The sequence below is a fragment of the Trachypithecus francoisi genome, unplaced genomic scaffold (genome assembly GCF_009764315.1).
Source record: "Trachypithecus francoisi isolate TF-2019V2 unplaced genomic scaffold, Tfra_2.0 Lachesis_group11, whole genome shotgun sequence".
NCBI lineage: Eukaryota > Metazoa > Chordata > Mammalia > Primates > Cercopithecidae > Trachypithecus > Trachypithecus francoisi.
In genome coordinates, this window is record NW_022681456.1 from 76,847,924 (window position 1) to 77,079,846 (window position 231,923).

The following is a 231,923-nucleotide window of genomic DNA, read 5'->3' on the forward strand; positions in this document are numbered from 1 at the left end:
ATATTGTACTTACATACACATAATACAAATATTAGCTATTATTTCCTCCTGGTCATCACTGCCTGATCTGGAACTCCTGAGCTCAAACGATCCTCCTGCCTTGGCCTCCCAAAGTGCTAGGTGTGAACCACTGCACCTGGCCAAGACAAAAAGTTTAAATCATGGTGAATAGTGGCAGGTTAGATTAGTTCAGCTCAGTTTTAGTTGTATTTTTCTTCCCCCGTTGCTGTTCTCCAGAGGGTTGAGAGAATTTGGGGGCAGGAGGCAGTAATGACCAGGCGAGAGGGCTGGGCGAGGTGGCTCACACCTGTAATCCCAGCACTTTGGGAGGCCGAGGCGGGTGGATCACCTGAGGCCAGGAGTTCAAGACCAGCCTGGCCAACATGACAAAACCCCGTCTCTACTAAAAATACAAAAATTAGCTGGGCGTGGTGGTGAGCGCCTGTAGTCCCAGCTACTCGGGAGGCTGAGGCAAGGGAGGTGGAGGTTGAACCTGGGAGGTGGAGGTTGCAGTGAGCCGACATTGCACCACTGCACTCTATCTGCCTGGGTGACAAAGTGAGACCCTATCTCAAAAACAAAAACAAAAACGAAAACAAAAACAAAACAAAACAAACAAAAAAAACAGGCCAACTAACCTGGAACTTGCTCATCCTTGAAGGAAAGATGAACTTCATGCCTCTATGACTTTGCTGGAATCTCCAGTCTTACCTCTCCAGTGAACTATTTATAGTCTCAAGATTAGCTGGAATTTCACCTGTAGTTTCTCTGTAACTTACTCAACCTCTTTTACCTCTAAGAATGAATTGTTGTTCCCTGTATTTCCATAGCACATTGAAACCTTTCTATTATAGCACTTAAATTGTACTATAATTATTTGACTTTTTTTTGCCTACCACAGTTCCTGTGGCAAGGTACCTATCTAATGGTCGAATTCTACAAAAGACTACATTGCTTTTTTGAGGGAGTTCGGTTAGTAAATTATCCACACACACATAATCAATAACTAAATTGATTCTGCCTAGAATGGACAAAACGGGGAAGGTTGAAAATTTAAGATTTTTTTTTTTTGAGACAGAGTCTCGCTCTGTCGCCCAGGCTGGAGTGCAGTGGCGCGATCTTGGCTCACTGCAAGCTCCGCCTCCTGGGTTGACACCATTCTCCTGCCTCAGCGTCCCGAGTAACTGGGACTACAGGCGCCCGCCACCACAGGCGGTTAATTTTTTTGTATTTTTAGTAGAGACGGGGTTTCACCGTTTTAGCCAGGATGGTCTACGATCTCCTGACTCGTGATCCACCCGCCTCGGTCTCCCAAAGTGCTGGGATTACAGGCGTGAGCCACCGCGCCCGGCCTTAAGATGATTTTTGAGAACTGTATCTTAGAGAAGGGAGGATGGTAAGAATGTGATCTTAATAGGACAGACTGAGTTCCTCCTAGGTCAGGTTTTTTCATCTGTAAAATGGACATTTACCTGCTGAATTATAGTTATCCATGTGTACAACGAATACCGAGTGCACGTTCTTTGGTACAGGTGTTACTGCCCTAAGTGAAAGGCTGTTTTGAAAGTGCTCTGTAAATTGAAATTACTTTAGGATGATCACTATTAATATTACACTGAAATCCAGGGTATTCTATCTGACAGACTTGATGGGTTTAAGGAGGACCGAGGCTCCCAGTGGCTCCGGATTGGTGTCCTGACACAGGTAACGCGGAGGCGCGAGCGAGTGCGAGTGCGCGCGCGCCCGCGGGAGTGCGTGCAGCAGGCGGTAGGCCCCGCAGGGCTGCTGAGGCGCACGCGGGCAGCCAGGAAGCAGGGACAGACCGAACGCAGGACGCGGTGACGACAACGCCGGACGTAGTGACGTAGCGCGCAGGCCGCAGCGGGGGGCGGACTCTGGGCTTTTCTTCCCCTTCTGATTTCCCCTCCCCCTTTTTCTCCCTTTCCGGGTTTGGTTCCCCCCTTTTCTTCCCCTCTCCCCCCTCCTTCCCAAGCCCCTTTCCCCTCCCCCGCCCCAGTCCCCCCTGTTTCCCAGCCCTCGGCCCCGGGGAAGCCCCGGCCGAGAAGAGCCCGCCCCTAGAAGCGCGCCGCCGCCGGCCGTCGGGGCCGAGCCGCAGCCGAGCGGCCGTGGGCCCGGGCGGCGGGCGGAGACGTGGGCGCCCTCCCCGCTACGGCCCGTGCGAGGTGAGGCCACCTCCCGGCCGAGGGGGCGGGCGGCCCGGACGGCCTGTGGGGAGGGGGCGTGGCGGCCGCGCGGACGGGCGCGAGGAGGCCCCGCGGCCTGGGTTCCCCGCGCCGGGCAGCCGGTCCTGGGGGCGATGGGTCAGGGTCGGATGGCCCCGGGAAGGAGTGTTCCAAGTGTGCGCAGCTGGAGAGAAGCGGGGTCGGGGGGGGGGCGCGGGGCGGAGGGCAGCGGTGCGGGGGCAGGGGGATGGCGCCACCTGTGGCCTTTGCGGGGGCACCTAAAAACTGTTGTGCCCTTGTAGTGCTTCGGGGTGGCTAGCTCCGTGTGTTTCTTGGGTGGCGGTTTTCCTTCGAGCTTGGAGCATGGAAAAATAGGACGGAGAGGTGTAGAAGTGTTTAAAATTATCCTGGTGTCCAGGTTTATCACAGGGACGGGGATTTGAGTTGGCACATACAGGGATATGTTTCTATAGCTTAAAACTGGGGCCTACACTAAGCTCATAACTTACTTGAGCCCCTGAAAACGCTTTGATTCGTTTTCCTGTAGAGCTAACATCTTTAAACATTTGTGGCCATTAGTCTCTGAACTACCAGGAATACTTACTTAGAGTGAATTTTTATTGGATAATGATGAGAAGTGACCGAATAACGATCCCAGAACTGCGTTAAAACGGAAGAAAGTGGAAAAGTTTAAATTCAGATCCCAGTTAGGTGAATATCCTTGTACATATGTTGTTCAAATGGATAGCTAAGACTGAGAAGTCTGAGTCCTGTCTGATGCGCATAAGCCACGTGGAGACTCAAGGAAGGAGGAAAGTGACAGGTTTCATTTCAGGAATATCACAAATTCCTAGCATTTTCTTGTATTTTTAGATAGATTTGCAGTTGAATTATTTGTGGCTCTTCTTCCTAATGCCTTTTTTTTTTTTCCGTTTTCTTCCACCAATATTCCCCCACCACACCCCCAGCCCCTTTTTGATGCTGGGGTAGCAAGACAAAAAGTTGTATTTTTTCTGAGACAGGGTCTCAGTCTGTCACCTAGGATAGAATGTAGTGGTTCCTTCTTGGCTCAGTGCAACCTCTGCCTCCTGGCTTCAAGTGATTCTCCTACCTCAGTCCCCCAAGTGGCTGGGAGTACAGGCGTGAGCCACCACTCCTGGCTGATTTTTGTGGAGACGGGGTTTCACCTTGTTTCCCAGGCTGGTCTGGAACTCCTGAGCTCAAGTGATCCACCTGCCACACGCCTCCTAAAGTGGTAGGCGTGAGCCACTGCGCCAGGAAAGACAAAAAGTTTAAATAGTGCTGAAAAGTGGCCTGTTAGATTAATTCAGTTCAGTTTTTAGTTGTATTTTTCTCATCCTGTTGCTGTTCTCCAGAGAGTTGAGAGAAAAGATAACTTTTTTCTTGAAGGCCTGATGAACTCTTAACAAGTTAAATTTCAGAGTGGCAGTTCCAGTTGTCTTTGTGTCCATTATATGATTAGTAGAGCTTCACAATTTTTTTTCCGTAGAGATGGGATCTTGCTGTGTTGCCCAGGCTGGTCTTGAACTCCTCTGGCCTCAGCCTCCCAAATGCACTGGAATTACAGGCGTGAGCCATTGCTCTTGGCAGAGCTTTACAATGTAAAGGTTTTAAAAAATTTGACAAATAGCATGCCTGACTGGCTGGATTTGGTGGCTCACGCCTGTAATCCCAGCACTTTGGGAGACCAAGGCAGGTGGATCACCTGAGGTCAAGAGTTTGAGACCAGCCTGGTCAACATGCTGGAACCCTGTCTCTACTAAAAATACAAAAAGTAGCGAGGTGTGGTGGAATCTTTAATCTCAGCTTCTTGGCAGACTGAGGCGGGAGAAGCACTTGAACCTGGGAGGCGGAGGTTGCAGTGAGCCAAGATTGTGCCACTCTACTCCAGCCTGAGTGACAGAGCGAGACTCTGTCTCAAAAAAAAAAAAAAAGCATGCCTAATATTTTTTAATAGAAAATTAAGAGAGGAGATGGCTTCCTTTCTCTTTCAAAATGAAAACTAATGTTACTTTTGTTTTTTTTTTTTTTGGTTCTGTTCTCCCTCTGTCGCCCAGTCTGGAGTGCAGTGGTGCAATCTCGGCTCACTGCAAGCTCCCCCTCTCAGGTTAACGCCATTCTACCTCAGCCTCCTTAGTAGCTGGGACTACAGGCACCCCCTACCACACCCGATTAATGTTTTGTATTTTTAGTAGAGACGGACGGGGTTTCACTGTGTTAGCCAGGATGGTCTCTATCGCTTGACCTCATGATCCGCCCACCTTGGCCTCCCAAAGTGCTGGGATTATAGGCGTGAGCCACCACGCCCAGCCAAACCAGTCTTAACTTTAAAGCTCTAGATCTGTGGCACTCTTTCCCCCTAACATGCACACTGGCCTCTGGTTGTTCCTTGAGCACACTAGGCATACTTCTGCCTCAGGGTCTATGCTCTTGTTCCCTCTTCCTGAATTACCTTTCTCTTATAAAGCTGCATAAGAGCCTAGCCTGTCTGTCCCCTCACCTCCTTCAGGTCTTTACTCAAATTTTACTCTTTTTTTTTTTTTGAGATGGAAGTCTTGCTCTGTCGCTCAGGCTGGAGTGCAGTGGCATGATCTCGGCTCACTGCAACTTCTACCCCCTGGGTCCAAGCGACTGTCCTGCCTCAGCCCCCCGAGCTGGGATTACAGGTGCCCACCACCATGCATGGCTAATTGTTTTGTATTTTTAGTAGATATAGGGTTTCACTATATGTTGGCCAGGCTGGTCTTGAACTTCTGACCTCAAGTGATCCACCCACCTCCACCTCCCAAAGTGTAGGGATTACAAGTGTGAGCCACTGCGCCCTGCCGAAATGTCACTCTTTTCTTTTTTTTTTTTTGAGACAGAGTCTCACTCCTGTTGCATAGCTGGAGTGCGGTGGCGCGATAGCTCACTGCAGCCTCCGCCTCCTGGGTTTACACCATTTTCCTGCCTCACCCATCCGCGTAACTGGGACTACAGGCGCCTGCCACCACGCCCGGCTAATTTTTTTTTGTATTTTTAGTAGAGATGGGGTTTCACTGTGTTAGCCAGGATGGTCCCGATCTCCTGACCTCGTGATCTGTCTGCGTTGGCCTCCCAAAGTGCTGGGATTACAGGCGTGAGCCACCACGCCCAGCTTACCAAATGTCTTTTTTTTGTGTTTGAGACGGAGTCTTGCTCTGTCGCCCAGGCTGGAGTGCAGTGGCGCGATCTCCACTCACTGCAAGCTCTGCCTCCCAGGTTCACGCCATTCTCCTGCTTCAGCCTCCCGTGTAGCTGGGACTCCAGGCGCCCGCCACTGCACCCGGCTAATTGTTTGGTATTTTTAGTAGAGATGGGGTTTCACCGTGTTAGCCAGGATGGTCTCGATCTCCTGACCTCGTGACCTGCGTGTCTCGGCCTCCCAAAGTGCTGAGATTACAGGCGTGAGCCACCGCGCCCAGCCCAAATGTCACTCTTAACAGTGATATTCCCTTGGCTATCTGGATGGCAAAGCCCCTCCTGCATATACATTTACATAACTTCCTATCCCCCTTTTCTGCTTTATTTTCCACCTCAATCCTTATCAACCTATAACATATTTTTTTTTTTTTTTTTTTTTGAGACGGAGTCTTGCTCTGCCGCCCAGGCTGGAGTGCAGTGGCCGGGTCTCAGCTCACTGCAAGCTCCGCCTCCTGGGTTTACGCCATTCTCCTGCCTCAGCCTCCCAAGCAGCTGGGACTACAGGCGCCCGCCATGTCGCCCGGCTAGTTTTTTTTTGTATTTTTTAGTAGAGATGGGGTTTCACCATGTTAGCCAGGATGGTCTCGATCTCCTGACCTCGTGATCCGCCCGTCTCGGCCTCCCAAAGTGCTGAGATTACAGGCTTGAGCCACCGCGCCCGGCTCAACCTATAACATATTTTAATCTCCCCCAGTAGAAAGTAAGCTTCAGGGTCAGGCGCAGTGACTCACGCCTCTAATCCCAGTACTTTGGGAGGCCAAGGCTAGGACATCACCTGAGGTTAGAAGTTCGAGACCAGCCAGGCCAACATAGTGAAACCCCGTCTCTACTAAAAATACAAAAATTAGCTGGGTGTGGTGGCACATGCCTGTAGTCCCAGCTACTCGGGAGGCTGAGGCAGGAGAACGTCTTGAACCTGGGAGGCGGAGGTTGCAGTGAGCCGAGATTGTGCCGCTGCACTCCAGCCTGGGCAATAGACCGAGACGCTGTCTCAAAAAAAAAAAAAAAAAAGCAAGCTTCAGAAGAGCAGGCATATTTGTTTTATTTATTTATTTTATTTTAATTTTAAATTTTTAATTTTTTTTTTTTTTTGAGACGGAGTTTCGCTGTGTCGCCCAGGCTGGAGTGCAGTGGCGCGATCTCAGCTCACTGCAAGCTCTGCCTCCCGGGTTCCCGCCATTCTCCCGCCTCAGCCTCCGAGTAGCTGGGACTACAGGCGCCCGCCACCTCGCCCGGCTAGTTTTTTTTTGTATTTTTTTAGTAGAGACGGGGTTTCACCGTCTTAGCCAGGAGGGTCTCGATCTCCTGACCTCGTGATCCACCCGCCTCGGCCTCCCAAAGTGCTGGGATTACAGGCTTGAGCCACCGCGCCCGGCAATTTTTTTATTTTTGAGACAGAGTTTTGGTCTGTCGCCGAGGCTGGAGTGCAGTGGCATGATCTCAGCTCACTGCAGCCTCCACCTCCCGGGTTCAAGTGATTGTCCTGCCTCAGCCTCCTGAGTAGCTAGGATTCTGTAATCCATGTGCCACCATGCCTGACTTATTTTTGTATTTTTAGTAGAGATGGGGTTTCACCATGTTGGTCAGGCTGGTCTCCTGACTTCGTGATCCTCCCGCCTCAGCCTCCCAGAGTGCTGGGATTACAGGCATGAGCCACCCTTAGATATTTAATAGATAGTCAGGCTGGGTGTGGTGGCTCACACCTATAATCCCAGCACTTTAGGAGGCTGAGGTGGGAGGATCTCTTGGACCCAGTTTGAGACCAGCCTGGGGCAACTTAGTGAGAGCCTATCTCTTTTTTTTTTTTTTTTTTTGAGACGGAGTCTCGCTCTGCGGCCCAGGCTGGAGTGCAGTGGCCGGATCTCAGCTCACGGCAAGCTCCGCCTCCCGGGTTTACACCATTCTCCTGCCTCAGCCTCCCAAGTAGCTGGGACTACAGGCGCCAGCCACCTCGCTCGGCTAGCTTTTTTTGTATTTTTTAGTAGAGACGGGGTTTCACCGTGTTAGCCAGGATGGTCTCGAACTCCTGACCTCGTGATCCGCCCGTCTCGGCCTCCCAAAGTGCTGGGATTACAGGCTTGAGCCACCGCGCCCGGCCTGTGAGAGCCTATCTCTAAAGAAATATAAGAAAAATTAGCTGGGCCTGGTGGCGCACACCTGTAGTCCCAGCTATTTGGGAGGCTGAGGTGGGAGGATCACCTAAACCTGGGAGTCAAGGCTGCAGTAAGCCACAATCCACCACACTGCACTCCAGCCTGGGCAATAGAGTGAGACCCTGTCTTTTACTATGCTTGATCTTAGCCAAAAGGCAGAGAAGGGATGACCCTGTCTTAAAAAAAAAAAAAAAAGAACCGGGTGTGGTCGCTTATGCCTGTAATCCCAGCACTTTGGGAGGCTGAGTCGGGCGGATCACCTGAGGTCAGGAGTTGGAGACCAGCTTGACCAACATGGAGAAACCCCATCTCTACTAAAAATACAAAATGAGCTGCGTGTGGTGGCGCATGCCTATAATCCCAGCTATTGGGAAGGCTGAGACAGGAGAAATGCTTGAACCAGGGAGTCGGAGTTTGCCGTGAGCAGAGATCCCACCATTGCACCCCAGCCTGGGTAACAAGAGCAAAACTCTCTCAGAGAAAAAAAAAAAGACAGAACCTGTTAGACATGGAGATGTGTGCATGCGTGATTGACAAAGCTACAGAGCAAGAGAGGATAATAGTGGTAATGAGAAGGATGACTTCTAGTTTTCTGGGTTCCATGCTAGGGTGGATAGTGACTTCCATTTATAATTTAGGGAATACAGGAAGATGCATGTTTGGGAATAAAAAATGAGATGTTTGGTTTTGGAATGGTTGAATTTGAGGTACCTGTGGAACCATGTGGAAACGCCTGCTAGGTAGTTGGATATACCAGTCCAGAGGTAGAGAAGTTGGGACTGGAGAGAGATTTGGGAGTCAGTAGTATAGTAGTATATATGTTGTAGTTGAAGTGATGAGTTTGGGTCAGCTAAGAGGCATGTTGAGACTGAAGAGCTGCAGGCTGAGGAGAGGACTTGGAGAACACTGGTAGTTAAAGGTGTGGCTGGTGGAAGTGGCGCCCCAGAAGAAATCTGAGGAGGCCTAAAGGTAGATGGAAAACTAGTAAAGACTGGGTGCAGTGGCTCATGTCTGTAATCCCAGTACTATGGGCCTAGGCGAGAGTATTACTTGAGGCCAGGAATTTGAGACCATCCTGGGCAACATAATGAGACCTCATCTCTATTAAAAAAAAAAAAAAAGAAGGAAAACCAGTGAAGTGTGTGTAATGAGAACTAGGAGGAGTTTCAAGGAGGAGGAAGGCAGTAGTATCAGAGGTGGTAGAAAGACCAAGTATGGTAAGGACAGAAAATAACTCATTGGATTTGGCAGTCAAGTCATTGGTGTCTTCAGTGAGATCAGGATCACTAGAATGATGAGGACATTTTGAGGAATAAATGGGAGGAGAGAAAAAACAAACTTTGTCTTTCAAGATAACTGCAAAGAGATGGAGAGAGAAGACAGTAATTAGAAGGAATGTGCAAGAAAGTGGCATATTTATATGTACAGGAGAATGAGCAAGACAATACAGAGTTGTGATAACAGAATGAAGTTCTTGAGCCTGTAGAGAAGATGCAATCTAAAGCAGGGGTAGAATTATTATCCCTTAAGAGAAGGAAAAGGTCAGGAAAGGGGTGGGGAGAAATGTTTGGTATCTAAACAAAGGAATTTGACAGTTTCTGGCTTATGACCTTTATATTACTTGTGATGTAGGAGACTTACTTTTATGAGTCAGGGAGCTGATATCTTAGAGTAAGGCAGGTTGGTTGAATAGGGGCCTTGAGAAGAGAGGCAAATTTGAATAGCTGTTGAGAGAGTGGGAGGGATAGCTGCTGAGGGTACTTGTATGGCTAGGCAGACAAAGATACCATGGGGTAGTGTAAGGGTGGGAGAGCATTTCAAGCAGATATAATAGCCTGGGCAAAACCTAGAGGTATTAAAGAATATGGTATGAGGCTGGGCATGGTGGCTTACACCTGTAATCTTAGTGCTTTGGGAGGTCAAGGCAGGAGAATTACATCATGTCAGGAGTTTGAAAGTAATCTGGGCAACACTGTGAGACCCCCATCTCTACCAGAAGTTAAAGCAATTAGCTGGATGTGGTGGCATGCACCTTTTGTCCCAGCTACTTGAGAGACAGGTGGGAGAATCACTTGAGCCCAGGAGTTTGAGGTTGCAGTGAGCTGTGATTGTACCACTGTACCCCAGGCTGGTTAACAGTGAGACCCTGTCTCTAAAAAAAGAAAAAGATGGCCAGATACGGTGGCTCATGCCTGTAATCCCAGCACTTTGGGAGACCGAGGCGGGCGGATCATGAGGTCAGGAGTTCAAGACTAGTCTGGCCAACGTGATAAAACCCTGTCTCAACTAAAAATACAAAAAATTAGCCAGGCATGGTGGTGCTTGCCTGTAATCCTAGCTGCTGGGGAGGCTGAGGCACAAGAATTGCTTGAACCCTGGAGGTGGAGGTTGTAGTGAGCCGAGACCGCATCACTGTACTCCAGCTTGGGCGACAGAGCAAGACTCCATCTCAAAAAAAAAAAAAAAGAAGGAAAGGAGAATATGGATGCTATATATGGGGCAGTATTTTGAATGGCTGAAGAGAAGAATATATTTAGGGCCTGATTTTATGGTGGGCTTTACAAGCTATATTAAGGAATTTGGAATATTTTGAGGCAAAGGTGAGCCTCTGAAGATTTTTAATCAGAGAAATGAAATGATTATTTTGTATTTCACAAAGGAAACTGGCAGCAATTTGAAAGAGTACTTAGAGTAGAGGGAGTGACACTGGTTAGGAGGCTGTTGTAGTCTGTATAACTGAGACCGGGTGTAGTGGCTCATGCCTGTTATCCCAGCACTTTGGGAGGTTGAGGCGAGCAGATCACCTGAGGTCAGAATTTGAGACCAACATGGCCAATATGGTGAAACCCCATCTCTACCAAAAATACACACAAAAGAATTAACTGGGCGTGGTAGTGGGTGCCTGTAATCCCAGCTACTGGGGAGGCTGAGGCAGGAGAATCACTTGAACCCATGAGGCGGAGGTTGCAGTGAGCTGAGATCACACCACTGTAGTCCAGCCTGGACCACAGAGACTCCGTTTACCAAAAAAAAAAAAAAAAAAATCGAAATCAGGGTAGCCTAGAGTGTGCTGGGTAAAAAACAGTCTGTATCTCAGTAGCTTGAAACAATTAGTTTCCCTTCCACTGTCGCTACACGTCCATCAAAGATAGGCTAAAGACTTTTAGTTGTTCAAGGACAAAGACCAACAGGGCAGCCAGCGCAACCACTGTTGGCAACATTGTTAGTTGCTCTGCTGAAGGCAACATAAAGCTCTGGAGGCCTTGCCCGGTTAACTAAATGCTCTGCTCAGAAGTAACGAGAATGGAGGAGAGGAAACAGAGCTGAGAAGAGCAGATGAATGCGAGATGGTTCCAGAATTTGGAGATTGTTTAAATGTGGGAAGAGGGGAGGAATCGTGGATGGATGACGCTCAGGTTTGTGTCTTGGTCGAACTGGGTGGTGTTGCTTTCTGAGATAAGAAAAGGGTAAGTTTGGGATTAGAGGAAATGTTGGTAGAGAGTTCACTTTTGGAAATGTCTAGCAGCTAGTTGTCTAAGTGGATCTGGAGTGCTAGAGAGAGGCAGGGGTATTTAGATCTGGAAGTACTCTCCACAAGAAGATTTAATCCGTGTTAGGAAACAGGGCTACCCAGGGCAAACTTAAGAAAGTGATAGGAGAGCTGACATGGAACCCCAGGAAATACCAGAATTTTAGGGACACTCCTGGCTTGATGGCATTGGATTTTAATGTTAAGACTGACATTTTTGGGACCAACGTAGCCTATGCCCATTCCTGACAGGTAACCCAGTAATTTTTTGAGGAAGGAGCAAACATAAGCTGATAAGCTACATTTCCTATCATATGCTATATTCTTTTTTTTTTTTTTTTGAGACGGAGTCTCGCTCTGTCGCCCGGGCTGGAGTGCAGTGGCCGGATCTCAGCTCACTGCAAACTCCACCTCCGGGATTTACGCCATTCTCCTGCCTCAGCCTCCCGAGTAGCTGGGACTACAGGCGCCCGCCACCTCGCCCGGCTAGTTTTTTTGTAATTTTTTAGTAGAGACGAGGTTTCACCATGTCAGCCAGGATGGTCTCGATCTCCTGACCTCGTGATCCGCCCGTCTCGGCCTCCCAAAGTGCTGGGATTACAGGCTTGAGCCACCGCGCCTGGCCTCATATGCTATATTCTTTAGAGAATGTTAATTCTCACTTATTTGTGCCAATGGAGGACGGACTTTTATTGATCCTTCGATAGAATGCATTATAATTCTTTGATTTTGGATGTATTTGGCAAAAATTTTGACACAATTACCTGTAAGCTGCCAAGACACACAAAACAAGAACACATAATGTGATAATATCATGGGAGTATAGTAACAAATTATACATTAGATCATTTAATCCTCAGAATAATAATCCTCATGGAATAGTATTGTATTATCCCCATTTCACAGTGAGGCTTAGGGAAGTTAGGTTAGATTTATGACCATCATCATGTGGCCAGGATATAAACCCAGTTTGATGTGGAAGTCTATGTGTTTTTTTTTTTTTTTTTTTTGAGATGGAATTTCGCCCTGTAGCCCAGGCTGGAGTGCAGTGGTGGGATCTACACTCACTGCAACATCTGGCTCCTGGGCTCAGTCGATTCTCCTGCCTCAGCGTCCCAAGTAGCTGGGATTACAGGCCTAATTTTGTATTTTTAGTAGAGATGGGGTTTTACCGTGTTGGTCAGGCTGGTCTCAAACTCCTGACCTAAGGTGATCCACCCACCTTGTCCTCCCAAAGTACTGGGATTACCTAGGTTCTTTTTTTTTTTTTTTTTTTTTGAGACGGAGTCTCGCTCTGTCCCTGGGGCTGGAGTGCAGTGGCCGGATCTCAGCTCACTGCAAGCTCCGCCTCCCGGGTTTACGCCATTCTCCTGCCTCAGCCTCTGGAGTAGCTGGGACTACAGGCGCCCGCCACCTCGCCCGGCTAGATTTTTTTTTTTTTTGGTATTTTTCAGTAGAGACGGGGTTTCACCGTGTTAGCCAGGATGATCTTGATCTCCTGACCTCGTGATCCGCCCGTCTCAGCCTCCCAAAGTGCTGGGATTACAGGCTTGAGCCACCGCGCCTGGCGGCTTTTTTTGTTGTTGTTGTTGAGACCAAGTCTCAATGTGTCGCCCAGGCTGGAGTGCCATGGCACAATCTCGGCTCACTGCAACCTCTGCCTCCTGGGTTCAAGCAGTTCTCCTGCCTCAGCCTTCCGAGTAGCTGGGACTACAGGCGCCCACCACCACGCCTGGCTAATTTTTGTATTTTTAGTAGAGATGGGGTTTCACCATGTTGGCCAGGCTTGTCTCGATCTCCTGACCTCATGATCTGCCCTCTTTGGCCTCCCAAAGTGCTGGGATTACAAACGGGAGTCACCACGCCCGGCCGGCTTTTTTTTTTGGAGACAATGTCTCACTGTGTTGCCCAGGCTGGAGTGCAGTGGCGCAATCTCGGCTCACTGCAGCCTCTGCCTCTCAGATTCAAGTGATTTTCCTGCCTCACCCTTTGGAGTAGCTGGGACTACAGGCATGCACCACCATTGCCGGCTAATTTTTTTGTATTTTTAGTAGAGACAGGGTTTCATCATGTTGCCCAGGCTGGTCTTGAACTCCTGGGGCTCAGTCAGCCAGCCCTCCTCATTCTCTCAGAGTGTTAAGATTATAGGCTTGAGCCATAGTGCCTGGCCTGAAGTCTGTGCTTTTAACCCTCATCTCAAATTACCTTTTAGGACATGGCAAGTTTGTGTTGGGCAGTCAAGTATTTTGGTTAATGTTTCTTCTTGTTCTTTTTGGCTCCAACATTTTATTTGGAAGAATTTCAAACCTATAGGAAAGGTGGAGAAATGATGCAGTGGACAGCGGTAGGACATTTACCTGTGTTTACCAATTGATAATATTTTGCCACATTTGTATGTTTGCTCTCTCCCTTCCTCTCTCTTCCTCTCCCTCTCACTTTTTCTCTCTCCTCTCTCTCCTACCTCCCTGCACGCATAGCACACACACAGTTTTTTGTGTTACTGTATATTAGGAATTTTTATTCACGTATTAGGAAATAAATTACAGACATCAGGACACCTCACTCCATAATTTCTTAAGCATATATCACCTGAGAACAATGGTGTTTTCCATAATACCATTATTAAGTTCACTATCACATTCAAAATATTTTACAGTGATATAATAATGTTATAAACAGTCCATATTTCTTCAGTTATCTCAACATGGTTTACACCTTACCCCCACAATCCTGGATTCCTTCAAGGAACATGTGTTGTATTTAATCGTTGTATGTTTGTAGTCTCTTTTAACCTAGAGCAGTTCTCTTCTGTTTTTTTTTGTTTTGTTTTTCGTGTCATTAATATTTTTGAGGTGTCCAGGCCGGTTGTTTTGAAGAATATTGTACAGTTTGAATTTGTCATGATTAGATTCAAGTCAAATATACTTGGCAAGAATACTAGCCAGGTGATGTTGGTGTGCACATAATGTCACTTTGTCTCATTATTGATGATAACTTTGATCACTTCGTTAAATTGATATCTGCTAGATTTCTTCATTGTAAAGGAATCTTTCCACTTTTTTTTTTTCTTTTTCACTCCTGGCCTTGTGATGTTGGATCCTTTTCCTTTGTAATTAAGAAACAGCTGTGGGATGATACTTTTAAGATTTTGGGTCTCTTTTCCTCCACAACCTTTTACCCAGTGACATTAGCATCCATTGATGATCCTTGTCTGAATCTGTTGTTACATTAGTGGTTTCTTTTTTCCTTTTTTAATAGAATGCTTCATGAATGTGCATGTTATCCTTGGTCAGGGACCATGCTAAATCTTCTCTGTATCAGTCCTATTTTAGTATATGTGCTGTGGAAGCGAGCACCACTGGTGCTTTGAATATGTTGATTTTCACATTCTCTCATTCCCTCTGCATTTATGGCTGGTATTGTTCTAAAGAGAAGAGCTTTTCTCCTCCCTTACGTTTTTGAGGATAACTATAGATTTGACAGTTTAAAAAAATTCAACAAGTTACAGTCCATTGCTGTTGGTATTAAAAGTACCAGTAATACTTATTATTAGAAATACAAAAATTGTCCTAACTTTGATTCAGAGGGGCTTGAGGGAGCCCCTTCAAGCTGGCTGCTTTGTTCTTTTGACATATCTCTATCATATTTTGAGCACTTCCTTACACTCTGGCACAACAAGGGGTTCTGTGCTCACTTTGTATTTTACTTGCCCCAGACCTGGAATCAGTTGTTTCTGTAAGGAATCCTGATTCCTTTAATGGGGAATGGTTCCTATAAAGAGAAATTGCCTCTCATTCTTTTCTTTTGTATTTTTTTTTTTTTTGACAGAGTTTCGCTCTTGTCACCAAGGCTGGAGTGCAGTGTTATGATGTCGGCTCACTGCAACCTCCGCCTACTGGGTACAAGTGATTCTCCTGCCTCAGACTGCCAAGTAGCTGGGGTTACAAGTGCTTGCCACCATCCCCAGCTAATTTTTGTATTTTTAGTAGAGACAGAGTTTTGCCATGTTGACCAGGCTGATCTCGAACTCCTGACCTCAGCTGATCTGCCTGCCTCGGCCACCCAAAGTGCTGGGATTACAGGTATAAGACACCGCACCCAGCCTGCTTCTCATTCTTGATTCTTTCTTTGTTTTTTTTTTTGTTTTGTTTTGTTTTGTTTTGTTTTGTTTTTGAGATGGAGTCTTTCTCTTTGCCCAGACTGGAGTGCAGTGATGTGATCTCAGCTCACTGCAACTTCGCCTCCTGGGTTCAAGCGATTCTCGTGCCTCAGCCTCCCCAGTAGCTAGGATGACGGGTGTGCATCACCACGCTCGGCTAGACTAATTATTGTATTTTTCGTAGAGATGGGATTTCACCATGTTGGCCAGGCTGGTCTTGAACTCCTGACGTCAGGTGATCAGCTTGCCTTGGCCTCCCAGAGTGCTGGGATTACAGGCGTGAGCCACTGCGCCTGGCATATTCTTTGTTATTTTTATGAGATTAGTTATTTGTAGTAAAAAAAGGTAGAGTGGGCCAGGCGCGGTGTCTCACGCCTGTGATCCCAGCACTCTGGGAGGCTGAGATGCGTGGATCATTTGAGGTCAGGAGTTCAAGACCAGCCTGACCAACATGGTGAAACCCCATCTCTACTAAAAATACAAAAAAATTTGATTGGGTATGGTGTTGCGTGCCTGTATGTGCCTGTAATCTCAGCTACTCGGGAGGCTGAGGCAGGACAATCACTTGAACTCGGGAGGCGGAAGTGGCCTATTCTTTGTTATTTTTATGAAATTAGTTATTTGTAGTAAAAAAAGGTAGAGTGGGCCGGGCGCGGTGTCTCACGCCTGTGATCCCAGCACTCTGGGAGGCTGAGATGCGTGGATCATTTGAGGTCAGGAGTTCAAGACCAGCCTGACCAACGTGGTGAAACCCCGTCTCTACTAAAAATATAAAAAAATTTGATTGGGTGTGGTGCCTGTATGTGCCTGTAATCTCAGCTACTCGGGAGGCTGAGGCAGGATAATCACTTGAACTCGGGAGGTGGAAGTTGCAGTGAGCTGAGACTACGTCACTGCACTCCAGCCTAGGTGACAGAGTGAGACTCCATCTCAAAAAAAAAAAGTGGATTACAGATCTAAGACTCTCTGTGGCTTCCCAAATGTGCTTGAGCAATAAAGTATCTGAGTTTTTTTTTTTCCCCTTGAGATGGAGTCTTGCTCTGTCACCCAGGCTGGAGTGCAGTGGTGCGATCTCGGCTCACTGCCACCTCCACTTCCTGAGTTCAAGTGATTCTCCTGCTTCAGCTTCCTGAGTAGCTGGGATTATAGGTGCTCACTACCACGCCTGGCTAATTTTTGTATTTTTAGTAGAGAAGGGGTTTTACCATGTTGGTCAGACTGGTCTTGATCTCTTGACCTCAAGCGATCTGCCCACCTCGGCCTCCCGAAGTGCTGGGATTACAGGCATGAGCCACCTTGCCCAGCCTTTTTGTTTTGTTTTGTTTTTTGTTTTTAAATAGAAAGTTGCAGTGTATTGGCCCAGCTGGCCTTGAACTCATGGGCTCAAGCGATCTTCCCACCTCAGCATCCCAAAGTGTTGGGAGTGCAGGCGTGAGCTACCTTGCCTAGCCTTAACCTGAATTATTTCACATAATGAAGTGATTTATAAGTAGTTATGGTGACTTGCCATGGGAAATGGGATATTGCACAGAAGATTGGCGTTGTACTGCTTTTTTTCCCCTAATTTGGTGGTGACATAAGTTTTCTTTTTTTTTTTTTTGAGACGGAGTCTCGCTCTGTGGCCCAAGCTGGAGTGCAGTGGCCGGATCTCAGCTCACTGCAAGCTCCGCCTCCTGGGTTCACGCCATTCTCCTGTCTCAGCCTCCCAAGTAGCTGGGACTATAGGCGCCCGCCACCTCGCCCGGCTAGTTTTTTGTACTTTTTAGTAGAGACGGGGTTTTACCGTGTTAGCCAGGATGGTCTCGATCTCCTGACCTTGTGATCCGCCCGCCTCGGCCTCCCAAAGTGCTGGGATTACAGGCATGAGCCACCTTGCCCAGCCTTTTTGTTTTGTTTTGTTTTTTGTTTTTAAATAGAAAGTTGCAGTGTATTGGCCCAGCTGGCCTTGAACTCATGGGCTCAAGCGATCTTCCCACCTCAGCATCCCAAAGTGTTGGGAGTGCAGGCGTGAGCTACCTTGCCTAGCCTTAACCTGAATTATTTCACATAATGAAGTGATTTATAAGTAGTTATGGTGACTTGCCATGGGAAATGGGATATTGCACAGAAGATTGGCGTTGTACTGCTTTTTTTCCCCTAATTTGGTGGTGACATAAGTTTTCTTTTTTTTTTTTTTTGAGACGGAGTCTCGCTGTGTGGCCCAAGCTGGAGTGCAGTGGCCGGATCTCAGCTCACTGCAAGCTCCGCCTCCTGGGTTCACGCCATTCTCCTGTCTCAGCCTCCCAAGTAGCTGGGACTATAGGCGCCCGCCACCTCGCCCGGCTAGTTTTTTGTACTTTTTAGTAGAGACGGGGTTTTACCGTGTTAGCCAGGATGGTCTCAATCTCCTGACCTTGTGATCCGCCCGCCTCGGCCTCCCAAAGTGCTGGGATTACAGGCTTGAGCCACCGCGCCCGGCCTAGTTTTCTTTTTCTTTCTTCTTTTTTTTTTTTTTTGAGATGGAGTCTCGCTCTGTCGTCCAGGCTGGAGTGCAATGGCATGATCTTGGCTCACTGCAACCTCCGCCTTCCGGGTTCAAGCAATTCCCCTGCGTCAGCCTCCTGAGTAGCTGGACTACAGGCACTTGCCACCACGCCTGGCTAATTTTTTGTGTGTGTTTTTAGTAGAGACGGGGTTTCACCATGTTGGCCAGGCTGGTCTCGGACTCCTGACCTTGTGATCTGCCCACCTCAGCCTCCCAAAGTGCTGGGATTACAGGTGTGAGCCACTGCGCCTGACCAAAAATACATTTTCGTATCCCTCTTATGCTCAGGTAATCCAGGCTGTAGTCACTTAAGAGTTGTTTCCCTCTTTGTATCTTCTGCTGTCTGAATTAAAATATTCTTAGGTAGGGAATCTTCTCAACCCAGGCCTTTAATACTTTGTGGGTTTTGTGTGTTTAATTTTTTCTTTGAGACAGAATCTCACTCTCTTGCCCAGGCTGGAGTGCACTAGTGTGATCTTGGCTCACTGCAGCCTCTGCCTCTCAGGTTCAGGTGATTCTCCCACCTCAGCCTCCCAAGTAGCTGGGATTACAGGTGCATGCCACCATGCTTGGCTAATTTTTTTGTATTTTTAGTAGGGACAGGGTTTCGCCATGTTAGTCAGGCTAGTCTTGAACTCCTGATCTCAAGTAATTTCCCCCCCCTTGGCCTCCCAAAGTGCTGGGATTACAGGCGTGAGCCACCGCACCCGGCCAGTGCTTTGTGTTTTGAACTTGCATCTTGCATTCATCTGCATGTGTATTTTACATATTGATCTGTGAATGCAATCTAGAACTCATATGAAGTTAGGATGTGTTTTTGTCTGTTCTCACACTGTTATAAAGAAATGCCCGAGACTGGGTAATTTATAAAGAAAAGAGGTTTAATTGACTCACAGTTTTGAATGGCCGGACAGGCTTCAGGAAACTTAAGATTATGGTGGAAGAAAAAGCAGGCATGTCTTACATGGCAGCCGGTGAGAGAGCATGTGAGGGAAACAAAAGAGGAAGAGCCCGTTATAAAACCATCAGCTCTTGTGAGAACTCACTGACTGTCACAAGAACAGCGTGGGGGAAACCACTCCTATGATCCAGTCACCTCCCACTAGGTCTCTCCTTCAACACCTGGGTATTACAATTCACGATGATATTTGGGTGGGGATCCAAAGCCTAACCATATCAGGGTGTTGAATGTATTGAACATTTCTGTTGGAGCATCGTTTTATGGTTCTTGATGAGGTCTCATGTTTTAGAAAGTCTAAAATAGGATTAGCCTTGGAATTGGGATCTGGTATACCAAAATCACTTCTGATTCAACAGCTTGAGAACGTACTGCTCTGGGACTCTACATGAAACAAGACATGTCAGTCTTATCCACAAAAATATTTTGCACTGAAGGTGAAACCCATTAAATATATCTACATATTCCTTTGATGTGGAAACATATAAATAAGATGCGGAGAAGGTGATGATGTGTTAGCAACATGTTCTTTTGAAATAGTTACAATTCTGCATATTAGGCCGAGGCTCATGCCTATAATCCCAGCAGTTTGGGAGGCTGAGGCAGGCAGGTCGATCTCTTGAGGTCAGGAGTTTGAGACCAGCTTGGCGAACATGGTCTCTACTGAAAATACAAAAATTAGCTAAGTGTGATGGTGGACACTTATAATCCCAGCTACTTAGGAGGCTGAGGCAGGAGAATTGCTTAAACCCTGGAGGCTGAGGTTGCAGTGAGCCAAGATCGCACCACTGCACTCCATCTGGCCTGGGTAACAGAGTGAGATGCTGTCTCAAAAAAACACAAAAATTCTGCGTATTATTGCATATACTAAGAACCTTTAGGAACCTTTAGGAAGTATAAAATGTTGTTTTGGTGGGGGAAGGTGGTCATTTTCAGACATTTTAGCTGGTATTTTAATTAACTTACTAACTTATCAGTTAATTGTGTGGCTTATATATTCTTTTGTTTTATGTGAATGATTGCTCTAAGATTACTTAAGGAAGGAGCTGCCTGGTAACATAAATTGCAGATATTAAGATTGTATGCTTTCCCATTATTTCTGTTAGTTGGCCAAATTTAGAACCATGTAGAGCTCTCCTGTAGAATTGAAATCCACTGTTTTTTTCCCTAGTGTCTCTCCAAATTATACTTGATAAATAGAGTTTCTTTTTATTTATTTAGAGACAGGGTCTTGCTCTGTCATTCAGGCTGTACAGTGGTGCCATCATGGCTCACCACAGCTTCAACCTCCTTGGCTCAAGCGACCCTTCTGCCTCATCCTCCCGCCTCATCCTCCCATATACCTGAGACTATAGGCACACACACCATGCCTGGCTAATTTTTAAATTTTTGTGCAGAGACAGGGTCTTGCCATGTTGCCCAGGCTGGTCTCAAACTCCTGGCCTCAAGTGATACTCCTGCGTCAGCTTCTCAAAGTGTTGGAATTATAGGTGTGAACCATTGTGCCTGGCCATTAAATATAATTCTTAACAATTCACCTGGATAGATGAGGCAATACATTTGAACTTGAGATCAGGTGAGCCTTACACTTGGGTGCTTGTGGGAGAATTTTATGATGCTGGAATTGTTTTTGCATGTATGTGAATTCAGACTAGAGTTTATGTAGGATACTTTGAGGAGAACCTTAGTAATTCCATGTACATTTAGCTGTCCATGAAAGGTAAAGTTTCTTTTTTTTTTTTTTTTTTAAGGTTATACTGCTTCCTTGGTAATGTGAAGATCTCTTGATGTATTAATAGTTGGTAGAGCCTCAACACAAGAAATGGCAGATAAAAGGAATGGTTATGTTGAGTAATTCATTTAAATAAAAAATAAGTTAAAATAGAGTAAGATTACACATACAGAGTGAATATGATATGTTTACCACCTGATTTGGTATTTGGAAAAGTAGGATCTTGTTGCTACTATAGCAAGAAATTTTAGGGACAGTAGAAAAAAATGCAAAACATTTATTAACCAACAAATATAATTCATAAAAATGGAAATGTGTGGTTATTCTGACCCTAGATTTATACAAATGGTAAGTGTAAAAGAAAATTGAAAAACAAATCTACATATTCTCTCATTGATTTAAGCCCATGTGCTTTTTTTCTTTTCTTTCCTTCCTTCTGGGGCTTCCTACATCAGTTTTAGAAGTGAGGGACATATTTTCTTTGGAAAAATGAGCTGTCTTCAAAGAACTTACTGAGACAAAAAAAGTTATGAAGGGGGTTATGGGGTAAATTTTTGTTTTCCTTTAGCTTATTTTTTTTATAAAGAATATTTATTTTTATAATTGGAGGAACAAACCAATTATCTTAACACTTTTTACAAAAGGGATAAAGGGGCTATATGTCATCTCTGAAGCTTGGATATACTTCAGTAGATCAGGTGGTCTTAATTGGTCTTCAGTTAGGTAGTGATTTCTTTTTTTCCTGGGTTTTGTGACTTTTCCTTTGGTAGGCTCTCTGTGTATTGCAGCCAATTTTTTTTTGCCCCACCTCTCAGCTGTAGTTTTTATAAAATAACTTCACTCTATCAGTTAGTTAACAGAACTTCTATTTAAATCTAGTAGTATATAATTCTTTTTCTGTGACAGAGTATAAATATGCTCATTTGAACTCTGGGAGAAGGAAAGCTGGTGTGTATTAGCTTGCCTTAAGTGGCTAGAGGCAGTGTTTTGGTGTGATCTGTGTAAAATTTGAAGAACATAATATTGTATGTTTTACTAGAGTAAAAACTTAATTTTAGTGCAGAGTGGCTCTTGGGGTGACAAAGAAGAATACGGTATTTTTCCATAGGTCCCAAGGTTTTTTGAGACAACTTGAGTGTCAGATAAGGTACTTGGGATCATTAGGAGGCTTAGTAATCATTTTAGGGCTTGTGTGTATTAAAGAACCTTACTGACTGGCTAGCTGTGGAGATAAAAAATGAACAATTAATGATCAGGATATAATGGATTAGATCCTGTGATGTAAACAGAATGCAGTATAATTTAATTAAGTCAATTGCTCAGTACAAATAGATACAAAAGAAGAGAGAAATCAATATAGAAAGGCTTCATGGAAGAAGTAGAAATTGAACTAGGCTTTAAAGATTAGTATACAAAATTCATTTCGGTCGTCATATTTTTTTTTTCAAGGTAAACTCATCCTTTTAATCAGTAATCTACTCCTGAGGTAACTAACTCCCTCGATAATAGCATTAATCCCCTCATGAGGGTGGAACTCTCATCAGTCATATTTCAAATATATGTATTTTTCTTTTTTGGGATTTGCTCTGTTATGAAACATTTTACTACGGAAAATTTCATATGTATTCAAAAGCATCAAGAGTGGTATAATGCATGTCCATATGCAATTATCTGCCCATGGTTGATTTTGTTTCGTCTATATTCCTACTACCTCCCTTATTTTATTTTATTTTATTTTTTTTGTTTTTAAATAGAGACAAGGGTTTACCGTGTTGCCCAGGCTGGTCTCGAACTCCTGAGCTTAAGCAATCCGCCTGTCTTGGCCTCTCAAAGTGCTGGGATTACAGACACGAGCCACCATGCCCGGCCTCTTATTGATTATTTTGAAACAAATCCTTGATATGTTATTTCGTCTATAAATATATCAGCATGTATCTAAAAAAGTGAGGACTTGGCCGGGTACAGTGGCTCATGCCTATAATCCTGGCACTTTGGGAGTCTGAAGTGGGAGGACCACTTGAGGTCAGGGGTTCAAGACCAGACTGAGCAATATAGTGAGACCCCATCTCTACAAACACTTTAAAAATTAGGCCAGGCATGGTGACTCACATCTGTAATGCCAGCACTTTGGGAAGCTGAGGTGGGAGGATCATTTGAGGTTAGGAGTTCGAGACCAGCTTGACCAACAACGTGGTGAAACCCCGTTTCTACCTAAAATAATAATAACTAGCTGGGCGTGGTGGCGAATGCCTGTAATTTAAACTACTCGGGAGGTTGAGGCAGGAGAATGGCTTGAACCTGGGAGGCAGAGGTTGTAGTTAGCTGAGTTTGCACGACTGCACTCCAGTCTGGGCAACAAGAGTGAGACAGAAAAACAAAAAATTAGCTGGATGTCGTGGCACACACCTGTAGTCCCCAGCTATGTGGGAGGCTGAGCTGAGAGGACTGTTCGAGCCCAGGAGTTGAAGGCTGCAGTGAGGTATGATTTTAAAACTGCACTCTAGCCTGGGTAACAGAGCGAGACCCTTTTCTCTAAAAAAGAAAACAAAAAAAAAATACACAAAAATAAGGACTTTAAAAAACCAATTGCCCATCTAAAATAACAATTCCTTAATATTAAATATCTGGTGTTTCATTGATCGTATCATGATTTTTTAGTAGCTTATATGTTTAAAATAGGATCCAAATAAAGTCTGTTGCAGTTGGTCAGTGCATATTTAGTATCTTCTAATTTTTCTTTTTTTTTTCTTGAGATGGAGTCTTGCTCTCTTGCCCAGGCTGGAGTGCAGTGGCAAGATCTTGGCTCACTGCAACCTCTACCTCCCGGGTTCAAGCGATTCTCCTGCCTCAGCTTCCAGAGTAGCTGGGATTACAGATGCCCGCCACCACGCCTGGCCAATTTTTGTGTTTTTAGTAGAGATGGGGTTTCACCATGTTGGCCAGACTGGTCTCAGACTTCTGATCTCAAGCGATCCACCTTCCTTGGCCTCCCAAAGTGATGGGATTACAGGCCACTGTGCCCACCCTCACATCTCTTTTTCTAAAATACTTTCCCTCACTTATTTTCCTTCGTAGTTTATGTATTAAAGAAATTGGGTCATCTGTCTAGTAGAGTTTCCCACAGTTGGCTGGATTAATTGATTGACATTATTGTGGTGTCATTTAACATGTTCTCTGTCTCCCATATTTTCTTCAAATTGGTAGTTATATCTACATGATCAGGTTCAGATTCAATATTTTTGGTTAGCATACTTTATACAGTGTTGTATACTTCCATCAAGGGCATGTGATGTCTATTAATCTCCTTTTTATGATGTCAGCAGCCATTGATAATCATTGCCTAGATCCCTTACTTCATTGAACTTCATTAGAGATTATAAATGGTGATACTCAAATTCTATCATTTAAAAATTTTTTTTAGCTGCAGTACTTTTTTATAAAAGATACTCCCCTCATCGCTTATTCGGTTTCTCTGAGGTACAATTTGTATAGGACAGAGAAGACAAATGCTTAAGTCTTTTAATTAACAGTTATGACCATTTTCAAAATAGTTTGTTTACTAACCTCTTCTAAAGTTGACTGATGTGTTTTTAAAAAACAGTCATTCAATTCAATAATAGACTCTTCAATTTAAATATATTTAATGTGTTTAAGCCAATTTCAGTTTTTTTTTGTTTTTTCTTTTCTTTTTTTTTTTTTTTTTTTTTGAGACGGAGTCTCGCTCTGCCGCCCAGGCTGGAGTGCAGTGGCCAGGTCTCAGCTCACTGCAAGCTCCGCCTCCTGGGTTTACGCCATTCTCCTGCCTCAGCCTCCCAAGCAGCTGGGACTACAGGCGCCCGCCATGTCGCCCGGCTAGTTTTTTGTATTTTTTAGTAGAGACGGGGTTTCACCATGTTAGCCAGGATGGTCTCGATCTCCTGACCTCGTGATCTGCCTGTCTCGGCCTCCCAAAGTGCTGGGATTACAGGCTTGAGCCACCGTGCCCGGCCTGTTTTTTCTTTGAGACGGAGTTTCCCTCTTGTTGCCCAGGCTAGAGTGCAGTGGTGCAATCTCGGCTCACTGCAGCCTCTGCCTCCTGCGTTTAAGCGATGCTCCTGCCTCAGCCTCCCGAGTAGCTGGGATTACAGGCACCTGCCACCACACCTGGCTAATTTTGTATTTTTAGTAGAGATGGGGTTTCACCATGTTGGTCAGGCTGGTTTCAAACTCCCAACCTCAGGTGATCCACCTGTGTTGGGCCTCCCAAAATGCTGGGGTTACAGGCATGAGCCACTGCGCCTGGCCAATTTTAGTTTTATCGTTATTAATGTCTCATTGTCTCATCTTTGGCAAATGAACCTCTTCGAGTTGGCTCCTATGTCGTTTGGATGTGATCCTGTTAGTCTTTAATAGCTTCCTTGCTTTCTGGTCTGACAAGATGATCGAAGATCATCTTTTACATTTTCATTTCTGAACATGGATCAGACATTGTCCCCCAAATCCTGGTTCCTTTTATGGGGAAATGATGTTTAGAGACCACAATCTGGGTGCAAGAGGTACTCATTTGCTTAGTGTGTTGGTCATTGCTTCTTGGAGTTTTCTATAGAAAATAAGGTATTTTTTTGTTTGTTTTTAAAGGAAGTATATCCTAAGTCCATGTCAGTATTTCCAATTCAACATTTGGACTGTAGGTTGGTCTGTCTTCCTTTTTTTTTTGAGACAGAGTCTCACTCTGTCACCCAGGCCGTAGTGCAGTGGTATGATCATAGCTCACTGCAGTCTTAATCTTCCAGGCTTAAGTCATCTTCCCACCTCAGTCTCCCCAGTAGCTGGAACTACAGCGCACACCACCATCCCCAGCTAATTTTTGTTATTTTTAGTAGAGGCAAGGTCTCATTATGTTGCCCAGGCTGGTCTCGAACTCTTGATCTCAAGTGGTCCTCCAGTCTCGTCCTCCTAAAGTTCTGAGATTAAAGACATGAGCTACTGCACCTGGCCTGTAGGTTTTCCTTTAACCTCTTCAATCATATAGAAATATGCATTTTTCAAATTACAAAAGTAATATGTACTCATTATAAGGAATTTAAATGATTTTAACGTATAAAAGCCAGGCTAGTCAACATAGTGAGACCCGCATCTCTACAAAAATTTTTTTAAATTACTTGAGTGTGCTGTGGCACATACCTGTAGTCCTAGCTGCTTGGGAGGCTGAGGTGGGAAGATTACTCCAGCCCAGGAGGTTGAGGTTACAGTGAGCTATGATCATGTCACTGTACTCTAGCTGGGGCAACAGAGTGAGACCCTGTCTCGAAAAAAAGAGAAAGAAAGGAAAAAAGTATATAATGTAAAAGATGAAAATTCTGACCCTACCCCAGAATCACTAGTTAACCTACTTAACAATTCAAAGGTTTCATAGTGGATAGGTATCTTTGACTCATATTAATTGTAGATAGCTTTTTTTTTTTAATTTTTATTTTTACATTTTACAAATACAGATGGGGTCTCACTATGTTTTTCAAGCTGGTATTGAACTCCTGTGTTCAAGTGATCCTCCGGCCTCAACCTCAAAGTACGGGACTTACAGGTGTGAGCCAGCATGCCTGGCCTAGATACCTTGTTTTTTGTTTGTTTGTTTGTTTTGAGACAGTGTCTTGCTCTGTCGCCAGGCTGGAGTGCAGTGGCGCAATCTTGGCTTATTGCAACCTCTGCCTCCTGGGTTCAAGCGATTCTGTCTTAACCTCTTGAGTAGCTGGGACTACAGATGCACGCCACCACGCCCAGTTATTTGTTTATTTTTATTTTTATTTTTATTTTTTATTTTTTTATTTTTTTATTTTTTTGAGACGGAGTCTCGCTCTGTCACCCAGGCTGGGGTGCAGTGGCCAGATCTCAGCTCACTGCAAGCTCCGCCTCCCGGGTTTACGCCATTCTCCTGCCTCAGCCTCCCGAGTAGCTGGGACTACAGGCGCCCGCCACCGCGCCCAGCTAGTTTTTTGTATTTTTTTTAGTAGAGACGGGGTTTCGCCGTGTTAGCCAGGATGGTCTCGATCTCCTGACCTCGTGATCCGCCCGTCTCGGCCTCCCAAAGTGCTGGGATTACAGGCTTGAGCCACCGCGCCCGGCCGTTTATTTTTATTTTTTTGTATTTTTAATAGAGAGAGATGGGGTTTCACCATGTTGGCCAGGATGGTCTCGATCTCTTGACCTCGTGATCTGCCCTCCTTGGCCTTCCAAAGTGCTGGGATTACAGGCATGAGCCACCATGCCTGGCTAGATACCTTGTTTAGGTAGCACTGAACCTACAGTTAAAAATTAGGAATGGACTTTCTTTTTTTTTTTTTTAGTATATGTGCTGCCAAAGTAAGCACATGGGATGGATATTTTTTGAGACTAGAGAAAAAAATGGTATGAGAAGTTGTTCCTTATGTAAAATGAGAATTCTTATACATTTTTGGATTTACTTTTTGAATTGGTATTATATTTATATGGTTCAGAGTTTTAAGGATAGAAAAAAGTATGAAATGGAGTTTCCATCCTGCTTTTTTTTTTGAGACAGAGTCCCACTCTGTTGCCCAGGCTGGAGTGTAGTGGCATCATCTGGCTCACTGCAGCCTCTACCTCCTGGGCTCAGGTGATCCTCCCTCCTCCCACCTCAGCCTCACAAGTTGAGCTGGGACTACAGGTGTGAGCCACCACACTTGGCTAATTTTTGGTATTTTTAGAAGAGATGCGTTTTTGCCATGTTGCCCAGGCTGGTCTCGAATTCCTGAGCTTAAGAAATCCACTTGCCCCTGTCTCCCAAAGTGCTGGAATAACAGGTGTGAGCCACCATGCCAGGCCCCATCTTGCTCTTCTTTTTTTTTTGAGACTGAGTTTCGCTCTTGTCGCCCATGCTGGAGTGCAATGGTGTGATCTCAGCTCACTACAACCTCCGCCTCCCAGGCTCAAGCCATTCTCCTGCCTCAGCCTCCCAAGTAGCTGAGACTACAGGTGTGCGCCACCACACCCAGCTAATTTTTGTGTTTTTAGTAGATACGGGGTTTCACAATGTTGGCCAGGATGGTCTCGATCTCTTGACGTTGTGATCCGCCCACCTCGGCCTCCCAAAGTGCTGGGATTACAGGCGTGAGCCACTGGCACCCGGCCAGTTGTTTTGTATTTTTAGTAGAGACGAGGTTTCACCATGTTGGTCAGGCTGGTCTCAAACTCCTAACTTCAGGTGATCCACCCGCCTCAGCCTCCCAAAGTGCTAGGATTACAGGTATGAGCCACTGTGCCCGGCCCCATCTTGCTTTTATACCCCTAAACCAGTCGGTTCCTATGCCTCTCTCCGGAGGCAACTATTTTTTTTTTTTGAGACGGAGTCTCGCTCTGCCGCCCGGGCTGGAGTGCAGTGGCCGGATCTCAGCTCACTGCAAGCTCCGCCCCCCCGGGTTCCCGCCATTCTCCTGCCTCAGCCTCCCGAGTAGCTGGGACTACAGGCACCCGCCACCTCGCCCGGCTAGCTTTTTGTATTTTTTAGTAGAGACGGGGTTTCACCGTGTTAGCCAGGCTGGTCTCGATCTCCTGACCTTGTGATCCACCCATCTCGGCCTCCCAAAGTGCTGGGATTACAGGCTTGAGCCACCGCGCCCGGCCAGAGGCAACTATTATTACCAGTTTTTGTGCATCATATGCATTGATAAGCATAAAAAAAGGCAAGTATGTATATGTATATTTTTTCCCATTTTACAAAAATGGTTCTGCATCTTTTTTCCTTTAGCAATATAGCTTTTAAGTATTATACATCAAGAATTTCCTTATTTTTGGCTGGCTGCAGTGGCTTATGCCTGTAATCCCAGCATTTTGGGAGGTCGAGGCAGGTGGATCACTTGAGGCCAGGAGTTTTTTTTTTTTTTTTTGGAGACAGAGTCCTGCTCTGTCACCCAGACTGGAGGGCAGTGCTGTAATCTCAGCTCATTGCAGCCTCAGCCTCCCGGGTTGAAGTGATTCTCCTGCCTCAGCCTCCTGAGTAGCTGATACTACAAGTGCCCACCACCATGCCTGGCTGATTTTTGTATTTTTAGTAGAGATGGGGTTTCACCATTTTGGCCAGGCTGGGAGGCCAGGAGTTTGAGACCAGCCTGGCCAACGTGGTGAAACTCCAACTCTACTAAAAATATAAAAATTAGCTGGACGTGGTGGTGCATGCCTGTAATCCCAGCTATTTGGGAGACTGAGGTATGTGAACTGCTTGAACCCAGGAGATGGAGGTTGCAGTGAGCTGAGATGACGTCAGTACACTCCAGCCTGGGCGACAGAGTGAGACTCTTATCTCCAAAAAAATTCCCTTATTTTTGTTTATGCATGCGGCGTATTGTGGGATATGTATGCACTTTTTTTTTTTTTTTTTTTTTTAAGACAGAGTCTTGCTCTCTTGCCCAGGCTGGAGTGCAGTGGTGGCATCTCAGCTCACTGTAACCTCTGCCTCAGTCTCCCGAGTAGCTGGGATTACAGGCGCCTGTCACCACGTCTGGCTAATTTTTGTATTTTTAGTAGAGATGGGGTTTCACTATGTTGGCCAGGATGGTCTCTAACTCCTGACCTCAAAAGATCCACCTGCCTTGGCCTCCCAAAGTGCTGGCATAACAGGTGTAAGCCACTGCATCTGGCTTGTGCATGCACTTTTTCTTTTCTTTTCTTTTTTTTTTGAGACAAGAGTCTTGCTTTGTTGACTAGTCTAGAATGCAGCAGCTCGATCTCGGCTCACTGCAACCTCTACCTCCCAGGTCCAAGTGATTCTCCTGCCTCAGCCTCCTGAGTAGCTGGGACTACAGGTGCCTGCCACCACACCCAGCTAATTTTTGTGTTTTTAGTAGAGGTGGGGTTTCACCGTGTTGGCCAGGCTGGTCTCGAACTCCTGACCCCAGATGATCCACCCACCTTGGCCTCCCAAAATTCTGGGATTATAGGCAGGAGCCACTGTGCCTGGCAGAATAGTTTTTAAGTATTGAGAAACTGTCAAGCTCATCATAGTGATTACATGCTTTTCAAAATTCTGATTTTCACTTGAGAGCTTGATTTTTATCATTGGCAATAAACCTATATTGTTCAAGGGTCAGCTGCATTCTTTGTTTATGATGTAAGTGGGTTCATCTATCACAGCTTGCCTCTATTCCACATGGTTTTGGCTGGGCTCACTCATTTGTGGTCAGTTGGCATGTTAGCTAGGGGCTGGTTGGACCAGGATAGCCTCATTCACATGTCTAGCATTGGGCTAAAGCTGTCCTCTAGATTGGTATGGCTTCTTGCAGGCTGGTTTGGCTTCTTTTGCATGATGGTTAGATTCCAAGAGGTTTTGAGTGGAAACTGAACGGCCTCTTGAGGACTGGGTTCAGTGGTCGCAGTGTCATTCGTGCTGCGCTCTGATAGTTAAAGCAAGTCACAAGGCCAGCTCAGAGTCAAGGGGTGGGGAAATGAACTGCACTTTTTTTTTTTTTTTTGAGATGAACTGCACTTCTTGGTGGGAATTGCTACACATAATTGTGGTCATGTTAAACGTGGGCATAGTTCTTTATTGTTTCTCTTTTTCCCCTTCCCTTTCTCTCTTTCATTCTTTTTAAATGAAATGGATGTTTTCTGCTTGTTTTTATTGCCCTAACTTGTCTTTCTTTTTCAAGACATGTTAGAACAAAGCTTACTTACTTAAATATTTCTGTGATTATTTGGTGTGCCTCGGGACTGATATTTTCAGGTCTCAGCTTGGCAACTATTTTTCAGATTACCATAATAATACCAAACATCTGTTAATCCTGAAAAGCTATTGTTTCTTCCCCAGGTGATTTTGATCTCTTTGAAAAACTGGCAAATTGCTGAGGGTTAACACTCTGGCCCTTTTATGGGCTCTGTTTCCAGCCCTTTATGGCCTGTTAGTTATAGAGAGTTACTAATATTCACCTGAAATATACATATATATTTTGTTGTTGCTAGTTGCTCCATGAGGTCAGAGAGGGAAAGGCTCTGTAGCAGGAGCAGGAGAAGGTATCTGGCTAGTAGTTGTCTTGAGTAGACAGTATTTTTATATGTGAAATAAACAAGATGATTTGGCAAGTCAGTGACTTGTCAGTTCATCAGGATGAATCAGCAGAAGTCCTAAGTGAGGTGAGAATGTCAGCACAGTGAGCCCCTTGCCCTGAGTTTATCAGGCATCTCATTAAGGTAGCTGTCATAGCTCTTTTTTTTTTTTTTTTTTTTTGAGACGGAGTCTCGCTCTGCCGCCCAGGCTGGAGTGCAGTGGCCGGATCTCAGCTCACTGCAAGCTCCGCCTCCTGGGTTTACGCCATTCTCCTGCCTCAGCCTCCCGAGTAGCTGGGACGACAGGCGCCCACCACCTCGCCCGGCTAGTTTTTTGTATTTTTTAGTAGAGACGGGGTTTCACCGTGTTAGCCAGGATGGTCTCGATCTCCTGACCTCGTGATCCACCCGTCTCGGCCTCCCAAAGTGCTGGGATTACAGGCTTGAGCCACCGCGCCCGGCCCATAGCTCTTATTTTAGAGAAGAGTAGAAGTCATTGTTCAAGATTTAGCTGACTTTAAAAACTATTTCGGAGGGGGAAGATCACCTTTTGTATAATGACACCATTGGAAGTGATATGTGGCTGTTTTTCAGATTATAGTCATTTTGGTGTGCCCAAGTGTTAACAGTTGTTAGGATCTTTAAAACTTGTCTTCAGGTGACTAGAGGCTATTCTGCTTCTCCAAGTAAGTTTTATTAATTGTCTTGGGTCCTAGACAAGTTAACTGTAGTTTCTGATTTATCTATTGCCCAAACCTGTGATAATTTGATAGGAATAGGAACTAAGAGGTGGCATTTTATTGCAAAAGATGGATGTTGGCTGTTAAATACAGCTGATTAGAAGGCTAGGACAAAGTGTCTGTTTTTCTGGTGACAGGGTCATTATTAAAGCTATTTTATTTCATTTTATTTTATTTTATTTAGTTTAGTTTAGTTTAGTTTTTGAGATGGAGTCTTGCTCTGTTGCCCAGGCTGAAGTGCAGTGGCGTGATCTTGGCTCACTGCAACCTCCACCTCTCGGGTTCAAGCGATTCTGCTGCCTCAGCCTCCCGAGAAATTGGGACTACAGATGTGTGCCACCATGCCCAGCTAATTTTTATATTTTTAGTAGAAACAGTGTTTCTTTTTTTTTTTTTTTTTTTTTTTTGAGGCGGAGTCTCGCTCTGTCGCCCGGACTGGAGTGCAGTGGCCGGATCTCAGCTCACTGCAAGCTCCGCCTCCCGGATTTACGCCATTCTCCTGCCTCAGCCTCCCGAGTAGCTGGGACTACAGGCGCCTGCCACCTCGCCCGGCTAGTTTTTGTATTTTTAGTAGAGACGGAGTTTCACCATGTTAGCCAGGATGGTCTCGATCTCCTGACCTCGTGATCCGCCCGTCTCGGCCTCCCAAAGTGCTGGGATTACAGGCAACAGTGTTTCACCACGCCAGCCAGGCTGGTCTCAAACTCCTGACTTCGTGATCCGCCCACCTCGGCCTCCCAAAATGCTGGGATTACAAGTGTGAGCCACCATGCCTGGCCTAAAGGTTTATAGAATGCTTCCGTAGTCAGGTGGCTGAGTTCAGCTCCTTTCCACTCCTGTGAAGTTATCTTTAAGACATTTGGAATCCTTCATAGAAGTCTTATCAGCAGTGATTCTCTTATAGGTGTTTGCTATGTGGGTCAATTTAGTCTAAATGGTTCTAAACTGTGAAGTGCTCCTCAGTGCTATGCTGGTAGCCAGAGCTTTGACAATTGCTGCTGCCTCAGAAGATTGGATTTGGGCCCCACGGAGGCAGAGAACAGTTAACTGCCAGATATGACTGCCATCTTACTTTCCAAGTGTAAATTTTACCTTCAGAGAAAGGAAGAGAGGGCTGGGTGTGGTGGCTCACGCCTGTAATCCCAGCACTTCGGGAGCCTGAGGCAGGCGGAACACTTGAGGTCAGGAGTTTGAGACCAGCCTGACGGACATGGTGAAACTCCGTTGCTACTAAAAATACAAAAATTAGCCGGGCATGGTGGCGGGCACCTATAATCCCAGCCAATTGGGAGGTTGAGGCAGGAGAATGGCTTGAACCTGGGAGGCGGAGGTTGAAGTAAGCCGAGATCACGCCATTGCTTTCCAGCCTGCATGACGGAGTAAGACTCCATCTCAAAAAAAAAAAAAAAAAAAGAATGGTCACTGCAAGTCCCACCTTCCGGGTTCACGCCATTCTCCTGCCTCAGCCTCTGGAGTAGCTGGGACTATGGGCGCATGCCACCCGGCTAATTTTTTTTGTATTTTTTCAGTAGAGACAGGGTTTCACCGTGTTAGCCAGGATAGTCTCGATCTCCTGACCTCGTGATCCCCCCGCCTCAGCCTCCCAAAGTGCTGGGATTACAAGTGTGAGCCACCGCGCCCAACGAGAGATTTCTGAGAATACAAGGCAGATTGTTAGAATGAAGAAAAGAACAATGTTTTGACAGTTTGGCCATTTTATTGGCTATACAAACAAGTTTTAAACACCTTAGGAAACCCAAGTTGACTTCAGAAGAAGTAACTTCTTAGCTTTGTAAATGCACCAAACAATTAGAAAACTGTTTCAGTGCTTATTATGTGTCAGACACTGTTTAGAATTGTAGGTACAGATATGAACAAGATAATAAAAGATTTCTTTTTTTTTTGTTTTGAGGCAGAGTCTCTCTCGCTCTTTCACCCAGGCTGGAGTGAAGTGGCGCAATCTTGGCTCACTACAACCTCTGCCCCTTTCCCCTGCCCACCCCCCCACCAGTTTCAAGCGATTTTCCTGCTTCAGCCTCCTGAGTAACTGGAATTATAGGTGCCCACCACCATGCCTGGCTCATTTTTGTATTTTTTTTTTTTTTTGAGACGGAGTCTCACTCTGTCGCCCAGGCTGGAGTGCAGTGGCCAGATCTCAGCTCACTGCAAGCTCCGCCCCCTGGGTTTACGCCATTCTCCTGCCTCAGCCTCCCGAGTAGCTGGGACTACAGGTGCCCGCCACCTCACCCGGCTAGTTTTTTGTATTTTTTTTTTAGTAAAGACGGGGTTTCACCGTATTAGCCAGGATGGTCTCGATCTCCTGACCTCGTGATCCGCCTGTCTCGGTCTCCCAAAGTGCTGGGATTACAGGCTTGAGCCACCGCGCCTGGCCAATTTTTGTATTTTTAGTAGAGATGAGGTTTCACCATGTTGACCAGGCTGGTCTCAAACTCCTAACCTTGTGATTCGCCTGCGTCAGCCTCCCAAAGTGCTGGGATTATAGGCGTGAGCCACCATGCCTGGCCCACAGTATTTCACTTTCAATTATGATATGATTACAATTAGGACAAGAAAGTCAAAATTATGTTGCTCTTGATTCTCTTCATCAGAGTTAGAGAGTGACCTCTTGGTGTGACAAAGTTCTTAGTGTGAGCCCACTGTGCCCACTTAAAAATTAGATGCATGGCTTGAGTGCCAATGGAGAAAGGAAACTAGTAAATATTTCGTATGGGGAGAACAAGGTATTTCATGGGAAAAGTTTACTACAGGAGTGGTGTTTTAGGACCAGCACTAGTGGTTGAAAGGGGAAGGGCAGTATCCTCTGGTCATTCCTTCGTAACTTTAGTCAACTACTCCACATTCCAAATGTTAAAACCATGATGTGCAGGGGCTATTAAAAAAAAAAAAACAACTAGAACTTTTTCATAGAAACCTTTGTTAAGGTATCAAGAGGGCAGACTTTCATGATGTGGTATTTGTGGAACAGGGTTATAAAACAAAATGGTGAGTTAGGGATATTCTCACTTTAGCATAGAACACAGTAGGGCTTGGGTGTTTTGAAGGCTTCCAAGGATACGACTTACTTGGGCATATAAAGGGTTCCAATGGTGGCCTCCTGAAATAGATTAAATAGCCAGCCCTCAGGGTCTTGTAATAATAATAATAACTACTGCTCTTAGGGTGAAGAGATACTAAATTATGTACTTGTGCAATGCCTACTTATATTCACAGAATAAAATTCTGCCACTAGTCTCTTTTCACTTCTGCTTCTCATCTATTAAGAGAGATCCTAGTTTTGCTTGCTCGGTTCCAGACTTTTTTTTTTTTTTGAAATGGAGTTTTGCTCTTGTTGCCCAGGCTGGAGTGCAGTGGTGTGATCTCAGCTCACTGCAACTTCTGCCTCTTGGGTTCAAGCTATTCTCCTCCTTCAGCCTCCCAAGTACCGGAGATTACAGGTGCATGCCACCTTGCCCAGCTAATTTTTTGTATTTTTAGTAGAGATGGTGTTTTACCATATTGGCCAGGCTGGTCTCGAACTTCTGACCGTAGGTGATCCACCTGCCTTGGCCTCCCAAAGTAAAGTGCTGGGGTTACAGGTGTGAGCAACCATGCCCAGCCTAGACTACTCTTTTTTTTTTTTTTTTTGAGACGGAGTCTCACTGTGTCACCCAGCCTGGAGTGCAGTGGCACGATCTCAGTTCACTGCACCCTCCGCCTCCTGGGTTCGAGCAATTCTCTGGCTCAGCCTCCTGAGTAGCTGCGATTACAGGCACCTGCCACCACACTCGGCTAATTTTTGTATTTTTTTTTAGTAGAGATGGGGGTTTCACCATCTTTGCCAGGCTGGTCTTGAACTCCTGACCTCGTGATCCACCCGCCTCAGCCTCCCAAAGTGCTGGAATTACAGGCGTGAGCCACCGTGCCCGGTCTAGACTACTCTTTTTAATGAGTAAAAAACAGCTGAAGAATTTCAGGGAGTAGACTGGGTGATTAATTTATGTTGAAAAGTGGTAGACCAGGAACTGCTCATACAAAAAGGGGGTCAATGTGGACAGGAACAAAATGCAGGGTTTTTTTTATTGTGAGTTGTCAGTGGGAATGGATATAGAGGGTTCAGGGCAGGGGCAGTGTTAGGAGAAACATTGTGAGCCAAAGAAATTGGGAAAGATGATATTAACAGGTGCTGCTGTGGATTTTGAATTGAATCTAATATATTAAGGTTTAAAATTGCTTTTAACATGCTTTTTTTTTTTTTTTCCCCTGCCCCCCGAGGTTAGACTTGTTTCTTATATGTGACGCCATTCCAGCACTGGACTCATGGAGGCTGAGCATTTATTCAGGTAATAATAGATAACATTTATGGATCACTTTCTATGTGCCAGGCAACAAATTAAGCATTATACCTCTGTTCTCATTTAATCCTCACACAACTCCATGGTGTTGGAAGTATTATTGTACCCATTTAGTAGATGAAGAAATTGAGATGCAGAGAGCGTATCAAGAGTGAGTTCAGTGCTGGGCGCAGTGGCTCACATCTGTAATCCCAGCACTTTGGGAGGCTGAAGTGGATGGATCACCTTTTTTTTTTGAGATGGAGTTTCGCTGTTGTTACCCAGGCTGGAGTGCAGTGGCACCATCTCAACTCACCACAACCTCCGCTCCTGGGTTCAAGCAATTCTTCCACCTTAGCTTCCCGAGTTGTTGGGATTACAGGCATGCACGCCCGGCTAAGAGGCAGGGTTTCTCCATGTTGGTCAGGCTGGTCTTGAACTCCTGACCTCAGGTGACCTGCCCGCCTCGGCCTCAAAAGTGCTGGGATTACAGGCATAAGCCACTGTGCCCAGCTCTAATTTTTTTTTTTTTTTGTGATGGAGTCTTTCCTTGTGGCCCAGGCTGGACTGCAATGGCATGATCTCAGCTCACTGCAACTTCCACCTCCTGAGTTCAAACGATTCTCCTGCCTCAGCCTCCCTAGTAACTGGGATTACAGGTGCCTGCCACCGTGCCCAGCTAATTTTTTTTGTATTTTTAGTAGAGACGGGGTTTCACCATGTTGGCCAGGCTGGTCTCGAACTCCTGACCTTGTGATCTGCCTGCCTCGGCCTCCCAAAGTGCTGGGATTACAGACGTGAGCCACCGTGTCCAGCCTTATAATTTTTTTATAAAGTAGATAAAACATTTTGAAATAGTTAAAATGTATTTGCATAAATATCCATATAAGATAAATATGTATAACTAGAGAATTCTTTCTTCTTTTTTTTTTTTGAGACGGAGTCTCGCTCTGTCACCCAGGCTGGAGTGCTGTGGCCGGATCTCAGCTCACTGCAAGCTCCGCCTCCTGGGCTTTCGCCATTCTCCTGCCTCAGCCTCCCGGGTAGCTGGGACTACAAGCGCCGCCACGTCGCCCGGCTAGTTTTTTGTAATTTTTAGTAGAGATGGGGTTTCACCGTGTTAGCCAGGATGGTTTCGATCTCCTGACCTCGTGATCCGCCCGTCTCGGCCTCCCAAAGTGCTGGGATTACAGGCTTGAGCCACCGCGCCCGGCGAGAATTCTTTCTTAAGAGGTGATTAATATAGATAACAGAAATCTCTTGATTTCTTTCTGCTTGAGATGCTGTTCACAGGTATTTTCACCTTTAAGAAGCCTTATTAGAATTTCTTATAGGACCTTTCTTGGTGCATTTAAATGTTTATATACAGATTACATTAATTACAGTAGTATCATATCAGTTATTGAGTGGCCAGCCTTAATACATTTGTCCTATTTTTCTTTCTGTCTTTTTAAAAAAAGACCTTTATTGAAGTATAGTTGACATATAGTAAACTGCGCATATTAAAAGTATGCATGCGCTATCTCAGTTCACTCACTGCAACCTCCACCTCCTGGGTTCAAGTGATTCTCCTACCTCGGCTTCCCAAGTAGCTGGGACTACAAGTGCATGCCACCATGCCTGGCTAATTTTTGTATTTTCAGTAGAGATTGGGTTTCACCATGTTGGCCAGGGTGGTCTAGAACTCCTGACCTCGAGTGATCCACCCACCTCAGCCACCCAAAGTGCTGAGATTACAGGCATGAGCCACCACTGCGCACGCTATGCCATTTCTTTTCTTTTTTTGAGACAGGCTCTTGCTCTGTCACCCAGGCTGGAGTATAGTGGCGTGATCTCAGCTCACTTTAACCTCCGCCTCCCAGATTCAAGTGATTCTTTTTTTTTTTTTTTTTTGAGATGGAGTCTCGCTTGTTGCCCAGGCTGGAGTGCAGTGGCGAGATCTTGGCTCACTGCAAGCACTGCCTCCCGGGTTCACGCCATTCTCCTGCCTCAGCCTCCCGAGTAGCTGGGACTACAGGCGCCCACCACCTCGCCCGGCTAGTTTTTTTTGTATTTTTTAGTAGAGACAGGGTTTCACCTTGTTAGCTAGGATGGTCTCGATCTCCTGATCTTGTGATCCGTTTGCCTCGGCCTCCCAAAGTGCTGGGATTGCAGGCGTGAGCCACTGTGCCCGGCTGATTTTTTGTATTTTTAGTAGAGATGGGATTTTTCCATGTTGGCCAGGCTGGTCTCAAACTCCTGACCTCGGGAGCCCACATTGGCCTCCCAAAGTGTTGGGAGTACAGAGCCACCACACCCAGCCTAGAGTAGAGCCGTTTCTTGTAGAGTAGGTCTGCTGGTGATGAATTATGTCTGTCTCTTTATCTGGGAATATCTTTTTCTCCTTTGTTTTTGAAGGATAGTTTTGCTGGATTTTGGGAATGCTTGGTCACATTCTTTTAGCTTCCATGGTTTCTGATGAAAAATATGTGTTATCTTAAGGATCTCTTGTGTGATAAGACACTTTTGCTGCTTTCAAGATTCTCTTTGTCTTTGTTTTTTAACAGTTTGATTGTGTGTCTAGGTGCAGATTTCTGAGTTTTTCCTGGTTGGAATTTATTGAGCTTCCTGGATGTATAAATAGTGATTTTCATCAGATTTGAGCTTTTGGCCATTATTTTGCTAAATATTATTCTTGCCCCTTCTCCTCTCATAGGACTCCTAGTATGTATTTGTTAGTGTGCTTGATGGTGTCCCAAAGGTCTCTCAGACTTTGTTCATTTTCCTTCATTCTTCTTTTTGTTCCCCAAACTGGATGATCTTTATGTTGTTTTATTTTATTTTGTTAGAGATGAGGTCTTGCTGTGTTGCCCAGGCTGGAATACAGTAGCTATTCACAGGCATTACAAGTTCAAGTGTACTATCGGTTGGGCGTCCTGGCTTATGCCTATAATCCCAGCACTTTGGGAGGCCAAGGCAGGTAGATTACCTGAGGTCAGGAGTTTGAGACCAGTCTGGCCAATATGGCAAAACCCCATTTCTACCAGAAATTGAAAAATTAGCCAGGCGTGTTGGTGGGTGTCTGTAATCTCAGCTGCTGGGGAGGCTGAGGCAGGAGAATTGCTTGAACCTGGGAGGCGGAGGTTGTAGTGAGCCGAGATTGCACCATTGCACTCCAGCCTGGGTGACAGAGCAAGACTCCGTCTGAACAAAAAGGCTAGGCATCGTGGCTCACACCTATAATCCCAGCACTTTGGGAGGCTGAGGCGGGCAGATCACAAGGTCGGGAGATCGAGACCATCCTGGCTAACACAGTGAAACCCTGTCTCTACTAAAAATACAAAAAATTAGCCGGGTGTGGTGGCGGGTGCCTGTAGTCCCAGCTACTCAGGAGGCTGAGGCAGGAGAATGGTGTGAACCCAGGAGGCAGAGCTTGCAGTGACCCGAGATCGTGCCACTGCACTCCAGCCTGGGTGACAGAGTGAGACTCCAGCTCAAAAAAAAAAAAAGGGTACTGTAGACTTGAACTGCTGGGCTCCCAAAGTGTTGGGATTATAGACATGAGCCACCACACTTGGTGTTAGTTTTTTGAGCTACTTCATTGTCTTTGGGCTTGAATAGCTTCCAATGAGTTGGAGGTTGTGGTGAGCCGAGATTGCGTCATTGCACTCCAGCCTGGGCAACAAGAGCGAAACTCCATCTCAAAAAAAAGAGAGAGAGGATTTTGTTGTCATCTTTATCTTTGTTATTCTATATGTCAAGGTTCCCCAGTCCCTGGGCCATGGACCAGTCTTGGTCCAAGAGGTGAGCGGGAGGCGAGTGAACATTACACCCTGAACTCAGCCTCCTGTCAGATCAGCGGTGGCATTAGTCTCACAGGGGTGTGAATCCTATTGTGAACTGTGCATGTGAGGGATCTAGGTTGCACAGTCCTTAGGCAAATCTAATGCCTGATGATCTGAGGTGGAACAGTTTCATCCTGAAACCATCGCCTTACTATCCATGGAAAATTTGTCTTCCACAAAACTAGTCCCTGGTGCCAAAAAGGTTGGAGACCACTGTTTTATGTATCCTTTTGCTCTGGCTGCTTTTAAGATTTTCCCTTAGCTGGGTGTGATAGTTCATGAAGCCTGTAGTCTCAGCTACTTGGGAGGCCTGAGGTAGGAGGATCACTTGAGCATAGGAGTTTGAGGCTGTAGAACACAATGATCATGCCTGTGAATAGCCATTGAGCTCCAGCCTGGGCAACACAGTGAGACGTCATCTCTTAAAAAGATAAAAGAGCCAAGCATGGTGGCTCACTCCTGTAATCCCAGCACTTTGGGAGGCCGAGGTGGGCGGATTACTTGAGGCCGGGAGTTCGAGACCGTACTGGCCAACATGGCAAAACCCTCTCTCTACTAAAAATAAAAAGGTTAGCCAGGCGTGGTGGTGTGTGCCTGTGGTCCCAGCTACTAGGGAGGCTGAGGTATGAGAATCAGTTGAACCTGGGAGGCGGAAGTTGCAGTGAGCCAAGATTGTATCACTGCACTCCAGCCTGGGGAGACAGAGCAAGACCCTGTCTCAAAAAAAAAAAAAATATATATATATATATATATGTGTGTGTGTGTGTGTGTGTGTATATATTCTGGTAATGATATGCCTTGGTGTGGTTCGTTGCACTTCTTGGATCTGTGTGTTTATAGTTATACTCCAGTTTGGAAACTTTTAAATTATTATTTCTTTAATTTTTTTTCACTTTCTCTTCCTTGAAAAATGCATTGACAGATGTATTAGGTAGGCTTTTTTTTTTTTTTTTTTTTGAGATGAAATGTCCCTCTGTCGCCCAGGCTGGAATGCAGTGGCAGGATCCCAGCTCACTGCAGCTTCCACCTTCTGGGCTGAAGCAGTCCTCCCACCTCAGCCTCTCAAATAGCTGAGACTACATGTATACCAGGATAATTTATTAAAATAAAAAAAAAATTTTTGTAGAGTTGGAGTCTTGCTTTATTGTCCAAACAAGCCTGCAACTCCTGGGCTCAAGCAGTCTTCCCACCTCGGCCTCCCAAAGTGGTGGGATTATGGCTATGAGCTGCAGTGCCCAGCTATGCATTTTATTTCAGTATTTATTTTTTCCTGTTTCTGTTTTGGGTAGTTCTATTGCTGTGTTCTCAAGTTTTTTTCCCCTGATTTTTTCTTCTGCAATTTCTAATCTGTTGTTAGTCCCATATAGTATATTTTTAATTTCAAACAATTCAAAGTTTTTTTTTTTTTTTACTTCTGCCTGACATGCTCACTTTTTTTTTTTTTTTGGACAGAGTTTTACGCTTTTTGCCCAGGCTGGAGTGCAGTGGCTCGATCTCGGCTCACTGCAACCTCCACCTCCTGGGTTCAAGCAATTCTCCTGCCTCGGCCTCCCAAGTTGCTGCGATTACAGGCGCCCACCACCACACCTGGCTAATTTTTTGTATTTTTAGTAGAGACAGGATTTCGCCATGTTGGTCAGGCTGGTCTCAAACTCCTGACCTCAGGTAATCCACCCGCCTTGGCCTCCAACAGTGTTGGGATTACAGGCGTGAGCCACCGGTCCTGGCTGCTTAGTTTTTACTATAGCTCTTTGCACATGTGGAATATAGTTGTAATAACTTTCCAAGCGTCTTTACAAATGCTATAATTTGTATCATTTATCAGTCAGTCATTTTAACTTTTTGTTGTGAAACAAGTATAGATTTATAGGAAGTTGTAAAAAGAGTATAGCAATATCCTATGATATCCTTTTACTCAGTGTCTTCCATTGGTAACATCACATAACTATAGTAGAATATTAAAGTTAGGAGGTAGCCATTGGTAAAATTTACAGTTTATTCAGATTTGTCCAGTTTTACATGTACTTGTATTTGTGTATGCCAGTCTTTGAATTTCATAATGTGTGAATTTGTGTATCCACCATCACTGTGAAGATGCAGAACAGTTCCATCCCTTCAAGGATCTTTCTTGTTGCCCTTTTATAACTACACCTTCTTCCCTCCACCCCATTCCCTGACCACTAATATGTTCTCCATCTCTATAATATTGTTATTTCAAAAATATTACATAGATGGAATCCTACAGTATATACAGTTGACTTTTCTTCTTTTTGAGATTGGCTTACCCCAACCCCTGCCCCACTTAGCTTAATTCTCTGGAGATTCATCAAAGTTGTTACATATATCAATAATTTGTTTCTTTTGATTGCTGAGTAGTGTTCCATGGTGTAGCTGTATGCGTTTGCTTAATCATTCACCTGTTGAAGGACTTCTGTGTTGGTTCCAATTTTTGCCTATTGCATATAAAGCTACTATGAATATTCATGTACAGATTTTTGTATAATTATTAGTTTTTATTTGTGATAAATGCTTAAGAGTCTAATTGCTGGGGGTATGGTAATTACATATTTCTTTTCTTTTTTTTTCTTTTTTTTTTTTTTTTTTTTTTTTTGAGACTGAGTTTTGTTCTTGTTGCCCAGGCTGGAGTGCAGTGGCACGATCTAGGCTCACTGCATCCTCTGCCTCCCGGGTTCAAGTGATTCTCCTGCCTTAGGCTCCTGAGTAGCTGGGATCACAGGCGACCACCACCCTACCTGGCTAATTTTCTGTATTTTTAGTAGAGACAGGGTTTCACCATGTTGGCCAGGCTAGTCTCAAACTGACCTCAGGTGATCCACCTCGCTCGCCTCCCAAATTGCTGGGATTGCAGGCATGAGCCACCTCACCCAGCCTGGTAATTACATATTTCTTTATTTCTTTTTTTTTTTTGAGACAGATTTCATTCTGTCATCATGGCTCACTGCAACTCCAACTCCTGGGCTCAAGTGATCCTCTTGCCTCAGCCTCCCAAAGTGCTGGGACCACTAGTACATTCCTCCTTGCTTGGCTAATTGTTTTATTTTTTGTAAAGATGGGGTCTCACTGTGTTGCCAAGCTGGTCTCAAACTCCTGAGTTGTAGTGATCTTCCTGTCTCAACCTCCCAAAATGCTAGGATTTCAGATGTGAGCCACTGCATTTGGCCTCAGTCCTATTTTCTTCACTCAGGGAGCATGCTGGACTCTGCCCTTGTTCCCCCTAGACTCTCCTTCCCTGTTAAATTCCTTGGAAACACTGTTTAGGGATTAAGCCTGGATAATCACAGGACTCACCTCATTTGTTTCCCATCTCCCAGGAATCACTATACTTCACTGCCTGATGCCCAGTAACTTATATATTTTGTCTTTTTTTTTTTTTAGTTATTTCTCCTAGGAAGGTATTCTGATTCTTGTTACTCTGTTAGCCAGAAGTGGAATCCCCTCCTGCAACCTGTAAAGTTTTCATTAGCATTATTACACCTATTGTTACTGACTACTATCCAATAATTCCTTTCTTTCTCGAGTTCTTAAAAAGGGAATGGCAGCCAAATAGAGCTCAGACAAAAAAGATACTTCTGATGTTGTTCAGTGTCTCTTGAAGCCCACATAATTCCAGAAAATTGCAAATCAATCAGATACAGGCTTAGAGCTAGAAGTAGGTCAGCTACCATAGCACAAGATGATGGTGTGAAAATATTTTAGTGACAGCTTGTGCATGATAATATATCCTTTCTTGTTCAGGGTTCTTTTTGGATATAATGTTGAATTCTGGGTGTTATATGCTTTTTTTCTATTCTAATCTTTTTATTCTTTGTTAAAAAATATGGTCATGTTTATAAAATCACAGCTTCTACATTTAAAGAGTAGGTTGACCAGTTAAAGCAGCCTTTCCAACCTAAGTGCATCTATCTAGGTAATTCTCCTCTGAGCTTTATTATTTGTTTTAGAGCTTAGATCAGAGTTTGACAATGTAGTGTATATACTAAGATTTCCTAAAGATTTATCTGTATATTCCAAGGTGTGCTTATCAGCAAGACATGGTATTGCCATAGGCTATCAAACATTTGAAATATTCCTTTGGAGTTATTTTCTGGAATTAGGCCACTTTTCAGTAATTAGATGACTTTGAGCTCTTGGAGTCATATCCTAGAACCACCTTTGGAATAGAGCTGCCTCTGTGCTAGTCTTACCAGTAGAGTTTTATTTGTATTTCCAGTCTGTTGCTTCTGCTGATGAATCTGGGTATAGCTTTGTATATTAGTCAGCTATTTTCCACATTGCCTATCATGGTGCCTTGCAAGTGGTTACTCAGTGGTTATTTGTTGCATGAACGAATGTCTCTTCATTGAGTCACTGCATCAGTCAATTCCCTCCTAACATTTCAGGGGATCTTTCCTTTTCTTTCCATCTCTATCCTTTTGGTTATTTTCTTTCTTGTTTGCATTGCCTCTGGAGGGTAAACCAAGAAGGCAAAGGAGATGAGTCCAAAACCATTCTGTTGTTTATTAGTAACCCTGATGAGAAAAAAGTATTATATGAAAAAGGATTGAAATATTTGGTGAAAATGAGATTTTGGAGTTAATGCTGGATTTCATTTTTTCATCCTATTTCTCCCGCCACTACTAGTTATGGATTCGGATTTTGCTGTTTTTTCTTTTCTTCAAAGCCCTGACCGTCTTTTTTTCTTTAATTTATAGCTAGTAATGTCCTCTTAGATTTTTTATTTTATTTATCATTTTTATAACTTTTTCCCCCTCCATATGGAAGCCTCTCCCATGTGGAGTCCTAATTCGGGAAAAGGAGTCAGGCTGGCAGGACCAACGGAAAGCAAAAAGAGAAAGCAGATAAGCTGTAAGTCTGCCTTTGTGGTCCAGGACACATAGCCCTCCTGCGCAAATAACTCATAATCTTCCTGCACGCAGCTATCACCAGACCCTCAGCTGATAGAAAAATGCAAGTTAGCTTACTGCAGCCTTGGCATTGTCAGTACTGCACAAGGTGTTATCATTAACCCTCTTCAGCACATAGCACAAGCACCATCTTATAGAATCCCCAGCAAGCCTTTGTGTCTCCTGGCGGCCAGTTCTTCTCTTGCTGACTTGTCCTTTGCTTCCTTCCAACATATTTTCCTACTTTCTCTAATAAATAAATATGCCTTTCTTTACCTACAGCTGTCTTGGTAAATTCTTTTTATTGCCTGCATGACACTGGCCCCAGATAGTTGCCACTCAAAATATTCCTTTTCTTTATCCCTTTAAATATTGGTGTGTCTTGGCCAGGTGCAGTGGCTCACGCCTGTAATCCCGGCACTTTGGGAGGCTGAGGTGGGCAGATCACCTGAGGTCATGAGTTAGAGGTCAGCCGGGCCAACATGGTGAAACCTCATCTCTACTGAAAATATAAAAATTAGCCAGGCATGGTGGCAGACACCTGTAATCCCAGTTACTCGGGAGGCTGAGGCAAGAGGATCACTTGAACCCAGGAGACAGAGTTGCAGTGAGCTGGTATCGCGCCATTGCACTCCAGCCTGGGGTATAAGAGTGAGACTTTGCTTAAAAAAAAAAAAAAAAAATTGGTGTGTCTTGAGGCCTCTGCTTCTCTTCTACCTTTTTTTTGGTTACTATGCCACTGTTCTCACTGTGTATTCTCCCTCTGTGACCCTGTTTAAAATCCAAGGTTTCAACTACTCTCAGTTTGGTGTTCTAGATTTCCAGTTCCACTGGTATAACTACCCATTGCACACTTTAATTTTGTCCACCCATGGGCATAACATATTTATTATGTATGAAACAAGACTTTCTCTTTCCAAACTGTTTCTTCTTCAGTATTCCTATTTCAGTGAGTAGAAATATTATCCACTCAGTGGTTCTCAAACTTTTTGGTATCAGAACCCCTTAACACTCTTTTTTTTTTTTTTTGAGACGGAGTCTTGCTCTGACGCCCAGGCTGGAGTGCAGTGGCCGGATCTCAGCTCACTGCAAGCTCTGCCTCCTGGGTTTAGGCCATTCTCCTGCCTCAGCCTCCCGAGTAGCTGGGACTACAGGCGGCTGCCACGTCGCCCGGCTAGTTTTTTGTATTTTTTAGTAGAGACGGGGTTTCACCGTGTTCGCCAGGATGGTCTCGATCTCCTGACCTCGTGATCCGCCCATCTCAGCCTCCCAAAGTGCTGGGATTACAGGCTTGAGCCACCGTGCCCGGCCCCCTTAACACTCTTAAAAATGATTGAAGTATCCAGAGAGCTTTTGTCTTTGTGAGTTATAACATTAAATATTAATTATTAGAAGTTAAAACAGAAAATTTAAAATATCTACTTAAAAAAGTATAAATTTACTGAAAGTGACAGTAAACCCATTGCATGTTAACATGAAAGTAAATTTTTATGAAAAATAATTTTTTACAAAACAGCAGCAACAAAATTTGGTGAGAAATGTGGCATTTTTTTCATTTTTGTAATTATTTTTAATGATGGTACTAATAGAAGACAGCTGGATTCTCATAACTGTATTTTCATTCACATTAGTTAAAATATTCCATTTCATATTTCTTCTGGAAAATGCTACCATATGCCCATGAGAGCATGACAGTGAAAAAGGCAAACAGGGTTTTACTACTACTGTGAAAATGGTTTTGATCATGTAGGTTCCATGAAAGTCTTGGGGATTCCCAGGGGTTCCAGGCCACACTTTGAGAGCTGCTTTTCTGTCTAGTCCCCCAGGTGTCTTCTTAGATGTCTTCTCTCCCGGTCATCACACACATCTCATATGTTACTAAGTCTTTTCTTTTTTTTTTTTTTGGAGATGGGATCTTGCTGTGTTGCCCAGGCTGGAGTGCAGGGCTCACTGCATCCTCGACCTTTCAGGATCAAGTAGTCCTCCCACCTCAACCTCCCGACCAGCTGGGACCACAGGTATATGCCACCACATCCAGATAAAAATCTTCAAGTTAGGCCGGGCGTGGTGGCTCACATCTGTAATCCCAGCACTTTGGGAGGCCGAGACAGATGGATCACGAGGTCAGGAGATCGAGACCATCCTGGCTAACATGGTGAAACCCTGTCTCTATTAAAAATACAAAAAGTTAGCCAGGCATGGTGGCAGGCGCCTGTAGTCCCAGCTACTTGGGAGTCTGAGGCAGGAGAATTGCATGAACCCAGGAGGCAGAGCTTACAGTGAGCTGAGATTGTGCCACTGCACTCCAGCCTGGGTGATAGAGCAAGACTCTGTCTCAAAAAAAAAAAAAAAAAGTCTTAAAGTGTTTATGTCCTGAGTGTATCTTAAGTCAGAGTCCCCTCATTCTACTCATTCTACAGCCAGAGTACTTTTCTTCTTCTTTTTTTTTTTTTTGTTTGACATGGTGTCTCACTTGTTGCCCAGGCTACAGTGCAGTGGTGCAATCTCACGATCTTGGCTCACTGCATCCTCTACCTCCTGGATTCAAGCAGTTCTCTGCCTCAGCCTCCCGAGTAGCTGGAATTACAGGCGCCTGCCACCACTTCCAGCTAATTTTAGTATTTTTAGTAGAGACGGGGTTTCACCGTTTTGGTTAGGCTGGTCTTGAACTCCTGACCTCGTGATCCACCCGCCTCGGCCTCCCAACGTGCTGGCATTACAGGCGTGAGCCACCACACCTGGCATGGGCCAGAGTACTTTTCACATTTTTTTCTGTCTAGTGTTCTTGTCTCTTTTTTTTTTTTTCTAAGCCATTCACATTGTATTCACATTGTAGTAAAAGTAATCTTTCTAAAATAGAAATCTGATGATGTAACTCCTTTCCAAAAGTCCTTTATGAGTTTCTTACAGCTTTATTAGTATGTAAGACTTTTTATAATCCTGTTTCTACTAACCTCTCTAGATTCTTCTCAAGCCATTCATTTCTCCATGAGTACCTTTATGTTACAGCTTTCTTTATGCAATACTTGCAGCTCTGAGAAATATCATGGTGACCTGTACATCTATATTAATAGTGTTGAGTTTGCAGTGTTCTATGTACTTTACATATGTTATTTTTTTATATAACCTTCCAAAAGTAGTACTCTTATTATTCTGTTTTATAGATGAGGAAACTGAGAGGATGACTGATCTCTCTAAACCTCTAAAATAATCTCAAGGAACATAGGCTTGTTTCCCTACTTTTCTGTTTGGCTAAATATTACTTATCCTGGAGGATCAGGCTTAAGTATTCCCTCCTTCTGAAGCCTTTCCAGTGGTCTGATTTAGATACCTGCTTCCTCCATGGCTTACCTTGTGAGCAGCTCGAGCTAGCCCTTAACATGATACAGTTTTTACTTGTTTGTCAGGGAATTTTATTTCTTTGGAACAGGAATATTAGATTGCATCTAATATTTACTCCCTGACCAAATGTGCATATTGAGGTCCTTAAAATCTGATATCCCTCTGGACCTTCTTATTCTGTTCATTCTAAGCAAGCAGGATCCTCAGTTTAGGAGGAGCTGTAAAACATATATTATTATTATTATTTTGTTTGTTTTTGAGACAGAGTCTCGCTCTGTCACCCAGGCTGGAGTGCAGTGGTGTGATCTCGGCTCACGCAACCTCCGCCTCCTGGGTTCAAGCGATTCTCCTGCCTTAGCCTCCTGAGTAGCTGGGATTACAGGCATCCACCATCATGCCCAGCCAATTTTTTTTTTTTTTTTTGTATTTTTGTAGAGACGGGGTTTCACCATGTTGGCCAGGCTGGTCTTGAACTCCTGACCTCAGGTGATCCACCTGCCTCGGCCTCCCAAAGTGTTGGGATTATAGGCGTTAGCCACCTCACCTGGCCGGTCATGTTGTTATTAATTCTTCCAGATTTTACAAATTGTGATCCCAATGTATTAGTTTAAAGAAGACTTAATAATAACACAAAATAATAGCTAACCTTTATTTAGATAGGGTCTCACTCCAGGTTGGAGTGCAGCAGCGTTACCACAGCTCACTGCAGCCTTGACCTCCTTGGCTCAAGCGATCCTCTCACCTCAGCCTCCCAAGTAGCTGGGACTACAGGCATGCACCACCACATTTGGCTAATAAAAAAATTTTTTTTTGGCTGGGCGCTGTGGCTCACGCCTGTAATCCCAGAACTTTGGGAGGCCAACGCAGGTGGATCACCTGAGGTCAGGAGTTCAAGACTAGTCTGGCCACCATGGTGAAACCCCGTCTTCACTAAAAATACAAAAATTAGCTGGGCCCTGTGGCGCATGCCTGTAATCCCAGCTATTCAGGAGGCTGAGGCATGATAATTGCTTAAACCTGGGAGGCAGAGGTTGCAGTGAGAGGTTGCAGTCAGGCGAGATTGTGCCATTGCACTCTAGACTGGGCAACAAGAGTGAAACTCTGTCTCAAAAATAAACAAACAAATAAAAATAATTTTATATTGTTAAAAATTTATTATTTATTTAATTTTTGAGATGGAGTCTCGTTCTATTGCCCAGGCTGGAGTGCAGTGGCGTGATCTCGGCTCACTGCAAGCTCCGCCTCCCGGGTTCAAGCCATTCTTCTGCCTCAGCCTCCTGAGTAGCGGGGAACAGGTGCCTGCCACCACGCCCAGCTAATTTTTTATATTTTTAGTAGAGATGGGGTTTCACCATGTTAGCCAGAATGGTCTCGATCTCCTGACCTCGTGATCTGCCCGCCTCAGCCTCCCAAAGTGCTGGGATTACAGGTGTGAGCCACTGTGCTTGGCCCTTTTTTTTTTTTGTAGGCTGGACGTGGTGGCTTACACCTGTCATCCCAGCAGTTTGAGAGGCTGAGGCAGGCAAATTACTTGAGGTCAGGAGTTTGAGACCAGCCTGGCCAACATGGTAAAACCCTGTCTGTACTAAAAATACAAAAATTAGCTGGGCATGGTGGTGCATGCCTGTGATTCCAGGTGCTCAGGAGGCTGAGGCAGGAGAATTGCTTGAGGCCAGGAGTCTGAGACCAGCCTGGACAACATAGTGAAACTTTACCCAAAAAAAAAAAAAAAATTAGCCAGATGTGTTGGTGTGTGCTTATAGCCCCAGGTATTTGGGAGACTGAGGTAGGAGGATTGCTTGAGCCTAGGAGGTTGAGGCTGCAATGAGCCACGATTGTGTCATTGCAGTCTAGCCTGAACAACAGAGACCCTGCCTCCAAAAAGAAAAAAAAGGTCTGGATGCAGTGGCTCGTACCTGTAATCCCAGCACTTTGGAAGGTTGAGTTGGGAGGATCACTTGAATCCAGGAGTTAGAGAGACCAGCCTGGGCAACATAGGGAGACCCCATCTCTACAAAAGTAAAAAAAAAAAAAAAATTAGCCAGGCATGGTAGTGCATGTGTATATAGTCTCAGCTACTCAGGAGGCTGATGGGAGAATTGCTTGAGTCTGAGAGGTTGAGGCTGCAGTGATTCATGATTATACCACTGCACTCCAGCCTGAGCCTCAGAGCGAGACCCTGTGTGCCTGTCTATCTGTCTGTCTCTCTCTCTCTCTGTCTCTGTCTTTTTCCCTCTCTCTCTCTCTATATGTGTACATTAAATTGCAATTCTCAGCCGCTTGCCCACCTAATTCTCACTTTCCTGTGAATAACATCAATAAGACATTTCACATTTTAGTTGTGATTTATGAAGTCGATACCATTTTTCTTAGTAAGTTATATTGTTTAATTCTAGAATCCTATTTTCTTTATTAGAGAGATACCTCTGAATTTTATCTTTTTGATGGGATTCATTTGCCCATTCTTTTTTTTTTTTTTTTTTTTGAGACAGAGTCTTGCTCTGTTGCCCAGGCTGGAGTGCAGTGGTGCAATCTCAGCTCACTGCAACCTCTGCCTTCTGGATTCAAGAGATTCTCCTGCCTCAGCCTCCCGAGTAACTGGGATTACAGATGCGTGCCACCATGCCCAGCTAATTTTTGTATTTTTTAGTAGAGACGGGGTTTCACCATGTTGGCCAGGTTGGTCTTGAACTCCTGACCTCGTGATCCACCTGCTTCGGCCTCCCAAAGTGCTGGGATTACAGGCGTGAGCCACCGCGCCCGGCCACATTTGCCCATTCTTTCTTATTTTTATGTTAATTTTTCTTTGAGAGGGAGTTTTACCCAAGTTGGAGTGCAATGGCCCTATCTCAGCTCACTGCAACCTCTGCCTCCTGGGTTCAAGTGATTCTCCTGCCTCCGCCTCCCAAGTAACTGGGATTACAGGTGTGTGCCACCATGCTTGACTAATTTTTTGTATTTTTAGTAGAAATGGGGTTTCACCATGTTAGCCAGGCTGGTCTCAAACGCCTAACCTCGGGTGATCCTCCCACCTCTGCCTCCCAAAGTGCTGGGATTACAGGCGTGGGCCACCGTGCCCGGCCTGCCCATTCTTTCATTCTGCCCACCTCTCCAATTCCTTGAGCATTGCAGTGGATATTTAATTTTGAGAATACTAATTAGCTTCAGTAATTCCACACCTTGAGGCATTTCAGAACATTTATAGCTTTGTAGTTTTGGTCTTGATATGTCGTAGCTTTTTGGCTCTTGTGTCTTTTTTTTTTTAAGAAAGCTTTGAATTCTGTTCAGGGAAGATTTGTGTTAATCCATCTAAGTGGAATTTGGGGCTATTAGAGTTTTATTTTGTCAGTGACCAAGAATATCATATTTGTATTTTGTTCATAGCATTTTGAGGTCACCGAGAGTTTTAAGATGATGTCTTTTGTTGTAGATGAGTTTCAGAATCAGACCAGTATGGAGGATGCAATCTTATTGTGTCTTTGAATAAGTACCCAGGCTAGTTTGGGGACTTGTTTAACACAGAAAGAACATCTGCAACCTGCCCCCTTGTTGCCACACTTTAATTTGCAGTTAGGCCTTGCAGGATATCCTGTGTAGCTGAATTCTCTTTTACCAGCCATCATTCTGTCTACCTGCGAGAGTCTTTTGTGTAATATTAGTGTCATCTAAATCTGTTTCAGAATAGATTTGATTCTGAATCACTTACTTCTATAATATTTTAACCTTTAGTTGGGAAGTGAACTTTCATCAGAAAGATAAAAATGGATTGATTAAGGAAATTTGAAAAACACAATATGGTTTTGAGAGTGTCATGGTGTATAGGATATAGTTCATAGACTTGGCTTTGAGTTTTTAGGAGTTAGTAGGATTGAATTATTCAAGGCTCAAGAGAAACGGGAAGAAAGTTTTTGTTTTCCTACCTGCTTTTTTGGACTTCTTTCTGTTATATCCTATTATATTTGGAGCTTAAAACCAGAACTTCAGTACAATTTAGTTAATTGAATTATGCTAGTAATTCTCTATGGTAAGATTATGTATGGAGTTACTATTAGTATGCCTATGTAGACAGGTGAGGAAGATAAGTTGAAGAGATCAGAAATACCTGTATATTAAATATATACTCTAATATTCATTAATTTCATTTTTAAGGAAACTGTCCTAAAGTTAGAGGAAGCACTAAGTGAAGTAGCCGTATATAAATATTTTCTGGTCAGTCCAAGCTTGCTTACATATTATATTGTATATATTACATATATAGGCTTATATTTTGATGTTGGAATATTAGATAACCACTTCATATTTGCTTTTTGTGGCCAATAGCTTACTTAACAAATACTCTTTGTTTCAGAATTATCTGAGAGTAAGGGATATAGCAGTGAAGAAAAAAATCCCTGCCCTTACTGAGTTTATCTTTTTTTTCATTTTCCAATTTTTTTTTTTTTTTTGAGACAGATTTTCGCTCTTGTTACCCAGGCTGGTGGAGTGCAATGGTGCGATCTCGGCTCACCACAACCTCCTCCTCCTCCCGGGTTCAAGCTATTCTCCTGCCTCAGCCTCCTGAGTAGCTGGGATTACAGGCATACGTCACCACGCCAGGCTTATTTTGTATTTTTAGTAGAGATGGGGTTTGTCCATGTTGGTCAGGCTGGTCTCGAACTTCTTTTTTTTTTTTTGAGACAGAGTCTCGCTCTGTCGCCCAGGCTGGAGTGCAGTGGCCGGATCTCAGCTCACTGCAAGCTCCGCCTCCCAGGTTTATGCCATTCTCCTGCCTCAGCCTCCCGAGTAGCTGGGACTACAGGCGCCCGCCGCTTCGCCCGGCTATTTTGTATTTTTTTTTAGTAGAGACGGGGTTTCACCATGTTAGCCAGGATGGTCTTGATCTCCTGACCTCGTGATCCGCCCGTCTCGGCCTCCCAAAGTGCTGGGATTACAGGCTTGAGCCACCGCGCCCGGCCTCGAACTTCTAACCTCTGCTGATCTGCCCGCCTCGGCCTCCCAAAGTGCTGGGATTATAGGCATGAGCCACCACGTCTGGTCTGATTTTCCAATTTTTTATTGTGTTAAAATCCACATAACAGAATTTGCCATCTTAACCATAACATAAAATTTACCATCTTAACAGAATTTACCCTCTTAACAGCTCAGTGGTATTAAATACATTTATGATGTCATGCAGCTATCACCACCAATCCTTCTCTATAATTATTTTCATTTTGTAAAACTGAGAAATTCTGTACTCATAAAACAATAATTCTCCATTCTCCTCTCCCCCTTCCCCCCAGCCCTGGCAACTATCATTCTACTTTCTGTCTTCTATGATTTTGAATATTCTAACTACCTCATATAAGTGGAATTATACAGAATTTGCCGTTTTGTGACTGGCTTTAGCATGTCGTCAAGGTTATCCATGTTGCAGCATATGTCAGAATTTCCTTTTTAAGGCTATTATTCTGTTGCATGTATATACCACATTTTGCTTATCTATTCGTTTGTTGATAAACACTTGCTTCTACCATGTAGCTATTGTGAATAATGCTGCTATGAACATGGATGTACAAATATCTCTTTGAGCCCCTATTTTCCATTCTTTTGAATATATATATACACCGAGAGGTCGAATTGCTGAATCAGAACTTACACTTTAGTGAGAAGAATGAAAAATAGGCCGGGTGCAGTGGCCTGTAATCACAGCACTTTGGGAGGCCAAAGCAGAAGGATGTCTTGAGTCCAGGAGTTTGAGGCCAGCCTGGGCAACATGGCAAAATCCTGTCTCTACAAAATACAAAAAAAATTAGCCAGTTGTGGTGGCACATGCCTATAGTCTCAGCTACTAGGGAGGCTGAGGTGGGAGGATCACTTGAGCCTGGGGTTAAGGCTGCAGTGAGTCTTGAGTGCACCACTGCATACCAGCCTGGACAACAGAGCAAGACTCTGTCTCAAAAAAAGAAAAAAAAGGAAAAATAATACCATCAGACAGACCAACATGGAATCCATGAAAGCAGATCCTTAAAATGAGACCCATAAACAGCTCTCTTAATTATAGTTTATCTGAAATTGGCTCTACTTTTTTTGTCCTTTCATGTCCCCTTTTTGCCCATGATAGGAAACAGAGTGATGACAGAGCATGTAATAATAGTTTTCTTTTGTTACAGGTTTGCTGTGGGCCAGACACCCTGCAAAATTACTTTGAAAATTATGTAATCACATTAATAACCTATGAAAGGTATTTTTTGTTGTTGTTGTTGTTGAGACAGTGTCTTGCTCTGTTACCCAGGCTGGAGTGCAGTGGCATGATCTCAGCTCATTGCAACCTCCACCTCCTGGGTTCAAGAGATTCTCTTGCTTCAGCCTCCCTTCAGCCTCCCGAGTAGCTGGGATTACAGGCAGGCACCACCACACCTGGCTAATTTTTTTTGTTTGTTTGTTTTTGTTTTTTTTTTTGAGACGGAGTCTCGCTCTGTCGCCCAGGCTGGAGTGCAGTGGCCGGATCTCGGCTCACTGCAAGCTCTGTGTCCCGGGTTTATGCCATTCTCCTGCCTCAGCCTCCCGAGTAGCTGGGACTACAGGCGTCCACCACCTCGCCCGGCTAGTTTTTTGTATTTTTTAGTAGAGACGGGGTTTTACCGTGTTAGCCAGGATGGTCTCAATCTCCTGACCTTGTGATCCGCCCATCTCAGCCTCCCAAAGTGCTGGGATTACAGGCTTGAGCCACCATGCCCGGCTAATTTTTGTATTTTTAGTGGAGATGGGGTTTTACCATGTTGGTCAGGCTGGTCTCGAACTCCTGACCTCAAGCAATCTACCCACCTCGGCCTCCTAGACGTCTGGGATTACAGGTGTGAGCCACTGAACCCAGCCAAAAAGTTTCAACTTGCTAATTTTACGGTGAGATAAAGAGAGGCTTAGAGAGGTGATTACTTATCTAGGATCACAAAGACTGGTATGTGATAGAGCTAGGTAGGCATGGTCCTAATGTTATCAAGCAAAAGGGGCTTGCTGCCCACTATAAGACAATACTATGACACTGAGTTTTTGAGAAAAGAAAAGCTTGTGTTGCCAGTTTGACTTACAGGAGTCAAGCTCAAATCTGTCTCCCGGTGCAGTAATTTTATTTGGACAGGTTTAGCGGGTAGATTCTGAGATTACTAGGTGACTGGTGGAAGGAAAGGGGAGGTCTGGAAAGTCCTTGGCAGTACCCACTTTTCTCTTCATGACTCCTCATGGGTCCCTTGTTCAAATTTGGGAGGACTTAATATGAAGCATGTGGTGGCAATTCAGGCTATGTGAAGCTCCTTCAGTGCGAACTCTAGTTGGCTATATTGGTTGCAACTGATTTCAGTCAGTTTTGTTATCTTACAAGCAGAGGGAGTTTCAGTGTTTCAGAAAGTTGTTTCTTTTCTTTAGTTACTGGTTAGAATTTCTGTTAGTTACTGGTTTAACTTTTTGGGGCATGGTTTTACTAACAACTTCAGTCCCTGGGCAACGGCATGAATGGAAGCCCACATTCCATATTTTTAATTTTTTTTTTTTTTCTGAGACCGAGTCTCATTCTTTTGCCCAGGCTGGAGTGCAGTGGCGTCATCTCGGCTCATTGCAATTGCCATCTCCTGAGTTCAAGTGATTCTTCTGTCTCAGCCTCCCAAGTAGCTGGGATTACAGGCACTTGCCACCACGCCTGGCTAACTTTTGTATTTCTTAGTAGAGATGAGGCTTCGTCATGTTGGCTAGGCTGGTCTTGAACTCCTGACCTCAGGTGATCCGCCTGCCTCAGCCTCCCAAAGTGTTGGGATTATAGGTGTGAGCCACTGCCCCCATCCCCATATTTCTAAATATTTAGTAGTTATAAATAAAGATTTTTGTAAAAGGAACCTAATTTTATTTCACTACAGCCTTGAACTTCTGGCTTCAAGTAAACCTCCTGCCTCAGCTTCCTAAGTAGCTGGGACCACAGGCATGTGCCACCTCACCTGGTAAATCAAAATAAAAAAATAAACTGTTAGAACTTTGAGGGGAAATTATTTTTCTGAGACAGAATAGGATAGTTCAGGGATATCCTACAAGCCTAGTCTCCATCTGTACCCTTCCCGTTGTTTGTCCCTTGCCCACCATTCAGACAATGGAACATGTATAACAGAAGGTTATTGTCCGTGGAAGGACAAAGTTTGAGATGAGAAGAAATCCACTGAAGGCCCTGATTTGGGTTTGGGGCTGCTTAGGCAGGAAAACCTGGGATCTGGAGCATAGCTGAGAGTAGTGGAGTGAGGGTCTTCAGGTAGGTATGTCCTCTGGTCCCATGGACATCTTGCCCTGAGGGCATGGGCAAGTCAGAGGAGGGTCATAGTGGTTCTATCTTCAATGAATAGGTCCAAGACCAAGAGTGCCAGAACTCAAAACTGGGCCCATTTGACCATGCTGTCTGTTGTTAATAGTAAGAAAGCCTGGGTTTACAGAATGAGATGATGGCTTACTCTGTATGGTTAGTGGAGAGGGGATAGAAAGCAGCTCATATGGCCAGGCGTGGTGGCTCACGCCTATAATCCTAGCACTTTGGGAGGCTGAGGTGGGTGGATCACGAGGTCAGGAGATCGAGACCATTCTGGCCAACATAGTGAAACCCCGACTCTACTAAAAATACAAAAAAATTAGCTGGGCATGGTGGTGTGTGCCTGTAATCCCAGCTACTCAGGAGGCTGAGGTGGGAGAATCTCTTGAACCAGGGAGTCAGAGGTTGTAGTGAGCCGAGATTGCGCCACTGCACTCCAGCCTGGCGACAGAGGAAGACTCCGTCTCAAAAAAAAAAAAAAAAAAGAAAGAAAAAAGAAAGCAGCTGATCTGACCTGGAGAAGTGCTTTAAGTGGACCATATTTTGAAAGAACCAGCCTGTTTCTCCTTTGAAGATACAGTTTAGTATTTACTCATAGAATCTAGAGAATTTAAGAATTGAAAAAATGCTCCTTCTTCCAAGTGCATTCTGTTCTGGTGTTTGTGCAGTTTAAGTTGAATGGCACAGCTATGAAGAGATATAGTCATTTTTTTCCTCTAAAAGTAGGTGAGGGAGGAGCATATTGATCTGATTATATGTTGGTCTGCAGTTTATACTGAACAATAATTTTTTTCAGTACCATTTGTTTGCTTACTTAGGATAAAGTAATGTATAAAAGGATCAGATTATGGTTTTATATTCTATATTATACTTTTATAGGGAGATTAGACATAAAAATTATCTTATATTGTCCTAAAGTTTCCAGTTGTCTGAAATGAGGTGAGGTGTATATGAAGAGAGGTGTATATTTTTATTTATTTTTAATTTTTGAGAAGTGTATATTTTGATGGCTGCAGAGAAATGCAGTTTTGGATGCAGAATATTATTTCTTCATCACGTAAATTGTTGAATTTGTGGAATATATCTGGTCTGATCTTTTTTTTTTTTTTTTTTTTTTGAGATGGAGTTTTGTTCTTGTTGCCCAGGCGGGAGTGCAATGGCATGATCTTGACTCACTGCAACCTCCACTTCCTGGGTTCAAATGATTCTCCTGCCTCAGCCTTCCAAGTAGCTGGGATTACAAATAGGCATACGCCACCACACCTGGCTAAGTTTGTATTTTTAGTAGAGACAGGATGTCTCCATGTTGTTCAGACTGGTCTCAAACTCCCCACCTCAGGTGATCTGCCCGCCTCGGCCTCCCAAAGTGCTGGGATTACAGGCGTGGGCCACCATACCCAGCCTCTATTCTTACTACTTTTTTTAGAGACAGAGTCTTGTTTTGTCATCCAGGTTGAAGTGCAGCAGCACAGTCATAGCTTACTGCAGCCTCAAACTCCTTGGCTCAAGTGATTCTCTCACCTCAGTCTCCCAAGTAGCTAGGACTACAGGCACATGCCACCATGTCGGGCTAATTTTTTGTAGAGATGGGAGTCTCACTACATTGCCCAGGCTATGGGCAATCTCCTGGCCTCAAGTGATCCTCCCATGTTGGCCTCCTGCCAAAGTGCTGGGATTACAGGCACAAGCCACCATGCTTGGCCAGAGTTGGAGTTTAATTTAAATCTGGGAAGACCATAGTCATGGATTTTGTTCGGTTTCCAAGCTACCCTTTTTATTGATTGGTGAGACTCTTGCGTTCGCATGTGTTGAGTTGTAGGATCTATTAGAGGTGGAAAAAGGAATAGCAAAATCTTGAATGCTGTCTCAGTACTAGAGGCACAATTAGGAAAAGTCTAAATTGATGTTAGCTATAATTTGGTGGTGTGGAAAATCGAGTTTTAATCCCTTCTTTTTTTAAAAAAAACATACTTCCTATGCGATTTAGATTTGCTTTCTCTATCATAACTACTCTTTCCAAATAGTACCATTGTTTATCAGCTCTCTTGTTAATCAGATTTGTCAAATTCCTGAAAAATATTTGATTTTTGAGAAAGTACATAAGAGTTTGGCATTTGGTTTGTGTGACAATTTCAGCAGCACCCTTTATTGCAAAGAACTTGGGAATTTGTTGACAGAAACCCATTTTCTCGATGACTCCTGATTCCCCCCAACACCCCCGTCCCAAGGCTTTCTAGCCTGTGTTCTGTTTTTAAATCCTGCTGCTGTGCTCTGTATTGCGGCACTTCTTTTCCTGAATTATTTATCATTGTTGGGAGCTGAATGGAGCAATATGTGTTTTTTTTTTTTTTTTTTTTTTTTTTTTGAGACGGAGTCTCACTCTGTGGCCCAGGCTGGAGTGCAGTGACCGGATCTCAGCTCACTGCAAGCTCCGCCTCCCGGGTTTACGCCATTCTCCTGCCTCAGCCTCCCGAGTAGCTGGGACTACAGGCGCCGGCCACCTTGCCCGGCTAGTTTTTTGTATTTTTTAGTAGAGACGGGGTTTCACGTGTTAGCCAGGATGGTCTTGATCTCCTGACCTCGTGATCCACCCGTCTCAGTCTCCCAAAGTGCTGGGATTACAGGCTTGAGCCACCGTGCCCGGCCAGCAGTATGTTTTTTTTTTACCACTGCTCATTAGGACCCACGTGTCTGTCTTCAACTTGGATGACATACCTGGTTCATGTTAAACCCCACTGGCCCATCCTGGGAAGGCTTTGAGATAGTATAAGAACAGGCCACAGTTGGCTGGGTGCAGTGGCTCACGCTTGTAATCCCAGCACTTTGAGAGTCCAAGGCGAGTGGATCACCTGAGGTTGGGAGTTTGAGACCAGCCTGACCAATGTGGAGAAACCTCATCTCCACTAAAAATAAAAGATTAGCCACGTGTGGTGGTGCATACCTGTAATCCCAGCTACTCAGGAGGCTGAGGCAGGAGAATCGCTTGAACCCGGGAGTTGGAGGTTATAGTGAGCTGAGTTCGCGCCATTGCACTCTAGCCTGGGCAACAAGAGTGAAACTCCGTCTCAAAATTAAAAAAAAAAAAAAAAAAAAGAACAGGACATTCTATGATATGTTGTAAAAGCATTCAGACTTTTGGATTACTGTTATTTTGTTTCAGCAGCAGTGGGACAGAGAGAAGCTATGCCATGTTCTTCCCTTAGACTATGCTCAAAGATATTATGTTATACTGGCTTTTCTGATATATTTTTTGTTTTTATAGTTGTTGCATTGATGTTACTCATTTAGGAAAGGTGAAAGAGAAATCTCTATGAGAAGCACAATGTTAAATCAAGATTCATTTTAGTTATAAATATGACCTGAATATTTGGAGATACCTTGAAATTCTCTGTTTTGGGGGTTTGGGTTGTAGGGGATTGGCTTATTTTGTTTGGAAGTATTTCTTCTCATTGTCTGTCTTCTCATCTTGTTACAGACTGTAGGCTTGGAAGAAGAATGACAAAACCTATGAGCAAGGCAGTTATTTTGAATGATATTTCTTCCCTTTTCTGTCTTGCAGGACATCAGAACTGATGTTTCTCTTTTGTTTTCATTCTTTTTCTGCATCCTGTCTTTCATGAAAATATTTTTCTCTCCCTTGATATCACTGCTTTTTTTCTTTTTGATATATGAATACACAGCTACTTCTGTGTTCTTTACTTCTTTAAACAGTTAACCCTTTTTTGTTACTGTAGGCAGAAAAAGGATAGCGGTTAATCAATTAGGCAGTGAAGAGGGTAAAACTTTGTTTGCCTGCCCTACTTTGTTGGCTGTCTCTTGAGTTTGTGTGTGTGTTTATCTTAAAAGAAAAAAGAAAAAAAAAGCGGGGGGACCCGGGTGCGGTGGCTCACACCTGTAATCCCAGCACTTTGGGAGGCCGAGATGGGGGGATCATGAGGTTAGGAGATTGAGAACATCCTGGCTACCACGGTGAAACCCCGTCTCTACTAAAATACAAAAAAAATTAGCCGGGCGTGGTGGCGGGCGCCTGTAGTCCCAGCTACTCAGGAGGCTGAGGCAGGAGAATGGCGTGAACCCGGGAGGCGGAGCTTGCAGTGAGCCGAGATCGCGCCACTGCACTCCAGCCTGGGCAACAGAACGAGACTCCGTCTCAAAAAAAAAAAAAAAAAAAAGTAATGGTATATATTTGGTTTCCATTCTTGGAGTAATGATGAAATATTTTTGTATTTTGAACCAGAACAAATTTTAGTCTTCTATTGCTGCTTTCTAGTTAGTTCTACTGGCCCAGAAACTGGCATATCACTGCTCAGTGATTTATTATCATTCCATTCATTCCCCTGTAACAGTGGCTCTCAGTTGCATAAATCCCATATTTCTCAGCAGCTTGTATCATCTTTGCTCACTGACTGTTGTCCTGACATTAGCGTGTTTCTTTGAACTATATCAACCAAGTCAAACTAGACTAAATTTAACTATTTTTCCCTTGTGCTTTTGCTCCCTTCTTAGTTATCTTGCCCTCTGTGTTAGTCTATCTTCACACTGCTATAAACATACTATCTGAGACTGGGTAATTTATCAAAGAAAGAGGTTTATTTTATTTTCTTTTTCTTTTTCTTTTTTTTTTTTTTTTTGAAACGGAGTCTTGCTCTGTCGCCCAGGCTGGAGTGCAGTGGCAGGATCTCAGCTCACTGCAAGCTCCGCCTCCCGGGTTTAGCCATTCTTCTGCCTCAGCCTCCCGAGTAGCTGGGACTGCAGGCGCCCGCCACCTCGCCTGGCTAGTTTTTTGTATTTTTAGTAGAGACGGGGTTTCACCGTGTTAGCCAGGATGGTCTCGATCTCCTGACCTCGTGATCCGCCCGTCTTGGCCTCCCAAAGTGCTGGGATTACAGGCTTGAGCCACCGCGCCCGGCCTTATTTTATTTTTCTTTTGAGATGGAGTTTCACTCTTGTTGCCCAGGCTGGAGTGCAGTGGCGCGATCTTGGCTCTCCTTAACCTCCACCTCCCGGGTTCAAGCTATTCTTCTGCCTCAGCCTCCCGAATAGCTGGGATTACAGGCATGCACCACCATGCCTGACTAATTTTGTATTTTTAGTAGAGATGGGGTTTTTCCATGTTGGTTAGGCTGGTCTCGAACTCCCGACCTCAGGTGATCCGCCCTTCTTGGCCTCCGAAAGTCTTGTGATTACCGTGCCCAGTGAGGTTTAATTGGCTCACAGGAAGTTCCGCATGCCTGGGGAGGCCTCAGGAAACATACTGCCATGGTGGAAGGGGAAGCAGGCATGTATGTCTTCGCGAGTGCAAGCAGGGGAAATGCCAGACACTTATGTAATAAAACCATCAGATCTTGTGAGAACTCACTAGCCTGAGAACAGCAGGAGGGGAACCACCCCCATGATCCAATAAGCCTCCCTCCCTCACACATGTGGGGATTATAATTCAAGATGAGATTTGGGTGGGGACACAGAGCCAAACCATAGCACCCTCTCTTTGCTATTACTCCTTGAAAAAGCCAGTTGAAAATTACATTTTTTAGGAAACTTTCTAAGATTTAGGCTATCAAATTCTTATTAATTTATATGTACTATTTTATTTTGTATTTATTTAACCTGTTTTGAAGGTGCTTATAATTTAAAACATAGTGCCTGCACTCAAAGAGTTATCTTGGGAGAAAATAAGAAATTAATTGACTTCTTTTTCTTGTATTACTTTGAATTTCTGTTGCTTTTAAATTTCATATATGTATTTTTAAATTCCAGATTTCAATGGTAAGGGCAAGAGCAAAGATCTTTTTTCCTGTGAAATCTTACGAACTGTTCCTACTGCCCTCATCCATCTTACCATGGGGCAGACCTGTTGGCTGATAGGGTAACAGTGTAGGAAAGAGGGATCTTAGGTGTTGGGGATTTTCTGTTTTGTGCCTTTTCAAATGGTAAAAATTCTAAGTATTTATAGTCTTACTTGAAATTGTATTTTGGAGACTAAAATGACACAGACTACAAATTGAATGTACAAAAAAAGACATGCTAGATTTCTGAAATAGCCATCCAAGTTTTCACTGCATAACAAAGTTAGTGCTTACTTATTACTGGCATGCTAGAACAGTGGCTTACTTGAGCTAAAGTCTGTCCCTGATGGCCTGATGATGTAGTTTTACATTCTTAATAAAATTGAGTTCGCATCAATTTATGATGAAAGTCTTTTAGGTGACTTTCAGAACCAGAATCACGTATTATCTGCAGAGCTGTTAACCTCATTTTCCAAATTCCCATGATACTTTGCACAAGAGTTATATTTGCCCCAGAGATCTTAATTCAGAACTAGGGTCCTTCAGCTTTTAAGAGGTGGAGCTACGTTTGATATTCCTGACACTTGAGATCATTTGATGGTGTTAAGATGCTGGGGTTGGGGTAGGAAGTGGGAAATGGGAGAGTGGGGGTACATGACAAGAAAGTTCTTAAGTAGAGGCTAGGAGGAAAACTACCTGAGGTTACTTATTTGCCTAATCCTTCGGTATTAGAATTAGGAGATTGTAAATTAGTCTCCAGATCACTTGTGTTGCTTTCTTAGTCCCGCCCTAGCCATGACAGACAAATTCTCAGCCCTGGCCCTGCTGACTGTGTGCAAAGTTAGAGAACAGTCCCCAAATCCGTCCCCCACTTCTGGCAGCAACTGCAGAGTTTCTGGGGGCAGGGGGGTCCGCAAGATCACCCTCGGGTTCCATAGTTTGCTAGAACGACTCACAGAACTCACTAAACCTATTATACTCACAGTGAAGGGAGACAGACTAAAATCAGCCAAGAGAAGAGATATATGGGCAGAGTCCAGGAGGGTTTCAGATGCTGAGCTTCCGGTTTTCCTTTCCCAGTGGAGTCATGGATAGTGTAACTCCTCCTGTCAGTGTTGTGTGGTAATACACATGGAGTATTGCCAACCAAGGAGGCTACATAAGCCTTGATGTCCTGAATTTTTACTGGGGCTCCATCACATAGATATAATTGGCAAAGTGGCTGATCTCAGTCTCCAGCCCTTCCTGAGGCTGAGTTGATAGTATGTAACATAAAGTCCCTACCATAAATCATATTGGTAGACTTACTGTCATGGCTTAAGTCTCCTAATAAATCATTATCAAGAGGATATTCAAAGAGTTTAACATTACTTCCTAAGAGCTAAGGGCAAATGCCAGACCTCTCTTTGGGCAAGGTTAAATTCTTTTTTTTTTTTGTTGAGACGGAGTCTGGCTCTGTCGCCCAGGCTGGAGTGCAGTGGCCGGATCTCAGCTCACTGCAAGCTCCGCCTCCTGGGCTTTCGCCATTCTCCTGCCTCAGCCTCCCAAGTAGCTGGGACTACAGGCGCCCGCCACCTCGCCCAGCTAGTTTTTTGTATTTTTTTTAGTAGAGACGGGGTTTCACCGTGTTAGCCAGGATGGTCTCGATCTCCTGACCTCATGATCCGCCCATCTCGGCCTCCCAAAGTGCTGGGATTACAGGCTTGAGCCACCGTGCCCGGCTGGTTAAACTCTTTACTACATACCATGCTAGTTGAAGTGTTAGGCCTAACTAAGAGGAAGGGGAAGGGAACTAGTTTAGAGTTTTTTGAACTAAGAAAATGTATTTTCTGCTTAAAAAGTTAAATATATATATATACACATGGAATTTTTTTTTTTTTAAAGTAGATCCAAGTTGATAGAGTGCTTACAGGCACCTGAGAGATGCAAACTCAGATCATCCCTGGTGGAATATACCTCAATCCTGGCTTCAAATAATTCTTAAAGATAGATTACCAACATATGTGAGCTTATAATAGTAACCAAAAAACAAAAAAAAATAACAAAAGAAACAAGGTTCTGTGAACCAGCATCAACAGAAACAACTGAAACAGACCCAGAGAAACTTTAGGTATTGGAATTATTGAACATAAAATAAATATATTTAATGAAATAGAACAGTGAATAAAGACCAAGAATAAGAAATGATAGAATAAAACAAGACTGGTTGGTTTGTAAAATAAGTAATTAAAGCATTTTAGAAATAAAAAATAATGATTGAAAGAAACTCAGTGGAAGGGAACTTACAGTTCTGGTAATAGCAGTGTAGCAGGAAGCTGATTTATGCTGCTGCCTTAATAATTGGACAAAGTATATGAAAAAATGTTTTCAGATGTTGGACAAAGAGTAGCACAGAACAGTAATTCCTGAGAGAAAAGAAAGAAGTTTGAGCACTATGAATGTCCACCTTTCAGCCTGAAGAAAGTTTCTGGGTTGAAACTAGGGTCGGGAGGGATATACATACAGAGCTGGCAATCTTGAATTGAGGAGACAGAGGTAGGAATCAAGAAGCCAAGGCAGCTGGGATTGTGGGGCAGAATATTTAAGAGGAGAGAGCTTCTTAAGAAAAAGAGAGTGGTCAGGCATGGTGGCTCAAGCCTGTAATCCCAGCACTTTGGGAGGCCGAGACAGGAGGATCATGAGGTCAGGAGATCGAAACCATCCTGGCTAACACGGTGAAACCCTGTCTCTACTAAAAAAATACAAAAAAACTAGCCGGGCGAGGTGGCGGGCGCCTGTAGTCCCAGCTACTTGGGAGGCTGAGGCAGGAGAATGGCGAAAACCTGGGAGGCGGAGCTTGCAGTGAGCTGAGATCCGGCCACTGCACTCCAGCCTGGGCGACAGAGCGAGACTCCGTCTCAGGAAAAAAAAGAAAAAGAAAAAGAGAGCTCTGGAAATTTGCAGAGGATTCCCCTTAAACGTACACTGTATAATATAGTAGCCACTAGCTACATGTGGATATTTAAATAAAAATTGAGTTCCTCAGTTACACTAACTACAATTCAAGTACTTAGTAGCCACAGTTTCATCATCATAGAACGTTCTATTGAACTTTCCTGTCATAGATGCTTTAGCTGAGTACTAATCAGTTCACTGGTGTGAGGAAACTACTCAAGGTCAGAGAAAGACTTCTGGAAAGGATTAGTTAGAACAGTCAAGGAATAAAGGGCCATGAGTATTTTTTGTTTCTACTAACCAGAGTAGAAACACCTAACACCTGGGATATTGAGTTGAGTCCTTAGAAGGGTATTGCCTCAGTAGTGATACCAGATTAGCTCCAATGTAAAGGCTATCAAAGACTAGCCTAATAAAGCATAAAAGCAAGCCTCAGAAGGATCAAACTGTTTCTAAGTCACTGAGTCTTAAAACAAAGCCAAGGACAGGCGTGGTGGCTCACACCTATAATACCAGCACTTTGGGAGGCCAAGGGCGGGCGGATCATGAGGTCAGGAGAATTGAGACCATCTTGGCTAACACGGTGAAACCCCGTCTCTACTAAAAATACAAAAAAATGAGCCGGGCATGGTGGCAGGCACCCGTAGTCCCAGCTTCTCTGGAGGCTGAGGCAGCAGAATGGCATGAACCCAGGAAGCAGAGCTGGCAGCGAGCCGAGATCGTGCCACTACACTCCAGCCTGGGCGACAGAGCGAGACTCCGTCTCAGACAAAACAAAACAATAACAACAAAAAAGCCCCAAATTAGTTAAAGGAATATTTTAAAACTAGAAACCAACAGTGTAAAATTTACATTTGGCATCTGGTCACAAATTATCAGGCATACAAAGAATTAGAGAACACAGTCCATAATGAGGACAAAAGCAGTCAATAGAAATAGACCCAGAAATGATTCAGAGAATGCATGTTAAGTGGAGGCATGGAAAATATAAAAATGACCAAAATCTAACTTTTAAAAACGAAAACTGCTATGTCTGAGATGAGAAATATAGTGCCCAGGATTTATAGCAGATAGGCACAGCAGAAGAAAAAAATAGTGAACTTGAAGACATAGCAAATGAAACGTACTCAAAATGTAACATGGAAAAAAAGACTGGGTGTACTGGCTCGTACCAACACATAATCTCAGCACTTTGGGAAACCAGGGTGGGAGGATCGCTTGAGCCCAGGAGTTTAAGGCTGCGGTGAACCAACATCATACCACGGCACTCCAGACAGGGCAACAGAGAAAGAGCCTGTCTCTAAATAAAACATAGATAGACAAAAAAAAAAATAAGTGAAGAGTTTCAGTGAGCAGTGGAACAACATCAAGAAGTCTAAAAATATGTGTAATTGGAGTCTCAGGAAAGTGGGAAGGGAGGCAAATATTTGAAGAAATAATGGCTGAAGTTTTTTAATTTTAGTAAAAACTGTAATCCCACAGATCTGGAAAACTCACTGAAGATTTTCTCTTCATCACTGATATATATGTTTTTTGGTTTTGGTTTTGTTTTTTAGGATAGAGTCTTGCTGTGTCGCCCAGGCTGGAGTGCAGTGCTGCAATCTCCACTCACTGCAACCTCCGCCTCCTGGGTTCAAGCAGTTCTCCTGCCTCAGCCTCCTGAGTAGCTGGGATTGCAGGTGCCTGCTACCACGCCCAGCTAATTTTTGTATTTTTAGTAGAGACGGGGGTTTCACCATGTTGGCCAGGCTGGTCTCGAACCCCTGACCTCAGGTGATCCATCCGCCTCAGCCTCCCAAAGTGTTGGGATTACAGGCGTAAGCCACCATTCCCAGCTTTATCACTGATCTTAAGCAATTTGATTATGATATTTCTTGGTAGTTCTCTTTGAGATTTTTCTGTTTTCAGTTCTTTGAGCTGTTTGGATTTGTGGGATCCCAAAAGATAAATCACGAAGAAAGTTACACCAAGATGCATTTTAATCAAATTGCTTAAAACTAGTGATAAAGTCTTTTTTTTTTTTTTTTTTCCTGAGACGGAGTCTTGCTCTGTCGCCCAGGCTGGAGTGCAGTGGCCGGATCTTAGCTCACTGCAAGCTCCGCCTCCCGGGTTTACGCCATTCTCCTGCCTCAGCCTCCCGAGTAGCTGGGACTACAGGCGCCCGCCACCTCGCCCGGCTAGTTTTTTGTATTTTTTAGTAGAGACGGGGGTTTCACCATGTTAGCCAGGATGGTCTCGATCTCCTGACCTCGTGATCCGCCCGTCTCGGCCTCCCAAAGTGCTGGGATTACAGGCTTGAGCCACCGCACCCGGCCGTGATAAAGTCTTAAAAGCAGACGAAGAAAATAAAACATGTTAAATATAGAGGAACCAAGATAGGCTAAATTGAGTCCTCCTAAAATTCGTATGTTAAAACCCTAACCCTAGTACTTCAAAATATGACAGTATTTGGAGAGAAGGCCATTAAAGAGGTGAATAAAATAAAATAGGAGGGCCCTAATCCAATCTGACTGGTGTCCTTTTTTTTTTTTTCTTTCTTTCTTTCTTCTCTTTTTTTTTTTTTAGAGACAGAGTCTCACTCTGTCACCCAGGCTGGAGTGCAGTGGTGTGCCCTTGGCTCGCTGCAACCTCTGCCTCCTGGGTTCAAGTGATTCTCCTGCCTCAGCCTCCCAAGTAGCTGGGACTACAGACGCCTGCCACCATGCCTGGCTAATTTTTGTCTTTTTAGTAGAGACAGGGTTTCACTATATTGGCCAGGCTGGTCTCAAACTCCTGACCTCATGATCCGTCCACCTCGGCCTCCCAAAGTGCTGAGATTACACATGTGAGCCACTGCACCTAGCCTGGTGTCCCTTTAAGAAGAGGAAATTTAGATTCACAGGGGGATACTGGGGCATGGGCATATATGTGCACCAAGCAAAGACCATATGAGGACACAGTGAAATGGCCATCTGGAAGTCAAGGAGAGAGCCCTTGGGAGAAACCAAATCTGTGAACACCTTGATCTTGGACTTCTAGCATCTAGAACTGTGAGAAAATAAATTTCTTTTTAAGACACCCAGCCTGTAGGCTGCGCGTGGGGGCTGATACCTATAATCCCAGCACTTTGGGAGGCTGGAGGCTGGCAGATCACCTCAGGTCAGGAGTTCAACACCATCCTGGCCAACGTGGTGAAACCCTGTCTCTACTAAAAATGCAAAAAAATTAGCCAGCATGGTGATGTGTGCCTGTAATCCCAGCTACTCTGGAGGCCGAGGCAGGAGAATTGCTTGAGCCCGGGAAGTGGAGGTTGCAATGAGCTGAGATCACATCACTGCACTTCAACCTGGGTGACAGAGTAACACTCCATCTGAAAAAAAACAAAAAACAAAAAAACCAAAAACAGCCAATCTGTGCTATTTTCATATGACAGCCCTAGCAAACTAATACATAAGGTAAGAATTACAGCAAACTTTTTATCAGAGTCATTGCAAGCTAATGATTCTGAGAGATAACATTAAAATGCTAGATGAGAAAACCCATCAACCTAGAATTTTATATGCAGCAAAAATACCTTTTAAAATTGAAGAGGAAACTGTCCAGGATGGGCAAAACATTAGTGGCTTAGGGCTGTGAATTGGGAGAAAATGGGAAGTTCATTCTTTTGCCTTTTTTTTTTTTTTTTAAAGAGATGGGGCCTTGCTTTGCCCAGGTTGGAGCGCAGTGGTGTGATCCTAGCTCACTACAGCATTGAACTCAGGCTCTGACAATCCTCCAACCTCAGCCTCCTAAGTAACTGGGAGTATAGGCACATGCCTCTACATTCAGCCTTTTAAAAAAATTGACATAATATAATAATTGTATATATTTATGGGTTACATAGTGATGTTTTGATACTCTAATGTGTAATGATCAGATGAGGATAATTAGCATATCTGTCTAAAATTTTATTATTTTGTTGCATTGGGACCATTTAGTATCCTCTTAGTTACTGGAAACTAAAAATTATTGTTAATTATAGTTGTGCCGCAGTGGTATAGAACGTTAGAGCTTATTCCTCCTATCTAGCTGTAATTTTGTATCCTTTAACAAATCTCTCCCTATACCCCGTTCCCCCTACCCTTAATCAGAAGTTGTTTCTAATGAGTATAAGGTTTCTTTTGGGGATGATAAAGTGTTCTAAAATTGATTTTGATTATGGAAGTGTAACTCTGAATATACTAAAAGCCATAGAATTGTGTACTTGAAATTGGTGAATTGTATGGTATATGAATTATGTCACAATAAAAAGTATAGATGAAATAAGGCCTTTTAAAAACATAACAAAAGCTGATAGAATTCACCACCATCAAACCACTGCTACAGAAAGTGTTAAAGACAGGAGAAAACTACACCAAATCAAAATTTAGATAGAAATAAAATAATGCAGGCTGGGCGCAGTGGCTTACGCCTGTAATTCCAGCACTTTGGGAGGCCAAGGTGGGTGGATCACTTGAGGCCAGGAGTTCGAGACCAGCCTGGCCAACATGGTAAAACCCCATCTCTACTCAAAATACAAAAAAACTAGCTGGGCGTAGTGGCATGTGCCTGTAGTCCCAGCTACTCAGGAGGCAGGGGCAGGAGAACTGCTTGAACCAGGAGGCAGAGATTGTAGTAAGCCAACGTAGCACCACTGCACCCCAGCCTGGGCAACGGGCTCTTTTATTTTTGTATCAAAAAAAAAGAAATAAAATAATGCAGATCATCAGAAATCTGTGGAGAAAATATTAGTTATTTTATTTGGAAAACAATTTAAAAGATAATTGTTCAAAACAAAAATAATAAAACTTCTGTGGTGTTTATAATGTGCAGAAATAAAGTGGATGACAGCAGTTGCCCAAAAGATTGGGGGAGGTGAAATAGTAGTACAAGGTCAAATTGGCCCTTGAACAATGTGGGGGTTAGGGATATTGACCCCCCATGCAGTCAAAAATCCACATACAACTTTTGACTCCAGAGAAACTTAACTATTAGTAGTCTACTGTTGACTAGAAGCCTTACCAGTAACGTAAACAGTTCATTAACAGTTAAGCAGTTGATTAAACAGTTGATTAATAGCCTTAACAATAACCACAAACAGTTGATTAAAACGTATTTCGTATATGTATTATGTGTCATATTCTTACAATGCAGTAAGAGAAAAGGTTAAGAAAATCATAAGGAAGAGAAAATACATTTACTATTAAGTGAAAGCAGATCATCATAAAAGTCTTCATTCTTGTCTTCACATTGAGTAGGCTGAAGAGGAAGAAGAGGGGTTGGTCTTGCTGTCTCAGGGATGGAAGAGGGAGGAGGGGAAAGGAGACGCAGGCACACTTGTAACTTTACAGAAATGCATCATAATTTATGTTTGACTGTTTTGCCTTTTTTTTTTTTTTTTTTTGGAGACAGAGTCTTACTCTGTCTCCCAGGATGGAGTGCAGTGGCTCATTGCAACCTCTGCCTCCCAGGCTCAAGCAGTCCTCCCACCTCATCCTCCGAGTAGCTGGGACTGCAGGCCTGCACCACCACGCCTGGCTAATTTTTGTATTTTTTGTAGAGACGGGGTTTTGCCATGTTGCCCAGGCTCTTAGTGATCTTCTTAATGGTGTCTGGAAACTCATCTGTTGCTTCTTGGTTGGCAAAAGCTGCTGCTTCTGTTATCTTGACATTTTTAAAACTCAGTCTCTTTCTAAAATTAAGAAACTATCTTTGCTGGCATTAAATTCTCTGGCTTTAGATCCTTCATCTTCCTTTTGCTTTGGTTGTCATATAATTACTTCTTTTTCTTGAATCATATTAGAGTCTATAGGTATGCCTTTCTTAGGTTTTTTTTTTGGAGACAGGGTCTCACTTTGTCACCCAGGCTGGAGTGTATAATGGCACAGTAATGACACACTGCAGCCTTGAACTCCTGGGCTCAAGTGGTTCTCCTGCCTCAGCCTCCTGAATAGCTGGGACTACAGGTGCATGCCACTGCACCCAGCTGGTTTTTAATTTTTGTAGCAACAGCGACTTGCATTGTTGGCCAGGGTGATCTTGAACTCCTGGCCTCAAATGATCCTCCTGCCTCAGTTCCCCAAAGTGTGGGATTTACAGGCATGAGCCAGTGTGCTCACTTTATGCTCTTTTTTTTTTTTTTTTTTTTTTTTTGAGACAGAGTTTTACTCTTATTGCCCAGGCTGGAGTGCAATGGCGTGGTCTCAGCTCACCGCAACCTCCTCCTCCCAGGTTCAAGTGATTCTCCTGCCTCAGCCTCCTGAGTAGCTGGGATTACAGGCAAGTGCCACCACGCCCGGATAATTTTGTATTTTTAGCAGAGACGGAGTTTCTCCATGTTGGTCAAGCTGGTCTCCAACTCCCGACCTCAGGTGATCTGCCCGCCTCAGCCTCCCAAAATTCTGGGATTACAGGCGTGAGCCACCGTGCCCGGCCCTATGCCTTTCTTAGAGCAATCCTGCATCCATATAAAAGCTGCATTTTCTTTTCTTTCCTTCCTTTCCTTTCTTTTCCTTTTTCCTTTCCCCTTTACTTTTTCCTTCCCTTTCCTCTTTCCTTTCCCCTTCCTTTCCTTTGTCCTTATTCCTTTCCTTTCCTGCAGTCTCTGTTGCTCAGGCTGGAGTACAGTGGCACAATGAGGGCTCACTGTAGCTTTGAACTTACTGGCTCAAGCGATCTTCCCACCTTAGCTCCCTGCTTCTTGGTTTCCATGCCTGGCTAATTAAAAAAAAAAAATTTTTTTTTTTTAAGAGACGGGGGTCTCACTATGTTGATCAGGCTGGCATACCTTTTTCTTAATTTAGAAAAATATTTCTGTGGTACACAGTTTGTTTCCAAGTTTTTTTCAAATTGTTGCAAATCTCCAAAAAAATTCCCAGTGTATTTACTGAGACCAGGCACAGTGGCTCATGCCTGTAATCCTAGCACTTTAGGAGGCCGAGGCATGTTGATCACCTGAGGTCAGGAGTTCGAGACCAGACTGGCCAACATGGTGAAATCCTGTCTCTACTAAAAATTCAGAATTAGCCAGGCATGGTGGTGCATGCCTGTAATCCCAGTTACTAGGGAGGCTGAGGCAGGAGAATCGCTTGAACCCGGGAGGCGGAGGTTGCAGTGATTTGAGATCACGTCACTACACTTCAGCCTGAGCAACAAGAGTGACACTCTGTCTTAAAACAAAACAAAACACACACATATATATATATATATTTACTGAAAACAATTCACATATAAGTGGACCTGTGCAGTTCAAACCTGTGTTGTTCAAGAATCAACTGTATATTGTTTTACAATTCTTATATATGAAGTGGTATATTACTTCAAGATAGATTATGATAAAAGTATATACTAAATAAACCACTTCTTAAAAAAGCAAAGAGGTATAGCTAGTAAGCCAATAAAGGAGATAAAATTGAATCATAAGAATGCTTAATTAATCTAAAAGATAAGAGAAGAAGGAAAATGAACATATTGGACAAGTGTGGTCGATTTAAATCCAACCATATCAATAATGTAAATACAAACAATCTAATCACCACTACCAATAGGTGAAAATTATCTTGCATCTAAAAGCAAGACCCAGCCGCATGCTGTCTGCAAGAAACTTTTAAATATATTTAAATACACAGACTAAAAGTAGAAGGATGAAAGACGATATACCATGCAAACAGCAATTAGAAGAAATCAAGATTTTACTGTATTAATATTAAAGTAGATTTCAGAACAAGAAAAATTACCATGGATATAAGCAGCTTATTTAATGATGCAAAAGGAGTCAGTTCTTCAAGAGGACAATGATCATAAATGTTTATACATTTAGTAATAGTTCCAAATATATGAAGCAGGTGTGGTGCACACCTATACCTAGCATTTTGGGAAGAAAAGGCAGGTGGATCACTTGAGTTCAGGAATTCAAGACCAGCTTGGGCAGCATGGCGAAACACCATCTCTACAAAAAAGTTCAAAAATTAGCCAGGGGACTGGGTGCGGTGGTTCACGCCTGTAATCCCAGCACTTTGGGAGGCCGAAGTGGGTGAATCATTTGAGGTCAGGAGTTCAAGAGCAGCCTGGCCAACAGGTGGATCATCGCCTCTACTAAAAATACAAAAATTAGATGGGCGTGGTAATGGGCGCCTGTAGTCCCAGCTACTCAGGAGGCTGATGAAGGAGAATTGCTTGAACCCAGGAGGCAGAGGTTGCAGTGAGCCGAGATCGCACCATTGCACTCCAGTCTAGGTGACAGAGTGAGACTCCGTCTCAAAAAAAAAAAAAAACAAGCCAGGTGTGGTGGCGTGTGCCTGTAGTCCTAGCTACTCAGGGTGCTGAGGTGGGAGGATAATATAGTTGGAGGTTTCAACACCACTCTCTAAATAATTGGTAGAATAAGTAAAAAACAAATCAGTAATTAACCCAGTTAACACTTAACCGCTCCAACAGCAGCATGATACACATTCTTTACTGATGTTCATAGACTGTTTACTACAATAGACCATATCTTGGGCCATAAAATAAGTTTCAATAAATTTAGCTTTTTCTTCCCCGCCCCCCCCGAGATGGAGTCTCACTCTGTCGCCCAGGCTGGAGTGCAGTGGTGCCATCTTGGCTCACTGCACTCTCCACCTCCTAGGTTCAACTGATTCTCCTGCCTAAGCCTCCGAAGTAGCTGGTACAGGTGCACACCACCATGCCCAGCTATTTTTTTTTTTTTTTGTATTTTTAGTGGACATAGGGTTTTGCCATGTTGGCCAGCCTGGTCTCAAACTCCTGGCCTCAAGTGATCTGCCCAACTTGACCTCCCAAAGTACTAGGATTACAGGCGTGTGCTTCTGCACCCGGTCTCTATTACTAATTTCTAACTAAATCCCTTTATGACAAAACATACTTTGTATATTTAAATCCTAAATTTGGCTGGGCGCGATGGGCGGATCAGTTGAGGTCAGGAGTTCAAGAGCAGCATGGCCAGCATGGCAAAACCCCATATCTACTAAAAATAGAAAAAAAAAAAAAAATAAGCTGGGCGTAGCGTCACACACCTGTAGTCCCAGCTACTCGGGAAGCTAAGGCAGGAGAATTGCTTGAATCTGGGAGGCAGGGGTTGACATGATCCCAGATCGCGCCACTACACTCCAGCCTGGGTGACAGAGAGAAGCTCTGTCTAAAAAAAAAAAAAAAAAAGAAATGAGCAACATGAAAATATCTGGAAAATCCCCAAATATTTGGAAACCTAACACACTCTGAAACTCTGTCAAAAAAGAATTAATAAGGGAAGTTAGAAAATGTTAACAGAATGAAAATGGGAACATGACATGGAAAAATTTGTGGGATGTAATTAATGAAGTACTTAAAGGAAGTTTATAGCATTAAATAGTTATATTAGGAAGCAGAAAAATCTGAAATCATTGACCTTAAGAAATTAGAAAAGAAGAGCAAGCTAAAAGTAAGCAAAGCATAGGAAATTGTGAAGACCAGAGCAAAAATTAATGAACTAAAAAGCCAAAAAAAAAGAAAAATGAGCAAAACTGGAAGTTTGTTCTTTAAGATTGACAAAATTGAACTTTTAGCCAGAGTTACTAGGAAAGGAAGAGAGAAGACACGCCTTACCAGTTTCAGGTATGAATGAGAGAGAGAGAACATCACTGATTTTCCAGGCATTGAATATCATGAACCATTCTTTTTTTTTTTTTTTCTTGAGAGGGAGTCTTGCTCTGTCACCCAGGCTAGAGTGCAAGTGGTGTGATCTTGGCTCATGGCAACCACCACCTCCTGGGTTCAGGCGATTCTCCTGCCTTGGCCTCTCAAGTAGCTGGGACTACAGGCATGTGCCACCACGCCCAGCTAAGTTTTGTATTTTTAGTAGAGACGGGGTTTTGCCATGTTGGCCAGGCTGGTCTCAAATTCCTGACCTCAGGTGATTCACCCACCTGCCTCGGCCTCCCAAAGTGCTGGGATTACAGGGGAGAGCCACCGCACCTGGCCTATCATAAGCCATTCTATGCCAATAAATTTTACTATTTATTTATTTATTTATTTATGAGACAGAGGGAGTCTTGCTCTGTTGCCCAGGCTGGAGTGCAGTGACACAATCTCGGCTCACTGCAAGCTCCGCCTCCTTGGTTCATGCCATTTTTCTGCCTCAGCTTTCCGAGTAGCTGGGACTACAGGCGCCTGCTACCACGCCCGGCTAATTTTTTTGTATTTTTAGTAGAGATGGGGTTTCATCGTGTTAGCCAGGATGGTCTCGATCTCCTGACCTTGTAATCCGCCTGCCTCAGCCTCCCAAAGTGCTGGGATTACAGGCATGAGACACCACGCCCGACCAGATTTTACTATTTGTATTAAATGGACAAATGTCATGAAAGACACAAACTGCTAAAGCTCATAAAAAGAAAAAAAAGAAAAAAAACACACACACACACACAACCTGAATAGGTTTATATCTACTAGAGAAATTATAGTTTAAAAACTCACCCACAGGGTCAAATGGTTTTACTGCTGAAGTCTATCGAGAATTTAAGACATACCATTTCTGCATAAACTTTTGAAGAATATGGAGGAACACTGCCCAACTCATATTATGAGCCCAACCTTACTCTGATTCCAAAACCAGATAAAGATATAAGAAAACTTCCAAATTTTCTTGTGTACATGGCTACAAAAATCTTTAACGAAGTTTTAGTAAATCAAAGCTAATGATACGTTAAAAAGGACAATACATCATGATCAAGTAGGGTTTATCACAGAAATTCAAGGTTCATTTAACATTCAGAATTCTTGGGAGGCCGAGACGGGTGGATCACGAGGTCAGGAGATCGAGACCATCCTGGCTAACACGGTGAAACCCCGTCTCTACTAAAAAAATACAAAAAATTAGCCGGGCGAGATGGCGGGCGCCTGTAGTCCCAGCTACTCGGGAGGCTGAGGCAGGAGAATGGCGTAAACCCGGGAGGCGGAGCTTGCAGTGAGCCGAGATCGCGCCACTGCACTCCAGCCTGGGTGACAGAGCAAGACTCCGTCTCAAAAAAAAAAAAAAAAAAAAAAAAAATCAGAATTCAACCAATTTAATTCTTTATTAACACGCTGAAAAAATAACCCACGATCATCTCAATAGAAGCCGAAAAAGCATTTGACAAAATTCAGCTTCCTTAAGAACCACTGGGTTTAAAAAAAAAAAAAAAAAAAAAATTCAGGCTTCATTCATGTTAAAAACTGAATAAACGAGAAGGAAATGTCTTCAACTGATAGAGGGCATTTATGAAAAACCTACAGCTAATATAACACTTAGTGGTAATACTGAATTCTCTGCCCCTACAAATAAGAAAAAGGCATGGGTATTTGCTCTTACCCATTGTTTTCAACATAGCATTGATGGTTCTGGTCAGTGTACTAAGTAAGCGGGCGAGGGAAACAGTAAAAGGCATGAGATTGAAAAGAGAAAAAAAGTTTTCCCACTGCAGAGGATAGCATCATGTATGTAGAGTATCATAAAATATATAAAACTAGAAAAATTTAGGAAGGTTGCAGATTACAAAGTCAATATATAAAAATCCATTGTATGTTTATATGCTAGCAAGAGCAATCTGAAATCGATAAAACACACCATGTACAAATAGCATAAAAATACGAAATACTCAGGGCTGAATTTGACAAGACACTTGCAATGCCATTGCTTATGGATCAAAACATTGCTTCTGGATCAGAACACTTGATATTTTAAAATTCTTCCCATGTCCATAGATTCAATACAATTCCAACTGACAAAATTTGTCTGGAAGCTCAAAGGGTCTAGAATAGACAAAACAAGTTTGAAAATGAAGATTACAGTTGGAAGACTTAAACTTCCTGATTTCAAGACTTACTATAAAAGTTCATTAATTAAAATGGTATGTGAAATAAGCATGTTAGTTGATTTTTGACAGAGTTGCCAAGTCATTTCAGTGGGAAAGAGATGACTTTTTAAGACGTGTTTCTTAAACAATTGGATAAACCATACTAAAAACAAACCTTCAAACTTACATCAAAAAATTAACTCAAAATGGATCATAGATCCGGGTGTGGTGGCTTATGCCTGTAATCCCAGCACTGTGGGAGGTGGAGGCAGACTCTACTAAGGAAAAGCAAACAACAAACAAAAATCTAGCCTGGCATAGTGGCACATGCCTATAATCCCAGCTTCTCAGGGGGCTGAGGTGGGAGAATCGCTTGAGTCTGGGAGGTCGAGGCTGCAGTGAGCTGTGATCATCCCACTGCATTCCAACCTGGGAAATAGAGCAAGACCCTGTCTTGAAAATAAAATTCTCTATTAAAGACACTGTTAAGAAAATGAAAATGCAAGTTTCTTACTGGCAGAAAATGTAAGTTTTAGAAAATACTCACATGTAGAATGTATGAAGAACTCTTAGAATTCATCAATAAGAAAACAATTCAGTTAAAAAATGGACAAGAGAGGCCGGGCGTGGTGGCTCAAGCCTGCAATCCCAGCACTTTGGGAGGCCGAGACGGGTGGATCACGAGGTCAGGAGATCGAGACCATCCTGGCTAACACGGTGAAACCCCGTCTCTACTAAAAAATACAAAAAACTAGCCGGGCGAGATGGCGGGCGCCTGTAGTCCCAGCTACTCGGGAGGCTGAGGCAGGAGAATGGCGTAAACCCGGGAGGCGGAGCTTGCAGTGAGCCGAGATTGCGCCACTGCACTCCAGACTGGGCGACAGAGCGAGACTCCGTCTCAAAAAAAAAAAAAAAAATGGACAAGAGATGTGAACAAACATTTAGCCAGACAAGATACAGGATTGAAAAATGAACACCTGAAAAGATGTTCAGTATTAGTCATTAAGAAAATGCAGGCAGGGCGCAGTGGCTCACTCCTGTAATCCCAGCACTTTGGGAGGCTGAGGCAGGTGAATCACTTGAGGCCAGGAGTTCGAGATCAGCCTGGCCAACATGGTGAGACCCCATCTCTACTAAAAATACAAAAAAGTAGCTGGGTATGGTGGCCCACATCTGTGGTCCCAGCTACTCTGGAGACTGAGAAATGAGAATCGCTTGAATTTGGGAGCCAGAGTTTACATGAACTGAGATTGCACCACTGCACTCCAGCCTGCGTGACAGAGTGAGACTCTGTCTCAAAAACAACAACAAAAAAAACCCCCATCAAACAAAAAGTCTGGCCATGCCAAATGATGAGACTGTGGAGCAGTTCGAACTCTCATGTTACTGATAAGAAAGATGGTGCAACCACTTAAAAAAAAAAAAAAAGAATAAAAAATTAGGCCAGGCGCGATGGCTTACGCCTGTAATCCCAGCACTTTGGGAGGCTGAGGTGGGCAGATACCTGAGGTCAGGAGTTCAAGACCAGTGTGGCCAACATGGTGAAACCCTGTCTCTACTAAAAATACAAAAATTAGCTGGGTGTGGTGGTTTGCGCTTGTAATCCTAGCTACTCAGAAGGCTGAGTCAGAAAATTGCTTGAACCCAGAGGTGGAGGTTACAGTAGGCTGAGATTGCACCACTACACTCCAGCCTGGGCGACAGAGCGAGACTCTCTCTCAAAAAAATAAAAAAACATACTCTTACCATAGGAGACACCCATTCTCCCTCTATGTCTTTATGCAAGAGAAATGAATCCATATGTCCATGTCAAGATTTATATATGATTTTTTACACCTGCTCTATTAGTAGTAGTTAAAAATTAGAAGTAGCTGGGTATGGTAGCACACGCCTATAGTTCTAGCTCTTCGGGAGGGTGAGGTGGGAGGATCCTGGAGTCCAAGAGTTGGAGGCCAGCTTGAGCAACATAACAAGACCCCATATCTAAAAAAAATAAAATAAATAAAAAATTGGAAACAACCTAGATATCCCTCAACATGTAAATGAATGAATTATGCTTTATCTATTCAATGGTATATAACTCAACAATAAAATGAACAATTTATTGATATATCACTACATGGAAATTGTAAGACTTATTTTAAGTTTTTGGTGGTCTGTTGGGTGTGACATGAAATTTTTGGTTTTAATTTGTGTTTTCCTAATTCCTAGGAGAAGATGAATTTCTCTTTATTATTAGTCAGTCATTTGGGTTTCTAATTTTTAGTCTTTGCCAAGTTTTCTAATTACTTATTTGTCTTTTTCTTTTTGATTTGTAATTCTTTGTATATACTGAGTACCAATTATTTGTCCTATATGTATGTTTCACAAAAAAACTTGCAGCCTGTAGCTTATTTTTTAACTGTTTATGAATTTTTAAAATTGTATAGAAGTTTTCAATTTTGAAGTCATCAAAAGTTTCAATTTTTTTTCTGGTTTGTGCTAATTCTTATTCAAGAAATCCTTCTTTATGCTGTCGTCATAAAGAATCTTGTATATTTGTTTTTGAACATTTTAAGGATTTACTTTTCATGTGTAGGTCTTTAATCTACCTGAAATTTATATTTGTGTGTGATGCAAATAGCGCTCTGATTTTTTCTGTATGGATAACTAGTTGCCCCAACACATCTGGCATTGTATTTAATTATGCCTCTAATATAATCAAGTTTTGGGGCATGTACAGAATCTCTATTCTTTTCCCATTGATCTGCTCAATTCCCACGTCTTAATTACTATATAAGAATCCTATGCCTTGGGCACAGTGGTTCACACCTGTAATCCCAGCACTTTATAGGAGTCTGAGAAGGGTGGATCATTTGAGGTTAGGAATTTGAGGCCAGCCTGGCCAACGTGGTGAAACCCCATGTCTACAAAAAAACAAAAATTAGCTGGGTGTGGTAGCATGCACCTGTAGTTCCAGCTACTCAGGAGGCGGAGGCAGGAGAATCGACTGAGCGCAGGAGGCAGAGGTGCAGTGAGCTGAGATCATGGCATGCCACTGCACTCCAGCCTGGGTGACAGAGTGAGAATCCATCTCAAAAAAAAAAAAAAAAAAAAGGCTTTGCCGAATATGGCAGATTTTCCTTCCTTGTGCATCTTACTTAAATTCCATTGACATTTTTGTTGGAATTGAACTGAATGTAAAGATTGACATGGCGGAACTGGCTTTGCCATATTGAGTCTTTCTAGCCAGAGATACGATCTATGACTCCATTTATTTGGGTTATTTATACCCTTCAATAACATTTCATAAATTTTTCATTGAAGATCTTTTTTCCCTAGAAGTGGAGTCTTGCTCTGTTGCCCAGGCTGGAGTGCAGTGGTGCCATCTTGGCTCACTGCAACCTCTGCCTCTTGGGTTCAAGTGATTCTCCTGCCTCAGCCTCCCATAACCTAAGTAGCTTTTTAAATTATTGTATTTCCTTTTTCTACTGTTAGAATATAGATACACTGTTAATTTTAGTACATTGATTTTCATTTCAGCTGAATTCTTTTAAATGCTAAATGTTTGGTACTTAGATTTTCTTGGGTACTAGACAGCCACATTGGTTAAATTTAGGAAAGTTTTGTTTCTTTTTAATTACACCTTCTTTGCTTTTTATGTCTTATTTCTTTTGTCTAAGCCTTCCCATTCAATAATGAATAGAGATGGTGATGGTGAGCATCCTTATATCATTCCTGACTCTCATGATGACTTTTTTTCATATAAAGTCAGTAATAACAAAACTGACTGCAGTTTATTAAGTGCCTACTCTGTGCCATGTACAAATCACATAATGTGTTAGTGATTTGTTTCTAATTTTTATAATATCTTGTGAGACAGAGTTACCGCATTTTATATATGACATTCAAACAGGAAGAGTAGTAGCTTGCCTGTTACATAATTAGTGAGTAGAAGGTCTGACAATTAGTTACTATTAGTTTTTGTACTTTACCTAGAGAAAATCTCTCAGCTGGGAGAAGTAGAAAGTCTTGCTAAAATGAAATGCTGACATTTTCTTTATAAATTCTCCATCTGCTACATGCTATAGAAATGGCACATACTCCCTCAGTACTCACCATCCACAGGTCTTACTTACTGCTTCCCTTTATATCCTGTTGATGTGAATGAACACTATTGTTTTTTAGTCTTAATTATTGCTTAATTCAGATTGTGTCTTATTCATCACATAAGCAGATTTTGCCTGTCAGAATCACCAGCAGCTCTTTGTTCTACATCTCTTTTTTCATTCTTTAGACCGTTTTTTTTTTTTGTTTTTTTGTTTTTTTGTTTTTTTGATTGAGACGGAGTCTCGCTCTGTCGCCCAGGCTGGAGTGCAGTGGCCAGATCTCAGCTCACTGCAAGCTCTGCCTCCCGGGTTTACGCCATTCTCCTGCCTCAGCCTCCCGAGTAGCTGGGACTACAGGCGCCTGCCACCTCGCCCGGCTAGGTTTTTTTTTTTTTTTTTAGTAGAGACGGGGTTTCACCGTGTTAGCCAGGATGGTCTCGATCTCCTGACCTCGTGATCCGCCCGTCTCGGCCTCCCAAAGTGCTGGGATTACAGGCTTGAGCCACCGCGCCCGGCCCGTTTTTTTTTTTTAATCAGACAGAATCTTGCTCTGTTGCCCAGGCTAGAGTACAGTGGTGCAATCATGGCTCGCTCCAGCCTCAACCGCTTGGGCTCAAGCAGTCTTTCCACCTCAGCCTCCTAAGTAGCTGGGACCACAGGTGAGCGCCTAGCTAATTTTGTATTTTATTTTTATTTTTTGAGACAGAGTCTTACTCTGTCACCCAGGCTGGAGTGCAGTGGCCGCTCATGGTCTTGGCTCACTGCAACCTCCGCCTCCAAGGTTCAAGCAGTTCTTTGCCTCAGGCTCTCGAGTAGCTGGGATTACAGGCACCCGCCACCATACCTGGCTAATTTTTGTATTTTTAGTAGGGATGGAGTTTCACCATCTTGGCCAGGCTGGTCTCGAACTCCTGACTTTGTGATCCACCCTTCTTGGTCTCCCAAAGTGCTGGGATCACAGGTGTGAACCACTGCACCTGGCCAACGCCTAGCTAATTTTTAAATTTTATGTAGAGACAGGGTCTTCGGGTCTTCCTATGTTGCCCAGGCTGGTCTTGAACTCCTGAGCTCAAGCGATCCTCCCACTTTGGCCTCCCAAAGTGTTGAGATTATAGGCGTGAGTTCTCATTCTTCAGACATTTGATGTAGTTGTTTGTTTTTGGTTTTGGTTATTTTTTGAGTGAGGTCTTGCTCTGTTGCCCCATCTGGAGTGCAGTGGTGCAATCATAGCTCTCTGCAGTTTGAACTCCTGGGCTCGAGGTATCCTCCCGTCTCAGCCTCCCAAGTAGCTGGGATTAGAGGGTAACCATCATGCCTGACCATTTGATGTAGTTTAATTTGCCATCCAGATACGGAAGAAGTTTTGGAAGTTTATCTCAGGCTTCATCTCTCTTTGCTCATGTAAGCTTTTTTTTCTTTTCAAAAATTTTCTTACGGGAATTTAAAAATAAATAACAATAGAGAATAGTTTAACTTCCATGAATCCAACACCTAGTTTCAACACGGTCTCCTCCCATTTTTGTATTGTTGTTATTAAAGTTGAATTATCTTATTTATTAGTTCAATGTATTTTATTTTTATTTTTTTTGAGACAGAGTCTTGCTCTGTCGCCCATTCTGGTGTGCAGTGGCATGATCTCGGCTCACTGCAATCTCTGCCTCCCGGGTTCAAGCGATTCTCCTGCCTCAACTTTCTGAGTAGCTGAGACTATAGGCATACACCACTATGCCTGGCTGATTTTTGTATTTTTAGTAGAGATGGGATTTCACCATGGCCAGGCTGGTCTCAAACTCCTGACCTCAGATTATCTGCCCACCTCAGCCTCCCAGAGTGCTGGGATTACAGGCATCAGCCACTGTGCCCAGTTGAGTTTAATGTGTTTTAATAGCAAACTTACAGGAACAGCACAGAAGATAGATAACATTAAAACCATGTACTGGCCAGGCACTGTGGCTCACACCTGTAATCCCAGCCCTTTGGGAGGCTGAGGCAGGAGGATCACGAGGTCAGGAGATCGAGACCATCCTGGCTAATATGGTGAAACCCCGTCTCTACTAAAAATACAGAAAATTAGCTGGGCGTGGTGACGCGTGCCTGTAGTCCCAACTACTCGGGAGGCTGAGGCAGGAGGATGGCTTGAACCTGGGAGGCAGAGGTTGTAGTGAGGCGAGATCGTGCCACTGCACTCCAACCTGGGTGACAGAGCGAGACTATCTCAAAAAAAAAAAAAAGCAAAAAGCAAACCATGTACTTGGATGTAGGACAACTGAATTAGGAAAACATAGTGAATGGATGGAATTAACTGCATGATAAAAATGCTGCAAACACTATTTAGTTGCCAACAGTAAGAAATGTACTTGATTCTCTTTTTTTTTTTTTTGAGACGGAGTCTCGCTCTGTCGCCTAGGTTAGAGAGCAGTGGCGAGATCTTGGCTCACTGCAAGCTCTGCCTCCTGGGTTCACACCATTCTCCTGCCTCAGCCTCCTGAGTAGCTGGGACTACAGGCGCCTGCCACCACACCTGGCTAATTTTTTGTATTTTTAGTAGAGTCAGGGTTTCACTGTGTTAGCCAGGATGGTCTCGATCTCCTGACCTCGTGATCTGCCTGCCTCGGCCTCCCAAAGTGCTGGGACTACAGGCGTGAGCTTGATTTTCAAAAAATCCAAATTCTGGCATTATCCAGAAAAATTCAACAAGTTTATTTATAATTAGAATTGAACTCCTGAAACTTGTTCACTGAAACATTTTGACTTGCATTAATGCTTTATGTACCCAAATTTATATTAAAAATTCACACATAAATGAAAATGGAAAAACAGCCAATACTACTTGATTTATGCTTATTTGTTTTGAAACAGTGTCTCCCTCTGTTGCTCAGGTTGGAGTGCAGTGGTGTGATCATAGCTCATGGCAGCCTGCAGTGTCAACCTCCTGGGCTCAAGTGATCTTCCTGCCCTAGCTTCCTGAGTAGCTGAGACTACAGGTGTGTGCCACCATGCCTGGTTAATTTTTTTTTTTTTTTTAAATGGAGTCTCGCTCTGTCGCTCAGGCTAGATTATAGTGGCACAATCTTGGCTCACTGCAACCTTTGCCTCCCGGGTTCAAGCGATTCTCCTGCCTCAGCCTCCTGAGTAGCTGGGATTACAGGCGTGTGCCACTATACCTGGCAAATTTTTGTATTTTTAGTAGAGACAGGGTTTTGCCATGTTGGCCAGACTGGTCTTGAATTCCTGACCTCAGATGATTCACCTGCCTTGGCCTTCCAAAGTACTGGGTTTACAGGCATGAGTCACCGTGCTCGGCCCTATTTTTCATAGAGATGAGGTTTCACTAGTTTCCCAGGCTTCTCTTGAACTCTCAAGCTCAAGTGCTCCTCTTGCCTTGCCCTCCCAAAGTGCTGGGATTACAGGTGTGAGCCACCACACCTGGCCTTCTTTATTTTTTAATAGAGACAAGGGAGACGAGGTCTTGCCATGTTGCCCAGGCTGATCTTGAACTCCTGGACTCAATCGAAACTCATGCTTCAACCTCCCAAAGTGTTGAGATTATAGGCATGAGCCACTGCGCCAAGCTGGTTTCTGTTTCTCACTTTTCCACTTACAGTGATACATTTTGATACCTTTTGACTCCACAGAAGAAAATATAGAACAATCAGAACTACCAATAACAGGAAAAAGATTTTTTTTCCTTAGGATGAAACATCTGTCATCATAGTGGATTTTTTATTTTTCTTTTTTTTAGACAGGGTCTTGCTCTGTCACCTAGGCTGGAGTGCAGTGGCATGATCATAGTTCACTGCAGCCTTAAACTCCTGTTCTCAAGTGATCATCCTGCCTTAGCTTCCCAAGTGCTGGGATTACAGGCATGAGCCACCATGCCCAGCCTGCAGTGGATTCTTACCACGTTCTTCATGTGTGTGGTATGCTAACTGGATGTCCTTTGGCATAATTGTTTCATGTTTGGCATGGATAGCACATAGGTGTTTGTTTGTTTGTTTTCTAGTTGTTGTTTTTTGAGACAGGATCTCACTCTGTTGCCTAGGCTGGAGTGCAGTGATGCTGGGCATGGTGGTTCTCACCTGTAATCGCAGCACTTTGGGAGGCCAAGGCAGGTGGATCACCTGAGATCAGGAGTTCGAGACCAGCCTGGCCAACATGGCAAAATGCCATCTCTACTAAAAATAGAAAAAATAAGGCCAGAGCAGTGGCTCATGCCTGTAATCCCAGCACTTTGGGAGGCTGAGGCAGGAGGATCACCTGAGGTCAGGAGTTCGAGACCAGGCTGACCAACATGGAGAAACCCCATCTCTATGAAAAATACAAAATTAGCTGGGCGTGGTGATGCATGCTTGTAATCCCAGCTACTCGGGAGGCTGAGGCAGGAGAATTGCTTGAATGTGGGAGGCGGGGGTTGCAGTGAGCCGAGACTGCACTGTTGTACTCCAGCCTGGGGAACAAGAATGAAACTCCATTTCAAAAAAACAAAAAACAAAAAATAGCTGAGCACGGTAGCTCACACCTGTAATCCCAGCACTTTGGGAGGCCGAGGCGGGCAGCTCACCTTAGGGCAGGAGTTCGAGACCAGCCTGGCCAACATGACAAAAGCCCATCTCTACTAAAAATTAAAGAAATAGCCAGGCACGGCGACTCACACCTGTAATGCCAGCTACTCGGAGGCAGAGGTTGCAGTGAGCTGAGATTGCACCATTGCACTCCAGCCTGGGCAACAGAGTGTGACTCCGTCTCAAAAAAATAATAAATAGATAAAGTGCTTAGGATAGGTTTGGCAAAGTGATTCATGCCTCCCAGCACTTGGGAGGATGAGGATCGCTTGAGGTCAGAAGTTCGAGACTAGCCTGGGCAGCAAGTGAGATCCTTTCTCTACCAAAAAAAACAAAACAAAAATTTAGCCTCGTGTGGTGACGTGTGCCCGTAGTCCAAGTTACTTTGGAGGCTGAGGCAGGAGGATCCCTTGAGCCCAGGAGCTTGAGATTGCAGTGAGTTATTATTGCCACTGCACTCCATCCTGGGTGACAGAGTGAGACATTGTCTCTAAGTAAAAAAATAGAAAATAAAGTACTTAGAACAGTGCCTGGACTACACAAGTTCTCAAAAGGGGATTTTGGCAAATGTAACTTCATTTTATTACCTTTTTTTTTTTTTTTTGAGGTGGAGTCTTGCTCTATCACCTAGGCTGGAGTGCAGTGGCATGATCTTGGCTTACTGCAACCTCCACCTCCTGGGTTCAAGCAATTATTTTGCCTCAGCCTCCCAAGTAGCTGGTATTACAGGCATGTGCCACCATGCCCAGTTATATTTTGTATTTTTAGTAGAGTCAGGGTTTCACCATGTTGGCTAGGCTGGTCTTGAACTGACCTCAGGTGATCCTCTTGCCTCGGCCTCCCAAAGTGCTGGGATTACAGGCATAAGCCTTGGTGCCCAGCCTTGCTTTTATCACTTAATGTGTCCTGGAGGTCTTTTCATACTAATATATGGATTTTGTAAATGATCCTTTAAGAGAGTAACTTTGTATCAGCCTGGGTGACAGCCAAACCCTGTCTCAAAATAAATAAATAAATAAAGTAACTTTGTGAAGGAACATCAGCATTAAGTTTTGTTGTAATTTGTCCCATCTTATAAAACCCTTCTCTATCCCCTCCGTCCTCTAGCTATCAGCCAATTTCATTTTACAACAAAGTTGTTTGAAAGAGTTGTTTATTCTTGCTATCCCCAATTTCTCTCCTTTTTCTTTCTTATACCTACTCCCATTAGGCTTTCACTACCACTCTCTATTCCTATATCCAGTAATCAGATAAAAATTCTCATTTCATTTGACATATCAGTACTTGATGCAGTGCATCGCCTTCTTCTCTTTAAAATGCTTTTTCATTTGGCTTCCAAAACACTATACTGTCTTTTCTCACTGGCCATTTTTTCTTAGTCTCCTCTGTTGGTTCTTCTGACCCTCCTTTTTTCCTTTATAAAAAATTTCAAACATATAAAGTCAATTTTTAATATTATAATGAACTCTCTCATGTACCCTTCATAATCATCAACATTCTACTATTCTTGTTTAATCTATGATTCTACACATTGCTTACCCCCACTTGGTTATTATTTTTAAAAGTCTCGGCCGGGCGCGGTGGCTCAAGCTTGTAATCCCAGCACTTTGGGAGGCCGAGGCGGGCGGATCACAAGGTCAGGAGATCGAGACCATCCTGGCTAACACGGTGAAACTCCGTCTCTACTAAAAAATACAAAAACTAGCCGGGCGAGGTAGTGGGCACCTGTAGTCCCAGCTACTCGGGAGGCTGAGGCAGGAGAATGGTGTAAGACCCGGGAGGCGGAGCTTGCAGTGAGCTGAGATCTGGCCACTGCACTCCAGCCTGGGCAACAGAGCGAGACTCCGTCTCAAAAAAAAAAAAAAAAAAAAAAAAAAAAAAAAAGTCTCATTTGGCTGGGCACTGTGGCTCATTCCTATAATCCCAGCACTTGGGAGGCCAAGATGAGAGGATCACTTGAGGCCAGGAATTCAAGACCAGCCTGGTCAGTATGGTAAGACCCCATCTCTGATAAAAAATATATATTTTATTAAAAATAATAAAAGTCTCATTTATTGTATATAATTTACTTGAATAACTCTTACCCTTTTAGGTGAACAGTTCTGCAGATTATTACAAACATTTACAATCTTGTAACCACCATCATGATCCAAATATAAAATATTTTCATCATCTCAGATGGTTACCTTTTGCCCCTTGTAGTTCATTCCCTCCACTTACCCCCAGACTCTGGCAGCCACTAATATGTTTATTGTCCTTATAATTTTGCCTTTTTTCCAGAATGCCGTGTAAATGGCATCACACCGTATATAACTTTTTGTTTGTTTTTTGAGACAAGAGTCTCACTCTGTCCAGGCTGGAGTGCAGTGGCACAGTCTTGGCTCACTGCAACCTCTGCCTCCCGAATTCAAGCAATCCTCCCATCTCAGCCTCCCGAGTAGCTGGGACTTCGGGTGATCGCCACCATGCCCAGCTAAGTTTTGTATTTTTAGTAGAGACATGGCCTCACCATGTTGCCCAGACTAATACATGCGTATATATTAGTAGACTAATCTCGAACTCCTGGGCTCAAGCAAGGTGCCCGTCTTAGCCTCCCAAAGTGCTGGGATTATTATAAGCGTGAGCCACTGCACTTGGCCAGTATATGACATTTTGAGACTGACTGCTTTCACTCAGCATAATGTCTTTGAGATTCATCCGACTTGTTCCTTATATTAGTACTTCTTTTTTTTTTTTTTCTTTTTGAGACAAGGTCTCACTCTGTTGCCCAGGCTGAGTGCAGTGGTGCAATCACAGCTCACTGCAGCATCGACCTCCTGGACTCAAGTGTTCCTCCTGCCTTAACTTCCTGAGTAGCTGGGACTACAGCCATACCACCACGCCTGCTAATTTTTGTAGTTTTTGTAGATACGGGGGTCTCACTATGTTGCCCGGGCTGGCCTTGAACTCCTGGACACAAGTCATCTGGCCACCTCAGCCTCCCAAAATGCTGGGATTATAGGAGTGAGCCACCATGCCTGGCCAGTTCATTCCTTTTTATTGCTGAGTATAATACTGTTGTATGAGTGTACCACAGTTTGTTTATCTGAGTCTGCTAGAGATTTATCAATTTTATTTATCCTTTGAAGGAACCAGTTTTTTGTTTGTTTCATATTTTTTCCTGTTTTCAATGTCATTGATTTTTGCTTTTTATTATTACCTTCATTCTGATTCCTTTGAATGTATTTTGTTCTCCTCTTTTTAGTTTCTTAAGATAAAAAGTTAGATTATTGATACAAGAGCTTTCTACTTGTATTAGCTTCAGCTGCCATTGCAAAATACCACAGACTAGGTGGCTTAAACAGTAGAAATCCTCTCCTCTCCTTTCATCCCCTCCCCTCCCCTTCCCTCTCTCCTTCTTTCTTCTTTCTCTTCTTTGTCTCTTTCTCTCCCTTCCCCTTCCCCTTCCCTTCGCTTTCCTTCTCTCTCTCTCTCTTTTTTTTTTTTTTTTTGAGACAGGGTCTTGTTCTGTTGCCCAGGCTGGAGTACATTGCTGCCATCATGGCTCACTACAACCTTGACCTCCCAGGCTCAGGTGATCTTCCCAAGAAGCTGGGACCACAGGCATGCACCACCTTGCCTGGCTAATATATATATATATATAATTTCATTATAATTAGAGGATATACTTGGTATAATTTTGATTCCATTACATTTGTTAAGGTTGTTTTATAACTCAAGATATGATCTACCTTGGTGAATGCTCCATGAGCACCTGAAAATAATGTGTATTCTGTTTTCAGTTGGAGTGTTCCATATATGTCAGTAAGATCCTATTGGTTGATGATGTTCAGGTCTTTTTTTTTTTTTTTTAATTTTCTTTTTCTTTTTAAAACAAATTCCTGAACCCAGAGTATTCGGTTCTTTTATATCCTTGCTTTTTTTTTTTTTTTCTGTCTAATGGTTCTATTTCTGAGAGAGAGGTGTTGAAATATCCCATTGTAATTGTGCATTTGTCTACTTTTCCTTTTAGTTCTCGGTTTTTGTTTGTGTATTTTGAAGTTCTTTTATTAGGTGCCTAGATATTTAGAATTATGTCTTCTTGGTGAATTATTATCATTATGTAATGTTCCTCTTTATCCCTGGTAATTTTCTTTGATGTGATGATACTTTGTCTAAGATTAAAATTCTGGCCTTTTTTTGGTTAGTGTTTAATATGGTATACCTTTTTCTATTACTTTTTAAATTTAATAGACTAGCCAGGCACTGTGGCTATGCCTATAATCTCGGCCCTTTGGAAGGCTGAGGTGGGAAGATCGCTTGAGGCCATGAGTTCGAGACTAGGCGGAGGAACATAGGGCAACCCTGCCTCTTAAAAAAAAATAGCTGGGCAATGGTGGTACATGCCTGTGGTCTCAACTGTTTGGGAGACTGAAGTATGAAGATTCCTGGGGCCTGGGAGGTTGAGGCTGCAGTGAGCCATGATTGCACCACTTCACGCCAGCCTAGGTGATGGAGACCTAGTCTCAAAAAAAAAAAAAAAAAAAAATTAGGCCTGGCATGGTGGCTTACGCCACTAAACCCAGCACTTTGGGAGGCCGAGGTGGGCGGATCACCTGAGTTTGGGAGTTTGAGAGCAGCTTGACCAACATGGAGACACCCTGTCTCTAGTAAAAATACAAAATTAGCCGCGTGTGGTAGCGCATGCCTGTAATCCCAGCTACTTGGGAGGTTGAGGCAGGAGAATTGAGTGAACCCAGGAGGCGGAGGTTGTGGTGAGCCGAGATTGTGCCATTGCATTCCAGCCTGGGCAACAAGAGTGAAACTCCATCTCAAAAAAAAAAAATTAATATACTTTCATTTTTAGAACAGTTGTAAGTTTACAGAAAAATTGAGCAGAAAGTACAGAGTTCCCATATGCCACCCACTGCCTTCCATACACAAAGTAGTGTCCCCTGTTATTAGCATCTTGTGTTAGTATGGTTCATATGTTAAAACTGATAAACTAATATTGATGTATTATTATTTTTAAAGAGACAGAACCTTAGTGAGCCGAGATTGTGCCACTGCCCTCCAGCCTGGGCAGCAGAGTGAGACTCCATCTCAAAAAAAAGAAAAAGAAAAAGAAAAAGAGGCCGGGCGCGGTGGCTCAAGCCTGTAATCCCAGCACTTTGGGAGGCCGAGGCGGGTGGATCACAAGGTCAGGAGATCGAGACCCTCCTGGCTAACACCGTGAAACCCCGTCTCTACTAAAAATACAAAAAACTAGCCGGGCGCGGTGGCGGGCGCCTGTAGTCCCAGCTACTCGGGAGGCTGAGGCAGGAGAAGAGCGTGAACCCGTGAGGCGGAGCTTGCAGTGAGCTGAGATCCGGCCACTGCACTCCAGCCTGGGCAACAGAGCAAGACTCCGTCTCAAAAAAAAAAAAAAGAAAGAAAGAAAAAGAGAACCTTACTCTGTTGCCCTGGACGGAGTGCAGTGGTGTGATCATGACTCACTGTAGCCTCTAACTCCCTGGCTCAAGCAATCCTTCTGCTTCAGCCACCAGAGTGGCTGGGATTACAGGCACAAAGCTACTGTGCCCAGCTTGATATATTTTTAGGAACTAAAGTCCATAGTTTACATTAGGTTTTTTGTTCTTTGTGTTATACAATTCTTTTGATTTTGACAAATGTATAATGTCATGTATCCACCCTTAAAGAACCATACGGAATAGTTTAATCCATATACTTTTTTTTTTTTTTTTGAGGTTAAGAGTGGAGGTTTAATAGGCAAAAGAGAGAAAGAACAGCTCTCTCTTCTGCGAAAGAGAGGGGCGCCCAAGGGGGACTTCCTAATCTGTATGCTTTTAACCTACTTATATCATTATACTTGCAGTGAGTTTCTTGTAGACAGTGTGTAATTGGGTCATTTTTTAAAATGTATTTGGGGCCGGGCGCGGTGGCTCAAGCCTGTAAGCCCAGCACTTTGGGAGGCCGAGACGGGCGGATCACGAGGTCAGGAGATCGAGACCATCCTGGCTAACACGGTGAAACCCCGTCTCTACTAAAAAATAAAAAAAATTAGCCGGGCGAGGTGGCGGGCGCCTGTAGTCCCAGCTACTCGGGAGGCTGAGGCAGGAGAATGGCGTAAACCCGGGAGGCGGAGCTTGCAGTGGGCTGAGATCCCGCCACTGCACTCCAGCCTGGGCGACAGAGCGAGACTCCGTCTCAAAAAAAAAAAAAAAAAAATTGTATTTGGACAATCTCTGTCTTTTAACTGGCAGTTTTAGACGATTTACACTTAATATAATTGTTACTATGTTAGATTTGGTTTACCATCTTATTATGTGCTTTTTCTTTGTTCCTCTTATTTTTTAATCACTTGTTGATTCTGTTGTTTTGCCTTTGAATGATTTGAATCTTTTGTAGTACTGGATTTTAATCTTTGTAATTTAACTACTAGGTTCTGACTATATCTTTTTGTATAGGTTTTTTATTGGTCACTCTAGAGCTTTCTCTAGATCTCTATGTATGTGTGCACACATATACACACACATATATGTGGTACATGTACACATGTGTTCATATGTGTACGTGTAGATATACACACTTAACCTTTTTTTTTTGAGATGGGGTCTAACTCTGTCATCCAGGCTGGAGTGCAGTGGCACAAATACAGCTCATTGCAGCTTCAAACTCCTGGGCTCAAGTGATCCTCCCTCCTCAGCCTCCTGAGTAGCTGAGACTGTAGGCATATGCCACCAAACCCGGCTAATTTTTTAATTTTTTGTAAAGATAGGGTCTCACTATGTTGACCAGGCTGGTCTTGAACTCCTGGCCTCAGGTGATCCTCTTGCCTCAGCCTCCTTACATGCTGGGATTACAGGTGTGAGCCACCATGTCCAGCTACATGTAACTTTTTTTTTTTTTTGAGACGGAGTCTCACTCTGTCACCCAGGCTGGAGTGCAATGGCGCAGTCTCAGCTCACTGCAAGCTCCGCCTCCCAGGTTCACACTGTTCTCCTGCCTCAGCCTCCCAAGTAGCTGGGACTACAGGCACCTGCCATCATGCCTGGCTAATTTTTGTGTTTTTAGTAGAGATGGAGTTTTACCGTGTTAGCCAGGATGGTCTCGATCTCCTGACCTCGTGATCCACCCGCCTCGGCCTCCCAAAATGCAGGGATTACAGGCATGAGCCACCGCTCCTGGCCACTACATGTAACTTTTAATATTTAGAATTGGTATTTTACCATTTCAGGTGGAGTCTTGAAACCTTACCACCATATAGGTTTCTTTCATATCCCTCTTCATGTTGTAGTTGCCTTATGTATTACATCTACATACAATAAAAACCCCATCAACTTAAAACTTTTGCTGTCAAACATGAAACATTTTAAGGAACTCAATGGGAGAATAGTCTATTATATGTAATCAAATATTTACCATTTATGTTTTTCTTCCTTCTGGTCTTCCATATTTTGTTGTATTATTTTCTTTTTGTAAAATGTCCTTTGACCATTCTTTTAGTGCAGATCTGCTACTGTGAATTCTCTCAGTTTTTCTTCATCCGAGAATGTCTTTATTTCATCTTCATTACTGAAGGATATTTTCTCTAGATATATAATACTGTATTTATAGTTCTTTCATTTAGCAGTTTAAAAAATATATCCCACTTCCTTCTTCCTTCTAGTTCTCATGGTTTCTTTTCTTTTTTTTTTTTTTGAGATGGAGTTTCATTCTTGTTGCCCAGGCTGGAGTGCAATGGCACGGCCTTGACTCACTGCGAACTCTGCCTCCTGGGTTCAAGTGATTCTCCTGCCTCAGCCTCCCAAGTAGCTGGGATTACAGGGGCCCGCCACCATGCCTGGCTAATGTTTTGTACTTTTAGTAGAGACGATGTTTCACCACGTTGGCTAGGCTGGTCTCGAACTCCTGACCTCAGGTGATCCACCTGCTTTGGCCTCCCAAAGTGCTGGTATTATAGGTGTGAGCCACTGCTCCCAGCCTTGTTTTTTCTTTGAAATGGAGTTTCACTCTTGTTGCCCAGGCTGGAGTACAATGCACGATCTTGGCTCACTGCAACCTCTGCCTCGCGGGTTCAAGCAATTCTGCCTCAGCCTCCCGAGTAGCTGGGATTACAGGCATCCACTACCACACCCAGCTAATTTTTGTATTTTTGGTAGAGGTTGGGTTTCACCATGTTGGCCAGGCTGGTTTCGAACTCCGGACCTCAGGTGATCTGCCCGCCTCGGCCTACCAAAGTGCTGAGATTACAGGCATGAGCCACTGCACCCAGCCCTCGTTCTGGTTTTTGATAAGAAATATGAAGCTGCCAGGCATGGTGGCTGGTGCCTGTAATCTCAGTTAGTTGGGAGGCTGAAGTGGGAGGATTGCTTGAGGCCAGGAGTTCAAGAGAAGCCTGGGCAACATAGCAAGAACTCTTCTCTAAAAAAATAAAATAAATATAGATTAGGGGGCATGGGGGCACATGCCTGTAGTCCCAGCTACCTGAGAGCCAGAGTCAGGAGGCAGGAGGATTGCTTGAGCCCAGAAGTTCAAGGCTGCAGTGAGCTGCAATCCTGCCACTGCATTCCAGCCTGATGATAGAGCAAGACCTGTCTCTTTATATATGTATGTATATATGAAAGAAATATGCAGCCATTTGAATCATTATTTCCTTCATAACAAATGCATCATTCCTTTTGGTTGCCTTCAAGATTTTTTCTGTCTTTTTGTGTTTGGCTGTTAGATTATGATGAATCCAGGAGTTTATCATGGATTTGTGTTTATCCTGTTTGGGGTAGTTTACTGAGCTTCTTGAATCTGTTGGTTTATGTCTTTTGTCAAACTTGTGAAGTTTGCTTCCATTATTTCTTTCAATATTTCAGTATACTCTTTCTCCTCACCTTCTGGGACTCTAATGTCCTGAATAGTAGACATTTTGGTATTGTTCCTCAGGTCCTTGATGATCTGGGTTTTTTTTTTTCGCCCAACGAAGAAATTTTTTTAGACCAGTCGCAGTGGCTCATGCCTGTAATCCCAGCACTTTGGGAGCCCGAGGCAGGCAGATCACCCGAGGTCGGGAGTTTGAGACCAGCCTGACCAGCACGGAGAAACCCAGTATCTACTAAAAATACAAAATTAGCCGGGCGTGGTGGCACATGCCTGTAATCCCTGCTACTCAGGAGGCTGAGGCAGGAGAATTGCTTGAACCAGGAAGGTGGAGGTTGCGGTAAGCTGAGATTACACCATTGCACTTCCAGCCTGGGCAACATGAGCAAAACTCCATCTCAAAAAAAAAAAAAGAAAAAAAAGAGAAATTTTTTTTCCTTTAGTGTTGAGATTCAATATTCAGATTTGATAACTCTGTTGATCTGACTGCAAATTCATTGACTCTTTTCCCTGTCATTTCTGTTCTGCCATTGAACTCATCGAGTGAGTTTTTATATTTTGGTTGTTATGTTTTCCAGTTCTAAAATTTTCATTTGGTTCTTCTTTATGTCCTCTGTTTCTTTGCTGAGACATTCTGTCTTTTCATTAGTTTCAAGAATGTTTGTCCTACCTTGTTGGAATATTTTTGTAATGTGAGGCTGTTAATTTCAACATTTGTGTCATCTTCTTGTTTTGACTGTTCATCTTGTTTCTTATACAAATTAAAATTATCTTGGTTCTTCATATGCCAGGAAATTTTAAATTATATCCTGGAAGATTTGAATATTATGTCATCAGCATCAGGGTCTTGTTTAAATCCTGTGGTAAATATTGACTTTAATTATAGCAGACAATTCAACCTGGTTGTGTTGAACTTCAAGTTCCGTGCAGTCTTTTGTGAGTGGTGATTCCAAAGTCTGTTCAGTTTTTGAAGGCTTTGCAATGCTATTTAGATCTGCCTTGCATGTATATCACCTTGCCACTCATCTGAGATTTGGCTGATGACTATTCTTATAGTTCAGAATGACCTTAATGTTAGGAGATACGTACTGAATTGTTTTAGGTGTGAAGAGTCATCATGAAAGCATGTCAAATAGGCCTGAAAAAATTTTTAAAAAATTTATATCCACATATATGCATGCACATATGTGTATACATAAGTTTGTATATGTATCTAGGTGATTGTTGTGCTAGTTTTGCAAATTCTCTATATGTTAGAAATTTCTGAAGTAAAAATTTCAGGGCAACAAATAAATAAAGGTCAAAAACACGTCATTCATCAAAAACACGTCAAATAAAGGCTTAAAAACCACGAATGGCCTGTCATGTCATGAAGTGTAAAAGCTAGATTGTTTTCAATGGTTGATTTGGCCCTGCGGGATCAGTCTTCCAACCCCCTAAGGCTTCTCATCTCACTCAGAGTAAAAGCCAGAACCTGTTTTTTGTTTTTGTTTTTGTTTTTGTTTTACCTTTTGTGTGACCCTTAATGGGTCTATCTCTCTCTCTTTTTTTTTTTTTTTTTTGAGACGGAGTCTCTCTCGCTCTGTCACCCGGGCTGAAGTGCAGTGGCCGGATCTCAGCTCACTACAAGCTCCACCTCCCGGGTTTACGCCATTCTCCTGCCTCAGCCTCCCGAGTAGCTGGGACTACAGGCACCTGCCACCTCGCCCAGCTAGTTTTTTTGGTATTTTTTAATAGAGACGGGGTTTCACCGTGTTAGCCAGGATGGTCTCGATCTCCTGACCTCGTGATCCGCCCGTCTGGGCCTCCCAAAGTGCTGGGATTATAGGCTTGAGCCACCGCGCCCGGCCTAATGGGTCTATCCCTTATTCCTAGAGCTTATCTTAGTGCCTGTCCATAGTAAGAACCTAAGCACACAAGTATTTGTCTGAATGAATAAATAGATGTGTCTTTGTGACAGGTTTTATTATTTTCATCAGGATGCCTTGACCATATCTATGCATTATTTTGTGCTGTTGCAGATCATGCACTGCCTGTAATGTTCATTACTTCCTGAGCAATAGAGATTATTACTGTCTTTCCTTGGGCTCTTAAAAATTAAGATCTGAGGCCAGGCTCGGTGGCTCACGCCTGTAATCCCAGCACTTTGGGAGGCCAAGATGGGCAGATCACCTGAGGTTGGGAGTTCGAGACCAGCCTGACCAACATGGAGAAACCTCGTCTCTACTAAAAATACAAAATTAGCTGGGCGTGGTGCCGCATGCCTGTAATCCAAGCTACTCGGGAGGCTGATGCAGGAGAATCACTTGAACCCAGGAGGCGGAGGTTGCGGTGAGCCAAGATTGCACCATTGCACTCCAGTTTGGGCAAGAAGAACAAAACTCCATCTCAAAAAAAAAAAAAAGCCGGGCGCGGTGGCTCAAGCCTGTAATCCCAGCACTTTGGGAGGCCGAGACGGGCGGATCACGAGGTCAGGAGATCGAGACCATCCTGGCTAACACGGTGAAACCCCGTCTCAACTAAAAAATACAAAAAATTAGCCGGGCGAGGTGGCGGGTGCCTATAGTCCCAGCTACTCGGGAGGCTGAGGCAGGAGAATGGCGTAAACCCGGGAGGCGGAGCTTGCAGTGAGCTGAGATCCGGCCACTGCACTCCAGCCTGGGTGACAGAGCGAAACTCCGTCTCAAAAAAAAAAAAAAAAAAAATTAAGACCTGAGGGTCGTATCTAAGCTTGCCATTCAAGAGCCATGTATACTTTCTCAAATAAGTACTTTTCTTTCCTGGTCTCTTTTGTATCACTTTATTTTAATCTACTTATTGTCATCCCTGTACTTACGCTCTCCATTAACATCCTTTTTCATCAGTTCTGTCAGTAAGATGCCTTCATGGTTTCCTTATTCCCTCATTTTATAGCCAAAGTATTTTTCCCTTCCTTTGGGGGCAAATAATAGAAGGAGGAACAGATAGCTACTGGTATCCTGTGCTGTCTGCCTTCTGTCCCAAAATGAAAAACAATTTTACTAAATATAGCTTGCTGGCAAGAAAATTCTCTATAACTAGGTTTGGTCTTAATTTTACATTTTTAAAGTCCAGCCCAGTATCTTTTAGGCAAAGATCATATCTCTGGCCTCAATTATTTTGCAGATGAGAAAAAGGTAAGGTAAATTTAAAGGTGAGCTTTTAATTTAATACCTATTTCCAACTTGTTATTCTTCACTAAAGAGACTATTTTGGTATTTCGACATATGTAGCAGAAAGGAGCTGCGGCTGTGTCTTTAAAAGCTATCCTCAGAGCAGTGTGGAGGCAGGCGTGCCACTGAAGTACTTGAATGAGAGCGAGAAGAGGAGGTGGGAGGGGGTGCTCTTACAGCCTCTGTGTGTGTGTGTGTGTCTGTGTGTGCCTGTGTCTGTGTCTGTGAGTGTATGTGCCAGTGTGACTGTTGGCAGAGTTCTGGATGATATCTCTCTGAACAGCTGGCCATGGTCGGCTTCAGAGCTGCTTGTCAGAGCAATTAGCTAGCTGGAGCCACAACACCAAGGATCAGTATCATTTCATTCAAGGGTGAAGGGGGCGGGAGAGGGCTGTGGGTGGGGGAAGAGGCACAGGTTTCCCAGAAGGAATTTCTTCCGGCAAAATTCCGGCAGAACAGATCTTTACAATGAAGTCTCCATTAATAATGTGAGCTCGCTGTTGGTGTAAGTACAGATCCATCTGGGGTGAGTTTTGGATAATTTTATTTATTTATATAAAAGTCCTTGAACTCCACAGACGGGGTAGAAAGAAGCTATAAAGATATTTTTCTATCTTGGCTGATTTAACTGTATAATGCACAGTAGGGAAATTAGAGAATTTTGAAGTGCTAAGTTTTGTGAGGGTTTTTTGGGCATTTTCATTCGCTGTCTTTTATCTTTAAAATATTATAAAAATTAGGTTTGCTAGAACTTTTACTCTATTCAGATTTTACCTCTTCCGTGGGTATTTCAAGCAATGCTTTATTCAGATGTAGCTTGTGAGAACAGTGGTGATTTCTGTTCTCTTTGGTGATGCTGTTGACGCACATTGCAGGAAGCAGGGATTCCCCTATAAATATCCTTCACTGTGTCATTACCCAGCTATCCACACCTGGCTGGTGAATGTACCTCTCTGTCCTCTATCTTTATGTAACTATCCCCTAGTCTTTAAATGTGATAAGCCTTTGCTATGTCTGGGGAGCTTTTTTGATTGTGAACACATCCAAGGAGGAATTTGTTAAAACCTTTTTGCTAAAAAATGCCTTTTGATGTGTTGAGATTGTCACATGGATTTCTTCTGGGCTTATTTATTCTTATTTTGTATTACTTTTTCTTATGATTGGCTTGTTTTTATTTGCTGGCCTTGGCTTCTAAAGAGTGCAGAGATGGGATTCCCTCTACCTCCAGTGACGTAGTGATTTTGTTTGCAGTCTTTTTCTTCTGAGAGGGAGGGGACGGAGAGAAGGAAGAAGAAAAATCCATCTGAAGCGGTGCGTTCTTCCTTCTGTGACTTGATGTTGGTAACTGGGTGCCATTGAATAGAGCTGAAACCAAAATGGGATGTTTTAAGGGTGCTATAATTTTGTTTCCTTTTAGAATAGGCTCAGACCGAAGTCAGAATTGCTGAAGCAAGGTGCCTGAATTAACCCTCTATGTCCTGCTGTTAATTTTACCTAATTACTTTTTCTAAGTAAGGAAAGAAAAAGAACTCATGAGCAGGTTTCTGGAACCAGGATGCATGAATAATTTTAGGTTGAGTTTTGGATTTGGAATTTTTCTGCCTTATTTGCACAGACAGTTTGTACACTGTTTCTCAGACCTAAAAAATAGGTAGTTATGTGAAATTCCTTGACACTGTAGTTTAGAATAAAATTCTAATTTTGATGTATGTAGCTAAAGCGAAGCTTTAGGAAGGAATTGTTAGATATACTCTCAGGTGTGAGCATAACAGCCCAACCCATTTAATTTTCGGATTGAGTATCTGGGCTTCCAGTCCCTTTTCATGCAACTCCATTTTAATACCACTGATTTCTAGAGGGCTGCAGAGGTCAGTTTGAAAAACTCAGTAAACTAGAGCCTAGGAAAATTGAAGGTTTACCTATCTGTCAATGTGTGTTTGGGTAATATATGTGGAAAAGTGCCTTTAAGAATGTGCTGGTTTATTTTCTATCTTTATTTTCTCTTCTGTCCTTTCATTTACTCTAAATTCTTTGTGTGAAGTGAAAAGAGTAATAATGTCTGCTTCTCAGTTTACATTAGATATTCTTATTTTTCTATGATGGTTTGATTATATTAATATTTATTACAGCCATAAATGTTTCAAACCAACACAATCTATTTGTTGCAGGGGTAGGAGGAGAAAAAGGAAGATAATCCTAGGGCAAACTGAGAGAATTCTAGAAGAAATAACCTACTTAGAAGCTTGCCAGAGACAGGAGCTATAAGGGTTAAGAGAAATTCCACCACATCCTTGCATCTTGATATTGCAGCAAATTTGTGGGTAATTTCTTGCTAGCTTTTCAGGAAACCCCTGTGGTGGACAACCCTCATTAATCGTTGCTGGGAGACTGCTCTGACGTCACTGGGAGCAGTTCCCTGTCTGCAGCTAGGACAGGAATAGCCTTTGAGGGGGAAGAAAACTGCTGTGAAATTAAAAGATGACGGTTTTGTTTACTTGGTTTTCCTTTCATTTGAGGGTAGATAAGATAGCCCTAAAGTCTTTCTTAAATGTTTGTCATTACCAAGGGAAAAATTGCCAAAGTTCTTTTTATTTCAACTGGAAGTGCCTTCTTTTGAAATCTTTATTTTCTAACCATCAAGGTTTTGGAAGAGGTCAAGGAAAAAGAAAAGCTATTGAAAGATGTTAGAGAAGTAAGATTTCTGTTTCTTTTTATCCCCCTTTCCCCTACTTTTTTTGTTTTTTGTTTCTGGAAGAAGGAAAGATCAAGAACAGCTTTTATAAATCGTTTTTAGCATCACCCTGTTTGGGATAATTAAAAATGTGATATATATGTTGGAAAGACACTACTGTGCCTAAAAGTTACTATAACTACTTAATTCTCTTCTCTCTGATATCTTCCTCTCCTAACCCACTCCCTTAACAGCTCTCACTGTTAACAGCTTCTCTCTCTCTCTCTCTTTTTTTTTTTTTTTTTTTTTTTTTTTTTAGGATGGAGTCTTGCTCTGTCGCCTAGGCTGGACTGCAGTGGCACGATCTTGGCTCACTGCAACCTCCACCTCCCGGGTTCAAGCAATTCTCCTGCCTCAGCCTCTCGAGTAGCTGGCATTACAGACGCATGCCACCACACCCAGCTAATTTTTGTATTTTTAGTAGAGATGGGGTTTCACTATGTTGGCCAGGTTGGTCTCAAACTCCTGACCTCGTGGTCCGCCCACTGGCCTCCCAAAGTGCTGGGAAACACAGGCGTGAGCCACCACATCTGGCAAGAGTTTCTCTTTAGAAAAAACTTACTGGTTGAATGCTTGCCCCCCTAGAATTCAAATCCCAGCTTTGCCAATTGCTGCTCTGTGACCTTGGCCAAATTACTTAATGTCTCTATTTGTAAAATGGGTCAGACGTGGTGGCTTACACCTTTAATCCCAGCACTGTGGGAGGCTGAGGTGGGTGGATCACTTGAGGTCAGGAGTTTGAGACCAGCCTGGCCAACGTGGTGAAACCCAGTCTCTACTAAAACTACAAAAAAAATTAGCCGGGTATGGTGGCGAACACCTGTAATCCCAGCTGTTGGGCAGAGGTTGCAGTGAGCTGAGATCACACCACTGCACTCCAGCCTGGGCAATTAAGCAAGACTCTGTCTTTTAAAAAGACACACACATGCACACACACATTTGTAAAATGAAGACAATAATTAGTACCCACTTCCTAGGGTTGTTTTGAGGATTAAAAGAGTTACTATATACATAATAAAGCTTTTAAGACAGTTCCTGGTCATTTTAAAGAATTAGCATTAACCATTATTATTAATATTTAGAAATAGAGTCCAGCCCAGGTGGCAGAATGAGACCCTATCTTTCTCTCTCTCTCTCAAAAAAAAAAAAAAAGTCAGGGGATGTACTATTTGTGTCTTCAGATCACATGTAATTTTTGAGGAAGCCAGAAGAGATTTTCAAGCCATGTAAGAGATTGAGTTTTTAAAATGAACATCAGGGTCAGGCATGGTGGCTCACACCTGTAAGTCCAGCAGTTTACTTTGGGAGGCCAAGGTGGGTGGATCACTTGGGGTCTGGGGTTCGAGACCAGCCTGGGCTATATGGTGAAACCTCGTCTCTACTAAAAATGCAAATAAATTAGCTTGGCATGGTGGCTCAGGCCTGTAGTCCCAGTTACTCAGGAGGCTGAGGCAGGAGGATCACTTCAACATATCCAACCAATATGGATACAAATTCTGTACTAATATGGAAACAAAGTTTAGAATTACCTCAAAACATCGCTGTTTTTAATAGGAGTTATCTCTGAGTTGTTGATCCTGGGTTTTTTGTTTGTTTATTTTCTTCTGTATACTTGTGCGTGGTTTTTTGTTTGTTTGGTTTTGTTTGTTTGTTCGTTTTTTGAGATGGAGCTTTGCTTTGGTTTCCCAGGCTGGAGTGCAATGGTGCGATCTTGGCTCACCACAACCTCTGCCTCCCGGGTTCAAGCGATTCTCCTGCCTCAGCCTTCGGAGTAGCTGGGAGTACAGGCATGTGCCACTATGCCCAACTAATTTTGTATTTTTAGTAGAGACAGGGTTTCTCCACGTTGGTCATGCTGGTCTTGAACTCCTGACCTCAGGTGATCCGCCCATCTCAGCCTCGCAAAATGCTGAGATTACAGGCATGAGCCACCGTGCCCGGCCGTGCATGTTTTTTCTAAGTATAAAGAAACCTGCAGTACTTTTCTAATCATAAAAATTAAAAAATATAAAAATTTCTAGTGTTCATATCTGACAGATGAAAATTGAGAAAGATAGCTTGCTATGATTAGAGTTTGGGGCTTTCATATTGGGAGGTAACATCTCTGAGAAGATACCTTCTTCATGCACCTTCTTGTCCTTCTGAGGTTAACAAATATGCTCTTTCTGTATCTGCTAGCCTAAGATCTTTACACACATACACAAGCTTATAGAACTAGAGTGCAATGTTTGTGTGTGTGTGTGTGTGTGTGTTTGGTGATGGTATAGAGGAAATTTAATGTGGAGAGAGGCCTACTGGTGACGTTCTTTGCAGTGACTTAAAAAAATGCTTTAATACAATTTATGACTCCCACTGAAAGTTGCTTCTACCTTGTTTTCTGAGTTGTTGCCTTAAGAATTCTTGGGAAATTTGGGCTGGGCATGATGGCTCATACCTATAATCCCAGCACTTTGGGAGGCCAAGATAGGCAGATCCTTTGAGCCCAGGAGTTTGAAACCAGCCTAGGCTCTTAAGATAGGGAGATCCAGTCCCTACAAAAAAATAAATAAATAAATAAAACAGCTAAGTGTATGGCCCTGTAGGCTCAGCTACTTGGGAGGCTGAGGCAGGAGATCACTTGAGCCCATGAGGTTGAGGCCACAGTGAGCCGAGATAGCACCACTATACTCCATCCAACCTGGGCAACAGAGTGAGACCCTGTCTCAAACAAGAAAAAGAGAGAGAGAGAGAGAATTCTTGGGAAATTTGAAATAGCATTACAGAGAAGATTTTCTCAGTTTTAGGAATTTCTGAAATTCTGTCATTGCTTCTCATGTTAGTCTGCTGTGTGGGTCCCTTGGAACTCAGTGCTAACAAATGAGATCTAGACATCCGTCTACTTTTTTACAAATAATTTTCAAAAATTTATTTGAAAAATTACTTTTCGGCCAGGCGCGGTGGCTCAAGCCTGTAATCCCAGCACTTTGGGAGGCCGAGACGGGCGGATCACGAGGTCAGGAGATCGAGACCATCCTGGCTAACACGGTGAAACCCCGTCTCTACTAAAAATACAAAAAAAACTAGCCGGGCGAGGTGGCGGGCGCCTGTAGTCCCAGCTACTCGGGAGGCTGAGGCAGGAGAATGGCGTAAACCCGGGAGGCGGAGCTTGCAGTGAGCTGAGATCTGGCCACTGCACTCCAGCCTGGGCGACAGAGCGAGACTCCGCCTCAAAAAAAAAAAAAAAAAATTACTTTTCAACTTCAAGAATCTACTTACAAGTAAAACTTGCATGGAAGACAATTTTGTAATATAAATGTTAGCATTGCCTAGTTCTAGAAACCTTTGTTTCTATTCTATAGCCTATTATATTTTTAATCTTTTATTTTAAGTTTGGGGGTGCATATGAAGGTTTGTTATACAGGTAAACATGTATCACAGGGGTTTGTTGTACATATTATTTCGCCACCAGTGTTAAGCCTAGTACCCAATAGTTATCTTTTCTGTTCCTCTCCCTCCTGTCACCCTCCCTGCTCAAGTAGACCCCAGTGTCTATTATTTTCTTCTTTGTGTCCATAAGTTCTTTTTTTTTTTTTTTTGAGACGGAGTCTCGCTCTGTCGCCCAAGCTGGACTGCAGTGGCCGGATCTCAGCTCACTGCAAGCTCCGCCTCCCGGGTTTACGCCATTCTCCTGCCTCAGCCTCCCGAGTAGCTGGGACTACAGGCGCCCGCCACCTCGCCCGGCTAGTTTTTTTGTATTTTTTGGTAGAGACGGGGTTTCACCATCTAAGCCAGGATGGTCTCGATCTCCTGACCTTGTGATCCGCCCGTCTCGGCCTCCCAAAGTGCTGGGATTACAGGCTTGAGCCACCGCGCCCGGCCTGTGTCCATAAGTTCTTATCATTTAGCTCCCTTAGAAGTGATAACATGCGGCATTTGGTTTTCTGTTTGTGCCTTAGTTTGCTAAGGATAATAACCTTGAGCTTCATCCATGTTCCTTTAAAAGACATTATCTCGTTCTTTTTTATGGCTGCATAGTATTCCATGGTGTGTGTACCACATTTTCTTTATCCAGTCTGTCATTGATGGGCATTTAGGTTGATTAAACCTAAATCAACCACGTTTTTGCTATTGTGAATAGTGTTGCAGTGAACATTCGTGTGAATGTGTCTTTATGTTGGTAGAATTATTTATATTCCTCTAGGTATATACTCAGCAATGAGATTGCTGGGTCGAATGGTAGTTCTGCTTTTAGCTCTTTGAGGAATCATCATACTGCTTTCCATAATGATTGAATAATTTACACTCCCATCAATTGTGTATAAGTGTTCCCTTTTCACTGTAACCTCACCAGCATCTGTTATTTTTTGGCTTTTTAGTAATAGCCATTCTGACTGGTGTGAGGTATGAAATTAAAAAAAAAAAACCCACAATGAGATACCATTAGATACTATGGTATGATATCTCATTGTGGGTGTTTTTGATGCATTTCTCTAATTATCAGTGAGATTGAGCTTTTTTTCCATATGCTTGTTGTCTACATGTATGTCTTCTTTTGAGAAGTGTCTGTTCATATCCTTTGCCCACTTTTTAATGGGGTTGTTTTTCTCTTGTGAATTTAAGTTCCTTGTAGATGATGGAACTCGTAGGCTCAAGCAGTCCTCCTGCCTCGGCCTCCCAAATTGCTGGGTTTACAATAGTGAGCCACCATGCCTGGCTCACACCTATAATCCCAACACTTTGGGAGGCCGAGATGGGAAGATCTTGTGAGGCCAGGAGTTCAAGGCCAGCCTGGGCAACCTAATAAGATACTGTCTCTACAAAAAAAAAAAAAAGTTAGCTGGGCATGGCGGTGCCTGCCTGTAGTCCCAGCTATTTAGGAGGCTGAGGCAGGAGTATTGGTTGAGCCCAGGAGTTCAAAGTTGCAGCGAGCTGTGACTAGGCCACTGTACTTCCATCCTGGGCAACACAGCAAGACGCTGTCACTTGAAAAAAAAAAAAGGTGGCCGAGTGTGGTGGCTCATGCCTGTAATCCCAGCACTTTGGGAGGCTGAGGCGGGCATGCTCACCTGAGGTCAGGAATTTGAGGCCAGCCTGGCCAACATGGTGAAACCCCATGTCTACTGAAAATACAAAAAGCAGCCGGGCATGGTGGCAGGCGTCTGTGGTCCCAGCTACTTGGGAGGCTAAGGCAGGAGAATCACTTGAACCCAGGAGGCAGAGGTTGCAGTGAGCTGAGATTGTGCCATTGCACTCCAGCCTGGGTGACAGAGCAAAGACTCTGTCACACACACACACACACAAAGTATCAGAGATTGACACAGATCAGCAGTACTAAATTATATATATGAAAAAAAATATGTTACATATTTTGTAGTGACAGGGTCTTGCTCTGTTGCCCAGGCTGGAATGCAGTGGCCCAATCATAGCTTACTGTAGCTTCAACCTCCTGGGCTCAAGGGATCCTTCTGCTGTAGCGTCTCAAGTAGCTGGGACTACACCCAGCTAACTTTTTTTTTTTTTCGGTAGAGGTGGGGTCTCTCTCTGTTGCCCACGCTGGTCTCAAACTTCTAGCCTCAAGTGACACTCCTGCTTTGGCCTCCCAAAGTGCTGGGATTACAGGCATGAGCCATGACGCCTAGCCAGCAGTCCTAAACTAAAATCTAGCTCTCCGTATATTGAGGCATGGGCAGTTTAAATATTGTGATTTAGCTGGACAGCACTTCCCTACACTAATTCCTCAATATATCCTGGTGTTGGTTTTCTGGCAGTTGAAAGATTCTTGAATTTCTTTACTGAAATTCAACAAGGAAAAATCTCCAGGGTTTTTGGGATCCCTTGTTATTTGCATAGATTCATTGTCTTTGCTACTCACTCCTTGCCCCTTTCATTTTTAGTATAACAGAATGGCGGTATTTCTTATTTGTCTGTAGAGACTATTCTCTGGCAATTTTTGCAGCAGTTTCTGTGGAAAATGCTTTATTTAAAAAAAAAAAAGGCAAGGGAAATCTCATCTTGAGGCTCTTAGTGATAGAGCCTGTTGCCATGGAGTCTTGGATCAGATTGGCTGACCCAGGGGCCAATGAACAGATAGAACATAAACACATTATCATTTAACTTTGCAGAATGTATTATTCGATAATAGGTGACATTAATACCATAACTGTATATAGAAACTGTGAAATAAAATGTTTCAAAAATGGTATGTTTTTTAAATTTGCTGTTAAATATAAATATGATAATTGCATATTCTTAATGTGATTTGATTGGGGGAGGATATTGTGGGAAATACCTACCACCTACCTGTGAATTGGGCTGCTACTGCAGCCAGTTGAGCTTGTGCTAAGTCTAACTATGACCTTCTAGACTAGAGGAGATTTTTTTATATATATATGAAGCTGCTTTCCTTTTTTCTTTTCTATTTTTTTTTGGTTTGAGACGGAGTCTCGCTCTGTCCCAGGCTGGAGTGCAGTGGTGCAATCTCGGCTCACTGCACCCTCTGCCTCCTGGGTTCAAGCTCTTCTGCCTCAGCCTCCCAAGTAGTTGGGATTACAAGCACGTGCCACCACACCTGGCTAATTTTTTGTATTTTTAGTAGAGATGGGGTTTTGCCATGTTAGTCAGGATGGTCTCGAACTCCTGACCTTGTGATCCACCCGCATCAGCCTCCTAAAGTGCTGGGATTACAGGCATGAGCCACTACGCCCAGTGCCCTTCCTTTCTCCCTCCCTCCAGAAATATGTATGTATGTATGTATATATGCATGTATGTATGTATGTATTTATTTAGAGATAGAGTTTCACTCTTGCCACGCAGGCTTCAGTGGCGCAATCTCGGCCCACTGCAACCTCTGCCTCCCAGATTCAAGCAATTCTCCTACCCGAGCCTTCCAAGTAGCTGGGATTACAGGCGCCTGCCACCATGCCCGGCTAATTTTTTTGTATTTTTAGTAGAGACGGAGTTTCACCATGTTGGCCAGGCTGGTCTCAAACGCCTGACCTCAGGTGATCCACCCGCTTTGTCCTCCCAAAGTGTTGGGATTACAGACATGAGCCACCATGCCTGGCCTGAAGCTGCCTTTCTTATTTTGATAGCTTTTAAATCTGCATCGGAAATTATTAGCTTTTTTCTTCCATGTTTTTCTTTTTTTCTCCTCCAATCTGACATGGTCGATCCCCGTCAACATTATGTAGTTGTCTCTCTGTTGGGTCTGGAGATAGAGGAATAGCTGAGGGTAGCTTCCATGTTTTCCATCTTCACTTCTCTAGCTTGTTTGTATATATTGACTTAGGTCTGGGATATTTCACTGAACTCAGTGTTGGTTCCTTGTCATAGCTGATCATGGCACGTTCCTTTTCCTATTTTATTGCCCAAGAGAATAAGAATGATTCATTCATAGAAATTACCCTCTCTAGATCTTGTAAATGAAAGAAGTCGAGAGTTTTGCGTTTCCCTTCTTAACACTTTATGTCAAGGGATACTTGAGAAATTATGGGTTGGGTCTTATTCTTTGCTCTCCCAGTGCTCTCATACTTAGCTATTTACAGAGCTGAAGGATTGAAAGCGATATCCAGAGGTCCATGAATTTATTCCTTTCTTTTGAGCTACTGAGGTCTCTGTAAGATGTGAATCATTATACCATCACCTCCATCTCAGGAAAAACCAATTTTAGATTCTGTATTAAGCAAAGAGAGACAAAAAGTGTGTTCAGTATCTGACTGGATAACTTACCTTAGGGTAAGAATAAGGAATGTGGTTTGGTTCATTGGATAAGCACAAAGCAGGAGGAAAAAGTATCACGTTAGATTCACAGGTTATAAGGTTGAATCTCAGTTCACACAGTTTTTTAGATCTTGCGAATCTTTTCTTGCTAAGCTTTATTTTGAATGAGAATCACTGATCTCTTAGGTGAGAATTTTGGAAAGCCATCTTGATCTAAATTTGGGAAAGCAGCAGACCGTTTTGAGAAAACAGTGTGATATCAAAGAAAGAACATGAATTTGGAGGCATCCTTGAGTTGAATTCTAGCTTTGCCACTTACTTTTTTTTTTTTTTGAGACAGGCTGGAGTGCTAGAGCGATGCGATGATGCGATGACAGCTCACTGCAGCCTTGACCTCCCAGGCTCAAGCGATCCCCTCACCTCAGCCTCCCAAGTAGCTGGGACTATAGGTGTTTATCACCACACCTGATTTTTTTATTTTCATTGTTATTTTTGTAGAGACAGGGTTCCACTATGTTGCCCAGGCTGGTCTCAAAATCCTGGGCTCAAGCAATCCTCCCACCTCAGCCTCCCAAAGTGCTGGGATTACAGGCATGGATCATCACACCTAGCCACTGTTTACATTCTATTAATGTGGCAAATTACTTTTTTCTTTTCAATACAGGATGTTCTGCTCTGGGGTCCAGGCTGGAGTGCAGTGGTACAATCACAGCTCACCATAGCCTCCTGGGCTCAAGTTATCCTGCTACCTCAGCCTTTCAAGTATCTGGGACTACAGGCACATGCCACCACGCCTAGCTAATTAAAAAAAAATTTTTTTAAAGGCGGATTCTCACTCTGTCACCCAGGCTGGAGTGCGGTGGTGCGATCTCGGCTCACTGCAAGCTCCGCTTCCCGGGTTCACGCCATTCTCCTGCTTCAGCCTCCTGAGTAGCTGGGACTACAGGTGCCTGCCACCACGCCTGGCTAATTTTTTGTATTTTTAGTAGAAACGGGGTTTCACCGTGTTCGCCAGGATTGTCTTGATCTCCTGACCTCATGACCTGCCCACCTCAGCCTCCCAAAGTGCTGGGATTACAGGCGTGAGCCACAAAAAAATTTTTATAGAGACAGAGTTTCCCTATATTGCCCAGCCTGCAAATTACTTTAATTCATTTATTTATTTTAAAATACACTTATTATATGCCAGGCAGTATTCTAGACCCTGTTTATAAGCAGTGAGCAAAACAAAATCAAAATCTCTGCCTTCTTTTAATGTATGTACCTTGGGGACAGAGAGATAATAAACAAGATAAATAGTAAAATAAATTGATCGTTTGACAATTATAAATGATGAGGAGAAAAATAAAGTCAAGGAAATGGGATAGGAGGTATTTGGGGTTTTGTAAGAGATAGGGTCAAAGAACAAACACTGGTGGTCAGGTCATTTAAGGTCTTCTAGATCATTTTAGGGACATTTGCTCTGAGTGAGCTGGAGACCCATTGGGGGATTTTGAGCAAAGGTATAAAATGGTCTAACAACGTTTTTACACAATCGTTGTGGCTGCTCTTTCAAAATACTATGGTGGGGGTGAAAGTGGAAGTAAAGAGACCAATTAGAGGGATGTTACAGTCATTCAGCCAAGAGAGGATGGTGAATGACAAGGCAAGAAAAAGAAATAAAAGGCATAAAAATTAGAAGGGAAGAAGTAAAATTATCTCTGTTTGCAGACGATGGGATCTTAGATATAGAAAACCCTAAAGATTCCAGCCAGGCGCGGTGGCTCACGCCTGTAATCCCAGCACTTTGGTAGGCCGAGGCGGGCGGATCACAAGGTCAGGAGATCGAGACCATCCTGGGTAACAAGATGAAACCCTGTGTCTACTAAAAATACAAAAAATTAGCCAGGCGTGATGGCGGGCGCCTGTAGTCCCAGCTACTCAGGAGGCTGAGGCAGGCGAATGGTGTGAACCCGGGAGGCAGAGCTTGCAGTGAGCCAAGATCGCGCCACTGCACTCCAGCCTGGGAGACAGAACAAGACTCCGTCTCAAAAAAAAAAAAAAAAAAAAAAGAAAAACCCTAAAGATTCCACAAAAAATCACTTTAGAATTAATAAATGCCGGCCAGGCACAGTGGCTTACACTTGTAATCCCAGCACTTTGAGAGGCCAAGGCGGGTGGATCACCTGAGATCCTAAGATAAGGAGTTCAAGACCAGCCCCATCTCTACCAAAATTACAAAAAATTAGCTGGGCGTGGTGGTGGGGCCCTGTAATCCCAGCTACTCAGGAGGCTGAGGCAGGAGAATCACTTGAACCCAGGAGGCGGAGGTTGTTGTAAGCTGAAATTGTGTCGTTGAACTCTATCCTGGGCAACAAAAGCAAAACCCCATCTCAAAAAAAAAAAAAAAAAAGAATAAACACATTCAGCAAAATAGCAGGATACAAAGTTATCACAGAAATCAGTTGCATTTCTGTACATCAGTAATGAACAATCCGGCCAGGCACGGTGGCTCACGCCTGTAATCCCAACACTTTGGGAAGCCGAGGCAGGTGGATCACCTGAGGTCAGGAGTTCAAGACCAGCCTGACCAACATGGAGAAACCCCGTCTCTACTAAAAATACAAAATTAGCCAGGCATGGCTGTGCATGCCTGTAATCCCAGCTACTCAGGAGGCTGAGGCAGGAGAATCATTTAAACCTGGGAGGTGGAGGTTGCGGTGAGCCGAGATCACCCTTTCAGCCTGAGCAACAAGAGCGAAACTCCATCTCATAAAAACAACAACAACAAAAATGAAATCTGAGAAGGAAATTATGAAAACAATTCCATTTACAATAGCATCAAAAAGAATAAAATACTTAGGAAGTAACCAAGGACATGAGAGACTTACACAATAAAAACTATAAAACCTTGCTGAGAGAAAAGAAATTAAAGAAAACATAAATGGAAACACATCCCATGTTCATGGATTGGAAGACTTAATACTGTTCTTTTTTTTTTTGACATGGAGTCTTGTTCTGTCGGCTCACTGTAACTTCTGCTTCCCAGTTCAAGCGATTCTCCTGCTTCAGCCTCCCGAGTATTGGCTATTTATATGATACCAATTTGGAGTGGAAATATGTTACTCATAAGAGAAAAACAGTACCAGTAAACAGCAAGGAAAAGAGATGTCTCAATTATTTTTCTCTCCCTTCTTACTATAAAATGATTAGGAGAAACTAGTATTCACTGAGCAACTACTGTGCAGGCACCTTAAAATTGTTATTTTGTGATTTTTAGTGGCTCTGTGAGGTATGTATCATGCCTGTCTTACAGATAAGGAGGCTGAGGCTCAGTGACATAATAAGTTGTAGAAACAGTGGTCACACAGCCAAATTCATGTGGGTCTACAAAGTCCACAATCTTACCTACCGTAACATGATTGTTGTCTCCTGCATTGTAGAGATTAATATTCTTTATTTTGATAGGTTCTACCCCTTATTCACCTTATAATGATGCTCATCTTTCTCCTTGCAGCAGAGATAGTGTTAGGCACAAGGGTGATATACCCTTATTTCCTCCATAATAAAAGTGGCAAGTCTCCCTTATTTTACCTCTTTCCTCCCAATCAGCTCCAGGATGTTAGATAGTATTCTTTGCTTATATAAATGTTTATTACTTTTTCATTATTATACTTAGTGTGTGTGTGTTTTATATATATGAGATACCATGTAGAGAGTATATTAGGTTTGCGATCTTCTACAATTAACAACAAAACCCAAATACAGGCATACCTTGGAGACACTATGGGTTTTGTTCCAGACCACTGCGATTGAATATCACAATAAAGCAAGTCATACAAATATTTTGGTTTCTCAGTGCACATAAAAGTTATGTTTACACCATACCGTCGTCCATTAAGTGTGCAATAGCATTGTCTAAAAAAAATACATACCTTAATTTCAAAGTACTTCATTGCTGCCAGGTGCAGTGACACATACCTGTAGTCCCAGCTGCTCAGGAGGCTGAGATGGGAGGATCACTTAAGGCCCAGGAATTCAAGGCTGTGGGACACTGTGATTGCACCCATGAATAGACCTTGCATTCTAGCCTGGGCAACCTACTGAGAGACCCTGTCTCAAAACAAAGAAATGAAAAAACTTTATCTCTAAAACATTCTAATAATCATCTGAGCCTTCAGCAAGTTGTATATTTTGACTGGTGAAGAGTCTTGTCTCGAGGTTGATGATTGCTGACTGATCATGGTGGTGGTTGCTGAAGGGTGGGGTGGCTGTGGCAATTTCTTAAGACAACTGGCCAGGTGTGGTGGCTCACACCAGTAATCCCAGCGCTTTGAGAGGCAGAGGCAGGCAGATCACTTGAGCTCAGTAGTTCGAGACCAGCCTGGGCAACACAGTGAACCCTGTCTCTACAGAAAATACAGAAATGAGCCAGGCTTGCCTGTAGTCCCAGCTCCTCGGGAGGTTGAGGCGGGAGGATCGCCTGAGCCTGGGAGTTTCAGGCTGCAGTGAGCTGTGATCACGCCACTGCACCCCAGCCTGAGTGACAGAATGAGACCCTGTCTCAAAAAAAAAAAAAAAAAAAAAGATAACATGAATTTACCGAATCAACTGACTCTTCCTTTCATGAAAGAGTTATCTAGAGCATACGGGACGGTTTGATAGCATGTTATCCACAGTTGAACTTGCAAAATTGGGGTCAGTTCTCTCAAACCCTGCCACTGCTTTATCAACTTAGTTTATGTAATATTCTAAATCCTTTATTGTCATTTCAGCAGTGTCCACAGCATCTTCACCAAGAGTAGATTCCATCTCAAGAACCTACTTTTTTGCTCATCCATAAGAAACAACCCTCATCCATTGAAGTTTTACCATGAGATTGCAGCAATTCAGTCACATCTTCAGGCTCTACTTCTGATGCTAGTTCTCTGGCTATTTCAGCTATTTCCACCCCATCTGCAGATACTTCCACTAAAGTCTTGAACCCCTCAAAGTCTTCTGCAAGGGTTGGAATCCACTTCTTCCAAGCTCCTGTTCGTGTTGATATTTTGACCTCCTCCCATGAATCACAAATGTTTTTAATGGCATCTAGAATAGTGAATCCTTTCCAGGTTTTCAGTTTACTTTGCCTAGATCCATCAGAGGAATCAGTATCTATGGCAGCTATAGCCTTACAAAATGTACTACTTCTTTTTTTTTTTTTGAGACGGAATCTTGCTCTGTCGCCCAGGCTGGAGTGCAATGGTGCAATCTTGGCTCACTGCAACCTCCGCCTCCAGGGTTCAAGTGATTCTCCTGCCTCAGCCTCCTGAGTAGTTGGGATTACAGGCCCCCACAACCACGCCTGACTAATTTTTGTATTTTTAGTAGAGACGGGGTTTCACCATGTTAGTCAGGCTAGTCTTGAACTTCTGACCTCAGGTAATCCGCCTGCCCTGGCCTCCCAAAGTGCCGAGATTACAGGTGTGAACCACCACATCTGGCCCTAAAAAAATGCATTTCTTAAATAATAAGACTTGAAAGTCTAAATATTTGACTCCTTGATCCATGGGCTGCAGAATAATAGATGTTACGTTAGCAGGCCTGAAAATAACATTAATCTCCTTGTACATATGAATCTTAGCTCTTGGGTGATTAGGTGCATTGTCAATGAGCAGTAATATTTTGAAGGGAATCTTTTTTTTTTAAGCAACATATCTCAACAATGGGCTTAAAATACTGAGTAAAGTATGCTATAAACAGATGCGCTGTCATCCAGGCTTCTTTGTTCTATTTTTAGAGCACAGGCAGAGTCAATTTGGCATAATTCTTAAGGCCATAGGATTTTCAGAATGGTAAATGAATATTGGCTTCAACTTAAAGTCATCAGCTGCATTAGACCCGAACGAGAGAATCAGCCTGTCCTTTGAGGCACTGGAGCCAGGTTTTGACTTCTCCTCTCTAGCTATGAAAGATGGCATCTCCTTCCAATAAAAGGCTCTTTTGTCTACATTGAAATTATTGTTTAGTGTAGCCACCTTTATCAATTTTCTTAACTAGATCTTCTATATAATTTGCTACAGCTTCTACCACAGCACTTGCTGCTTCACCTTGCACCTTTAGGTTATGAAGACAGCTTCTTTCCTTAAACCTCATGAACCAACCTCTGCTAGCAGCAAATTTTTCTTCTGCAGCTTCTTCACCTTTCTCAGCCTTCATAGAGTTGAACAGAGTTAGGGACTTGGTCTGGATTAGATTTTGGTTTAAGAGAATGTTGTAGCTGGTTTGATCTTCTGTCCAGACCACTGAGACTTTCTCCATGTCAGCAATAAGGCTGTTTCACTTCCTTACCATTTGTGTGTTCCCTGTAGTAGCATGTTTAATTTCAAGAACTTCTCCTTTGCATTCACCAGATGGGTAACTGCTTGGCACAAGAGGCCTAGCTTTTGGCCTGTCTTGGCTTTCAACATGCCTTCCTCACTAAGCATAATTTCTAACTTTTGATTTAAAGTGAGAGATGTGTGACTCTTCCTTTCACTTGAACGCTTAGAGGCCACTGTAGAGTTATTAATTGACCTAATTTCAATATTGTTGCATCTCAGTGAATAGGGAGGGCTGAGGAGAGGGAGAGAGATCGGGGAGCGGTTGGTAGAAGAGTCAGAACACATACATTTCTTGATTAAGTTCACTGTCTTACATGGGCACAGTTCATGGTGCCCCCAAACAGTTACAATAGCAACATCCAAGATCACTGATCACAGATCACAATAACACATATAATAATAAGGAAAAAGTTTGAAATATTACGAGAATTACCAAAATGTGGCACAGACATGAAGTGAACACATGCTGTTGGAAAAATGGTGCCAACAGACTTGCCTGACATAGGGTTGCCATAAGCCTTCAATTTGTTTAAAAAAGAAAAGAAAAAACCAGGCGCAGTGGCTCACACCTGTAATCCAGCACTTTGGGAGGCTGAGGTGGCAGGATTGCTTGAGGAATTCAAGACCAGCCCAGGCAATATAGGGAGACCCCCATCTCTACAAAAAAAAAAATTAGCTGAGGATAGTAGTGCATGCCTGTGGTTCCAGCAATTTGGGAGGCTGAGGTGGGAGGATAGCTTGGGCCTGAGGTCAAGGCTTCAGTTAGCTATGATCACACCACTGCACTCCAGAAGGGATGACATAGCCTGAACCTGTGTCTTGGAAAAAAAATAAAACCAGAGGTAGTCAGTCCAGGACTAATCAGGGGCCTAGGTATCTATGTCTGTGGTTTTCTACTTTGGTATCATCTCAGGGTCCAAATGACTGCTGGAGTGCTAGTCTTCACTTTCACATTCAGGCCAGAAGGAATTAGGGATGAGTGAAGAAGTACTGCCCACTTCCTTTAAAGATACTTCATGGCCAGCCTGGCCAAAATGGTGAAACCCTGTCTCTATTAAAACTACAAAAATTAGCCAAACATGGAGGTGTGTGCCTGTAATACCAGTTACTCGGGAAGGCTGAGGCAGGATAATCTCTTGAACCTGGGAGGTGGAGGTTGTAGTGAGCTGAGATCGTGCCACTGCACTCTAGCCTGGGCGACAAAATGAGACTGTCTCAAAAAAAAAAAGATACTTCATAGAAGTTGTATTTACTACTTGTATTTGTTTGCTAGGGCTGCCATAACAAAAGAGTACATGCTGGGTGGCTTAAACAGTATACATGTATTTTATTACAGTTTTGGAGGCTAGAAGCCCAAGATCAAGGTGTTGGCAGGTTTGGTTTCTCCTGAAGCCTCTGTGGCTTCCAGATGGTCACCTTCTCTCTGTCCTCACATGATTTTTCCTTTGTGGGCACCATGCCTCTCTGGTGTACTTCCGTGTCCAAATTTCCTCTTATAATGACACTAGTCAGCTTGGATTAAGGCCCACCCTAACAGCTTCATTTAACTTAATCGCCTCTTTAAAGGCCCTGTCTCCAAATACAGTCACATTCTGAGGTACTGGGGGTAAGGACTTTAACACAGGGACTGGGTGGGGGACATCGTGTGTTCAGCCCATAACACTACTTCTTACATCGCATGGACTATAACTTAGTCATGTACTCATTTAGCTACAATGGAGATTAGGATATGTGTATCTTTTCCCCAGGAAGCTGTGTGCCCCAACTTAAAATCAGCAGCTCTCTTACAAAGAGATGATTGGATATTGGGGAACAAGTAGCAGTTTCTCCTTTGCAGCAGAGGCTTGAGGACTAATGATTATTGCAGATTTCCCATTTTTTCTTTGAAATTAGGTTGTTATCTAATTTCTCTGGCCAATCTCATATTTAATGTTAGATTTTGAAAGATTGTCAGCCAGGCGCTGGTGGCTCATGCCTGTAATCCCAGCACTTTGGGAGATTGAGGCAGACAGATCACCTGAGGTCAGGAGTTCGAGACCAGCCTGCCCAACATGGTGAAACCCCGTCCCTACTAAAAATACAAAATTAGCCAGGTGTGGTGGCGCACGCCTGTAATCCCAGCTACTGGGGAGGCTGAGGCAGGAGAATTGCTTGAACCCAGGAGATGGAGATTGCAGTGAGCCAAGATCGTGCCATTGCGTTCCAGCCTGGGCAACAAGAGTGAAATTTCATCTCAAAAGAAAGAAAGATTGTTTTAATATTGAATTGTTGTCTGAGGTGTCCTTTCTAAGGTCATAGGCTATGGCAGGATAGATGTAGTTGCCTGGCATTTAAGTTAGCAATAGAAGGCATGAGAGTGCCATGAATACAGATAAATTGTGATTTTTTTCATTTTCCAGATGTCTTCTCTGGGTTGAGTTGGAAACAGTTTCGCAAAGGGGTGGGAAAAGACAGTGTGAACTTTCAGGGTCTCTTTCATCCCTAAGATTCTGTGATGCTTTCTGCATAGTGGGATTTCTTTGATAAAGCTAGAGAAAATGGAAGCTTTAGAGGGGAAGGACCCTCTGCTCCTCTTTGTTTGAAAGAGGAGGCTCTTTGGTTTGTTCCTTTCCACTTTAGGGCGTAAAAAGGGCATTTTTGACCAAGAATATAGAGAAGCTGACAAAAACTGTAACAGGGCCCAACCACCACTTCAGTCCATTGATCAAAGCACCTACAGTTCTCATTTTAAGGCAAGACAGCAATAATAGATACTGAGCAAATAAAGAGGGTATACCTGTCCAGAACATTTTAATCTTTTTTCTCTCTTTACTTTGCCTAAGGAATTGCTGTGGTCACCAGCCAGTTCCTATGGGTTTCCTTACACAGCAGTGAATCCTTTTGCAGTTACAGAACAGAATGATTTTCATGCTTCTCTGATTTGGAATATTGGCACAACTATTGTTGTTATTGGCCCAGTACTAGTGAAGCCTATGACAGTTTACTTCTGCAGTCCTTAAAGGGCTTGGTGACTGTCATATACCTATAGCTTTATGTGTTTCATAAGTACTTTACACTCTATTCCCATATATTCATTCTCTCTTTGAAGAGAATGAAGATTTGGATCTATATCTCTTATTTGTAACTCAGTAGTACCTTCCTTCCTGTCCTTCTCCAAACGGCTGTTAGGCATTTACCTCTTCAGGCATGTAGTTCTACTGTTTTTGTTTTTGTCCTTTGTTTTGGCACTGCAATGGGAAGAACATGGAATTCTGGAACCAAGTAGACCTGGGTTTGAATTCTGGCTCCTTGCATGTAGTATATGGCCCTGAACAATTCACTTAGTATTTCTGAGTGTTGGTATCTTTATTTTTTATTTTTTGGTATCTTTTTTTATAAAGCGGAGATAACGCTTTATACCTTGAGAATATTGAGTAAGATGATCTCAATAAACTAAAAAAATTCAAAGTCATGAGGTGTGGACCCAGGTTGAGGGGAAAGGTGACAGTTTACAAATCTAACTTTTTAATTCAAAAATATGTCCCCTCACTGATACTCAGAGGCCTCAAATCTAGGCATCCTTCCCATCCCACACTCCATACCCCAGAATGCTTCTAATGAGTAGCCACCCTGGAACACCTAGGACTTTAACTTTGGGATCCGACACAGCTAGGTTGGAATTCTACCATTGCCTCTCTTGTATTGACTTGGGAAAGTTACTGGATTTCTCTGAGCTTTGGTTTCTTCAAATGGAAAATACCCTAACAAAGAGTTGTGTTAGGATTAAATAATAAATAAAAAGAAAAAAAATTTTTTTAAAGTAAAGTAGAGAAAGAACATAGACTTTGGAATCAGACAACATGGAGGTTCTGGTCTATTTCTGCCACTTAGTGATGAAACCTTGATCAGGTTGCTTAGCTGCACTTGGTGGATATGAGTTGAAGTACATAAAGCACCAGGCTCATACTCATGCTCAGTAAGCCTCAGTAAATCATGCACCTTTTCCTTTTCTCCTAATTTCCAGTGTCAAAGAATGGAAGAAAAGGCTTATGACACAGGAGCACCTAAACTGTTTTGTTTTTAACCTACCACTTAACCCCTGTGGATGTTTGTTCCTACTGTTTGATTCCTAAAGGAATTTTTGGTTTTGTTTGTTTATTTGTTTGTGTTTGGTGTAGTTAAATAATGTATAATAAAATGCACAGATCTTCACCATTTTGTTAATGAGGTTGGTTGGTTTGTTTGTTTTGAGATGGAGTCTCACTCTGTCGCCCAGGCTGGAGTACAGTGGCGCGGTCTGGGCTCACTGCAACCTCCGCCTCCTGGATTCAAGCAGTTCTCCTGCCTCAGCCTCCTGAGTAGCTGGGACTACAGGCGAGCGCCACCACGCCCGGCTAATTTTTGTATTTTTTAGTAGAGACGGGGTTTCACCATATTGGCCAGGTTGGTCTCGAACTCCTGACCTCGTGATCCACCCACCTTGGCCTCCCAGAGTGCTGGGATTACAGGCGTGAGCCACGGCGCCTGGCCTAGTTAATGAGTTTTGACAATTGTATTCAGCCATGTAACCACTGCATCAAATAAAATTGAATATTTCCATCAGTCCTGGAGGGTCCCTTCTTTCTCTTTCCAGTCAATATTTACCCCCCCAAGTCCTGAGCAATCATTTTCTGATTGTGATCACTGTAGATTAGTTTTGCTTGTTCTTGAGCTTCATATAAATAGACATATATAGTATGTGTTCTTGTGGTGGCGGGGTGGGGAGGAGAGTCTACTTTCTTTAATTTATCATAGTAGTTTTGAGATCCATCCATGTTTTTGTTTTGTTTTCCAAGACGGAGTTTCACTCTTGTTGCCCAGCCTGGAGTGCAATGGCCCGATCTTGGCCCACTGCAACCTCTGCCTCCCTGGTTCAGGCGATTTTCCTGCCTCAGCCTCCCGAGTAGCTGATGTTACAGGCATGCCACCACCACACCCGGCTAATTTTTGCATTTTTAGTAGAGATGGGGGTTTCACCATGTTGGTAAGGCTGGTCTCGAACTCCTAACCTCAGGTGATCCACCGGCCTTGGCCTCCCAAAGTACTGGGATTACAGGTATGAGCCACTGTGCCCAGCCCTATCCATGTTTTTGTGTGTCTCAGTATGTACAGTATAGGTTGAGCGACCTTTATCCAAAGTGCTTGGGACTTCCTGTATTTCAGATTTCAGATTTTTTGGATTTTGGAATTTTTTTTTTTTTTTTTGGGGGGGCATATTATGGTTGAGCATCCATAATTCAAAAACCCCAAATTGGAAATATTCCTATGTACATCCTTTGAGCATCATACTCATGCTCAAAAAGCTTTGGATTTTGGACTCTTTCAGATTTCAGATTTTCTCATTAGGGATGCTCAGCCTGTAGTTCAGTGTTTTTTATTATTAAATAATATTACATGTGTTTATTCTCTTGAGCCCCTAGATTTTAAACATTTTTTTTAAATTTATCAATTGAGAGTAACTTAAAATTGATACACAAATTAGTACAGGATTGGAAAGCTTCCAAGGAATTTGCCACAGGGTAGACCAGAATTTTTAGCACCTAGATATCTTTGTCTTGCTTGCATTCTCCCTACTTGGCCATAGATTAAAAGGGAGAAAATGAAATTATCCTTCTGTCTCTGAATGTCACCTATATAACATATACCTTTTGGCTCAATGCCTAGAAAGTTGTTTATAAATTGATGGAAAGATATATAATCTCACTCTGTTATGGAAGGTACCTATCTTAGCAGTAAAAAAAAAATGATAGGGAATATGCACTATTCTCCCTGAAAAAAATAGCTGAATCTTGGCTTCCAATAATCTTCCCCTGTATTATCTTATTTCTTCACTCCCCCACTTGTCCCCTTGACATCTCACAGTCCCCTGTGTGCAGCTTTGAGCTACTGAGTATCTTCAGGAGACATCCTGCCTTTGAAATTGTGCTATTTGGCTGGATGAAATGTACACTGTACACAAATAGATTGTAGGGAAGCACACATCTAGGCCCTCCTGGGAGCCTAATGTCTGCTTTGTTCTAGTCACCGTTGCATATGAAATAATTCCTTTCTTCTCCCACCAAAAACCTCCCAAACCCTTAATTTATTCTCTATACCAAATAAACTATTAAGAATGGAATTACTTCTCTACCTTTTAAGATACTACTGGCTTTATTTTAGCTGTTTAAGGCTTTTTTTTTTTTTTTTTGAGACAGAGTTTCAATCTTGTTGCCCAAGCTGGAGTGCAGTGGCGCAATCTTGGCTCACTGCAACCTCCACCTCTGGGTTCAAGTGAGCCTTCCGAGTAGCTGGGATTAACAGGCATGCGCCACCACGCCCAGCTAATTTTTTCTATTTTTAGTAGAAATGGGGTTTCACCATGTTAGTCAGGTTGGTCTCGAACTCCTGACCTCAGTGATCCCACCTCCCAAAGTGGTGGGAATGCAGGCATGAGCCACTACACCCAGCCTAAGGCTTTTTAAAGTTCATTGCTTACTTTTGCTTTTGTTTTGGCCTGGAAAAAATTATTTCCGGGAATCTTTATGCCCCAAGAGTAACGACAACCTTCTGCATTGGCTGAAAGGACTGGAAATTACATTAATTAAAGGTTATTTTGGAAAGCAAAAGAGCCTCAGCCTAAGAAATACAGTTTTATGCTTAGTTTATCTTCCAGTGGATCTTAACTCTGGTTTAGTAACAGTCTGACCCTTCATTACTAGCCTCTGCCTACTTTCAGGGCAGTTTCTTTTATCCTAGAAGAAAATGGTAAGGAGACTTAAAGCCATGTGATTTGAAAGCCTGACTTGAAGCTGGGAATGTTTAGAGAAGGAAATAAGGTGAAGTTTTCTTTTGTAAAGAGCTGATATGGAATCTTTATGACTCGCACAGAAGGCTAAACAGGGGCCAGTGGGAGAAAGTACCAAAGACGTAAATTTTGCCTCTTTAAAAGGAAAGTGTTCCAGAAAGAAGTGGTTTCTTTCTGGAGGTGAAGACTTTCCCTTCACTAAGAGATATACAAGCAGGGACATTTTTCAGAGTTACTAATGAGTCAATAACCTAGTTATGAAAGACTATGTATGTAGAAAAATAGAGCTAAGGCTGGGCACAGTGACTCACACCTGTAATCCTAGCACTTTGGGAGGCTGAGGTGGGCAGATTAGTTGAGGTCAGGAGTTCGAGACCAGCCTGGCCAACATGGTGAAACCCCTTCTCTACAGTAAAGTACAAAAATTAGACGGAAATTGCTTGAACCCGGGAGGCGGAGGTTGCCGAGATCATGCTACTGCACTCTAGCCTGGGCAACAGAGCAAAACTCAGTCTCAGAGAAAAAAAAAAAAAAAAAAGAAGAAGAGAAGAAAAAGAAAAATGGAGCAGAATGAAAAAGCTTCTAAGTACCCCTAGAGTTATGAGATTCCATGATTCCTTTGTGTTTTTGGTAGACTTTCCTTTCTGGTCTTTGACTATTTCTCCCCTTAGTTAGAGGCAGTATTGTATAAAGTTTAAGAAAGCAAGTCCCAGAGCCAGATTTTCTGGCTTTGAGTCCTGGCTGTGCCATATGCCAGTTGTATGCCCTTTTAAGCAAACTGTTTAACTTCTCTGTGCCTCAGTTTACTTGTCTGTAAAATGGTGATGATAGTAAGAATAAATATGTAATAGGATCATTGTAAGATTAAATGAGATATATAAAATATTTTAGGATAGTGCCTGGCACAATGTGAGCACTCAAAAGTTTCAGCTGATTATTATTATTATTGCCTGTCTCCCTGTCAGTTCTTTATTTATTTATTTTTTTTGAGATGGAGTTTCACTCTTTTGCCCAGGCTGGAGTGCAGTGGCATGATCTCAGCTCACCACAACCTCCTCCTCCTGGGTTCAAGTGATTCTCCTGCCTCAGCCTCCTGAGAAGCTGGGACTACAGGCACGCACCACCATGCCTGGCTAATTTTTGTACTTTTAGTAGAGATGAGGTTTCACTGTGTTGGCCAGGCTGGTCTCAAACTCCTGACCTCATGATCCGCCTGTCTCGTCTTCCCAAAGTGCTGGGATTACAGGCGTGAGCCACCTGGCCTGGCCTGTTCTTCTTTTAATATCCCCCCCACCTTTTTTTTTTTTTTTTTTTTTTTGCTATCTCCCAGGATTCTGACATAATAAACTCAACTCAGAGTAGCTTAAATGGTAAGAGGATTTCTTCAAATATCAGGAAGTCCAGAGATAGGGAGGGTCCAGACTGACTAATTATTGTCTAATCATAGCATCAAGGATGCAGGCTCCAGCCAGGCATGGTGGCTCACATCTGTTATCCTAGCACTTTGGGAGGCCAAGGCGGGTGGATTGCTTGAGCCCAGGAGTTTGAGACCAGCCTGGGCGACACGGCAAAACCCTATCTCTATTACAAATACAAAAATTAGCCATTCTTGGTGATGGGTGCCTGTAATCCCAGCTACTCAGGAGGCTGAGGTAGAAGGATCACCTGAGCCCCAGAGGTTGAGGCCTTAGTGAGCTGTGATCATGCCACTGCACTCCAGCCTAGGTGACAGACTGAGACTCTGTCTCAAGAAACAAAAACAAAAAGCCTGGGCGAGGTGGCTCATGCTTTTATTCCAGTTGCTTTCGTAGGCTGAGGCAGGCAGATCACCTGAGGTCAGGAAGTTGAGACCAGGCTGGCCAACATGGCAAAACCCCATCTTTACAAAAATACAAAAATTAGGCCAGGTGCGATGTCTCACGCCTGTAATCCCTGCACTTTGGGAGACCAAGGTGGGTGGATTACCTGAGGTCAGGAGTTCACGACCAGCCTGGCCAACATGGAGAAACCCCATCTCTACCAAAAATATAGAAATTAGCCAAATGTGATGGCACATGCCTATAATCCCACCTACTCAGGAGGCTGTAGTAGAATCGCTTGAACCCAGCAGGCAGAGGTTGCAGTGAGCCAAGATCACACCATTGCACTCCAGCCTGGGTGACAGAGTGAGACTCCGTGTGAAAAAAAAAAAAAAATAGCTAGGCATGGCGGTGCATGCCTGTAATCCTAGCTACTAAGGAGGCTGAGGCAGGAGAATCACTTGAACCTGGGAGTTGGGGGTTGCAGTAAGCCAAGATCTCACCACTGTACTCTAACCTGGATGATACAGTAAGACTCCATCTCAAAAAAAAAAAAAAAATGATGGCTGCAGGCTTATTTTCTCTGCTTCCCCATCCTCCATGTGTTGGCAGGGTGCTGCCACAGTCCAGGTATCATCTGCATAGAAGATCACCTTTGGTAGAAGATACCTATTTCTTCCAGAGGCTTTAAAATTTTTTTAAATAAAGTAGGAAACCTTTTCCATCCAATAAAGTCCCTTGGTGTCTCACTTGTCCCTTCTAAAACCAGTCACAAAAAGGAAACAGAATTACCACAATTGGTTTAACTAATTAATATCCATCTCCCAGGGATTGGGGATAAGATCTCCTTCCCTGATCATGTATTCTCAGGGGAAGGCAAGTGCCAACAGAAATCTGGGTTAGATCAATGAATGTGGAAGAACAGGGAAATCTGGGGAGGTGCGCTTTCCTCTGCTGCTTCATTTGTCTCAGTGTAAGAATTACTTTGTTTTATACAGCTCTTCAAGAGGCCGGTGGTCTCAGTAGAATGACTGACTAAATTTTTTTTGAGACAGGTCTCACTCTGTTGCGCAGGCTGCAGTACAGTGGAGCGATCTCGGCTCACTGCAACCTCTGCCTCCCAGGCTCAACTAAGTAGCTAGGACCCCAGGCGTGTGCCACCATGCCCTGCTAATTTTTGTATTTTTGGTAGAGATGGGGTTTGCCATGTTGCCCAGGCTGGTCTTGTACTCCTAAGCTTGAGCAGTTCACCTGCCTTGGCCTCTGAAAGTGCTCTGATTGTAGGCATGAGCCAACGTACCCAGCCAACTGACTAAATTCTTAAAAGTGGGTAGTTAAATCAGTCTGTTTTATGGGTAGCTATAAGAACCTAAAGCTCAAGTCTTCCTGTTTCTCCAATGAATGAAGGAAGCCATGTGTCTCCGTAAAACTTGAGGTTGAATATGTGACCATATTCTGCAGATGAAAGATCATTTTTTGTTTGCGTTCATAGTGTTTTGGCTGAGAAACAGTGCTTGTACACTGAAATTATTCCAGGTATCCAGATAGTTGATCTTTTCCTGACCCACATGTGAAGGAGAGCTACAAAGTTGTCATTTTGATTTGACGAAATATACCCATTTGGTAATTAAGGCCCATCCTTGAAAAAGAAACAAACCACTGCTGTGCCTTGCATGGTGGCTCAGGTCTGTAATCCTAGCACTTTGGGAGGCCAAGGCAGGTGGATCACTTGAGCTCAGGAGTTTGAGACCAGCCTGGGCAACATGGCAAAACCCTACCTCTAAAAGTAATAGAAAAATCAGGCTGGGTGCAGTGGCTCACACCTGTAATCCCAGCACTCTGGGAGGCTGAAGTGGGTGGATCACCTGAGGTCATGAGTTCGAGACCAGCCTGGCCAACATGGTGAAACCCCGTCTCTACTAAAAATATAAAAATTAGCTGGATGTGGAAGCAGGCACATGTAATCCCAGCTACTTGGGAGGATGAGGCAGGAGAATCACTTGAAACTGGGAGGCAGAAGTTGCAGTGAGTGAGATCGCCACTGCATTCCAACCTAAGTGACAGAGCAAGACTCCATCTCAAAAAAAGAAAAAAAGAAAAGAAATAGAAAAATTAGCCAGGCATGGTGGCACATACCTGTAGTCCCAGCTACTTGGGAGGCTGAGATAGGAGGATCACCTGAGCCCAGGGAGGTCGAGGTCGGGCCATGATCATGCCACTGCAGCCTGGGTGACAAAGTGAGACCCTGTCTCAAAAACAAAACCAAAAAACAAATAAAAACTGCTTTATAATTTTTTATATCACCTTCTCTTTCTGACAAAGAAATTTGAGGCTATTTAAGCTTGGAGAAGAGAAAAATACTAAAGGCCTATCATGTGATAAAAGATGTAAACTTAATTTTCTGTGTCTCTAATACTGATTTAGGATCAAGATTGAAGCAGTTCATAATTTATGATAGGGAGCAACTATACAATTAAGACTATTTCATAAATAGTGAAATGATCCTGTTTCAGTTTTCCCAGAGGTTAGCAGGCCTTTCAGAAAATTACAAAAATGAATTCTTCTTTGGGGAATAGGGGAAGATTGTGGGAGGTCAAATCTAAGAACTCTTCCAGTATTGACTATTATTTAATGAATTTTTTGTTTTTTTGAGACAGAGTTTTACTCTTGTTGCCCAGGCTGGAGTGCAATGGCGCAATCTGAGTGCACCGCAACCTCCACCTCCCAGTTTCAAGTGATTCTCCTGCCTCAGCCTTCCGAATAGCTGGGATTGCAGGCATGCACCACCATGCCTGGCTAATTTTGTATTTTTAGTAAAGATGGAGTTTCTCCATGTTGGTCAGGCTGGTCTCTAACTCCTGACCTTAGGTTATCCATCCTCCTTGGCCTCCCAAAGTGCTGGGATTATAGGCGTGAGCCACTGTGCCTGACTTTTTTTTTTTTTTTGAGACAGATTTTTTGCTCTTGTTGCCCAGGCTGGACTGCAATGGCACCATCTCAGCTCACCGCAACCTCCACCTTCCTGGTTCAAGTGATTCTCCTGCCTCAGCCTCCCGAGTAGCTGGGATTACAGGCATGCACCACCACACCTGGCTAATTTTATATTTTTAGTAGAGATGGGGTTTCTCCATGTTGGTCATGCTGGTCTCAAACTCCCAACCTCAGGTGATCTGCCCACCTCAGCCTCCCAAAGTGCTGGGATTACAGGCATGAACCACTGCACCTGATTTTTTTTTTTTTTTCAGAGACAGGATCTTGCTTTGTCACCTGGACTGGAGTGTAGTGGTGTGGTTGTAGCCTACCGCAGCCTTGAATTCCTGGGCTCAAGTGATCCTCCCACCTCAGCCTCCCAAGTAGCTGGGACAACAGGCATACCCCACTGCACCCAGCTAATTTTGTTTTTTTTTTTTTTTGTAGAGAGGAAGTCTCACTATGTTGCCCAGGCTGGTCTCAAACTCTTGACCTCAAGCAACCTTCCCACCTCAGCCTTTTGAATTGCTAAGATTACAGGCATGAGCCACCGCACCCAGCACTATTTATTTATTTATTTAGGGACAAGATCTTAATCTGTTGCCCAGGCTGGAGTGTAGTGGCAGTCATGGCTCAATGCATCCTTGATGTCCTGGGCTCAAGTGATCCTCCCACCTCTGCCTCCTGAGTAGCTGAGACTACAAGTGTGCACCACCATGTCTGGCTAATTTTTTTTTAATTTTATTTTGTGGAGACAGGGTCTCACTGTGTTGTCTTGAACTCCTGGGCTCAAGCAGTCTTGCTGGCTCAGCCTCCCAAAGTGTTGGGGTTACAGGCATGAGCCAACACACACAGCTCCCAATTTTGATCTTTATTAATGTTTCCTAGCCAAGAGATAGGGAGAATGCGTGTGCTGAGTTTTACTAGTACTTCAGACTGAAGAGAATGGAGGCTTGATTTACCCACTGTGGGGGGGGGGGTAATACATACATACATACTACATATATAAACAAAGTCCCGTGTATAGCAAATGATCCATGAAGGTCTGTAGGTTATAACTGTTTTTATAGTAGCCTTTAGTTACTGAAGCAGATAATTCTAAAGTGGAAGTTTGTATCAGTTTCTTTCAATACTTGTAGCCAGTTTCTTCTAATATTTTTCATCTTTAAATTCAGCTTTCAACTATATGACTTTTTTTTTTTTTTTTGAACCAGAGTCTTACTCTGTCACCCAGGCTGGAGTGCAGTAGTGTGATCTCGGCTCACTGTGACTTCCGCCTCCCAGGTTCAAGTGATTCTCCTGCCTCGGTCTCCCAAATAGCTGGGAGGCAATTGAGTGCAATTGAGCCAGCTTGCTTAAGATAAAGGAAAGAATTTAAGGCTGGACTCAATGGCTCACCACCACGCCAGGCTAATTTTTGTATTTTTAGTAGAGACGGGGGGTTTCACTATATTGGTCAGGCTGGTCTCGAACTCCTGACCTCAGGTGATCCACCTACCTCGGCCTCCCAAAGTGCTGGGATTGCAAGTGTGAGCAACTGTGCCCGGCCGTCAACTATATGACTTTGCAATTGTGTGAATGACTCTCTGGCCCTCTAAAGAGAATTTACCTAAGTAAACCAAGTCTCCAGGCAGCTACTGAAGAGCCACCACAAGGTGAACAAAACAATGATCTAACCCCCTCAGCCTTCTGAGTAACTAGAACTACAGGCACATGCCACTGCTCCCTGAACCCAGGAGTTTGAGGCTGTAGTGAGCTATGATCGCATCACTGCACTCCAGCCTGGGTGACAGGGTGAGATCCCATCTCAAAAAAAAAAAAAAAAAAATCACAAGGCAATAGCCTGGCAGACCATCTAACTTATGTCAGGATGAGGCTACCTTTGCTTCTTTAAAGACTTTTGGGTCTTACCCTTTAAACTGATTTAAAAGAGAGAAAAATATCTGTTGTGACAGTTTTCTTGAAGCATTGCTAACCATTTGTCTGTTTATTTAATTCTGTTTCTAAGGCTTCACTGGGAATAGATGTGACATCTGGGAGAGTTGCCAGTAAAGGAGGGAAAGAAGTCTTTAGGGTTGAAGTACAGTCAGTAACCTGTATAAGGAGAAACTTCTGCAAACTATTGTTGGAGCTAAACGTGTTTGACTTGGGCAATTGAGGACATGAATCTGTGTATAGAGTATCAACTTCTGTTTCTTAGTGTGTGGTTGGAGAACTGTGTAGGCTTCATTACAGGATTTCCCAGGTAGTGATAGTAAGTGATAAAGAAACAGCCGTCCCTGCACTATAGATACTCTATCACTGGCAGACAGTAGATTGACTGAACCCAAATAGTGTATAGCAAAGTAAAGATTCTTCCTCCAGGGAGGGACCCAATTTTTTTTTTTTTTTTTTTTTTTTTTTTTTTTTTTTTTTTTTTTTTTTTTGAGACGGAGTCTTGCTCTGTCGCCCGGTCTGGAGTGCAGTGGCCGGATCTCAGCTCACTGCAAGCTCCGCCTCCCGGGTTCACGCCATTCTCCTGCCTCAGCCTCCCGAGTAGCTGGGACCACAGGCGCCCGCCACCTCGCCCGGCTAGTTTTTTGTATTTTTAGTAGAGACGGGGTTTCACCGTGTTAGCCAGGATGGTCTCGATCTCCTGACCTCGTGATCCGCCCGTCTCGGCCTCCCAAAGTGCTGGGATTACAGGCTTGAGCCACCGCGCCCGGCCCCCAATTTTTCTGAATGAGAGTTGTCTACAAATTTCTCTTCTTGTTTTTTCAGCTTGCTTAAGATAAAGGAAAGAATTTAAGGCTGGGTGCGATGGCTCACGCCTCTAATCCCAATACTTTGGGAGGCCCAAGTGGGAGGATCACTTGAGTCCAGGAGTTCAAGACCAATTTGGGCAACATACCAAGACTCCATCTCTCCCAAAAAAAATCTTAAAAATGAGCCGGACATGCTGGGTGCAGTGGCTCAAGCCTGTAATCCCAGCGTTTTAGGAGGCCGAAGTGGGCGGATCATGAGGTCAGGAGGTTGAGACCATCTTGGCTAACACGGTGAAACCCTATCTCTACTAAAAAATAGAAAAAAATTAGCCGGGCATGGTGGCAGGCGCCTGTAGTCCTAGCTACTCAGGAGGCTGAGGCAGGAGAATGGCGTGAACCCCGGGAGGCAGAGCTTGCAGTGAGCCGAGATCGTGTCACTGCACTCCAGCCTGGGGAACAGAGCGAGACTATGCCTCAAAAAAAAAAAAAAAAAAAAAAATTTAGCCGGGCATATGCCTGTATTCCTAGTTACTTGGGAGGCAGAGGTGAGAAGATTACTTGAGCCTGGAAGTTCAAGGTTGCAGTGAGCTATGATTGTGACACTGCACCCCAGCCTGGGTGACAGAGTGAGACTCCATCTAAAAATATATATATATATTTATAGGATTTTATATATTCTATAACCATTTAAGCTTTGTCTGATTTTACTTCTTTTTGAAGGGAGAATAGCTTGAAGTTGGTAACAGTGTTGTGGGTTTGTGGTAGCTGTGAAAGTTCTTCCTTGGGAAAGAATATTCCTTTCTAGTAGTCAATAGAGCTTTATAGTTTTCTTCTTGCTGGAGAGAATCTAATGGGTGAAGTGACTGAGCCAGAAATGTGAGCAAATTTCTGTAGGGAACAAGGGGAGAAAATAAAGTGTCAAGAGGGCTCATACTACTTTAGAACTGAATCCTGGTGAATCTCAAAATAATTATGCTGAGTAAAAGAGTCCAGACAGTGTGATTGATTCCATTTATACAAAATTCTAGAAAATGCAGACTAATCTGTAGTGTCAGAACAGATCAGTAGTTGGCTTGGGTTAGTGGGAAGGGAGGAAGAGATTACAAAGGGACATGAGGAACCTTTGGGGCATGATGAATGTGCTCACTGTCTTGATTGGGGTGATGGTTTTACAGGTGAATGCATGTGTCATAATATAAAATTATACATTTTAAATATATGCAGTTTATGTCAATTTTACCTCAATAAAGGTTTTTTTGTTTTGTTTTGTTTTGTTTTTAAAAGAAATGAACCCAGAGACAGCATTTATTAAATAACTGTTTTCTGGGTTATAGGAAGGCTGCTGGAAAAAAATGTACCCATGTGAAATATAAGTCCTGTGTATTTGTTAAGTATGGATACATACCTCATGCTTAATGCATTTGATGTTTCTTTAGGAGTCCATAGAGGCCACTGTATTCTATTGAAGAACATGTCTAACAGTAACACTACTCAAGAGACCCTGGAAATAATGAAAGAATCAGAAAAAAAACTGGTGGAAGAATCTGTAAACAAAAACAAGTTTATATCTAAGACTCCAAGTAAGGAAGAAATTGAGAAAGAATGTGAAGATACCAGTTTGCGTCAGGAGACACAGGTAAAGATTGGAAGTGCATTATATGTACACTTTTTTTTTTTTTCCTTTAGAGACAGGGTTACCCAGCTCTGTTACCCAGCCTGGAGTGCAGTGGCACAATTAGGGCTCACTGCAACCTCAAACTCCTGCACTCAAGAGATCCTCCTACCTCAGCCTCCCAAGTAGCTGGGACTACAGGCATGTGCAACCACATCCAGCTAATATAAAAATTTTTTTTTGTAGAGACAGGGTCTCTCTATGTTGCCCAGGCTGGTCTCAAACTCTTGGCCTCAAATGATTCTCCTGTCTTTGCCTCTCAGACTGCTGGGATTTTTGTAGGTGTGAGCCACTGTGCCCGGCCAACATTCTTTATATCTGAATAGAAGTGGAAATGTGTAAGAATCAGTCACTTTTAAAAACACTTGATTCTCTTTAAAAACTCCAGCTTCAGCTCTCAAAATAAAATCTTCCATTTTTGTCATGTAGTCCACAATGAAGTCTAAAAAGGACAGTAAAATTCCTAATCTATTTGGGCCTGAGTTCACTGGTTCTTGCTGCATTTTGACTTTTTTTGTTACCAAAAAATAAACTGTATACAAATACATATTTAACAAGTCATAAAATGACTCATACAATAAACTCTTAAAACTTGAGCTTCCTGGCTTTACACACAGTGTTAAATTCATATCCTGGTTGTGTTAAAGCAGTCAGCATTTTTCTGGGTCAGAAATAGCCTCTGAGCTTGCCACTTGGTAAATGTGAGTAAAAGGAATTTCACTCTTTGTTTGCCATGTTGTTTTTCATCCAAATTCATACTGTAGTACAGAAATGATAGTAGTAGATAGTTAGCCAAACTTCCTCACGGGGTTCTTCTTTGATTTCTGCCTGGCCCGCCCAAACTCTGAGCCTCCTCTCATCTACTTGTTAGAGCCCTTCCTCTGTGGTCACTGCTGGTTTCTTCTGTTACCCAAGCCCAATAAATCCTTTCCTTCGTGCCCAGGGGTGAAAACTGATTTTATTATAAGTCAAGAGACAATTAACACTAGCAAGAAGTTAGATTAAAGCACAGGAACAACAACATTTTAGAGGATCTGGAAACTTGAAGCATAATTTTTCTAGACAATTCAATTCACATAAGGCTTGTCCTCTTTAAAGATTAAAACAGCAATAATATAAAGGAATGACTTAAAATTAGACAGCTCTCTGAGATATTTTGTTCTCTAGCTGCCTGCTTTTCTACTGTTTTTCCTCTTACAATTCACCAGTCTCTGCTCTGGCTGTTTTTCTTTCCATTATTACATGTGAGTTGTCATTCCCTACCAATTCTACCAGAGTTTGTGGAGACAGTCTGCCACTGTTCCAGCTGTACTTCCAGCCTCCACTGATACAAATAATGAATTTTAAATATTCGGTACAGATAAGTGATGAATGTTTCATTATGTACTGTCATGTTACATGAAAGATAATAATTAAATGAACTTTTGGGTCTAAGTTATTCTATTCTTAGGACACAATTATAAATGGTGTTCTGAATTTCTGTTTTGTGTACTTGAAGCTAGGCAGAAAAGAAGGGACATCTATAGGTTTTTTGTTTCTTTTTTTTTTTGAGGCTGAGTTTCACTCTTGTTGCCCAAGCTGGAGTGCGATGGCACAATCTTGGCTCACTGCAACCTCCGCCTCCTGAGTTCAAGCAATTCTCCTGCCTCAGCCTCCAGGGTAGTTGGGATTACAGGCACTCACGACCATGCCCGGCTAACTTTTTGTATTTTTAGTAGAGGTGGGGTTTCACCATGTTGGCCAGGCTGGTCTTGAACTCCTGACCTCAGGTGATCTGCCTGCCTTGGCCTCCCAAAGTGCTGGGATTGCAGGCGTGAGCTACTGCACCTGGCCCCATCTATAGGTTTTATATGCTTTATGGACACTCACTTAGTTTAAAAATGTCTTCAGGCCAGGCGCAGTGGCTCGTGCCTGTAATCCCAGCACTTTGGGAGGCCAAGGTGGGCAGATCATTTGAGGTCAGGAGTTCGAGATCAGCCTGGCCAACATGGTGAAATCCTGTCTCTACTAAAAATACAAAAAATTAGCCGAGCATGGTGGCGTGTACCTGTAGTCCCAGCTACTCGGGAGGCTGAGGCAGGAGAATTGCTTGAACCCAGGAGGTGGAGGTCACAGCCAAGATCACTCCACTGCACTCCAGCCTCGGTGACAGAGTGAGACTCCGTCCCACCCCACCCCACCCTACCCACACCCAAAAGGAAAAAAAAAAAAGTCTTCACCTGGAAATACAAATACAACGTGTTAGGGTTTGGAAGGGGACCTGCCTCCTCTCTGACTTGACTCCTTTTGCTGCTGATAGAGCAGGTGGAGCTACTGCTGCCATCTACTGGAGCTCGTGTTCCTTTTGCAAAATGCAGTCTTGTCAGCCTCCCTGGATCCTATGGAAGAGTACCTTAAGAAGCATTCTACTGCCTGTAATCCCAGCACTTTGGGAGGCCGAGGCGGGCGGATCACAAGGTCAGGAGATCGAGACCATCCTGGCTAACATGGTGAAACCCCGTCTCTACTAAAAAGTACAAAAAACTAGCTGGGCGAGGTGGCGGGCGCCTGTAGTCCCAGCTACTCGGGAGGCTGAGGCACGAGAATGGCGTGAACCCGGGAGGCGGAGCTTGCAGTGAGCTGAGATCCGGCCACTGCACTCCAGCTTGGGCGACAGAGCGAGACTCCGTCTCAGAAAAAAAAAAAAAAAAAAAAAAAAAAGGAGCGTTCTACTCTCTATCCATTTCCCAACATACCACTTACACCTTCATTAGCACTAAAAATTCTGCTTCTGAGCTGGGCATGTGGCATGTCCCTGTAATCCCAGCTACTTGGGAGGCTAAAGCAGGAGAATTGCTTGAACCCGGGAGGTGGAGGTTACAGTGAGTCAAGATTGTACCACTGCACTCCAGCCTGGGTGACAGAGTAAGACCCTGCCTCAAAAAAAAAAAAAAAAGAGCATGGCCAGGTGCAGTGGCTCATGCCTATAATCCCAGCACTTTGGGAGACCCAGGTGGATCACTTGAGGTCAGGAGTTCAAGATCAGCCTGGTGGATCACTTGAGGTCAGGAGTTCGAGACCAGCCTGGCCGATCACTTGAGGTCAGGAGTTCGAGACCAGCCTGGCCAACATGGCGAAACCCCCATCTCTACTAAAAATGCAAAAATTAGCTGGGCCTGGTGGCGCATGCCTGTAATCCCAGCTACTTAGGAAGCTAAGGCAGGAGAATCACTTGAACCCCTGGGAGGTGGAGGTTGCAGTGGCCTAAAATTGCACCACTGCACTCCAGCCTGGGTGACAGAGCAAGACCCCATCTCAAAAAAAAAAAAAAAAAAAAAGAAAAGAAAAAGCATTTCTGCTTCTCCTCTAGTCTTCCCTGGTTTTACACCCTGGAAGTCTCCCTGAGAACCTAAGTGGTCCTTTCAAAGAAGTCCCTGTTACGAATTGGAGCTGAAAAGCTTGGGGAAAAGGGACGTTCTTGATATATAATGTATGAGATATATCCTTGGGATCAGCAAGTGAAACTCAGAGAACATCTTTTGCATGGAAACAATGCTATAAAATGCAGGTTCTGAGATTCTGTTTAGAATGGGCAAGTCCTCAACACATACTGAACTTAGGTCCTGTGTCCTTTTTTTTTTTTTTTTTTTTTTTTTTTGAAATGGAGTCTCGCTCTGTCACCCAGGCTGGAGCATAGTGGCGTGATCTTGGCTCACTGCAACCTCTGCCTCCCAGGTTCAAGTGATTCTCTTGCCTCAGCCTCCCAAGTAGCTGGGACTACAGGTGCGTGCCACCATGCCTGGCTAATTTTTGTATTTTTAGTAGAGATGGGGTTTCACCATGTCAGCCAGGCTGGTCTCAATATCCTGACCTCAGGTGATCCACCCATCCTCAGCCTCCTAAAGTGCTGGGATTACCCGAGCCCAGCCAGGAATATCCTGTAGCCAACTTGGAGGCCAGGCACAATGGCTCATGCCTGTAATCCCAGCACTTCGGGAGGCTGAGGTGAGTGGATCACAAGGTCAAGAGATCGAGACCATCCTGGCCAACATGGTGAAATCCCGTCTCTACTAAAAATACAAAAAAATTAGCTGGGTATGGTGATGCGTGCCTGTAGTCCCAGCTACTCAGGAGGCTGAGGCAGGAGAATCGCTTGAACCCAGGAGGTGGAGGTTGCAGCGAGCCAAGATCGCACCACTGCACTCCAGCCTGGCAACAGAGCGAGACTCCATCTCAAAAAAAAAAAAAAAAGCCAACTTGGTAAGCCCTCTTAGTTGGGCTTTCTGCCTTTAAACTTGTAATCCCTTTTGATAAGTGTACCATATTGTTTTAGAAAGGTGGTTGTGAAATAAAGAACTGCCTGTGTTAACTCTCTTTAAACATTCTATGTGTCTTACTGCCTTAAGCCAAGTCCATTGTTTCTCAGCATGGTATATTGTGACCTAGTCTCTTGCCTATCAGCCATCACCTCTGACATCCAGTGCATCAGCATTATCTGATTCCTTGGTCCCTGTTATAAATAGGAGCTGAAAGTTTGGGAAAAGCATGCTTTGCCTAGAATGCCCACCTTAATATTCTTATCCTGACCTCCAATTCCTACCCCTACCAACATCTGTCTAATGCCTATTTATCCTTCAAAACTCAATCCAGATGATGTCTTTCTCTAGGAAGCCTTTGAAAACCTATTGTAGGTCTATATAGTATAATTCTTTGATCAATGTCTGTCTTCCTTACAGAACTATAAGCACTACGAGGCCCAGGATTAGGTCAGTTTTGGCTCACCATTGTATCTCTAAGGCCAACACAGGCATATAGCAGGCATTCAACATCTATAAATGTGTGAATCTATGGGTTGCTAGGTCTGAGTCAGATGCTTCTGCTGTGTGCTCCTGTAGCACTCCATGAGTACCTCTCTAGTACACTTAATGTACTGTATTGTAATTGTCTGTTTGTCTGTCTTCTCCAACAGGATTATGAGTTCCTTTTTGACAAGGTTTGTGCCTTTTATCTCCATATCCTCCAGTAGCTAGCATGATAACACAGTGTATATTAGGCTTTTAATATATGTTTGGCTGTTGAAACTATCTGTTCTGGGAAATAAGCAAATTCATTCATATATTGTTGGTAACAGTCTAAATTGGTACAACCACTTTGAGGGGCAATTTAGGAATTCTTTATAAAAAACTTTTAAATGGACTACAGATATACTATATTTACGTATGTATTCAATGATATGGTCGTTGTTTATACTAACAAAAGGTCAGAAACATCCTAAATGGTGAAACATTAGAGACTGGTAAAATAAGTTATGGTATAGCTACACAGTGGAATACTATGTAGCCATTAAAAATGGGGTAGATCTTCTATAGAATGATACTCATGAAAAAAAGTTTAAAAGCAAGGCTCACAGTAGTATGTACAATGTATTTATTTTTATTTTTATTTTTTTGAAACGGAGCCTTTCTCTGTCGCTCGGGCTGGAGTGCAGTGGTGCAATCTCAGCTCACTGCAACTCTGCCTCCCAAGTTCAAGCAATTCTCCTGCCTCAGCCTCCCAAGTAGCTGGGATTACAGGTGCCCACCACCACGCCTGGCTAATTTTGGTATTTTTTTAGTAGAGACAGGGTTTCGCCATGTTGGCCAGGCTGGCCTTGAACTCCTGACTTCAGGTGATTGCCCACCTCGGCCTCCCAAAGTGCTGCGTGAGCCACTGCCCCCAGCCAATATATTTGATTTTTTAAAAACCTGTGTGTACACATATACTAAGCTTATATATGCATAAAATATTCCTGGATATATCCAAAAGAACTTCAATACTGGTTGACCATTTAGGAGAGAACCAAGTATCTGGGGGACAATTACAATTGTCCCAGCTACAATTGTTAAAGGAGACTTACTGTTCTATATATACTCCCATTGTGCCTTTTGAATGTTTGTGCCATGTGTATGTATTGCCTATTTGAAAAAGTAGTGACAAATACTGCTTCATACTTCTGGACTATGAATCTTCCCTTACTGCAACAGATCTTACCACTGAGCCAGATCCACCATCATTTCTTATTCTTTCCATCCACCTTCTCAGTTCTCCATTTTGCATTGTGGCCATGTTATTTGCTAACTAGTGAAGAAGACCAAGAAAAGAGAAATCCTCACCCACCCAAGGCCATGCTGGTACTCTGTCTCTGACTTGTTTCCCCTCCCCTATCCTCCTGCCTCAGTTCCCTCTACGTCCCATTGGAGTTCCATTCCAAACATCTCAGAACTCCTAAGTGCCTCATCCCCATATATAACCCTACCCAACCTCTTCCCAAAAGCCCCCATTTTGACTTCTCAGATGTTTACAAATCTTATTAATTGGCTGTTCCTTCCTCATCCCACCTTATGCCTTCATTCTTTATCATCCTCAGTTTCTGTCCTGCCTCTTATCCACTCTGTCCCCTTTGCTCTGAAGGTCTTATCCCTGTCTTTTATGCTCCCTTCTTTGTATCCTGATACTCAGGGAAGGAGGCATTTGGGAAGAAGACTCTTCATTCCATTTTTGCAGCTATAGGAACAGATATTTTGGGTATCCTAAGTTGGAACAATGAATGTGTGTGTTGTCCTATAAAGATGTTATAAGTGATGGTTAGGGGCCATATTTCATATACATTATGGGTTAAATAGGCTTCTGTGAACAGGCTTGGGGGAAAAAAACACTCTTTCATGCTGTGGTAGTGACATTTCCAGAAGTATCCTAAATAGGACAGGATACCATGGTTTGTCCAAAAGTAGCTTTTGTCAGTCTGTGAAATAGGCCAACAAAATCAGTGTCTTCCAACCCTTTTTTTTTTTAATGGTTTTTGTTTTGTTTTGTTTTTGAGATAGGGTCTGGCTCTTGTCACCCAGGCTGGAGTGCAGTAGCATGATCTCGGCTCACTGCAACCTCCGCTTCCCAGGCTTAAGCCATCCTGCCACCTCAGCCTCCCAGGTACCTGGGACTACAGGTGCATGCCACCACACATGGATAATTTTTTTCTTTTTCTTTTTCTTTTTTTCTTTCTTTTTTCTTTTCTTTTTTTGTAGAGATGGGATTTCGCCTTGTTGCCCAGGCTGGTCTCAAACTCCTGAGCTCAAGGGATCCGCCTGCCTCGGCCTCCTGAAGTGCTGGGATTACAGGCATGAGCCACCACATCTGACCATCTTCTGATTCTCTTACTTAATGGTGAATGGTGATTTGACTGTAGATGGCCTGTAGTCCCTTTCCTGTCACAGTTGCTAGAGTTGTAGGTTGTAGGGAGAAACTCACATCAATTAGTCCTCGTCATGGTTTGGCTGTTGTTGTAATGGTTTTTACAGTTAGTGCTTTTTCTTTCTAAATATGTGTTGTTTTTAACTTACATGTTGATTTTCTTCCACCTTTAATATTTTCCAATTCCCTTCTAACAGAGGCGGACATCTAACCATGGTCATGCCAGGAAAAGAGCCAAGGTGAGAGCCCTTCCTCTGTAGCTTCTTTTCTAATGTTATTAGTAATACATTTCACAAGTGGACTTGTCATGAATATCTAGTTTGTTCAGATTATGTAGGCAGAGTTTTCTCGCCTGTACTCTGTACCCCAATTGTGAACCTGCGTAATACACACATGTACACCTACACATACACACCTCTAATGGAAACTGTATGCATACATAGGTGTATACACATTTGATGCCTGAAAGGCTACCCAGCTGGAGCCTTCCACAGAGCCTGAAAGAACTGGATACTAGTTGTGTTGAAATATCAGTTTCTCTGCTCACTCCTAGCTTCTCTAGGAGAATGGCTGCTTATATGAGTCTTTTTATTTCCCTTCCTTTTTTTTTTCCCTTGTGAATTTTCTTTAAGATTAAATCCTGCCCACTAAGAAAAATGACTCAACATTTTTGGATATCCTAAAAATACAGGCTTTTTTCTTTCCTGCTAATGTTTTACTTTTTTTTTTTTTTTTGAAATGGAGTTTTTTGCTCTGTTGCCCAGGCTTGAGTGCAATGGCGCAATCTTGGCTTACTGCAACTTCCGCCTCCCGGGTTCAAGCGATTCTCCTGCCTCAGCCTCCCAAGTAGCTGAGATTATAGGCATGCATGCCCGGCTAATTTTGTATTTTTAGTAGAAACGGGGTTTCACCATGTTGGTCAGGCTAGTTTGGAGCTCCTGACCTCAAGTGATCTGCCCACCTCGGCCTCCCAAAGTACTGGGATTACAGGCATGAGCCACCGCGCCCGGCTTCGAACTCTTGACCTCAGGTGATCCACCCGCCTCGGCCCCACAAAGTGCTAGGATTACAGGCATGAGCCACCATGCCTGGCCATTTTTCTTTTTTTTTGAGATGGAGTCTCACTCTAGCTGGAGTGCAGTGGTGCGATCTCGGCTCACTACAACCTCCGCCTTCCATGTTCAAGTGATTCTCATGCCTCAGCCTCCCAAGTAGCTGGGCTTACAGGCACACACCACTATGCCAGGCTAATTTTTGTGTTTTTAGTAGAGATGGGATTTTGCCATGTCACCCAGGCTGTTCTCGAACTCCTGGGCTCAAGTGATCCACCTGTCTTGGCCTCACAAAGTGCCAGAATTATAGGCATGAGCCACTGCACCCAGCTAACTTAATGTTTCACTTTTTAGGGGCAGGAAGAGGATTTTGCTTTTAATCATTATGTGATAAAATTAGCACCTCACAGATTATTTTAAACAGAGTTATCAGGGAAGACTACATGTGTTAGTATGTGATAGGTTTCTAATTTAGCTGCGAAGCAGTAAAGTATTAAATTTTTCTTGCATTGGGAAGAATTGCCTCCAAAATTAATAATTACGGTTGGCTACTCTGTTCCTCCAAAAAAATAATGATAGAATTTGGAGAGTGGCTCAGCCACTGTGTGACTTGAGTTTGAAGAAGGCGAAGAACTATAAATTGGCTCTGTGGCTTGTCTTGCATGGCCTGATCCATAGTGATGGGCTTGATGTTAAAGTTCAAAACAGAGGTTACTTACTCATACTTTAGTTCCTCTCAAATTTTTTGGGATAAGTAAGATAGCTATTATCTCCATTTTACAGATGAGGAAACTTGGGCTATAGGGATTGAGTGGCTTAACAAAGTACATTCAGTAGCAAGTGGCAGAATTAGGCGTGAAGTTAATTCTTCAGGCTCACAAGTTCTTTCCTCTGTACTGCACTACCTGGAGCATACCTGTCATGTTTTGTGCTTTGGTGTTTATTGTAATCCTTGGTTTTATTGTATTGAGTCTCTGTAAATGTTTATAGGTAGATTTCTAATGAGTCACCCTACAGTTTTTAGCTTTGAGTGGGTCACTAGGAGAGAAATGGTTTGCATAGTGGATTTCTGATATTTTTGGGATTCACCAGCTAGCAGAAGTAAAGCGGGCAGATTAGATTTTATTGCATTAAATCCCAAGTATTAATAAAGTTTTATCTGTCTTTTTTTTGTTTGTTTGTTTTTGGTTTTTTGAGATAGGGTCTCACTCTGTTGCCCAGGTTGGAGTGCAGTGGCATGATCACCGCTCACTGCAGCCTCAACCTCCCAGGCTCAAGCAGTGCTCCCACCTCAGCCTCCTGAGTAGCTGGGACCACAGTCATGTGCCACCGTAGCCAGCTATTTTTTTTTTTTTTTTTTTTTGAGACGGAGTCTTGCTCTGTCATCCAGGCTGGAGTGCAGTGGCATGATCTCGGCTCACTGCAACCTCCGCCTCCTGGGCTCACGCCATTCTCCTGCCTCAGCCTCCTGAGCAGCTGGGACTACAGGTGCCCGCCACCATGCCTGGCTAATTTTTTTGTATTTTTAGTAGAGACGGGGTTTCACTGTGTTCACCAGGATGGTCTTGATCTCCTGACCTCGTGATCCGCCCACCTCGGCCTCCCAAAGTGCTGGGATTACAGGCATGAGCCACTGCGCCCGGCCAATTTTTAAAAAAAATTTTTTTAGAGATAGGGTCTCACTATGTTGCCCAGACTGTGACTTCCTGGCCTCAAGTGGTCCTCCTACCTCGGCCTTCCAAAATGCCAGGTTTACAGGTGTGAGCCACCATGCTTGGCCTGTCTTTCTCTTACTCTTTTCTTAGACACTTCTTTCCATACCCTTGGCATCTCAGGTTTAGAGTCATTTAGCATTTATTGTCTACTGTATGCTAAGCACTATTTAATAATATGTATATTTACATACTATATATTATCTAATTCTCACAACAGGTTTTTAGATAATTGTAGGTATTTATCGCCATTTTCCTGAGGAAAAACAGAAACCTGGAGAGGTAAGGTAATTTGCTCAGGGTCTCATAGCTTGTAAGTACAAAAGCAGGAGTTGAAGCTAGGACTTTTAGCTCTCAGCCCCATTGTGTTTCTACTATGCTATGTTGATGTGTATTTGCATAAAGTTCTGAGACTGAAATTAGAGTACGGGGCTGAAGAGAGAAGAGGGCTAAGTGAGATAGTTTCCTACCATCTGTCCACGTAGCCAGCTTGTACATGTCTACTGTTGTAAGCAAGAGAAGTATCTTTCAAGTGAATCAGGAACTGGTGAGTAGGACCCATTTGAAAAAAACCCTTGTTTAACGGAAACAGCAACTAACAGAGCCAAAGAGGACACTTCATTCAGCTAAAAGCTTTCTGAATGTTCACCAAGGGAAGAAAGATATAAGATATATAAAAAACACAAAACTGAAAATTGTTTCTTTCAGTCTAATTCCAAGCTAAAGTTGGTGCGCAGCCTGGCAGTGTGTGAGGAGTCCTCCACCCCATTTGCTGATGGGCCATTAGAAACCCAGGTAGGTCATTTACAGGAGTAAGTGTGGCTTTTGCACTTGACAGTTGTTTGGTAAAATGTAGTACAGCAATCACAGCAACATCAGACTTGAAAATCAGGGTAGAAGGTACTTCAGAACAAAGCTGTTGTACTAAAACAGGGCATGGTCTCTCCTCCCAGCTGCGGGTTCCAGTGGCAGTGGCAGTGCTGACAGATCTGTGCCAGGGAGGAAGAGAACCCTAAAAAAGAAAAAAGAAAATAACCCCAGCATAGTTGACAGCATGAAGTATAGGACTTCATATCTTGACCACCTAGGATGATGTAGACAAGAAGATCCCAGAGCTAGATCTTATTTTCTTTTGTGTACCCTCCCGCTCTGGTGGTTAGAACCATTCCCACCCAATACCTATGCCAAGAACAGCCTGTGTAATTTGAGCTCTCCATAAAGTAGGCTGTGCTTGCTGGCAGAAAAAGCTATGCCTCTACCCTCTTGATAGAACAAAACTAAAACAGTTTAATTAGCAAAATAACACTAATCTGTAAGAGAGAGCTGCCACCCCAATATTTACCTTCTTTGAGATTCCAAGGGAGCTGCAAGAAAGTTAAAATCCTTTTCCCCCTTTGATTATCCTTTTTCCTCTTAAGGATATAATTCAATTGCACATCAGTTGCCCTTCTGACAAGGAGGAAGAAAAGTCCACAAAAGATGTCTCTGAAAAGGAAGACAAGGACAAAAACAAAGAAAAGATCCCAAGAAAGATGCTGTCCAGAGGTGAGGAGTCTTCCCCATCTCTTATCTGTTCTAGGGCTCTGCCCTTTACTTTTATCCTGAAGCCTGGTACCTGCTAGCCTTACTGGCCCATCAATTTGCAGTTGTTCTGCTAACTTGGTTGCTTGAGGAGATGCCTAACTAGGTTACTTTCTTTGTTTCTTTAACTGAACCTGCCTTAGGAGCTCACATGCCACAGACAGCCACTCCATATGCATTGGCATTATCCATGGGAGGACAGTGTAGTCAATTCTGATTTTACTTGTGCTCTGGAATAATGGTGATATTGATAATCATTGGTAGCAAATCCTCCAGATGCCATTTATATTTTGGTTTGGGTGATATGTGTTTATTTTTTTATTTTTATTTTTATTTTTTTGAGACAGAGTCTCCCTCTGTTGCCCAGGCAGGAGTGCAGTGGCACGATCTTGGCTCACTGCAACCTTTGCCTCCCAAGTTCAAGCGATTTTCTTACCTCAGTCTCCCGAGTAGCTGGGACTACAGGCACATGACACCACACCTAGCTAACTTTTGTATTTTTGTAGAGATATTTAGTTTCCCTATGATGGCCAGGCTGGTCTCGAACTCCTAACCTCAGGTGATCTACCTACCTCGACCTCCCAAAGTGCTGGGATTACAGGTGTGAGCCACTGCACCTGGCCTGGTTTTTTTTTTTTTTTTTTTTTTAATAATGCAGATTTGTCTCTATTATTCAACTGTCTTTGCCTTTAAACTCTTGTACTGGTAGCAAAAAGACATAGTCCATAAAAATGATAATTGATTAGAAAAGGCAAACAGGATTAAAAAATAATGTTTGGGCATATTTACTAAGATTCTGGAAAATTCAGCCCTGACTGCCCTTACCTGGAATTTATTTTCCTTAATAAAACCTGCTTTGTTTTGATCAGGACATTCAGTAAATACCTATTGATGACAGATGGCTTTTCAGTGTAATATTGATGTAATACTGTGGCCCAGATTATTTCTTCTGTTATTTTGATGTGGAATTTTGGGGTCTAGCGCATCAAGGTCATTCTGGATTTTATGTTAAAACCCTGGAAGTTTGATTTTGCTTTCCTATTCTTGTATCCCCTGGTTAGGTTGTGGACTTCTGCTTAGGATTAGATAGCATGCAAACCAGTTTCATTTATTTTAAATTTCTTTTGTTGTGGTGGTTCTAGACTCCAGCCAGGAATATACGGACTCCACTGGAATAGACCTGCATGAATTTCTTGTAAATACACTGAAAAAGAACCCAAGGTAATAATGTGATGGGTATAAGACGAAAAGGGGTTAGAGGATAGCAAGATTCCAAGAGGCCAAATGGCTTCCCAGAATTTTTCCATTCTTAGAATCTAGGATGCTCATCTCCGTGTCCCCCCAGTATTTGTCAGGTATAGTTTTATATTCTGTGAGGGATTCAAAATACTCTCACATTGAGGTTTCTGTTTTCAGAAGAATTGGGAAAAATTCTGTGAAAGAAGAATGCAGAAGCAGAGAAATATGAAGGCTTGGGAGTACACTGATTAAAAAGCACACATTGGGAGTGATAGTAAGAGCAGCTAAAATAAAAAGCACAGAAGGAAAAAACAGTTGATTGTACATAAGCTAAATTATAATTCCTTTAAAATTCTGTATATAACAAGATGGAATATAGAATGACGATTAGATTTATAATGTGTGTTTATATGAATATGTTGCTAACAGTGAGATTTCTGATATGGTATAACAAAGTATATGATTGGAGGACCTGCAAAATGTATACTCAGGTTGTTTTTCTTTTTAAAAATATTATAAAACAGGCAAGTGAGGCTTAGCAGCGTTATGGTTCATTACTGGATTTAGATATATACCTTTTTCAACTTCTATAATGAGCAAGTTGTGTTTTCAATCCCTGCTTTCAATGTCTATGGGAGGGCTGCTTTTTGTTTTGTTTTGTTTTAATCTTTTTTAAACAGGGACAGAATGATGCTGCTAAAATTAGAACAGGAGATTCTGGAATTTATTAACGACAACAAGTAAGTTACTTGCATGAAATACATATTTAGATGTGGGAGGGGGGCACTGGAAATAAATTTAAGTACAATTTTAGGAGATATTTCCCTTGAAGTGTCATTTTTGAAAACATACTGAAGTTTTTAAGTTATTATGTAGATTTCAGTTGAAAAATAATTTATATCTTTTCAGCAGCTCGCCCTTGTCCCAGATTTTACTATTCTTAAATGTCTTCCTTTTTCTTTATCAAACATCATCTAGGTGGGTGGGACCTAGGGCTTAATAAGTAGTCTTTTTTTTTTTGAGACAATCTTTCTTTGTCGCCTAGGCTGGAGTGCCATGGTACAGTCTTGACTCACTGCAATTCTGCCTCCTGGGTTCAAGTGATTCTTGTACCTCAGCCGTTGTGTAGCTGGGATGACAGGCACATGCCTAGTTAATTTTGTATTTTTTGTAGAGACGAGGTTTTGCCATGTTGACCAGGCTGGTCTTGAACTCCTGAACTCAATTGATCCACCTGCCTCAGCCTCCCGAAGTGCTGGGATTACGGGCATGAGCCATTGCACCCAGCAATGAGTAGTCTTAATGAGGAAAGTAGGTCATAGTAATCTGCAGAATACTGTAGATAAAGAAACTGAGAGAAACCTGTTTGGTTCCCATTTAGTAAATATCCATATTTCTTATGTCTGTTTCTCCTAAGAAACTTTCCACTTTAGGACACTCGTAAGAAAAATTAAAATTGGTTGTTATTGCAGTTGTTTGTCTTATTTCACTTTTTTCCTCCGTGTTTCCTTTCAGTAATCAGTTCAAGAAGTTCCCTCAGATGACCTCATATCACCGGATGCTATTACACCGGGTAGCTGCCTATTTTGGGATGGACCACAATGTTGATCAAACTGGGAAAGCTGTCATCATCAACAAAACTAGTAACACAAGAATGTAAGGGAGGAAACCATGGTTTGGGAAGACTTCCTTGGGATAACCTGCTGGGTTGGAAGAGGAAGGTGTAGGATCAGGATGTCTCTTGCAGATGGCCGGGCATGGTGGCTTACGCCTGTAATCCCAGCACTTTGGGAGGCCAAGATGGGAAGACTGGAGTTTGAGACCAGCCTGGTCAACATAGCAAGATCCTATCTCTATTACTTTTTTTAAAAAAAAAAGTTTTAAAATGGCCGGGCGCAGTGGCTCACACCTGTAATCCCAGCATTTTGGGAGGCCGAGGCAGGTGGATCATGAGGTCAGGAGTTCAAGACCAGCCTGGCCAAGATGGTGAAACCCCGTCTCTACTAAAAATATAAAAATTAGCCGGGCACGGTGGCAGGTGCCTGTAATCCCAGCTACTCGGGAGGCTGAGGCAGGAGAATCGCTTGAACGCCAGTGGCAGAGGTTGTGGTGAGCCGAGATCACGCCATGCACTCCAGCTTGGGCGATAGAGTGAGACTCCATCTCAAAAAATATATATATATTTTTAAGTATTTTGCAGGGAAGGGGTTTGGGGTTGGGGTTGGTTATATAATTAATTCCTACTCTTTCTAGATTCTAGAAAGACTGATGTTTCAGGAAGTCTGGCCTTAGCCTCTCTTCACTGATAGGATAGATATAACTATGGAGGAAGAGAAGTTATAGATCTATAAAGAACAGACCCTGAGGATTTCATTAAAACTTGCATGTGACTTTTTGGATTCCTTACTCCAGAAATTCCCTGAGTGTGAGTTGTATAATTTAGGAGAGCTGTACCTAATAGGTCTGCTTCCTAACAAAATGGTCTTTGTCCTCCTTTCCTTTCACATTTCTCTCCAAATCTCAGCCCTGAACAGAGGTTTTCAGAACATATAAAGGATGAGAAGAATACAGAATTTCAACAGAGGTTCATTCTCAAGAGAGATGATGTCAGTATGGACCGAGATGATAACCAGGTGAAGAATGGAAAGGGGTGGGCCTATACAGAGAGATTGCAGTAAGAGAAACTGGGAAGGGAGAAGAATTTTTGTGGGATGGAGAAAACTCAAAATATCTTAGTACCGAGAAATGTACTGAGCTATACTGAGTTGGCTTTGGCTTAATGTTGAGAACTGTTTATTTGTTGAACTGGATGCCACCCTCTTAGCCCTAGAGAGACATGGTGCTGAGGTTTGCTAGGTCATCTCATTTGGCCTGGAACTCCTTGGGTCTGCCACTGACTTCTAACACCACATCATTTGGAATAAAGCAAGGTTGATCCCTGCCTCAGCCTTGATCCAACTGTTGGTTTCATTCTTTTTTTTTTTTTTTCTTTAATAGTTAGGGATTTCTTTGGGAACCACAAAAAGCTACTTTGTCCCACTTCAGCTCTTATCCTAGCTTAGGGCTAGCCTTGAACTGGCAAAGTTGTGATCTAATTTACCCAATTATAAAGGTGTTTCTGATCCCTTTCTGCAAACTCCTTAATCTTTTTCCAACTCCTTCCACCAAGGTGAGTGAGTTAATTTGACATTTGATGCTGGGAACCTCAGATAGATCCCCTTTGTGATCCACTGCTATGGGAATAAGAAGGGAACAACCTCTCCCATCCCTTTAAATGGGCCTGGCTATTGCTTTGACCTCAAGCCTACCCTTTAGATAGTAAATGATTATTTGGGGGTTAGCTAAGAAGGTTTAGATCCAGCCTGCCTCTGCTTGGCCTCCAAAAGGGATTAGATTTGAAGACCATGGTTGAGTAGAGCCTACATGAATCTTGCTAATTAATAACTATAATAATATCTTACTTCTAGTGTCAAAATTAGTTTTCTTGGGATATTGTATGGTCTTGAGACCAGGACCTTTCCTGCTTGCTACTTGAGTATTTGAGGGAGTCCTTTGGAGAAAAGTGCCATTATCTACTGTGGACAAACACGCTGGGACTGATTAAAAACAAAGAAACTTACAAAAAGACAAAATTTAAAAAACGAGAAAGAGCCTTTCCATCCTGATGCCCTTCTCCATTTTCCAAAACCCTTTTTCTGTGGATCAGGAATTATCCAGGCCTAGAGGCACATTGGGGCAAAGTGGAGTCTGTCCCTATTGTGAACTTTTCATCTCTCAGCTTCAGGCTTGATCCAATAGGGTTGTTTCTGTGTACTTTCTGTCTGTGACGTTAATAATAAGATAATAATTGCTATCTTATTGAGTGTTTTCCCTGAACTAGGCTGTGTTCTAAACACATTGTATGCATTATCTCTTTTAATCCTCTTCACAACCCAATGCAGATGGGGGTTATTATCCCCACTTTACATATAAGAAAACTGAGGCTAAGAGATGTTAAGTTACTTTCGTAAAGTTATATTGCTGGGAGGTGGCAGAGCTGAGGTTCTGTTTCTTTCTACTTTGCCATTGGTTTACCTAGGGACTGAGGACAATATAGCTCGTTGAGGTCCTGTGTCTTCTTGGAATGGAATTTATAAAAGGACATTTGGTAGGATTTAGGTTCTTGAAGCTAATGAGAACTAAATCCAGGCAAGGTTGATATTCTTGAAGTTATGGCTACCTTTGGAGATTGGTCAAGATCAGGAAGACCAGCCTGGAGCAGCAGTCTCCTTAGTTGCTTCTTGTGAAGCTTTCAAAGCCTCTGGAGTGGAAGTCAGAATCTTATAATCTGGTGATATTCATTTGATGAGTTTTCTCCCTTAGAACTCCTTGCCTTCAAGAGCAGCACGGATAAGGATACTCTTATTACACCCTACCCTGGACAGTGTTGACCAATTGCAGGCCAGGAGAGGAAAGATCATGATGAGGATTTAGATGGTAGGCTACTCAGAGGTGGTGATTTGCCCAGCCATCCCTTCTGGTTACCTCACTACATTTTCTAGAGAATGTAAGGTTCTTCTCTATCCTCCATTTTCTTCTTTTCCTTGTCGATCTCTCTATCTCTCCCCTTCCTCCACTATACCTTACTTCTCTTCCTTTCTCTGCCCCTCTTTCTATCTGTTCTCCTTTTCTTTCTCTTTGTATTGCTCTGTTCTCTTTCTGCTTTATTTCTGTAATTTGTCTCTCCCCTTCCCCACCTCCAGTTAATATAGTTAAGATTAGGAAAAAAATGCTTAGACTTTGAGTTTAGCTTCGCCCTTGGGATTTCATTTCCAAGGCCCTCTTTGCTGAGCTGTGTGTGATTTGGGTCTTCAGGCCATGGCATTAGTGATTAATAAGGAATAATGCCAGGTGCTAGTTCTATAAACCTCCTCCTCTATGTTCAGCTCTGCTAAACACCTGTTTCTTCTCCCGTTTCAGCCTCCGTCTATCCTTTGCTTTCCCTCTAAAGCAGTGTTGTCCCTTTTCCCAGGGCTATTTTCTCGATCCTTACTGACTGGAGGCTACCTGATTACTAGAGGGGAGCAACCCAGTCCTTATAAATAGTTGTTATTCTTGATACTGGGTGGGTGGGAGGGGTGGGGAGATGGAGAGTCCCCAGCCATCCAGAAAACCTGATCTCCCAAACTGCATGGTCAGATGTACCCAGTGAAACCTCTCCAGGACTGGAAATTTTATTCTTTTTTTTTTTTTTCCATTTTTTTGATGGCAACTATAAACTTTCCCGGTTTCTCTTCCTTGCTGGTGTGCAGTGAGCTTGCAGTACGAGGAGAACTTAACTAGCTTAATTCTGCTCATCGATCTAGATCAGAGTTCCATTGCAGGATGGAAGGAGGAGCAAGTCAATAGAAGAGAGAGAGGAGGAATATCAAAGGGTCCGAGAGAGAATATTTGCCCGAGAGGTAAGTGTAGCATCTGAGAGTTGTCAGCCCATAGCTTTTAGCTCTTAAACGTTGGAACTGTGAATGGAATGAACCCTCCACAAATGTTTTTGGGTTTGTTTGTTTGTTTGTTTGTTTTATTTTAACCAACATCAGCCAACCCCAGATTTGATCTCTAAAACTAAATGTGGCTTATTGGGAAGCTGCAGATTTTCACTTATATTGTTTCAATACATTCTGCCATATGGCATACAAAGAGAACTAAAACTTGGAGTGGCTGAATTTGGTAAATTTGCCTAGACTGAAAATAGAAATGGTTTTGGCAGGGTCTGAATCTTGCCTCTAAAACCCTCCTCCTGCTTACCCTCTTTCACTCCCTCTATCCATTTTAGGCATCTTTGCTTCTAAGTGGAAGACATAGCGTTCACACAGGCTGTACATTCATCTTGTTTGACCAGCCTCATTTTTAGGATATGTTGGTGATTGTTAGAGCACAGGTCTGGCATCCATTCTCTATGAGCTCCACATTCTGCATGCACAGAGAGTACCACTATTCCCTCCAGTCTCTACCTGAAAAGGAAGTCTCTTTCTTCCTATATTTCTTACCTTGCTTCCTACAGCAGGACTAGCTCCTAGGGCTAAAAGCCAACATGAATCAGTTTAGGCAACGTTATTCTTAAATGTGTGGGCCACATCAAATATACTTGGTACCCCTGTATCTGGTTGCCTTTGCCTATCAGATTGAAGAGAAGAATAGCAGAAATTCAGGAAACATTGTGGGTGTACAAGAGGGAAACAAATCTCCAGAAAATGTAGTATCCAGCTATGAGCACCATCTCACAATCACATGAGTAACAAAAGAGGGAAAACCAGTCTCCCTTCATTGTCAAAAGATGGTCAGGGTTTTCTTTGTTTTTTATTTTGTTTTTTTTTTGTTTTTTTTTTTTTAGATAGGGTTTTGCTTTGTCACCCAGGCTGCAGTACAATGGCACAGTCACAGCTCACTGCAGCTTCAACCTCCTGGGCTCAAGCAATCCTCTTGCCTCAGCCTCTCGAGTAGCTGGGATTACAGGCACGCATCGCCATGCCTGGCTAACTTTTTTATTTTTTGTAGAGATGGGGTCTCACTATGTTGCCCAGACTGGTCTCAAACTCCTGTGCTCAAGTGATCCTTTCACCTCAGCCTCCTAAAGTGCTGGGATCGTAGGCATGAGCCACTGTGCCTGGCAAAAGATGGTCAGTTTTAATCAATATACTTAGATGAACACTACTCTCTTCCCATTCTCCCATTCTCCCCTTTCTCACGAGGGAAATATAAATATATATATATATAGATATCTTTTCATCATCATCATTAGTTTAGAAAAATACTGTCTCCAACTAAAAAACTGAACAACTCTATGTACTTGCTCCATTGTCTCAAGAGATCCTCACTGGGAACTGATATACAACAAACCTTCTGGCCCAAAGTCCAAGGAGAAGGAACCTTCTTACCTCCTATTATGTAGACTTCCATTCTGAGTCAGAAAAGTCCATCTTCCAAATTATTCAACCATAGCCCAAAGAGGGTTCTCTACCTTTACCTACAAACCAACTAGATGGAATGAGAGGAGAAATTTGTACATGGCTGTGGCCAACGGAATGGGTTTGTGGATAATAGTAGCAAGTACTGGTCGGGTGCAGTGGGTCACACCTGTAATCCCAGCACTTTGGGAGGTCGAAGCAGGTGGATCACCTGAGCTTGGGAGTTCGAGACCAACCTGACTATCATGGAGAAACCCCATCTCTACTAAAAATACAAAATTAGCCAGGCATGGTGGCACATGCCTGTAATCCCAGCCACTCAGGGGGCTGAGGTAGGAGATTGCTCGAACCCGGGAGGCAGAGGTTGCGGTAAGCCAAGATTATGCCGTTGCACTCCAGCCTGGGCAACAAGAGCAAAACTCCGTCTCAAAAAAAAAAAAAAAAAAAAAGTAGCAAGCACTTATATAGCACTTACCATCTTTTAGGCATTGTTCTTAGTACTTGATATAGATTAACTCAGTCCTCATACTAGGCCTATGAAGTAGTTTATATTATTTTCCCCATTTTATAAATGAGGAACTAAGGCACATAAAGGTTAAACAACCACCTAAGTTCACACTGCTAGTTAGCAAAAGAGCTAAGTATTTGAATTCAGCCTGGCTCCAGAGTCTATGCTCTTAACCCCCTAATGTAAACCACCTCTCAATCGCTTGCTCTGCTCTGGGCTCTTTAGATTAAGAAGTACCAGTGACATCGTAACCTAACTGACTATCTGTGATGTGTTCCTCTGCTTCACTTACACATGGAAAATGCCCCACTATGATACCATTAGCAAAGCTACAGATGTTCTGAAAGCACAGACAATTTATAATAGGGTATTGGAGCTAATTATGTACAACACTGGACTGTATCTACCTACAACCATAACAAAGGCAAAGTTAGCTCTTCTCTTTTTTTTATCCTGATTTCTAGTCTTCAAGCCTCTACTAATATATGTATTCTTCATTAGATTCTTGTAGATTTGTCACTTTGATTTCAGCACTTCTAACTCTTGTAGTGGTAGAGGCATCAGGAATCTCAGAAAGTCTAGACAAGGAACTATGGCCAAAGCCCATCATACTCCAAAGATTCCAAGTGGAGAGGAGCCTGGCTAAAGGGAGCTGATTAGGGGTGGAGTTATGGGGTTGGGTGTGGGAGCAGGAGGCAGCCCATAAAGAAAGGAAGTGGCAAGAAGGGTGTTTGGATGGAAATGCTGCTGCTGCAGCCTTCTCTGGAGCCTGAGCTATATATTGGAAAAGCTGCCCAGCATAGGCTCTGCTCTGCATAGAGCTCACTCTGCTCAGCAGCTGGACACTCTTGGTACCTTTTCCTAAAGCTTGGGAATCCACCACAATGCTCACTTCACTCAGCTCAGTGGCTTTGTCAGGAAATGATCCCCAAAGGGAATGTTTCAGGCTTTTAATTTTCTCATTTTTTCTAGGCCCTGAAAAGTACCTCCACAATATCCCACCCTCCTTGGGTCTCAGGTCAGAATGTCTTTCATTTTGGCCAATGAAGGAAACAGAAATGGAAAAGCCATTGAGGATGATTTCCAAAAACAAAGTTTCTTTCTCTTGTCTCCCTTTTCCCTTCCTTTGAACACACTCTTTAGGACCGAGGACATGAGTTGTTATTCCCAGGTTACCAATAAATTTAGAGCTAAAAAGGAAATAATAATTAGGTTAATACTTTCCTCTTCCTCCTTTTCACACTCCTGCCTTTGTCAGCCTCTTTTTTTAAAAACACCTCTCCGAAGGCTAAAACCACCAAATGCTCTTTCCCATTAAAGGTGAGAAGTCAGATTGGGTATGTGGGTGTGGGTCATCCTGTCCCTGGCCCCTCTCTCCCTGTTGGTGGGGTAAGCTTTGGTTTGAGGACCTTGGGTATTCATAGCATCATGGACATCCTTTTCGGTCATGCCATGCTGTTTTCTTATAAGTTATTTTCCGTTTTCTCCCCCTCACCTAGACTGGCCAGAACGGATATCTAAATGACATCAGGTTAGTACCACTTAGCATGTTCCCTGCTTCTCATTGAGCTTTGCCAGTGAGGTTAATATAATCCTGTAATGATGCTTTTCTTTGATGTTAACCAACAGACTCTCCAAAGAAGCCTTTTCTTCTAGCTCTCACAAGAGAAGGCAGATTTTTAGGTACCTCTGTGTGATCTATATCTCTCCTTTTTATTTTTAATTTTATTTTGTTTTGCTGTAATCTTTTCAGCAGAGTGGGTTTGCTCCATGCATGGCTGCTTGTGGAATAATTAAATTTGTGGTTTTTGCAACATTGGATATTTTTCCCCATTAAAAAAAAAATGGCTCCTGGTCAATGACTTTATTTGTATTGTGGCTGATTTCATTTTGAGTCCTAAATAGGTGGTGAAGGGGACCAAATAGGTGTGTCTGGGATAGGTACAGCTTCCTCCCAGAAATTTGCTGGAATTGGGCATTTTTTAAAGATTCAAACATATTTATAGTAAGGTACAAGAATGGGATCTTCTGGCTAACCTTTTCTGAATCTGTGGAAAAGATGTGTAGACATTATTCCTGACCCAGCATATCTTAAAGATATCTTTAAGAAAAAATAACACATATATATATAGAGAGAGAGACACACACACATATACGGACACCTCTATGTATATAGTTTTCTCTTGAGGCAATGTAATGTGTGAGAAAGATGACCTCAGAAAGGACCTGGCCAGGCACGGTGGCTCAGGCCTGTAATCCCAGCACATTGGGAGGCCGAGGTGGATAGATCACGAGGTCAGGAGTTCAAGACCAGCTTGGCCAAGATGGTGAAACCCTGTCTGTACTAAAAATACAAAAATTAGCCAGGCGTGGTGGTAGGCACCTGTAATCCCAGCTACTCAGGAGACTGAGGCAGAGAATTGCTTGAACCTGGGAGGCAGAGGTTGCAGTGAGCCGAGATCGCGCCACTGCACTCCATCCAGCCTGAGCAACAGAGCAAGATTCCGTCACAAAAAAAAAAAAAAAAAAAGGACCTAAGGGACCTGTCTGCCTTAGAATGGACTTAAAGTGTGTCCTTCATATGATCATTACTTACTCTGAATGCTGGTGCAACCTGTTGTATTAACTTCCCCAGTTCCCAATGTTCTCCATTTCCCTGCAAAGCAGGTATACTACCCTCCCTTTCATTTCAGTCTCTCAGTTCTACCCCAGAGGATAATACAAGGCAGTGTTAAGAGAATAGGATCTAGTCTGTTACCAACTCATTTTAAGTATATTCTTCCCAATTTACCAATAGAAAAACTAGAAAATACTGAGAACCTGAGTATTTAACACTAGAATTCAGGTCTAACCCCCTTTCCAAAGGGTTTCTCTCTTATGACTACTACACTTGATAAGGACTGTCTGACTAACTCAGATTTGAGATCTCACTCCTAGTACCCTAGTTGTCCTTTCCCTGTTGTCCTTTCTAAAGCTAGCCAAACCATGTGGAAATTGGGATAGTGAGATTTCCCATTCTTGGGCAGAGGATTTTCCATCTCTCTCAAGTCTTTTTTTCTTAGGCTATCCTGCCCTGCAGTTCATCTGAAAACCCCAGGCAGAGAGAGCCTTGCATTGTTGGTGGTAGTAGAGATAGAGTCCCCTGCATTAAAAACAAAAAAACAAAAAATCAAGATTCCTGTTTCACAGTCTGCACTTTGGGGTCATAGATCATCCCAGGATAACTATTAGAAATAGGAGTTCTAAACCAACTTCTATGTGTGAATTAATGCACAGTGCTTTACAGTCACCAGAGTATACTTTATCTGATTCAGTTCTCTCAACATCCTAATTTGGTCAGCTGGTTTACATGTAAGAAGACAAAAGCAGAGAGATAAGTGAATAGCCCAAGTTTACATGGCTAATAGAAGCAAAAATGGAGCTGATTCGTAGTTTAGTGTCCTCTTCACTACACCACACCAGCTCTCTACAGATGTCACCCCTTCCTCTCTTAGTAGTGTTACATTTGGAGCCCTAATCCAGATTCACTGATTAGAATGATGCTCTTTTTAGTGCTGTGGACCATCAGACTACATCAAACTATGCAGACAATAGTTTGAAAGATCTACTGAGCAGGTGCAGCCCTTTCCTCTCCAGACCTCTTTTTTTCTTTTTCTTTCTTTTTTTTTTTTTTTTTTTTGAGACGGAGTTTCGCTCTTGTTGCCCAGGCTGGAGTACAAGGGCGTGATCTCGGCTCACTGCAACCTCCGTCTCCCAGGTTCAAGCAATTCTCCTGCCTCAGCCTCCTGAGTAGCTGAGATTACAGGCATGCACCACCATGCCCGGCTAATTTTGTATTTTTAGTAGAGACGGGGTTTCTCCATGTTGAGGCTGGTCTCAAACTCCTGACCTCAGGTGATCTGCCCGCCTCGGTCTCCCAAAGTCCTGGGATTACAGGCGTGAGCCACCACGGCCGGCCCTCTCCAGACCTTTTAAGCTACTGGTTTTCTTTCTTTTTTTTTTTTTTTGAGACAGAGTCTCGCTCTGTCGCCCAAACTGGAGTGCAGTGGCCGGATCTCAGCTCACTGCAAGCTCCGCCTTTCGGGTTTACGCCGTTCTCCTGCCTCAGCCTCCCGAGTAGCTGGGACTACAGGCGCCCGCTACCTCGCCTGGCTAGTTTTTTGTATTTTTTTAGTAGAGACGGGGTTTCACCGTGTTAGCCAGGATGGTCTTGATCCTGACCTTGTGATCCTCCCATCTCGACCTCCCAAAGTGCTGGGATTACAGGCTTGAGCCACCACGCCCGGCCTAAGCTACTGGTTTTCAAACTGAGCTTTGATTGACGATCTTGGTCATCTAAAATACAGCATCATGGGCACTTAAGAGAATAATTTCTTCCTCTACTTGGATACTAGTCCAAAATGCTAATGATTAGAAGCTGATCTTCTCTAATTGCTTTACACCTTTCTGGCCCAGTTTATGTTTGTGAAACAAATACCTGTAAACCAAACTCCATCATCCACATTGACAATAACATGGCAGCTCCCCAGTTCTTTGAAAGAGTCTGCTCCATTGACAAATAAGCCACAGTGAGGCCTTACTGATACTTATTGCCACCTCTTCGACAGGCATCTTTACCCATTCCCCAGACCCAACAAGCTGGACTTTTCACCAGCACTAAATCTGCTTGTAAAAACTAATCAGCTGTGATGTTATACGAATATGAGGTGTGACTGCTCTTTGTCCTTTATCTCCATCTCTCCAACATACACACAATCCAATATAGTGCTCAGAATTGAATCTGGGTAGCTTTCCCTAATTATTTTTATTTGTAGAGAGGGAAAATTGATCTTTTTCCTGCCAAGACTCAACTTAGATTCTCCAAGTCTCAGGGGAGTAGTGTGCTAACCCAGGTTAGTCAGAATATCATCAGGCAGTCTACATTTTGAGCGTTTGGTCATCACTGTCTTGGGGAAACTGGATTGGTATAGAAGTGCTGCCATTTTGGCCGTAGCTTTTCAAGGTATTTGGTTTAAAGTTGCCTTGTTCACTGTCTACCTCTAGTAGCAAGAGAAAATAAATGGCAGGATTTCCTTTTCAGTGGAAAAGCCTTTAGGACTTGTCTTGCAAAATTCAAGCTCTAATGTCTAATGAGCAGCCTCATCTGTTGCCACTGCTGTATTCCCTTACCCCACAAACACACTCATTTTTATTGAGTCCTCTTAGTATACTTGCCTTTGTCCATTGAGATGTAGCTATTGTCTCTCACTTCAGGTCTTGTTTTGTTCCTGGAGAGTACCTAATTTACACTTCTTTCTTGTTTCCCATTCTACTTTTGACATTCCAAGGAAAGGGGTAAAGCTTTGGAGAAACAGAAATACTTTTTAATTCGCTAACTATATAGAGAGAAGCATTTAAGTGCTTACATACACACACACAGACACACACACACACACACCACACACACACACACACACTCTCTTGGAGTTGCAGAGAAGAATTAGCATGTTCCTAACCCTTTGTGCCAGTGTATTCTTAGCTCATCGTGATTGGCTTCACTAAAACCTAAAAGAAGGACCCTCGCATGTATTTTGCCCATTTTTCCTACAGTGTCTTTGGAGTAGGTATTCTAATAAAGAAAGGTGTTTTCTTTAATATTAACACCCTTAAGAAAAACGCCTTTCTGTATTAAAATAACTCTGAGCCTAGTGCCTTTGGAGCCAGTGGGATTGGAATGGGGTTTTCTATTTGCTTTTGATGGGATGGTGGTAAAAAGAAGGGAGCCCAAACTACAATGATTTTTTGCTTAATTATTCCTTGGTATACCTACCAAAATCTTTGTAATTGTTGTCATTTGGTTTCCTTAGGTCATTAGTTGTTGGGGATATGGGGTATCAAAGAAAAATTGCTGGTTCTTTGTTGCTTAATGATTAAGAAGCAATGAGAGCTCAACAAGACAGGGTTTTTAGGCCAACCTGGCTATCTTGAGGCATACAGCTGGTAATAATCATAGACAGTGATTGTAACATCACGATAACCCTGATGCTTCCAGAGCCAAATAAGAGAGGGAGAATACCTTTCCTTAATAGTTTTGCTTAGGGAGATAGGATTATGAATATGAAGGCAACTAGGCACAGTCAGCCCCCCTGCTCCTTGCCCTCCTGAGTCCCAAGAGCGTATTTGCTGAAGACTTTAGCGCTTAGAGATCCTGAAACCAATTGTTCGCAGACAGTAACATGGAATTTCCACAAAACAGGTTGGATCAACCCTACACTATCAAACTGAGTTTTCCATAGTGCCCCTTTAGTTCACTATACTCTTCTTGCAGCTCCTGGAAGGATGGCCATAAGCAGCACCTCTGCTGGCTTAGACATGTGGACATGTGTTATGTGGAAGACCCGTTGTGGGTTTTATCCATGTCATCGTCTAATCCTGTCTTTTAGCAATAGCAACTTCTAGGAGTCCTTTTATTTTTATTTTTATTTATTTATTTATTTTTTTGAGACGGAGTCTCGCTCTGTCGCCCAGGCTGGAGTGCAGTGGCCGGATCTCAGCTCACTGCAAGCTCCGCCTCCCGGGTTTACGCCATTCTCCTGCCTCAGCCTCCCAAGTAGCTGGGACTACAGGCGCCCGCCACCTCGCCCAGCTAAGTTTTTTTTATTTTTTTAGTAGAGACGGGGTTTCACCAGGTTAGCCAGGATGGTCTCGATCTCCTGACCCCGTGATCCGCCCGTCTCGGCCTCCCAAAGTGCTGGGCTTACAGGCTTGAGCCACCGCGCCCGGCCGGAGTCCTTTTATTTTAAGAACTTTCAGAAGGAACTGGTATCCCTCTGTTCCCCATTATTTCTTGCATGTGTGGGATTACCCTCAGAGGGTAGGGAAGAGACCACAGCCAATCTCAGCATCATGTATATGGTTTCCCATCCACCTCTGGTCTGATGTATTAAATTAGTTGCCAGCACACTGTCTTCCAGATTTGCCTCTGTGTTATTTGTTACTGTACTGGATCTTGTTCTGTCTGCTCCCATCAACTCTTAGTTGGCCAGCCAACTAACAATAAGTCAGTGTCCATCCTCCCTTTAATTCTTATTCATTCTTTGTTATTGAGAGAATAGAAATGAATTATCTCCTAGCCCTTCTGCTAAAATGGTGGGTGGGAGGAGCTCTGACCACTATGGTCTCTGCAGGGGGAACCGTGAAGGGCTGAGCCGTACCTCAAGCAGCCGCCAGAGCAGCACAGACAGCGAACTCAAATCCCTGGAGCCACGCCCTTGGAGCAGCACAGACTCTGATGGCTCTGTCCGGAGCATGCGACCCCCTGTCACCAAAGCCAGCAGCTTCAGTGGAATCTCTATCCTTACCCGAGGTGACAGTATCGGCAGCAGTAAAGGCAGCAGTGCAGGAAGGATCGCCAGGCCAGGTATTACAGCTTCTTTTCTTCCTGTCATATCCATCCCTTCTTGCTTGTCTCCTGTGAAACATCACTGATACTTAACTTTTTTTTTTTTTTTTTGAGACAGTCTCCTCTGTTGCCCAGGCTGTAGTGCAGTGGTGTGATCTCAGCTCACTGCAACCTCCGCCTCCCGGGTTCAAGAGATTCTCCTGCCTCAGCCTCTTGCATAGCTGGGATTACAGGCTTGTGCCACCATGCCTGACTAATTTTTGAATTTTTAGTAGAAGTGAGGTTTCACCATGTTGGTCAGGCTGGTCTCGAACTCCTGGCCTGAGGTGATCCACCTGCCTCAGCCTTCCAAAGTGCTGGGATTACAGGCGTGAGTCACCACGCCCAGCCCTTATTTACTTTTAATAAAACATTTGTCCCAGTATAGTTTCCTGGAAATCTAATACAGCCATGCAAAGGGAAATTTGAATTCTGGATCCATTGTCCTTGCTTGGATTTAGTCCTCCTCATTTTCTTTCAAACCTTATGCCTGATTGAAAAAAAGAAAAAAAAAAAGAAATGATTGTGATTAGATTATTTTCTCTGATTTTCATCTAAGATGGGACATCCATATCAGCCTAGGTCTCAAGTTATATACTAAGATAAAAATGATAGTCACTTTCATTCTGTGACTCTTGAGATTGTAGAGGCTTTGTAGAGCAGAAGGAATCCTTAGAGTTTAGTTGTTTGTAATTAATTGATACCAGCCAGTAGGCTAGAATTTAGAGGGATGCTGCTATGACTGCTTCCCTGGAGCTCAGTCACTGGAAAGGAGCAGACATTTCTATGTTCCACATGAAAGCTCTGTAACCACCCATCAAGTCTCCATCTATTTCTGCTGCACTCTTAGCAGAAGGGCATTTAGACCTCTTATTTCATCATCTTTCTCTCTTTGAAGAATTGCCTGAATCTCATCCCAGAAGTTCTGTAGTTATTCTCAAAAGGCATCAGTAGTGCTGAAGATTTTGCCTCTGACCCCTAGGTCTCTGCTGCCCTTCTCTGTTACCTCCTTTCTAATCCCACTGCCTCAGCCTTTATCCAGGCTTTTATTTTCTTTTATGTAACCATGACACTGGCACCCAAACTGATATCTCTACTCCATTCTCAGCTCTTTTTATTGATTTTTTTTTTTTTTTTTTACTTTTTCAAGAGTCGGGGTCTTGCTATCACCCAGGCTGGATTGCAGTGGCACCATCATAGCTTACTGCAGCCTTGAACTCCCAGGCCCAAATGATACTCCCACTTCAGACTCCCCAGTAGCTGGGATTACAGATGTGAGCCATTGTGCCTGGTTGCTTAGCCAGTTTGCCAATCTAAAACAGATCTAAACACATCAGTGCTCCTTAAAAATGTTCATTTCTGCATCATCACCTGAATAGTAAAATCCAAACTACTTATATAGCATAACTTTCTGACTCCGGTTTGCCATTGCTGTCTAATTTCCAAATCTTTCCTTCTTTCCAACCATTTCTTTCTTTTTTTTTTTTTTTGAGATGGAGTCTCGCTCTTGTTGTGCAATGGCACGACCTCGGCTCACTGCAACCTCCGCCTCCCGGGTTCAAATGATTCTCCTGCCTCAACCTTTCGAGTAGCTGGGATTGCAGGCACCCGCCACCATACCCGGCTAATTTTTTGTATTTTTACAAAATTTTAGTAGAGATGGGGTTTCACTATGTTGGCCAAGCTGGTCTCAAACTCCTGATGTCAGGTGATCCACCCACCTCAGCCTCCCAAACTGCTGGGATTATAGGCATGAGCCACCACACCCACCAACCATTTCTTGAATATGACATTAGCTTTGTTCCCTCTTGGTCTTAACAAGCATCTGTCATTCTTCAACCCCAGCTTTCCTGCTGACCTCTCTTTAAATCCTTTCCTGACCCTCCCAGGAGTTTTTGCTTCCTCATCTTTGCTTTCATACAACTTTGTCGATATCACTGATGTATTCCTTATCCTTACCAGATTATAATTGTCGTGTGGATGTCTATCGCCCATCAGAAGTTCCTGTGCTGTTGGCCAGGCATGGTGGCTCACACCTGTAATCTTAGCACTCTGGGAGGCAGAGGCAGGCAGGTCCCTTGAGGCCAGGGGTTCGAAACCAGCCTGGCCAACAAGGCAAAACCCCGTCTCTACCAAAAACATCAAAATTAGCTGGGCGTAGTGGTGGGTGCCTGTAATTCCAGCTACTTGGGAGGCTGAGGCAGAAGAATCGCTTGAACCTGGGAAGTGGAGGTTGCAGTGAGCCAAGATTGTGCCACTACACTCCGGCCTGGGCAACAGCGTGAGACTCTGTCTCAAAGAAAGAAATAAGTTCCTCTGCTGTTAAGGGCAAGGACTGTGTTTCACTCATCTTTATGTCTTTAGTTCATTATACAGTGCCTGGCACATAGTAGATATTCAGTAAAAGTATGTTGTGTTGAATGAGTTCATGCCTTGAGAGCCTAGAAATGGGGAAAATAGTTGGATAAAGTTATGTGTATGCATGTGCCCATGTGTATGCTTGAAGTTTTCTCAGCAACTTTTTTTTTTTTTTTTGAGACTGAGTATCACTCTTGTTGCCCAGGCTGGAGTGTCATGGTGCTATCTCAGCTTATGGCAACCTCCACCTCCTGGGTTCAAGCGATTCTCCTGTTTCAGCCTCCCAGGTAGCTGGGATTACAGGCGCCCACCCCCAAGCTCAGATAATTTTTAGTAGAAACAGAGTTTCACTGTGTTGGCCAGGCTGGTCTCAAACTCCACCCGCCTCAGCCTCCCAAAGTGCTGGGATTATAGGCGTGAGCCACCACACCCGCCCCTCAGCAACTTTTATAAGAGATATTGCAAATTGAGAAGAAAGCAAAGAGAAAACAGATAAACAGATCTCTCTCTCTCTCTCTCTCTCTCTCTCTAGCAAGAAGACAGATCTCTCTCTCTCTCTCTCTAGCAAAAAGACAGATCTCTTAAGAGACCAAAAATCTGTGCTTTCCCAGAAAGTAAGCATTCATGTTTTCAGCTATCTAAGTGTGATGGACAGATTCCAGGCACTTCAGGGGAGGTGCTTCAGCAGCCTCACATTTTGTTCAATTTCATAACCAAACATTGACAGTCAAGGTGGTTCCTGTCCCTAGGGAGCAAAAGCCTGCAAAGAGGAGGACTGGCATCAGCAAGGCAGCTGAAATGCATCTGTGCTCATCTGTGAATCTTCAAAAGACAGTAGGGGAGGGGACAAAAGGGAATAAAGAGGAAAGACAAAGAAAAAGTAGAGCCCTCTGACTAAGGCTTCCAGGGATAATGTGTTCATGGCTTGTGCTTAACAACTTTTCGTGGGTTTCTTCTTTGCCTTAGGTATGGCACTAGGTGCCCCAGAAGTGTGCAACCAGGTCACCTCATCCCAGTCTGTCCGGGGCCTTCTCCCTTGTACTGCCCAGCAGCAGCAGCAGCAGCAGCAGCAACTTCCTGCTCTCCCACCCACGCCTCAGCAACAGCCACCCTTGAATAATCACATGATCTCACAGGTGAGTCACCACTCAGTGTCAGAGTCCTCTCCGCTCTGATTCAAGCAAACTTTAGATGTACTGTCATGTCTCTTGTGCTGTGGGTGGCAGGAAGGATCAGTTTTTGGAGACACGCCACTCTCTCCCCCATTTCTCATTTGTTAGTTGTAGGGAAGGAAGAACCTTGGGCAAAGGTTTTGCCAAATAACTCTTAGTAGAGTCAGCTTAAGGGTTTTTTGCTTTATATTTCTTCCTCTGCCTCCTGAACATTGTCAGTAGAATCTTTTATTTCATACCACATTTCTACTATACCCCATCTCCCTCTATGTCTGTGTGTAATTAACAAGGCATTTTTTTCCATTACATCTATATATGGAACTTGAAAAGATTATAACTTCCACCATCATCTGGCCAACTATGTGGACCCATGAACACGTATTTATGTGTTGGGGTTTGGGGAAAAAAGAAATAACACTCAAGACCCCTGCCATACATATGCCATGAAACACAAAGACTCCAAATGTCTTTGTTTTCCATGACTCAAAAGGGCTGTATCCTTCTCCTTCTGTTGCTGGACTGGTAAATGTTGGTACCAACTAGAGTTTAAGTGAAGTTTTGCATCTGTGGAGACCAAGAAGGTCATCTAAGAATCAGGTCCTGTTCTAAACCAGAACTTTAGTATTCTGTTTTATTTTTTTATTTTAATTTTTAAAGAATGTATTGTTGTTACTATTATTTTGAGACAGGATCCTGCTTATGTTGCTTAGGCTGGTCTCAAACTCATGGGCTCAAGTGATCCTCCCTCCTCAGCCTCCTAAAGTGCTGAGATTACAGGCATGAGCCATCATGCCTGGCCAGTGTCATTAAGGTGACTATGTTTAAAAGTCACCTTAAGGCAGGGCGTGGTGGCTCAAGCCTGTAATCCCAGCACTTTGGGAGACTGAGGCGGGTGAATCGCCTGAGGTCAGGAGTTCAAGACCAGCCTGACCAACATGGTGAAACCCGGTACCTACTAAAAATACAAAAATTAGCCAGGTATGGTGGCGGGTGCCTGTAATCCCAGCTACTAGGGAGGCTGAGGCAGGAGACTCTCTTGAACCCATGAGGCAGAGGTTGTGGTGAGCTGAGATCGCGCCACTGCTCTCTAGCCTGGGCGACAGAGTAAGACCCTGTCTTAAAAAAACAAACAAAAAAAAGTCACCTTAATAATCTGAGCAGAGCTGTGCTGAGATCTTCACTTACTCTCTTCTCACATGAATAGAGCTCTTTGTGAGGAGAGCCCCATACTTTATCCTGAAGTATTCTCTTGTAGCTGGAAAGCCTATATGTCTGCGGTCTTCTCTGCTGCAGTTTACATTGTCATTTCACCTCCCAGGCTCCCTCATCCCCCTGCTTATTAGTCCAGCTTGGCCTTAGATATATTTCTTCCCGAGGTATAAGAAGCAAGTCCCAAACACTAATACCCCATGAACTAGAAACTAGAGTGCAAAGACCCCAGAATGGCCCAGTATTGCCCTATCTCAAATATTGTGAAATGAAGCTGAAATAAAGAACAGTGAAGATCTAGGAAATCCTACTTTGTGTCTAAATGTAATTTGCATGCAAGTCATTGCAGCCCTCTATCTTAGCCTAAGTCAGTTCTTTCTATGGTCCTAACTTTTTTGTTCTACCACCGTCTACCCCAGTAAGTCTCGTTCACTTCAGTTTACCTTGCTCCCTACTGAAGCATAGTGTGTATGTGTTCTTTTCTCTGTCTGTGTCTTAATTCGAACCTGTAAGTGGGTAAACTGTGCTTCTCCTTCTGCTGTCTGCTACTGTGTTTTTTTATGTGTATGACTTGCTTTTCCAAGGTCCTAATATTTTCTGGGTTTTTTTTTCCCCAAAAGGTGTATTGTAATAGTCTTGCTCCCTTTTCTCCCTCTTAGTCTCCCATCTGCCTCCACCTTCCACCTATCATCTCATACCTAGAAACAGACAGCAAGAGTGGGAGAGGAATAAAGAGATAAAAGAAGAACCATTTGGGACTGAAATTTATACAGCATGTCCAAGTGACTGGCCCTAAACCCCAGTCTTCTACTCAGGTTCTATTCCTGCTACTGGATTGTGAGGGTCAATTGGTCGATTGTTGGCTTGGCTTATCTCCTGTGGGGAGTGTGGTGCCAGGTTAGGTGCTATAGCTTGGGGGTAAGGGAACACTACTTAGTGCAGAGATTCCTGTTCTCTTCAAAATTCATTCTTGAGATTAATTGTGATCACTAACTCCAAATGAAAGAATCTTATCCAAGTTTTCATGCTCTGGAAGCATTTATGGAAGCTGCTAAAAATTATCCCACCTTCTCACTGTATGTATCTCCTTTTTTCTTCTTCTCCACTTTTTCACCCTTTTTATTTTTTTATTCCTCTTTCTACTGCCATTTTCTTTCTTTCTTTTGCTTTCTTTTTTTTTTTTTTTTTTTGAGGCGGAGTCTTGCTCTGTCGCCCAGGCTGGAGTGCAGTGGCCGGATCTCAGCTCACTGCAAGCTCCGCCTCCCGGGTTCCCGCCATTCTCCTGCCTCAGCCTCCAGAGTAGCTGGGACTACAGGCGCCCGCCACCTCGCCCGGCTAGTTTTTTGTATTTTTAGTAGAGACGGGGTTTCACTGTGTTCGCCAGGATGGTCTCGATCTCCTGACCTTGTGATCCGCCCGTCTCGGCCTCCCAAAGTGCTGGGATTACAGGCTTGAGCCACCGCGCCCGGCCTTTCTTTTGCTTTCTTTTTCCCTGATTGGCCTTCAGCACTGGGGGCTCCCTAGACCGAAGCTGCTGAGCCTGAGAATAATTATTGTTCAGTTTCTTTTTTTTTTTTTTTGAGACGGAGTCTCGCTCTGTCGCCCAGGCTGGAGTGCAGTGGCCAGATCTCAGCTCACTGCAAGCTCCGCCTCCCGGGTTTAAGCCATTCTCCTGCCTCAGCCTCCCGAGTAGCTGGGACTACAGGCGCCCGCCACCTCGCCCCGCTAGTTTTTTGTATTTTTTTAGTAGAGACGGGGTTTCACCGTATTAGCCAGGATGGTCTCGATCTATTGACCTCATGATCCGCCCGTCTCGGCCTCCCAAAGTGCTGGGATTACAGGCTTGAGCCACCGCACCCGGCCTATTGTTCAGTTTCTAATGGCACATAACTGTGCACGGATTAAAGAAGTGATCACGTGCACACACAAACACCACTGTGCTTATTCTAAAGCTTGTCCTGTAGAAGAAAAACTTTGAGACTGGGTGCAGTAGCTCACGCCTATAATCCCAGCACTTTGGGAGGCTGAGGAGGGCAGATTACTTGAAACCAGAAGTTCGAGACCAGCCTGGTCAACCTGGTGAAACACCATCTCTACTAAAAATACAGAAATTAGCTGGGTGTGGTGGTGCACGTCTGTAATCCCAGCCTCTTGGGAGGCTGAAGCATGAGAATCGCTTGAACCTGGGAGGTAGAGGTTGCAGTCAACTGAGATTGCACCACTGGGCTCCAGCCTGGACAACACAGCGAGACTCTGCCTAAAAAAAAAAAAAAAAAAAAAAATTTGAGGGAGGGTTTTTAACTTTAACTCTGTCACACAAGGCACTTGCCCCAGGTCTGGGAACAGTACTGATTAAACCATGATCTTTCCCTTCCTGGCGGGCCTCCTCTGTCCAAGTAGGCCTTCAAATTGTGTGTCAGTGAAGCTTGTGAAACCAGGGGTGAGGCTGAAGACTAAAGGGCCAGGGGCTCCCTTTTGCCCAATTTACTTAAAATGAAGTAGACTTCTTGAAAAGGAGTTCTCTGGGCCTCCTCTTGTCATCAGGCATCCGAGAGCCAGTGAACGAGCCCAGAATTTGCCAGTAGGTGGCAGCCACATTCCTCAGGGCCAGTCTTTTTTTTTTTTTTTTTCATTATTTATTTTTCCATAAATTATTGGGGTACAGGTGGTATTTGGTTACATGAGTAAGCTCTTTAGTGGTGATTTGTGAGATTTTGGTGCACCCATCTCCCGAGCAGTATACACTACCATATTTGTAGTCTTTTATCCCTTGCCCCCCTCCTACTCTTCCCCAACAAGTTCCCAAAGTCCATTTTATCATTCTTTTTTTTTTTTTTTCTTTTGAGACGGAGTCTCACTGTGTCACCCAGGTTGGAGTGCAGTGACACAGTCTTGGCTGACTGCAACCTCCACCTCCCGGGTTCAAGCAATTCTCCTGCCTCAGCCTCCTGAGTAGCTGGGATTACAGGCGTGCACCACCACGCCCAGCTAATTTTTGTATTTTTAGTAGAAATGGGGGTTTCACAATGTAGGTTAGGCTGGTCTCAAACTCCTGACCTCATGATCTGCCCACCTCGGCCTCCCAAAGTGCTAGGATTATAGTCGTGAGCCACTGTGCCCGGCCCATTTTATCATTCTTATGCCTTTGCATCCTCATAGCTTAGCTCCGACATATCAGTGAGAATGTGCGATGTTTGGTTTTCCATTCCTGAGTTACTTCACTTGGAATAATAGTCTCCAATCTCATCCAGGTCGCTGCAAATGCTGTTAATTGATTCCTTTTTATGGCTGAATAGTATTCCATTGTGTGTATATACCACAGTTTCTTTATCCACTCATTGATTGATGGGCATTTGGGTTGGTTTCATGATTTTGCATTTGTGAATTGTGCAGCTATAAACATGCATGTGCAAGTATCTTTGTTGTGTAATGACTTCTTTTCCTCTGGGTAGATATCTAGTTGTGGGATTCCTGGATCAAATGGTAGTTCTGCTTTTAGTTCTTTTTTTTTTAGATAGAGTCTTGCTCTGTCGCCCAGAGCAGTATGCATGTGGCGCAATGGAGTGCAGTGGCGCGATCTCAGCTCACTGCAAGCTCCGGGTTCACACCATTCTCGTGCCTCAGCCTCCCAAGTATCTCTAGGACTACAGGTGACCACCATTACACCCGGCTAATTTTTTGTATTTTTAGTACAGATGGGGTTTCACCATGTTAGCCAGGATGGTCTCGATCTCCTGACCTCATGATCTGCCCGCCTCGGCCTCCCAAAGTGCTGGGATTACAGGCATGAGCCACTGCACCCGGCCCTACTTTTAGTTCTTTAAGGAATCTCCACATTGTTTTCCATAGTGGCTGTACTAGTTTACATTCCCACCAGCAGTGTAGAAGTGTTCTCTGACACTGCATCCATGCCAACATCTACTGTTTTTTGATTATGACCATTCTTGCAGGAGTAAGGTGGTATCACATTGTGGTTTTGATTTGAATTTCCCTGATCATTAGTGATGTTGAGCATTTTTTCATACATTTGTTGGCCATTTGTATGTCTTCTTTTGAGAATTGTCTATTCATGTCCTTAGCCCACTTTTTGATGGGATTGTTTTTTTCTTACTGATTTATTTGAGTTTGTCATAGATTCTGGATATTAGTCTTTTGTCAGATGTATAGATTGTGAAGATTTTCTCCCACTCTGTGGGTTGTCTGTTGTTTGCTCTGCTGTTTTTTGTTTGTTTGTTTTTCCATGCAAAAGTTCTTTAGTTTAATTAAGTCCCAGCTATTTATCTTTGTTTTTATTGCATTTGGTTTTGGGTTCTTGGTCATGAAATCCTTGCCTAAGCCAACATCTAGAAGGGTTTTTCCAATGTCATCTAGAATTTTTAGTTTCAGGTCTTAGATTTAAGTCCTTAATCCATCTTGAGTTGATTTTTGTATAAGGTGAGAGATGAGGAACCAGTTTCATTCTCCTACATGTGGCTAGCCAATTATCTCAGCACCATTTGTTGAAAAGGGTGTCCTTTCCCCACTTTATGTTTTTGTTTGCTTTGTCAAAGATCAGTTGGCTGTAAGTATTTGGGTTTACTTCTGGGTTCTCTATTCTGTTCCATTGGTCTATGTGCCTATTTTTATACCAGTACCATGCTCTTTTGGTCACTATGGCCATATAGTATAGTTTGAAATCAGATAGTGTGATGCCTCCAGATTTGTTCTTTTTGCTTAGTCTTGCTTTGGTTATGGGGGCTCTTTTTTTGTTCCATATGAATTTTAGAATTTTTTTTTTCTAATTCTGTGAAGAATGATGGTAGTATTTTGATTGGGATTGCTTGAATTTGTAGATTGCTTTTGGCAGTATGGTCATTTTTACAATATTGATTCTACCCATCTATGAGCATGAGATGTGTTTCCATTTGTTTGTATCAGCTATGATTCCTTTCAGCAGTGTTTTGTAGTTTTCCATGTAGAGGTCTTTCAGCTCCTTGGTTCGGTATATTCCTAAGTTTTTTTTGTTTTTGTTTTTGTTTTGAGACGGAGTCTCACTCTGTCACCCAGGCTGGAGTGCAGTGGCACAATCTCGGCTCACTGCAAGCTCCGCCTCCTAGGTTGACACCATTCTCCTGCCTTAGCTTCCCAAGTAGCTGGGAGTATAGGCGCCTGTCATCACGCCCAGCTAATTTTTTGTATTTTTAGTAGAGATGCGGTTTCACTGTGTTAGCCAGGATGGTCTCGATCTCCTGACCTCATGATCTGCCCGCCTCGGCCTCCCAAAGTGCTGGGATTACAGGCGTGAGCCACTGCACCCAGCCTTCCTAAGTTTTTTAAAAATAAATTTCCTCATGGTTTTTCAGAGCTTCCCTGGCTTTGGAGTTTGACACCCTTCAAGAAGAGAACTACAGCTGAGGATAGCTGTGGAGTAACTAAAAAAATAACACTGATATCCCTGCCCGTATCACTGCCCTTCCCCAGTTAGGGGAGGCCTAAGAGGAGCATCACTTCTTCTCACTTTACTCTTTAGTCACAACCTACAAGTGTGGGGAAAACAAGACAGTTTTGTTTTGTTTTGTTTTGTTTTGTTTGAGACTGAGTCTTGCTCTGTTGCCCAGGCTGGAGTGCAATGGCGCGAGCTTGGCTCACTGCAACGTCTGCCTCCCAGGTTCAAGTGATTCTCCTGCCTCAGCCTCCTGAGTAGCTGGGACTATGGGCACACACCACCACGCCCAGCTAATTTTTGTATTTTTAGTAGAAATGGGGTTTCACCATGTTGGGCAGGCTGGTCTTGAACTCCTGACCTCAGGTGGTCCGCCCACCTCAGCCTCCCAAAGTATTGGGATTACAGGTGCGAGCCACCGCAGGCAGCTGTTTTTTTTTTTTTTTTTTTTTTGCCACTTTACTGTCCTTTTACCCCCAGAATATATATGCCCTGATCCAAGATAGACCCTTCTCCAAAAGAATGAAGAGAATTGGGATAATAGAAAATGTGTATGAAAGCCACCAGTATAAGCAGCTAATGCTGAGCATCTTGTCTATCACTTATATTTGGAATGCCATTATCTGACAGAAAATAGGTGTGCCAGTAGAGCTAAGAGTTATTTTCAAGGCTACAGCAGCAACTCTCCCAGGTCACGCAGTGGATTCTCCATAATTTTACCTAACCAAAATTACTTACATTTTTTTTTTTTTTTTTGAGACAGAGTCTTGCTCTGCCACCCAGGCTGGAGTGCAGTGGCCGGATCTCAGCTCACTGCAAGCTCCGCCTCCTGGGTTTACGCCATTCTCCTGCCTCAGCCTCCCGAGTAGCTGGGACTACAGGCACCCGCCTCGTCGCCCGGCTAGTTTTTTTTTTTTTGTATTTTTAAGTAGAGATGGGGTTTCACCGTATTAGCCAGGATGGTCTCGATCTCCTGACCTCGTGATCCGCCCGTCTCGGCCTCCCAAAGTGCTGGGATTACAGGCTTGAGCCACCGCGCCCGGCCTACTTACCTTTTATTTAATTCAGATATCAGGTCCTCTGCTGAGACCTCCAGAGTATTCTCCTCTTTGGGGAGTCTTCTAATTTCTGTACTCTGCCTCCTGAACTGTTAGTCCCTTCTGTGTACTCTGCCTCCTGAACTGTTAGTCCCTTCTGTGAAAGAAACTCTGGAGATGTGTGGCAGAAGAGGATATCGATACCGTGGCCCCACACATCTTAATGCTCTAAATGTGGAGCGAGGAGCCTGTGGAAGGTGCTTGGATAATTCTGCTTGACTTCTTCCTTCACCTCCTCCCCACTACTAGAGTGGAGTAGAAAGAACCTATGCCAGGCAGAACTAGATTTCAATCTCAGCTCTGCCATATTAACTGTGTAAGCCTAGATGAGTGATTTAATTTATCTGAGCCTTTTAAAATTGCAAATACAAGTTATATCTCCCTATAGGATTCTTGTGTGAGGCTGTAATGAGACAATGTATATAATAAAATAATATATACAAATATTATTTTCTCCCCTTACTTGCCTCTCTCCTTCTCTCATCTCTCCTACCACCAGGGACTATGACTAGAGAACTGATGAGGTGATCAAAATGCCTGGAGGGGAAGAAGGGAAGGAAAAAATAATAACTACCCACTAGTTGATTTAGAACATTCTGTGTTCCTAGTAAACAAATCCTCCTGCTTGAGGCTAGTGAAGGGGGACTGAAGGGACAAAAACTAAAGCTAAGCTATTTATATTTTATTCCTAAATCTTTCCTGTTTGCTTGCGGGGTGGAGGTGGATTTTTCATATTGCTGTCACAGCCTGGAGGAGCAATCATGGAGTGGAAGGAAGTAGCCAGAAGCAGGCACGATCTTGGGTGTTTTTTCCTTCTCTGCCCTTGGGAGGGAGATGATCCTTGTGAATGAGTATTTCCTCTAGGAGAGCTGTGGTGTGAAATCAGGAGCAGCTGAGCCAGACCTTGGATGACCCTTCCTGCAGAAGCAGTGCAGCAGTGCAGACAGGAATCCCTTCTCAAGTGGGCAGTCAAGGAGGGTTATGATCATGCTCCTTAGGATTGTGTGTTCAGAAAAACTGCTTTGGGAAAAGCTGTATTTGGAATCAGACAGTAGACCCTGACCCTGAGAGTCCTCAGATTGCTCACAACAGCTGCACAGTTCTGAATGGCTAATGGGGAAGGGAGTACAGCAGGTCTACCCTGATAAGAGAGATTGTCTGTTTGTCAAAGAGATGTTAAATCTTCAAGCTGTTCCGGGCTTGGTCACCTACCTGCTAAGCAGTCGTGCTACTCATGTGAAATTTCTTCTATGATTATTAACCTTATTGTTCCTTCCCTTTCCCTCCCCATCTCTGCCCACACCCCCTGCCCCACTCCCTGCCTCTCTTTTCTCTTCCCTTTTCCACATGCCTCTCTGCTGGTCCACAGCCAGTCCCGGCTCTGCAGCCCTCTCCGCAGCCTGTTCAGTTCTCTCCAAGCTCCTGTCCCCAAGTCCTTCTGCCAGTCTCTCCGCCCCAGCAGTACAACATGGTATAAACTCCATTCCCCCTTTTTGTCTCGTATATGTGTGGCCTGTATCTGTGGGTATGTCTGGGTCAGTCTGTGATGGCCTTGTAAGCATGTTGTGCTTCTGGAGGGTATATTGAAAGCTATTTCTTCTTGAGGGGCCAGCACAGGCTGAACTATACTCCATGCTAATGGCCTCATCACAGCACATCAAAAGATGCTTAAATGTAAGACAGAGGAACACTGTGTTCCCGAGTTTCAGGACAGAGAATGAAATTGGATGTTGGTATAACCTAGGCTCTTCATCTCTACCATGTACATCCTAAATCTAATTTGCTCCCTGGGCATGTCTGAGGAACCCAGTTTCTTCTACACAGAATGGTTCTCTATAATTTCCTTTAAAAATAAAAACACAGGCCGGGCGTGATGGCTCACGCCTGTAATTCCAGCACTTTGGGAGGCCAAGGCGGGCGGATCACCTGAGGTCAGGAGTTCGAAACAAGCCTGCCCAACATAGTGAAACCCCATGTCTACCAAAAAATACAAAAATTAGCTGGGGCCGGGCGCAGTGGCTCAAGCCTGTAATCCCAGCACTTTGGGAGGCCGAGACGGGCGGATCACGAGGTCAGGAGATCGAGACCATCCTGGCTAACACGGTGAAACCCCGTCTCTACTAAAAAATACAAAAAACTAGCCGGGTGAGGTGGCGGGCGCCTGTAGTCCCAGCTACTTGGGAGGCTGAGGCAGGAGAATGGCGTGAACCCGGGAGGCGGAGCTTGCAGTGAGCTGAGATCCGGCCACTGTACTCCAGCCTGGGCGACAGAGCGAGACTCCGTCTCAAAAAAAAAAAAAAAAAAAAAAAACCAAAAATTAGCTGGGTGTGGTGGCACACACCTGTAGTCCTAGCTACTCGAGATCCTGAGGCAGGAGAATCGCTTGAACCTGGGAGGCTGAGGTTGCAGTGAGCCAAGATTGCACCACTGCACTCCAGCCTGGGCAACAGAACAAGACTGTCTCAAAAAAAAAAAAAAAATGCAATTGCAGACTTCTCTGGTATCACTGGCAAAAACTTAAAACTGTTCCCCTATTTTACGATGTCAGTTTATATTTTAAAAATCCTCATCCACTGCATAGCACATGCTGTTTAAATCGTTTGTACTCTACAAATCCTTTGAAGATCTGATTTGCCTCATCGTTGATAACTTCTGTCATAGTTGTAGGAGCCCTGAATTGTTTTACTGTCTTAACATCTGCTTTTTCACTAGAATCCCCTCCCTCCTCCTACCTCTTATTTCCATTTTGATTGTCCTGGAATATGGAGTTCAAAATATCTGCAATCCAGTTCACTTGTCATCTTTTCCTGCCCAATAAGTGGCAAAAGAGCTAACTTGAAGATCAGATCCCTGAAAATGGAATGAAACTACAGAAAAGCATTGTCTTTTGGTTTCTGCTAGTTTCGTGTGTGTGTGTGTGTGTGTGTGTGTGTGTGTGAATTACTGTCCAGAGAGCAGAAGGGAAGAGGAAGCTAACAAACTAACCTATCACCATACAAGTGAGAGATGGAACGCCATCACCCTTGCTGCTTAGGAAAGAGAGCTGAGAGAGAAGGCAATTACAGCCTGGCCAGTCAGTCTTATCCTCCAGCTTAGTCACTCACTCTGCCCTCCTTTTGGAGGTGAGAATTGGAAGTAGTTTCTGAAGGGCAGGAGAACTCTAGGCTAGTGTCAGAGAACAGAGGTGAAAATGACCTCCAGAGGGAGTAAGGAGATAAGCAGCAGGAGTGGGTGCCCCTAGTCTTGCTGCTGCATAGGCAGAGCTGTGAAGGCACATGAACCTAGCTACCCATGATCCACTCAAGGTATTATCTGGGTCCTTTATTATAAAAACAGGATTTGTGGCAATGTAGGGGCCTTTTTATGGTCGGGGGCATGAGAAAGACAGTAAATGGGAAGACTCTTTAATCTTTTTCGTTAACCCACTAGTTTGTCCTGTTTTTTTCTGTATATAGTAATTGTGTCATTGCTCCCATTTGCGGGGGACTAACCCTAACAACAATCATAGGCCAGGCGCCGTGGCTCACACCTGTAATCCCAGCACTTTGGCAGTCCGAGCGAGGTGGGCTGATCCCTTGAGTTCAGGAGTTCAAGACCAGCCTGGCCAACATTGTGAAATCCCGTCTCTACTAAAAATACAAGAATTAGGCTGGCGCAGTGGCTCACACCTGTAATCCAAACACTTTGGGAGGCTGAGGTGGGTGGATCACCTGAGGTCAGGAGTTTGAGAGCAGCCTGGCCAACATAGTGAAACCCCATCTCTACTAAAAATACAAAAAAATTAGCTGGGCATGGTGGCACATGCCTGTAATACCAGCTACTTGGGAGGCTGAGGCAGGAGAATTGCTTGAACCTGGGAGGCGGAGGGTGCAGTGAGCCAAGACTGCACCATTGCACTACAGGCTGGGCAACAAGAACCAAAACTCCATCTCAAAAAACAAACAAAGAAACAAACAAAAAAACAAGAGTTAGCCGGGTTTGGTGGCAGGAGCCTGTAACCCCAGCTACTCAAGAGGCTGAGGCACGAGAATTGCTTGAACCTGGGAGGCAGAGATTGCAGTGAGCTGGGATTGAGCCACTGCACTCCAGCCTGGGCAACAAAATGAGACCGTGTCTCAAAAAAAAAAAACACACACAATTATTAGTCAGGGTCACCGTTGTTACCTCATATGTGATAGAGAGACTGGCTGTGGAGTTGGGCTTCAACAGCTATTCATTTCATAGCACAGCACAGAGGTAGGACTATCCCACATTGTTTTAAAGAAGGTTGTAAAAAGCATTGCTATTTCTCTCTGTCTATGTTGAAGCCAAAGACATGAGGTTTGATACCGCCCCAATCCTTGCGTCTTATACTCTCTCAACAGGCAGATGACCTCAGCAATCCCTTTGGACAAATGAGCCTTAGTCGTCAAGGTTCTACTGAAGCAGCTGACCCATCTGCAGCTCTATTCCAGACCCCACTTATCTCCCAGCACCCTCAGCAGGCTAGCTTCATCATGGCTTCCACGGGTCAGCCCCTCCCCACTTCCAACTATTCCACCTCTAGCCATGCACCACCTACTCAGCAAGTTCTGCCACCCCAGGGGTACATGCAGCCCCCTCAACAGGTGAGCAGCTCCAGTTCCCAGCTTAAATCACTTAATTCATTTTGTCTAGTATTATACTTTCTTTATTCCTCTAGTTTAGACAGACCAGAGGGAATACCTCTCCCTACCTTGCACTTGAGAGTTGTTCTAGCCAGAAAGTCTTCTTTCTTTTTTTTTTTTTTTTGAGACGGAGTCTCGCTCTGTCGCCCGGGCTGGAGTGCAGTGGCCGGATCTCAGCTCACTGCAAGCTCCGCCTCCCAGGTTTACGCCATTCTCCTGCTTCAGCCTTCCAAGTAGCTGGGACTACAGGCGCCAGCCACCTCACCCGGCTAGCTTTTTGTATTTTTTAGTAGAGACAGGGTTTCACCATGTTAGCCAGGATGGTCTCGAACTCCTGACCTCGTGATCCGCCCGTCTCGGCCTCCCAAAGTGCTGGGATTACAGGCTTGAGCCACCGCGCCTGGCCGAAAGTCTTCTTTCTATGTAACATAAATCCTTGTTTTACTGCAACTGCAGGTCCAAAATATCTCCGTTTACATACTTCTGGCCATCAATCTTGAGGCATTTATAGTAGTATGCTGATGTTGCGGCTGAATTTTAGGGACTTCTCACACATCTGTCTCCTCTCACCATAGATCCAGGTTTCTTACTATCCCCCTGGACAATATCCTAACTCCAACCAGCAATATCGACCTCTCTCTCACCCGGTGGCCTATAGCCCCCAACGTGGTCAACAGCTGCCTCAGCCATCCCAGCAGCCTGGTAAGAGAAACCACTGGTTTAAGAAGGCAGTGAATAAGGGAAGGGCACACCAGGAAAGAAAGAAGTACCTTCTCCATTAAAATGAAGGTGGGTCTAGGGGCAGGAATGATTAGGGTCCTACGAACAGACCTAGGCTCTCCAGAAAAAGAAAAGATAAAATAGAATGGAGAAGGGAAATTACAGATAGACCGTGACCTACTAAACATTCATACTAATGTATTTTTGACTTTGCCCATCTCTAGGTTTACAGCCCATGATGCCTAACCAGCAGCAGGCGGCTTACCAAGGCATGATTGGGGTCCAGCAGCCACAGAACCAGGGCCTGCTCAGCAGCCAGAGGAGCAGCATGGGGGGCCAGATGCAAGGCCTGGTGGTTCAGTACACTCCACTGCCTTCTTACCAAGTGGGTGCATTCTGCCTTGGGAAGGATCACCCTAGTCCTTGGCATGAGGAAAAGGAGAGCCTCCCAGGGTCATCCATACTAAAAACTCCAATACTAAAATATTGTCTACTTTCCCTTAGAATGTTTAGGTTTTTTTCCCATGACAGCCCGTGGAGTTTGAGAAGAATATTTAAATTGTTTGGTCTTTATATAGCCATGGAATGAGTATATGTCCAGGAAAGTAGTGGCTAAAGGAAATCAGGCTCCTTTCTTTATGTCACATGCCCAAGGGTGGTATGTGGAGAAGGCAGAAATAGAGACAGCTCTGGAAACATTTTCTTTAGGCAGATGGGGAGAACAGGAGGAGGCTCTAAGGTAGGGAAGGAAGTTGTAATGCCCTGATCTAGTGACGACTAGGCTGTTTGTGGATGAGCTTAATGTGAACGTGAGTAGTCATTCTCTTCTCTTTCTCACCCAGGTTCCAGTGGGTAGTGACTCGCAAAATGTGGTCCAGCCGCCTTTCCAGCAACCCATGCTGGTTCCTGCAAGCCAGTCTGTGCAAGGAGGCCTCCCAGCAGCGGGGGTACCAGTGTACTATAGCATGATCCCACCTGCTCAGCAGAATGGTACGAGGTGAGGACTCCCAGAGAGCCAGGACGTCTCCCATAGACCTTCAGCAATGGTTGCATCATGGTTTTGTTTCCACTGGCCTAAGAAAGGCAGGGGTAAAGATCCCAGTAGTTCCCTAAAGCAGGTAGAATATGAGGGAGTTCATTCTCCTTTTCACTTATTGATTTGACATTTGCGTAAGAGGTTATCAGCAGAAAAAAATTCCTGCCTCAGAGACTTATAATTTATGATTTCCTCCATTTTTATTTTTCAAAAGAATGGGACTCAGAACTAGAGGATAGAGACTGCTCATCATTAAGAGAAGAAATTTTTTGGACTGTGATGTGTAACTTTTTCCATGTACTTCTGTTTATCAATGAAACTGATAGGGGCCAGGCGCGGTGGCTCAGGCCTGTAATCCCAGCACTTTGGGAGGCCAAGGCGGGCAGATCACGAGGTCAGGAGATCAAGGCCATCCTGGCTAACCCAGTGAAACCCCGTCTCTACTAAAAATACAAAAAATTAGCTGGGCGTAGTGGCGGGCGCCTGTAGTCCCAGCTACTCGGGAGGCTCAGGCAGGAGAATGGCGTGAACCCGGGAGGCGGAGTTTGCAGTGAGCCGAGATCGCGCCACTGCACTCCTGCCTGGGCGGCAGAGCAAGACTCCGTCTCAAAAAAAAAAAAAAAAGAAAAGAAACTGATGATGTGTCTATTTCTGTATCTATATATACCTGAATATAGGTCATCATGAATAGAATTTTTAGTGGTAGAAGACACCTTAGAAATTATCTGGTCGACTCCCCTTGTTTAATTTTTCTCTCATTTTTAAATGAGGAAATTCCAGCTAGGGCTGTTAAAAAATTTACCTAAATTCGCCGGGCGCGGTGGCTCACTCCTGTAATCCCAGCTCTCAGGGAGGCAGAGGCGGGAGGATAGCTTGAGCCCAGGAGTTCGAGACCTGCCTGGGTAATATAGCGAGACCCCATTCTCCACAAAAAGGAAAAAAAAAAGACAAAAAAAAATTTACCTAAATTCACGTAGCTAGTTAGAGGCAGATGTGGAACAAGAACTGGAGTCTGGGCAACTCCATGTGTTTCTGTGTGCCTGTCTCCCAGTGTATGTATATTTACCTTTGTCTTTTTCTATATATGTCTCCAGGTTGTTTTGAGTTTTTTTTCTATTTGTCTTTATGTGACTATATTTGTTTTTGACTTTTCTTTTCTTTTCTTTTCTTTTTTCTTTTTTCTTTTTTTTTTTGAGATGGAGTCTTGCTCTTGTCACCCAGGCTGGAGTGCAATGACAATCTCAGCTCACTGCAACCTCCATCTCCTGGGTTCAAGTAATTCTCCTGCCTCAGCCTCCTGGGTAGCTGGGACTACAGGTATGTGCCACCATGCCCAGCTAATTTTTGTATTTTTAGTAGAGACGGGGTTTTACCATGTTGACCAGGTTGGTCTCGAATTCCTGACCTCATGATCTGCCTGCCTTGGCCTCCCAAAGTGCTGGGATTACAGGCATAAGCCACTGTGCCTGGCTGACTTTTTTTTTTTTTTCAGTTCAAAAATAATTAGCAATCCTTAGTTTTTGTGTTTGTTTGTTTGTTTTACCCATCTCTCTCTAGCACTCTATGTCTGTGTCTGTGACACTCTCTTTGTCTGTGTTTCTATTGTGTTTCTTGTAATCTGTGTGTGTGCATATGTGCATGTATGTGTGTCTGGTGTTTCCACGGTGTTGGGAAGAGCATGTGTTGCTAACATTCCATCTGTAGCACTGATTAGCAGCTTCTTAATTGAAAGATGATCAAGTACAAATACATATAATTAACTTTGAACTGATGAGTGATTTTAGAAATTGCATGGCAAATTGGTCTGGGAATGGCTTGAAGCTGCCTCTGCTTCCCATAGGGGAGGACCAGGAAGCAGCAGCTGTTTGCCAGGAGCTGTGTTCGTCCCTCTACTGCTTCACCACTCGTCTCTTCTCTGTCTTCCCAGCCCTTCTGTAGGGTTTCTGCAACCCCCTGGCTCTGAGCAGTACCAGATGCCTCAGTCTCCCTCTCCCTGCAGTCCACCACAGATGCCACAGCAGTACTCAGGTAAGAGGATAAAGAATTGCGGGTCTTGGGCACTGGCAAGAGCAAACATTGCTGAAGGGCTTATGCTTTAGAGCTGGGAAGGGCAAAAAGAGTTCAGGTATTGGGTCTGTCCCCACTGTGACTCCATCACAAAGAAAAAACAAAGTCTTGGGTGGTGTTTTCCAAGGGTACTGAAGCTGACCTCTCAAGATGACACCTGTAATCCCAGCACTTTGGGAGGCCAAGGCAAGAGGATCACTTCAGCTGAGGAGTTTAAGACCAGCCTGGGCAACACAGCAAGACTTCGACTCTACTAAAAAACTTTTTTAAAAGGCCAGGCATGGTGGCTTATCCCAGCACTTTGGGAGGCCAAGGCGGGTGGATCACTTGAGCCCAGGAGTTTGAGACCAGCCTGGCCAGCATGGCGAAACACCCCATCTCTACTAAAAATACAAAAATTAGCCAGGCATGGTGGCGCACACTTGTCATCTGGCTACTCGGGAGGCTGAGGCACGAGAATCATTTGAACCTGGGAGGCACAGGTTGCAGCTCATGCCACTGCACTCCAGCCTGGGCAACAGAGCAAGACTCAGTCTCAAAAAAAAAAAAAAATATTATGGCCGAGTGCGGAGGCTCACGTCTGTAATCCCAACACTTTGACGGGCAGATCACCTGAGGTCAGGAGTTCAAGACCAGCCTGGCAAACATGGTGAAACCCCACTTCTACTAAAAATACAAAAATTAGCTGAGCATGGTGGCGTGCACCTGTAATCCTAGCTACTCAGGAGGCTGAGGCACGAGAAATGCTTGAACCCAGGAGGCAGAGGTTGCAGTGAGCCTAGATGGTGCCACTGCACTCCAGCCTAGGCAGCAGAGCGAGACTCTGTCTCCAAAAAAACAAACAAACAAAAAAACTAGCCAAGCATGGTGATGCGCCCAGTAGTCACAGCTACTCAGGAGTCTGAGCGGAACAATCGCTTGAGCCTGGGGGGTCGAGGCTGTAAGGAGTTGGGATCGTGCCATTGCACTCCGGCCTGAATGGACCCAGATAGGGAGTTGGGACCCTGTCTCTAGGGGAAAAAAAAAGAAATGACATTTGTTGCCTCAGCCCTGAAAAGCTATGTCTCTGAATTCTTAGTTTTCTTTGGTTTTCTTTTTCTTTTTTTGCCTTTTTTTTTTTTTATCTGAATCTAGCACTATACTCACATGCCTTTGGGTCATGCAATGAAGACACAGAAGACCTGTGTCTTCTGTACTTATCCTTCGTATAGACAGCATTTGTTTTCTCTTGGAAGTGTGAGGGAAGTTGATAAAATACTTTTTAACTTACAGCTTAGATTTGTTTTGTTTTTTGTTTTTTTTTTTGTATTTTTTTTTTTTAGTAGAGACGGGGTTTCACCGTGTTAGCCAGGATGGTCTCGATCTCCTGACCTCGTGATCCGCCCGTCTCGGCCTCCCAAAGTGCTGGGATTACAGGCTTGAGCCACTGCGCCCGGCCTACAGCTTAGATTTGTTTGGCAGCTTTTAGTGTGTGCTCACATACATTGTAACATTTTAATTCTCACTATAACTTTGTGAGGAGGAAATTTAAAACTCAAAGAAATTAAATGACTTGCCTAAAGTCACAATCCTCTAACTTGAATTTGGATCTTTTGACTTTCCGCATCCTATACTGAGTCTTCAACACATTTTTTACTCAGTTTCTTTCTCTCCAGTGGAAAATAAATGGACGTCATGTTACACAGCTAAAGGCCTTCTTTGAAGAGGCCAGCCATTCCAAGTTAGTAAGTTTATGCCATGCAGCCTTTCACTGCCTTTGCCAAGAATTCCCCTAACACACAAGTACAGCTGCCCTTGTTTGTATCCCTTTCACCCTACTCTGAAATAGCAGTGCACTGCAGTTAAAGAAACTTCAGGGGGCTGTGTGCAGTGGTACACACCTGTAATCCCAGCAGTTTGGGAGGCCAAGGCAGGAGAATTTCTTGAAGCCAGGAGTTCAAGACAAGCATGGGCAACAAAGCAAGACCCTATCTCTACAAAAATTTTTAAAATTAGCTGGGCATGGTGGCATGTGCTTTTAGTTTGTCCCAGCTACTTGAGAGACTGAGGCAGGAGGATCACTTGAGCCCAGGTGTTTGAGGCTGCAGTGAGCTATGATGGTGCCACTGCATCACAGTGATGTCACCCTGTCATGGAGAGCAAGACCCTGTCTCAAAAAAAAAAACACACACACACACACACACAAAATCTGGAAGGAAGGGAGTCTTTTTTTTTTTTTGAGACAGAGTCTTGCTCTGTCGCCCGGGCTGGAGTGCAGTGGCCGGATCTCAGCTCACTGCAAGCTCCGCCTCCCGGGTTCACACCATTCTCCTGCCTGAGCCTCCCGAGTAGCTGGGACTACAGGCGCCCGCCACCTCGCCCGGCTAGTTTTTTGTATTTTTAGTAGAGACGGGGTTTCACCGTGTTAGCCAGGATGGTCTCGATCTCCTGACCTCGTGATCCACCCATCTCAGCCTCCCAAAGTGCTGGGATTACAGGCTTGAGCCACCGCGCCCGGCGAAAGGGAGTCTTTTGTTTTTTCTTTTCTTTTCTTTTTATATATATATTTTTTGAGACAGAGTCTCCCTCTTTTGCCCAGGCTGGAGTGCAGTGGCGCAATCTCGGCTCACTGCAACCTCCCCCTCCCAGGTTCAAGCAGTTCTCCTCCCTCAGCCTCCTGAGTAGCTGGGACTACAGGCGCCTGCCACCACGCCCCGCTAGTTTTTGTATTTTTTTTTTTTTTTTTTTAAGTAGAGGCGGGGTTTCATCATGTTGGCCAGACTGGTCTTGAACTCCTGACCTCAGGTGATCCACCCGCCTTGGCCTCGCAAAGTGCTAGGATTACAGGCGTTGAGCCACCTTCCCAGCCCAGCTTGGGAAGGAAGTCTTTTTTTTTTTTTCTCGAGACAGACTCTGTCGCCCAGGCTGGAGTGCAGTGGCGCAATCTCGGCCACTGCAGCCTCCGCCTCCCGGGTTCAAGCAGTTCTCCTGCCTCAGCCTCCCGAGTAGCTGGGATTACAGGCGCATGCCGCCACGCCTGGCTAATTTTTAAATTTTTAGTAGAGACTGGGTTTCACCATGTTGGCCAGGATGGGCCTGATCTGACCTGGTGATCTGCCCGCCTGCGCAGGAAGTCTGAATTTTGCCTCCAACCATCTCCTTTCCACTCTATCGTGGGAACGTCAGAGTGCCCTCTTCTGGTGAGAGGGAGATATTTTGTCAATTTTCCCCATTCAGAAATGGATTATTTTCACTTGAAGATTGATTGTATCCTCACTATGTTGGATGCTGTGGAGTAGATTCCAGAATTAATCTTACTCATTAGACATGATCAGTTCTTACCTTTAAGGAGCAATGACTTCCAGGCCAGGCAGGGTGTTTCATGCCTGTAATCCCATCACTTTGGGTGGCCAACGAGAGTGGATCACTTGAGGCCAGGAGTTCGAGACCAGCCAGCCTGGCCAACATGGCAAAACCCCATCTCTACTAAAAATACAAAAATTAGCCGGGCATGGGGGTGCACGTCTGTAATCCCAGCTACTTGGAAGACTGAGGCACAAGAATCGCTTGAACCCAGGAGGCAGAGGTTGCAGTGAGCCGAGATTGCGCCACTGCACTCCAGCCTGGGCAACAGAGCGAGACTGTCTCAAAACAACAAAACAAAAAAAAGGACCAATGACTTCTGCCTTCATACAGGCTGAGGTTTTTAATTCAAAAGTCCTTAATTTTTATTATGTTATTGGTCTCTCTGGCTGTTTCTCCTAGTGTCCTCCAGGGGCACTTGGCCTTAAAATTTCCAGTGGGGTATAGAAATTGCAGAAAGCAGCTCCAAGAAGCACTGTAGCCTGTGGTGGTGCTGGGTACCGCAGAGCATTTTTTCTCCTGCACGTACTTGTAGGTATACTTGTATGTGCACCTTTGTGGTATGTCCTTATATCTATTGGGTCACTGTGGTTACATCTATTCATCTTCAAATGCAAGGTCTTTGAACCATAAACAAATCAAGTGAAAAGAATTTTTCATTACCTACTCTGGCCGTCATACTAGGTTAATTTAAGTACACTAAAAACCACAGTTCTGCCAGCCGGGCGCAGTGGCTCAAGCCTGTAATCCCAGCACTTTGGGAGGCTGAGACGGGCGGATCACGAGGTCAGGAGTTCGAGACCATCCTGGCTAACATGATGAAACCCCGTCTCTACTAAAAAATACAAAAAACTAGCCGGGCGAGGTGGCGGGCGCCTGTAGTCCCAGCTACTCGGGAGGCTGAGGCAGGAGAATGGCGTGAACCCGGGAGGCAGAGCTTGCAGTGAGCCGAGATGGCGCCACTGCACTCCAGCCTGGGTGACAGAGCAAGACTCCGTCTCAAAAAAAACCCACAGTTCTGGAAGTTGGCAACACTAGAAATCTGGACTAGGATTAGAAGAAAGAGATAATTAACGTAGGCTTCCCACATCAAAAGAAATGGGGAATCCCTCTTTATCGTCTGTTTTCCTTGTTTCTTTGGAATTTTCTCAGTTTTATCTCCTTTGTTCCTAGTTACCCTGGTTGATCCTAGGCTTCTGACTGACCCCTTGTACTTTTCCTAGATAGTGGGACCTTGTGTTCTACCCATATCATCTAAAAGACTGTATTCACCATATCATCGATTTTACAGGTCTTTAATCCCTGCTTGTGGAAATCTAAGAGGAAGTGGAAAAAGGGAAACAAGTGCTTCTTCTGCCTCATTTACCCTATACTGAAAAGATAGACCGCAGGCATAACCCACAAGGGCCCGTCTGTCACCTTCAGAGGACAGTTACCCGCCCTTCTCTCATGTAGCAACATGGTCACTTTTCCAAAAATAAAGACAGGGATTAGGATTGGCTGTTCCTGGAACAACTGTTCTGGTTTATTAATACATTTTTGTAGTTGCCCCAGGCCTGAACTTTAATTCCTTCACTATAGTATGAGACATAACTCTAACCCCAGGAAAAACTTCTCCCATTAAAATGATGAGTTGCAGGTCCCTTGAGGTTTCTACAGGGGTTCTTGTCTAGGGAAGATGCATGCAGACATGAAATGGCAGTGATACCTGTACAGAGACTCCCAACTCACAGTGACACAGCAGCATGGACAGAGTGAAGTGCATACAGAAATAGCCTCTCACATATTTACTGGCTCATTGTTTAGCTGAGGGGTTTCCAAAGCTGAGACTGCTCTTTTGTCTTCCATTTAGTGAAGATATCCTGCTCCTGCACCAAAAAAAGGAAAAATACCAAGATATTATTGGTTTCTATCTTTTAATTTGGGAAAGATGCCTGTGGATTTTATTTCTCTGAACAATTCCTTTCCATAGATGTGATTTCTGGTGGTAAGAAAGCCTATCAGTCTTCTACCTCAGTGATTTAAAAAAACAAAAAAACAAAAACAAAAAACAATTCTGCCAGATATAAATGTCATCTATTTGTATTTATGCGGTTTGCTGTGCCCAATCGACCTTTCTGCCCAGGTTTAATGATGCCACTTAAAAAGCCATTCACACGTCCCCTCTCCTTTCAGAGCTTTCAAGCTGAAATTGATTTCCTTATTCAACCCCCTCTCCCCCTTCCCACCCGCTGCCAACCCATGGTCCTTCCCCCAACCTGATTATATGGAAGTGCTGTCACTGGGCAGTGGGTTTTTTTTGGGTTTTTTTTGCCACGTCTATTAAGAAGTAGCGACAGTTCAGCTGCTAACAGATGCCACCTGCTTTGGGATCAAGGAAGAGAAGCATAAAAATCAGCTCATCAGTGGAGTAGTGCTCTATGTCCTCAGCTAAGTGAAGGAACAATGCTTCAGGCCAGCAGGGGAGGACTCAGTGTGGGGAGGAGCTCAGGACAGGCTGCAACTAAAAACCCAGGCTTTGTTTTTGTTGGGATCAGAGATAATAATACGAGGACTTTGTTTTGTTTCCCTCTCCCTGTGACCTCCCTAATAGCTCCTAATGGCTACCTGCTGGTATTAGAAAGAGCTTCCACTGCCTTGCTTATGCTTATTCCTACACACTCACCCCCTTCTCCACCTTTCCTGAGCATTAGGCTCAGATTATGAGCTACTTTCTAGAAAAACAATAGATTTAATTATTCTTACATTGGACCCTCAGGTAGCAATGAGGTATTTGAATAAGGTCAATTGCAGTTTTGTTGGTACAGGATGTGAGCGAGTCTTAGGATGGGGAAATAAAATGCCCAGAAAAACTACAGTAAGGGGGGAGTTGTTAAATGCGTGACACTCCACAACTGTGCAGTTTTCCTATGGCCCTACTACAATCTATGCCCATGAATACTCTGTCCACCTTGGCAGGAGATGGGGATATCTGAGCCTGTTGCACTGAGTGTTTGTGCTCTCTGATTGGATGAATCCTAGAGGATCAGGGGTACAAATTGGCTGGGGAATATGATATGACAGATCTTGTCTCCTGAGCTTCTCTCTCAGACCTCCCACCATTTCTTTTCCCTTCTTTTGACTGATACTACCTGAGAAAAACAATCAACTCACTTCCCAGCATGACTGGTGCCCAGGGCAGAGGCTGCAACATTTCCCGTCACAGGAAGCAATTTGATGGCAACGGCGGTGGCAGCCCTGGAGCATCGAGCCATGAAACAGCAGCATAGGCCGGGCGCGGTGGCTCAAGCCTGTAATCCCAGCACTTTGGAGGCCGAGACGGGCGGATCACGAGGTCAGGAGATCAAGACCATCCTGGCTAACACGGTGAAACCCCGCCTCTACTAAAATACAAAAAAACTAGCCGGGCGAGGTGGCGGCGCCTGTAGTCCCAGCTACTCGGGAGGCTGAGGCAGGAGAATGGCGTAAACCTGGGAGATGGAGCTTGCAGTGAGCTGAGATCCGGCCACTGCACTCCAGTCCAGGCGACAGAGCGAGACTCCGCCTCAAAAAAAAAAAAAAAAAAAAAAAAAAAAAAAAAAAAAAAAAAAAAAAAAGAAACAGCAGCATTGCAGCAGGTTTTCAAGCTAGTAACTCCAATTTCCATTTCTCCACCACCACCCACATGTGAACTCAGCCTCAACAGGAATATAGCCTGGGAGGTCAGGAACAAACCCTCACTCTAGACAGTCCCTTGCCGGGAAGCAGAGCTCCAGCCCATCCCTCCCAGCAGGGACTGTCCATCAAACTGTTTGACCCTGACTCTTTATCTTGCTTTTCACTATGAAGATTTGGGTCTTAATGTACCTCCTTATTAAGGCCTTTCCTTCTCCCACCCTGTGGGAGGGTGAGTCTCTCCATGGTTGCTAGTGCCAAAACCTCAAGGTCGCATTCAGTCAATCACTTGAACCTGTCAGTGTAACCTTCAGAAGGTCTGACTCTCACTCCATTCCTGCTGGCATTGCCCTAATTCCAAATCTCTTCATTCTGTTTCAGCAGGCTTTTTTTTTTTTTGAGACAGGGTCTCATTCTGTCACCCAGTCTGGAGTGCAATGGCATAATCACGGCTCACTGCAGCCTTGACCTCCCAGGCTCACGTGATCCTCTCACCTCAGCCTCCTGAGTTGCTGAGACTACAGGTGCATGCCACCATGCCCAGCTAATTTTTGTATTTTCTGTAGAGACAGGGTTTCACCATGTTGCCCAGGCTAGTCTTGAACTCCTGGGCTCAAGCAGTCCACCTGCCTTGGCTTCCCAAAGTGCTGGGATTATAGCCATGAGCCATTGTGCCCGACCTTCAGTAGCTTCCTAAATGATCTTTCTTGCTACTAGTCTCTCTCCCTAGCTATCCTACATTTGGCCATTTGTGTTACCTCTCCAAAGCATAGGTCTCCCAACATCTACAGGATAAAGTTCAAACATCTTACCAGAATGTGCTTCAAACTCTGACACCAACTATTTGTTTAATGTCTGACTCCTTAATAGACTGTCCATTCTATCAGGACAGGGGCAGCCTTATTTCTTGTACACTCAGTGCCCAACATAGGAACTAGCACATAGCAAGTGTTCAATAAGTGTTTGTTAAATAAACGTGTCTCATCTCCTACTGCTTCCCCTACATGGCCCCTGTGTCTTAGCACCTTGAATCATTTGTCATTTCCTGAATATGACATACATCTCCATGCCGTTCCCTCTGCTTGAAATATTTCCCAACTTACCCCATTCTTGGCCAAGACATACTTTCTGGGTCTGGCATAGTAAAACTGTGTACATTTATCTTCTCCAGAACAACCAGAGGTCACTGGCTTATCTACAGCCATTACCAGAAAAGCCTGCACGTGTCTGCAGCCCTGGCCCATGACCCAGACCAGAACCCGTACAATACCTAGACATTTGAGCATTCTGACCTGGGCATTTGGTTATAGCCAGTATTGACAGAATGGAGTAGTTTTCTGCCAAGCATACCAAAGTACCCCTCACCAGGTGAAGGCCAGGGGAACACTGGCATCTGGGGCTCATATTCCTTCCCCTCAAACTTCTACTGGTTTGAGAAGATAGAGTCAGAAGCCACATCAGCAGCCATCTCAGGTTCCTGGCAAGATGTAGCTTGAGTGACCCTGAGGCAATGGGTGGATTTGTTTGCTGCTTTCCCACTCAGGGCTAGCTGGAAGGCAAAAATACAGTTTGAATTTATAACCGTTTTCTTCCTGCCCTTCAGGAGTGTCACCTTCTGGACCAGGTGTGGTGGTCATGCAGCTGAATGTCCCTAATGGACCTCAGCCCCCTCAGAACCCATCCATGGTCCAGTGGAGTCATTGTAAATACTACAGCATGGACCAGCGGGGGCAGAAGCCTGGAGACCTGTACAGTCCTGACAGCAGCCCCCAGGTGAGTGCAGCACTCAGCCTTGGCAAGGAGATGACCTTATTCTTCCCAGGGTGCAATGTTTGCTATTGACTGAGCAGCCTCTTTTACGTATCTTTTCCTGGGTACTTTTTGGAGAGAAACACAAGAAACAGAGAGCATCTTCTTTTAAGGAACCTAATATCTAAGGTGGCAGATGGGATATACACTTGAAAATGCTCAGAGAATACTTAAATCAATGTGCCAGAAGTGGATATTAAAATAACATAAATGGGCTGGGCACGGTGGCTCACACCTGTAATCCCAGCACTTTGGGAGGATGAGGCGGGAGGATCACTTGATGTCAGGAGTTTGAGACCAACATGGTGATACCCCATCTCTACTAAAAAGTAAAAAATTAGCCCGGCGTGGTGGTGGGCACCTGTAATCGCAGCTACTCAGAAGGCTGAGAGGCAGGAGAATCGCTTGAACCCGGGAGGTGTAGGTTGCAGTGAGCCAACATTGCACTGCTGCACTCCAGCCTGCCTGGGTAATAGAGCAAGACTCCATCTCAAAAAAATAAAATAAAAATAAAATAGCATAAATGAATTAAGGTCTGAGGTTGCAGTTTGAAGGAAGAATCTGACTTTGGCAGAGTTCAGCAAGAGAAACTGATTTCCTGAGAGAGGTGAATTTTAAGCTAAGCCATGGGAATATCCAGAGGGTAATGTTTGATGTTTATCGTGTGCTCCTCTTTTCCACAGGCCAACACACAAATGAGCAGCAGCCCTGTCACATCTCCTACCCAGTCTCCAGCACCCTCTCCTGTCACCAGCCTCAGCAGCGTCTGCACAGGACTCAGTCCCCTGCCTGTCCTCACACAGTTCCCCCGGCCTGGGGGTCCAGCACAGGGTAGGGGGTTAGATTAGTGCTGGCTGCTGTGGAATTCACCTTTCACATCCCATTCCCAATTGCAGAGATTGAAAGAGTAACAACAGGCAGGGGACCAATGTGGATGATCCAGTTCTGGGAGCTAACTTAACATCCCTGTATAGGTCTTGGACACTTGCCACTCTCTAGTGCCGTCCATACTTAACTTTCTTTAGCCTTCTTTACATACTTAGTACTTACAACCAAGTAGGTGAAAAGAGCTGGGGAAAATAAGTTCACTGAACTTTCTAATGACCAAAGAGTTTAACCTAACATCAGTACTAAGTCTGAGGGCTGGGAATGTGGGCCTTTGTAAGAAACAGTATGGTCTTAGAAAAGGAAACACTAGATTTGGTTTCAGAAGTTCCAGTCTCACCACTAACTAGCTTCGCGATGTTCAACAAGTTAATTAAACTCAGAACTAGACCTCAGTTCCTAGTCTATAAAATGGGGTTAATCACATGTAAGATGGGAATTTTATCTGCTTTCTGCCCTAGCTGTCACAAGCAGTATAAAAATGAGAATGTAGTTTAAAAACTTTAAAGTGCTCTGAAATATAATATTTATCAATAATAGATAACACTTAATGGTACTTAATATGTACCAGGCATCGCTATAAATGCTTACGTGTCTTATATTTGTTTAACCTTTCCAGCAACATTAATGAGGGAAAAAAAATACCCAACATCGTATTTCCAGTAACAGAGCCACTATTTTAACCTAGGCAGTCTGGCTCCAAGTCTATGCTCTTGTCTACTGTACTTGCATTGTCTCTCACGAGTCGGAAGGTTGAACCCTGGGTTTAGGGGTTGGGAGAATCTATGTAAGAGATATAAGACAGCCAGGCGCGGTGGCTCACACCTGTAATCCCAGAACTTTGGGAGGCCAGGGCAGGTGGATCACCTGAGGTCAGGAGTTCGAGACCAGCCTGGCCAACGTGGTGAAACCCTGTCTCTACTAAAAATTTAAAAAAAAATTAGCCAGGGGTGGTGGCACATGCTTGTAATCCCAGCTACTCGGGAAGCTGAAGCAGGAGAATCGCTTCCTAGGAGGCAGAGGTTGCAGTGAGCCAAGATCATGCCATTGCACTCCAGCCTGGGTGATGAGTGCAACTCTGTCTCAAAAAAAAGAAAAGAGAGAGAGAGAGATAAAAGACATGCATAACAGTTTGTAAGTTTCTTCGCTGGTCATTTTCATAGGACTGTTGTCTACAATGGATAGAGCCTTTCTTCAAGGATGATGGGACCTACTAGTCCCATTTGTCTGTGAGATACAGTTGACAGCCAAAGGATTTAGGAAGAGAAACATCTCTTATACCAGTCACATGGGCATTTCCATCATAGAAAATTAGGAATAGCATGCATTGTTGCTGTCTATCTCCAAAGCCCCTTTAAGTCTTATAAAAGTCATACTATGAAGCTTAAGCTCCCAGAAAACCAATTGCTCTTACTCCCTAGGTGATGGGCGCTACTCCCTTTTGGGCCAGCCATTACAGTACAATCTGTCCATCTGCCCTCCCTTGCTCCATGGCCAGTCAACTTACACGGTGCACCAGGTAAGGGTGTCCACCAGCAACTGTAGGGCCGTCAGACCCCCCTTCTTATTTGGATGCCTGTCTCTGAGCTTCAGCCAGCTGGGTGTGCAAGGGAAATAACACAGAATGAACAGAGCAGGATCCTTGCCCTACCTCCTGTACTCATGTCTCCCACCCGACCCCCATGCCAAGAGGGAGGGGCTCTTTGTTTCTGAGTTGCTGCTCCATGGCCAACCTGACTGCCTGGTGGGGTGGGGTCCTCTGGGTTGGTGCTACTCCACAATCTCTCAGGCAGACATTGTGATGCAAGTCAATGTTGTTTACATGGGATGAGAGTCGTCTTTCAAATGTTGAAGGGACAGAGTGGATTGAAGCATGGAAACCGGGGCAAGAGACAAGCACTCAAATCTGCCTCCACTGACCTGGGGACAGCAGATGTTGGTGAGTCACAGGATGCTGAATCCCCAAGAGAAGGTGCCCACCCTTCCAGCCCTTAACTACCAGTCCAGCATGGGTGGGAAAAGCCAGCTTAGGATGGGGAGTGGAAGTGGGACCCTTTGTGCTCAAAAGCAAGCAGAAACTAGAGAAGTGAAGTATCTCAATCCTCCTTACCAAGCCATCTCAGATTCTGAGGAAGATCATGGTAAAAAGTGGGAATAACACAATTATGGGAGTTGCCTCTTATTAACAAAGAGTTTTCTTTTTTTTTTCTTTTTTTTTTTTTTTGAGACGGAGTCTCGCTGTGTCGCCCAGGCTGGAGTGCAGTGGCGCGATCTCGGTTCACTGCAAGCTCTGCCTCCCGGGTTCCTGCCATTCTCCCGCCTCAGCCTCCGATTAGCTGGGACTACAGGTGCCCGCCACCGCGCCCGGCTAGTTTTTTGTATTTTTAGTAGAGACAGGGTTTCACCGTGTTAGCCAGGAGGGTCTCGATCTCCTGACCTCGTGATCCGCCCGCCTCGGCCTCCCAAAGTGCTGGGATTACAGGCTTGAGCCACCGCGCCCGGCAACAGAGTTTTCTAATTAGTGTCCTGTCCCTAATCTACAACATCTACCTTTGGTAGTCCTAGACCCAGTTTAGGAGAAGATTGGTAGAGAATATGGGGGAGGAACTCTCATCCTGCAAGCCTCCCACTAGGTGAACAAGATCTGTCTTGGGATTTGGAGCAATTTCCTAAACAAGGAAAGGAAAGGAAGGGAAACTGACTTCCTGAGATGATAAGAAGGAAGAATCTATTTGAGCCAGCCTCTGAGTGGGAAGGGAACTATGGAACATATTTCAGATTGATACATTATTGTTAAAGAACATTAGCAAAAGCCACATTTTCTTCATAGCAATAGCACCTTATGAGAGAACTGATGTATAGGTTCTTAGCTCAGAAACCCGGGATTCTGATTCCTAGTCCCTTCTTGCCTACATCTCTGGGCTAGGAGAAAAAGGTTCAATTGTTTTTCTCCTAGTTGCCCTGATCAGAGCTGGGATAGTGGGAAGGGGAAGAAAGGGCTAAGAGAGAAAGGCCAGACTTTTGAAAACATTGTATACAGATTTGGTCAGCTGGACACTTATCTGCCGGGCTGCTGTCCAGTCCTTCCTGTCCTATTCGTCTCACAACCATATCCTCTCTCCTCCCCTTCCAGTCCTGGGGCGGGTGCTGGAGGTGACAGATCTCCCTGAGGGCATCACCCGTACCGAGGCGGACAAACTCTTCACGCAGCTCTCCATGTCCGGCGCCAAGATCCAGTGGCTCAAGGATGCTCAGGGGCTGCCTGGAGGGGGTGGGGGGGACAACAGTGGGACTGCTGAGAATGGCCGCCACTCGGACCTCGCTGCCTTGTACACCATTGTGGCTGTGTTCCCCAGCCCCCTGGCTGCCCAAAATGCCTCCCTTCGTCTCAACAACTCCGTGAGTCGCTTCAAACTTCGAATGGCCAAAAAGAACTATGACCTGAGGATCCTGGAGCGAGCCAGCTCCCAATAAATGGAGGAGGGGAAAGGGACTGCCACAGAAGGAGCAAGGGCAGGGTGGAGGGGGTTGAAGGATCCTGACAGACCATGGACAGAGGCAAGTAAGGAGACTGATGTTAAACTGGAGCCTAAGACAGTGATGAAGATGGAAATAGACAAATACCCACATGGCATTGGACTCCTTCTTGCTCCCCTGCCATGGGTCCCCTCTTTTTCCCTGGTTGACCCTCACCCTTGCATCACTCTTCTTCCCATCCTATCCTCTTCTTTTTTTTTTTTTTGAGACGGAGTTTCACTCTTGTCGCCCAAGCTGGAGTGCAGTGGCACGATCTTGGCTCACTGCAGCCTCCAGCTTCTGGGTTCAAGTGATTCTTCTGCCTCAGTCTCCCAAGTAGCTGGCACTACAGACATGCGCCACCATGCCTGGCTAATTTTTGTATTTTTAGTAGAGACGGAGTTTCACCATATTGGCCAGGCTGGTCTCAATCTCCTGACCTCAGGTGATCCGCCCGCCTTGGCCTCCCAAAGTGCTGGGATTACAGGTGTGAGCCACTGTGCCCGGCCCCCATCCTCTTCTATCATTTTTTAAATCTCTTCTCCCATCATAAAATTAATTTCTCTCATAATTTTGGTCAGGTAGAATTGGGAAAGTCCCACACTCTCCTCCTATTACCTTAACATCCCAAGCTTCCTTTCCTTTTTTGGTCTTTATGAATATATTTATATGGACAGAATTAAGATAAACAAAATTGAGTTCCCCATTCTCTCACTTCCCCATGTTGTCTTCCTAGACCCCACAGAGTTAAAACTTGGGACTCCCCTGGCCCCCCCCAGAACACTTGTATATTGTTTGAGGTTCGTGCCGCAGTAACAGACACAGTATTTAATTGCACATACAGATGTTTGCTGGGTATATTCACTGTAAATTTTATTTAATCTGGTTTTTTGTTTGTTTGGGGGTTACTTGGGGGGAGGTTGGTTTTGTTTTTAAATATATATAAAAAAAAATCTGTCACTGGACATCAGTCACTGTTTCTCTGTTGCCACCCTGGTATGGGTAAAAAGGGTTGGAGGCCCTGGGTAGGTATAGTCCTACAGCTGTTGGAGGTGTTTGTTGTAGGTTGGGATGGCTTTCTCTAGCATACGCACACTATTTTTAACACAATTCCCTCTGTCTCATCCTCTTCCCTGTACACGGTTCTGACAGATGGCTGGATCTCTAATGGGACCATGGTTTTGGGCTCTCCCAAAACCTGCCACTGCGATTCATCGAGCATATCACTTCTCAACTCTGGATCTGTGTCCATATCAGTAAAATAAGAGACTTGGTCTTACTAGGTGACCTCTAAGTTTCCTTCCAGACTATTAATTCTGTGGTACTGTGGTACTCATTTAGGGCCCTTGTAGTTGAGCTTTGAGATAGGGTCTTGCTCTGTCACCCAGGCTGGAGTGCAGTGGCAGATCTCAGCTGACTGCAGCGGCCTCCCGTATTCAAGTGATTCTTGTGCCTCGGTCTCCTGAGTAGCTGGGATTACAGGTGCGATCCACCATGCCTTCTTCTTCTCCTTCTTCTTCTTCTTCTTCTTATTTATTTATTTGGTATTTTTGGTAGAGACAGGGTTTCACCATGTTGCCCAGGCTGGTCTTGAACTCCTGGGCTCAAGTGATGCCCCGCCTTGGCCTCCCAAAGTGCTGTGATTACAGGCATGAGCCACTGCTCCCAGCCCAGCTCATCTTCTGAAAACCCTGTAGGGTTTTTTGTTTGTTTGTTTTTGTTTTTGTTTGTTTGAGACAGAGTCTCGCCCTGTCGCCCATGCTGGAGTGCAGTGGCATGATCTCAGCTCACTGCAACCTTCACCTCCCGAGTTCAAGCAATTCTTCTGCCTCAGCCTCCCAAGTAACTGGGACTACAGGCATGCACCACTGTGCCCAGCTACTTTTTGTATATTTAGTTGAGACAGGGTTTCACCATGTTGGCCAGGCTGGTCTCGAACTCCTGACCTTGTGATCCACCCACCTCGGCCTCTCAAAGTGCTGGGATTACAGGCGTGAGCCACTGCGCCTGGTCGCCTTTCTTTAATCCTAAAGCCAGAGGATTGGGTTTTACCTGTCAGGGACAGAAGCAGATGTTTATTACAATAAAAGCTACAGCCGGCCGGGCGCGGTGGCTCAAGCCTGTAATCCCAGCACTTTGGGAGGCCGAGGCGGGCGGATCACGAGGTCAGGAGATCGAGACCATCCTGGCTAACATGGTGAAACCTCGTCTCTACTAAAAAATACAAAAAACTAGCCGGGCGCGTTGGCAGGCGCCTGTAGTCCCAGCTACTTGGGAGGCTGAGGCAGGAGAATGGCGTGAACCCGGGAGGCGGAGCTTGCAGTGAGCTGAGATCCGGCCACTGCACTCCAGCCTGGGTGACAGAGCGAGACTCCGTCTCAAAAAAAAAAAAAAAAAAAAAAAAGCTACAGCAACTGAATTCGCACTGCCAAGATGCTATATTATCCAAACATGCTCAGCAGTCCCTGTCCTGTGTGGCTGAAAAAAGGGGAAAGCAGAAGTCATCTTGCCTGCAAGATGCAGCTTTTCCTTTAGAGCATCTCAAAGCAAGCCCTGTTGTTCTGCAGTCTGTCAGAGCAGGGCCATTAAAGAAACTGCAGAGTCAGAACCACCCTGCACACCCTTTTCAAACTTCCCCCTTAAATAGAAAAAAAAAAAAAAAGTAGTGGGTGAGAATGACAAAGCATATTGCCCTGGAAATCTCTTGGGTTCAAGTAGCTGTATCCCTAACCACGGTCCTACAGGAGCTTGCCAGACTCAGTCTCCAACACAGTCCTTTATTTCTTACAGATACAAGGAATAAAGCAGCACTGCATTGCTACCTCTAAATTGCTCTCCCCTGAGATAGGAGTATCTCCTCTTTCATCTATGTCACAGCCCAAAGAGTAGGAGAAGGGTAAACCCCTGTGAGATCAGAATGGCATCTGTCTCCTTGATCCATCAGTTATATACTGAGTCATCAAAGGTGGGAGATGGAATCAGGGAATCAAAAGGGGTTAGGAAGTGTGAGGTTGGCCATCCTACCTTTAAGAGTTTGCAGTTCTCATGAGGAAGGGGACATTACTTAGAAATGATTTTAAAAATTCCTTATGTGGCAGCTATATCCTTCTGTCCAGTGTTAACTGGCCCTTTTTAATAGCCCTGGTAATTCCCTTCACCCTGAGGACAAAATTTTGCAAGAAGGAGGGTGGGGAGATGTCTCTGGGAGCTGATGGAGGGAATGAAGCAATACTACACATTCTTCACTTTCTTACAGGATAGCAAAGTACTTCTCCAACCACCCACAGATAAAAAGCAATCTAACCATGCACGGTGGCTCACGCCTGTAATCCTAGCACTTTGGGAGGCCGAGGCAGGCGGATCACCTGAGGTCAGGGGTTTGAGACCAACCTGGCCAACATGGTGAAACCCCGTCTCTACTAAAAATACAAACATTACCTGGGCATGGTTGTGGGTGCCTGTAATCCCCAGCTACTTAGGAGGCTGAGGCGGGAGAATTGCTTGAACCTGGGAGGTTGCAGTGAGCCCGGATCACTTCATTGCACTCCAGCCTGGGTGACAAGAGCAAGACTCTGTCTCAAAAAAAAAAAAGAAAAGAAAGCCATCTAGTATGGCTGATAGGAGAGCACTATGAGTTCAAATTAGTCTTTTTTTTTTTAACCCTGTCTCAAAAAATAAGTGAAAAATAAAAATAAGTCCCTTTAAATGTTATATGAGCATGAACAGAAACTGTCCCTTCCTGAATTCGGCCATTATTCACCTGTTCACCTTAGATGAAGAATGAAGGAACAGCAGCTCTGGAGGGATGGGAGGAGTTAGGGTCCGGCCCTGCCCCAGACCTCTCAGTGTCCAATTTCTCTGTGTCAGCTGTGTTTCTCAGCTGTCCACTTTCCTCCAGCCCTGTCATTTCAGCCCTGACACCAAGGCAGGAGGCTAGGAGGTCTACAAATAGCGACTGAGTAGCTGGTGTGAACACAGGGTACTGGGGGGGCTTAGCCCCCAAGGAAGAGGACCAGTTTTTCCCCAGCACCACCATCAAAGCCTTGGGGCTCCCAGCTCCCTCTACAGACTGTGGACTGATTTAGGGAATCCCAAACGTAAGTTACCTCTTCATCCTCTCGATTTCCACGACTGCTCACGCCAGCTGCCCTGATCTATAATCTATTCAGCTTCTTCATTTCTTTCCTTGTCTGTGAGTCGTTTGGGTTTTAGGAGTAAAATTATTATTCTACTCTAGGATGAGTTAGGATTGGAGCGGGGGTGGGGGTGGGGTAAAGGGAATGATGTAGTAAGGGAAGGAAAGGCTCATATTACCCTGAAAACTTAAAATAGCTGAGCCCTGAGGCAGGCTGGGACAGAACTAGGCACAGGGCCCCCAGGGCTCAAGAAAGAAGTAGGGGAGGACAAATGTCTGCAGTCCATCCTTCCTTGTGTGCACACGAGGACACACATTAAACCTCTTAAAGAGAGGAGATCTGGGAAGGTATGCATCACATCTCTGTTGCCCACAGATTTCCAAGAGAAAGTACCTATAGGAAAATAACATAAACCATGCAGCCTTGAACACTAAGGGCTGTAAACTATGGGGTCTCCCCTCAGGATGGAAGGATGAGTATCAGTTTGAGGAACTAATTGGGGAGCTCTTTAGTCTGCTGGGCTTTTTTTTTTTTTGAGATGGAGTCTTGCTCTGTCACCCAGACTGGAGGGCAGTGGCACAATTCTGGCTCACTGCAACCTCCTGGGTTCAAGCGATTCTCTTTCCTTAGCTTCCTGAGTAGATGGAATTACTGGTGTCCGCCACCACGCCCGGCTAATTTTTGTATATTTAGTAGAGATGGGGTTTCACGATGTTGGTCAGGCTAGTCTTGAACTCCTGATCTCTAGTGATCTGCCCGCCTCAGCCTCCCAAAGTGCTGGGATTACAGGCATGCACCACGCCCGCCACTTTGCCCGGCTAGTTTTTTGTATTTTTTAGTAGAGACGGGGTTTCACCGTGTTAGCCAGGATGGTCTCGATCTCCTGACCTCGTGATCCGCCCGTCTCGGCCTCCCAAAGTGCTGGGATTACAGGCTTGAGCCACCGCGCCCGGCCATGTTGGTCTTTTTTCTAGACCTCCATGAAATCTGTTAATAAAACCTGCCAAATGATCTGTATTTGGCCCAGTGCAGTGGCTCACGCCTGGAATCTCAACACTTTGGGGGGTTGAAACGGGAGGATTGCTTGAGCTAGTTCAGGACGAGCCTCGGCAACAAAGCAAGACCATGTCTCTACAAAAAATAAAAAGGTAGCCAGGTAGTGTGCACCTTGTGTTCCAGCTACTCAGGAAGCTGAGGTAGGGGGATTGCTTCAGGCTGGGAGGTCAAGGCTGCAGTGAGCCATGATCACGCCACTGCACTCCAACCTGGGTGACAGAGTGAAACCCCATCTCAACAACAAAATCTCTAATCACGTTTCTCCAAAAACCTTCCCTTTGAGTACTGCCGTACTGCAAGGGACAGAAATAAGGGAGAGAAGAGTGAAAGGGATTAGATTTCATAGTGGGGTCCAACCTCTTACAGGATGACAGAAAAGGAGGTGCTGGAGTCCCCTAAGCCCTCCTTCCCAGCAGAGACTCGGCAAAGCGGGGTGAGTCTGGGCCTGTGACCACTGGGTGTGGGGGGCCAGGAAGCCTTTACAGCTAAAGAAGAGTGCTTAAATTGATCTCATTTGTGTGTGACTCATGTTTTGCTGGCCAGCACCTGCAGTCCCCAATACCAATACCCGCCTAATCCTGGAGTACATTCCTTGCCCAAAACTAGAAAACTGTCTAGTTTGCTGTAATGCCCCCCTACTCTAGAGAGGGTGACAAGTCCTTTTAATGTTGGGTTTTCTTCACTCCCTCCCTCAGCTACAGCGGCTGAAGCAGTTACTCAGGAAGGGTTCTACAGGGACAAAGGAAATGGAACTTCCCCCAGAGCCCCAGGCCAATGGGGAGGCAGTGGGAGCTGGGGGTGGGCCCATCTACTACATTTATGAGGAAGAGGAAGAAGAAGAAGAGGAGGAGGAGGAGCCACCCCCAGAACCTCCTAAGCTGGTCAACGATAAGCCCCACAAATTCAAAGATCACTTCTTCAAGAAGCCAAAGTTCTGTGATGTCTGTGCCCGGATGATTGTTCGTGAGTCATGAAGGGAAGTGAAGAGAGTATGATGTTGAAGCCAGAGGTTGGGGAGAGGGCATACGAGAGTATTTGTAGCAGATGGGCTGTGGTTAGAGTTAGTGTAAGGCAATGCTGTTAGAGATTGAGCAAGTAAGGTCCCAGTCAGAAAAGGGAACCTAAGAGTAGCAGCAGTGGTACAAAGGGAAAGGGCAATCTGGAATCTTATCTGAATTTTCTCCCCCTCTCCCAAGTCAACAACAAGTTTGGGCTTCGCTGTAAGAACTGCAAAACCAACATCCATGAACACTGTCAGTCCTATGTGGAAATGCAGAGATGCTTCGGCAAGATCGTGAGTAGGCTCTGGGGAACAAGGTGTAGAAAGGAGGTGACATGGCCGGGCACAGTGGCTCACGCCTGTAATCCCAGCACTTTGGGAGGCTGAGGCGGGCAGATCACGAGGTCAGGAGATCAAGACCATCCTGGTTAACACAGTGAAACCCTGTCTCTACTAAAAAATACAAAAAATTAGCCGGGCGTGGTGGCGGGCGCCCGTAGTCCCGCTACTCGGGAGGCTGAGGCAGGAGAATGGCGTGAACCCGGGAGGCGGAGCTTGCAGTGAGCCGAGATTGCACCACTGCACTCCAGCCTGGGTGACAGAGCGAGACTCCGTCTCAAAAAAAAAAAAAAAAGAAAGGAGGAGACATGTCACCAGCTATCCCTTGCTGGTCCCTCCTCCATCCCATTCATTTCTCTGCTTTTTCTTTCTCAGCCCATCTCTTTTTCTGAGAAAGGGTGAGCACTCATGGGAGAGATGGGCTTCTGGACCTTACTTTGCTACCTCTAATGCTTCCTCCCATCCCCTCCTACAGCCGCCTGGTTTCCGTCGGGCCTATAGTTCCCCACTCTACAGCAACCAGCAGTACGCTTGTATCAAAGATCTCTGTAAGTGCCCTTTATGGAACATGAGGGAATGGGCAAGTCTAGAGATGATTTCATGCCATCTCTAGCTTTGGAAGCCAAATTCTGAAACAGAAACTTTCTATTTCCCATAATTCTCCCTCAACCTAACATTTTTATATCCATTTGGATGCAGAGGCAATATCCCCATTTTACAGCAGAGGGAGATAAGATTTAGTTGCAACTACATACAGTTATCAAGAGGTAGCGCCAAGACTGGAATCTTTGGTTGCTAGCTTCAGAATCTGTGCTCTTCATGTGCAAAATCATTTCTAAGCAAGAACAAGGATTCTAGATTGTCCTCATCCTTACTACAGAGTCATACCAGACTTGGGGCAAGACCCAAAGGCTGCAGGCACCCTGGGCAGGTTCATAATTTGGCAACCCTTAAAAGTATATTCATTGACAAATTTGCTCAACATTTATTTGGAGCAGAGGCTGAACTCTGTGAAGAGCATGGATGAAAAAGAAGAACCTATTGGTGGCAGCACCTCAGCTCACACATGCCATTCAGCAGAACAAAAGCCAGAAGTTAAGGGCCCATTCTCCTTCAAAGGAGAATAGTGATTCTGAGCATGTCTCAATTCCCAAGCAACCAAAGTTGTCTTTCAAACGTCATATAATGCTCTGCCTGGAAGGAGTTCTGATAAATACTTTTCTCCCTCACGTTACATCACCAGTGATGTTTTTAGAGTCCTTTCTAGATCGGTGTCCTAGGTATTGCTCAGCTGATCCTTCCCTAATCTTCCCCCACGGCGCCCCCACTGCCATCCAGTACACACATGGGTATCCATCTACTCGATTCCGCCTTTCCCTTCCTTTCCTCCAAGCCTTTCTCTGCCTCCCCAATAATGTCTTCTTTCTCCTCCAATTCGATTAGCTGCTGTCAATCGCAATGACCCTGTGTTTGAAACCCTGCGCACTGGGGTGATCATGGCAAACAAGGAACGGAAGAAGGGACAGGCAGATAAAAAAAATGTGAGCACTGTACCTCCCCACGAGGTCCCTCCCAGAGATCCCATGGAGCAGGTCATTTTCCCATTTGGAAAGGTGACAGAAGTAATGGATTGTCTTCCCCTAAAATTGCACATAACCCGACCGGGCATGGTGGCTTATGCCTGTAATCCCAGCACTTTGGAAGGCCAAGGCGGGTGGATCATGAAGCCAGGAGATCGAGACCATCCTGGCCAACATGGTGAAACCTCGTCTTTACTAAAAATACAAAAATTAGCCAGGCATGGTGGTGTATAATCCCAGCTACTTGGGAAGCTGAGGCAGGAGAATCACTTGAACCCGGAGGCGGAGGTTGCAGTGAGCTGAGATCACGCCACTGCAGTCTAGCCTGGGTGACAGAGCAAGACTCCATCTCAAAAAAAAAAAAAAAAAAAAAGCCAGGTGAGGTGGCTCACGCCTGTAATCCCAGCACTTTGGGAGGCCAAGGCGGGTAGATTACCTGAGGTCAGGAGTTTGAGACCAGCCTGGCCAACATGGTGAAACCCCGTCTCTACTAAAAATACAAAAATTAGCCAGGCGTAGTAGCACACGCCTGTAGTCCCAGCTACTTGGGAGACTGAGGCAGGAGAATTGCTTGAGCCCAGGAGGCGGAGGTTGCAGTGAGCCAAGATCGTGCCACTGCACTCCAGCCTAGCCGACAGAGCGAGATTCTGTCTCAAAAAAAAAAAAAAAAAAAGAAAGAAAAAGAAAAAAAAATTGCACATAACCCAACAGAGATATTTTCGCATGCAATTTTAGGGGGTTTTGGGATCTACTGCAGCTCACCATGGGCCTCTGGTTAAGAACTCCAGCCAAAGATTATGTTTTCTCAGCTTCCTTCTGAAATTGTCAGATTTGCCACCACAACCACCTGATGGCTAGGCCCAAAGTCTTTGGCATTGCAGGGTGGCAGAGGCAAGAGCTGTGCTTTCGGATGTAGGAAAGAGAACTTGTCATGCCAAGTAACTGGAGAATTCTAGAGCCATGCAAGGATCCATGAAGATCATCTGGTCTGACCCGTTCATTTTACAGATGATGAAACCGAGGCACAAAGCTACTGGCCAAGATAAACCTCATTTCCTTTTGTAACAGGGTTTCTAGGTTAGTAATGCCATAGATTTGCATTCAGTTCAGCAAGGAATTTGTTAGAATATTCTTATATCTTTCTGAACAACCAGGGTTGGACCAGTATGGATGATGGTTACAGTTAGATGGACTCCTAAAATTGGTTGAGTGGCAGTACCCAGAGTCCAGGTCCTTTCAGGATTATACAGCTAGAGGGAGATTTCTGGTGCCTTATAACATGATTTAGATATAACGAAGATACAAATTGTATGTTCATGCCAGGTGCGGTGGCTCACGCCTGTAATCCCAGCACTTTGGGACGCCAAGGTGGGGAGATTACCTGAGGTCAGGAGTTCGAAACCTGCCTGGCCAACATGGTGAAACCCTGTCTCTACTAAAAACACGCACACACACACTATATATATATATATATATCCAGGCATGGTGGCACTCACTTGCAATCCCAGCTACTTGGGAGGCTGAGGCAGGAGAATCGCTTGAACCCGGGAGGCAGAGGTTGCAGTGAGCCACTGCACTCTAGACTGGGGGAGAAAGCGAGACCTTGTCTCAAAAAAAAAAAAAGAGAAAGAAAAGAAAAGATAAATGTACATATTTGTTCTTGATCAAAAAAATCACCTGCAAAAAACAGAACTAGAAATCTGGCCTCAGACTTGTTGATATGGAGGTTGGGCACAGATAAGGGATTTCTGTGGAGTGAATTATGACTTACAAGGCACTAGCAGTGTGATTTGGCTGCTTCCAGAAGGGCTAACATACTCTTGGGTTATATTCTTTTAAGGGAATTATAAAAATTGTGCTACTCTTTTTTTTTTTTTTTGAGACGGAGTTTTGCTGTTGTTGCCCAGGCTGGAGTGCAATGGCATGATCTTGGCTCACAGCAAACTCCGCCTCCCGGAGTCAAGCAATTATCCTGCCTCAACCTCCCAAGTAGCTGGGATTACAGGCATGCGCCACCACGCCTGGCTAATCTTGTATTTTTAGTAGAGAGGAGGTTTCTCTGTGTTGGTCAGGCTGGTCTCGAACTCCCGACCTCAGGTGATCCGCCCACCTCGGCCTCCCAAAGTGCTGGGACTACAGGCGTAAGCCACCGCGCCCGGCCATGCTGCTCATTTTTTACTTACACACTGGAGTATTTTTAAAGGCTGACAGCATAGTCAAGGACCTGGAATCTGGTAGTGAATTCCCTGTCATTTAACTACATTCAAGCAGAATGTGGGTGACCCACCTGATAGGATGTTTTAGAGAAAGTCCCTGCATTAGGCAGAGGGCTGGGCTAGATATTTCCTCCAAAGCCTCTTCCAACCCTAAGATCCCATTATTCTGTAGTTCTCTGACCTGATTATAGAGAGCCAGGGCATGGGTTCCCAAGACAGCGTCTCCCTAACTCTAGTGCCCCCTCCAGCCTCTAGCAGCCATGATGGAGGAGGAGCCAGAGTCGGCCAGACCAGAGGAAGGCAAACCCCAGGATGGTGAGTGTCACCCACCTCCATCCAGAGATGGAGTAGGATCAGAGGCTCAGCTGTGGCACAGAGGGTGGAGGAGCAAAGGGCAGGCCAGCTTTGGATAGATGAGGCCCTTCCACAGAAGGGTAAGAGAATAAGAATTGACCTCCAGGAGACAGACAATTTGTTGGTGTTTCCTATCCCAGGAAACCCTGAAGGGGATAAGAAGGCTGAGAAGAAGACACCTGATGACAAGGTAAGAATCCTTCCTCCCTGCAAGGACCCCAGTCCTCTCCCCAACCCAGCTCTGACACCACCACTCACGGCCCTGGCAGAAGCTCACTCTTTAACTCCTAGGCTTCCCATCACGCTTGACCTACTCTCTCCATCACCTTGCACACCCACCCACAACCAAAACACTTCTCTCAGTTCAGGGACCTAGAAGAGAGTTGGAGTGTAGGGTGTGTGGTGAATGTCCCTGCCTTGGAATCCTGCCCCTCAGTGTGGGGTAGAGGAGCCCTAAGACTCATCATTCCCTTTCACCCCCAGCACAAACAGCCTGGCTTCCAGCAGTCTCATTACTTTGTGGCTCTCTATCGGTTCAAAGCCCTGGAGAAGGACGATCTGGATTTCCCGTGAGAGGCCTTGGGGCAGGGGGCTGGTACTGTGGAGTGAAGAGGAAAGAGCTGGGTTCACTCAAGGGAAAGGAAAAAGGGGGACTCAGGGCTTGGAGCCTATTGATGCTGGACCAGGGGCACAGAAGGGGACCTGCTATGTGAGTGAGGCCTCTCTTTTCCCCTCTCAGGCCAGGAGAGAAGATCACAGTCATTGATGACTCCAATGAAGAATGGTGGCGGGTGAGAAAAATGGCTAGGGCTAGGATGGAGTGTGGGTTGAGTCACGAACCCGACATTGAGAGATGGACTCTCCCTACTATCTTCCCTAGGGGAAAATCGGGGAGAAGGTCGGATTTTTCCCTCCAAACTTCATCATTCGGGTCCGGGCTGGAGAACGTGTGCACCGCGTGACAAGATCCTTCGTGGGGAACCGCGAGATAGGGCAGATCACTCTCAAGAAGGACCAGGTAGGCTGTTGCCCCAATCCAATCCCAGGCCTGAATGCTCCCTAGCCGACCACACTCCTTGGAGAGCTTAGCCATTAATGAGATTAGGGTGAGCCCCTGTAACCCCCGGCTCCCCTGCTGTCCTCTCCTACCGTTTCCTTTGATTCTTCTCCTACTTCTGATCCTTTAATCTTCTAGATCGTGGTGCAGAAAGGAGACGAAGCGGGCGGCTACGTCAAGGTCTACACCGGCCGCAAGGTGGGGCTGTTTCCCACCGACTTTCTGGAGGAGATCTAGGCGTGCGGGCGCCTGCAAGCGGGAGACACCCACACCCCATTCTGGGCGGGCCCAGTGGAGTTTGGGGAGGGGGGCGAAAACAATGGAACTGCTGGGAGAGGAGGGGTTGGAAGGCCCGCCTGAGCGCGACGGGGCTTCCAGGAAGGGACTGGTTCTCGCCCCCTTCCCCAGCCTGCGGCCTCGGATACCTGCTGCCCAGAGCAGCCCGGATCCGAAACCTTTCAGGCCCCGCTTGCAAGAGCTGGAAAAAAACGCATATCTACTAGGAGGAGCGAGGGACTGGGGCGGGGAGGGGGGGGCGAGGGAGGGCGAACTGTCGAATGTTGCAAGTTTTATTAAACTTTTGACAAAACTTAGAAAAGTTGTTCTTTAACTGGGGTTGAGGAGACGGCCTGCGGAGGGGTGGAGAATCCTCCCTAACTGCCCCACCTCGTTACCATCGGGTAGCCTGAGACCCATCTGGGCTGAGGTTGGCGGGAGGTGGGAAGACAAGTGCGCCCGCCAGGTGAGGCCTCTATGGTCAGTGAAGAAAGGGGAGCGCGGAGCTGCAGTTGTCGCCCCCGCGCCCCAGCGGCTGGGAGCCGGATCTTGTAGTAGGGTAGGTCCCCCTTGCTCTTGGCTATTTAGCCGCAGGCAGCCCCTTGTATTTCGGAATCTGGCTTGGCGCCGAGCTAGGCCGCCAGGGGGCGATGCAAGATCTCGGTTGGAGAGCGAGGGATGGGGAGGGGGTAGAGGGTGGGTAAGGGGAGAGAACCAGAGACACCAAGCCCGAGACCCTGGGCCTGGGAGGGGGTGGGGTGCGTGCCGTCACCATGGCAACACTTCCTCAAGTCCTCCGGGAACCGAGCTAGCTAGGCCGGGGGCCTAACCCCTCCCGCGCGGCCCCTGCCCTAACCCTTTCCGACAGGTACCAAGTGAGGACCGAGGGCAGACAGCTAACCGGCTCTCGCGGAGACACCCCTGCGGAGCGCTGTATGCAAATGTTATTATTTGCATATGCAAATATGCAAATACGCCGGTCCTGGTCAGGGCGGCAGGTGGCGAGGAGCGGGAAGGTGTGGGGAAGGGAGCAGAAGGAGACGAGGAGTTTGGGGACCTGGGAGCGGACCCAGTGAGAGGGAGGCTGAAGTGGTCGCTGGAGTGGGGCAAGCGTGTGGGGGGGTCTTGAGCTCGATGCCGGGTGGGGGAGGGTCGGCTTGGCCAGCCAGGAGCTCCTCTTCTCGTCTGCCCGTTGTCTGCCAGGACTGAGGTTGGCACCGCCTAGCAAGGTTGGCAGCGGGAGCCCGGGCACCATCTGCTGCTGGCGGGGGGAAGGCAGAGACTCAGCTGGGAGGAGGGCCTGGGACAGGCGCGCCCCCCTTCCAGAAGGCTGAGGTGTGATGGGGGTAGGGAAGCACACAAGAAGACTGCAGGACCGGGTTCAGTTTTCTGTTCCCTTTGCCCTTGACGGTCCCAGATGCCTGAGGGGGTGGAGGTGGAGTCATTAAAGAAAACCCCCCTTTAATCGCGATTGAGCTGGAATAGGAGCAGATCACAGGCAAACACACCAACCACACGCAAATCAAGCCTTCTGTCCTCATCCTTCCTTGAAATCTACCTAACAGGAATGTATGAGGGGAGGGACCGCGAGGGCTCAGGTCGTCTCTATTCATCAAGGTCTGAGGTACTCAAAACCAGAGCCCCCCGAGATCCTCGAGAGGGGCCCCCCTCAATGCTCAGGCAAAACCAATTTACTGGCTCATTGGGCGGCAATGCTGGTGTGCGGATGCCGAGGAGCAGGGAGAACGGCTGTTCTCTCCCTACACTCGGGGGGCGCCCCCCTCCCTAGCCTCACTGAGCCGGCAGCTGTCCCTAATTAGAGCGGCGGTTTAATTGGATTTATCAGCAGTTAATAGGAAATTAAGCAAAGGGCCCGAGAGAAGGGGGGCGGGAAAAGCGGGGAAACAGGCTGTGCTGAACTTGAAGGAGGGGTGCTAGGGTACCAGGGGTGGGGACATGTGACCCAGTGTCCCAATCGAGCCCCATGGTCACACCCTCCCCTCAGTACTCACCAAGACTGTTAAGCCCTGGCCTGCAGGCCAGAGAGGAGGTCCCCAGAGAGCACGGTAGGCGTGACAGCGACCCTGTGTGAGCTCCCAGCGCCCTTCATCCCCGTAAGCGGCGCCTGGGTGATGGATGATACTGCCGCACGCTGCAAAGGTCATAAGTCTGGGCCAAGGAGCAGAATGAATTGAAAACAGATCCGAGGAAGGGCCGGTACTGGGGTACAAGACAACCCGCACCCCAACGTCCTCCACTGCCCACTCAGCGCGCGCGCGCGCGCGCACACACACACACACGTGCCCCTTGAAGTTGGAAGACTGGGCAGCACGGGGGGAAAAGGCAGAGTACAGAGTGACCCTCTCTATAAACCCCACTGGCAGCCACGTTGGGGATCCTGAGAATCTCCTGGTGCAGCTCCAATGTTCCCTTTGGGCTCTCCCTCCACCAAACTGCCGGATTTGGGTCTGTGGGGTCCGCCGGGTCTGCTGCTCAGGGGCGGCCCAACATCGACACCACGCTCCCTAGGGGCCAGTCAAGGACGCTTGCAGGCAGCTAAGCCCTGGCGCACGGGCCTCTTAGTCCACAGCCCCAGGCGCCTCCTGTCACCAAGACCTCATTATACTGCTAGGTTAACGAGGCCTGCTCCGGAGACCCTGAGGACCTCCCTGCCACTTTCCACCCTGCAGGGCACAGATGGCATCTCTTGCATATACTAAGGTGTGCTAGCCTCTGAGTGGGTGTGGGTGATCTCTCCGTGCCCCTGGCAATTATGGACGTCTGTATCCCCGGCGTGTGGTTTGTGTGTGTCCGTTCACTGGGTATGTGAGGTGTGTCCACCCGAGCCCCATGTGTGTCCGACTCTGTGTCCGGGTGTGTGTCTGTGCCCCGAGTGTGTCTATATCTGTCGGGTTTGTCCACTTCCCGCTCCCCAGCTCCCATCTGGGTGATTTTGCCCGGATGTGCCTCCGCGTGGGGGCGTTTCCGTGCGTCTCCGCCTGCAGGTATGTGTGAAAATCAGGAAGAGCCAGCGGGGAGTGTGTGTTGCTATCGCGTCTCCGCCTGCAGGTATGTGTGTCTCGGTGACAGTGCGTGGGCGTGTGCCTGGGTGTGAGCCGCGCGGCGGCGTGTATCCGAATGACAGTGTGACGCGTGTGCGCGCGCGCGCCGGAGTGAGTCTCCCGCCCCCACTCCTTCCTTTCCCCATTTCTATTCCTCTCTTCTCTCCCGGCCAGCTCGGCTTTGCCGTCCGCATCATCTCCATCCATTATTGAAGAAACAGCCGCGTCCGCTCCAATCACATCAATACCCCCGCCCCTTCTCCGTTCCGCTCGCCCCGCGGCCCCTCTGGGTGCTGAGGAGAGGGGAAGCCAAGGTGCAGTGGAGGCGCCTGGTGGGAATGGGCTTATGACCCTTGCCCCAAGCCCGTCCAGGAGCCGGACGCCGGGGTGCCCGGCAGAGAGCGCTTTGCATAAACAGATGGCGCGGGCGTCTTTGTCTCACTTGCTCGCTCACCGCGCAGCTCCCGGCTTCGCTTCTGTCTGGCTGATGCAATCATGATCATCTCGGTGCCTCGGGAACCGGCGCCCTTAATAACTGCAGAGGGGGTCAGGGGCCCCGGGGCTCCCGAGCAGATGCTGGGCCCTGTGTCTTCCCTCCCGGGCGCCCCTCCACGTCCCACAGCCGCGGCGGGAAGACCAACGCTGCGCAGAGGTGACGGGCATGTGGAGGTGACCAGGAGGAGGACCCTGGGCAGTGCCCTGAGGCGTCCCCGGGCTGCCCTGTTGGGCTGCTGCAGTCCCCAGAAGCAGCAACTCAGGAAATAGGAATAGAGCTGGGGAATGGGGTCGGGGAGAGACAGAAATAAAGACAGAGACAAAGAGAGGCGTTAGTAAAGAGAGACATAGTTAGATGGAGAGATGTGAAGGGAGGGAGCGAGACACAGAGAGACACAGAGAAACCGATGCAGAGGGACAAAGCCAGGTAGGGAAGGCAGCAAGAAAGAGAGCAGACAGACACAGCCAGAATGATAAGGAAGAGAGAGATGGACATACCCAGAGAGAGGAAGCAGACATACCTCCCGAACAAGAGGCAGAAAGAAGGGCAGTGAGAGGCTAGGACAGGCCGGGTCAGAGGGTTTAGGGCAATCTCGAATCTGCAGCCCAGAAGCAGAGATGAAGCCCCCGCCTTCCCCGCCCCCAGGCATCTGAGTCTGCCCAGCCCCAGAAGAGGAACCCGCCTGAACCCTGAGTGCTGACTGTGGCTGGCGAGACAGGAGCTTCCGCGTCCCCTCTCCGCCCTCCGGTCCCATCTCACACGAGAAGAGTGGAGGCTGCGGGACCCACTGTCTTGGCGGCGGGAGTGGCGGAGTGACTGGCTGGGCGTGGACGGAGACTCCAGGCACCAACTTAGCTGCCCGAATACCGGGAGTGCAGGGTCGGCACTGCAGGATAGGGGGTGCCCAAGGCCTCTTCCCCGAGTTTGGGGGCCCCTCGGCCTCCAGGGGGCGCCCGTGCCCACAGCCCCTGCAACACGCTGAATCCGCTGAGTCCCGCTGCCTTTGACCCGCTGTGCAGCCAGCGCGCGGATTGGGATCCTGGTGTGGGTTAGCGCTTGGAGTCCAGTCCCAGCGGGATCCAGGGCCGCGCCTAATCTGTGACTAATGACTCCTGCGGTCCCTCACCCCGCTGGGCCAGCGTGGCCTGAGTCCTCGTGGTGGGAAAGTGTGGGGAGCGAGGAGAGATGGGATCCGGAACTCAAGGAGTCCTGTGTTCCAGATCGGCCCCATGGGTCACGAGCCAGAGACGAGAACCAAAGATGGAAGGGGGGTTAGAAATAAGTTCACAGAGACAGGGACCAGAAGCAGGAGAAGGGTCAAAGAGTGGCGGAGAGGCGGAGCGGAGGCAATAATGTAACGTTGCAGCTCGGTGAGCTGGACGGAGGCCCAAGGCCAGAGGAACAGCGGCGGCCCTGGAAAAGGAGCGTGACAGAGAATTTGGGACCTGGCCGGGATCACCGGAACTCAGAAGAAAGGGCACAAGGAGGCAGGCGAGGGCCCGTGAGCAAAGGCGCAAGGACCCAGGCGCCCCTTCCGGCGTCCTGGCTCCCCAGCTGTGCCACAGAGAACCAGATGTGCAGCCCAGCTGTGCGGCCACTCGAGTTCGAGCTCTGGGGTTGCTTTTTGGTCCCAGAGACTGGAGGGCTGGGGTACGCGGGTGACAGGACACACCCTCCCTTCCTGGGCCCTGGAGGCGCGGGCTCTCTGGGAGGGCTGGGCTGCTGGAGGCTCTGACATCCCGTCAGCCCCGCTCCCCCGCCCCCCACACAAATCGCAGCGAGTCTCTGTCTCTTTGTTCTCGCCGTGTCTCTGACACTTTATCTCATTATCCACCGGAGGGAGGCGGAGAGCCCGGGACCCCGCAGCCTAATTACAGCCGCGCTTGTCAGAGTAGGGGGCGGCGGAGGTATCAGTGCGAAGGAAAGGGAGGGGGACCCTAGAAAGCGCCCTCTCCCTCCCTGTACCCCGAGGATCCCAGCGATGGGTGCATAACTGGCTCCTGCCTGCGCCCTCCACAGCGGGGGGGGGGCCTCTGGAAGGGGAGGTGGGCGGGGGGTGCTCTGCAGCTTCAGCAGCGAGGAGGGAGGGGGTGGTGGAGGTTATGGTGGGAGTGGGGAGAGATATTAGGACTCGGTTCCTGCGTCCCTAAGACCCAAATTCCCCAGAGACGGGGGCTGTGAGCTTCCCCACCCCGGCAGCATAGCACCCACCTGAGATGGTTGAGGACAGGAGGGAATCGCTCGCAGTTCTGTGTCTGTGTCTTGCTCTCTTTCAGCATCTGTCCGATCTTTCCTGTTTCCCCCACTCCATTCCCTTCCTCTCCATCCCACAGCCAGAGGAAGGGGATGGCCTCCTTGGGCGGCCCCACCTTTACCCTATCCCAGGTAGGCAGAGCAAGCAAGTCTCTCAAGCCCCACTGCCATGACTGTGGTAGAATAAATAAACCGGCGTATTCCATCCTGATCCTGAGCCATGATTAAGATACACCTGGTCTTCCAGCCTCCAACCACAATTCCAGTTCGACCACAACCTGAAGAAACCACTCAGAACAAGAGGGGCTGGCGGAGCTTTATGGTGTGGGCCTGTCTTCCTCCTTCCCCCACTATACTGTGAGGGGGACAGAACTAGGGTTCTCAGGACCTGCTCCTGGACAGCTCTAGGGGTGTCAGGGAAGTGCTGCACATGGCTTCACTGGCCCTGGCCCCTCCTGGTCCCACCTGTGAACACTCTACACATGCATTTTGCTAAGTGCTCGTCCCATGACCATGCCTCCTCCCACATCTTATGGGGTCCTATGCCAGTGAGGTCCTTCCCTCAGATGCCAAAAGCCCCAAGAATGATGGTGTCCCCTGGTCCAGGTGCAGGCATCTGGAGGAGAGAATGGGAGAGCAGAAACCACTTGGCTCCCAGACAATTCCCCTCCAGGCTTTGGTCCTGGAATTGAGGAGAAAGTGAGCTAAGTCGGGGTGGGGCGAGTCCAAAGAAGCACGGGCTGGGCCAAGCTAAGCTGCTCTGGGCTGGGCTGATCCCTCCCCACTCAGGGGCGGGACCCCAGGAGGAGGGAGAGGACAGAGCCACTGGAGAAGACCAGACACTGGTAAAACGATATGGCAGGAGCCAGTCTTGGGGCCCGCTTCTACCAGCAGATCAAAAGACATCCGGGGGTGAGTCCTGTCCTCAGAACCTCTAACTCCTAACTCTCCTGCTGCCCCACCCTTCAAATCCCCCAGTGCCTTGCCTTGTGCCCAGGTCCCTCAGCACTCATAATCTTCCCCTAAGGTTGCCCCAGTCTCTCTCCGAAAAGTCCCTGTGTCCCACAAATCTACTATCTTGGACAGGATTGCTGTAGGGTAAGGGAGACCATGCCAGGAAATATGGTTGTAGGAGATTCCAGGGAGGGAACACCAGACCTGGGGTGGGGTTGGGGTGGGCACAAAAACTTGTGAAGGGTGACTGCGGGGAGAGGGCTGACCCCAGAAGTGCTCTTCATCTTCCCCACAGATCATCCCGATGATCGGCTTCATCTGCCTGGGCATGGGCAGCGCTGCGCTCTACTTGCTGCGACTCGCCCTGCGCAGCCCCGACGTCTGGTAAAGGCCGGGCTTGGGATGCTCAGTGGGGGCTGGGTGTGGCAAGATAGGGTGGAAATAGGCGGCCCTAGTAAGGATCCCGTGCCCTGCTGCATGCACCTTCGACTGTACCGACCTCAGGGCTGGAGCCCACTGACCTGGGAGACCGCTTTATCCAGCCCTGAGAACCCACGCCTCTCCCCGCCTGGTTGCCATGACGACGCTGCTCCGCCAGCGGCGGGCTCGGGCTTTTGGGTACCTCTAAGTCCTTGCCAGAGCACTGGGAGTGTGGCTGGGTGAGCTGCTGGGGGTGGCATTGGGGACCAGTGTGGGGCGGAGATTTCACACCCGGCCCGCGGAGGGGTACAGAAGTGAAAGGCGCACCAACGGCTTTATGATTCCCGGCCATCACCAGAAACCCAGCCCCTTGGGATCTCTGATTCCCACGACTCTGCTCTTAGGGTTAACCTAGGGTGGCAGGTAGCAAGTAGGAGTCCCTGGGCCCCGCTGTCAGTTTGCCACCCAGTCCCATGCTGACAATGGTGACAGGCTTCTTGTCTCACTTGTCAGCATCTGCTAATATGACCGTTCCTTTGTCAGTCTCTGGGAAATGGGACTCCCAGGGCACGAGGCGGGGGTACGGGGGTGGGGCCCGAGCCTCTAGCTGGAGCTTGGGGGTCAAATTGGGTTACAGAGTCCTGGGTCCCAAGGAGAAGACCCTAATCCTCCCCTTCCTGCTCCACAGCTGGGACAGAAAGAACAACCCGGAGCCCTGGAACCGCCTGAGCCCCAATGACCAATACAAGGTACCTCTTGATGGCTCTAGAGTCACCCCCCCATCCTCTTACCTCCTGGTCCGGGGACCCACAACTCCCCTACCACAAGCAAAGGGAGGCTTGGAGCACTCAGCGCAACCCCCTTTCCCTCTCCTCTTAGTTCCTTGCAGTTTCCACTGACTATAAGAAGCTAAAGAAGGACCGGCCAGACTTCTAAGCCAGGCTGGGCTGCCAGTGCCATGCAAACCACGGACAGCCAGCCCATCCACTTCTTCCACTCCTCCCCTCAGGCCCCAAGGCGTCAGTCTGGCCACCCTGTCCCGCTCCTGCTTACACAGGCCGGGTTCCCACGCAGAGGGGAGGCTGCTCCTCCCCTACTCTCCTCCCTTGCTCCCAGCAGCGGAAGCACCTCTGACCCTTGGCTTGAGTCCCACGTGGGGGAGGAGGAGGCAGGCAGCACCAGCAGGGGTCCATCAAAAGAGCCCAGACCAGCCCCTCTGCCCTCCTACCCAGGCCTCGAAGGGTGTGGCACAGGCTACGTGTTGAGCGTGGCCTACGTGAGCCAAGAAGCAGGGACCTCTGAGTGCCAAGAGACGTGGCGGGCTCCACATTCGCCCAGGCTCTGGGAGCCAGCCCAGGGGCGGTGCTGCTCAGCTCCAGCTGGTCCAGGGTCTGCCCAGGCTGGCGCACCTTTGCCTCCTGAGGCGCAGAGCACTCCTCCCCTGCCCAAGCCCGCTGCCTCTCGCTGCCACCAGTACCCCCTCCAGCCCCATACCTGGGCCTCCCCTTGCTGCTCCCCTCCCTTGCTTCCCTCTGTCCCCAGGGATCAAACAGAAGCAGCCGTGGGCAAAATACAATTTCATTTAACAAATTGAATTTGCTGCGCCTGCTAATCACGTCTGGTGTCGGCTCTGATCAGAGACAGAGAGAGGAGGCTGCAGCCCCGGGGGTCCTTGTGGTAGAGGTGGTGGGAGGGGAGGAGTGTACACATTGAAGGAGACAAATCACTGTTTGGCCCAGAGGACCCCACCTACAGTAATGGAAACTCAGGGCAGGTTGGTATTTTATTAGATAAAAACAGGAAGGAGGGTGCCTACCCACCCCTGCCTGCCACTGGCTCTGAAGGGCACTCCCCAACTTCCCTAAGAAAGAGCACGCATCTCTGACACTGTGATCCTGACAGGGGTTCAGACAGAAAGTGCCTGGGCCCTCCTTCTAAGTCTTGTTACTGAAAAAGGGAAAAGGAAAGATCTTCTCAGTTACAAATTCTGGGAAGGGGGATAATACCTGGCTCTTGCCCTAGGTGAGAGGTCTTCCCTCCCCCACCAAAAAATAGAAAGGCTTTCTATTTCACTGGCCCAGGTAGGGGGAGGGAGAGTAACTTCCAGTCTGTGGGCCTCATTTCCCAGGTGCCTTCAATGCTCATCAAAACCAGGCATGGGGAAGCCCCTGGCAAACTGCTCCACCCGTTGCCTGAGGTCGGCCAGACGCTGACTTGTTTCTGAGTCCTTGAGCAGGAAGGATTTGAAATCCTGGAGCTTGGCTAGAGAGAGAGGGTGAGGAAACAAGTGGTCAGAGCTCTAGGGAAGGCAGTGAGATCAGCTGGGGGAGGGAGCAGACAGTGAGTGGGAACCGGCTGGCCCTGGGTTCCTTCTTGCTCACTCACCAGTCTTGGTCTTCACCTCTAAGCCAATGTTGACCCCTTCATCTATAAAGTCCACAACTCTCCGGAAGTCATCCTCACGGAACTGTCGAGAAGTCAAGGCCGGGGCCCCTGGAATGAGGCACAAGGGGAGGGATGAGCATAGCCCAAGGTCACCCGGCAGTCATCCAGCATGGGAGCCCCTTCCCTCCTCGAACCCCAGGTCTCACCAAGCCGCAGGCCCCCTGGTGTGATGGCACTGCGGTCTCCAGGACAGGTGTTCTTGTTGGCAGTGATGGATACAAGCTCCAGCACCCGCTCAGCCCGAGCTCCATCCAGGCCCTTGGGCCGCAGGTCCACCAGCACCAGGTGATTGTCAGTACCACCTAAGGTGGGTAAGAAATGGGGAGTGGTGAGTCTCCTGGGCCTCTGCCTGAAGCTACAGAGGCCCTCACCCATCCCCTGCTGGCTCACCCGATACCAGTGAGTAGCCTCGCTCTAGCAGGGCATCCGCCATGGCCCGAGCATTCTTCAGAACCTGCAGGGAGTACTCCCGGAACACAGGGGTGCAAGCCTGGAGATGAGACAGTAGCAGCTGTGACCCTAGGCCTGGACCCAAGCCCTGCACTACCCTCTGGCCCTGCACCCTCGGCATAGCTCTGTGACCCCAGCCTTGACCCCTTCCATCCTGGCATTTCCCTTCCATCAGCCCCAGCATCAGTTAGCAAGGTGCAGGATCTAAGCCTCCAGGCCATTGTCCCCCGACACCCTACAGGGATAGGATGCCCCACCTGCTTTAGGGCCACAGCTACTGCAGCAATGGCATGATTGTGGGGGCCCCCCTGCAGGGATGGGAACACGGCAAAGTTGATTCGGTCCTCAAATGTGTAAGGGATCTCCCGGCCAGTCTTGGGGTCCACAGCCTTCACCCCTTTCCGGTAGAAGATGAGCCCTGACCTATGTGAGAGGTGGGTGGTCAGAGTCTAAGCTCAAAAGAAGGACAAGGCACAGAGAAGGCAGAGGAAGCTGGTGGACCTGGGCCCCAAGGGCACACCTCACGTGGGCTAGGTACACTGGGTTCCAGTGGTAAAGGGAATCAGTCCCTCAATCCCATCCCAAACCCCCTGCCAGGGCATGGCTACCATGGGCAAGAGAAGGAGAACTGTCACAGACTGGGTAGGAATCTTAAGAGCTGCAGGTGGGAATGAATTCCTCTCAGGTCCAGGCCAACAGTGCCCCAGGAATAGGCCTGAAGGCAGGGAAAGGCAAGGCCCAACCTCAGGGAGCCTGACCTGGCCCCTCGAAGAGTCTTGTGAGTAGTGGTGGTGACGATGTCCGCGTGCTTGAAAGGCGAGGGAATCACCTTGGCAGCCACCAGGCCACTGATGTGAGCCATGTCTGCCAGCAGGTGTGCTTTGACTTCATCACACACCTGGGCAGGTACGGAGGCAAGGCCTCAGCCTGGGGAGGGCCTGGAGAGGCCTGCCCAAAGCTGCCCTCCTCTCACACCTCCTCACCACCCCCTGGGGAGGTGCCCAGTCTCCAGCCCCCCACCAACCTCTCTCATGCGGGCATAGTCAATGAGGCGAGCATAGGCACTGGTGCCAGCTATGATGAGCCGCGGTCGGAAAAGTCGAGCAGTCAGTGCCAGCTGGTCATAGTCAATGAGGCCAGTTTTGGGCTGGACAGACACACAAACAGCTAAAGCCCTGAGAAGGAAGCAGGGCAGCTCACTCTCCTCCTTGACCCTAAGGACAGCCCAGCACTTCAGTCCCTCAGCTTCTCCAGGAGAGGACCCCCACCAGGGCTAAGAGCCCCTCCCCACACCCTGGAGCACTCACGTTGAGCTTATAGGGCATAGACTCGAAGAAGATGGACGTGGCTGATATCCGCTTGACGTCAGACATGTAGCCGTGGGTGAGACTGGGAAGTGAGAGGAAGTAAGGAGCCCTGGGTGGAAGGACTCCCAGACTTAACTGCTCCCTTCAGCTCCACAGTTCTCTGTCCCTGGAACACCAGTCCTAGCACACACTGCCTCACTGCTCTGTCCACTCTGTGGTAGGCACTGTAACTGGGATCTTATCTTCCTCATCCACTGTGACATGCAGGACAGGGCAAGGCCTATTCCATCTGTATGGTCCACAGTAGGTATTCAATAAATAACTCCTTTCCCACACCAATCCTGCCCGCCAAGACCATCAGCCAGCCCATCCATACTCACTGGCCCCCATCGGGCAGGTCCAGCCCCATGATCCGGTCATGAGGTTGCAGAAGGGCTGTATAGACAGCCAGGTTGGCTGGGGACCCAGAGTAGGGCTGGACATTGACTCCCCACTGTGCAGGATCCAGGTCAAAGGCTTCCAAGGCCCGGCGCTGGCACAGCAGCTCAATTTCATCCACCACCTCTGCTCCCCCATAATATCTGCCATGGGAGAGGGGTAATGAGGGCACAGAGAAAGGACTCTCAACCAGCAGCAAAGGGCTGGGAAGTTCACTCCTCAATGAACACTGGGAAGGTACAGGTGGGTTCCCCCACTGGGAGCACCATCCCTGACACTGCCCTCCAGCCCTCACCTCTTGCCAGGATAACCCTCCGAGTACTTGTTGTTCAGACAGGACCCCAGGGCCTCCAGCGCAGCTCGGCTGCAGAAGTTCTGGGGTGGTGGGGGGCAATGTCAGAAGGTATTGAGCTCCTTCCCCTGGACTCCCACAGTCCCTCCCTGCCAGAGCCAGAGCTGAAAGCGGGGATACTCCCTACAGAAAGCTCCATTCACTCAGCACCAGGCCTGGGGCAAAGCCAGAGGCAGCATTCTCAGAAACCCAGCTGCCATGAGCGGTGGCCCCTCAATGCCACCTACCCACTCAAACTTGTGCTTCTAGGCTCCTCCTTCCTCATAGGAGGAAGGAAGGGATCAGATGAGACTCTAGGGACCCTGGAGGCTCCCTAATGCCCTAACCCCATAAACTGGACTTGCCCTGCCTTTGCTTCAGAGAGATAAGAAAGGACGATAAAGCCCAAAGAAAGGTCCTGAGTGTGAAAAGGGGGTTTTGGAGAAATTTCAGTTAAGATAACTTTGTTACTTCCTGTACCCATGGTGGCCCAACCCCTGCCCATCTCCCCAGGTCCCACCTCTGAGGCAATGAGCTCCAGGCCACGACACTGCCTGTCCTTCTCCCTCTGCAGCAACTCCCACATCTCAGGATCACTGTCCGACAGGCTCTCCTGGCCTGTCCAGCCCCTGTTTGCTTCCCCAGTCTGAGTCTGGGCTGCCTTGCTGTGCTGAGCCCGAATGGCCATCCTGACCAGCTGCCCACATCTCTGCAGAGGCTAGAGGCAGGAAAAGTCAGGGTGAAATCACAACAGTCTGGACAAATCATCTCCCGGCCACCCTCACTCATGCTTGTAAGGCCACACCTTGCAGCCAGTTGTCCAGCCAGCCTGTTTCAGTTCTAACTACCCCCACCTCCACTTTGGAAAGCCAGTTCTGGAGCCAAGCTTGAGACCAAGGTCCAGGGGGTGGTTCTGATTTGCTCCATTCACTGCACCGCACCTCAGAAATCTCCCACCACCTCACTCCATGAACCACTCGGCAAAGTTTGTCCTCCAAAAGTCTATGTCTCCCTAACTCCAGAGAGGGCCACTGAGATTCCAGAACCTTCCCACCCACAGGAACAAGAAGGTCTTCCTGCAGGGCACCATAAACTGATACCCCAGTCAGCGTGGGGAGAAGCAGAGTTGGCAAGGGCTGAGGCCACAGGCCTCAGCAATGGAGGTAGGAGGGTAGACCTTTAGCAGTCCCTGGGGAAGAGCTGTGTGGGAGTGGTGGGGGTGGGGATCTGCCCAAGAGTAAGCCAATACCCTTTCCCCTTACTTAGCCCCCTACCCGTTCCACCTCCTTCCAGCCCTCACTGCCGCCGGGACCCCTGTCTGATGCAAGCAGTGAGGCTCGGTTGCATCATCTGCAGAGCTCAGAGCTGGTCGGAAAGGCTCAGCTTGTGAGGCCAGGCCGAGAACTCCACTCATTCGCCAGCACGGGATCCGCGGGGCATCCGGGGCTGTCCTCTCCCCTAATGCCACGTGAAATGGGCGGTCACGAGGCCCTGGGGCGTCTGATCGCCAGAATGAGGACAGGCTCGCAGTTAACCCTACGCGCGCCCACGGGTCTTGGGGATTCCTTAGTTACACGTCCGCTCCCTGAGGCCCCAGTCCACGTGCGTGGAAAAGCCAAGAGAACCCCAGAGTTTGTGACTAGTAACTAAGGTAGGAGAAGAGCTTCTTTTCCACTGATTACCCAGCGTCTGGAGCCCCATTCTTACCCGAGCCGCCCAGAACAAAGAGAAGTACAGCATCGCAACTCGGAAGTCGCAGGAAGTCCAGCCACCAACTCTGGTCTAGGGCACCAAGCTGTCGGAAGAAGACCGTTCGAAGAACGCATGCGCGAGAAGAGCGCGTTGAGACTCCAAGCCTAAGGGGAAGGGCCTACGCATGCGTAATGGTGGCGCCTTTGTGGCCTTTTGGGAATTGTAGTTCTCAGCCTCCTCGCTTTTTTTTCTCTACAATTTTCGTCTGCAGCCTCAGGGTTGGAGGCCCTTGCCTGGAAAAAAAAAAAAAAAAAAAAAAAAAAAAAAACCCGAGGTCCAGTGCCGGCCCCTCTCCTTACTGTCCTGAAGCTTTTCAGGGTTTGTTTGTTTTCCCTCTGTTTGTTGTCAAGACAAACGTTTACTGGGTGCCTACTGAATATCTAGCTAGCATTATTAGACTCCAGGAGATCTGGACCCCCACACAAGATAGAGAGCTATGGAGCACTGGAAAGCACCATGGTTTAGAAGGGTCGGAGACCTGACTTCAAGTTCCAGCTCTGGGACTAGTGCATTAGCCTATGTGGGCTTCAGTTTCCTCCCTGGTAAAGCCACAGGAAAATACTGTGTGGTGAGGATTCAATGAGGCTTTTCCTGTGAACATGCGCTGTGACGGATTGTCCTCCCCTCTTCCTCTGATCCACAGACCTGCCTCCTACATGGCATCTCCTCTTTCTCCTCAGACATCTGGGAGCAGAGGAAGGTGCCCCTCCTGTTGTTCACTTGTCCCATTTTGTTACCTGTCCACCTCTTGATATCCCAGGAGTAAGTGGTCTCTGCTTTTTTCCCCAGGGCTATAGATCTTTGAGAATGGAAGGGATCTTCCTTTTAGCCTGACTTCATCTGGACGAAACCCTTGGGAGTGGAATTCATCGACCCCCCCAGGAGTAGGTTCCCAAACCTTGGCAACAGAATGGGTTGGAACATATGATGTAAATATGTGTGTGGGGTCTGTTTTCAGAGGTTCTAATTCAATGGATCTCAAAGAGTAGACATTTGCCCACTTACGCTGTCACACAAGTAAACCTCTCCTCCGTGGTTCTGATTAGCCAAGTTGTTGTTTTTTTTTAATTAAAAAATGTTTTTGGCGGGGCATGGTGGCTCATGCCTGTAATCCCAGCACTTTGGGAGGCTGAGGCAGGAGGATCTCTTGAGGGCAGGAGTTCTAAACCAGCCTGGTCAACATAGTGAGATCCCATCGCTACAAAAAGAAAAAAATTAAAATTAGCTAGGCATGGTGGTATGTGCATGCAGTCCCAGCTACTGGGAAGGTTGAGGCAGGAGGGTCACTTGAGCCCAGGAGTTCAAGGTGAGCCATGATCAAGCCACTGCACTCCAGCCTGAGTGAGAGAGCAAGACTGTCTTAAAAAAAAAAAATTTTTTTTTGTTTTCTTTTTTGAGACAGAGTCTCACTCTGTCACCCAGGCCAGAGTACAGTGGCATGATCTTCGCTCACTTCAACCTCTGCCTCTGGGTTCAAACAATTCTCCCTGCCTCAGCCTCCTGAGTAGCTGGGATTACAGGTGCCCACCACCACGTCTGGCTAATTTTTATATTTTTTAGTAGAGACAGGGTTTCACCATGTTGGCCAGGCTGATCTTGAACTCCTGACCTCAGGTGATCTGCCTGCCTCAGCCTCCCAAAGTGCTGGGATTACAGGCGTGAACCACCCCGCCTTGCCAAAAAAATTGTTTTTTAAAGGCCAGTCAAGTGAAGCAGTGGGAGTGAAGAAGGAACAAAGAAACCTGTAACTGATTGTGATCAATTAGTTGTAAACATCACTGCACTTGGACCAGCCTGATAAGCAGTGGTTTTGCGAATCATTGCCTTATGTAGCAATGTTATTCATTCATTCAACAGACATATTGAGCTCTTTATGCCAGGCATTCCATAGCCCTGGAGATATATGAAGAGCTCACTGGCTGCTAGGATACCAACAGGTGAACAGGTAACAACGTGTGACAAGTGCAATGACAGGCAGGGACACCTAACTCTGCTCTCAGACGTCCAGATGTATGAGGAAGAGGAGGAGGCAGAGGAAGAGGGGAGGACAATCCAGCACAGCAACATGTTCACAGAAAAAGCCTCAACGAATCCCCACCACACACTATTTTACTGTGGCTTCACGAGTGAGGAAACTAAGGCCCAGATGGGCTAATTTGTTAATTCCAGCCATTCCCACCAGGCTCTCATACCAGCCCTTAGAAATCTCCCCTTAGCCGGAACCTCCTTCCCTGCCACTCTAGGCTCAGCTTTTCTCAGGTGTTTCCAGCAATAAGTCTGGTGTTAGAAGACTTCCGGGTTCTTTTTTTTTTTTTTTTTTTTTTTTTTTGAGACGGAGTCTCGCTCTGCCACCCAGGCTGGAGTGCAGTGGCCGGATCTCAGCTCACTGCAAGCTCCACCTCCCGGGTTTACGCCATTCTCCTGCCTCAGCCTCCCGAGTAGCTGGGACTACAGGCGCCTGCCTCGTCGCCCGGCTAGTTTTTTTTTGTATTTTTCAGTAGAGACAGGGTTTCACCGCATTAGCCAGGATGGTCTCGATCTCCTGACCTCGTGATCCGCCCGTCTCGGCCTCCCAAAGTGCTGGGATTACAGGCTTGAGCCACCGCGCCCGGCCTTCTTCCGGGTTCTTCTGCTTTTGGCCAATCTCGGATCCAGAACCATTCCCGATCTCCCTCCTCTTTTCAGTTGACCCTGTTATTCAGCCAGCCAGCCAGCAGATATTTATTTTCTGCTTACTGACTTTTCACTCCCAGATATGTCTGGGTCAGACCTGTGTCTGACTCAGTTTCAGGCTGGAGCCAGTGGGCAAGCCCCTGGGGAACACTGCCCTTCCAGTGGGCACCCTGACCCCGGAATCAAGGCGAAGATGAGGAGTTTCTCGGTGCCTCAGCTTGTCCGCACCGCTCCCCCTCCCTCCTCCAGCCAGAGGTCCCAAGGGGAGGGGGGCGGCTGAGCTGAGAACCGCTAATGAAGCCGCAGCCAATTAACGCCCAGACCAGGGTCGGGGGGCGGATAAAATTAGCAGCCTCGGCTGCAGGAGGGAGCCGGAGGCGGGGGTTGGGGGAGGGTGGGCAGCTGGCTAAAGGGGGCCGTGTTTGCTAGTGGCAAGTAGCAGCCACGGGCCCCGCCCTCCAAACACGCGCTGGTCCCTTCCCCCACCCCCTCATCCCAAAGCTCCCTCCCCACCTCCTCCGTCTGCAAACTCAGCGCCCACGAAATTAGGAAGGAAAAGGAAGATCGATGACTCCAGATGCCGCAAACACTGTTCCCCCTCCCTCCCAACCTGCCACCACCTCCCGCCGGCCACGTGGAGCTTAGCAGGTTGTCAGCGCTCTGCTTACACTGTCCCTGCATCTCCATCCCATTCAAGGTCTTACACCTCCTTCCCCAAATCATCCGCTGGTGAGCCCCACTCAGGTCTCATCTGCATCCCACTTGCTGCAGCTTCCCTTCGCCCACCTCAGGAGGAGAATCCCAACCTCAAGCGGGGCTCCTACCCGGAGGGTAACCCTCAGCTCTTTTTGATCCGGTCTTTGGTGACTTCCAAGGTGCTAGCTCTGTCAGTCTTTGCCTTGGTTTCCCCACGAGCCGCTGAGGGAGAAGGCCCTGGCCAGGTCTCTACCAGAGAGAAGCCCCACACCACCTCCCCACTCCCTACAAAGGTCTCACACAGGCGTGTATTGGATTTCACTTTATTTTGTTCCCTTTCCCGTCTGTTTTGGCGTAGAAAAAAATATAACAGAGAGGAAGCAGCAGGAGAGGACAGGTGCAGCTGGACTGCAGGGACTGGAAAGGGGCGGCAGGGGCCGGGGCCAGCGCCTCAGCCCAGGGGTTCTGCTTCCGGTACCCTAATGGGGTTTGGAGGAAAAGGGGACAGGCATATGGCAGGCAGAAAGGTGGGAGGACAGGCTGAGGTTTTTAGGCCTTTACAGTCTTAGGCGGGGCAGGGTGGAGCAGGACAAGCGCTGGGGGATAGGAAAGTCAGGGTGGGGTGAGGGTGCCAGGCCAGGAATTATTAAAGCTGCGGGGAAAGGGAGTGTGCAGCCTAGCGCTAAGGGTGAAAAGGGGACCCACTGTGGACCTAGGGGACATTGGGACCGCCTCCAAGCCCCACCTATTCTGGGGCTGCAGTCTTACCCCTTTCACTTTGGGGTGCATTGGAGGGGGCTACCCCAGCCTCACGGGCACTCCGCATAAGGAAAAGGGCACCCACCTTAGCTGAGGGTCCCGAGAGGGCCGTTCCCCTCCGCCCCCAGAGTGGAAGGAGTGGGCGACACGGCCACAGGAGCGGCAGAACACTGGGAAGGGGATCCCACCTAGTGAGGCTGGGATTTGGCCTGAGGCTGGGGGCTGGGGCTGGGGAGGGGCGCTATCCAAAGTAGGGGTGCTCACTCTGGAAGTTATAGTCTGGGCACACCTTCTGCACCAGTTTGTAGTCAAAGCTGAGGAAAGAGACGAAGATACAGATGACTTTGAAGGGCTTGGCACAGAGCCAGGCGGCCTGGCTCTGCGTGTGCTCGGTGAAGCACACCTGCGATGGGTCGTACAGGCACGGGCGGTGCTTGCGCGCGCGGTTTGTCTTCTCATACTCCACGTGGCAATTGAAAGCACGCGACTCTTTGGCCCCAGGCACTCCCAACGCACCCCCAAGCGGCCCCGCCAGTGCGCCCCCGAAGGAGCCCGGCCCCGCCGCTGCTGCTGCCATCCCCAGCGGGGGCCCCAGCCCAGGAAGCACCCCCTCCAGGGCGAGCGTAGACTGCAGAGGGTGGGGGACAGGCCCGGGCAGCCAGACTCCCCCGAACTCGACACGCTTGGAGGGCGGCACGATGCTGACACTGAGGTTGCCCAGGCTGGACGAGTTGTGGCGGAAATACACACTGAAGGTACCATTCACATGGTCCACGATCTTGCCGGTCACCAGCAGTGAAAACTTGAGGGTATGCACTCGAAAGTAGAAGTCCCCCCAGCCAAAGATCTTTTTGGCGCGGGCCGCCTTGATGGACGGCTTCCTCTTGGTGCGCTGCGCGGGCAACGCCCCAGCTGCCCCTGCTTGGGCCCGCGCCGCAGTGTGGTTGGTCGGCCAGGCCCAGCTCCAGGCGCGGCCGGAGCCTAGGCCGTCGGAAGACCTTAGCGCTGGGAGCTGCTGGCCGGGGCCACCCGCTCCGGCCGCGGCGGGGCGCAGCTCCAGGTACTGCGGCCTTCCGGACTTTGGTATCTGGGCATTGACCGCCTGTGCACGAAGAAAGAGGAGAGAGAGACGCTGGGGTTGTCCCCCGCCATCCCACCAGAGCCCTATCGACACCAGCCCCTTTCCACAGCCGCTAGGAGACCAAATGGAACCACAGTCCCGCAGGGGGCAGAGAGTGTGCTTTGGAGGAGACCTGCAGCCCTTTCAAGTCATGTGGTCTTGGCCCAGTCACTTCATTTATCTGGGCCTCAGTTTGTACATCTGTGAAATGACGTCAAGAATCCTCCTGTGCCCACAGAGCTCCAATGAGGGCCAAAAACCCAAAGCCAGTGTGAACGTGAGTAGGGAGTGGAGCTCTGGATCCTGTCTTATCTTTCTTGGCCCGGCCCCTGGTTGGTTCCAGTAATGAGCCAGGGAGGGACTGGACTTTGAGCAAACTGAGCCAGAGACGCTGTGACTAGTTAACATCCAGCATGAAGAAAGAGGCTCCAGCCCGGCACTCATGGTGACTCACACCTGTAATCCCAGCACTTTGGGGGGCCGAGGTGGGCAGATCGCCTGAAGTCAGGAGTTCGAGACCAGCCTGGCCAACATGGAGAAACCTCATCTCTACTAAAATTAGGCGGCGGGAGGCTGAGGTGGAAGAATCACTGGAACCCGATAGGTGGAGGTTGCAGTGAGCCTAGATCACACCACTGCACTCCAGCCTGGGCGACAGAGTGAGACTCCCTTTAAAAAAAAAAAGAAAAGAAAAAGAAAGAGGCTCCAAGACCTCAGAGACCAAAGCCCCCACCTGGGCCTCAGCCCCAACTGGCCTGCAAGGAGTGAGTGCTGGGAACCAGTTGAGCAGAGGAAGAAAGCCTAGGTATACCTCCCAGTCCTCAGCACTCCACTCTGGTGGAGGCCGCCTGGTCATTCTTTCCCTGGGCTCCAAGGGGGCTGAGAAGCCCCTTCCTGCTCCCACCCGTTCTGTGTGTCTCAGGTGGCCACTGATCTCAGAGACAGCATGGGCTCGAGGACAAGATGGAGAGAGAGGCAGGAGCGGCCGGGCCAGGCTCAGGCCATCAATTATCTGGGGCAGGGGTGAGTGGGGGTGGCTGGGAGTGAAGGAGACAGAAAGGAAGCAAGAGGAAGAAATATGGAGATGCCGCTCCAGCGAGGGGAGCAGGTGAGAGAGGAGCTGCATGTCAGAGTGTGTCAGTCAGCCTGAGCTAGCCGCCACCGTCGTGTGCTGTGGCCCTGACTGTGCACAGGTCCCGTGGGGGGAGGCAGTACCGTGTGTGTCCACCTGGGGTTCTTGTGTCTCTGTTAGCCCCACATGGTTGTGTGCGTGTGGCCTGTACATGTGTGTGTGTGGCTGTGGTGGCTGTGTGTCTGGGTGCCCATGGATATAAGTCTGAGGAGCCTGTGTGTGTGTGGCTGCTTGTCGTGGCTGCATGTCTGTTGTGTAAATCAGTGGTGACTATGTGTATGTGCCTGGATTGGCTGTGTGTGTGTCAATTTGTGGAGTGGTGTCTGTGTGGCTGGTGTGGTTGTGTGTCTGGGTTGGCTGTATGGCTGTGTATAGCGGTCCGAGGGTAGCTATATGTGGTTGTCTGGAGGTGTCACCTTTCCTGTGTGAGCCCCTGTCATCCTCTGCCCAAGTATCAAGCTCTTTCTAAAGGGGGTGTATCCATAGTCATAGAACAAGTGTGGTCTTGCTGTGTTCTGATGGGGACAACATACATGCATGTCAATTATATCTGAGTGGTCTCTGGGGAGGTATCCCACACTGGCCCGCAGGCTGTGCTGTGGGTAGGTAAGGAGGCCAGGAAGCATGGGTGCCCCTGTCTGTTTGCCCACACCCATGTGTACACACTCAGTGTCACCGGGGACAGGAACAGCAGAGCCAAGCTGCTGGGCTAGAATCTCCACCGCCTGATCCCCGTCCCCGCCGCGCTGCGATCCCGGGTTATTAATGCTGCCGCCTCCCGCTCATCATACATATTTATCGCCCCCCTCATTCCCCCTTCCATCCATCCCTCCTCCCAGCCCAGGTGAGGGGGCGGGGGTGGCAAGAATGATTGACTCCCACAGACAGGCTTAAGCCGGCAGCTAACACCTGGAGGGTGGGCTTAGAGGGGGTGGAAGGAGGGGTCCCAGGGTACAGTGGGAGGGAGAAGAGGTCCCAGAAGTGGGCTTGCAGAGGGCAGGGCCTGAACCTGAGAGAGGGCACTGGGGGAGGGAGGTTAGGTTTCCTGGGAAAGCCGAAGGGTGGGCCATTTGAACTCAATCCCTAATCTCACCTAACCGCTGTTCTTTCCAGAAGCCCAGTCATCCAGGTCCCCACTATCCCCATGCTGTCAGATGTTATGACCCCCAAATACCTCCAAGCCATCTCCTCCCAGCAGACCAGAGCACCCCTGTGTCTTGTACCCAGTGAGAACCTGGCTGGGGTGATTCAGGCCAGTGACTTCTACCAGGCAGGGGCAGGGGGTAGAAGTCAGGGGCTGGGGAGGGGAGGAGGTTCAGCAGGGTAAGGAGAGGTGCGAGGGTGTCACCCCCATCTCTGATCTTAGACAAAGTGCCGTCTGTGCTTCTCTGATCCTGGCAAATCCCCTGGCTTTGGGCATTCCCGCCCCCACCCACCGCTGTAGACAGCCAAGACAAAAAGGAAGAGTTGGGGGGGGCACGGCTGAAGCGACCTTGTGGGGGAGTTCGGACAGGGAGGGGTGAGAGTCTGTGAGGAAACGAGCCGAGAAATGGGAACATGGAATAAAATAAAATAAAATAAAATCCTCCCTCTGGCTCCCTTGATTGCTCATGCTCTCTCTCCCTCTCTTGCGTTGTTTTTTCATCTCTCCCCATTCTCTCAGTCTCTTTTGTCTCTCAGTCTCTTTTCTCACTGTCTCTGTCTTAAATTTCCTCCTCCCGTGATTCTGATTTTCTCCCTCTTTCTGTCTGTGGTTTTCTCCTGCCGTCCTTCAGGCTGTCTGTCTTCAGCGACATGGGGGGAGGTGGGTGAGTCGGGAAGGTAGGTGGTAAGGAGCTCCTCTCTGCCCAGAGCTCTTGTCACCCACCTTCATGGCTGAGGGTGGGAGCAGGATGTTGTCCGAGGAGGGGTCCCCCTTGCTCCAGAACTGGCTTAATTAAGCTAATTGGGTGCGGTGACATTTGCGGAGGGGAGAGGCTAGTGCTGCTGTCGGCGCGGGGGCGGGGTGGAGGTGCGCGCCAGCTGGGGGGTTCAGCAGGCTCCTTCAGGCCCATGGTGGGGGGGCAGGGGGAACTGCACCAGGAGCGCTTTGCCCCCGAGGCAGCGGGCCCACGCACCTGCGGGGAATTAAGGTGGCCTCCTGTTGTTGGGGGCAACAAACTCCACTTCGGGGAGTGGCTCTTTGGGGATGACACTGCTGAGATTGGGGGAGGATCAGGCTGTCAGCCCCCCAGCCGCATTGCGGGGTGCACCTCCCCTGGGCCTCCAGACTGGCCGGTTGCTTCTCCCCTGCCACCTGGGTCAGGCAGGGTGCTCCCAGGATCTGGCTGGGGGAAGGGACAGTACAGGCCTGGGCTGGGAAGGGGAGAAAAGAGCATCCTGAGCCCCTGCACCTAGAAAGAGGCAGGGGTGCTGCAGTCGGGGCTGGTGGAGTCTGGCTGGGAACCAGGGATAGAGATGTGGGTGAGGACAGAGGTGGGGTGGACAGGACAGCCTGGGGTGAGGACTGAGACAGAGAGGGAGGGGGACTGGGATGGGGGACTGGGATTGGGGACTAGCAGGCACAGATATAGGGTACAGGGATGAGGATACAATAAGGATAGGCCTGGGGACAGGGATGAGAAGGAGAACAGAAATGGTGGCCAGGCGTGGGGCAGAGACAGAGATGTGGATGGGGTAAGGACCAGAGGAGTGAAGATGGGCTACAGAACAGTCCAAGAAGAAGCATGGGGACAGGAATGGTGGATGAGGGATAGGGACAGGGGACACGCAGGGATGGGGTCAGGGTGGGGGCAAAACAGAGATGGGGGATTCGAATGGTTACTGGACAGAAACAGGGATGGATGCAGAGACCCAGGAGATGGGGATGGGAGACAGGAAGGAAGACTGGAATGGGAAATGGGGGACAAGGGAAGACACAGGAGATGGGGCCAGACATAGGGGCTGAGGACAGGTATGGGAGAGGAGCCAGAGGGCAAGGCAAAGACCAGGCAGGATCAGGCTGTGGGAGGGGGCCAGGCAGGTTGAAGCAAAGACACCTCTTTCCATGAGGGGGCGGGGACTGCTGGTGGGGTGGGGTGGGCTCTGCCCTTGGGCTGGACGCCCCCTCTCTCTACCCCTACCTGCCTGCCTTCTCTCGGCCTGCCGCGCAAGGCTCACCGTTATCTGAATTTTGATTTTATTTTATTTTATTTCCCTGCTTCCTAGAGCCAGCGCGGTCCCCGCGGGAACGGCTGCCCCCCGCCCCCCGCCCCGCGCCTCACTTTATTATTGCAATAAATGTGCCTATAAAGGCGCCGGCTCCGGGGCGCGGTGGGGGTTGGGGGGAGCCGCGGAGCGGGGATGTAATTTCCCGAAGCCGGAGCCGGAGGGGGAGTGGGCGGGGTGGAGGTGGAGGAGGGGCAGGCGGGGGAGAGGGGGAGCCGCGCCAATTTCCAGCGCTCAAGGCAGCGCTCCCTGCTCCCCATCCCCACTGGGCAGCTGCTTCCCACCCCATGCCCTGCGACTCCTGCCTGCGCCTGAGTCCTGGGACCCCTCTCCTATGACCCTGCCCCATCTCTGTTGCCCTGTCCCTCACGGATCCCACACATCTTGAGTTGCAGGGCTAGGTCCAAAGTTCCCCATCTCCTTGCCAATTACTCCATCTCTGACCCCTGTGAGGTCCCCCCACTTACCTGCTTTCTTTAGACGTTTGTGTTGTCTCTCTCCAATTACCTCCTCCCTGACCCCTCTTTGCCTTGCTTCTGTCCTTATTACCTCACCTCTTCCCCAGTCACCCGCTCCTGGGTCTCCAGCTCCTCAACCCATCCCAACCCTGACACTCTAAATTCTCCTTTCTGACGCGTGCCCCTCCTATTAGGAATGTGAAGCTTCCACTGCAGGCTCTGGCCCAAAGGAGCTGTCACAGCAGGCCCTCCCCTGTCCCCCTGGCCCAGCTGCGGCCCCTGATTACCCCCAAATCCCTGCCAGCAGCTCTGGGCCCTAGCCCAGGCTGTGCGTGCCTAAGTGGCCCAGCCAGAGATTAGCTGGGGGGCTAGAGGAGGGTGTGGAGGCAGGAGCGGGTAGCTGGCTGAGGGGCTTCGACCAGCCAGCTCCGACAGAATCAGGCCCAATCCTTTCCTGAGGTGGGATAGAGCTGGCAGGTCCCACAGGGCCCCGCCCCTGCCCTCCCCCAGCTAATTAGTAATTAGTGATTAGTGATTAGTGACTATTGATCGCCTGCTGCTTCTCCCAGTAGGCAGCTGCTTTGGCAAGAGGTCGGGGAGACAGAGACTGAGAGGGAAAGGAGTCAGACTGTATGAGAAAGATCCTGAAGAATCCCTGGCTGAGAGGCCAGAACCCCAGAGGCAGTGGAAGCCAGGAGTCCCAGGCTCTGAGAGATGGGAAGCCTGGAGCGAGGAGGAAGGGAGAGAAACCTGGAGGAGGGTGAGCAAGCAGGACCGGAGAGGCAGAGGTGTCAGCCGTTCATGGTTAGGGTTGCCAAAGAGTTGCCCTGTAAACTGTCCCCTAACCTACCTCTTACCCAGGATCAGCCTCACCTTTCGCCCACTCCCAGTGCTGGCACCAAGACACCCCTGAGCACGCACACACATAAGCCATACTCAGATACATAAACACATCCTGAGGCTCACAATCACATAGCACACTCAAATGCACTCACAATCACAAGCACACAGAAACACGCTCACAAACCCCAGAGACTCATACAGACAACACATGGGCCCCAGCGCACAGATGCACCAGAACCCAGGGAATACACTTGAACACACCACACTCACAAGTGTACAGAAGCACACAGATGCACCAGAACCCAGGGAATACACTTGAACACACCACACTCACAAGTGTACAGAAGCACACAGATGCACCAGAAACCCCAGGGAATACACTTGAACACACCACACTCACAAGTGTACAGAAGCACACACAAGTATTTGGACACACAAACACTTCTATACACATACCTCCCCATGCAGTTATACATATCTAGACACCCGCAGTGTGTACACATGTAAACACATTCTCACATGCACATAAGCTGAACTAAACAGCAGATCCACTCTCCCTGTTGACTCCAACACGGAGGCCCCACAGCTGCAGCTCTCTCACACACACTCAGATAGATCCCATCGCTCATATCCTCCCGCTCACTCTCCCTCAAGTCTCCACCAGATGTTTCATTCCCCCTCAGGGGGCAAAGGAAATTAAACCGGATCTGTCCACAGGGGAGTTTATTTGCCGGGGAGAGTGGAGATGAGGTGGGAGGAAGTGGAAAGGAGGGGCAAGGGAATGCCATACCTACCATCTTTTGACCCCAGGCCTTCACCCATGGGTGGGTGGGTGGTAGGGCACAGACCCCCCCACCCCTCCAGTCCCCTAAGGACAGAACTAGGCAGCAAGTCCATGAGAAGCTCATGCTAGTGGAAGCAGTTTTCATGGAGGGGCTCCTCTGCCTACCTTCCAGCCCCTCAAGGTCACCAGGCAGGGCTCGGAGGGCCAGGGAGTTCTAACGCTAGCTTCACTGGGGCAGCCCCAGCCCTGCTGGAGTTTGCCCATTGTGATTTGGCTGAGCAGGCAGAGGTCCAAGTGTTGGGGGGAGAAATATACCCCTTCTAGACTCTACAGAGGCTGGGGGTACAGAAAGTGAGGGTTTGGGGAATGACCTGCCTGCCCCCAAACTAGGTAGGTCACAGTTGGGAGGCAGAAAACAGGGAAGACATAGGCAGGGGAGGCTGGTAGAAGGAAAATGGGGGACTGGGGTCTGGGCCCCCCATTAAGGGCACACACCAGGGGCATAGACAGATGGCTGCACTGTGAGGCAGGCACTGGCACTCACTCATGCAAAGCCAACACCACACGCCACACCAGTATACACATGTAACCTGGGCCCCAGTACTGGATAGCCAAGTCTGGCTTCCCTGGACACATGAACACAGGTGCACACGGTGACCCACGCCCTCCACCCAGTACATATAAGCACACCATGTTCGCGGGTTGAAGCCTCCAAGTCAGGAAGGAGGCAGATCAAGTCTGAGTCCCCTTAGCCTCTGGCTCTTCGCCCAAGAGCCTCAGGGAAACAGGCCTTGGAGTAGGGTTGGAGGCAGGGAGGGCACGGGAGGAGACACTCCCCTTCCAGACAGCCTCCCCCTTCAGTGGGGCACGAGAGGGGGGTGTGTCTGTGAGGTCGTGCAGGGGAGATGGTGTCTCCCTGGGAAATGTGATGGGAGGCTGGCTGTAGCAAGTTCAGCCGTGTCTGCCTGCGTCCGTGTGTGCGCGTGTGCTCGGGCCATGGATGCTCCCGACACGGAGCCCACCTGGCATGGTGACAAGTGCAGAGAAGAGAAATGGGAAGGCGGGGGTGGATGGGTGGAAGGACAGACAGACAGTGAGGCAGGCAAGCGAGACTGGCGCGGAAAGACGGCAAGGCTGACACCCTGCTGGCTTGTCTGTCTGTCTCGCACTCCCGCTCTGTCTGGCGCACTCGCGGGTCGAGCTTCGTCCCCTCCCCCGCCGCGCCTGAAGCCGGCTCCTAGGGGGACCTCCGCCCGGCACCCTCTCCAAGCCTCAGCCAACTTGAGCTAGGAGAGTGCCCGTCCTGAATCGGGCAGTCTGTCTGCGTCCCCCGCGCCGCGCAAAGTTGGGACGCTCGGAGCTGGGGGCGGGGCGAGCGCACGGAGCCCCCCGCACACTGGGACCGTCGCGTCCCGGACCCCCGCGCTCGCGCCCCAACCCTGCCACCCTTACCTTCTTAAGGAGCCACGGGCCAAAGAGCAAGAGGAACCATTCCGGGAGCAGCCGCATCTTCTCTAGCGGCTGAGCGGGGCGGGCGGGGCGGGTCCCGGGCAGGCGGGAGCCAGGCCTAGGGGCGCGGGGCTCTGGGCTGGCAGGCGGGCGGCAGGGCGGCTGCGGGAGCGGCGGGAGCGGCTGCTCGGCCAGCGGACTAGGCGCGAGGCGCGGAGCCGGCGCTGGGGGCGGGGCGCGGGCGGGGGAGAAAGTTGGGTCTGACTCCGCGGGCGGGGGGCGGGGCTCCGCGGCGCTCCAATCCCGGCCGCGCCCCGCGCGCCCCCTCCCGCCCAGCTGGGGGCACCGAAGGTGACTTTCACTCCGACACACCCCGGACACGCCCCTGGCCCAGGTGCGAAGCGGAGGGGGTCGAGAGGCTCAGGCACTGGGCCCCCGAGAGGCCGCGTCTGTGCGCCCAGGAGAAATGGGGCAGGGCGTGGGGCTCTGGGCTCCGGGCCTGTACACCCGGAGTGGGGGCGCCGCGGAGCCGGGCCCGGCGAGGCACTCCATGCCCCGGGCCTCTGCCCTGTTCAGGGCCGAGGTGGATTGGGGCAGGCCCAGGGCAGGGGCCGAGTTGGGGACGGGCGGGGCCTCGGGTGGCTGCCGCCGCGCGATGCTGACGGGGATGGATGGGCGCCCCGCGGCTTATTCGGCCCGGAGATGAGAATCATTGATCACGGACGGAAACCCCATCACGTCTGTCAATAGGGCTGACAAACGGCGCCCGCCGCCCTGTCCCCGCCTCACCGCACCTCTGCGGTCTCAGGACCCCTCGGCTAGACCGGCTGTTCACCTTTGCCCCTCGCCCCCATCACTGACCCCCACGAGGCCCAGCGCGCCCCTGCATAAGGGCTGGGCAGGAAATCCCTCTCAGCGCTGCCTGCCTGGCCTCTTGGTGCAGTCTCTGTTCCTTCCCTCCTGCCGTCCCATCTTTCACCACCAGCTCTTCTAGATCCTTGTCCCCTTCCCTATCTCTGTCCTTGTCTCTGTCCCCAGCCCCAGCCCTCTGTCCCAATCCTCTTCTCTGTTTCTTCCTCGGTTCCCTCCTCCCCACAGCCTCTCTCTCTCTCCTGCCCGGGAGGCTTCAGCTGTCAGCTGTTGCTATGCTCTGAGACTGTGGCTGAGGATGTGGTATGACCAACACCTAGACAGTGAGAGATAGGGACAAGCAAAGAGACCGAGAGACAGACACATCCCTTGAGAGCCCACCCCAGGGATGCATGCAGATGCATTCACGGGGACAGGGCACACGGAGCGAAATACAGAGACCGGCACACACCTAGCGGCACCCCGACACAGGAGCACAGCAACAGAGGAGCACACCTGCACCCAGGCAAGCACATCCAGACAGCTGCTCAGTGCGCTCACCCTCTCCTTGTCTTGGCAGAAAGCAAACAGCCACAGAGGTGGACACACACACTGAGACACACACAGGTGTATGCTGTCACTGGCAGCCAAGAAGACAAGCAGGGGCACATACAAAGAAATGGACAGATAGATATGGGATGTGACAACCATACACACGAGTCAGGAAAAGGACTGGGTGCTGAGAGGATAAGACAGAAGCAGAGACACCCAGGGAGACAGGCAGGAGGCAGAGACACCCAGGGAGACAGGCAGAAGCCAGGAGGCAGGAACCTGGGTGCCAGGGTGGGAGTGGAGAGGAGAGGCAGGAAGGGGCAGAAGTCTTCAGAGAGGCAGGAAGGGGACAGAAGGTCCTTCTGGCCTTGAGCCAGAACCCTGAGCCCAGGTTCCAACAAGGGGGCTGCTTCAGCAGTGGGTGGGAGCAGTGGGCACACCCAGGCCTAGGCTGTCCAGGACAGAAGCCCATTACCAGGGTCCTGGTCTTCTGGGGGCCCAACCCACAACATCTCTCCTCCTTTAGCTACAGCCACAGGCCACCTGTTCTCTCTCCAGTTACACACACATATGTGTGCGTGCTCGCACAAACACAAGTGCAAACACTCACATGCACACTACTCGCCCTGTCTCTGGGTCTTTGCCTCTGTCCCCCTGTCTCTCCACCTCTGGGTCTCTGCCTCTCATTCGGTATCAGCCTCTGTCCCTGGTTCTCAGCCTCTGTCCCTGGTTCTTCCTATCTCTCAGGCCGAGGTGAGGGCTTCCCACCTGCCTCCCAGGTGGGTAGTTTGAGAAACTGCCTCCTGGTGGACCCTCTCCTAGCAGGTCCTGATGGGTGGAGGAGGGATGCTGACTGGAGGGGTGTGCCTTCCAAGCTGCAGCAGGGGTCCTTTGTCACTCTGCCCAGGATCTTGAGG

At 45.9% G+C, this 231,923-nt stretch overlaps 6 protein-coding genes, 1 long non-coding RNA gene and 1 other non-coding gene across 41 annotated transcripts; 3 read left to right on the plus strand and 5 right to left on the minus strand.

Annotated features, from left to right (window-relative positions):
• Positions 1-1,966: 1,966 nt before the first annotated feature.
• On the plus strand, positions 1,967-191,527 carry R3HDM2 (R3H domain containing 2). 20 transcript variants are annotated; one of them, XM_033221566.1, is made up of 27 exons: positions 1,967-2,183; positions 35,526-35,593; positions 129,732-129,931; positions 134,916-134,939; positions 137,371-137,412; positions 140,646-140,732; positions 141,356-141,482; positions 142,661-142,739; positions 143,438-143,497; positions 144,273-144,413; positions 145,282-145,390; positions 148,103-148,198; positions 151,709-151,740; positions 151,839-151,892; positions 157,376-157,608; positions 160,954-161,123; positions 170,257-170,358; positions 173,252-173,494; positions 174,109-174,235; positions 174,478-174,638; positions 175,096-175,250; positions 177,217-177,317; positions 185,956-186,125; positions 186,845-186,992; positions 188,468-188,565; positions 188,901-188,985; positions 190,180-190,568. In XM_033221566.1, the coding sequence occupies exons 3-27, from the start codon at positions 129,767-129,769 to the stop codon at positions 190,518-190,520; spliced, it is 3,150 nt and encodes a 1,049-aa protein (XP_033077457.1). In that variant the 5' UTR covers positions 1,967-2,183; positions 35,526-35,593; positions 129,732-129,766; the 3' UTR covers positions 190,521-190,568. The 20 variants fall into 20 exon arrangements, with proteins under 20 accessions (XP_033077457.1, XP_033077456.1, XP_033077449.1 ...); XM_033221565.1 differs by having other exon boundaries at positions 35,531-35,593; XM_033221558.1 differs by lacking the exon at positions 1,967-2,183 and having other exon boundaries at positions 190,180-191,527.
• Positions 14,357-14,464, minus strand: LOC117091174. The gene has a single exon (XR_004440292.1). It is a non-coding gene; the product is annotated as a U6 spliceosomal RNA (small nuclear RNA).
• On the minus strand, positions 181,968-185,808 carry LOC117089897. The gene is made up of 3 exons (XR_004439800.1): positions 185,718-185,808; positions 182,957-183,059; positions 181,968-182,566 (listed from the first exon to the last, which is right to left on the minus strand). It is a non-coding gene; the product is annotated as an uncharacterized LOC117089897 (long non-coding RNA).
• Positions 191,528-194,441: 2,914 nt separating the features above from the next.
• Positions 194,442-202,898, plus strand: STAC3 (SH3 and cysteine rich domain 3). 5 transcript variants are annotated; one of them, XM_033221590.1, is made up of 12 exons: positions 194,448-194,659; positions 196,121-196,187; positions 196,450-196,717; positions 196,951-197,048; positions 197,569-197,641; positions 198,537-198,634; positions 201,138-201,204; positions 201,384-201,433; positions 201,727-201,812; positions 201,983-202,034; positions 202,124-202,261; positions 202,439-202,898. In XM_033221590.1, exons 2-12 carry the CDS (start codon positions 196,122-196,124, stop codon positions 202,535-202,537), a joined length of 1,095 nt encoding a protein of 364 aa, XP_033077481.1. In that variant the 5' UTR covers positions 194,448-194,659; position 196,121; the 3' UTR covers positions 202,538-202,898. The 5 variants fall into 5 exon arrangements, with proteins under 5 accessions (XP_033077483.1, XP_033077481.1, XP_033077484.1 ...); XM_033221591.1 differs by lacking the exon at positions 196,121-196,187 and having other exon boundaries at positions 194,449-194,659; positions 202,439-202,893; XM_033221594.1 differs by lacking the exon at positions 197,569-197,641 and having other exon boundaries at positions 194,457-194,659.
• Positions 202,899-203,384: 486 nt separating this feature from the next.
• LOC117090857 lies at positions 203,385-206,873 on the minus strand. Its single transcript, XM_033223480.1, has 3 exons — positions 206,093-206,873; positions 204,589-204,745; positions 203,385-203,837 (listed from the first exon to the last, which is right to left on the minus strand). Exons 2-3 carry the CDS (start codon positions 204,739-204,741, stop codon positions 203,385-203,387), a joined length of 606 nt encoding a protein of 201 aa, XP_033079371.1. The 5' UTR covers positions 204,742-204,745; positions 206,093-206,873.
• Positions 206,874-208,982: 2,109 nt separating this feature from the next.
• Positions 208,983-211,356, plus strand: NDUFA4L2 (NDUFA4 mitochondrial complex associated like 2). Its single transcript, XM_033221595.1, has 4 exons — positions 208,983-209,299; positions 209,637-209,725; positions 210,450-210,510; positions 210,641-211,356. The coding sequence occupies exons 1-4, from the start codon at positions 209,243-209,245 to the stop codon at positions 210,695-210,697; spliced, it is 264 nt and encodes an 87-aa protein (XP_033077486.1). The 5' UTR covers positions 208,983-209,242; the 3' UTR covers positions 210,698-211,356.
• On the minus strand, positions 211,324-216,667 carry SHMT2 (serine hydroxymethyltransferase 2). Of its 11 annotated transcripts, none has more exons than XM_033221581.1 (12): positions 216,440-216,591; positions 215,253-215,450; positions 214,697-214,776; positions 214,344-214,544; positions 213,964-214,045; positions 213,681-213,803; positions 213,415-213,554; positions 212,914-213,079; positions 212,597-212,696; positions 212,353-212,508; positions 212,147-212,254; positions 211,324-212,023 (listed from the first exon to the last, which is right to left on the minus strand). In XM_033221581.1, exons 1-12 carry the CDS (start codon positions 216,470-216,472, stop codon positions 211,896-211,898), a joined length of 1,515 nt encoding a protein of 504 aa, XP_033077472.1. In that variant the 5' UTR covers positions 216,473-216,591; the 3' UTR covers positions 211,324-211,895. The 11 variants fall into 11 exon arrangements, with proteins under 11 accessions (XP_033077472.1, XP_033077478.1, XP_033077474.1 ...); XM_033221587.1 differs by having other exon boundaries at positions 213,681-213,831; XM_033221583.1 differs by having other exon boundaries at positions 213,681-213,870.
• Positions 216,668-220,160: 3,493 nt separating this feature from the next.
• NXPH4 (neurexophilin 4) lies at positions 220,161-229,825 on the minus strand. Its single transcript, XM_033221596.1, has 2 exons — positions 229,609-229,825; positions 220,161-221,714 (listed from the first exon to the last, which is right to left on the minus strand). The coding sequence occupies exons 1-2, from the start codon at positions 229,663-229,665 to the stop codon at positions 220,854-220,856; spliced, it is 918 nt and encodes a 305-aa protein (XP_033077487.1). The 5' UTR covers positions 229,666-229,825; the 3' UTR covers positions 220,161-220,853.
• Positions 229,826-231,923: the final 2,098 nt, after the last annotated feature.

Bases quoted from the DNA above. Each gene is read 5' to 3' on its own strand.
- LOC117090857 (XM_033223480.1), bottom strand. From the start codon at position 204,741: ATGACCTTTGCAGCGTGCGGCAGTATCATCCATCACCCAGGCGCCGCT. The intron at 203,838-204,588 runs GTGAGTACTGAG...TCCCCCCGCCAG, and splicing joins GCCAGGGCTTAACAGTCTTG to CAGCAGATGGTGCCCGGGCT.
- R3HDM2 (XM_033221566.1), top strand. From the start codon at position 129,767: ATGTCTAACAGTAACACTACTCAAGAGACCCTGGAAATAATGAAAGAA. The intron at 145,391-148,102 runs GTGAAGAATGGA...TCATCGATCTAG, and splicing joins TGGACCGAGATGATAACCAG to ATCAGAGTTCCATTGCAGGA. The intron at 170,359-173,251 runs GTATAAACTCCA...CTCTCTCAACAG, and splicing joins CGCCCCAGCAGTACAACATG to GCAGATGACCTCAGCAATCC.
- NDUFA4L2 (XM_033221595.1), top strand. From the start codon at position 209,243: ATGGCAGGAGCCAGTCTTGGGGCCCGCTTCTACCAGCAGATCAAAAGA. The intron at 209,726-210,449 runs GTAAAGGCCGGG...CCTGCTCCACAG, and splicing joins CTGCGCAGCCCCGACGTCTG to CTGGGACAGAAAGAACAACC. The intron at 210,511-210,640 runs GTACCTCTTGAT...CTCTCCTCTTAG, and splicing joins GCCCCAATGACCAATACAAG to TTCCTTGCAGTTTCCACTGA.
- NXPH4 (XM_033221596.1), bottom strand. From the start codon at position 229,665: ATGCGGCTGCTCCCGGAATGGTTCCTCTTGCTCTTTGGCCCGTGGCTC. The intron at 221,715-229,608 runs GTAAGGGTGGCA...CTTCGTGCACAG, and splicing joins GCCCGTGGCTCCTTAAGAAG to GCGGTCAATGCCCAGATACC.
- SHMT2 (XM_033221579.1), bottom strand. From the start codon at position 216,146: ATGAGTGGAGTTCTCGGCCTGGCCTCACAAGCTGAGCCTTTCCGACCA. The intron at 213,555-213,680 runs GTTGGTGGGGGG...GTACCTGCCCAG, and splicing joins ACTATGCCCGCATGAGAGAG to GTGTGTGATGAAGTCAAAGC. The intron at 212,509-212,596 runs GTGAGCCAGCAG...TACCCACCTTAG, and splicing joins AGGCTACTCACTGGTATCGG to GTGGTACTGACAATCACCTG.
- STAC3 (XM_033221590.1), top strand. From the start codon at position 196,122: ATGACAGAAAAGGAGGTGCTGGAGTCCCCTAAGCCCTCCTTCCCAGCA. The intron at 197,049-197,568 runs GTGAGTAGGCTC...CCCCTCCTACAG, and splicing joins AGAGATGCTTCGGCAAGATC to CCGCCTGGTTTCCGTCGGGC. The intron at 202,035-202,123 runs GTGAGAAAAATG...TATCTTCCCTAG, and splicing joins CCAATGAAGAATGGTGGCGG to GGGAAAATCGGGGAGAAGGT.